Source organism: Arvicanthis niloticus, chromosome 5 (genome assembly GCF_011762505.2).
Source record: "Arvicanthis niloticus isolate mArvNil1 chromosome 5, mArvNil1.pat.X, whole genome shotgun sequence".
In the NCBI taxonomy this organism is placed as follows: domain Eukaryota; kingdom Metazoa; phylum Chordata; class Mammalia; order Rodentia; family Muridae; genus Arvicanthis; species Arvicanthis niloticus.
In genome coordinates this window covers 33,358,289-33,646,646 of record NC_047662.1, presented here as the reverse complement: position 1 = coordinate 33,646,646, position 288,358 = coordinate 33,358,289, and the positions used below count along the sequence as shown (strand labels likewise).

Sequence of the window (288,358 nt, the reverse complement as noted above, 5' to 3'; positions counted from 1 at the left end):
TTTCTCCAGTCACTGGGTATTCTAGCTAGGGCTATTGTTCCCAGAGAATGAATCATGACTTCCTCTTCTGTCTGTCAAGACTCAAAATTTCCAATCCCATCTCCTACTCTCTTCATGAATGACCAACCATTCATGAAGGCCAACCTGGCCACTGATGCAAGTCCTCACTGCCACCCTGACCAGCTGCTCATTTACGTCATCTGGAGTCATCGGGACACTTCCTACTTTATGGATATGGAAAGCCTTACCAGCCTGTGGAAGCTCACACAAATGAGGATGGGGAACATTGCGCCTCTTTAGGCTTAGCTGCCCCTCTTCCCACATTGGGTTCCTGCTTGGCATCCACCTTTCTGTCACCCCCATTTCCTAAGCAGCACCTATCAGAGTTTGTGTCCACTTGGCTCTGGGCATATGGGCTTTCCAGATTTCTGACATCACGCTGGCCCAATCTCTTCGTTTCCTTGGTTAGTCACCCTTTGTTTGCTTGTCCCTTAAAGTTAGAACTCACCGGGGCCACCAGGACTTGCCCTTGGGCCTCTGTCCTCTTCCTATGGTCACCTACGTTGGTAGTGTCATGCAGCTCTGAGGATTTTCATGCTCTCAGTCCCTGGGAATACCCACCCCCACACCCTTCCTCTCACAATTGATGACATTACCATGTGCCCAGGGACAGGTCAAAACTCAAGGGGTTTTTCTTGACACCTTTTTTTCATTTGCCAAATTCAATGCATTCAAAGATTCAGTTGTACTGACATTCAGAATATCCTTAGCTTCTAACCAACCAGGCTTCACCTCCTCCCTAAGACCCAAGCTATCATCCTTGGTTTCATGAATTATTGTAACAGCAGAGTTAGGCAAAGGTCTCCAGGGAGACAGTATCCACAGGATCCATTCATCTATCCAACTGTCAATCAACCATCAATCTATCTGTTATGTTTTCTACCTAGATTTACTTTGAAGGAACTGGATTGTGGGACTGTCAGGACAGACCGGTCTGAAATCTGTAAGGCAGGCTGACAGGTTGACAATTCAGCTAAGAGTTGTTGCAGGCTGTAGTGAATTCTTATCATTTTATGTTGCCTTTGTGTCTATTTTAAATCCAGGCTGGATGTTTTCACACAGAGGTGTCACAGTTTCTAATTTTACTCAGCTCTGCCCAGTTCCTCAGTGTGATCGATCCACATGCCTACCTTAGATAACTGTTCTCTGGTGACCCCTTCCCTACAGAGTAGTTAAATATAGCCTGGCTGTCTCTGTTGACCCTCACACCTTGTGTTGACAGAACAGATGTGGCTGTAACCATATCTCAGGCAATGTCACCTTCTGGGACTAGAGCCTGGGTCTGCTTTTGTGTTTTATGGTTTTTGTTTTACTTTGGAGTGAGTTTCACTGTGTAGATCAAGCTGGCCCGGAACTCACAAAGTCTCTCATGCCTCTGACTCCTGAGTGCTGGGACTACAGGTCTGCACTACTGTGCTGCATAATACCTGCCGGAAACACACCATTTAAAGAGAGACTCAGTTTTTGTCTGTCCATCCGTCTGTCCATCCATCCGTCGGTCTGTCTCTCCTAGCTCTTCTCTCCCACACCCCATATGTACGTGGGTTCTCTCTTAGCTCTTCTCTCCCACACCCCATGTGTATGTGGGTTCCGGGAGAAGACCCCAGACCTGTTTCCATCTTGCAGTTGTCTCTCTAGTGACTGACAGCAGTTCTCTGTGAAGCCTCTGCACAGGAGCAGTATGGATTTCGAGATCTCAGGGCGAGGAAGCATTCAGAAATGCAGGTGGAAGCCCTGGGTTCACTCTCCAGGCTTAACTTCTCCTCTGCATGCCTTGATCTTTGCTCTTAAGAATTTCAACTGACGGAGGCTCCCCCATTCCCCAGCCAGAATGGAGGGCAATCTGCTTTACTCGGGGCTTATTGAATATCAGTATTAACCACATCTAAATAAGGATGTTTTCAGAGCAGCATCTGGACTGGTGTTTGGCTGAACAACAGGACACTGTAGCCGAGCAATGCAGAAGCCTAACGCGAGCCGTCATGAGCACCCGAGCTGACTCAGTGAGCCCACACTTCCCCTCCGCTGGCCTTTCTCCACACATCAGTCAACATGACCCATGAGGATCTGAGTCAGAGCATGGCTGTCTCTGCTCCAACTGAACACAGCTTCCCACTTCCCACTCAGCAAACCCAAAGGCTTCCTTCCAGCAATGGCTTCCCTCGGGCACATCCGCTTCATCTTTGACTTCAGCTCCAAAAGTTGGATTTTACTCCCCGGGCTTCATCAACCCTCTAGCTTCCATGGCCCCTAAGCACAGCGAATTATGTTTTATTAACAGCGGGTTTCACCACGGCATCCTTATATACAAGTATCACTGTTCTGCATCCTCCTCGTGGCCTGCTTCCACTTCCTGGCTGCTGTCAACAGTGCAGCTACAACAGTGGACGTGTGTCTCTCTGCAGTGCGTTGACGAAGAGTCCTTCAGGTATATACTCAAGAGTGGCACAGCTGGGTCACATGGTGGATCAGTTTCTGTTCTTTGAAGAGCCTACACGCTGACTGCCATAGCGGCTGCACCAGTGCAAACACCCACGAGCAGTGAATGAGACTTCCTCTTTCCCCACACATAGCCATTGTGCCTAGAGTGAGAGAGACTCTCAAACAGTTCAGATTTGCATTTCCCTGATGGCTAGTGATACTGAACATTTTTTTCAAGTAGTTATTGGCCATTTGTATCTCTTTTTGAGAAATCTCTGTTCAACTCATTAGATTGTTTATTACTATGAGGATGCTTTATTTGGTGTGGCGGCGGTGGCGGTGTGTGTGTATGTGTGTGTGTGTGTGTGTGTGTGTGTGTGTGTGTGTGTGTGTGTGTGTTAAGACAGGGTTTCACTATGCAGTCCTGGCTAGCTTGTAGACCTGGCTGGTCTTAAACTCCTTAGAGATCCACCTCCCTTTCCTCCAGAGTTCACCTAGTTAGTGTTCAATTTTTTCAATTGTGTTTTATGCTGGACATTAATACCCTCTGTGATGAGCAGATAGCTTTTCTTCCCCTCTGTCTCTTTACTCAGGCTGTTGTCTGTGCAGAAGCATCTTGGTTTCGATGAATTAAGCCTTTGCCATCTTAACCCCATTGCAGGTTGTTAGGATTATTTGCTATGCTGGTGGAGTCCCGTTTGCTATCTTAAAACAGTCTACTCATCTCCCGTCCTCACAGTTTCAGAACTTGAGGACCACCATCAAGATCTCCTACCCACTTTTAGTTCATTTCTGTGCCGGGTGACAGAGATGGGTCTGGCTTCACTTTTCCCACCACTCAGTGCTAAGGAAGTTGAGTCTTCTCCAGTGTATGTTTTGACAACTTTGTCAAAAATCAGGCATCTGTCACTGTGTGAGTTTGGTGCTGGGCACTCCATGGGGCACGTTGGTCTGGATTGCTTTTTGTGCCAGTATTGCATTGCTCGTTACTATGGCTCTGTCGTATAATTTACGATCAGGCATTGTGGCCACTCCTGAGCTGGTGTCTGCTAAGGATCACATTGTACTTCCATAAGAATTTTAGGATTGTTTTTTAGTTCACTGTAGAATCCCACTGGGACTTTCATGGTCTTACATTGAGTCTGGATTGTGTTCAGTCATGCGAACACCTTCCTGACATTGACTCTGACAGCCCGAAGCTCAGAAGTTCTTAGCATTTTCTACTGTCTAATTTCTTTCTTCAGTAGCTTACGGTTTCCATCGTGGGAGTCTCTCACCTCCTTACGATTTTTTTTTGGGGGGGGGGGAATTTCTGATTTCTTTTCAGAGAATTCATTATTGGTCTATAGAAAAGCTACTGATTTTTGTACACTGATTTTGTGTCTAATTGTTTATTAGGTCTAAGAGTTTTCTGGCGAAGTCTTAGGGCTTTTTCAGTATAGGAGCATGTCATCTGCAAACAGGAGCACGTGACTCCCTTCTTTTCCTGCCTGTGTCCCTTTGGTTTCTATTTCTAACATTGTTGGTCTCCTCCTGACAGGTCAGGTGCTGCAGTGAATATGAGCAGAGAGACTGGGCACCATGGGAATCCCAGATCCTAAAGGAAATGCCCTCAGAGTCCCCATTTAGTATAGCGCAGGCTATTACATTTGCCTTGTAGCCTTTAGCATACGGAGAGCTGCTGCTCCTATCTTTGCTTCTCCAGGGCTTTTTTTTTTTTTTTTTTTTTTCTTACCATGTTGAATATTGTAAAAACTCATAAAAGCTTGCTTATATCAGGTCTTTGCTCTTCACCCAGATCTCTACTCAAATAATATTCACTCAAAGAGATCTTTCCTGATCCTATATTGAAAGCTTTCCCTGTTATTCTACATGTCCTGAATTTGCTTGTGGCATCTGTCTATCTGTCTATCTATCTATCTATCTATCTATCTATCTATCTATCTATCTATCTACCTATCTACCTATCCATCTATCCACCATCTGTCTATCTCTCTTAGTAGCATCCATCCACCCACCCATCCACCCATCCGTCTACCCACCCATCCACCCCACATTTTTCTGTTGTGACATAAGATGTTAGAATTAGTGATTTGACTGTCTTCTCCCAGAACAACACCTGGCACATGATCAGTGCTCAGCAAATACTTGAAGCACTGAGTGTACAAACACAATTCTGCCCACGAGCGTGTGCTTAGTCTTCGGAGTTCCCCGCTTCTCAGAAGCCACAGTCATCTGTGCAGCTTTTCCTGGCACATGGCAGCTGTTCAGAAAATGTTATTATTTTCATACTTGCAAAACAACTTTGCAAAACCGATCCTTTCTGTATGCCATGTGCATCGAAGACTTGGGTCTCTCAATAGTTTAATGACAAACATTTCCCAATGGCAGTTTGCTGTAAGAGGCATGACAAATACCTGTAATGAGAGCGGCGATGCAGAACCAGCGGCAGGAGAGGCAGACAACAGCGGTGATTGACTGGGTCCTAGAAGCCAGTCTTTGAAGTCAGAGTCTATGGGATTTTCTGTGTGCCTGTGGATAAAGACTGAAGGAAGAAAGGAGCCCACGACAAAGCTAAGGTCATCCCGAGTCAAATACCAAATGCTGCCCTTGACAGAGATGAGAAGCAGGAAAAACAGGAAAGACTGGGGAGTGAGTGTGGTCTTGACAGTGTTAACTCTGAGACACCTGCCAGACATGTGAGTGAAGATAGAAATGTCACCAGGGTGTATCTGCTGCTTGGAATCCTGTGTCCCTGGCATTGGAACTGAGTTCCCAGAGAAGGGCAAGTGGGGTGGTGGAGGAGTGGGTGGGGCTGAGCACAGAGAGCAGCACAATCCCTGAAGAAGAAAGGGGTTTAGGAAGGAGGATATACCAGCTGGGACAAAGGTTGTGGTTGACACTAGAAAAGTTATGACCGAGAAGTCCTGGGTTGAGAACATGAAGTCATTGGTGACCTTAGAAGATGGATTCTAAGGACAGCCAGCATGAACATCTGATTAGAATGTGCTTAGGAAAGAATCTGGCAGAAAAGGGAGTGTTTATTAGGCACTTTAAGCCAAAGGGTAAAGCAGGTGGGGTATGTGTGTGGGTGCAGCACTTGAACTGCGCTGTCCTGGAAGACCCTGTAGGGAGTTGTACAGACCACGGTGTGGCAGACCTTCCAGCAGCCCTTCAGAGAAGCCAGTGACCTAAAATATGGATTTATTTTTGTCATGGCTGCCAGGAAACCCAGAAGCAAACTGTGGCCCTGACATTAACAGTCTCTCTGACCCTCATTTAATCTGTGTCTTCTTCTTTGACTGAATCTCCTATCCCTAGGCTGTCTATACACACACCACACACACACACACACACCACACACACACACACACCACACACACACACCACACAAACACACACACACACACACACCACACACCACACAAACACACACACACCACACACACACACACACACACCACACACATACACACACCACACACACATACCACACAAACACACACATACACCACACACACACACCACAAATATATACCACACACTCACATACCACACACACATATACATCACACATCACGAACATAGACACACACACACACTCATATACACACAAACACCACAATATGTATACACCACACACACACACAAACACACACACCACATATACATACCACACGCACACCACACATACATATACACCACACACCATGCACACACACAAACACACACTCACATACACACAAACACCACAATATGTATATACCATACACACACACACACACACATATACATACCACACACATATATACCACATGCCACACACACATATATACCACACACCATGCACACACACAAACACACACTCACATACACACAAACACCACAATATGTATATACCATATACATACATACAAACACACACATCACATATACATACCACACACACATATACACCACACACCACACACACACACACATACACACAAACTACACACCACATATACATACTACACACACACACACACACACACCTACCTTTTCAGGTTTATTTATATTCTCCAGGTTCAAGGTCTTTGTCTTAGTTGGGGGAAGGGGGATGGGTTGGAGACTTGGCAACCATGGGAAGTGGGCCAAGGCTGCCCCCTTGTGATGAACATGGAACACTGCAGGAGAAGTACTGAGGTGGTGTCTTCTTCCTCAGGGAGGAAGGAGCTCTGAGGAAAGCCGCCTCTGTCTTGGCATCCTACCCCAAAACAGGGCAGCCTCATTAGTGATGCCCCTTTAAGGTGCTGTCAGAGGAAACGTGTGAGATCTTTCGGTGGAAGCCCCTGCTGGTGCGTTTAGGTGGTAGATGCTGAGGTCAGCAGGGCTGGGCCACAGAAAAGGCAGAGGCTACACTGGCCACCTGATGATGCTGAGTCTGGGGCAGCCAAGGGATGGCTTGCCTTCCATAGAGCCCAGATTTGCCTAATGAGAACTGCTGCGCTGGGGAGACGGTGAGGGCCTCTGACTCACCCACTCTCAGTGTTATTGGCTTCCACCACTGTGATAGGTGGCTGATGTGATATGGTGTGGTACGGTGCGTGTGTGAGGTTTATTTGTATGTAGTGTGTGTGTGTACGTGTGTGTGTGGTATGTGGAGTATGTGTGTGGTGTGTATGTGTGTGTGTGGCATGGTGGTGTGTGGTGAGTGTGTGTGTTATGTGAAGGTTTGCAGTTGTGTGTGAACATGCATGTACATTCCCAAACCCTTGTGGAAATGCGTCTGGGAACGTGCAAGCATGTCTGTATAGGAGAATATGTGTGTCCATGTTTGTGTAGGGATGATGTGTGTGTGTGTGTGCTACATGTGTGAGAGCGTGGACAAGTGTGAGCATGTGGGTAATATTGTGTGAGGAGTACATGGGAATGTGTGTTTTGGAGTCTTTGTGTACTAGTGTTTGTGAGTGTGTCTGAGTGTAGGGGGTGCTGGTGAAGCCACATGTGCTGAACTGACTGTAGAGGAAGGTAAGTGGGAGCAGGGGTCTCTTCCACAGGAAGCTCTGAGGGAAGACTGATCTGATGATGTGGCAGGGCACTGAAGTATGAAGCTGGAGCCTTACAGGCAGGCCTGGCACCACCGTTTGGGAGCTGGTTAGTTGGTAGAAGCCCGATAGGCCCCATGGTCCATGGGAACATCCTCTCCCCTCTTCTCCAACCACCCTGCCTGTGCCCAGCAGCTATCTGGAGGCAGTGACTGGCATCAGGCAGAGGTGAAGTCTCACTGCTGTGGGATTATGGATGAGCCATTCCTTCTTTGAGCATCAGCTCCCTCTGATGATAGACGAAAGCCCAGGACAGTGAGGGGATGGGCTGTGAGCACCTGCACCAAGGGCTCATGGGAAGTCCTCTTGTGGACACAGGTCCTTCACACGTCAGAGGTGGCACAGAACTGCTCCATATGTATGGAGAACATGGCCACAAAGGAGGTTAATGACTTGCCAGAGACCACACAGGCAGCTGTGGCAATGGCACTGGGCCCTGTTCTCCCTGCATCCTCTTACCTTCTAGGGACTCCCACAATGAGAAGGAGAGGATCCTTCTCATGTGTGAATATGCTCCACAAAAGGACCTGGATTCCTGGACCCTCCAAGAGGTGTGACACAGATGTTGGTTCATGTGATTCTCCTGCCACCAGCATATGACATGACCAGGTTCCATTTTTGCATTCAGCCAGCAAACATATATCAGGTTCTGAACTTACATTGGGCACCAGGGCTCAGATGTGGATAAGGCACTCCGTGCTTGCAGAAGGCATGTGGTTGAGGGGGTCAGATGAGGACAAGATGTGGCAGAGGCAGAGGCAGAGGCAGAGGTGACTTACACAGGTGCTAAGGCATGCTGAGTGGGGACGCTCAGGAAGTGGGGGGTGGTGGAGAACCCAATGGAGAGGAAAGAGGCTATTGGTTCCTCTCCAGCCACAGCTTATGTCTTCTCAGGCCTGAGGTTGTTCTGGGGTTTAGTCTTAAAGCCCACCCAGACTGTAGGCCCATTCCCAGGTGCCCCTTGGGAATTCTAGTGTTGGTCCCACCATGGAAGTGGAGGGTCACCCGCTGCGTTTATCATATCCATTGCTAGTGAGATACCCATCCACAGTGAGACTCCATTGTCTGTGGAATTCAGATTTACTTTCTCATTTCTCAGAGAGCCCAGTATCCAGGGGACCCTACCCATGCCCACAACCATAGCATCTTTGCTGACTCTGGAGTCTGGAGTTCTTTGTGCAACGGTACCCAGTCTGAATGGCTGAGGAAACCTACTAGCTGCTGAGTCAGGGGCCTGGGCTGCCAAGCAAGACCGAGCACAGTAGGAGGGGCTGTAACACAAATTCCCCTGCACTTACTGGGGGCAGAGCCAAGGCACAGCTGTCGTGCATGCTGTCAAATCTGCAGTTGTGACCATTGTGAGACTTGATTGCTCTGTCTTGGGGACTTCTTAGAGTCCAACTCCACAATAAAGCCAATCAGACTAAGCCGTCAATGTCAAGTGGCATCTAATGAAGCATTCATGGGCTTGGGAGAGAAATCAGGCAAGCTCTTATTTCAGGATTATCCCTCCCAAATATTGAATCTGAACTGTAAGCAGAATTCTCTGTAATTTCCACCCCTTCCCCTGGTGCGGACCATTGGCATTCACCTCACGTCCGCAGTGTTCAGGAGAGAGGCTTGACAGGCAGGCGAACTTGCTGCTTCCCAGAGGGGCAGGCTCCTGGGGCATCAGCAGAGAGGGAAGCAGGCAGAACCTGCTGGGAATCCCCCTCCCAGGCTCCGCCTAGGAGAATGGGATGGCTTGACTGCCAAGTCTGTCAGCATCAACACCCAGCTTGGAGGAGGGGAGTCTGCAGCAGGGAAGGAGAGAGACTTAGCTACTTTTTTCATCGCTGTGGCAATATACTGGACAGAAGCAACTTGAGGGAGGGAAGAAGGGGGTTATTATTTCTCTTTCAGTTTGAGGTTATGGTTCATCATGGCAGGAAGGCATGGCAGCCAGAGCGTAAGGCCACTGGTCATGACATCCACAGTCAGGAAGAGAGAGAGCGAGAGAGAGAGAGAGAGAGAGAGAGAGAGAGAGAGAGAGAGAGAGAGAGGCAGAGAGGCAGGCAGAGAGGCAGAGGCAGAGACAGAGAGACAGAGAAGGGGGGGAGAAGGCCAGGACTTGCTGCTGCTCATGTTTAAAGTAGGTCTTCCCTCCTCAATTAACCAAATCTAGAAAATTCCTCACAGATATGTTCCTGATGATTGAATCAAGCTGACAGTCAAGACTCCCCATCACATACTCCCAAGAATGGAGCTGACGCTATAAAGTAACCAGTCTCTCTGTCTTTCCATCTGGGGTCTGTAGACAAGGCTTGTGCCTCTTGGATATATTCAGCTGGGATTTGGATTGGGAGAAAGATCTTGCTGTCCCTTCTGTATCTGCTCTGCTGTGATGCACACACCTTTTATTCTGTCCCCTGTCCCTTCAGGAATTTAGATCAGCACAAATCACTCCTGTGGCAGAGGTGGCAGGTTGCCCATTGATCCCATGATCCCCTTTCATCCTGAAGGGTCTATCGCTGACTGTCAGTTGTCTGTCTTGGGGACTTGAAGCTGTCTTTGGTCTTGTGCCTGGGTTTCACTGGTAGAATGTGAGACAGGAGGTAGCCTGTGCCACATGGAGCTCTGTTCTTATGTCCCCTTTATTGATGGGTGTCAGGCTTTCTGAGGTGGCAGATTCACAACGTGGGAGAATCCAGGATTGCCAAATCAGCATATTTGGGTAATGCCAGTGCCAGCGGATGTGTTAGAGGATCCTCTTCTCTTTGTTTCCACAGCTGTGTCTACTGCATGAGATCTGGACGCTCCCCCTGTAAGGGTAGGTTAGTGGTGGTTAGGAGATGTGGCGGTGATCTTGCACTGCAGTAGCACAAGGCTCTTCCAAGCATCTCTCTAAAGATATCTTGCCATTTCTGCCACCTCTACACAGACATTCCTGACAGTTCTCCAGAGCAGAGAAGACACATGGATGCAGCCACAGGACCCAAGCTGTGCAGCCTTTGGGCCCAGAGTGTGCCAGCCCTGCAAGCTTGCCCCAGAGGCCTGAGCCCACTAAGATGCTTGTCGCTCCTGCCACTGGGGCTTGAGTTTGTGGGTTGTGTGCCTCAGGGCACCAGGTGACTGGTCTAGCCCTTTGCAAACTGGGAGTGAAGAGATGTTGCTGACTGGTTGACAGGTGAAGCACTTCTATGAAGTTTAAATGTTCTGTGTTCTGGGGTTGACTTGCCATAGAATTGTGTCATACTGCAGTTACAACCCGATGTCTCAATGGCACCCTTAGTTCGTTAGGGTGCCAGGAAAAGCTGGCCTGGGCACGCCATCCAGGTGCCCACCCCCCCCCTTTTTTTTTCTGCATGTGAGTGGCGCCAGGCCTCTCTTCTGTCTCCAGCTTCTCCAGAAAGCATATGACATCACTGCCTTATGCTCGCCCCTTATCTGAAGGCCTCCTCCCACACAGCACCGCTGGCTCCCTATTGGAATGTCCTTTCTCCCAGCAAGCATTGCTGCTCCAGTTCTCAGAGACCTCCAGATCTCCTCTTCCACGATGTCTCTGGCAGTTAGATGGTCACAGGCACAATGCAAATTCAAACAGTACAACTGGAAAGAGCTGTGTAGTGTTGACTCGACTCTGAGCAACCAGGACTCGCACATGCTTCTGGAAGGAACGTGAACAGCGCAGACGTTTGGGGGCACAGCTTAGCAATTCTTAGCTAGAATGTTAAATTTATACCTTCTTTTTTTTTTTTTTTTTTAAATTGATTTTATTTTATCAACAAAATATCGGTGTTTTGCCTGCATGTACGTCTGTGTGAGGGTGTCAGATCTTGGAGTTACAGTTGTGAGCTGTCATGTGGTTGCTGGGAAGTGAACCATGGTCCTCTGGAAGAGCAGCCAGTGCTCCAACCTGCTGAGCCATCTCTCCAGCCCTATGCTTACTTTTCCTGATTCAGCTATTTCCTGGGTACTCCTAGTATCTGTCCAAGAGGAAGGACTCACTGCAGGCTGATTTGTTTCTTTAAATGAATGGGTAAACACGTTTGTGTATGTTCACATGGTGGAATACTTCTAGACAGTGAAAAAGAACATAGTGCTTCATGGATGAAATCTCAAAATATTTATTCTGAATGTGAGAAGTGCAGATTTGTCTGGCTCCTTAATGGCCTATATGAAAAGCAAGCTAATCCACACTGACAGGAAGTAGATGGTGGTTGCCTGGGTGTGGGGAGAGAGGGAAGGACCCCATAGAGATTGAGGATGCGCGAGACAGATTGCTTTGTTCAGCATTAAGACTGTGGCAAAGTCTCACTATGGTCTATCTCTGGCTAACTTCGGGGCTTGTATAGAAATTATTTCCCAGAAAGCTGTGAAAACTGAAGGCCCCGTGACGAGTCTGAGGCTTGGATGTTGACAACCGGGGAGAGTCCAACTGCAGCTGCCTCTTAAACAACTGCTTTAGAAATGAAATGTACATAACTGGTATATCACAGGCTCAGCAGGGGTGGGTGCTTGCTGCCAAGCCTGATGACCTGAGTTTGATCCCAGAGATCCACATGGTGCAGGGAGAGAACTGACTCCTGCAAGTTGTCCTTTACATGGCCCGAGGTGTGCGGCATGTGCACACATGCACACAGAAACGCAAATAAGACAAAAATCAAGTGAAATGAAATCCCCAGTATGGGCCAGGCCCTGGACTAGGCTCTTCTGGTTTGTTTTTATAAAACAGGGGCAGAGCTTGTGTATCGCTATATCCCCTGAAGGGCTTGAATCAACAGCATCTCCTCAGTGGGCACGCGGGGAGAGTCTTTCTAATCTCAGTCCCGTTTTCCATTGCTCTGGCTTTTTAGACAGTGAGGAGAGTTCCTTAACTCCATTCTTGGCTGGATGGTGTTGAAAGACACACACAGCTCATAGATGCTCTCAGTTAGCTGTGCCATCTACTGGAAGAGCCGAGAGAGGCAGGTGTGTGGTGGTGGGGTAGAGCCTGAAGATTTTCTCTGCAGGAAGCTGAGCTGTCTTATGCATGATGCAGCAGCAACCAGTCGGTGCCAGCACGAGCAGATGGCACAGCAGTCAGCCTGTGTTTTGGTTCACACCTGTGAACTTGCACTCCTTGCATTAACTTGAGGGGAGAGTTTAAAATATGTAGTTTAAGTTCAATCATTCTATGTAGATGTGTGAGTGTGTGTATGTGTGTCTGTATGTGTTTGTATGTGTGTATGTGTGTTTATGGGTGTACATGTGTATGATGTATATGTGAGTGTGTGTGTATGTGTGTATATGGGTGTGTATGTGACTGTGTGAGTATGTGTATGAGTGGGTGAATATGTGTATGAGTGTGGATGAGTGTGGATATGTGTGTGAGTGGGTGTGTATGTGTATCTGTATTTGTTAGTAAGTATGTATGTATGTGTGTTTATGGGTGTGTATGGGTGTGATGTGTATGTGAGTGTGTGTATGTGTATGCATGTGTATGTATGTATTTGTATGTATGTGTGTGAATGGATATGTATATGTGTATATGAGTGTGTATGTGAGTGTGTGTGTGTGCATGTGTATGAGTGGGTGTGTATGTATGTCTGTATGTGTTTGTATGTGTGTATGTGTTTATGAATGTGTATGTGTTTATGAATGTGCATGTGTGTGAGTGCATGTTTGGTTATGCATATGCTCAGGTCTTCTGGAAGAGCAGTACTCTCTCATAACTATTGGAGCCATCACTCCAGCCCCATGAAAGATATTAAACAATGCTTAGAGATGCGTTGTGACCGAAAAAAACACTTGGGTCTTATCCTCCAGCCCTCCGGTCTATCAGTGACATACTACATTCGCACATTAGCACGTGTCACTTGGCTTCCTGGCTGCCTCCACGAAGCTGATGCCAGAGGCCTTTTCTCGTGGCCTGGTGGTCCATTGAGGGCTTCTGCTGGACTGATGGCTAAAGGCTGGCTCATCACTATGAGGATGTGGCAGAGTGGACAGTGGAGACCACAGAGGTGACAAGCCCAAGTACCATCTGGAACAGTCGAGAGCAGGGGGACAAAGTTGTACACTGAACATGGCCATATGATGGACTAGGCCATGAGAGGAGAGAGAAGGGGGTGGAGAGTGAGAAAGGAAGACATAGTGTGGGCAAAAGAGACCAAGAATGTGGGGTGGGGGGTGGCGAGAGAGGAAGACAGAGGAAAGAGTGCATAGCTGAAGTGTCAGGGTTATAGGGGAACGGGGATCTGGGGGAGGGAAGCCCATGAGCTGAAGAAGTTTAGGGCACGGGGTGGAGTGAAAGCTGAGAAGAGCCACCGATACTGAGGGGCCCTGGAGGTCAGCATGCGCTATGGTACACTAACAGGCACTACAGATGTTTCTTTGGACCTGACACTACCCAGCAGATGCCTCTAGTGTATTCCTCCATCCAGGACTGAAACTTCAGCTGTTCAGGTCTTCAGGTGCTGCTGGCTGCTCCTGCCAGAGGTGGCTTTCAATTTAGAGCTCCTAGACTGAGCAAAGGAGCTGGAGGACACGCACGGGAGGCTGGAGGGCACGGGAGGCTGGAGGGCATGGGAGGCTGGAGGGCACGGGAGGCTGGAGGGCACGGGAGGCCGGTGCTGGGAGTCCCTGCTGAAGTCACCGAGTTTTAGCTACACCAAGGTCCAGAGCTCCCTATCTTAGAGGTGCAATGGGGGCCCCTTGCATCCCAATGCTGTAAGATAGCCTTCCTCCCCAGGGCCTGGCACTGCACTTCAGACAGCCCGAAGAATGGACGAGCTCACCACTTCTCCCTGTTCCCACTTCATCTCTCAGCCACATCCCTAGAACTCGATGTCCTACTCCAGATTTTGTCCTGTCGTTCCTCTGCGGATCCATCATCCCAGTCTAAAGAGCATAAAAACATCCTTCTCTGCCCGTCTCTGTGAACATGGCTCTCTTGTGAAGAGCCGGTGTAGACTAAAATTCCTAAAACGTTTGTGTTTTTCACAAGTTGCTCTTGCGTTTGGCAGGTTCCTAGATCAACTAAAATGAGTAACAGGGATCCCTCAGTGGCATCTTTGAAATATGTGACCTCCCTTGGGACAAGAGTGTCCTGGTTAGTTTTATGTCAACTTGATACAAGCTAGAGTCACCAGAAGGAAGGGAGCCTCAATTGAGAAAATATCTTCATAAGATCAAGCTGTAGGTAACCTTGGGGCATTTGTTAAATTAGTCATTGATGGGGGGGCCCCAGAACACTGTAGCTGGTACCATCCCTGGGTTTTATAAGAAAGCGAGGGGAAGCAAGCCATGAGAAACAACCCCTTCATGCTCTCTGCATCAGCTCCTCCCTCCAGGTTCCAGCCCTACTTGAGTTCCTGTCCTGAATTTCTCCAAAGAAAGACTTTGCTCTGGAAGTGTAAGCCAAATAACCCCTCTCCTCCCCAACTTGCTTTCGGTCATGGTGTTTCATCACAGCAATGGTAACCCTGACTAGGACAATGAGATTGGACTAGCTCAGTGCTGTTCAGTCCATAAGGCACTGGCCCATCAAACTGTTGAGTCCTTGGGGTATGGCTGTATGAATGTCCACTGCACTTGGAGCGAGCTCATTAGTAGTTTTCTTATGGGTTACACAGCAACGCAGTAAGTCATTAAAATCAATGTTATTGTTCACTACCAATTTTAAAATATGGAAGTGTAGACTGGCCAGTATGTTGTGTTATTTCTGTTGTACAGCAGTTGCGTAGATAGGAATCCGAGTTAGTACAAAATCGCCAAATACAGGACACACTGACAAAGAGAAAAAGGTATGGCCCCAGCTTGATCTGGTCAGGGGGGCCCAACCAGCAAGTGACTTTAGAGTGTAGATCCCAAGGCAGATGAAGGGGACCGATTAGTTAGCTTTCTGTCACTGTAACAGAATGCCAGCGGTAATGATTAAGAAGGAACTCCACTCATCCTGGTGGAGGTTGCTGTAGATGGTAGTTTCAGGCCTGTGGTAGAGGAAGTTTCTTCATCTCACGGTCAGGAATGGAGAAGAGAGAGAAGAGAGTTTTTCCCATAACCCCCTTGCAAGGTATCACTCCCTTACCACATGAAAAACAAAATGAAAATGCAATCCAACACTTTACTAGATTAGGCCTCTTATACCACAAAGAAGGGGGGAAGGAGGGAGGAGGGAAGGCAGAGGAGGGAGGAGGTGGACATATAGTTTATAATGCTGAAACACTGGTAAGAAGGCTGTGGGTGGGGTGGGGAGGCTGGCAGGGCACAGTGCACCCTTTAAGTAGTGGGTGTCATGATCTGATTTCCCATAGTGTAATATGTGGCTGTTGTTGTTGTTGTTGTTGTTGGTGGTGGTGGTGGTTGAGATAATAGTGGTGTGTGTGTGTGCTGCATACATTTGGAGGCCAGAGACCTCAGGATGTCTCCCTTTATCACTTTCCACTATGTTGCCTTGAGTCTCTCACTGAACCCAAAGCTTGTCCTTCACCGTTTCAGGTAGATTACCTGGTGAGTGAGCTCTCGGGTTGTACTTGTCTTGGCTCCCCAGTGCTGGGGTTATAGGGATGAACAGCCGTGTCTGGAGTTTCATGGACTGGTACTGGAGGTTTGAAATTAGATCCTCATGTTTGCATAGTGCGGACTCTTACACCACCAGCCTTCTCTGCAGCCCTCCTGATTTGCATTTTAAAAAGCTTATATAGTTCTACAGAAGGCTCTGGGATCTGAGCTCTGCCACTTACTCTGTAACTTGGGTAAGGAACACAGGGCCCTCAGTGTCCACATCTGTGAAGTGGGTATGAAGTTAATTATATCAAGTACTCCATAGGCTTGTTTGACAATTTCCTGAGCCCCGTGTGAAAGCCAAATGCCCGGCTGGGATTCCGTTTTAGCAATCTGGATTTCTTTTTAAGGTGAGATGAGACGAAAAGAATTGTTTTTGGTGGGTTTTCCAGGAGGCAACGCCAGCCCAGACATCATTCTGGACTCCTGTACCATGGTGCCTATAGATGGTATAGAAGGAGCCTGAGATGTGTATGCTTGGGGCTACCACTTGGGAATCCCGCGAAGACCTGGATTCCAGCTTTTCTCCCACACTGGACCTATGCCCAGCAATATTTCCTTTTAAAGTCACGCATCACAGAGAGGCACCACACCAGCAAGGAGGCCAAGAAAACTGAGCCTCCTCCCTCTGCTCCAGCCCAGGAAGCACCCCATGTGGAGATGAGGCAGGAGGAGGCCCAGCATCCAGTGTTGCATGCACATATTTGGAGAAAGCCTTGATTAAGTTCTTTGAGCACATTCCAAACCTTGCTCCTTGGAGGGTGACCACTGAGCACAAGGCCCATTTAGGATATGTTGAGAATCGCCCAGGAGTTTACATGTATACACAAGAGCTTAGCCTCTTGAGAAGTCTTCTGGGGGCTGAGCAGAGTAAATAGAACCAGGGGTGTCTGGCTCTGCACGCTAACTTGACCAGAAGCCTCCAGGAGTGCTGCCTGTTGGTCTGACCCGCTGCTGGGGGCAGGTGTGGGGGACATCCACCGAGCTTGTTCCCTTCCTGAGTGAGGTTCATGCTTTGTGTACAGGATAGGAAAGGAGAGGCCCTAGTTAGCCACGAGCTGGGGAGACTTGGATTTGCCCATTGCTCTGCTCCCTGTACAATCAAGATAGGACTTGATATAATTAGTCACTGTGTTCACCCTGGGAGGAGTTGCAGGCTTCTGCTGGAGTCCCAGAGACTCAGGACCACTTTTTCCTCTGAGGTCAGTTTAGGAGTAGAATCATCCAGCTCCCAGTATCTTAGCCCTAGGCGCTGCTACTTCGTGTGGTGTGCATGTGCATGCATGTGCATGTGCATGCATGTGTGTGTGTGTGTGTGTGTGTGTGTGTGTATGCATTTCTGAGACAAGGTCTCTCACTGAACCTGGAGCTCACTGATTAGGCTAGACTCACTAGCCAATGAACTTCCGGCATCTTCCTGTCTCTCAAGTCGGGATCACAGATGAGAGCTGTCATGTCTGACTTTTACATGGGCTCTGGAGAACTTTTCACCAAGTCTCCAGCTGTCCTCTGCTTGAGTCATTGGCCACGACTGTGTCATGGCTCAGATGGGTCATAGGGTAGCTAGAATCAACTTAAGCCAGTTGTGACTTCCCTGGGGTTAGGCATACTGGGCATTTAGTGGCAATAAGTGGAGTCTGGTAGAGCAGCAGGGAGCAACGGCAGAGTTTGAGGAGGAGAGTGGCAGGTGAGATTTATGTTTTTAAAAGCCTGCCCTCGCGAAGACACAGCATCAGAGGATTGTCAATTTGCTCTCCCCCCAACTCCTCTTCTAATATCTCAACACCCATAATCAGCTTGAAGAAGCTAATGAAGAGTCAGCGCCCCTATTCCCTGGGCTAGAGGACTAAGGTGGTAAATGTTGGGCTGTCTCTCTAGGGAAAAGTAGTGGTTTTGTCAGAATAGAGAGAATTAGCTAGGGTTTATTGCATAGCCATAACCTATTAGTAGAAATCTGTATAATTAATATCAAGATGAAGATATAAATTCTTAAATGGCACCAATTTACTTTGTTTACAAATTTTAAGGTTTTCATTGGCATGAGCTTCTTAATGATATAAGAGTGAGATGAATATTGTTACTCTCATAGGCATTGTACCAGTATAACACATTTAGGAATACAAAGCTTAGACCCAGTCCTTCTTTAACTCTTTTTAACTGATTTGAAATGGTCAGCCTGTGAGTTAAGGGACTATAGCAAATTCATGACTTGGAGTTTATTATAAGGGTATTCTCTATGTTTTATGTAGAAATCGCTGAGTGGAGTTAACAGGCAACAGTCCAGATTACCTTACATGGATAGCTGGCTTTCAAAACATCAGAAATCCTTAGAATTGACATGACAAACATTTCAGTATTAATGTTCATTTTCATTAGAGACCTGTCTGCTCCAGACAGCTTCCTATGTTAAATTCTAAGAAGAAATTGAGCATCCTTGGAGTTACTCCAGTTGTGGTGAGACAGCCACTAGGCAAGAATTGCTACTTTCCTTCTACAGACAAATTACTGTCCAGAAAAGGACACACTTGCAGAATAGTCGACTGATTATATCTGCCTAGACAGAGTAATCAGCCCTTAATAATTCTGCAGCACTAAGGTCTGTCAGAAGATCCTGGACCAGAAGGCAGAAGAACAGATGCTCCAACGTTTTGAAGTAGAGCGAGTATCCAGGTGGTCAGAGGTCTCTATAAATTGGCTAAGTTTTAGAAACTACGATTTGTGCTTCCCACAATTATAGTTAACTCAGTCATTCTGGATTTCTGATGGGGTTGAAAACATATAGCTATTGACCTTAAGAGAAAAGATTTGAGTGGATGGTCGTCAGCTGACATTCATCCTAAAGCCAGGTTCAGAACTAAATGTTCTAGTTAGAATAGATGACAGAGGTTCTGGTTAGTCAACAAAAGGATGGACTGGGTATTAGGACTATCCTGTACCTCACTGGTACAAATTGGCATAATTATGCTCTAATTGTATTTTGAGAGAAAAGTTTCATTTTAACAGGAAGGGTGATGTGTAGGAGGAGATAAGGTAGGAGGAGTACTGAGAGGAAGAAAAGGAGTAAGAAGAGGAGAAGAAGAAGGAGAGGAGAAGCTAGGTGATGAAAGAGAGAAAGAGGGGGGAGACAAGGAGGCAGATATTCATGTATCTCCACCAGTCAAAGATAGTTGTTATATCTAAGTCGGTCAGTTGGTTACACCTCTGATTGAACAATTCCAAACTTATAAAGCCTATGATTAACATTCTTTTTTAAAAAAGTGTATACATGCAAAAAGGAAAAGGGGGCATGGGATATGGGTTTCCTAAGGGGGGTGGGGGGGAATGGGGATAGGGGATGCCATCTGAAGTGTAAATAAAATATCTAATAAAAAAAAATGAAAAAAAAAAAAGCCTGCCCTCCCCACCCCGGGGGGAGCCTGGGGAGGTAGCTCCATGAATCACTTTCTTCACAAGCCTGACAACTGGAGTTCAGTCCCCAGAATCCAGTTAAAAGCCATGGCAGTAGAGCAGGTGTCAGTAAGTACAGGGCATCTCTGCTTGGGGATGGGAGACAGAGAGGGGAAGCTAGAAGCTCATAGCCTACCTAACCTGGCGTATTATTCAATTTCCCTTCTTAGAAATTTGCCTCCATGCAGCTGTGAAGGCTGGACTGAGTTGTGCTTCAGGGAAGAGCAGCGAGAAGACCTCCTCCAACCGAACAGGCCTGATTCTTCAGTCTGCAGAAAGGCACTTGCACTGAGCACCGCCGATGGATGGCGGTGCCTTTGAGGCCTGCATAATCTCTTGATTATTTGGACTCTAACCGTTCACAGATAAAAGTGGATCCCAGGACTGCAGGCCCAGCTTTGGAGAGAGGAAGGGAAGCCATGTTTATATGTAACAGAACCCAAGCTTGAAGGATTCATGCTATAGTGAGGGACAAGGAGATATAAGAGGAAGACTTTACCATGGGATTGTGGGAGAACTGAGTGGGGATATCTTGACTTCCTCTTCACAGCCAATGCCACTTGCCTCCTGGGCTGGGTTTGAGGTTTCACTTGGATGGGCCCTGCCCTGGAATAGTCCAGTGATGCTGGCCTAGTTGTGGCTGTAGAGCCCCACCCACAGCTCTGCTCTAAGCATGCATGTAATCTTGTCACAGTACTGAGGAAGTGTAGTGAACCGGTAACTACTCCACAGGCACTCTGGGTAGGGAGATGGCTCAGTCTGCAAACGGATAGCTGAGTTTGGATCCCCAGTACCCTAAAAAAGCTGGGCACAGTATCATGTGTCGCAACCCCTTCGTGCTTGAGGGGCAGGGTAGGAGACGAGAAGATCCCAGGAGCTTGCTGGCCAGCCAGTCTAGCTGAATGGGTAGGCTTTGACTTCTGTGAGAGATCCTGTTTCAAAAATGTAAGGTGAAGGCTGATGAAGGAAGATAACCAATGTTGTCCTCTGTTCTCCACATGCCTGCTCACCTTCGTGCACACATGCCTACATGCACACACGAACCTGTACTCTCTCTCTCTCTCTCTCTCTCTCTCTCTCTCTCTCTCTCTCTCTTTCTCTGTTTCCCCAGTCTGCTTGTTGGAGTCCTTTATCATCTCAAGGCTCTTATACCACTTTTATAACAATTGATCCCTATTGTGGAGAGGACCAGAAAGCCATGAGCTGTGTGGCTGCGTGTGTGGGAGCCCTAGGACCTACTGGTAGAGATGAGCTCTTGACATGCACGTGCCCACATTGGCCTTCACACATCACCAGCTTCTCCGATAGATGGCCCTGGTATTTACAGGACTTTCTCACACAAGTTTCTGAGTTGGAGAAGTGATGCCACCCCGCCATTTATCTGGACCAGTGAGCAAGTGTGGGAAGGAGCCATGTGGCGCCTGGAGGGAGGATCTGGCTGAGGTGGCCTTGGGCATCGACGAGTAGGGTGGAGGTGGAGATGTTTTTATGATTCATGGATTAATAGTGTGCTTTAGCAACAAATTTCAAACAATTGGTGTCCCCCCAGGGATGCCAGCCCCTTGTTTCCAGACACAGTGGTACACACCTTCAATCCCACAATCCCAGCACTCAGAAGACAGAAGCAGGTGGATCTCTATGAGTTTAAGGCTACATAATGAATTCCACGCCAGCCAAGGCTACATAGTGAGACCCTGTCAATAAAAGGAGAATGGGGTCATCTTGGTGACAGTATTTATAGGCGCATGCAGCATGCACAGGCACTATCCCACAAAACTCCAGTCAGCAAGACTGTCTTAAGATTACATATAGTGTCTGCAGCAAACTAAAGGAGCTGGGCTTGGATACCAGGATGCTGGGGTGGGAGGCCTGTGAGTTTGCCACTACAAGAAGCCCTTGTATGAACAACCACCACCCACCACTACCACCACCACAACAAAAGGCTACAACTAAATAAAAAAGGTAAACAGAGTAACCTTGGCATTTTTACCATAATCAAGTGTCATCGCAGTAAACAGTGATGTCTGTTCCTTGTTCAGCAGTGGCCAGGTGTCTAAGAAGCAGCTGTCATGGCCTTTCTTCTTGGATTCTGATGGTATTGTGAGGTGTTCATTTGCTCAGGGTAGACCCACACCAGGCATCCTGCATGGGAGGACAAACACAAGAAACACTGAGTGCCTGGCTTCAGGGAGGTCATGGCTGGTGCAGAGAGACATCAGGAACCCCAGTTGAAATGGAAGTGGGGAGGAGAAATGTTTTGACAAGGTTCTCGGCATCAGCCGGACTTGGAGCAGCCTGGATTCAGTTCTGGACGCCTGTCCACCCCGCAGCCTTTGCAGAGGATCTTTCCGGAGGCTCTGGAGCAGTTCCAGCACTGTCAGCCACACCCCCTGGTTCTTTATATTAGAACAGGCAGTATTTGTGGATAGGAACTTAACAGGGTGAGACAGTGAACCAAGCTGCTTGAGCGTTGTCATGGGGACATCCCATGTGTTCTGCTTTCCGGGTGCTGGTGTGGAACTCAGCAAAGCTCTGGTCAGGCATGGCCCTGGCGGTTAGCTATCAGACGTCATCCCTTCTCCAGACTCTGCAAACACTGAAACAGCTTCCTGGGAGTGGAGGTGATGGTAGTGGTGGGGGTGGGGGTGCCAGTGAGCATTTCCCTGAGCTGTTAACAAAGGTAAAAGTGTTTGTGTGTTTATGGTTGTGTGTGTGTGTTATATGTGCTTGTGTATTTCAGAGAGAGAGAGAGAGAGAGAGAGAGAGAGAGAGAGAGAGAGAGAGAGACAGAGACAGAGAGAGAGAAAGAGACCACATATGTGCAGGCATCTTGAAGTCAGAAGACAATATCAGAGATCATCTACCATGTTTTTGAGACAGGGTCTAATCTCTCCTTGGCCTGGGACTTGTCAGCTTCTACTGGCTGGACAGAGAGACCCAGGGAGACCTGTCTACTGAATCCCTTCTTTTCTTTTCTTCCTCCTCCTCTTCCTCTTCCTCCTCCTCTTCCTCCTCCTCCTCCTCCTCTTCCTCTTCTTCTTCTTCTTGGTTTTGACTTTTGGGACAGGGTTTCTCTGTGCAAGTTTGGCTCTCCTGGAACTCACTCTGTAGATCAGGCTGGCCTTGAACTCACAAAGATCCATCCATCTGACTCTGCCTCTTGAGTGGTAGGATTAAAGACCTGCACCACCACTGCCCTGCTGATTTTCTTTACTCTTAACTGATATATATATATATATATATATATATATATATATATATATATATATATATATATATATATATATTTCACAGGGCACTTAGGATTCCCCTCTCATCTTGTTCCTGCTGAGGAAGAGCAAGCTGAGGTGGTAGCTGGGAGCCCTGCCCCCTCACTAGACAAACAGCTGAAGAGCTGACCCCTTAGGCCCAAGGCTCTGGGACCATACTGCTGAGGTGTGAGAGATCCCAACACAGCCCTCAGCTCCAGCTGAAGCATTGGTAACACCAGTTGTTCCATTAACCCGTCTCCTAGGACTGTTGAGGAGCCAGGCCAGCACCTGGAAAGGAGCACTCTGTGTCCCAGCGCACACTCTGGGGCTTGTTCACTATAATCTTGTTCACCTGAGAGACAGGGTGTTCATACCACATCCTACCCAGCAGACCTGAGAGACGGGGTGTTCATACCACATCATACCCAGCAGACCTGAGAGGCGGGGTGTTCATACCACATCATACCCAGCAGACCTTAGAGACGGGGTGTTCATACCACATCATACCCAGCAGACCTTAGAGATGGGGTGTTCATACCACATCATACCCAGCAGAGGGTGGAGCACTACTGTAAAGCTCAGTCTCCTCTGGGGTCTGCCTGCCTGGCTCTTCTCGCTCTTGCTCTTCCTTGGTGTCTGTGTCTCTCTGACAAATGATGCTTCTAGCTCGAGTTCTTCCTGCTCACTCTGTGCAGATAAGAGACACTAGAAATGTTGAGTTACTGATTTTTGTAAAAAGTCAGGATAATCAGACTCCAAACCTTGGGTGATGAAAACCCCTAGTGCAGCTGAGCACCTACCTCAGGGCAACTGAGAACTCTCTCAGTTCAAGGATGAAAAAGGCAACAAGGGGGACATTTTTCTTAGAAAATTAGAATCGATACCCTGAAGCAAGATGCTTATACAAGAGATAAAATAATGTAGTGCATTTTGTGAGCTTTAAAAAAAGTTTTTTTTTTTTTTTTTTGGTTTGAAAAATATTTCTCATACACTTCCAGTTCATATGATTTGTGACCCATGCAAAGGTGGCTGCTAAGATCAAGTTAATATTTTTACACAAAGATTTCCAAAAGTAAAATGTGTCACTTAACTCTCTACACCCTTTGTCCTTTATTTAGTGCAAACACTCTGTAACAGATGGTGCCTATATAAAGGTCTCAGGCTGGAGAGATAGCTCAGTGAGTTAAGGCACCTGATGCTAAGCTGGACAACCTGAATTCAATTCCTGGAACCCGCATGGTGGAGAGAAAAAAACCCTGGCTCCCCAAAGTTGTCTTCTGACCTCCATTGGTGTGCTGTGGCATGCACACACCCGTCTTCCTCACAATAAATAAAAATTTAAAGCATAAATAAATAACTTTCAAAAGGAGGGCACACTGCCACATTAGAACAGCTTACGGCAAGCATCCTAGGAATGCCACCTGAAAGGAATGAAGTATTTATGTTGTTGGCTCACAGGCTGAGGGTACAGACCATCATGGCTAAGAAAGAATGGTAGCCAGAGCTTAGGGCAACTGGTCATCTTGAATCCACAGGAAACAGGGTACGATGGGGAAGGGGGAGAAGAACATTATTGATCAGCCACTTTAGTCAGTGTTCTGGACCCTAGCCACAGAATAGTGCCACATACATTTAGGGTGGTCTTCCCACATCTGTAACCTAACATAAAAAAAAAAAAAAACCTTTCTCAAACTCTCCCATAGATGTGTTTCCATGGTAATTCTAAATCCTGTCAAAGTAACAATGGAGACTCACCATCATATACCACTTTCCTTGTTGAATTCCACGTTTTCCTTATCTTCTCACTCCACAGTTTGCTTTGAGTTCTCACAGGAAACTGGCTAAGAGCAGCTAGTAACAACCATGTCACAGGCTGAGTGTTCTGTGGTATTGAAACCTGCTCCATTAAACAAATGTTACTGTTGCTTTTGAATTTAGCCTCATTCAGGACACAGGCACAATGCAGCCAGATTCTTTGCTATAATGTAACACAATTGGACTCTAGTCCAAAGAAAAAAGTATTTCAAGAAAGGTTGGGAGGAAGGAAGGGAGGAAGAAAACAGGTCCACACTGGCTAGCACCAGTGAGTTCTCTTCAGGAGTGGGTGGGTTGTAGGAGTCGAGAGGCTCTCCATTGGGAGTCAATTTAGCATAACAACCAGGCCATTACTCAGGACAGAGCAGCCAATATTTTGCTGTCTTGTCTTTGCACTCATGTCTTTCCTCAGTTAGAAATTGGTATTCATGTTCTTTCTTTTGAGATCGAACATAAAACCTGAGCTCTAAGATGTATCGACATAAACATTCAGGGTCATAGGTTGGCATGCTGTCTTATCTTTTAAGAGTTTTTTCCTTTGCATTGAGGTGCTCTGGGCTGAAGATAATCTGTCTCTGTCCCCATCAAATTCTGTGGACACTGTTGGGATCCTGTGGGAATTGGATCAGAAGAAAAACCATTACCATCTTCTTGTATCCATCCTCCTGGTACTGACTGAGTTATCTGCCTATGGCTATGGGTTATTGATGAAGCAGTACCAGGGCTGTCACAGAGCAGGAGTAGGAGACTAGTCCTCTCTCTGGGTAGAAATCATGCATGTACACAGGAGAAGCTGTTTAGGCATCTTTGGTGTTTGACAGCATTGGGCCATGGCAGGTGATTGACAGAAGCAGCCAGAGGGGCACTCTCTAGTGTAAAAGCTCTTGAGCTGGTCTTGGGTAGTGGGACCCTAGCTCTGTCTATCTCTTATGCAGGCCTATCTCTAGGTGTCTGAGTTCCTCAGTCACAGGCAATAGCCAGTGTCATAGCTCCCAGGCCTGAGGGCTTGACAGGGCTCTGGAACCCTTCCTGTGACCCTGGCCTGGTGCTCTGTCCCACTAATCTCTAAGTGTTGCAGCTCTGAAGGGAAAGGCCACCCCTACAGAAGTTACAGCTCTGATTCAGCTGTAGCTGCAGGGAAGGTTTCCCTAAAGCAAGTGTAACAGCTCTGCTCAGGGTGGAGCATTCAGGGTTAGGATTGGTGGGATTTCAAGTCCTGAGCTTGGGATGAGCTCAGGGAATGGTGGTATTCAAGTCAGGGTCAGGGTGTTTTTTCCCTGGCCTTTCCCCACTACATCCACCCTGGTCTGTTTGGCTGCCTCTTGTGTCATTGCTATGGTGATGGCAGCAGTTGGAGTGTGGTGTTGACCTTCTTGTGACTTCATGGCTCCTTCAGCTACTGGGCAGCCGGCTGCCTTGATTTTGTGCCTTTGCCTGCTACCTGCTGGGTTCTGTACAGGCTGCAGCTGAAGAGCCACTGGCCGTTCTGCTGTAACTGCTTTTCCATTGCCGCCTCTGGGCTGGCAGTCCACTGTTGCTGCCCACTGTCTCTCCTGCTTCCTTCCTCTGGTAGCTTGTGTTACCTCTATGGGAAGGAGGCAAGAAAAGAGTGCTTGAGAGAAGCTTTTAATATGGTCTAATGTCACAACACTGGGAAAGGAAGATGGGGAAGCTACTTAGCTAGTTCATGTGAGCCTGGCTAGCCAGGCTATAAAGCCAGGGAAGGGGTGTTCGGGCCAATCACAGAAGGTTTATCTTTGCACCAATCTCTGCAATGCCCTGTTAAACTAGTCGCAGGGGTTCACCTGCTCAGTCATGGGAGGGGGAGGTACTCTCTCTCTCTCTCTCTCTCTCTCTCTCTCTCTCTCTCTCTCTCTCTCTCTCTCTTCTCTCGCTCTTGCTCTCTCAGGTCTAGATGGAAAGGGCAGCAAGTCAAGGAACTGAAGTAGTATGGCAGTGGTTGAACTTTCAGGAGCCAGAGCAAGCAGCTGCTTGTTGGGAAGTCTCTTCAAGATGCCCATAGATATTCAAACACTGTCATTGGCCTAAGGGTGTTCCTGTTGGATATTTGGCCAGCCCTCATCCCCTCTTTCCCTCAAGGCAGTTAGGGCAGCCAGGAATTGTCCAGAGGCTGCCAATTAGGGTTTCAGATCACCCATCCCCCATGGTCTCTGCTCACTCACAGGAGAATGAGCTTCAGGGGAATGCTCACAGCCTCTGAAACAGGAGTGTGAACCGGTGATTCCAAGTGAAGACTGAAGGCCAGGTATTCCTGGGAGAATGGAGTGGGTGTGAAGGCTCAGAGCCTTGTGGAGGTGGGGGGAAGAGGGTTGGCACAGACGGGAAGGGAAATGGGTGGGAGGAGGGGAGAGGAGAAAGACTAGATTGACAGTAGAGAGAAGATAAAGGCTGTACACACAAAGCAAGCACTTTACAGCCATCAGTCACTGCCCTTCAAATTTAGGTCTGCCGTCTCACCTTATACATATGACACGGGATCAGATGGAATTACTTGCCTATGGTCAGGACATTGATCAGTTAAGGCCAGGGCCGGACACTGACTCTGCCACCCTTGATCTGGGGCTTGAGTGTCACTGGCACACTGTCGCTGTGTAAGACACAGCATGTAAGAGTACATGCTATCTAAGAGGACGACGTGTGCTCGCTGAGATCTGACACGTGCATTGGGGTTGCATGGCAAAGAGCGTTGTCTGCCAAAGCTGAGACTTCACCCCATGAATGTAGAAGGAGCTTGTGCTGAAAAAAACCTGGAGTGGTTCTCAACCTTCCTAACACTCCGACCCTTTAATAAGTTCCTCATGTTGTGGTGACCCCAAAACATACAGTTATTTTATTGTTACTTCATAACTGTAATTTTGCTACTATTATGAATCATAATGTAAATATCTGATAGGTGACCCCCAAAGGGGTTGCAACCCACAGGTTGAGAACTGCAGTAAGCAGACCCAGCTTTTGGAATGAGAAAGGTTGACTCCATGACAGGCTTCAAATTGGCAGTTCAGGAGACTAGGTCTAAATCTCTATTTCCAAGAACTGGGCAAGTCCAGGGTAGTCCAGGCAAGTCCAGAAGCTGCCATGCCACAATGGGTAAGCAGCAGTTTCCAGACTTCCTCAGTAACATTTTCCAGCCTCCCCTCCCCTCCCCTCCCCTCCCCTCCCCTCCCCTCCCCTCCCCTCCCCTTCCCACCCCAACATTGGTTCTGGGATGTCCCTAGCGATAGAGCCAATGAAAGAGGTCATCTACCCCACCCTAGAATTCCCCTAATGTGCTTTCAATTGGGCCTGCAAGCTCACTTGGGTGCCTTCATCTTGGAAGATGATGACTGCCCTCCTCCACTGAGATGCTGTGAGGTTCCGCTAACCTAGGGTGGCATGAGGAAGGTTATGTTCCTCTAACTGGACTATTGCAGTATGGACACATGCCCATATCCTCATTCCCTTCAGTCTAGAAGATTCCAGACTGCCCCATGCAAACACAGGATCTGAACTGAGGACCAGTCATGCCTCCCACAGAGGGTCGAAGGCTCCTTCCAGATGTAGAGTTGCCAAACCCACATCTTTTCTCCACCTCTACTCCTGTCTCAAGGCCTGGGGTCCCAGCTCTCAGTTGCTCCTAGCCATGAAAGCAAGTTTGGTTTGCTTCATTGCAACCTCTGTATCCGGGACACCATCTAGAAAACAGCTCATTCTCCCTGCTTCTATCTCTCCCCACGGACTCATTTCTCAGTCTCACCTTTGCACACTCAGGATGCTCATTAAAGCATTTCCTAATAAAACACCACTCTCCACCCAAAGATGAATTCTGCTGCCAGGTGTGGAGTGTGAATACAGCTGCAGGCGCCTTTGAAAACCATGTTGTCATTCTCCCTTCATATTAAACTTTGCAAAGAGGCTAATGACAGAGATTGTTGCACATAGCTGGCACCTCCCTGAATAGGTATGCAGAGAGGAGAATAGCTATCTCTACCTTCAAGGCTGTCATCTATACTCCCCCCTCCTCCCCATCAGGGACAAGGAGAGCCGGGAATGTTAAGAAATAGTTTGTTGGCTCTGAGACTGAAATCTAGGTGAGGCAGAAATTCTCAACTCCTGCCAGTCGTGGGTCACTAATCCTCTTGTCTTAAAAACATCTGGTAAGAGCAGACAGAAGGCCCTTGTAGAAGACGCCATCCTCTGAGCCTCATGTTGTGCCTGCATGTGACACTTCTTACACAGCATCTGACATGAAACCAGAGACAGGTTTCTGAGGTGCTTCAGCTTAGTTTCTGAGTATCCCCCAAAGGCTCATGTGTTGAGAACTTGGTCCCCAGCATCTCAGGGACTGGTAGGGCATAATGGGGGAGGTTAGGTCATGGAGAGCACCCTCTTGAAGAAGATCCTGAGACTTGGTCCAGTGTTCTGCCTGGTCTCCATGAGGGAGGCACTTTGCAGTAGCATACACTCTCTGCCATGATAGTCTCTGCCTTGCGCCTGGCCCCAGAGTAATGAAGCTAACTGTGTGTGGATTGAAGCCTTTGAAATAAAAATCTAAAACAAACCTTTCTTCCTTATAATACCTTTGTCTCAGGCATTTTGTCATGGTACAGAAAGCTAGCACACCAGAGGAGGTAATATGATACCCTGGGTAGTATTCATGAGAAAAGGCAGGTGCTGGAAACAGGTGTTTAGATACTAGTTCAAGTACAGAAGATTCAAGTGCAGGTTTAAGGTAGCTACTGGGTAAATACTATGTCAGGCACATGGGCCAGGCATCCAGGATGAAGAGTCAGGAACCATATCATAATCCTGCCCTTACTGGGCCTTTGCAGTCTTCTTAGGGAGAAAGCAACCAAATAAACCAAATACAGGTTCATTGCACAAAGGGTCCAGGCTCTCCTTGCCTGCGTGCCTACTCTATCACACTTCGCAGCTCTCCCAAGAGCAAACAAAGCAGATTCCCACTCCTTGAATCTGGGCTGTCCTTGCCCTTGGCCAACAGAGCATGGTTAACACCAATGCTCCAGTTCTGAGCCCAGTCTCCAGAGGCCTTGTGCCTACCAGCTGCTTCTCATGGGGTGCATCTCTGAGAAAGCGTATGGGCTATCAGCCTAGAAACAGAGTGTCCTAGAAGAACTCAGACTTGAGATTCAAACCAAGATCAGTAAATCGGTCTTGCTGGCCCAGCAAGTCCCACTGCACTCACTGTAAGAGAATAGGATTATCCAACAGACACAGAGATGCCTGAGAATAAATCCCTCGTGCCAATAGGGGTTGGTTCTGTTTGTTTGTTAGTTAGCATAATTGTGTGCAGGTCACTGAGACACGTAGATGCATCACTCTGACTGGGTCAATGAAAACTAAGGTGCAGTACTGAGTGTTTATCAGAGAAAGCTGACCTGACAGAGTCTGTGGGTTAAGAAAAGGCTTCTCTGAAGAAGATATGCTTACATGGCGGGGGCGGGGGGGGTCAAAATGAAGATGGTTAAACAAGAAAAAGAAAAAGACGATAGAACAGTCTGTGATCTGAGCAGACTTTTCATGTGGAGGTGGTGTGCGTGGTTTGGGGCATGGAAGGAAGTCAGTGGGGCTTGGGAGGGACAGCACAAGGCTGAGAAGGGACAGAGGCACAGAGGCAGGCAGTGGAGGGACATGACTTTCACTCTTATCAAATATAAACAATGTCTTTAAACATTCTTTTAACAATTCATTTCATGTGTGTGGGAGCATGTGTGCTTTAGCACATGTGTAGAGGTCAGAGGACTACTCGTGGGAGTTATTTCTCTCTTTCCACCACCTGGGTTCTAGGAATTAAACTTGGTTTGTCAGGCTTGGCTGCAAGTGCCTTTATCCACCGAGTCATCTTGCTGGCCTTGATGTATCTTGAGTCTCTTATTTGTAAGATGAGTATGTTAGAATCTGTGTTCTTTAATCCCTCATTCTTCTATACTCCAAATTCTGTGCATACTTTAATTCCTACACTGTCAAGGTTAAGGAGCTTTCTGTGAAACTCTGTAGCAATCCACATGCTTTAGTCCTTGATTGGTGCTAATAATTAGGGATTGCCAGACAGTTCATATTGCTAATGCTGTTGTGGCAGAGACTTCCTGGGTTGCCTAGTCTCTAAACAACAAAACAAAACAAGAAACCAAGACAAGCCCCAATTTTCCTCCCCGTTGCCTCTTCTGTTTCCCCTCAGCTCTCAGCTTGACTCTTACAACAAAAACAGAAACTCTGTTTCTGTTTGTAACTTTTGCCACTCAACTTCACATTGCTAAATTCTATAGCATCAATTTTTTTTCCTACTTAAAAACCTCACACATTAGAAGCTGGGAAATGTCTTAGAGGTTAAAGCAAGAGGCTAGAGTTTGGACCCTCAGAACCCATGTAATTCCTCAGAAGGCAGATATGAGAGTTCCCGCAGAGCTGGCTGGTTAGACAAGCTGCATCAATTAGCTCTGGGTTTGATTAAGAAACCCTGTCCCAAAGAGTGAAGAGGGAGAATAATGGAGCAAGATCCCAACATCAACCTTGGGCTTCCACATGCATACTCCACCATGGCTGCCTATACACATGTGAACATACATACATACATATATCACACACTAGACATGAAGTGAAATATTGAAAACTTAAATATAAGATGGATGCATCCTTTGGTTACCACATCATTCATTCAGTATTATGAATCCTCTTGTTCATTTAGTCTTCATTGTTGTGCAACCAAGTGACTTTAGCCAACCAGTTACTGCTGACATTGGGGCTGTGACCAGTTCATGTTCTTATAAGTGAAACTGCTGGGAACACTGTGTATATGTTTTGTGTATGTCTAGGAGAGTAGACTTAGTGGCTCGTGGGGCCCTGTGGCGGCTCCTCCCTGTGTTTTGTGCCTCATGCTCTGAGCAGTGGTGGTGTTAGGCATCTTTCCTGTAAGCTCTCTGTCTTTGTATTCTTATCTCACCATTTCCATTTCTTGCTTTCCTGCTGCTTATGGATTTGTTGGTTTTTTTTCTTCTTCTCCATATCATGCTCTTTAAGAAATGTTTTGAGGAAGAAATTTTTCAACAGAATCTAGGTATAATTTTTTCTTTAGGTTTAATGTTTTTAAGGCTTGCCCCAATAAAATAACCCATTTGTATTATTTTCTAATTTTTATTGTTGTTCTGCCAGGGTCTTTTTTGTCTTTGTTTTGTGTGTGTGTGTGTGTCTATGTATGTAAGTATGTAAATATGTATGTATGTAAATATGTATATGAATACACTGTAGCTGTCTTCAGACACACCAGAAGAGGGCATCAGATCTCATTACAGATGGTTGTGAGCCACCATGTGATTGCTGGGATTTGAACTCATGACCTTCGGAAGAGCAGTCAGTGCTTTTAACCGATGAGCCATCTCACCAGCCCTTACAATTTTATTTTATTAGTTTTTTAAATCTAATTTTCCCCCTTCTTTATCCTGGGATAGGAGCACTGGCATGCACTGAGCTACCTTTCTCTACACGCCTCGTCTCCTTGTGTTGCCATCTTCCTCATGGAGTCACCATCTCTTTCATCAACTCTCTCTTCTTCGCCTCCCATCCTAATGCCTCAGCTCATTCACTGGGATGCAAACATCAGTTATATTAGCTCTCAAGAAGTCTGTTTGATTATTTCTTATATCTTCTAATCTACTCTACAGTCTCCTTCCATCATAGAGATTTCGCAAGCCTTGTCTTTTATTTAAGAACCATTAAGTGCAGACAGTTACTGTAGAGCTACTGACAACCCAACTATAACATCTCAGAGGTCTTGTTCTGTTATCTGTAGCATCTGCTATCTCAGTCCACCTGCTCTTTATACTTTGCCTGTTTGTGAGCATGTGCTGCTCAGTGTGCCAAGGCGTCTGTGTGGACAGAGGCTGGTGAGCTGTCTGAAAGAGCTGTAGAATCAATGTTCTGTGTTTTGCAGGCTGCTTGCCATCTCCACTGTTTCTTTTCTTGGTCCTCATCCTCTTTCTTCTAAAAGCCCTAAACATTTGACAAAAGCAAGCTGCAGCTCTCCAGCCTGCAGGCAGCACTCAGGATACCATTCTCTAAAGAGATTTGTGTGTTTCTCAGGGAGCTGGCGTGACTGGATTTGCTTCTATTGTCCATGGTGATGGAACCAGAATTCCCAGCAGGTAGCTCTGGCTCCCCTTTATCTGAAGCAGCTCCACAGCGCTTCCCCACCATCCCCAACACATGGGGATCGGGAAGGACCCTCAACCTTATGTCTGCTTTGGCTTCCAAAGCTCTGACTTACAGTTGCTGAACAACCCAGTTTGGTGCAGCTGGGGTTGCTTCTGCAGCAATGGATGCTATGCTTCCCTGGATCCACCATTACCGTCAGTTTGTCTTGATTGTTTTTCTTAGAGGTTGATCAATATTACCCTTTGAACCTTAATAAAAAGGCAGAGAGATTCATTCCATGTAGTCACATTAGCAGGAAAACCAGTGGCCCGAGTCTGTCTTTGTGGGGGCTACTGATGTACTGTAGGGTTAAATGGAGGAAGAGTTGGGGCAATGAGCAAGAGGGACACAGAATGAGAGGGTCAAGGTGTGGTCTGGATGACCATCCTCTGCCTCCATTCTGGGCTTACAAGGGTCTTTGGAGCCTTTATTGGGGTATTGCTTCAAGGGAGTACTCTGGTTTCTAGAAGATTGTCTATTTCTGCTACAGCCTTGCTGATGGCTAACCAGCCTTGGCTGAGGTGTCCTGCATCAGGGCTGACTGCAGATTTGGGGTCATGGCTTATCTCTGTGCCTTCAGCTAATGTAAAGAAGACACAGTGGAGGCAGCAATGTCTGCCTTTCTCCAGCTTTCAGAACCTTTAGGCCCAAGTGAGGAGTTAATGCTTTTCAACAAAAGTAGCCCCAGGTACCTGTTTCTATCCTACTTTGTGTCTGGACATTCTTCAGTCTAAGGGGAATTAGGTTGTCAGCCATCTGGCTTTGTAGGTTTCCTGGCCAGAGAGAATCTATTGCTCACACGCATGGGAAGGAGGCTGGCTGTAACAGCCGAAGCACGCAGGCAAAAGCAGCCAGGTGCTCAAGCCTGAAATAGCAAGAAACAACAGGGATCCACAGGGCCAGGGCTAAATTCCTGAGGGGTCATCTTCCCAGATGAATAGTACCAGGAGTCTGGACTGAATTCAAGTGGGAGGGATTTAGTGTTGGGCAATGCCTGGGAACCATTTCTCTGTAACCTCCTACCTTTAGTTAATTTTGGAAGGGCTGGCACAAGTGGCTTCATTTTGTTTTGAGATAGGTGCTTGCTATCTATGTAGCCCAGGCTGGCCTCAGACTCACCATCCTCCGGCTGTAGCCCCTCAAGTGCTCTCTATACAGGTCTCAACACACCCAGTATGACTTTATTTAAAATTTGGCAGTTACCCCTTGGTTCTGATCAATTTCTTCTGAAGGCATCCCTGAGTGACTATATGGTTGTTTGGTCTTCATTGCCCTTTGGTGCAGGGACAGCATCTGTCCTGGTTGAGTGGGTCTGATCCCTTGTTGGGAGGCAAAAAGTGATAGGTTGAAGAGTCAGTGTCACCTGTAGCCACCCTCTTTTTTTTGTGTGTGAAACTTAAGCAACTAAAAGGTCCAGAAGGAAGAATTTGTAGACTGGAGTCCATCCCCAAAGTTAATGCTATTTGTCCTGTGGTTGTTATCCCAGCATCTTAGAATACTGCATGGATCTATTTGTTAGAAGTCGTCCCTCTGCACAATGTTAACAGAACAGTCAGTCTGTGTTTCCTTGTAAAGCCTCTCTCTATCCTTTCTTTATCTGTCTCCTTCCTTTCTTTCTCTTGTGCTGGTTAGTCTTATGTCAGGTTGACATATAAGCTGGAGTTATCTGAAAGGAGGGAATCTTAATTGAGGAAATACTTTCATAAGATCCAACTGTAAGGCATTTTCTTAATTAGATATTGATGAAGGAGGGCCCAGCCTACTGTAGGTTGTTTCATCCCTGGTCCTGGCTTCTATAAGAAGGCAGGCTGAGCAAGCCATGGGGAGCAAGCCAGTAAGCAGCATCCCTCCATGGCCTCTGCATCAGCCTCCAGGATCCTGCCCTGTTTGACTTCCTGTCTTGACTTCCTTCAATAACAAACAAACCCTTTCCTCTCAAACTTATGTTTGATCATGGCATTTTATTAGAGCAATAGAAATCCCAACTAAAACAAATTGGTGCCAGGAGTGGGGTATTGCTATGGCAGACGTGACCATGTCTTTGGTAGGATTGTGGAAGGACTTTGGAACTTTGGGCTAGAAAAGCCATTGAATGTTTAGAGCTTGGTAGGATAGTCTATGGGCGCTTATAAAATAAGAATATTGAATAGTACAAAGGATGGAGACTTGGCTTGTGAAGCTTCAGAGGGAAATTGAAACACTCTATCAAGGCCACTTGCTATTTTGAGTTGAGATTCTGTCATTCTGACCATCTGGGGCTGAGGAGTCATCTGTAATTAACAAGAGACTGGCAACATTGACATGAAATCTTTGCATTACTGGGACAGTTGATGCTGGTTATCTGGAGCTAAGAAATTAGTGGTGATCGAGAAGAGAGCAGCATTCTTCTTGGAGGTATTTCTTTAGGGTCAGCATGCACAAGCTGTGTTCCAAAAGTGGATGAGATTTTACTGTGTTGGCAGCAGAACTCAGTAATATAGGAGTCATTCAGGTGGTGCTGGTCTTAAAAGCATGACGAGGTCGTGGAGAGCAGCTGCGGCTTGGCACTGTGAGAGGCCATTGGTGAAGGTGCAGTCTTATTGTCAGCTGGAGGCCCAGGACTTAAAGGATCATGCTAAGAAGTTGAATCTTGGCACCATGAAGAGTACCTATGAGAGGTTGTTGGTGAAAGTGCAGCCCAGTTGCAGCAGAAGACTCCAGCATTTTGGAGATGCCAGTACCATGGGATGACTACCAGGAACAGCAGCGATGGAGTGGAGTCAGGTGGAGCCTGAAGATACACTGTGTGTGTTGCGAAGGGTGGAGCTGGAGAAATGAACTAATCTCCTTGGAGGATGCAGAAGATCGTATGTGAGTGAATCCCAGATCATCTGACAGTGTGTCATTTATACAGTTGGAGTTTGGTTTTTACTTGTTTCCGATTCTGACTGTGCCCTGGTTCTTTCTTGAAGAAGATATTTAACTTAAAATTCATTTTTATAGGAGTCCGCAGCTGAAAGACTTTGAACTTTAAAAAGAGATTTTGGATTTTTGAAGATTGGCTACTTTAAAGAGACTGAAATTTTAATATGTTTGAATTTGTAAAGGTGGTGGAACTTTTAAAGTTATTTTATGTTTTTAATGTGAGACCTTGGGGATGAATGAATGAAAAAGGAAGGGTTGTGGCTTAATAGCGATGTGCTTGTGTGTCAAGTTGACAGGTGTCAGTTGTGCTGGCTAGTCTTATGTAAAGTAGACACACCAAATAGACTTTGTTTTGAAAGGAGAAAACCTTAATTGAGAAAATGTCTCTATAAGATCCAGCTATAAGGCATTTTTTCCATTAGCAGTCATTAGGGGAGGGCCCAGCCCACTGTGGGTGGGGCCATCCCTGGGTTGGTGGTCCTTGGTTCTATAAGAAAGCAGTCTGAGTAAGGCATGGGGAGCAAGCCAGTAAGCAGCATGATCCATGGCCTCTGCATCAGCTCCTGCCTTCAGGTTCCTGCCCTGTTTGAGTTCCTCTCCTGGCTTTGCTTGGTGATGAACAGCAATGTGGAAGTGTAAGCTGAATAAACCCTTTCCTCCCCAACTTGCTTTTGGTCATGGTGTTTCATCCCAGCATTGGAAACCCTAAGACACATGGGGATGCAGTCTGTGTCTCAAACTAACAAAAAAAAAGAGGATTTTGCATGCCCTCTAACAAAGAAATGATGTTTAGAATGATGGATATTCTAATTACCTAGATATAATCACCACACAAGGTGTGTCCATAACAGAACAACCCATTGTGCCCATAAATATGTACAATTATCATGTCAGTCAAAAAGCATATAGAACGAGAGGGGGAACAAAGACACATATGTGTGAATGAACCTAGAGTTCTAGAGAAACAGACTGGTGCCCAAAATGAGAAGGACCATGGGAAGCCATGTGCTCGTCAGAATAAAGTCAAGGTTCAACAATCTTTTCATCGCCGTGGACATTTACAATAGGACCGGGGTTTTAAGGTGGAAATTAGCAAAGTCTCCCAAAGAGGAGAAATGTTGGCTTCATCTTGTTCCCTCTTGTAGTTGCTTTTGCTAATTGTCAATGAGAGTCTGACAAGGCTCATCTCCAGTGTCAGCAGGCAGGTCAGTAGCTAGGGTGACTAATTTGTGAAATGTAAAGAATGGATTCTGTCAGGGAAAATAGTAAATGTCAAAGGTCAAGCATCCACACAAACTCAGTCTTGTGATGGAAGGAATAAGAAGTTACTTTTATTTTATTTTTAGACAGTATCTCATTTACCGTGTCTGCCTTGGCTGTCTTGAAACTCACTCTGTAGATCAGGCTGGCCTTGAACTCACAGAGATCCACCTGGCTCTGCCTTCTGAGTGCTGGGAATAAAGGCATGGGCCGTAGTGCTTGGCACGTTTTAGAGCAAGCACAGGCTAGTGAGGAGGCTGAGGTTTGAACAGCAGGAACTCAGTATACAAGGAAGAAAGAATTAACGATTAGACAGCACCAGTTTTGCCTAGTTTGCATCCAGTGTTGGGATGACAGATGACTCAGACTTGCTTCCAGTTTTACATTTGAGGATATCAGGAGAGTTCTAAAGCCAAGGTAGGAGCTGGGGAGATGGCTCAGCAGATAAGAACTTATACAGCTCTTCTAGAGGACCTGAGTACAGGTCCCAGTACCCACACTGGGCAGCTCACAGATACCTATAATTCTAACAGGTTTCAGGGGATCCAGCGCCCTCTGTAGGTCTCCATGGCACCTGCACTCATGTGTGCATGCATGCATACATACATACATACATACATACATGCATACATACATACATATGCATATTTACAAATTTTAAAATCTTTTTAAAAGCCTCTGTGGGGCAGGGGAGATGGCTCAGTGGCTAATGTATATTATTATTATTATTATTATTATTATTATTATTATTATTTACAGTGAAGCCAGGTTTGATACCTAGTACCTGTGCCAAATTAGTGTTTGTCATCTGTGAAGGCGTGGGATGTAAAATCAAGGGGAATAGGAGTGTGAGATCAAAGGACTGCCATGATGGACCAGGGACTCTGAAGACCTCTGCACATGGAGTGTGAGACTGTAGGAAGCACAGGAATGGTAGGCGATCTGTGCAGTGTGCTGTAAGCCTGTAGGCCCCAGCAGAGATGCATTCATTCACATGGTGCCATGGGATAGTCAATGCCCAAGGTGGTGGGGTTGGGGAGGCTCAGCTCACCCAACAGAACCGTGCAACTCCCAGGTCCTCTGTTCTCTTGTGAGCAAGAATCGAAAGGAGCTTGACAGCTCATTGAGGCTCTTCAGAGGGTGTGGGTGAGCTTGCAAGCAGGCAGAAGGCATCTAAAGCTTTGGACAATAGCACTGCACACTGGCGTTGTGTTTGGTTCTGTTTTTATGAACTCTCAGTTGTTGAGAACAAGTTTTGTCCCTTCAGAGGTGGGGGATAGGGGTCTGTTTCTAGTGTGTGTTTTCTTCTTATGACCTCCTTGTGCTCTATTGAGGGCATCTCATATGAAGTGAAAGTGCAGTTGCTATTAAGAAAGGGGCATTGAGGGCACAGAGGCAGGGTGGGGAGAGTGTGCTCCCCAAACACTTATCATGGTTGCTCCCATGAGGCGGTTGTTATAGCTTGTCTTTGGCTACTTTGTGGGTTCTTCTTTCTTCTACCCTTCTCTACCCCTTTTCTTCTAGCCTTTCAACCACCTAACACTAGATAAGAGAGAGAAAAAGATAGAGGAGAAAGGAAAGAGATCCCTGAATAAAGTCAGGGGTCAGAAAGGAGTGACATTATCATTAGACTATTTCCTGTTGATTAGGGCTGTCAAGTTCCCTGGGGGCAAGTTTGATCTTTGCTGTCAGGATGTCTAATTTCTTCCAATAATAACCACCAACCAACCACCAACCCACACCCTCTCTCTCAGGGCCCTAGCATTTATATACCCTCTGAAAAGTTCCCAGAATTCCAAATGTCACACAGACACAGAAACTCTCTGTAGCTGACAGAATCCCATCCCTGCTAGAGCACGAGGCAAATCACAGTCAGCTGCTGTGAAACAGCCCCATATCTCTACCCCTCAGGTTAAAATGAAAACATATTCTTTTAATATTTCTGTGTTTCTTTTTAAAGAAACCCAAACTCCAAAATTGTCACTACAGGTTGCTAGTGACATGTGCATCCTGCTGTAACAGTGGATTCTTACAGAACTGGCCTTTCCTTTTACACAGATGGGGAAGAAATGACTTGTCACAGGTAGGAGTGTTGGGGAACTCCTGAGAAAAGGCTAGGAAGACACTATTTTCCAACATCCTCACAGATCCCCAGGCATAGTCTTGTGGAAAAGGGATCAAGATTTGGCAGGTATTCACTGTGTGCCAGCTCCTTATCTCAGAATCCTCCCAGGACTCCTGCCCACAGATATCTTCTCTGGGGAGGAGACTGCGTGGGAAGGCAAGCCCTGCTTCATGTGAAGGTGCAATGAATGGACTGGAGTAAGGAGTGATGGACAAGAGAGGCCACAGACATCACAGGAGATACTGACAACCTGGCACTACAGCTCTTCACAGTCCCACCCCCTCCAAGGACGCCAGAAGGCCACGGTATGTGACCAGTGGTGGAGGACACGTTCAGAGCAGGCTGTAGGCTTGCTCTGAGGATCTCACCTTGCATGGGGAAAGAAGGACTTGAGGAACAGAATTTTATCAATGCAGACATTGCTGAGCATGGCCAAGGCACTAATAGGAGCTGGCTTTCAAATTCAACAACAGTGCAGCGCCTCACCACTTGCATGTCGGGCAGCGTGTACCCACTACTTCTCCACCTTAGGACTCTGCTGTGGGTATGGGCCATCATTTTCCTTAAGAATGAGACATTTGAGAAATATCAATGCCTTGAATTTAGGGGGAAGGGATAGCCGGTTCTAAAGGGATGGGGCAGGTGATTGCTGCCATTGGAGGTGGAGGTAATGGAGATGCATTGGGTACCTTGTGTCTCAGACAATCAGAGCGCAGGCTGTTGACATGCTCTCAGTGAACCAGCTTTGGTCACAAGCACAAGAAGCCTGGGCTAGGGTCACAATGGATCCTGTCTGAGCAGGTCACTGGAGGTTTGAGTGCATACTCAGGAACTTTGACTTAGAGTGTCATGCAGTGACAGGTGGGTGACCCTCCCCAAAGAAACTAGAAGTACAAAATGAAAGGTCAGACACGCCGGGCGGTGGTGGCGCATGACTTTAATCCCAGCACTTGGGAGACAGAGGCAGGTGGATTTCTGAGTTCAAGGCCAGCCTGGTCTACAGAGTGAGTTCCAGGACAGCCAGGACTACACAGAGAAACCCTGTCTCGAAAAACCAAATAAATAAATAAATAAATAAATAAATAAATAAATAAATAAAAAGAAAGGTCAGACACAAAGAGCTGGAAGCCACAGGTATAGCACCAATCAGTAAGAACTCCTATCTCTCCTGGCTTCTCTTCCCCTCCCACCCACTTCAGATCCAAGGGCACGGAAGTCAGTCCTAGGAGGAGTTAGACAGTGGGAGGAGTGGAAAGCAGATCAAACCTGTGTGGCTTTCTACCTGGGTTAGCAGCCAGCAAGAAGTGCATAGCTGTGGTATTCAGAGATCTTTAGGGTGTTGTTAACTCTGGACATCAGCATGTCCACACTGAGGGCGTGCGCTCAGCAACGCCCAGAAAAGTTGCTGTGGACAGGACCCCTGGAGGTCAGAACTCTGTCCCAGTAGGTTCTGAGTACAGGCTGGGTGGTCCTGGCTGGACAGGTGTGATTCCCACACTAGGAGGGATGAAAGCTGTCTGCTTCCTGGGTTGACATTCAGAGGGTCCAGAGGCAATTGGAAGGCTGAACACATGATGCTGCATCTCCTTTCTGCCCTCCAGCCCCCACGCTTCTGCCCTGGTATGGTTTAGCCACGTCGTGGTGCAGTTGCCACCAAACCATTCTTTTGGTTCCTGCTTTTGATTTTTTTTTTTTTTTTTTTTTTTGCTAAAAATGTAGTTATTAGGCAAAATGCAAATCTTAGTGCTTGGTGTTTAATATGTTACCACTGGTTCTTTAAAAAATGAGTCAATGGCAGGTCCTAATCTCAACTTTTAACCTCAAAGGGGTCAGGTGACCTACCTGAGGCCATTGATCATGCCAGGAAGCCAAGGGATGGAATCCAAGCAAGATGGGATTCAAGCGAGCATAGGGTACTTTTTATTTCCTCAGATGAGAAGTGGGTTACCTAATAATCCCTCCTAATTTGCAAGTGAAATTTTTTTTTCAGGATTGTGAACCATGCTGGCCTCATCATGTTACTGTACCTAGGACCTGGAATAATGAACTTATTAAGAGCCAAGACTCAGCTGGGTTCACAGTTCACAGTTGGGAAGACTTCAGACAGTGATTGGCTCTGTGGTTTGGGGCCTCTGGCAAGACAGCATTTCAATGTAGGAGCAGGAGGGAGAGCAAGAGGGATGGAGGGGACAGGAAGAGATCTGAGTCTAACACCTGCCTCAAAGAAGCACCCCAGACACCCAAAATTTCCAGCATGAGTCAGTGAATTCAGAAGGGTCATGGGGAATCAGGCCTTGTTTTAGGCTTGTGAAGTAAAATGGGAGAGACAGGAGACCACTCATTCAGAGTGCTTCTAGAGCAAGAGAGGGCAGGTTGATCTTGACTGTCAAGTTGACTGGATTAAGAAGTGCCCAGGATGTTGGCGTGCCATGGAGCATGTCTCTGAACTGTTCCCAAGGAGAGGGAATGGCATCTTGAAGAAGGTAGGGTCATTGTTCTTAGGGCTGGGGCCTGGGATTCTCTTTGCTCAGCACTGTGTTTACAAGCTCTATGTGTGCTGTTGTACATAGTTTGGTTACCTTCATTGTTGTATATTTTCCAAGTTTATCCATACTATTCTCAGTGGGCACTTGCTTTTGGCACAGTTGGAGGAAATGATAAGCAATTATTTTGAAGACTTAGTGTTTTCAGTTAAAAACCTTTTAAAGATTTATTTGGTTTATGTATGTGCTTATTTGCCTGTATGTGTGTGTGTGTTACCCTTAGAGGCAAGATGAGGGCATCAGATCCCTTGGAACTGGAGTTATAGATGGTTGTGAGCCAACATGTGGGTGCTGGGAACCAAACTGTGTCTTCTAGGAGAGCAGCCGTTGCTCTTAATTGCAGAGCCATCTCTCCAGCCCATATTCTATAGATTTCTTGGTTATGTCTCTTGGTGCATATACGTGCACATACCTGTTGGCTGCATACCTAAAATTGGGTGATTGGATCTGGCACATGCATGTGTTCAACTTTGCTGGATACTGTAAAAACCGCTTTCTAAAACAGAATTGATTTTCTGACCTTCCTTCCTCCCTTTCTTCCTCTCTCATTCCCTCCTCCCCTTCCTTCTCTTTTCCTTCCTCCTTTCTCATCTATGTTTTTTTGTTTGTTTATTTTTAGATGGAGTCCCATCATAGTCAAGGCTGATCTAGAACTTCTGATGACCCTTATCCTGCTGCATGCTGGGATCACAGGTGTTTGGCACCATGGAGCTGTGCCTCTCAGTCTGCCTTAGAGGATGTCTCTAGGTTCACAGGGTTGATTTTTGCTGTCCTTTGTGAAGTGCCCATTGTTCTGCAACATTGTCTGTCTTGTTGATTTACAGGAATCCTTGAGATGTTGTGTGTGTGTGTGTGTGTGCCCTTTGTAAGGTCTAGGCTTGTGGCTATTTTTATTGTTTATTGACTTTGTTGATAATTACTGTCTGTTAGTATGTCTATCAATTTTTAATTGAGTGCTTGACATCTTCTATGAAAACTGTAGGAGAATTAGAGGCCCTGGCTGCTGTTATTCCCATTCTTGGGCTAACCTTCACTCCAGTCAGTGGTCAGACTCAGGAAGATGGTCACTTAATTTATCAGGGAGCCCACTGATTAAAGCGTTAACATAAGGCATTAGGAAATGCCATTAATCACTAGTTAGCTTTACTCCCAGGGTAAAGCTGTACAGGGTTCTGACTTAAAAGCTGTGGTGTTCGTCAGCAGCCTGCTTAGCCCACTTGTCAAGCTTCCCTCTAGCTCAGAACAAGTTCAATCCACAGACTGGACAGACTTCCTTCTGCTTGGCTCTCCTGCCTCTCACTTGATGGTTTCCCCAAAGTGTTGTAACTTCTCAACTAGTTAAAAAATGTTAATAAGAAAAGAGGAGCCAGGTACTGGGCCCACCTCTATGCGTCTTTGTCTTTGACAGTTCATTGCTCCCAGGATGGGTCTCTTATTTTCACAATGTTTCTCTAGACTGTTGTAATGCACTGGTTCTCAATCTTCCCAATGCTGCAACCCTGTTATACAGCTCAGGTTGTGGTGACTCCCAACCATAAAATTATTTTCATTGTTACTTAATAACTATAATTTTGCTACTGTTATGAGTGTAAGGTAAGTATCTGTGTTTTTTGATGGTCTTAGGTGACCCCCATGAAAAGACAGTTCAAACTCTCAAAGGGTCGTGACCTACAGGTTGAGAACCACTGTTCTAATGGTCCTCGAACCAGAGGATTGCTGCAAACTTGCCCAGTTGCTCTGACTATAGCGTCGTGCTTTGAAGGCTTTCTCCACTTAGCTCATGAATTCTTTTGTAATATGGCACAAATATGTTCCAGCTGTTTCACACTGATAATCTGGAGTCCTTTAAAGGGGCCAGGAGGCTTCTAAGCTACACCAGGACAATTTCCTGAATTTCTCCCGTCCTTAGGCTTGAATGACTAGGAAATGCTAGATGCATGGATGTGCACGCTTCCTGTTGCTGTGAGGAAGAAAGGGTTTACTGGCTTACATGTCCTTCCATACTCAGTCACGGAGGGAAGCTAGGACAGGAGCCTGGAGGCATGGTCCTCTGTGGACCATGAAGGAATGCTGCTTCCTAGCTTGCTTCCCATGGCTTACTCAGCCTGTCTTATCCCATCCAGGGCCACCTCTCCAGGAGTGGCACCCCTCACAGTGGGCTGGGCCATATGCACACCTGATGCTGGTGGAGGCCAGGAGAAGTACTGGGGTTATAGATGGTTGGGAGCCCCTATAAGGTTGCTGGGAATCAAACTGGGGTCCAGTGCTCCTTACCATGAAGTCATCTCCAGCCCTCGTCTGCTTTCTTAAAGTGAAAGCTTTGGCCCCTCACCTGAATTCCTTGGAAGAAGGGAAATTGAGGCTAGCCTGGGCTAGAAAGATAACCCATTTTTTTCCTGAAACAAACTCTGGAAAACATGCAACTTTATTTATTTATTTAATTCATCTTCTCCTTTGGTGACTTAAAAAAAAACTCAGAATTTGTTACAAGTGTCAAACGTTAATTTTAAAAGTAGGGAAATTGCCAAATAATCGTGTGGATAGTCTCATATTTTACATTTATCTTTCAGTAGGATTCGAAGCTGAACACTCCAGTTCTCACGTGTGTGTATTGGGAAAATAGAGTCCCCTGTGTGAATTTTCACACCCCACAGAATACTATTTGCCATTCTTAAATCTGAAAAGTGAGACATGGCCAACTTCTTTTACTGGTTTCATGAAGAAGCTTGCTCGGTAAGCCATCTTCACTGAGAAGCTGGGAAGCCCAGTGGGCTCAGAGAACTGTGTAAATCTGCACTGTGAAGCTAAGACACCAGGGAGTTTCCTGCCACTTTTACTCTGCCCATCATGTCTTCTGATGGAGAGAGGGGCGTTTGAGGAGAGCTGTGCACACAGCTGCACACACCGTGAACACAGCTGTTGGTTCCGTTGGTTGAGTCAGGACCATCTGCTCTTTGCTTCAGGGGTTGAGAAGTGTGTAGGTCAGTTTTGGTTGTCAGTAATAGAGTCCAACTGAGGACTCCATAATCAGGAAAGGGGGATTTTATTGTTAAAAATATGGGTGTCTCCTGTGGTTCTCCTAGGGTGAGAATACAACCTCCTTAGTAAAAAAATAAATAAAAGCATTTTTTTTTTCAGAGTCTGGTCTCTTTCTCATCCCCTCTGTCTCAATCTTTGCACTGGATATGAACTTTTTTTTTGAGATGAATTTCTGAATCTCCTCCCTTCATGAGAGAAAGAACAGGATGCCGGGCTCAGGGCTGTGCAGCATCCCTCAGAGAGATTTCAGCTGTCACCAGGACAGGCAATCACCTTGGTCCAGTAAGAGTCACATGATCCAGTATGGCTCCCAGCAGCTGCCCTGGCTGGATAAAGGAAAGTTCCAAGAGGAAGGGAAGGAAAAGCCTTAGGAACTGGGCCAATCACTCCCAAAGGGTTTATTATATCTGAAACTGTTCAGAGAGTATTGAAGGCCCCATTAAGGGCTGCCTGATGCCTGCATGAGGACATCAGTCTTCCTTTTAATTAAAACAGCACAGCAGGGGATCTCTAGGTTTGGTCCAGTATGTAAGGAACATAAGAAGTTGCCATTCAGAACTTACAAAAAGCTGAACAAACAGAAAAAAGAAAAGAAAAGCAAAAAGAAGAAACCAACTCAAAACGTCTTACATCTAAGGCCACACTGCCCCAAGAGTGGAAAGTCATGATGCTGAGGTGCCGTGAGCACAAATCTGGTGGGTACAGACTTAAGGAGGTGCAGCCTCAGTGAGCCCTGTAACTTTTTTCTCCAGGTGCCACAGTGGGAGGGGATGGGAGGAAACGCTCCTGAGGGGAAAGTAATCATTCTGAAAAGGACCTGAGCATTTTGAGTTGGGACACCTGCCTTCAGGAGGAGGTTTTATCAGAAACCTGCTGTGGAGGGAGAGATTCCAAGCCCAGACCCCACCAGCTGTCTGCTCTCAAAACTCACAGCTCAGGTTCACCCAGAGACCACGCCCAGTCATGGGGCTGTACATACTTCTTCCTCTGCAGATTCACCACCCATTGCATCAAGCCCCCAATCCTGTCATGTTCACCGTGTTTGCCTTCTTTGAGTAATAGGACATGAGGCTGGGATGCAGCTTCCTAGTGAAGCACCTGACCTGCAGGAAAGTGGTTCAGGCTGTGTGATTATTGGTACCATGGTGGGAAGAAGAGGAAGAAGAGGAGAGGGAAGGGGAGGAAGGAAAGGAAGATGGTGGGAAGGAAAAAGAACAAAGGGATGATGATGATGATACTAATAATAATTTGTATTAAAACAGTCTGAAGGGATGGAGATATAAGAACCAGTGTTAGATGCAGAGTGAGCTTTAGAGCTCTCAGACCCAGAGTTGTCTTACCACTACAAGTAATACAAGATAGGGGTTTCCAGGGGAAAGCAGACAACATGGCAGAACATATGATGTAAGCAGCGGGACGTGTTCTAGGGCAGACATGGAGAGAAGGCTCCAGATGAAAACTCTGAAGTACAAGTGGAGCAGACGATGGGCTTATTAGGATTCTGGACATGGCAGACAAAAAATAATCTGTGACTTTGACGATATGACACTAGGAACTTCCAGATAGACTAGCCAGGAGAAAAGAATGGGAACCCATCCTGAAGTGAGAATACTCAAGAGCTGCTGGACAGCACAGAAATGGCATATAAGGGGGACAGCTGACAGAGGGGACAATGAGAAGGCAGCAGGGTGATATTGAGGCAAGAGGAGTAGACTTTCCCAAGTTAATACCAGCTGTCGAGCCACTGATGGGGAAGGCGCGGAGGACAACAGGAAACAAAGAAAAGGCAGGAGGAGAGATGCTAGCCCATGCAGAAATAAAGGCACAAGAATGCTCCCCCAAAGCACAAGGGATTTCATGTTGGGGAGGGGAGGGGGAGCCAGAACTCTAGACATTCTGCAATCCCACAAAATGCCTCAAAAGTAAAGGAGAGAGACTCTCTGATGAGCCAAACCCAAGGAATATGTGGCCAGGTGTGAAAGAGAGGGGGTATGTTAGGAAGCTGTAATGACCATGTCTGGAGAGGGAGGGAGAGAGAGAGAGAGAGAGAGAGAGAGAGAGAGAGAGAGAGAGAGAGAGAGAGAGAGAGAAGATATCTGGAGAGAGATCTGGAGAGAGAGAAATCTGGAGAGAGATCTGGAGAGAGAGAGAGAAAAAGAGAGGTGATATTTGGAGAGAGATATCTGGAGAGAGAGAAATCTGGAGATCTGGAGAGACATCTGGAGAGAGAGAGAGAGAGATCTGGAGAGAGAGAGAGAGAGATCTGGAGAGAGAGAATCAAGTTTAGAGAACTCACTTTTCTTAGTTTTAATTGATCTCACACACAACAGCATGGTCCAAACAGTGAGAGCAATAATGTGCATATATTGTGTATATGCTTTATAAATGCATGCTTTATGTGTGTACACACTTTCATGCTAAATGAAATCAGTGATGGGAATAATATGAGGGATGCACGAGAGGGAGGAATTGGGTCAGTTTGCTATGATAAACTGCTTACACTCCCTGTGAAGTGATAAAATGTTGTTTGAAGGTAGGGATCTGCACTCAGGTCTTTGTGCTTCTGGGCCAAGTGCTTACAAACTGGGCCATCTCCCCTAGCCCAGAACTGCTGGACTCTGACCTGGGCTCAGGTTTGCTGCCACCCACACACCATTGAGTATGTTTCATTATCACATTACTGGTGGCATTAACTCTGCCCTCTCCCTCTGTTTATTTGCATTTTCATCATGGTTTTGAATAAATAAATTCTGAATTTGCACTGTGAAAACTCTAAAAAAAAATAAGTATCTGTTGTTATCTGTTCTCACATACTCTCTGCCTTCAAAAGATGTCGTTACCATGGAAACTCATAGTGGCGCCTCATTCTTGTCACTGGGGCTCGGATAATCTCCACTGGTCCACAGGGGCAAACCTCTTTATAATTCTATCATCTCTTCTGAAATCTATTTTAACTGAGTCTTCATGTTTGAAAAAATATAAACATGGGGCTGGAGAGATGGCTCAGTGGGAAGAGCATCTGATATACAAGCAAGAGGAGCCGAGTTCCAGTTCCTAGCATCCACATAAAAGATGGACACTGCTTGTAACCCCGGCTCTGGTGTTGGTGGAAATAGATTACTCTATGGAGCTCAGTGGTTGTCCAGGCTACACAGACTGACGGAACCCAGGTTCAGTGAGAGACCCAATCTCTCATATAAGTATCATATAAGACACAGAGCAATCGAGGAAGGCAGTATACACATGTGACATGCACACACACAGTCACACTAACATGTACACACACACTAACATGTATACACACCCATAGAGTGTGTGTATACATGTTAGTGTGACTAACATGCTTATCATAAAATATTAAAAGTTGAATGAGAACCACTTCCTTGTCTCATTTTGTCCTCTATATAGGGATGACCAGCGTCTTATCCTGTGATTACCATGTGTTCGTACCCATGTACATACCCACGTGATTAGCATGCTCTACAGCTTTGCATATTTACTGCCAGAGACCTGTTTGAAGATTTACCCATGTGGAGAAGGCAGCTTCGTTCGGTTCCTCTGTCTGTTCTGTAGTACACATGTCGTTCACACACAACACACAAGCACACACCACTCGCACATGCATGCACATACGAGCATGCCTCCACCATGGAAAGTAGGGCCAAAACTTCTGGGTCGTGGAAGCTCATCTTTAGTTTGTTCTAGATCAGTGGTTCTCAACCTGTAGGTTGCAACCATCAAAAATCACATATTTCCAATGGTCTTAGAACTAAGACATTTCTCAGTATCAAAATTATGCTTATGAAGTATCAATAAAAATAAACTTATGGTCAGAGGTTCCTAAGACCATCAAAAATATGTGTTTTTCCATGATTGCAACCCACAGGTTGAGAACTGCTGTTCTAGATAAAGCCAAATTCCTCTCTTTAATCTTTGACCATTTTCTAAAACTATTATTGTTTTAGTCACACATATTTATGGAGCAGTGTGATGATGCATATAATATATCTAATGTAAAATATCCAACTAAGGGGACCCACATTCCCGTCTGACAACTTACTAGCAAGTATTTGTTTTCTTCTATATTTGATTTGATTTTTGGAGACAGGGTTTCTCTGTGTAGCCCTGGTGTTCTGAAACTCTTTGTAGACCAGGCTAGTCTCAGACTCACAGAGACCCACCACCTGTAGTCCTGGTGGGAACCACTGTTGCCTGGACGATTTTTGTTGTTTTTTTTTCACAGTTGTTTATTTGGTTGGTTGGTTAGTTTTTCCAGATAGGGATTCTCTGTGTAGCTCTTGCTGCTCTGGAATTCACTCAAACCCAGGGATCCTCTTGCCTCTGCCTCTTGAGTGCTGGGATTTAAGGTATACACTACCACTGCTTGGCATGAAGTTTTGACTTTACGTTAAGTCTTCATGTGAGGTTTATGTAGATGGCATGAGTGACAGATTGAACTGAGTTTGAATATGTCATGGTAGCTCTCCTCTTGGCATGATTCATATCAACATCTCCATAAGTCTACTCTGATAATGTACTTCCACATCTCTGACTGATTCCACTCTGCCTTAACTGATTAGTATGGGCAGCTTCCTGGTGAGCAAGTCCCTTGACTTGTTTCTTCAAAATAATCTTATTTGTCTACCTCCTTTTGCTTTTTTCAAACGAGTTTCAGGATTGGTTTTTCCCACTGGGATTTTGGGCTGTCTCCAAGATCATCTTGGAGAGGAGCCCTGGATCTAAGGAGTAAGTCTCCATCACTCCTGAGTGGGTCCCATCTCTCCATTTGCTCATCTTCCTTTCCTCCTCTCGTGGTTTCTGGTGATGGTCTCCATGGAGACATACATTCCCTTTACTTTGGGTTTTAGTTGCTGTAGCCAATGTTGTTTTCTGTTCCATGTCCTAATGACTGTGATCAGCATCGAGGAACACCAATGACACTTTGTGTCAGATCCTGGTCACCTCTCTTCTGACTGGTGCAAGTTTGTAAGTTGTTTGAAACTGGTTATAGAGAAAATCGATCACCTGACATTTGTTACCTTCAGTCACTGGCTGCAAGCACCTCACTTCACTTTACTGGGAAAGCTTCTGTAAATATCACTGTATATGATATTTACTTAAGACTGGAGAGAAGGCAAAACTTTTTATGAATTATCTTGCAACTTATTTTATTTATACGTATGTGTTTGTGTCTGTGCATGCACATATGGGTGCAGGTATCAGAAGGAACCAGGAAAAGATGATGTATCTTCCTAGAGATGGAGTTATGGCAATTGTGAAACGCCATGTGGATGCTGAAAATAGTCCACTGGATTATTCCAGTCCTCTGAAAGAACAGCAAGAAATGTTAATTCTGAGTTGTCTCTCCAGTCCTGGGAATGTATGACTTTTAACTGTTGGGTGGTACATTGGTATGTATTTACGAGATGTTTGGAAACCAGAGGTTGCAGTCTATCATTGTGCTGAGAAATCAATTTAGTTCAGAGTAACTCATGATTTTTAAAAACTGGAATAAAAGAAATAGTATCAGAATGCATTACTGATATTAAAGGTAGGTCTTGTTTATTAAATATTCTTATATCTTTCTGGCTACTAGCCAATCTACCTAAATGTGTGCTTGCACATGCATGTACAAATATTTATGTTGGAGTTTAATTTAGAATGTTTTCATATTAGATGTAAAATTTTATTTTATAAAGTGTCTGCGTTTAAAACTAAAAAAAAAATCTGTATTATATCCCGGTTTTAAATTTTGTTCTTTACTCTAACCACAATAATTTTTTAAACCTTCTTTACCTGTCAGTTTCTGATAGAAATGAAATCATTTGAACTTTTGCTTATAGACTTCCCAAGCTTTCTATATAATTTTGGGTTTTGCTTTGTAGATTTTTAAAGCCACATTTTAAAGGAGATATAAATTTGTGTTTTTATATCTTTCTGGTAGATTTTTTTCTGTCATTGTTATGTCCTGTCTCCTGATTCTTCTTAGCTTTTGTATGAAGTTAGGATTGCTTCACTAAATGTATTTATTTGTTTAGTATTTCATTCAGTTCACTGGTTCTTTGTTTTCTAAATACTATCTATCTATCTATCTATCATCTATCTATCTATCTATCTATGTACCCATCTGTTCATCTGAAATGGCCTGCTCTGTTCTGCAGGTCAGGGCCTAGCAAGAGAGAGGGGGCGGGGGGAAGAAGGGGGAGAGACTCGAAGAATGGAAACAAACCAGAGGATCTGTAGTCAAGTCTCCTTTACTGTCTCCACCACACACACCACTCCTCCTCCTCCTACACCACACTACTACACCACACACTTACAAGGAAACCCTGGGTATTTATAAGCACCAGCAGGGGAACACAGGTGAAAACATTTTACCACGTGCACCATGCAGCTGGGGTCACTAAACAGCAAAACAAGCTATGTGGGATAAACAATATATTTATCAGAGTGTGCTTCAGCTGTTGTAGGCTTTTGAAAAACAAGTCTCTCATCAGGGTATATGGTTCCAGATGGCTGCAAAGTTGATAGCTGCTTTCTAGCCGCTTTCTGCTTAAAGTCAGCTCCCAACATCCATCTATCCATCATCTGTCTATCTATCTATCTATCTATCTATCTATCTATCTATCTATCTATCTATCTATCTATCTATCTATGTGTATGTATGTGTTTGTGCACATGTCATAGCATGTATGTAGAAGTCAGCTCTTGCTGCCCACACTGCTGAGCTCTCTGGTTTCTGCAGCTGCCTGGTATGCTCCAGTCCAGCTGCACTGTGAGCTCCTGCTTTCTGCTGTTTCCCATCTTGCCATAAATGAGCTGAGACCACAGATATACACTGCCTTGTCTAGCTCTTTATGTGGGTTCTGGGGCTCACACTCAGGTTATGGGGCTGTGTGACAAACACCTTTACCTGCTTCACCATTTCCCAGGACTCTGATTAGAACTTTTCAATCTTTCTGTCTGGATTTGCTTTCAGTATATTATATATTTAGCAAGTAGATCAATTTTAAATTCAATTCAATATGCTAACACATCTTTTGCAATAGATGAATTTAGTCCAATTACAATTATTGTGATTACTGATAAACTTTTATTTCTCTTGTTCTCTTTCTTTCTTTCTTTCTTTCCTTTTTTTGGACATTTTCCTTGTTTTTCCTACCATGCCTTTTTGGTTGTTCATTGAATTAGTATATTGTTTTAAAAATTATTCTCTGTTAGTTGTTAATCTATCCTGTTAGTGCTTGTCTTACAGTTTTAACATGTCTAATTTGAATTAAATGTGTTTAAACGAATACATTGTTATTTAGCATTTTGGTCTGTCTAAGCATAGACTTTTGTCATGCATAGTCAGTGTTTAATTAAAGTCACAAACATACTTGATTAACTTTAACTGTTGTTTTGTTGTTTCCTCTGTTTTTGCCTTTGCTGTGGCTTTACTCTTTTTCTATCAAGCGAAGCCTTTTCTAATTGAGTCGCTGTGGATTCATCTGCAGGGGGATTCATTTCATCTTCATGCTTCTAAAAATAGAATGTGTATCCCTGTCTCTCTCTTTCTCCCTCTCTCTGTGTGATGTGTTCATGCGGAAGTCAGAGGACAACTTTGGGGAGTTTTTTTTCTCTTCTTCCATTTGTGTTTGGGTTCTGTGGATTGATGTCTCCAGGCTTGCACTGTGGGGCAGCAAGCCCCTTTGTCCCATGAGCCATCTTGGTGGCCTACCTTCAGAATTCTCATCCATCCAAGAGGACAATTCTTAGTCCTCTCCTGAAAATTTAAACATCACCACAGGCCAAGTCATCATAGAGAATCCAGTCTTGCCGGCCAGCCCAGTGATGACCTTGGCAGGCCCTTGACAGTCCTCACTCTATGTGTCCCTTGCTCTGTGTGTCCCTCATTCCATACGGCCCTCCTCTCACTGTTTTCCTGACTCTCTCTTCTCACATGGACATGTGAGTCTGAGCTCGGGCTCACTTTCCTTTGTGTACCCAAGGAATCCTGAATCATGCCAAAGCCCCGTTATCTTGCCACCGCCAAACATCTCTGAATCAAAACATAAGATGCTGTCTGGTGTATTCTGTGACAGCATATCTACTTCCTCCTGAATTTCTGTCTTAGGTAAGGTGAAGAGTAGGGATGGTCATTTGTTTCCTTGAAGGGTGGTTGTGAAATTCCTGGTGAGTGTCCTTTCTATGTCATTGTGATGGCAGTGAATCCTCAAATAGACAATGAGAGGACTCCTCCCCATCCTTAAACAACAACCAAACTAGATATAATTCATTCATTTCTTTGTTTCTTCCTTCCTTCTTTCCTTCCTTTCTTTCCTTCTTTTCTCTTCTTTTTCTTTTCTCTTCTCCCTCCTCCTCCTGCTTTTTCTTTTTGAGTTAGGGTCTCTCTATATACTACTTGGGCTAGAATGCAACATATACTTGAACATATACTGGTTGGCCTTGAACTCATAGCAATTCTCCTGTCTCAGCCTCTCAAGTTCTTGGATTATAGGTGAGCCATCTGACCTGGCTTGTCTTCTTGCCACAGTTGCTAGCAATAAGAAGCTCATGGTGAGCCTACTTTCTTCTTCTGTTTTTGTCTGTTTCCTGTGGTGGCTTTTCGGATTTTCTTCTTCCTACCAGTGACTGTACTGTGACTGTGATGTGTTGTGTCTATCCACAAAGTATTCCTCCCAGCAGAGGACATGTCTTCAGCATCTGTGAAAATTCTCAGCTCTGGGATGGCAAGATGACTCAGTGGGTAAAGGTGCGTATTTCCAAGCCTGAGTTCAATTCCTGGGTCCCACATGGTGGAAGGAGAGAATCAACTCCAACAGGTTGTCCTCTGCCCTCCATAAGCATGCTATGAGCACACAGACAGACACACATCATGTGTGTGCACAATCACCCACCCACCCACCCACATACATACACATGCACCTATATATACATACACATATACACATACATACATACACAATACACCCATATACATAACACACATACACATATATACCCATATATATATACACATATACATACACATGCACCTATATATACATACACATATACACATACATACATACACAATACACCCATATACATAACACACATACACATATATACCATATATATATACACATATACATACACATGCACCTATATATACATACACACATACACATCCATACATACACAATACACCCATATACATAACACATATACACACATATAACCATACACACACATACATACATAGACATACACATACACACATACACACACAGAGGTAGATATACAAACCAGGCACACTATCAGTAGCCCTAATACAAAAAATTCTTAGATATTAATGATATGCTACCTGAGAGACTTAAAATACTTATAACCTCACAGAGCTGGTAATCACATGCTGGAATGCCCAAATTCCCAGGCTGTCAGCATTGCAATTTAAGTAACAATGACAAAAAGAAAATTCTCAGCTCTAGTCTCTTCTCCATCATTCTCTACAGACTATTCCTTTGGAACATCAGCCAGATGTGTGTCAGAGTTCCTTACTAGATAGCTCCCACATGTGTCAGTGGCTCTCTTAAGACCCCTCCATCACCCAGTCCAGGCCCCTTCTCCCCCTGAAGCTCATCTGCTATCACTTCGCTTACACTTGCTTTGTGTTTTGTAATTCCTAGTCAAAAATCAATGGCTGCAATTCCTTAATGTATGCCTAAGAACATTTAGGATAAAGTCTCTGGAGAGTAATTTACAAATTGATTTTATCAATGGGTCTTTCATGTTTCAGTGAGTGACTTTGATGATTTCCTAGGGTGTGCTCTAATGGGAGGCTTCTCCATCTGTATGGTTATAGTTTAGAATATACGGTGTGAGCATATGGTGTGTGCTCAGGTATGTACATGTGTGCACTTGACATTCTGGTCTCACCCTGTTTGCTTAGCACTTTGGAGAATCTGCTATGATTTCTAGACTAGTATCAGGTAGGGGGTTGCTCCGTGGCAATTCTGGGGTTAGCATTAGTCTTGGAGCAGACAGCAGGAGGCTGCTCATTCTTGATCCCTGGCCAGGTATTTGTATTTTTTTTTTTTTTTTTTGCCCTCCTAGGGCAAAAGTTTCCAAGAAGTCTGGAATCTGAAGAAGTTACTTACTGCTATATTCTGGAAGAGGTCTATCTGTAGCAAGGGGAAACCCATCTCTGCCCCTGGCTTGGTACAGCAGGTCTGGCTCTGATCCACTATTGTATGCAACACACGCTATGTTCTTATTAAACAGTAGAAGCTGAGACTAAATCTGCCACTAGATGCTTACAACCTAGAACATGTCAGACTGGTGGCTTCAGACCTGCTCATTTCTAGTTCTTACCAGTGGAGACAACAACCCTTTGGTTTTCCTTCTTATATGTTATCAGTCGGCACCCTGTGTCTGGAGTGAAGAGCAGGTGAAGGTGTTTATGTCTGTGCCTCACTTGTACTGGACATCTGTAAAGTTTGCTTTTTGCATCGATAATTCATAATTTCAGCTCATACTAGCTATTCTTATTAAAATAATTCTGCCACCATTTATTACAGAAAGACAGCACAACATGTAAGCATCTGTATCATCTAGTTAGAAGCACATCTTAAGAGGTTCTTTCTGCTGAGGCCTTCTAGGCTCCTCAAAGAGCTTGGCGTCTCCCTCAGCCAAGCAACCTTAGGGACATCAGGATTCAAATGCTGAGCTGGGTTCAGCCAGAGCACAACCCTGATTTGCCACTGGAGGACAGCCAGCAGCTGGACACAGTGGCCAAGAAACTCGGGGATCCATGGGAACCACTCGGTCCTGGCCTGGAATCCAGGCTCTCTTTGATTACTACTCAGGACAAGTTACACAACCTTCCAAGGCCCCTTTTCATCTTTAACATGGTGGTAATGAAGGGAACCGGTAGGATGGCAGGAGGATTGATGATGCCGCATGTCTAAAGTGCCGACACACTGGGCCTGGCACATGGTAAGTGTCCAGTAAATGTTAGCCACAGTTATCATTATGGTTAAATTATGCTTTTATATGCCATTAGCTTTGGTAATTCAAACAGTCGAACCACGAAGTTCTGACACAGGAAGAAAGTTCATCTGAAAACAACCCAAACAGAACAACAAAATAGCCTTGTTCTTTCACAAGTGTCATGTGTGGTCCAAACAATGGAAGCCACATCACTCTCTACCATACAAACAGTTATATCAGACCACAGGAAGGAAATGGACTCACTTGAAGTCTTCCAGACCAATAACTTTAATCAAGTTTGCCCCAGCCTCTGGTGGCCAAAATAGCACCTTTAGATTTTCCATAGCTTTGAATCAAAAGTCTGGCTAAGAAAGAACATTAAATTCCCGCCTTTCCCGCCACGGCAGGATTCCCACAGTCATTTACTTTCCCATTTTCTGCCAGCACTTGCCACTAATGAAGAGACAGTTTCTTTTTCCACTCCAGAGTTTCAAAACTGTCCTGACAAACTGAGGAATGACATCAACCTGAGAACTCTGGAGTGACGCGATTCCTATAAATACCGTTCTGTTAGACTGGGGCTTGGTGACTCAGGTGGCCTACTTAAATGATTTAAGTTAACCTGTTTGTCCCCTCGGGTTCATAAAACCCAAAAAGCCTAGGGACTCAGTTTTTTAAAGGTGCCTTATTCAACTTGCTTTTAAAAATAGCACACACGAGTTTTGTGTATCTGCCTCTACAGAAACACACTGACTGGGGTGGGTCTGGTGTGTCTGCCTGGCTTAGCAAGTGTGGGGAGGAAACGTGCTGAGATGAAGCAAGGTTTGTCTCGTGTTCGTAAGAGAGACAGCCAGAAGGGGAGGACAGGCCTGGATGGGGTTCTACTGAAGGGAGAGAAAGGGTCATGTCACCTAGGACTCACACTCGGGATAAGGGTCAATGTCAGAATGCTGTGTGGGGCAGCAGTAGCCTAGATGTGCTGGGACTTTAGGGACCTAGCCACAGAGCCTAGCTCTTGCTGCCATGGTTAGTAGGTTGCTATTTCTAGGGCCTTCAAGGTGAACTCCACCAAAGAGATGATGAGTCCCTCTGGAGATTCTGGGAGGCTGACCAGCCCTCTCCTGTTAGCCCTGACAGTTTAGAAGGACTTTGCCAAGCTCTGTGGTTAAGTAGGAACCTGGGAGTTATCAGCTTTCTGGCCTTGTTAGTTGCCAAGGAAGAATGTCAAGAGAAAATCAAGAAGGGAGCCAAGGGCAGAGCCCTGGAAGGTCAGGGGAATGCTGTAAATGTGCAAACTGGAGTTTCACTGTTTCTTGCTGGCTTGTGTTCTTCCATGGATGCCTTTGCTCAGGCCTTGGATTCTGTTCTTCAGAGATGGAGGTCAGGATGGATGCACCCAGGACCTCCCAGGGGAGTGTGTGTTCTCTTGGCATACTCTCTGCGCCTATTTGATGGCATTCCCTACTTACATATGTGTTTTTCAGAAAACTCCTACTGCAAAGTTAAGGTTCGGTTCTTTCTCCCAGTCTCATGCTCCCAGAAATAAGACTCAGACTTATAATATACTTACAAATACCTTAGCCAGATAGCTAGGCTCTTCTCTGACTAGAATCATAATTTAAGATAACTGTCTTACTTAGGGTTTTACTGCTGTGAACAGACACCATGACCAAGGCAAGTCTTATAAAGGACAGCATTTAATTGGGCTGGCTTATAGGTTCAGAGGTTCAGTCAATTATTAACAAGGTGGGAACAGGGCATCATCTAGGTAGGCATGGAGCAAGCAGAGCTGAGAGTTCTACATCTTCATCTGAAGGCTGCTAGTGGAAGACTGACTTCCAGGCAGGTAGAGTAATGGTCTTAAAGCCCACACCCACAGTGACACACCTACTCCAACAAGGCCACATCTCCTAATAGTGCCGCTTCTTGGGCTAAACATATACAAACCATCACAATAACCCATTTATTTTAATCTACATTCTGCTTACATGGCTGGTTGCCTGTGCTCAGGTACCATGCGTCTGTCTCCTCACATCTTCCTGGGCAAATCTTCACCTGGCTCTGTCCCAGAATTCTGTCTGCCACCCAGATGTCCCATCTCCTATTTCCTGCCTAAGCCATGGGGCATAGGCTCTTTAATTGACAGGTGAGGCATCCATACAATACATAATATATTCTCTCTACATCCTACTGTTGTAGTCCAGGTCTATATTGAGTCTCCCAAAGATGCTTGTGTGGGTAACTGGGAAGGGGGGATGGCAATGTGCAGCTCACCAGAGTGGAGCAGCTGCACAGCATTGAAAGCCACTGTCCTTGATTTGACTGAACCCTGTCATTGGCTTATTCTGAAGTGCTTGGTGAATTCCTCAACATAAGCTGAGCAAAGTTATTTTGAGATTCAAATAACTTAACCTACATTTGCCTGTGTCCTGCTCCGGAGCACACAATAAATGCTCTGGTGATACTAAATCCTCTTTCTTGTCTGCTTCCCCTACCTGGTGTATGATAGTCCATTTTAGTATACTAGGTAGGGGTTCTTTGCCGATGGAACCTCAACTTAAGCAAAACAAACAGCAGCGGAAACCCTGGAGCTCCTTTTCTTGTGTGACTGCAGAAGCCATGCCCAGCTCCATCTAGGGCTCCTGCAGTTTGTGTACATCCTGGGTTTCCTCTTTCTTTTCTGGGCTCTGCTTCTTCAGTAATTATTTAGTTCCCAGGGTTCTCTAGCCAAGGTCCCAGAATTTTATCCAATTAATTTTCATCAGTCTGGCTTAAGTCCCATGCCATCTCTAAAGCCTGGGAAAAGTGGTGTTCTGAGTAGCATTCTCTCTACCTCTCTGTGTCTGTCTTCTCTGTCTCTCTGTCTCTGCCTCTCTCTGTCTCTCTCTGTCTCTCTGTTTCTGCCTCTCTCTGTCTCTCTGTCTCTGTCTCTCTCTCTCTCTGTGTGTGTGTGTGTGTGTGTGTGCATTTCCTCTGAGATGAGAGTAGGAACAGCCTTAGCAAGTCCATCTCTACCAAGAGAATTCAAGAGGTAGATTCTCAAGGGGAATCAGGACACCATGATCATGAAGCAGATGATCTGGTGACAGTCTGAGACAACCTCCAGGTATCTGGCAATGACTTGACTGTGTGGAGGAAGGCCAGGCATCTTCTGCCTAGTGGGCTTTCTAAGATCTCTGTGGGATGGGCAGGTGTCCCTTGGTTTGAGGTTTCCTTGTTATTTTATCAGTGCTATGGATTGGGGGCACAGTTGGAGGATGGGGAAACCTGGTGAGCTCTGTGAAGTGTTCTTCTCAGTGTCCTGGAAGGAAAGAGATAACAAGAGTGTTGGACACTGGGACTGTTGACACACTCTGTGGCTAGGCAAGGGCCAGTGATGCCCTCAGTGCCTGGCCTGAGCAACGAGAAGTCGCTGTAGGATCTGGAGTGCTAGAAGGGTCTAAGGGACTGAGCGTGACCAGGGAGAATTGCAGCTCCTGCATGCTGCAGGCAAGGCAGAGGGAAACCAGGAAGTGTGTATTTTAGCCCCTCTGTTTCCTCCCCCCATGCTCTCACCTGCTTCTCCCATTGGTCTTCCTGTGGTAGAGTGTGAGCCGAGCCAATGTGGTCTCAGAGCAAGGCCAAGGGCAGAGAGTGGAGAGGCACCAGTGGGGCCTCACTGTCCTGTGAGGTTTGCTGTCTTGGAAAAAAGATACTTGGCTTGTGATCAGTGTTTCTGGGAGTGGGAGTATCGTCAGCGTCTCTGGCTAAATTCTGATTTATTCTCTTGCTTTTGGAAATGTAATAATCTCTCCATCAAAGCTCTATCTAGCTGCCAAAATAATGCATGTTCTTTTGTACAAACGAAAGAATTACAGCTATTATGCAAACAGTGAAAGGGGACCACATTTGCATTCAGAAAGGAAAAAAAGAAAAATCCTATTTGCAATAAAATTAATGATAGCAACGTGGCAAAGAGACGTATGGGCGCCGATTAACACTTGGACAGGAACAGAACGAAGGTTCCTTGCCAACCATGATGAAGTAATGAGGCCAAAAAGAAAATACTCTGAAATAGAGGCCTGACTGGAATAAACCGGAATTGGGAATTTCTGGCCATTCGAAGACACCCTCCTCCCAACAAGAGATGGAAATAAAGGTTCTTATAAAAGAATATTAATGACTAAACATGAATATTAATGTTCTAGATCTGGTGCCTGAACCAAGTTCCTCATTAAGATGGGCTTCATCAAAGAGCAATGAGCGGACAGGATCTGGGCTGCTGGGTGTGAGCTGCTGGGTGGCCCGGAGGAGGACATGCTTTGCATACAGATGGAAAGGCAGGTAGATGGGAGGCGCTTAGACTGTGTTTGAGTTTTGTTATGTGTTGGTGCATGAGCATCAGGAAATAGGAGCCTGACAGAGAGGGGGAATGGATTGTTTATTCCAAGGAGGGAAAACTAAAGTGTTCCTGGAGGAATATTCCATTCCCAAGAGGCTCCTCAGCATTCCAATCCTCAAGTTATAGGAACACACCTGCCTGCCTCCATCACACTGAGTATCCGGGGTGAGGACTGTGTCCACCCACGTAGTCTCTTCTATCTCCAGTGCTTGGCATAAAGCAGACATGCTTAGGGCATGTTGGATTGAGGGCCTTGAGGGACTTCTTAGTGAAGAAAGCAATTGAAACACGAGGTCCCGCACATTGAGGTCATCCTACAGCAAGGCAAGAGTCTGAGAACATGGCTGCTCACAGACAGCCAGGGTCAACATGAACATCAGTGAGTGAACACCATAAGACCCTGTCTTCAAACATGATGAAAGGCAAGGATGGAAACTGGGATTGTCCTCGGACTTCCTCATGTATATCGAAGCATACTTGTGCCTGTAGATGGACACATTATAAACATTAAAAAAATGCTGAGGGGCTAAAGTGATAGCTCAGTGGTTAGAGCTTTGGCTGTTCTTCCGGAGGATCTGGGTTCCGTTCCCAGTACTTACACCAAAGCTCACGACTGTCAGTAGCTCCAGCCTCAGGCATGCACATGGTGCACAGACATACATGTAGGCAATACACCTATGCATAAGATATTTCTAAAATTAAAAAAAATGTTGAGCTGAGAGATACAATAATCAACAAATCAACAAGCATTCAAACATATGAGCCAATCGTATTCAAGCCATTACAAATCAACTGATTGCAGTGGTTATGAATGAGTACAGGTACCTGGGATGGGAGGTTGGGCAGGAGTGGCATGGGGAAGAATAAGGAAGGTGAGGTCTACTTGGAAACACACCATCAGGACATACTTCTCCCCTCTCACAACTTACATGGGTACCAACACCCAGTCAGAAGATTTTTTGTTGTTTTGAAATAGGGTCTTCCTATTTGGCCTAGGTTGGCCTCATGTTTACAATCTTCCTGCTTTAGCCTCCTCTGGAATTCTGGGATCACAGGTGTGCCCTACCATTTATCCTGGGAATTTTATATTTTTAAAAGTTCCTTAGATGATACCCTGCTTGTCATCTGGAAACTCCCTGCCCAATACCCACAGCCCATCTTCCCTCCAACCCTTCCTGCTTCCCAAGCTCAGCTGAAAACTGGCCTCCCTCCCAGGCCCCCACAGCCAAGCCATGCAGCATCATCCCAGAGGAAATGATGGCAGACTTTCTACAACTTCTGCTTCTCCAGCTCACAGTCAGCGTAAGGGCTGGATGGTGACCTAGGTCGGGACTTGCCTGAGGCAGGATGTCCTTAGATGGTAAGACCAACCCTTGGATTAAATGTTGGAATTCCCCAAACTTCACCCCCAACAAGTATGAATTACAAGGCGCGTTCACTGTGATCGTTGAATAAAATTGGCTCCTACAGGCTAATATATCTGAATGATTGTTCACCAGGGAGTGGCACTATTAGGGTGTGTGTCCTTGTTGGAGGAGGTGTGTGAGCTTTGGGGGTGAGCTTTGAAGTTTCAAATGCTCAAGCCAGGCCCAGTGTCTCTCTCTTTTCCTGCTGCCTTCAGATCCAGATCTAGAACTCTTAGCTACCTCTCCAGCACCATGTCTGCCTGTGAGCTGCCATGCTTCCCGCCATGATGACAATGGACTAAACCTCTGAATGCAAGCCAGCCCTAATTAAATGCTTTCTTTTATAAGAGTTGTCCTGGCCGTGGTGCCTCTTCATGGCAATAGAAACTCTAAACATTCACCTGCCCATGTTGAATCAGATTCCATGTGACCTCTGCAGAGGCAAAAAGTGGACTACCCCAGAAGCTCGCCCACCCCAGTGCTCACCAGGATTCCGGTGTCTACACAAGAATTACACTTCGATCACTGAATGTGTGGACTAAATGACTGCCTTTCATATGCTCCCCATCTATAAAGCCAGTAGTACACTGAGATTATAATTTTATGGCCTAAGTCATTTGGTTGGATAATGAATCATTAGATGCACAGATGCTGTGAGCTTACAAACATGAGGTATGTGTTAAAATGGCTACACACACACACACACACATACATACACACACATGCACACATACACACTCACCCACATACAAACACATATATACATGCTCACATGTACCTACATAAATATACACATACACACATACACCTATACAGCACACATACATCTATACAAACATACACATACACACATGTATACAGGCACCTACACAAACACATATATGCATATGAAATGGTTGGATTCTGGAGCCAAGGTAGTATGAGAGTTTGAATATATCCTTTCGCATACTAGCCATGTAACATTTGGGGAATCACTTAACTTTTCTTGGCCTTGGTTTCTTCATCTGAAAAATGGGATAACAGCACATGAGGCTGTTAGGGTAACAACCTTCATGCGGTTGGTGTAAGGATTAGTAAGGTGCTATAAGCAAATTCCTAGAACCCTTGCATACAGTAAGCACCAACTAATGTAGCATCTTATTAGCCCACCACAGATGACAGGCCCCAGGGAGAGGGGGCTGCTGCTAAATGTTGCTCCTTATTACATTGCATTGTTTAATTACTGAAGGTTGAAAGCTAAAGTTGTCTTAGTCGACGGACTCCAAGTCTGATGGAGTATCTCTGAGAAAGGATAGCCTGTTTCCCCAGGCATGTTGCTAATATGTATTAGTGTGAGTTCTCATTTCTGGAATCATGAATCTTAAGCACTGGGAAAGGGCTCACAATTCATCTTGGTCTGAATAGAGAAGGAACTGGCTTGCTCAAGGTTGCCCAGCTAGCCGTGGCCTGGCCTCTGATTGCTAGGGCAGCAGTCTGTCTGCTCATCACCATAGTTACTGTGACATATGCCTGGCAATACATTTCATATCCACTTCTGTCATGTTGAGAGTTATATCTGCATGTATGGGCACTGAGGTGTAGACAGCATGTCAGTTCTGCGAGGAGCCAGAGGCTATCCATATCCATCTTGTTTTAGCATGCAGGAGGCTGTGTCCAAGCGCCTACCTACAAGCAAAAAAAAAAAAAAAAAAAAAAAAAAAAAAAAAAAAAAAAAAAAAAAAAAAATTGAGTGGACGGACCTGAGCCATCAAGAATTCAGAAGAAGGTCACCAGGCAGCTGGAGGAGTCAGGAAAGAGAGAAGTGAGTGAATTAGGCTTGAAAAAAAAAAAAAAAAAAAAACCAACTCAGGCAAGGTCAGGCCATAGTGAGGACACTGCGGAGAAAGCTGTTCCCTAGATTTGCACAAAACTGCTGCCCCTGGGCTCTGGCCCTTGGTGGCTTGCCTGCTCTGAGTGCCCTCTCCTGTCTCCTCTGCATCTTTGCTTCGCTCTTCTTGGTCCAGAGCTTCAGCATAAGTATCCCAGGAGTTGAGCTGGGTCAGATATCTCAGAGCCAGGGCTATGGGCAAGAGAGATGTGTAGAGACAAGGTGCCCAAGCATAACCAAGAACTACGGAGGAGAATCTGTCCCTTCGTGTTCTCTCTAGATAGAATGGTATTTGGATGCTGTAGTTAAAAGTAAACGTGAGAAAGATCTGTAGCCGTCAGGAAGATTTTGAATTGGCCTATCACCAGCTGCCCAGCCTTTGTCTTTTCCTGGAGCAGCACCTGTACTCCGTCTGCCCACCGTCTTCATTCCCTCTGAGACAGAAGACAAGATGGACCAAGCAAGACCACAGGACTTCCCCTTCTATTTACCTCTGTTTCTGCAAGGATATCCCTAAAGACCCCCAGTGTCTTCTAAGTGCTTACTATTGCTTTAGTATGATAAAGGTCACATGACATAAAAGTCATCATTTTGACTTGTTTAGACTGTGTTATTCAGTTCTATTTAGTAGGCTTACAATGTCTTGTGACCATTTCAATTGTGTAGTTCCAGAATGCATCTATCACTCTAAAACAAAGCTATAACCAAAAGTACCCACTTGCCACAGGTGCCCCAGAAGCCAGTCTTCTGCATTTTGTCTCTACAGATTGGCCTATTCTGGAAATACCATGCAAATGCAACTGAACAACATGTAACTGCCTAATTGCTATGCCCCATCCCTTCCCCCACCTGCTGCGGGCACTCTGTGACCCAGCTCTTCCCCTTTTGGCACCACATACAGCATCTGTCAGGCCCTTCCCCGAGGCTCACAGATGGGAGGTGAAGTGGGGAAGCTATCAGGGGACTTAGGAAATCCCCCGACAGGGAGGGGAGATGGCTCGGTTGGTAAAGTGCTTGCCTTGCAAACATGAGGAACTGAGTTAGATCCCCAGAACTCAAGTTAAAAAAATTGTTGGGTACAGAGGTGTGCACTCCTAGTAATGAGGAGGTGCAGTCAAGCTGATCCCCCAGAGCTTGCCAGCCAGCCTATAATAGCCAGCGGTCAGTGAGAGAAAAGGCAGATGGCACCTTAGAAATGGCACCCAAGGTTATCCTCTGGCCTCCACCCCAACACACATGTGCAAACCCCATCCTCCCCAAAGAATCCCTGGATATACAAGAAACTTGGGTCATTGTGTGACTAACCACAGAGCAGGGGATAGCTTGTGGAAAATTTCAATCTAGTTTTACCAGAAGGGCAGTGGGTCAGGTGTAAGAACAGGTTTAGGCTGTATCACTGGCCTCTGTGTGTCCTGCCTTCTCTACCATACCCCCAGCATTGGAGAGAGGACACTGAGAAAGTACCTGGTCTAATGAGGTTCAGGCAGTGAGCAGGTGGATAAAGCCTTCCTTTCCCTCCGGCCTCCTAACAGCTTATCTAGAAAGAACGTGGTTTGGGGCTGTGCCAGGAGCCAAGACATTAATATTATGCAGGGAGACTGGACATTGCAGAAACCCTTGAGTACGACAGCTTAAAGAGTCTGTAGGTCATGGGCTGGAGGAGACTCATCAGTTAAAACCACTTGTCGCTCTTGCAGAGGACCCAGATTTGATTTCCAGCACTCACATGGTTGGTGGCTTCTGTTTTCCATACCACCAACTCCAGGGGATCTAATAACCTTCTGACCTCTGTGAATACCAAACATGCACGTGGTGAACATGTGTCTACACAGGCAAAGCATTCATACGCATAAAATCAATCAGGAAAGAATCTGCAGGTACTTGTTTCTCATTAGACAGTTCCCTGAAGAGCGACAGGCTGGTGGGTAGCTCTGTCCTCACTGGTACCCAGGCCTCAAAGCTGACAGAGTCAGTCTCTTTATCTTCAGCAGAAGGTTTCAGAGGGGTCATCAGGGAGGCTCAGCTGATGGGCTCTGAAGTGGCTCTGTGCCCGGCAGGGCTGAGTTCCCCAGTGTGTAAGCTCCACAGCTGTGGTCAGTCTTCTCCAGGACAGCTCTCCTCTGACATTCACTACTAGGAATGGGAGGTCTCAGGTGGGGCTTCAGGGACTCCTCGGGTTCTGATGTCACCTCCCTGGACCTACGTCAGCCTGGTGTACACCAGCAAGTCACTGTCTAGGGATAGCCTTCACAGGGACCCAGATATTTGGGGATGATGTTCTGGCTGTCTATCTGCAGAAGTGTTTGGTAGAGAATGGGGTGAGTTTAGGGAGGGTGGTGAAAGAGGAAAGCCATGGTTGTTGGCTCTGGCCTTGTGGCAGATGACTGGAGACCACTGTGACCACACTTCCCTTCTGCTAAGCTCTCCTTTATGCCTGCTTTCTAGGAAGAACACTGATGGTGGCCAAGCTTGAAATTTAGGTTCCAGCTCGGCAGTCTGAGCCGGTGCTGTGGCTGAGGAAGCTTGGCATGGGGTTAGGTTTTCTTTGAGCGTGGGCTAAGGTTTTTCACCATTTAAACAGAAACAAAGCTGGAAGCTGAAAGCATATAGAGTGGGCTAGACCAACCTTTGCAGGCTTGGCTCCTGTATTGATTTTCTCCCCTCTGCTCATGCTTTTTCTGGGCAGATGATCTTCATAGGCTCAGCTCTCTGGACCTCTGTGAGGGTGAGCTCGCCATTTGCACCAGCCAACTACAGGCGGCTGCTAGGAACTGGACAGTGGGAGCCAGGAGAGCCCTGGGTGCTTCCCCCAATGGCTCACACCTTAAGGTCACCTGCAAGCTGGGTCTTATTTATCTCTTCTTCTTGAGAGAGAATGGATTGGCACTGTTGCTGGTTACCTGAGGCCTTGTCGCCCCTGCTCAGACTTCTGTAAGTGGTCTGTTATTGAAGTTTCTTCATTTGGGTCATATGAAGCAAATTTTTCTCTGCGGGACCAGATTTCTCCTCCCCCCCCCAAACTCCTGAGCAACTCCAGCAAAGGGGTGCTTCTCAGAGTGCAAAGACTGTCTGGTCTTTGGCATCTAATGACTCAGAACCGGGCTGGGGACCTGCCTCTTTCACGAATCATTTAAGGTTAGAACAGAGGGCAGACTTAGCTAGCTCTGTGCTCCTGTTTCTTTATTTCCAGGAAAGCCACCAGGAGTTAGTCCATCTCATCTCTTCCTGAGGTTCCCTGTGACATTGAATATGATCCAGGTGTCACTGAACAGCACCTGCCTCTCCCTGCAGTGCTTCTTCAGGTCAGGGCACTGGTGATGACTTCATACCCACATGCATTATTTCACAAGGGCCAAGGGGGAAAGTGTGGGAAACGGTTCCCACAGAATTACTAGTGTGGTTTGTCAGACAATCTCCACCAACCCCCGGCTTCTGTGGAATGTAATTCCTTTCATTAAGTGATGGTTGGCCACTAAATAACCTTCCACAGTCTCTTCTCTGTGCCCTGTTGATATAGATAAACTAACCTGCGCTCTGGAGTCATTGGCTAATACATTACTTCTTCCACTCAGGGAAGATGGCCACTGCTGGGAGTGCAGTCTTGAGAGGATGCCGGTAAGGTGAAGTGCAGGGTTCGGAGGTCAGATCTTATGGGTTAGGTTAGGGAGAAGGCAAAAGGAGAGCTCAGGGAAGACTCAGGCCAAAAACTTTGAGGAGAGGGGTCAGAATCAAAACAAGACCTCCAAGGCCTTGGGGCACCAGTGACTATAGAAACCTTTGTTTCATCTCTAAAGCTGGGCCAACTCTGTGTCCTTCCCAGACCACTGCCCTTTATCCCCAGCAAGTCTCAGTGTTTAGAGGCAGGTGTCTGAAGTACAGGGATGGGGTGGGGATGGAGATTACAGTAATTCCTAGTGAAGATTAAGGATTGCTGCTTGTCTCTAGCCTCAACGATCTTTCCTTAAACTAGATAGTGTTGCTTTCCTTAATGGTTGCTGAAGAGACGCCGTTTTTAAATTCTTTTTTTTTTAAATTCGTTTTTAAATTCTTTTTTTATTGGGTATTATATTTACATTTCAGATTTTATTGCCTTACCCCACTTCCCCCCACCACCCAGAAACTTCCTATCCCATCCCCTTCCTCATGCTTCTATGAGGCTGTGCCCCCACCTACTGCCCCAACTCCCACCTCCCCACCCTCACGTTCCCCCCCACTTGGTGTTCGTCCTTCATGGGACCAAGAATCGTTTTTAAATTTTTATGAACATATTTATACTTCCAAAATGCTGTGAGTGCTGGAAGAATCTTTAAAACTATTCAAATGACCCAGATTTGATTAATATGGCAGTGGAATTCCAGAGTTTCACAACCAGAGCTGTCAATATCATAGACAGAAAATTAAACTCTAACAAAGAATGTATTGACTTGAATGGCTGAAGAGCACGGAGGCATCAGCTTCAGGTATGGCTTGACCCAGCTGCTCACTGTTCATCCCCATGACCGTTGGGTCTTTTTCATGTTCCAATTCTGTATTTCGCAGAAATCTTCTGGCCCTAGGAATCTAGACTTGTGAACTCTCTGCTTCCAGGTCTTACTTCACTGATAGGTATGATAACTGACAGAGGACTCATTTCTCTGTCAGCGTCTTTCAAATATCAATCCCATCTCATTGCCTTGACCTGGTTTCTTGATGGACATCCTATTAACTCACAGAGTAGGGGAAAGGAATAAAAATGGCTTTAATGAGATATGGAACCAGCCTAGATGCACAGCAGGGGTAAGGGTGGATAAAGGAAAACTCTCATGGAGTTTTATTCAGTGTAAAGAAAAGGGCAATTATGACAAGTACAGAACAAAATGAACGGACCTGGAGATCATCATGTTGGGTAAAGTCAGCCAGATGCAGAAAGCTAAATATCATATTTCTCTTCAGTATTTAATATATTTATATTTTCTGTCTGTGTAAACAACATGAAAGTAGAAGGGGAACTTTGCAGAGGGAAAAAAGTGTCTAGAAGGAGTGAGGGGGCAGCAAGAGAAGGCAATGGGAAGACAACCACTTGCAACATTGCATGGTGTCTCTGTGTAGAACCTAGATGCAAATCTATCTGTCTGTCTATCTATCTATCTATCTATCTATCTATCTATCTATCTATCTATCTATCATCTACTTACCATCTTCTAAATTAAGTCATTAGAGGGAACATTCAAAGGTAGAATGCAGAGTAAGAGAGAAGGGGGACAAGACAGGATAGAAGCAGATATGAGCAAAGTACAATGGCATTTAAATATGAAAGCCATAAAACTATAAAGTTAAAAACAATTAACTTTATCAATTACATTTTAAGATGGCTTCTGGAAAGAAGGCTCATGGATTAAGAGCACTTGATGCTTTTGCAGAGGGCCTACAAAGGCTTTCCACACCCATCTAGAGGTTCACAACCAACCATAATTCTAGTTCCAGGGAAACTGGTGCCCTCTTCTGATCTCTGCTGGCATACACATGGTACACATAAATACATACAGGCAAAAATACTCATACACATAAAATAAATCTTACATTTGAAAATTTATTTACTTATTTTTATTTATATGAGTACACTATAGTGGTCTTCAGACACACCAGAAGAGGGCATCAGATCCCATTACAGATGGTTGTGAGCCGCCATGTGGTTGCTGGGAATTGAACTTAGGACCTTTGGAAGAACAGTCAGTGCTCTTAATGGCTGAGCCATCTCTCCAGCCCAAAATCTTACATTTTTTAATGGCTTTAAGATAGCCAAACCCAATTCTTGCAATTTGAAGTGAGGTAAACAACAACAAAACCATGTGGGTAGTGGGTTCAGGTCCCAGCACCCACGCAACAGCTTGCAACTGTCTGCAATCTCAACAGCACCAGCCACAGACATGGCACGGATGTATGCATCCAGTTTTACATTCATACACATAAAAATAAAAAAATCTAAAAAATAAAAACTACATGGGGGAGACCTGAAGAGCTGACTCTGTATCTGAGAGAACTGGTTGCTTTTCAGTGCTCAATTCTCAGCACCCATAGGCAGTTCATAACTGCCTGAAACTCTAGTTCCAGAGGATCCAACATCATTTTCTGGCCTTTGAGGGCTGCTGCACACACATGATGCACACAAACACACACTCTTTCACACACACATTTTCTCTCTCTCTTTCTCTCTCACTCACGCACACACACACACACACACACACACACACACACGAAGATAAGTAATTAATAAATGATATGGAAATAAATAAATGAAAAATAAACTATATGAATTAGAATGAAGCTGAATTTTCAAATAAATTCTGCAGTTCTAGCAGAGGAAGAGTAGAACCATGGATATCAGGAAGACTAACAAGAGATGTTCAAGGGCACCAACTAACCCAGGTTAAGCATTTAGTGATGGAGGAGGGGAACCTAGAAGCCAAGTCTCTTTAGAGTTTGCAGTATGGACCACTTAAGGTTCCTGTTCACATAGACACCCAGCTGAAACTGTGGGCTTGCTCTGTTTGGCTTATTCTCCAGCTGGTATTAAGAAAGATGGACAAAGTGTACTTTACCACTTCTTCACAGTCATGAAAACCATTGTCGGGATTACTGACCTGTCTTTGATCTAATATCATATGGCAATAGGATATATACTAACAGAGTACTAGCTTCCACTAACCCAAAAGCTCTGAATGTTACCAGACAGCATCTGATGCTTCTAACAGAGATGACTCCACGTGGCTGTAATTGTCTACCTAGTGCACCTACTGACATATTCTAATTGCCTTGATTTATGATGTCCTTCTGTTCCTATCAAAACCTCATCAAACTCTTAGCACTCTGGGATACAGTAACTAGGGTGACCTGAATCTGTGCGCCTGGGCTGTGGTCACTAATATTTGACTCCATAATAAATTCTTCCTAGTTCCCTTTGAGGTCAGAGACCCACTTCTGAATTGACATTGTGCTCCCAGACATCTCTAAATTCTTGGAGTCTCCATGGTGGTTTTGGCCTCAGTTTTATGGCTCACACTTTGCCCTCTCAGGGACAGCTTGCAGGACTCTCACTTTGTCAATTGCTGTCTTAGCCTCTCAGGAGGCTTATCTCTTGGCAATGTCAGGAGAAGCTCCCATGATCTCTCAAACTCTTGTCCTCTGCCTGCCTGTAATGCCAACCTCACATAGAGGGCATAGGTTTCTGTCACTGCCTTGAGCAGTAGCCAGGCACTTTGGACTGTGCATTTAGCAGTCTGTAGGTGACCAGAAGGATGAACACAGGGTCATGACTTGCTGACCCTGTGAAGTAGTTCCTCAAGTGGTCTTGAATGGGCAAGGAACCTGGGGCTTTCTCCTCAAACAAAAGCCCTTGAATCTAAGATAGATGGCATCTGGCTGATTCCTGAGATGCCCTCAGAGAATATTTTCTATCTTCTCAGTGCAAAGTATTTGGCTGTGGGGTGTGTGTGTGTGTGTGTGTGTGTGTGTGTGTGTGTGTGTGTGTCTGGGGCTTGAACCCAGAGCTCCTTGAATGTTAAATGACACCTTGGCTTCTCTTTCCTTCCCTCATGTTATTTTTTTTTTTTTTGGCAGCATTTCTGTACGTAACCTGCTAGCCTAAGATTTGCTATGTAGACCAAGTTGGCCCCAAACTTGCAGCAATCCTCCTGTCTTTGCTTCTTGATTGCTGGAGTTACAGTACTACATCATCACACTGGCTCTTTGGCTTCTAGCACATGCACATATGTTGCGAACCGAGCTGCCCCATGTTGGGTGCCAAAAAATGTTGAGAACCGCACTACCCCATGTTTGGGGGCCAAAATGTCACAGACCGCTCTGTCAATGTTAGAACCTGCACTGCCCCAAGCTGCTCTGGTTTGTGGGTTGGGGTTCAGCAAGAGAGAGAGAGAGTGAGGACGGACCTGCAGAATGGAGACCAGACAGAGTGTGATTCAATCCCGTTTATTCTTCAGTCTCTCTTCTTCTCTCCAAGTCCCTAGTTTCAAGTACCAAGTCTCAGGTCCTAGTTCCTAGTTCTAAGTTGCTAGTCTCTTTCCCAGTTCCAAGCCTTTTTCCAAGTTCTTCCAAGTTACCTGCTCCAAGTCTCAAGTCTCAAGTACAAGTACTTCTGTTTGCCTCTTGCCTTTTATATGTCTCACTTCTAAGTCACGCCTTTAAGTCATGCCTCTAAGTCTTGTCTCTATTTTTTTTTTTTTTTTGGTTTTTCAAGACAGGGTTTCTCTGTGTAGCCCTGGCTGTCCTGGAGCTCACTCTATAGACCAGGCTGGCCTTGAACTCAGAGATCCGCCCACCTCTGCCTCCCAAAGGCTGGGATTAAAGGTGTGAGCCACCACTGCCCATCTAAGTCTTGTCTCTAAATCACACCTTTAAGTCACACCTTTAAGTCTTACACCTTTAAGTCTCACACACCCAAGGAAAGATCCTGGGTATCTAAAACAAGATGTTATCAGAGTGTGCTCAGCTGTTGTAGGCTATTGTAAACAAGTCTCTTGTCAGGATATATGGCTCAAGATGGCTGCAAGGATGATAGCCGCCTTCTGTTGGCTCCCCACACACATACATAAATATGTGTGTGCATGTTTTCACATAGGAACATGTGTGTATGGAGGCCAAAGGACAATCTCAAGTATTACTCTCCAGGCTCCATCCATGCCTGTTTTAGAGACAAGGCCTCCCACCAGCCTAGAGCTTGCCAAGTAGACGAAGCTTGTTGGTATGAGATCCACTTGTCTCTGCCTCCCCAGCACTGTGATTCCAAGTGTACACCATATGCCTAGCATTTTTCACATGGGTTCTGGGTATTGAATTTAGGTCCTTGTGTATGCGAGACACACACCTTACCAATTGGGGTACCTCTACAACCTCTTTCCCTCTTTTAAATGGCTTTCTCCAACAACAGTACCTGTTTTGCCTACACATGCTCTTTTTTTTCCTTTTTCTGGGAAAGATGTATGCTTTTCCACATCCTTCTGTTCTGCTGTCTAATTCCATTTTTCACTAGAAATTCTGGCTAGAACCAGCTAGAACCCATGTCACTTCCAAATGTTTGGCTGCCTTGAAGTATCTTCTACCAGATAAAGGAGTCTATCTCACAGCCATAGGGCAAAGACGAAATGTAGACAAGTTCCTTGACAGAGTGTAACATGAATGGCCTCTCATCTAGTTCCCAACAGAGTCCATCTGAACCTCATAAGCACAGCCTTTACTGGTTATATCCCTGTGAGTATGGTGGTTTCTTGAGTTCCCACCAGAATTTCCCATTAAGCTCCAGTTGTAACATTTTAGGTTTTCCCCATACCTGCTCCTTCAAACTTTTCCAAACCTTTTTCACAATAATTCTAGTATCTTCTGAGCCATATCATTAAGCCCCATTAAGTCTCACTTCCAATAGTCTGGGTTAGTCAGTGTGATGGTTTGAATGAGGCCCCCATAGACTCATATGTTTGAATACTTGGTCCCCAGTTGTTGGGACTGTTGGGAAGGATTAGGAGGCGTGGTCTTGTTGAAGGAAGTGTGTCATTGGGGGCGGGCTTTGAGGTTTCAAAAGCTCAGCCATTCCCAGTTAGTTCTCTCAGTCTGGTGCTTGTGGATCAAGATGTTTGCCTACCTGCTGTCACATTCCCAGTCCTGATGGTCATGAATTCACCCCCTGAAACTATAAGTATCTAATAAATTCTTTTTTCTCTAAGCTGCCTTGGTCATAGTGTCTTATCACAGCAATAAAAAAATAACCAAGACCTTTCTGCTGCTGATAAATACTTGAGATAAACAACTTAAAAGACAGAAGTTTTCGTTTGGCTAATGGTTTTCAGCCTGTTACGAGGTCAAATACTACTGAGAGTTCATGGGAAACACAGCTGTTCAGATCACGGCCACGGGACGGCCATGGGACGAGATAGAGAATGAGGTGTTCAGGTCCCCAGTATACACTTTAGAGACAGGTCCTCAGAGACACCCTTTCTTCTTACAAAGCCCACCTATGGAAGGTTGCATTTTTTCCCCAATAGAACAGTCAGCTGGGGACCGAGCCTTTGATACAGGGTATGTTTAAGATCCAAACCATAATAAGAAAAATTCTACTCACTTGTAGTCCCTTCTCAACCTTCCCTTCTCCGGAAACCTCTAGTCTGTCTCCTGTCTCTATACAGTTGCTGGACGTTCCACACAAATAGAACCATACCCAGTGGAATCTTTTGTGATTGGCACGAGTTTAAGGTTCAGCTATGTCGTTCCATGTATCAAAACGTTTTATTTCTAAACACTGGTCCATTGGCATGAACAAACCAAAATTTACTAATCGTTCACCCATCAAACCACAGTTCAGTCGTTTTCCCCTTCTCTTGTTAATGTGCTCCTGGGAACATCTGCGTCTAAGTATTTTGTATAGACATTCTTTTGAACATATATCTAGGAGAGAACTGCTGGGTATTTATTGATTTTGTAAGGAGTCACATGATCTTGTTTACACACTGAGCTAGGGAGCCTGGGGAGGTGCTGGGAGCTAGCAAGACAATTTCCTTTAGCGTCTCTCACTCTGGTTAGCAGGATCTTGTCACTCAAGCCAACCTTCACAAAGATACTTCCTGGATAGGGAGCAGATCTGAAGTGTGGAGCTGAGCTCCTTCGCTTGACTCGATTAGGGTCTCTTCTGGTCAGGGACTGTCTCTTCACAGACTCCTTCACTGCTCCTCTCGTAGTCCTGGGCTCGAAACCAGCCCGGCTGAGGAAGATGAGAAGCAACCTGCGCTCAGCGTCAGGACCGCTAGCACTGGTTTACGCTCTGTCCTCTGAGGATCCGCGCAAGCGCGGCTTCCCAACCCCCAGCGAGGAGGCGGGGAGTGGGCGGGGCCGACGTCCCCCAGACCAATCGAAAGCGAGCGCCCCCGCCCTCGGCGCTGTGGACTGAGCTTGACCCCGGTCGCGGACGGGGGCGTGGCCGTGGAGGGGGCGTGGTTGAGGGACGGAGGCGGATCCTGTGGCTGTCAGTCGGCGCTCGCCGCCGCGGCTGCTCGCACGCCGGGCCTCCGGAGCCACCTCAGCCTGGCGCGCAGGTAAGGCCGCCGCGCCGCAGCGCCATCGCGTCCCTGGGGACCAGTTGTCTGTATCCTAGGGCTGTGTCAGCGTCGCACCGCCCAGGGGGCGGGCCCACGGCCTACCCTCCCCCACGGCGCCCCGCCGACCCCGACTGTCCGCACATTCTCAGGGATGCGGAGTAGGGGGCTCGGGTCCCACACCAGTCCCCATGTTGCGCTCCCGGGCAGATATCGGAGACCCGGCGCAACCTGGAGCGGGGAAAGTTTGTTGACATCCGAGCGCCGCGGGGAGCGGGCGACTGAGCCCGCGGGGGATGCGCCTTGGGCAGCGCGGCCGTGGCCCGGGTGGCCCGCGTGGCTCGGGTCCAGACCGGCTGAGAGCCCCGCGGGGTCCGAGGCTGCTGCGCTGCGCCGGTCGCCTCGTAGCCTGGGTCTCAGAGCTCAGCCCCTTCCGCGTAATTTATCGTGGACATTTAGACGCGGTGGGCGAATTTTGTTAGCCTTTTCCTAACACCTCTTGTTTGGAAGGTGCCTTGCCAGGCCTGATTTAGTTAATTAACAAGGTGGGGAAAGCAAGAGAGATCCTGATGTGAAAGGTCAATGCCTTTAGCAACTCTGTAAAAGCCACTTAGAGCTATTGGCAGTGAGAGATGCTTTTGGCCAAGGACAGCCCTGGCGTCTTCTGGTTGTTCCAGAGGGACTCAGCGGAAGGCTTTCCTATGTATTTAGGCTCTAAGGTTCAAGGAAGGTTCTCTAGTTTTCTAAACATAAGCAGAGGAGGAAATGGACGCGTGCTGAGGAAGCACTTAAGGGAAAGACAGAGGCTCAAGTAAGTTTAGCTCCTTGTCTTCTACCAGGTTACCTCTCCTCAGCAGAAAACCTCAGCTCTTCCACCTCTCAGTCTTTCCAGGAGGGCTGTATCCAGATGGGTAGGCACAACTGGTTCCTCTTTTAGTCTGAAGACCTCTTGTTACCTGTAGTCTTACAGACCCGCCTAGGGATATCCTCTCAAAAAGGCTTAATTAGCACTTTCATCTGCCCATTAAGCAATGGACCTTGAAATCCTTTGTAATCAGGGGCTGTTGTAGTGCCGAATCTTTAATAATACCTAATTCATTTTAATAGTGTTTCTATAATAACCTTTCTATTAGTATGCCAGCCTTGCAACACCAGGACTTTGTGTTAGAAGTAGCAATTTACTAGAAATATTGTCATAGCAAAAAGTCTCTAACAGATTTGCAACCCACGTTACGTAGGTAATTACTGTTAGAGGGTATAAGTTATTTTTCTTGTTAATATTTGGTGTAGTAGGTTTTACAGTGGTTTTGCTCTCCGAGGTTGATTGTCCCAGTCAGTGGAAATGGTGTCAGCTACTATGTAAGTTTATTTTATTTTATTTATTTTTTTGACAAAAATCACACAAATCCACATTCCACACTGATATCGTTCTGGATAAAACTCTGAGCTAATAGCATTTGGCTTTGTTTTGCCAACCTATGACAAAATGAAGATTAAAACAATTATTTAGAGAGGTATATTAAAGCTGCAATGATGTTTATAGCATATTTTATTAGTGAAAAAGAGCCAGTGCTATTCTGAGTACTTTACAGGTATTTTATGTAATCCTCATGATTTCCCTACTGGGAAGGTTCGATCAGCACCCCACATTTCAGACAAGAAGCCTAAGGCCCAGTTGTTTAACTCAGATCAGACAGCCTGAGTCCAGAGTCCAAATCCTGAGCCAGTGTGTGGCCCTGCTTCTCTCGACTTCTCTTTCCACAGGTATTGATTCCTACATGCAGTCCACACAGTGTTACATTCTCCATCACAAAGAGAAGGGTGCTCCCCACTATCACAGGAGCACTGGGGTAGAGTTCTTATGCTGCCCTTTATTCTGCCACCAGAATTCTATGATTTTGATGACAAAACATCATCTTCTTCCCTTCCATCTCTTTATCAATGGGATAGCAGTCATGGAAGCAGATGAGCCAACTATCCTTGCCATACTGAGAGCTGGAGAGATGAGTCAGCGCACATAAGAATAGAATGTCCTCTTGCTTAGGGCATAGCATAAGATACAGTATGAATGGTGAATGTGTATGTGTGTGAGGGACAAGAACTGGAGGCTATACACTTAGCCGCTACCAGGCTCCCCGTGGGACTGCAGTGCATCAGAGGTGCCACCCTGTTCAAGCATTGTTAACTTTAAAAATTACATTTATTTATTTAGTGTGCATGTGCATGTGTGTGTCAGAGTGTGTCAGACAGAGTAAGGAAAGGAAGGAGGGGGGATAACTTAAAGAGTTGATTCTCTCCTTCCACCACACATGGGTCTACCACATTGAACTCAGGTTATCTGGCTCAGTGGCAACTGCCTTACAGCCATCTTACCAGCCCGCATCATTACTTTTGTGGTGGTGGTGGTGGTGATGATGATAAAAATAAATGATGTCAGAAGAATGGTAAAACCAGAAGAGAAGGAATTCTGTAAACTTGAGGTAGCATGTGTAGTACTGTGTAAGGGTATCTATGTGGAGCCCTTGGCATTGACATCATTCTGCAGGAGTCAGGTAAAGGCAGGACCTAACTTGCAGACCAATGGGACTCCCAAAATTATGGTAGCTAGGCTTGGAGTGATGTATGAGAAGTCATTTAGGGGACTGGGGAGATGGCTTAGTGGGTAAAGTGATTGCCGTGCAAGCACGAGTGCCCAAGTTCAGGTCTTCAGCACTCACATCAAAACAGGATATGTAGCATCAGTCTGTAATCAAAATACTGCTGGGATGCAGACAGGTGGATCTTGGGACTTCTTGGACAGCCTATCTAGCCAATATGGTGAGCTCCAGCTTTAGTGGGAACTGTATATCAAAAATAAGGTGGACAGTGATAAAGAAGACACTGGACATCAAACTCTGGTCTTCACACATGCATGCATGACCATACCCACACCCATACACATGCATATACAACCCCATTTCAACCATTGAGTTTAGCATTCTCAACCCAGCCTTTCCGTCTACCATATGTCCTGAGGATACGTGCGTGGGCCTGTGTGTTCATACTGCTCCTGCTTGGACACCTCCAGGGCAACAGGCTTTGTATGTAGATCTATATCAAAGGAAATAGGACTATAGGTTGGGAATAGAGCTTAGTGGTAGAATGATTTTCTGGCATTCATGAGGCACTAAGCTCTATTTCCAGTGCCACAAAAGAGTGATAGAGATATGTAGAGTGATCTATATCTTATCACCTGTGACATACATATATGACTACATCCAATGATAGGGAATGGGAGATTTTGGTTTGTTTTCTTGAAAGCTAACCCATCATTAGTTTAAAAGAAAGGGGGATTAAAGGGAGATGCTAAGCCAGGGAAACATTAGGAAGGCAAGGCTAGAATCCAGGATGAGGTGATCCAGGCTGAGACAGGTGATGGCATAGGATGGATCCCGGAAGAAATAGACCCTAGATGACAAGCCATACACACAACTGCCTTCCTATAACAGGAGGACAGAGGCTTGCCAGAGCCACTGATAACTTCAAGAAGCCATTTTGTATGTTTATCCCAAAGCTATGTGATGGAATGAGGGTAATGAAAGCCTCTACGGGAAATAGATCTTCCTTCTTTACAAGAAGGGAGGGTACCATTTAGCTCAAGTGGGAAACTCCTGTGCAGGCTGTTGTACTTCTTGGCTAAGTCAACACTTGTTATTCTGGCCATTCTAGCCTCTGAAGTATGGAGGTGGCAGAGGGTAGGCTGTGAACCAGAGCAGCAGCCTCACTCCCCCACTTAATGATGGAAGACGCAGGTTCTCCAGGGTGTAAAGGGCGATTGTTTTGATGTTATTGCCCAGAGAAGGGGTGCAGGTCTGACTGTTTTGAAGTGGAACTATTAGAACACATTGGTATTTTTTCTCTGATTTTGTTGGAGAATGTTCTTGTAGGGAACTCTGTTCTCCAGTGACCCTGTTAAACCAGTGCTGGAGAGCCTGTGTGCATCATGGGGTGCTGGGAAAGCCGCCCGGAAGCTTTTCTTTTCTGCTGAAACTCAGATTGTGTGCTGCTGTGAGAGGCTGGGTGAGATGTTTGTGTGACCACACTGACTGGAAAACAGGATAATGTGGGGGAAGCAAATGAGATTTGCACAGGAAACCACAAAGACAGAGCGGATACGGCTGGGAATGCTGAGTTCACTATTCTCTTGGTACTTTACATATTTCTGGCTTAGAATGCAACATTTCTTAAATATTCATATTTATAAATTCATAGATGGAAATATATTGTGTAATTGCATGGGAACAAACTGTATAAATCTCTTTTTTTCTCTCTCTGCCCTTCTCCTCTTTCTGTTTCTCCCCCTCCCTCCCTTCCCCTCTCTCTGCATAAAGACTTTGGTCTTGCTTTTTAAATATCTTTTAGACTGGTGTTTCTCAACAACTTCTGACTTTTTTCATCCCCCAACCCATTTGGCAATACCTGGAGACATGGCTGGTTGTTGCAGCTAGGGATGGCCTATGCGCTTCCTAGCAGTTAGTGGGTAGAGACCAGAGATGCTGCTGACCATTCTAGAATACACAGCATCATGTCTTTTCTGCCACAAGGAACTGTGCAGCCCAACAAATTGTCGTCTTCAAGGTGGGCAACGTCATGTTATGTGATTCTGCATATTCTTATCAAGAGCAAGTTGAGGATCAGGGAAGAGGAAGAAAACAAAGAAAACAAAGTTCTTTCTTTGAAGTATCATATCTGACATCCAGAGGGAGACCCAGCTAAGCTGAACTACTGTCTGTCACTGGGAACTCTCTCAAAAGCTTCATTGCTCAACTCAGGAGTTTGGAACAGGAAGTGGAGGCCCTTCTAGTGGCAAGAAGCCAGAGGGGAGATGATTTGTGGAGGCAGGAGGGTTTGTATGCTGAGAAGGGCAGCTGGCTCCTCCCAGAGCTTTTGTAAAGTTCTAGGGAGGTTTTCAAAGGCTGCCTTGTTGAGGACATTGAGTGTGGTGCTGAGAAGACAGTTTCTGCTCCAGCATTGAGTGATCTAGAAGGCCTGTGTACTTTCCACATTGTTCTAAGAAGACAGCTAACAGCATCATTTTCAGGTTGCATCCGTCCTCTCTCCACTTCTCTCTAACAATTTCTTTTAATTACAGGAAATTTTAAAAATAAATAAAAATAAATAAAAATTGAGAAATTAGTGAGAATCTTATCTATATATTGCCCATCTTCAGTGACTGTCACTCCCTGACTAATTGGGGTCTATATGCCATCACTGACTGTCCCCTCTTTTCCCAGTGTAGGAGACCAAACTAAGAGCCTTGCACATACTAGACAAGCTCTCCCATTGAGACTCTTCCTAAATTATCTAACCCTTCCTTTTCTTACATGTGGATGTAGAGTTAAAAGCTGCTGATTCCTGCTTGGGCAGTCAAGGAAGTACGTGGCTTTGGATGCTTCAGTCTCCCTAGAGGAAAACCAATGATGGACATGCCATAGTTAGAGGAGCCATGAGGGCTGCCTGTAATAGGAGTAGGCTAGGCATATCAGGCATGGAGTGAGGGGTGGAGCTTAGCTCTTCTAGGTGAGTGAGCACAAGCCATCAGAGATAGTTTGTTTCTTTTGAATCCCCTGGATGGAGAAGTGGACCTGGAATGCTCTCCTGGAAGAATCCCATGTAAGGGTCTAGGCACAGAGACTTGTGTCTCTGGAAACAGCATAGCTACTGTGTCTCCTTCCTGTTTCACCCTAGGTGTGCGGGAGTGGAGACTGCTGAGTGTTCAAGATAGCCTCTGGCTCTCATCTGACTGGCTTCTTGTGGAGTGGCTCCTCTCTAAAAGCATAAACTAGAGAGGCAGGTACTTGCTAGTCTGAGAGACCCTTTGTGGCAGTTGCTGTGTCCCTGCATCTGGTAGCAGAGGAAGGCTTCTTTTTGCAGCCGTAGTAGCCTGCCCCACACAGTGACAGCCAGCTCTGCACTTTACCTTCCATTTGAGCTTGCTTGCTTTACCCAGCAGATTCTCCCTAGCCTGAAGAGCCACAAGTTTAGGCCATTAGGGCCTTGGCATGCCTTTACTTGACCCAGGGTTATGTTGAAATCTACATATAAAAATGGCTTCAAGAGTTGAGAGAGTTCTTAAATAATCATTTAATTAACGTCTATGAATTTTAATTAGCATGGATTTCTACAGACCTTGACCTCCTAGACCAAGTTCATGAGCAGCTCTGTTCCTGTGGAAACCTGGGCCTCTGCAGAGCTGTGTTTCCTCATTCTTACTCTGTTTACCGAATGTATTTATCTTCCCTAGAGGCATTAGCTTGCTACGAACATTCTGTGCAGCATGGTTGTTAACTTTTCATGTCTTTCTTGGGGGAAGTGGCTCTTTGTCTGCTTATGGTTTTGAGTATAGTCTGTGCCAGGGTTACATGCCAGCCTCATTACTTATACTAACTGTATCTTTCAGATGTCTGCTAGGTGAGAATCAGTATTCCCATTTCACAGATGAACAAACCAAGGATCAGCAAGGTTTGAGAAGGCTCCTTTGGGAGTAGCACTGGACTTTAACAAAATGTTTTGACTAAAAATCCTAGGTGATTTCTACTTAGCTCATTTCTCCCTCACAGCTCAAGTTGGCAGGGTTGGTGAGGGAGGTGGAGGCGAGTGCTGAGAAGGGAGACTGAGAGTTATGGTTACTGCAGTGATGGTATCTTCATGCTGAGACCCCTGGGAAACATTGCTTTTGACTGTGGTAAATTACCTGTGTCCTATTTTAAAGCTGACTATGTAAAACAGAAGTTGCACAGGGGTAGTCTGGAGTTAGATTCGGTCAGCAGTTTATTTAGTTGATATAGTTTTTTTTTTTTTAAATTACAAAATTGGATTAGTTGTCATCATATAAAATGTAGTGCAATTTCACGTGCCAGTGGGAGTCTTGGCCTTTCCCAAAGCACCAGGTCCACATTCCTTGACAGCAGAACTTAGTGGCTTTGGATGTAGTGAGGTCTCCCCAATGGCTGGATTTTCTACCTTTCCCTCTTCACCTGTTTATGCTGCCTGCCAGGACTCCCGAGGTATCTGAGTGGGGCCTGAGAACTTATGCACTCCATCATCCAGGGATGTTAGAGGCTTGTTTTATATTTGAGTTTGAGTGTAAAGACTTTGCAAAGATCAGTAGTACTTGATCTTAGAAAGTACCAGCAAAGTTGTATTTGCTGAGGTAGAGAGAACACCCTGACATGAAAAGCTTTATCCCGTTGCTTGTAACAGTGAGAACTGAAGACACAGATAGTCTGAGAAGAAACCTTGGGTGTAGTTCGGTTCAGAGAACAAAAGAGAGGCTGTATAAAGAGTCACAGAGACAAGCTGCCATGTTTACAGGAAGTACTGTGTGGCCAAGGGGAAGAGGAAAGCCTTTGGACTCTGAAGCGGCTCATAGGGAAGCATCCTGGGCATTCAGGTGCCAGGAGGAGCTTTATGCTAATGCTGTGGCTGGGTAGGAGAACAGTTTGTTCAGTGACTATGAAGCAAACAAGCAGAAGACTTGTGTTTCTGATGAGGTAGGCCAGGCTATTTGAATCAAAGCTCCACTGAAAACATCAAAATGCTTCATAGAGTATTAACATTGGTGGTGGTGGTGGGAGGTTTCTATGAACGCACCAACAAGAGTAAAAGGTAAAAGGGAACAACCAGGTAGAAGCCTATGGTAGAGTGGGAAACCTCAGCAGCAGGAAGGGTGTGAGCATACTAGAGTTAGTTTCTCCTGAGAACCATTGTAGATCTGCATGAAGACTTTTGTTTTACCAGCCTTGAAGGACAAAGAACTCAGGAGTCAAAGGACATGGCTTGCCCAATGTAGAGAGACTCACTAGGAGACCAGCTGCCTTTGAGTAGAACTCCTGAGGACAAAGGTGAGCCTGAAGCTGAAACCAAGTTGCCCCATCCCTGTGGGACTGATTGCCTTGGTAATGAGCAGATCAACTGAGAGAAGAAAGGAGGGTGCCCTGGTCACTGGGCAGCTTTTTTTTACAGGCTTCAAGGTGGGCTTAACTCCTTCAACTGGATAGAAGACTAGAGACCTGCAAGAATAAATGGTGGATGTGGAATGAAAAGTGGCTTAAAAAAAACTTTCCAGGGTTACTGAGCTATATAATCAGAAATAATATGGCATATAAAAATCCCACATACAATGAGAGGATAACGAAACCAAGCAGACCCACAGTTTTTTTTTTTATATCATAAATATATAGAGAAAGAAAAACTTGGGCATATGTTTTGAGCAGCTTATTAATGCCTTCAGCAAATGGGGAGCAGTTGAATGTGGCTTAAAATCAATAAATGGGAAATTCATTGAAAAGACATTTCTCTGAAGAAGAAATATACAAATGGCTAAGAAATAAACATTTAAAAATTTTCTAACATCCTTAGGCATCAGGCAAATGTAAATTACTACTACTTTGAGATTTTTCTCACCTCAGTTAGAATGGTTGTTATTGAACAAATGTGACGGCCACTGTTGGTGAGGGTGTGTGGAGAATGGAACCCTTCTTCATTGTCCATGAGCCTGGAAACTTGTATGGGGGCTCTTTAAAAAGAAGCTGAAAATAGAACCACCATATTAGCAGTGTACACCATTCTTGGGATATACCCAAAGGACTGCCTCACCATAGAGATGCCTGCTCATCCATGTTTATTGCTGTTCTATTGACAATAAGGAAAGAGAACCCGCATTTTACATACACGGAGCCTAGATGACACTGGAACAGTGTCTGCAATTGAAATAGTCAACAGTGTAGAAGTTAAAGACTGCAGAGAAAAATTGTTACGTTTTCCACCACCTTCCTGAGAGATTCCAGACAGGGAAGCTAAGGAGTTTTTACTTTATTTTATTTATTTTTTTTAAAGATTTATTTTATTTATACATGTACACTGTAGCTGTCTTCAGACACACCAGAAGAGGGCATCAGACCCCATTGCAGATGGTTGTGAGCCACCATGTAGTTGCTGGGAATTAAACTCAGGACGTTTAGAAGAGCAGTCAGTGCTCTTAACCACTGAGCTATCTCTCCAGCCCAAAGCTAAGGATTTTTAAAGGTGCTAAGTAAAGGCTTAATGTTGATAAAGATAAACAATGAAGTAGAAAAAAGAAATTTTATACTTTACAGCCTAAACTCTATATTCTTGCAAGTCAGTAAAAGTCAGCAGGTAAGGAGCCCAGGATCCAGCAGGTTCTGAGAGGACTATATATAAATAGGAGACCTGGATGTTGTTATAGAGGGCTTTCTGGTTTACCCAGGAGAGCGTGACAAACAGGAAACTGTTCTAGACTGCCTGAAAATACTTTCCGTGTAGCACACACACGCGCACAATGTCACACTTCCAAATATGTCATTGGGAAACTGCAGGGGGTGGGGAGGATGTGGATGTTGAGGATAACTCCATGGTTTGGAGGAGAAAGAGAGCATTCCAGATGAGGCACGAGGAGTAAGCATGGTTTGTAGGAAAGCAAGGTGTTAGGGATTTAGGCAGTAACACTAGATGATAGGAGACAGATTAGTAGAGTCTTTAAGGATAGATATGAGGGTCTGGAGAGATGGCTTAGTGGCTAAGAGTCCGTATTGTCCTTATAGAGGACCCAAGTTTGGCTCCCAGTACCCATATTGGGTGTGGGACTTACACAGGTACCCACAACTCCAGCTCCAGGAGATCTGACACTCTCATTTGGTCTCTACAGGCACTGCACTCATGTGCATAATACCTCCACACAGTCATATACATATAATTAAAAATAAAAATCTTTTTATAAAGTATGAATATGAACAAATATCTGGGAAAGGACAGTAGTGGTGTGAACTGAAAAGCCTTTCTAGTTTTGAACACTGTACCCTTAGGGAAGGTGACTATACCCAGGTGCTATTGTCTCAGGGTTGTGTTGGGTACCTGTGGGTTTTACTACCCAGCAGCAACCACTGGTCTCCTGGCTGAGTGACCCAACATTGTCATCATTATCTAGACCAAGTGTGAAGTGCACACGTGGTACAGAAGAAACTGTGTCCAGATGACATCATTTAGGTCACACCTGGTTTTTCTTTCATTTCGCTTAGAAATAATCAAAAGTGATTCAAAAATAGACAGAAAAGATTGGGGAAGCTGAGAAGCCAAAGACTGATATAGGCATTGGTGTTCTGTGTTTTTAGATGCTCCCCCAGGCTTTGCTCTGGATTTCTAACCAGCTTTTAAAATTGGACCATCCTAAGACTCGGGCCTTGAATATTTTATTCATCCTAAGTAGATGTACCCACTCTTGTGCTGTGGACGCTATCCTTGGACATGACTCTTAAGTTTGCATCTCTAATGTTCATTATTCTTCTGATATTCAGGCACATTAATCAGCTGCCCAGTAAGATTCCCACTGGAGTATCTAGGGGGATCTGAAATGTAGCATGCTGTCTACCAAATCCTCAACTCCAAACCTGCACTAAGACCTGCTTCTTTCTGTTTCGGGACCTCAGGCTCATAAACACCACCATAGTCATCTACCCAGTTGTTCAGACCCCAACTGGAGTCAGCCTGAGTCTTCACTTTCTTGTAACCCCACATTTAGACAATAGGCAGTCCTGCATCTGACAACTGCTCTTCACCCTTCTCAGCACAGCCCAAGCACTGTCTCCTGCCTGGACTAATGCCATCGTGCCCTAACTGACCTCTACATGTCCTTACACAGTTTATTCTACACATATGTTAGAGTAGTATTTAAAAACATGTGTCAGATCATGTTATGTTCCTGCTCAAAATGAATGTGCTTGTTTTCTAAAAACAAACAACAAACAAACAACAGTCAGTGTTCTCCTAACATGCTTGGATAATCCTTAACATGGCTACAATAACCCATCTAATCCAATCCTGCTTTAATTCTCGAATCATCTTCTGTTTCTCTTCTTTGCTTTGTTGCTACAGTGACACCACACTACCTTTTCTCTTCCTAGAATGTGAGCCTGTCTCTGCCTGGGGATTGTGTGCTTCCTTCTTCTGTCTTTTAGTGATTTATGTCATTGAAGACTCTGGTCAGATTAAACTTTCTCAAAGTGGCCTTCTCTAATTATTCTATCTCCAACAGTCCTTTTCTTCTTCCACACTCTCTAGGCCCTTACCCTGCTGTATCGTTCAGAGCATTTATTACTACTTTGTTGGTTCTCCTTACTAATGAAAGCTTCAGGAAGCAAGAATGTTGTCTTACTTAACACTGTACCACTGGGCTATTGCTTAGATCATAGTTTGAGCCTATGCATTTTTTTGAATGACTGAGAGGATTATATCATTTTATAAGAGGTGTATTATCTGATGAATAGTTCTGAGGAAACTGGTTGGACTTTAAGAAGATGTACCCTTAATTACGAGATGAGTTTGGGGCTGGCACATTTTAAAAGACTATTTAGATAGAGTAATTTTTTGGAAAACCCATTATGTCAAAACTAACACATGAAGAAGTAGAAAGAAGCAATAGTAATATTAAAGAATTGACTTCATTGTTAAAGGTGAAGTCTTCTCAGTAAACATTAGATAGACACATGCAGGCAGACTGCTGGTGACCACCCCGTGAAGTCATCTAGACATTGGAAAGAAAGAATAGCATCAGCCTTATGTATTCTTCCAGAAAGTAAACTGATAGGGAACATTTTACTGCCCATTCTCTCAGACAAACAGACAGACAAACAAACAAACCCCCACTCCAAAATCTGGCAAGAACATTACAGTAAGAGGAAATTGAAGGGGTCGGTAAGATGGCTCAGTGGTCAACAGTACTTGTTGCTCTACAGAGGAGTTCAGTTCTACATCAGATATCTCGTAAGTGTCTGCCATCCAGCTCCAGGGGGTCTCTCTCTTGTGCTCTCTGAGCAATTCAGGTTCCCTCACACACACAACATACACACATACACACACCCTCTGTGTGTCTGATGTAGAACTTATAGACACACACAAACCCTCTGTGTGTCTGATGTAGAACTTACACACACACAAACCCTCTGTGTGTCTGATGTAGAACTTACAGACACACACACAAATACTTCTCTCTCTCATACACAAACACACACACACACACAAACTCTCTGTGTGTCTGATGTAGAACTTACATACACACACACAGCCTCTGTGTCTGATGTAGAACTTATACACACACACACACACACACACACACATACAGACTCTGTGTGTCTGATGTAGAACTTACACACACACACACACACAAACAAACACTCTGTGTCTGATGTAGAACTTACACACACACACAAATACTCTGTGTGTCTGATGTAGAACTTACACACACACACACACACACACACACACAGACTCTGTGTGTCTGATGTAGAACTTACACACACACAAACCCTCTGTGTGTCTGATGTAGAACTTACACACACACACACACACACACACACACACACACAAAGCCTCTATGTGTCTAATGTACAACATACACACACACACTCACTTGGATTTTTTTTCTTTTTTAAGAAAAGAAGAAAATCAAAGATCAAACTTTCATGGGCCTATATATACAAATCTTAAAATGTAATCAAATGAATTCATGTATATAAATGGCTAGTAGATCATCGCTAAGGGGGTAAGTTTCAGGATCAGATTTAGTTTAACACTTGAAAACAAGTCAAGGTAATTTCCTCTATAGAATACAGTAGAAGAATACAATCATCTCAGTAGATGTAAAGAGATTTGATGAAATTCAATATTATTCATGATTTCTTCTGAACCAAGGAAGTTGCTTAATCTGATAATAGGTGCCTAAAAATAAGCATCCTGTCAATGGTGATAATCTAAAATATTGAAAATTCTTCACCCTGAGATGTCTGATAGCCCCATTTCTACTGAACAATGCATTTGAAATCATAGCACCATCCCAAGACCAGACAAAAAATAAAGGCCCAGGGTTTGGAAAATTATTAAAGAGAGACAACATGATTGTATACATAGAAGAAGCTGTAGATAAATGATTGAAATTAAGTTTAGGAAGGTTGCTGGGTACAGGTCAATATGTAACAATCAATTGTACTGTGCCAAACTTACTGCCAGTTGTAGAAGTAGCTGCTCAAGAGGCTGGAGCAGGAGAGCCACTTGACCTTGAGGTTTCAAGGTCAGTCTGGGCAGCATAGTGAGACCCTTTCTCAAAACAAAGTAAAATAGTAATAACAAGAAACCAACTGTACAAGGCTGGAGAGATGCCTCAGAAGCACTGACCGCTCTTCTAGAAGATCCAGGTTTATTTCTCAACATCTGCATGGTGGCTCAGCTCTCCATACCTCCAGTTACAGGGGACCCAGCACTCTTTTCTGGCCTGCCTGTGCAGGCATTGCATGCATGTGGTATATAGACTTATATGTAGGCAAAACACCTGGACATATAAAATAAAAATAAACATTTAAAAGAAACAACGATACACTCACACATAATAATGACAAAAATAAAATGAAATTTGAAATATACCATTTACAAGAGCCTAAGAACCCATCAAATTCATGGGAATAGATGCAGTAAAGATGGACAAGATCTCTCTGCTGGAATCTCTATTACTCTATAATGAGAGTAATATAAGAAATTTTAAGCAGACACATATACAATGTTCACAGATTGAGTGGGTGATTGTAAAATCTGTGGGGCAAGAGAAAGGACTGAGATAAAGATAATCATGAAGGGTAAGAAGAAGGCCAGGAAAGTGCTACGCTCAGATGCTTGAGTTGATTATAAAGCTAATCTAATGTGGTCGGTGCAGTGCTCATGATTAAATGGCCCTACTGAGGAGGTGTTGTGGCCCGAGCTGCCCCACGTTGGAAGCCAAAAATATTGAGAACTGCTCTACCCCACGCTTGGGGGCCAAAATGTCACAGACTGCTCTATCAATATTGGAACCTGAACTGCCAAAAGCCTTGGGAGCTAAATTGTTAGAGCCCGCACTTCCCAAGCTGCTCCAGTCTGCGGATCGGGGTTCAGCAAGAGAGAGAGAGTTAGGACGGACTCGAGGAATGGAGACCAGACAGAGTGTGATTCAATCCCATTTATTCTTCAGTCTCTCTTCCTAGTCCAAGTCCCAAGTCTTGAGTTCCTAGTCCCTAGTTCCTAGTCCCTAGTGACTCCAAGTTCCAAGTTCCAGTCTCCAGTCTCATCCCAATACAAGTGTCTAATCCTAGTTGCTTGTTTCGAGTCTCAAGTGTCTACTCCAAGTGCCTAATACTTAATAATAATTTCTGATTCTCGCCTTTTACATGTCTCACTTCTAAGCCACGTCTCTAAGTCACACCCTTAAGTCACACCCTTAGGTCTTATCTCTAAAATCACACCTTTAAGTCTCACAAACCCAAGGGAAGATCCTAGGTCTCTAAAACAAGATGTTATCAGAGTGTGCTCAGCTGTTGTAGGCTGTTGTAATCAAGTCTCTTGTCAGGGTATATGGCTCAAGATTGCTGCACGGATTATAGCCGCCTTCTGTCGGCTCCCCACAACAAGGGAGTACAGTGTTCCTTGCCTCCCTATTGGGATGGTTCTCTCTAGCAAAAACCAGATTAACGAGCAAAAGAAGCACGTTTCTTAGTGTCTGTTAACATATCTCACAGAGGAGAACCTCAATGAAGAGGACTTTGAGCAGTGGCTTACAGTGCTGGTTTATACAGATGGCTTCATCAAGGAGAAAAATACTTTTGTAGAGAAACAAAGGACAGGGACCAGCGTTTTAGGCTTCTGAGGGGAAGTGGGGAAAATGATGGAATGGTCTCTATTTATTGCTTCTTTGTTTCCTTTTGTTTTGATTTTTCAAAACACTTTATCAATATTTGTATAAACATATACTTATACACATATACATATATAAACAATAATTAAATAATAAGATGTATTTTAAAAGTATGGGCGGTTGGAAAAAGTGGGAGGAATGAGAGAAAGGGGAAAATTATGCAAATACAGTGTTCATATATTAAATTCTCAAAAAGGAATCCAGTTTTTTAAAATGTTCAACAGATCAACTAGCATTCTACAATACGAAAATAAATATGACCTATAATTATGTTAAAGGACATTTTAACTTACTACAAACTTTGAAGTTTAAAATGAGATCAATAAAAATCATTTTACCCAGCATACTAACAAAAACCACAATAATGTTTTATAATTCAAAGTATTTCTAAGAACAAGAAAATAGATTGTCAGGAGCGGGGAAGGGGATGGCACAGGAGCATAGGTGTTCAGGGGGAGTACAGATATCTTTCAGAACAGTGTATCAGCTGGGTGAAGGTTCAGGGGTCAGGTCACTATGACTCTGCCTATGACTCACTTGTCCTTATCTAATTTGGTACTATCTGCCAAAGGCTGCCTATTTACAAAGTCTATGACTACTCAGGCTGGTAGATTTCCACAAAAGCTGCCTGTTTACAATAGTTTATAGCCCTCTGTTAAAGTGTTTTTTCCATGGAGACCCAAGACTTTGTGTTAGCAGCCATGTAAGTCAGGCCTATTGCTGATTTTAGGCTTATGGCTGATTTTAGGCCTTCAATGTATAAGCAGGGCTGCCCCTGACATCTCCTCCCTTCTCCAAGTATAGAAGGGCTGTGGCGATTCTAATCTTGCTAAGGCAGGGATAGAGGCCTGACCTCCAGTAATTAAAGGGGACCTTGTAATGGCTCCAGTCCTCCTGTCGTTGTTCAGTGAGGCATGAGGGCCATACCCATCCTGATGTCTTTTTCCTGGAGAGGGGATACTTTTGACATCAACCCCTATGCAGTCAGGCTTGTCCCTCAGGGAACCCAGAAACATATTTTTAACTTTTATTTATATTCCCTTGCAGTGCTTAGCCTTGAAGCCTACGCAAGAATTCAGATCGCCAGACAGAGGGGGTTCTGGGTGGCCCCTCTCTGATTGGTCTAGGGACAGAAGTCCCCTTTTAGGTTGGGTGGAAATGGGACTTGGGAACACCCTGGATAGAGTAACATCTTCATCTAGAGTCTCGTGGTCCTCCATGTTAACATACGATAATGTATCTGAATAGATTTTGCTATCAGATTATCTATCTGTTGTTTCACAAAGTTAGCCTATTTAAGGCCCAGGGACCAAAGGAAATAGCTTCTTTGTTTCCTTAAGTGAAAAAAAATTTTTTTTGAGTTGAATAGGTACATTTTGTGTCATGGTTCTCATTTCATTTACACAAATGAAACAGAATTGACTGAGATCTTTATACAATCACCTAGTTTACAATAACTGTAACACTGAGATGTGCTGGAAAAGGACATGTTTAAAATAAATAATGCTGGTATAATGTAATACTTATAAGGCATTTTCCCTCGAACTATTCACAAAAACATTTGTAGTTGTATTGTAGACCTAAAAACAATGGCAAAAATAAGTCTTTTGGAAGAAAGCATAAGAACTTCTGTATAATTTTAGGCAAACATTTCTTAAACAGAACATACCCATCACACACACACACACACACACACACACAAACACACACACACCACATATACACCTCTTACACACAAACCACACATATACTGCACACACACAAACCACACATAAACAACAAAGCACACACACTACACACACAAACCACACACACCACACATTACACACATACCACACTCACACACACATACACCACACACACAAACCACACATATACTGCACACACACAAACCACACATAAACAACAAAGCACACACACTATACACACAAACCACACACACACCACACATCACACACATACCACATTCACACACACACATACACCACACACAAACCACACATATACCCCTACCACACACACAAAGTACACATACTATACACACCAACCACACATGCACCACATACACACACACTCATATACCACACACATATACCTCACACATGCACATACATTACACACACTACACTCATATTACATATACACCACATACACAAACCACACTCACATACACACACACAGACAAACATACACACGAACCATACACATACACCACATACAACACACATACATACACAACTTGTAAAGGAAAACATTGATAAGCTAAAATCTCTGATTAACAAAATACACTATTAAAAGAATGAAAAGCAAGATGTACAGAGTAGGAGAAGATACAAAGAAGTTCCAAGGATCAACAAAAATTAAGTAACTCAAAGGAGCACCGACAAACATCTTGAACAAATTTTTATAAGGGGGGGTTCAAATGGCCAATAAATTCACTAAAAATAAATTTTATTTTATTGCACCAGCTTTCAGACAAATGTAAATTAAACCTACAATAAAATCTCTCTGTCTACATGCCCACCAGATGGCTAAAATCAAAAAGTCAGACAACACCAAGTGTTGCTAAGAACATTTGGGGCAGTTGGGCTGTCATACTTTGTTGGTCTGATACATTTCATTTCCTGCCAGTCTTTCAAAGAAGCACCACTGAGCTGTGCTGGTGTAGACTATGGTCAGCTGGGGAGGTAATGATGGTGAAGAGAAATTAGTGGAACTTGTAGGGCATGGGTCATGCTTGGTTCCTTGGTTTCACCATGGTTTCTTGCTTGATCTGGATAGTGTGGGGAAGTTTATTGTGTGAAAGTTCATCTGCTATATGTGTATGTTTTGTGCCCTTTCTATAAGTGCCTTTTACTATTTTATAATTTTATTTTAAAAAGCACAGGTCCTCCAGTTCTAGTAAGTTACAGGAAGGTTTCATATTTAAACATAAAATTAAAAGTTCTTAATTAAATAGGTGGATTTTAAAAATAATATTGTAACTATGAATCAGGCTGTATACAATTGTTTTCTTTGAAAACAAAAACTAAACTAGTGATAAAACCAACAAATGTTAGTCTAAGAAAAATATCAGTAAAGTACTAATATGTTATACACTGCCAGTTGGTTCATCATGCATTAGAAGGTTGATAATGCCCAGTGTTGCGGTTTCTATGTGAGTTGTCCATCATAGGCTCACATGTTTGAACACTTGGTCCATGGCTGGTGGTGCTACACATGAGAGTTTTAGAAATTTTAGAATGTGGAGTCTTGAAGAAGTAGATTACCTCTAGAGGGGCCTTGAGTCTTTGTGGCCTAAACTCATTTCCTGTCCACCCTCTGCTTCCTGACTATGACTGTCATGTGATCAGCTGTTTCATCTCCCTGTTATGCCTTCCTCTCCATAATAGACTGTATCCCTTCAGACTGTAAGCCAAAATAAATCCTTCTGACCATAACTTGCTTCTTGTTAAATATTTTGTCACAGCAACAAGAAGCATGTTCAATACAGGCACCAAGGAATAGGGCTGATGCCATGATCAATCAATTTGAACTTTTGAATAGTATTAGAATTATTAAATACAATGGGGATGTATAAATTTGGATTAGACGCATGTCATTATGAGATGGCTTTGCTGTGTCGTGGTTAGGGCTAGAATGTCCTGTTTTAAATGTGGAACGTGCTGCATATGTTTGTCTGTCTGCACACTGGTCCCCAGCTGGTGGCAATGTTTTGGAAGGCTTGTTTCTCTTTGTGACATGGGATCTTGCTGGAGGAAGTGCTTCACTGGAGGTGGACCTTGAGGCTATATATCCTGGCCTTACTTCCTGCCCACTGTCTGCTTCTTGACTACAGAGATAATGTGATCAGCTGCCTCATGCACCTGTATCAGTGCCTTCCCCACCATGACACATCACATCCTCTGAAAGTGTGAAGTTTTTCTCTTGTTTTGTTTGGATAAAAGGGTTTTCTCATGCCCCGTTTATACCACTTAACTTCCTGTTACTGTGTTAAATATCTGAGCATATCAGCCTGTGAGGAGGAAAATCTTATCTTGGCTCACAGTTTTGAAGGTTCTGGTCCATGATTATTTGGCTTTGTTGCGTTGGGCCTCTGCTGAGGCAGCTTATTATGATGGGAGTATATGACAGAACAAACTGCTCACTTCATGGTTAGGAAGGAGGGCGGTCTCATGCTCAGTTACTCCTAGGGCCTTGCACTAGATGCCACTTCTAATGGTTTCACTGTCGTTCATTAGGGCTACCCTAGGATTTCAACTATGAAGGCATGCATCTTTGGAAGATATTCAAGATCTAAGCGAAATTTCTATTTTTACAGCATATGCCAGAACTTGGCAACACACTTTAGGAATTTAAATATACATTCTGTATGACCTAACAATCCATTTATTCTAATTTTATGTCAGGAACTATTTGCACATATATGTATACATTCACACACAAACACATGTGTGCATATATATATGCACTTATGTATATCAAGATAGCCATTAAAACATTTTTATAGAATCAGCATTGGTGATATTGTATAAGATTGGATGGATTAGGTTCAGTCTAAATTGTCTCTTGTTGAAAGTTGACAGTTGATCTGTCTCAACTGATAAAATCAGAGCCGAAGAGATATTGATGAACCTCTATATAGTGTGATATCAATTTAAGAATTATGTATTTTATTAGGAAATTTTGGAACACTACATACCTGTCAATGATGGTGAGAATATGAAAAATTCTACTTTCTAAGTTACATGTTTGATCCTTTTACAGTGTTAAATGCATTTTATAACCAGAAAAGCTATGGAAATTAAATAAAAACAAAATATAATTATTTTCACAAAAATCATCTTACAGAATTAGAAATGTTCATATTATCTGCATTAAGATCAATAGAAACTATACCAAAATGTCAAGATGTCTGTGGTGATTTGATGAGAAGTGTCCCCTATGCATAGACTCAGGTGTTTGGTCATTTGGTCTCTGGCTGGTGGAGCTGTTTGTGGTGGGCAGCCTTTAGGGGTTGCATCCTTGCTGGAGGAAGTATGTCACTAAGGGCCAATGTTGGAGTTCATTACTTCGCCTTACTTCTACAACACTCTCTTTATGTTTCTGGTTGGAAATGTGCCCTCTCAGCTTCCTGCTCTGGATACCAGCTGCAAGGGCTCCCATGCTATCATGGACTCTCTCCCTGGAACCATTAAGGAAAGATAAACTTCCATAGGTTGCTTTTAGTCATAATGTTTTATTCCCACAAGTCAGTAACACACTGCCTACCTCTTGGGTTGTTGTTGGTGAATTCACTTATTTAACATGGTCCTTGTAGTTTCTAAGTAACTTACAATAAATACACATTGATTTCATCATCAGATGATGTTAACCAGGACTCTTAAATTTTGTCCGTGTTTTACCAACTCCATGATAAGTAATGAATCCCTAATTCAGGTGTGCCTTTCTTTTGCTCCTTTTCTCAGAAATATTCTCTCTCTCTCTCTCTCTCTCTCTCTCTCTCTCTCTCTCTCTCTCTCTCTCTCATACAAGCACACACACACATTTAACAACACAAATGGGAGGCTAACCCCTCTAACCCTCTGTGGCTTGTCTTTTGAGCACCTATCTCACCCTAAATCCCCTTTGCCCTTTTTTTTCAGTCTCCATGCAACAAGCAATTACAGCATCTCATTATTGTATGTTTTCCCTAAGGGCTTTAGATGGGAATGGTTCAAAAGGGACAAAACATAGAAGAAAAGCACAGGCATCCACAGCCAGGCTGAGGGAAGATAGAGAACATGCAGCAGCTCTGTTCTTAGTTGCTCTCTGGCACTTTCACTCCTGTTTCTTTTCATCGTGCCTTTTCACCTCCAGAAGGTGAGGGCATCTTGTGTCCATCATCTCCTTGTCTCAGGGACAAGTGACATAGCAGAGTTCAGAAATCAATGTTTGGCATTGTATTGCTATGGCTTGGTCCTATGGGGAGATCTAAGGAATCAGTGCAGACACAACAGGATGCTGCTGAGTAAGAGAGCCTGCCTCCCCTGTGCCTCTTAGGCCCCTCCCAATGGGATGGCAAGGTCCTTGATGTGAAGAGAAGCCCATTGGAGGGAAGATGACACACTGCTCTTGCGACCTCTGAGGAGGCAGGCTATGCCTTGTGTCTAGATTGCTTCAAGGATTGTGACTGTGCAAACGCCTGACCGTCTGGGAAGCCAGAGAGCAGAACCATCAGGGCATCTGTGCTTAGGCAAAGGCCAGAGCCATGGCATTCATTACCAAGGAATGACCTGGATTTAGACTTCCCTCTGGGTTGATGATCCTGGAGGAGAGGTTCAGTATTCATCTCTGTCAGGAGAGACTGAATGATGACTGAGGTGGCTATGCATCTGTGAGGCTGTGTGCTGTGCATACCTGAGTTCCAGCTCTGAGCAGTGCTCTGCTGCAGGGAAAATCCAGGTTTGGCTTCCCCCTTTGCTTTGGTGTTGGTACTGGCTTGACTCTCCTGATTGGCCATGAGCTCTGGGGATTTCCACCAGAGGTACCCAAAGCACAGATCCACAGAGGCAGGCTTACTTTCTCTCAGGCTTGCCACTTTGTGGGGTCCCCAGAAGCAGTAGCCGTGTGAGCCTTTGTGGGGACACACAGGCCTGGTGGTCACAGATATGTAACTTCTTTCCACTTCTTGGCCATACTTGTGCACACAGGGTAAGGGAAAATGAGGGCTTTCTGGACAGTGCTGAATGAGAATTCAGCCAGGGATGTTGCCAGTGTATGCCGAATAACTAAGAAACAAAATTAAGAACAACATAAAACACTTTTCTAATGTGTATTGAACTTGAGACAAACTGTTTCAATTTGAGGGTTGGTTAGGTAGTTTCCAAACTTAAACTATGAATTCTCATGATTTTGAGTGGGTTTTGGAAATCACCTGGAAACAGCCGCTTCATCAGTGCCTAGGGATGTCATTGAAGTTGGTGTCACACTAACACAAGCTGAAGGAAATGTAAGGATAGAATAGCATCACTGGACCTTGAATGGAGGAAACACTTTCTGCATGGCTGTCCTGGAGCTTTGGAAAACTGAGGATGGGGAGGTTTTGAGCTTACCCTGCTCAGTTGGTGCTTGACTTAACATCCCTTTAGACTGTGGTGATCTTGGAGCAGTTCCTAGTTCTTACAACCCCTTCCCTCGTCTTTCTTTTGTCTTCCTGTAGGAGCCATTACATGCAGCCACTCCCTTGCTCTGTTCCCATCCCTGGACTCTCCCCTCCTTTGCTCTTGGTCCCTGCCTGGAATGTGCACGTTCTCATCCAGACAGCCTCATTGTTAACTTTGTAGAGTGTCTTTTTCTTTCTAGCTCACAGACTGTCTCCTAGCTGAGGAAGAGAAGGTATCTACTCTTCAGGAAATGTTCTTTGGGTGGGAGAGGACTGGCTTCCCAGAAGTGCCAAAATGAAGATCCTTCTCCATTGAAAATAAACAAAGCCCTTTTATCTACTGGCTTCCTGCTTCCTCTCCTGAAAGCCACCCTTCTCAGACACGTGGCATGAGCTGAGCTTGTCGTCCTGTATGGTGCTGGAAGCTAGGGGAAAGCTGTTTAGTATACACGTCTCATCAAAGCATGTCTTTCTCGTGTAGTGTGTGTTTCTTATCAGACCTATTGCTACATGTGGCTTGAGGAGTGTGGTGGCTGTCCATGTAAAATTCATGTGACATTTAAAGATTAGTCAACCATGTATTCATGGCTTGTTTCTGGCAATCCTATTTTGGTCATTGCTTCAAAATTCACCATGCATTGTCCTCCCTCTGCTGTTTCGATGCCTTTCAGGCATCCCTGTAAGTGGAAGGCTGCTACTAGGATAGTTGACTTAATGAAGTTGGATATAGTTTTGAGTTATTCTTTTTTGGGTACAGAGGACTGAGTCTAGGGTCTTGATATACTAGCTGAGCTCTCGGCCACTGTGCTAGAGCTCCATCTCTTTTGAGATGTTTCACTTTGTAGCTTAGGCTGCCTTGATTTCCCCAATCTCTTTCCTTTGTCTCCCAAGAGCTGGCATTAAAAGTGTGGGACACCACATTCTAGCAGAAAACACTGCAGCTTTAATTTGTTTTATTTTTGAGAACAGGGTCTCCTGTAGCTTAGGCTGGCTTCAAGTTCATTGTGTAGCTAAAGATGATCGTGAACTTCCAATCCTCCTGCTTCTGCCTCCCAAGTTCTGGTATTATAGGCATGTAACACTGTACCCAGAAAAATTCTGAGGTATTAATAGTATTTTCTTTCATCTTTAACCCTTAAAACTTCCCTCTGGACCTTCCCTTACCCTGTTATTAATTTATTGCTAGGCTTGTTGTAACAGGGATAATAAGGAACACTCAGGGCTCCTCCCAAGATTTTTTTTATTTTACTTCATAGCAAAATTAGCAAGATTTCATTTGTAAGAGTTTGAGTTTTAGGTCTTCTGTAAAGCTCAGGATATGGAAATCAAATCTATGAAGCCATCAAGGTAAATAGATTAAATTACATCCACTAAATGTTGAAGTCTTAATCCCCAGGACCTCAGAATATGATCTCATTGGGAGATGAGGGGATTTGCATGGTAATCATGTTAAGTAAAGTTCATCAGGATGAGCCTCAGTCAAGTAGAACTGGTCTAAAAAAAAGAATTTGGCCATAGCCCTCCACAGAGGGAAATGGTCTATAGGATCAAAGGGAGACAAAGTTGATTTGTGTTAACAGAAATGTAATAAACATTCTAGTTCAAAATGGTAGAGTGAGTCCATTCATTTGCTTTCGTAGAACTCACTGAACTAAGAGAGACAATGTAGAAATAATGGCTCCACAGCAGCTCTGAAAGCAGGAGGTGGTGCTATGTGGAGAATCAGTTTATCCCACAAGCTGGAAACTAGATGGGCAAGCAGGTTGTTTCCAGAGTGTAATATACAACAGAGAGTCCACTGGAACTCAATAGAGATTTGTGTCTGAGGTGGAGAACCCCAGAGAGGCTTGGAGCAGACACTTCAGGAGGGTGAAAAGTCAGTTTGGAGGCAGTGTGTGTGGGCAGTGTGGTAGAAAGGTGCCCTTGGAACATTTTGGCTATGAAGCTCTTTCCTTTCTAAGAAATGTGTAAAGCAATTTGAGTTCTAAGAAATGTTCTCTGAACATGTGAAAAACTTGCTAAGGGACAGCCCAAGGAATGAAGTTGAGGCCAGGGAGCAATGCAATATCTGAAGACTCAGCAGATAAAAAGAATGCCTTGGGGAGATCCAGAGGGTAAAGAGGAAAGCCATCTAAGTTGGCTCAGAATCGAAGGGAAGTACACTGAAGTGCTTTTTTCTTTGATGCTTCTGGGAACTCCAAATCTACCTTCCCTCCCACTGGTATATACTTTATATATATAAAAAAAAGACTGTCATGGAGAGAGTGCTTTTTCCTTTGATGCTTCTGGGAACTCCAAATCTACCTCCCTCTCCCACTGGTATATACTTTAAAAAAAACTGTCATGGGGAGAGTAAATAGATCTTCCCAGCAACCAAGGAACACACATGGATCCTTTGTTGCAGCCTAGGAGCCCTTCACCAATAAATATAAATAATCAACCAAGACTGCCAGATATCGGAGGGAAATTGGTATCAGGAAATGCAAAGACATATAAATGGGAAGTCACTTGAGGGGGTGTGGAGCTGTCAAAAACAATTCTGCAATTTGAACACAGATCAAAAGAAAAAAAACCAAATAGCCACTGGAATAAAACATGAAACAAGGAATGGGAAGCATATGGGGAGCAAGGTAGAAACCTAATGTAATGGAAACTCTATGGAATCTATAAAGGTGACACTAGTGAAGACTCCTCCTGGTAGTGTGTACATAGATCCTGAACCAGCCATCCTCTATAATTAGACAAGGCTTCAAGTGGAGGGATTGGGACACCAACCCAGTCACAAAACCTTAGACCTACAGTTTGTCATTCCTGCAGGATGTGCTGGTACCAAGAGCCTAGAAGAATCATCATCAGAGAGACTTCATCCAGTAACTAATGGGAACAGATGAAAAGTCCCACAGCCAAACATTAGGCAGAGCTCAGGGAGTTCTACAGAGGGGAGAAAGAATTGAAGGAATCAGAGGGATTAAGGACACCACAAGAACATGGCCCACAGAATCAACTGACTGGGATTCAAGTGGGCTCATAGAGATCAGAGTACATATATGGGTCTGAGCTAGGTCCTCTGTATATATGTTATGGTTGTATAGCTCAGTGTTCCTGTGGGATTCCTAACAGTGGGTATAGGGGCTGTCTCTGACTCTTTTGACTGATCTTAGGACCCTTTTCCTCCTACTAGATTGCCTTGTTCAGCCTCGATAAGAATATGTTCCTGGTCTTATGTAGCTTGTTATACTGTATTTGGCTGATGTCCCTAGAAAGTCTGCTTTTTTCTGAAGGGAGGGAAAGTGGCATGAATTCAGGGGAAAGAGGAAGTAGAGGAAGAGACTAGGGGAAGGGAGGGAGAGGAAATTGCAGTTTGGATATAATATATAAGAGAAGAGTAAATAAAAAGAAAAAAATATGAAACAAGAATTCTTGAAAATTACCATGTGGCGGTAGCACATGCCTTTAATCCCAGCACTCAGGAGGTAGAGACAGGCAGATTTCTGAGTTAGAGGCCAGCCTGGTCTACAGAGTGAATACAGGATAGTTAGGACTACATAGAGAAACTTGTCTCAGCCACTCCCTACCCTCCAAAAGAAAAATGATTGTTAGAATTTTTAAAATGCGGTAAAATGTTAGAGTAACAGGAATGCCACTACTAAATTTCCAATGTGTGAATAAGAAGATAAAATTTAGTCTTTCAGAACCTAGCACAACAATGCACTAAGTGCAGGGCTAGAGGGATGACTCAGCACTTAAGAGCACTAGCTGCTTTTTCATCTGACCTGGTTCAGTTCCAAGCACCCACATGATAACTCACAACTGATGATGTCCTTTCTGGCCTCAGCCAGCACTGCACACATGTGTTACCCAGATATTCACACAGGCAAATTAATACACATTAGATATAATGAGAAAATAGATTAAAATTATCCTAAGTATAAGAGATATATAAAAGGACTATATAGTTTGACAGCTCTATTGTCTGTATAATAAATAGGTATAAAGAAAGCAAAAAAAAATGCAATAAGCTTGTTGAGCTAAAGAAAGATTATAACTGAAAAGCAGAAAAATGAAATCCAAGTCAAACATATTCTCATGAATTTCAGTATTTTTGAAAATAAAGCTAAACATAAAATCTGTCAGCAAAAGAATTTATTCTTTATTAAAAATAGGGAATAGAATATGATGAATGCAGTTATCAACTGCAATATATAATTGTAACAGTGAAATAATGCTTTCAAAGATTTAAAGGAAAGGATATGAACAGTTTTATACCCAGCTGTATTAGCTAGGATTCTTTTAGCTATGAAGTCTTGAAGTGGCTCAAGGAAGAAGGAACTAGCTGTATTATATCACATCATGTGACATTCAGTTTGAAAATCATCAGTATTGGTAAATTCACTATTTTAATACTGATAAGTAATCATCAAGATTCATGATTCTTGCATTGTTCTGTGGTGTCATCTTCAAATTGCTGGCTTTGCACATAAAGTAGCTCCCTCTGGTAGCAATATGCTCACAGTAGTTCCAGGCAGTCCATCTAGAAACACAGTCTTATGAGGATGGAAAATCTTGCTATTCAGAAGTCTTATGAAGAGTTTTTTTTAATGTGTTTTCTTAACCAAATTTTTGACACATGTTTATTCTTAAACAAATATGGGATAATAGTTATAGATCAACCATCAAAAACCCATCCTCTTGTGGACATACAGAATGAGGGAGACTTGCCCAAAAACCATCCTTTTGTGAGAAGAATGGGGTGAGAATAGATGAGTATACTGGCATTCAGTAGCGTCTGTTGCACAAACAGTTAACAAATAAATAAGAGACTAAAGCATTTTAAACATTCAGGGATGTGGTACATTTATTTACATGTAGCCTTTCCAGAAAAGAACAGTTACTGAATGATATTCTTCAGTCAGAAATTACCCAGTAGAACAATGAAAAGAAATCCCAAATAGCTACTCAGGAGCAGATTTGGAAAGCAATTAGTAACAATCAAAAGTCTCTCTGCCTCTCTCCCTCTTTTGCCCAACCCCCACTTTCTCCCTGACCCTGCTTCCTAAGTGCTGGGATTGTGGGCTAGGATTACTACACCCAGCTTTGAGAATGTTTTCAAGGAGAACAGATTTCTTTATAGGAACTGTATAACCAGAAACTCCTGGCATTATGGCATGACACTTGTAGATGCCATCTCTATATTCATCCCTTACTTCCCTGGAGTTCTGAGAAAAGTGCATAGTCATACTCTAAATATGAAGGAAGCAGAAATATGCTATGGCGTTCATAGTTCATGGAGGGAGGAGTAAGAGTTCTCTCACTCTAGATGCTTTCTGTTTGTTTGCCTTTTGAAAGGTGTGCGTGAATGTATTATAAGTACTGGTAGATTGGGGACACCCCAGTGGAAGTGTTATTTGAGTGGGTGCCGTGTTGCTCATTTCCACTGTATTCACAGCTTACTGTATGGTTGCCTCCTTCCTTTGCCCTTGACCCTGGCCTCTTATTACAAGAGTCCCCAACAGAAAGGAAGATGGTGCCTTTTAGATAGAACTTTCCTCCACAGGGAGATTTGTCTGAAACTAGGGTGAAGTTCCAGAGTTAACAAATGTCAGTATTATCCTTGAATGTCCACAAATGGCTTTAACAGATTTTCAGTGCTAGAGTCACTTCCTCTCAGCTCACTGAAGCTGCCCGTTTCCCCATTCAGCTTATCAGATGACCCTGGGTGAAATTTCCCAGACCAACTAAGCACAGCACAGCACAGCACAGCACAGCACAGCACAGCACAGCACAGCACAGCACAGCACAGCACAGCACAGCACAGCACAGCACAAACACAGCACAGCACAGCACAGCACAAAGCACAGCACAGCACAGCACAGCACAGTGCAGCACATGACAGTACATGGCAGCACAACACAGCACAATGCAGCACACCTAACACATACCTCTCATCCCCTGAACTGCATCCAACAAAGGGGCTGAAGAGATGGCTCAAAAGGTTTAGAGCCCGTGCTTCTCTTCCAGACTATCCCGGTTTGATTCCCAGCACTCACATGACAGCTCACAACTGTCTATAGCACCACTTTCAGGTGATCTGACCCCCTGTTTTTTGGCATTTGCAGACATCAGGCATATACACAGTGCATGGACATACATGCCCCCCAAACACCCAAACACGTATTATAACATAATAAAATAAAAAAGAATTCCTCCAAATATGTGGTTGAAAGGAGCCGTGGTGTCTGAGCCTGGTGAAGGGATAGCACACTCCTTTGCCTCCTGGTCAAAAGCATGGGCTTTTGGAGGAAACTGGCACAAGTAATCATTCAGGCTTTAGAAGACCTCTCCCTTTCTCTCCTCCTCTTTTTTCACTGTGTTTACTACTCAATAACAACCCCACCCACCCAGTCCTCTACCAATGACCAGATAGAGGCCAGTTCAATGCTTTGAGGACCCAGAATGGATGACATGGCTCCGCTGATTTTGAACTGGAGTGTTCCTGATTCCTTCTTTGTCTCTCTGGTTTGCTTCCTTGCTTTGTTTTCCTCCTGAGCCACACAGAGAGTCCACTCTTGGACTTGCTTGCAGTCTACTCTGTAGCTGGGGAAGGTGCTGGTGAGGCTGCCCTTCCTTGCCTAACCTGGCAGTGTGGAGAATAACTGGCCTGTCTTCTCACCTCATGTACACTTCATACTGAAGCTGAGACTAACATTGATTTGTTCCTTTATTAGTAGCAAGATATTTGAGACAAAAAAAATCTTACTCATGTAACAGCTGCTTTATTTAACTAAACCCCTGGAGCGTCTATCTCCCTGAGGCATGTATGAGCTTCCCCTTACTGCACTCATGACCTTTTTCTTCCTCTTCAAGACATGTGGACATTGAATTGGACACTTTACCTGCCTGCACCTTGATTTCATGTCAGCCAAATCAAAGATGTGATTCTTCTCTGCAAGGAGTCCTTTGGAGACTTTTCTCTCTCTGGCCCGATTCCTTGCCAATCTGACAGAATCATGGGAGGAGCAGGACTTTGAAATCTATACCAGGATGGTGTGCTAGAAGGCCTTTCCTCCCAAGGATTTTTATCATCTCACTAATGTTACTTCTGCTGGCTTGACTGGCTAAGAATTCATGTGGATGAAGAGCCCCTTTGCTGAATTAAGGATTGGAGTACTCAGGAAAGTTCAATTGTATTATGGGGTTTTCCTCTTGTATGATATTCTTTTTGAAGTCATCCATCTTATTTGATTTGAGACAGAATCTTGATATATACATAGCTTGATATATACATGCTGATTTCAAATTCGGATAGCCTAGGCTCTATCGCCCAACTCACTGTTCTCCTAGCCTAGCCCCCTAAATGCAAGAATCATCTTACTCAACAGAAATCATCTTTGAAGTCTTTATTTCCACTTCACTGACTGATATGTAAAAATACTACCAGACTCCTTCCAGAAATATTTTGAAGGAAATGGCAAATGATATCATTAAAAACTGAGACCTCAGGTTGGGAGCCAAATGAGTGTCTTTAGTGCACATGTGGAGAATCAGAGCCCTCCATGTCCCAGTGGCACCTCTCACTGAGCAGTCTGCTGTGTGAGCACGTAAGTACTGTGAGTCGAGGAATCTGTGCCATCCCCTTCTGGGTTTCAGACTTGAGAGGTTCTAGAGTGGAACTCCAGGGGTTCCTCTGAGTGTTCCACAGTGATGGTTTGTGGATCCGGAGTCCCTAAGACTCATGGAGTCCACTAGATCAGCTAAAGATGTAGGCAGAGCTGGCATTTGTCTTTTATTTGCATATGCATGTGTAGCAACACCAGGAGACCTGTAGGTACGTATGTGTACATGCATATGAGGCTGGAGGCCAATGTTGGGTGTCTTCTTCAATTGCTTTCAACTTTAGTTTTAGAGATTAGACCTCTTACTGTCTAGAGCTTTCCAGTTCTTTGGCCAAATCAGTGAGCCCCAGGGATTTTCTTATCTCTCCTCCCTAGTGCTGAGATTACAAGGCACCTAGAGCTGTGCCTAGCTTTAAAACCTTAAAAATAATGGGGGTTAGAGATCTGAACTCAGTTCCTTATATCTGCATGGAAAACTGCTTTCTAACTGAGCCATTTCTCCAGCCAGTTATCTGTGGTTTTAAAAGCACCTTGAGTGGTATAGAGTTTTAGTTGGGGTCAGGGACAGTGTGAAGACAGGGGCTTCACTGAGGCTGCCACTGAGGCTGCTTTCATAAATGTCTTTCAGGGCCAGTCTGTTGTTCCCATCACCTGGCCAGGCACAGGGATCTCCTATGGGTGAGACGTGATGCCTTTGGTTACTCCCCACTGCTATGGGCCTCTGTGAGGCCTAGGGAACTTCTTCTAGTCTCCTTAGCTCATGGATCACTTGAAGGTACCTTTTGAGAACTGAAGTGGGTGGCAGATGGAGTGGGGAGGCATCTGGTCCTGTCTTGGTATGATGTCTTCTATGTTATTGAGCTGGGTTCAGACGGTTGCTGACTGTCACATTGTGTGATGCTTTTCTTTTTTTTTAAATTAAAATAAAGACCTACTGTTTTTTAAAGAGAATTGGCAGTAGACCAGAGAAAATATGAGTTTAAACTTGTTTAAAGAGAACAGATACTTTTTGCCTTTTGGCTACTTTAAGTACTTAGGAACAGGGAGTTAGTTGGTATTCACCAGGCATAGCTGAAGAAGACCATAGGCTCCTGCTGGGCCTGGGTTACCTCTCTAGTTGATGGACAGATCATAGGGTATTTGAGGGAATCTTGGGTTAGGCCCAGGGCTGGGTGGGATACCTGAGGGATTTAGGTAGGCATTGGTTATTTACCAAATGGTCAAAAATTATTTTAGTATTTTGCCAAATAAGTACATCTGTTTGTGTATGTATGTTTGTCATCAGCTGTGATAGTAAAAGATGGTAAATACATTACTCAACTTCAGCTCCAGTGTGAAGTCAGTCGAGGCTAGGTGAAAAATGTTGTGGAGACATGGTCATATCTTTCTTGTCAGTGCTATGTCCTCAAGGCCAGACACATGGTAGGTGCTCAATAACTACTTGTGAACTTGTCACAAACAGGATTTATCTGTTCTTCAACTGAGAAAATGCCTCCATAAGATTGGCTTGTGGGCAAGGTTGAGGTCCATTATAAAAATTAGTGATTGATGTGTGATAGCACATTGTGGGTGGTGCCATCCCTTGGCCGGTGGTCCTGAGGTGTATAAGAATGCAGGCTGAGCAAGTCATGAGGAGCAGGCCAGTAAACAGCAGTCCTCTGTGGCTGCTGCTTCAGTGTCTGCATTAAGCTTCGGGCTCAACTTCCCTCAGTGGCCTGAGTGTGACCTGGGAGTTGTAAGATGCAACAAACCTTTTCCTCCCTGAGTTGCTTTTTGGTCATGATGTTTATTATAGCAGTAGAAACCTTAATGAAGACACTTGACTATCAATCTAGCCTTTTAGCTGTTATGACTCTCTGAAGAGCCAGTGGCCATGAAGCCTCAGTGCCAATGAAGCACGTGGGTAGGGCTAAGGAGGACTCAGTACTGTCAGAGTGCGGAAGGTAAGGGAGTGCTGAGTGCTCACCTCTATCATCCTATGTCACCTTACCATCTCCCTTCACCCCAAAGCTCATAGAACATCCAGAAGAGGGAGCAGAAGGCATTTCAGAGCTGGAGGATGGGACAAGTGCTCTGAGAGCTGTCTTCTAGCTCTGACACAGCCACTGCACTGGTGAACTCATAGAGCCTGTGGTTACCTGTGCCAGAGCTAGTCAGTCAGTATTCCAGCATGGGCTGGGAGGGACCAATGAGGTCCTGCCCCTAGCTGAGGAACTATTGGAAGTGAGTGGTGGTTGGGAGAGAAGGAATTATTTTTCTTCAATGATGTAGTCATGTCAGTTGTCCATGACCTGGTGAATAACCCTATACTCACCCATGTACTCACAAACAACCCTAATTAAACAGAAAAAATACATGAAGGTAGGAGAGGGATGTGTTGGGAAGAGGAAAGTTTCCAGAGGAAGTGGGAAGTGAGAGAGCAGAATGGGAGGTGGATATGATTAACACATTTTATATATGTATATGGGATTGTCAAACTATAAATAAAGGTTATACTAAGAAAAGTGCAGACACAACAGTGATACCTTGCAGAGAGATGCTCTCTAGGCTGTCCTCTGTTTGCATGGCAGCTGCAGGAGAAAAGACATTTTCATACTGGTAGAGTGTGGTGTGTCTTTAACCTGGCTTTGTGGAACCAGACTGCTCACACCCTCCCTAGACAGTGTTGGGGCTACGCTGACAAGCGTGTGCGGCTGAGCTGACAGCTCAGCGTCTTGATTATATTCTTGCATCTGTTTGCTTATTCTGCTGCATATCACTCTGGTCCAGAGTGTCACTTGTTTTCAGTTCCCTGGCTCGCCATTTTTATGATCCATCCTGAGCCAAGACACTGAGTCTAGCCTCGGGGTTAGCCATGCAGGCTCTAGAGGTCAAGTCTTGCTCAGTGTGGGTGTGGTTTCTCTGTGCTCTGGCTTTCTTGCCACAAATGGAAACAGTAATAGGTCCTGTGAGTGTTACTATAGGGAACACACTTAGGGACAAGGCCTGGCACATCTTTGGTGCCATATGGATGCTCGTTCTACTTAGGATCTAATTTTAAATGACCAGATTTCAAATATGCTAATGTAAGACACGGCTCAACCAGGTGACTTTCATTCTTGGGGCTGAGGCTTGGCAGCAGTTGGCACCTCTGCTCCATTTTAGAATATTTCAGTAGAGTTTGTCTTAGAAATGTGTGTGGGACATCCTTGACTGTTAGGTGGTCTTTAAAGCTGGCTTGATCATATTTTTGTGTATTTCTCAACATTGTGAATCATAGGAGAACTGCTATCTACCTATATAGTCCCGCCTGGAGATTGGCTGGAGACTTCATGATGCATCCCCATTGATGAGATGGAAGGAGTTATCTGAGAGAAACTAGGTATTTACAGATGGTGTGGGTCAAAGTCACTCTCCAATCCTCCTCTTCTTTTGGGAGGGTGCCCCTCTATTTCATGCTATCCTGGTGGGGTGGTCATTAAGGTGGTTTCTACTCCATTCTGCCCTCATAAGGGCACATGTGATCTAATGTGAGCTACCCAGTATCACATCCTCCTTGTCACCTAAACTAGTGTGAGGATGCGGTGTTTTCCCAAACTGAGGTTTAAAGAGACATCTGTGGTTCTTCTACTAGACACATATTAGTAAGCTATGAGAGTGTTGATCTGTAAAAGCCTTCCCTGTACACTATCTATAGCTAAAGAATGAAGTTAGTGTGCAAAGAGAGGTAGAGATAAGCAGGGAGAACAAAAAAAAAAAGAGAGATAGAATATAAACATATAATTTGAGTACCAAGACCAACTATGGCTAACTGTCTTGAGAGGTGGAGTCTAAAAATGTTTTATACATTTGACTTTCTAGAATTCTTTGATATGGCCTTATATAAAAAGGTTGAGAAAATTCTATTTGGTATTCTCATTCTCTCTCTCTCTCTCTCTCTCTCTCTCTCTCTCTCTCTCTTTCTGTGTGTGTGTGTGTGTGTGTGTGTGTGTGTGTACGCGCAGGTGCAGGTGCAGGTGCAGGTGCAAATGGAGACCAGAGGTCAAGCTCAGATGTCATTCCTCAGGAGCACCAACAGTCACCTTGCTTTTTGAGACAGGGTCTCTTATTGCCCTGACTTGCTGAGTAGGGTAAGATGGCTGGCCATTGAGATTCATGGTTCTACCTGTCTCCACCTCCCCAGATTTGAAATTAGAATAAGTGCATGCCGCCATATGCTGCTCTTTTCCTTCTTAAAACAAGCAAGCAAGCAAGCAAGCAAGCAAGCAAGCAAGCAAACAAACAAACAAACAAAGAAAAAACCCAAAAAACAAAACCGAAGACCATGGGCTGTGGAAATTGAACTCAAGTCCTTTAATGACAGCTGTCGTTCAGCCATAGTTAGACTTTCTTGCTGACTTAAGGATGGGCTGCTGAGACTTTTCTGAAGCTGGTCTGTGCCTTCCCTCTTCATTTCCTGTCTTTGAGATGCTGCCGCCATTGGTGTCCTCATCCACTCAGATGCATTCATGGTACCTCTGATCAGGTAGAGATGCCTTCTCTTCCTTCAATGGGCTCAGATATCATTTTATTTTCTACTCATTTGGCTTTTCACTGTCATCATCAGTCATTTCTGAGGCCCACTTGTCACCCAGAGTTATCCTGGCTTTGAGGTCCTTATGTCAGTGGCTTGAGTGAATGCTGGTTGACGTGCAGGCATTGTTGGGATCCTAGGGGTGGGGCTGTCGAGAAGATGTTTCTCAGAGAAACCACTGAGATGTCACTCCAGCAACTTATGGCTTTATTTTTATTGTTGCTCCAATTCTAATGTCTTTTGGCTTAAGAAATAAGAATGAGAGTTTACTCAGGAAGAGGATTTAAATGAATTCTTCTGGAGGATTTTTATCCTTTTATTTAATTGCTTTATATTTTATAATATTCTCATAATGAGCACATATTGCTCTTACCATTAGAAAAAATATTTAGAGAGGGAAAATGATTACCTGTTATTCAGCAGGTCTTGGAGTAAGAGTGGAACATAGCATGAAGGAGGTAGCAATGACAGCTGGCTTCACCTCCAGTAATCTTGTCACAAGGAGGAAACTGCTTGGTGATGAATGCTTCATTAGTTCTAATTATTTCAAGTAGCCAGAACTCAAACAGGAATTTGTAATCTGATTTTTATCAGTTAGTAATAACAGCCAATGCTATTCAAGCAATGTCCTCTCAGGGTGTTAAGCGGTGTCTGTGTGGAACATTACAGATATGCCATATAAGATACCACCAGGGGTGAAGAGATGGCTCTGTGGGCAAAGCACTTGCCACACAAACATGAGGACCTAAATTCAGATTCTTAGCACCACCAGAAAAGGATGGACACCACAGTGTGTGTAATCCCAGTACTGAAAAGCTGAGCATGGCAGCATGTATGTAATTCTAGTACTGAAAGATCAAATGTGACTTTGTGTGTAATCCCAGTACTACAAAGCTGGGCACTGTGTGTGTGTGTGTGTGTGTGTCTATGTCTATGTCTGTGTGCGCGCACGTGCACGTAGTTATAGTACTCAAAGGCCAGACATGGTCATGTGTGTAATCTCAGTACTGAGGAAACAGAGACAAAGATTCTACAACTTACTGGCCACCAGTTTAATCAAATGGGCAAGCTCTAGGTTCAATGAGACCCTGTCTCAAAGGACAGGTTAGAGAGAGATTGACAAAGACATTCAACATTAACCTCTGTCCTCTACATACACACCCACATGTGTACATGCACATCCAAACACACAGAGGTTTTGTATGTAGAAAACCTTATTTTCACATGCATGTACACATGTAACCCCCAAACACATAGACATGTGTACGTACTGACATTTGCACAATACAGCCTCACACATGAAGATAGATATGAGTCCCATCCTGAAGTTCTCAGTACAGATTCTATAAAATTTAGCAAAAATTATGACAGTTTTGCTTACTTTTTTTGTTTGTTTTTTGGGTTTTTTTGTTTTGTTTTTTGAGACAGGGTTTCTCTGTGTAGCCCTGGCTGTCCTGGAACTCACTTTGTAGACCAGGCTGGCCTCGAACTCAGAAATCTGCCTGCCTCTGCCTCCCAAGTGCTGGGACTTACTTTCTTTAATTTAACAAGACTTTCCACATACTCAAAGAAGAAAGAGAACAAAAGTCGACTGTCAGTTAAATTGGGCTTAAACTTAGTGTCCAGTCCTCTAAATAATGGTTCAATGATAAGGTAGAAATGATTGATAAACAATTGAGAAGACAGAATATGACTACTCACTTGAAACCTGCACTGTGTTATGTTCTTTTCCACAGTATTTTGGCTTTCCTTTTAAAAATTAATCTAATTTTCACCCCTCTGTCAATCCTTCTTTTTAATAGAAGCCTTTTAACACTCTAAGGGGTGTTTTGCTTCTTGATGCAAAGCCAGGATACCTCAGGATATTTTATAAACACATCCATTACACTGCTGACTCCCCCAAGTCTGATGATATACTCAACTGATATAACAGGTAGTTGGATTTAGCCACTGTGTAGAGAGCTAGCATTTAACACAGTTTGATATTTAACAGCTTAACCATGAAAAATACAATTGATGTTAATACGTTTCATTCAGGCCTGTTTCCAAAGAAGCCTGCAATTTAGCCATGTCGGGCTCCCTCCATTGGTGTTTACTAATAATGCCTGGTTTCAACAGAAGAAATGTTCCTCCAACTTAAACACACAGGGAACATGCGTGGTATTAGGGATAGAGGGTGGGGGTGGGGAAAGATACTCATTCAGTGATTCTTTCATCCGTGTGCTAACAGCTGAATGAATTTGTGTGTGTGTGTGTTCTTCCTTTTCCTTTCCTGCGCTGTACTGATTTGAGCCTTATAGACTTGAAGCATGCATGGGATGTTTATATGCTATGGCAAGGGGTGCCCCTGAAGAACTCACTAAATGAGAAACTTGTCACCAGACTGTCTGCTTCTCTGCCTCCATGCTCCTAAGTCAGAGATAGTAGTGTAGCTTCCAGCCACAGGAGGAAGGGCAGTTTGACAGATGCAAACTGTGCACAAATTGAACACTTCCATTGAGCCCCACAGTCTGCGCCCCTCCTCTCAGGTCAGTTCTGGCTGTGATAGCTTAGACTTGTTATGGGGGGGCAGAAGTGATAACTTGTGGCTTCCAAGGCGTGCTATGTAGCATATGGTTCTCTCCCTCTGCCCCAGATATTTGACTTGTAACTTATGACTACCTTGAGTTACATAGCAAAGGGTTTTAGCAGTTGTGAAGACGTTAAGATGGGGGCTTGAGAGATGGCTCAGCCATTAAAGGTTAGGTTCAAAATGAAAAAAGATAAATTAAGATGGGAAAATAATAAATTCATTTTTCAAGTGAATCCAATATAATTTCTTTTAAGAGGAGGCTAAGAAGTGAGCTGTGAAGACACTGCTGCTGGTTTGACGGGGGTAGAAGGGGCCATGGGGTCAAGAAAGGAAGGCAGCCCCTCGAGCTCTAAGAGACAAGGGTCAAGTTCTCCTTCAGTCCCCTGAAGCAAGGCAGATTGGCTAATTTGATTTTAGCACAGTGAAACCCACCTGAGACTCTGACCTGAGATACTATAAGATAATAGGTTTGTATTGTCCTGAAGTTGGGTTCAAGGAAGCTTGCTATTGCAGCAGCAGGAGTCTAATACACAAGCCTAGGTGAGTAGGCTTCCTGGCTTTCTATTATATACCATACATGTGTATGTGGAAGCCAGAGTTTTGTATCAGGTATCTTCCTTGGTTGATTTCTACTTTTTGTTTTTTAAAGGCAAGAGTCTTTCACTCAACTTGGAGATATCTTCCTTAGCTAATTAGTCTGGCCAGCAGGCCACAGGAATGCTCCTGTTACCATCTCTTCAGTATTGGGATCATAGGGTAATCTGTAGTACTTGACTCCTTAAATGGCTGGCCAGGGTTCCGAACTCAGGTCCTCATGTTTGTATGACAAACACTTTCTCACCCTGAGCCATCTTCCCAACCCAAGGCCTGTTTCTTTTGGAATATTAACTCCTCCAGGCCTCTTCCCAGGACACAACGTCTTGGAAACCAGGCTCCAGGAGATGAGAATCCCAGGTTACATATTCCCTTAGCTGCTGTATGAGAACATAGGCTTTGGGCCAGGCCAGCCCCAGCATATTTTGTGAGTTGGGAAATCTCTGTAGACACCAGCCAGTTGCCAGCCACTACAGTTATCCCCAACTTTCTGTCATCCAGTTTGAGGCCTCAGGTATAGTAGGACAGAGACAAGTGCTCTCTGCCTCAATTCCTGACTCACAAAACCCACAAGCTTAGTAAAATGGCCCATTTCATACCAGGACGTTCCGAGTTATTTGCTGTGTCACCTCTCACTCACTACCCAGAAGCCACTGTTGTTTGGCTTGTGTAGATGGGCTCATGTCACAAGCTAATTTGGGCTGAGGGTATGATGAGGCTGAAGGACACAGATATGTCCTTAGGAGCTCAGTGTGGACTTTGTGTCCAGGGGCAGATGATAGAAGATGCTTTGTTGAAACCCATGGGTGTGGGCTATGTAATACCAGCTGCATCAGTTAGGATGAGCCTACAGGAAGCCACAGGACCCTGGAGAGCAGCAACAGAAAACAAGATGGTTACTGTGTCTGTGAAGACAAAAGAAGGTGAGTTTAGTCATTTAGCGAGACCCTTCAACTCCTCCATCCTTAGAGTGCTCATTAGTGTCACAGATGGTCCCCTCATGCTAGTAAACATAAAAGAGGTACCTGGAGGTGTTAGGAGCCATGCTGCGTTTGCTGAAGTAGCTATACGCTTGCCATTATAAGATGGCGCTGGCTTCCTGTTCCTGGTTCTTCTTGGCCTTGGTGTCTGCAGCTGTGCGCACGCATAGGCTCGAATTCTCCCGCTGATAGTACTATCAGTGGATATGTAAATGAGACCCCAGTCTGTAAGCCAATGAGGACAGATCATGTCTCTTTGATAGTATATAAGTCAGTACATTCTGGGGCTTGGGGTCCTTCCTTTGTTCTCCATCTTGCATCCTTCTAACTAAAAGAGCTGTAACAATAAAAGACGCTGTCAGAAGAATCTTGAGTGTGACGTGCTCCTTATCGGCGAGGTAGCGTGTCGCATGGAGGAAAGTAAGCAGTCTCTCTAACCTTATGACTACTCACTGCATGTGGTTCCTTGTTCATGAATTCATTCCCTCCCAAGCATGAACTAATATGTTAGAGGATGCCAGAGGGTCTATCTCCCATCCCTTCTCTACACACATGCCCAGCATGTTCTTCCTTCCCTTGCTTTCAAAAATAACTGTGATTCTATTTTCTGAGAATACAGAAACTACCAGAAGGTAGTTTTCTCAGACCTCAATATCAGATCTAGGAGGTATCTACAGCCATATGCTTGCCTTCTTGCCAGTGGACATATCGCAGTGTTTCCACTGAGGCCAGGCTCTCCATTTGGACACGACATCCCATGCCTCTGGCCTGCCTGAGAGCTGTGTTTCACCTGCTGCTTGCTTATTTTCTTCTTTCTTTCCTTGCTTCTTTCCTTCCTACCCATTTTTCCTTTTGTACCGACTTTTCAACACTCTATCATTTCTCTCATCTCCCCAATTCCTTCTTCATTTGTTCACCTCTATCCTTCCTTTTGCTTAGGATACAGTTGTCAGTGTCTTAATGAAAATATTCTGTATGAAATAGGTATGTTGTATGTGTATATTGTCCACATATCTTTGTAGATGTATGTATGCATATTCATTAATAATCTGCATCAACTTTGCAGGTACCTATGTTATATTCCACTTCCTGTCTTAAAAGTTTAGCTCCCTGTATTATATTTTATATGTATCTTCTGAAAATGGCATAAATTCTGTGTTATACTTATTTTGACACGATGACCTTTAGCTGGGATATTTAGTTCATTTATAATTAATGTTATCTGTGATAGATTTGGGTTGGGAAACTATTTTCTCTGTTCATCCTGTTTCTTTTTTTCCTACTTCTTGTCTTTTTGTTATTCCATATAATTTTTTTCTTCAACTGACTTATGTTCTAATGTGTCCCTGGAAGTTACTGTGCAAATATCTCACTCACTAAAGTCTAAATTTGCTTAACAAACACCCATGTACCCTTTCAGGATGATGCAAAGACCTCAACTGTCACCCATTTTTCTCTTGCCTTTTAAACCTCCAGGCTCATGGGTGAGTGTTCGAGCATTATGTCATATAGATCAATTGTCCACTCTGTCACTTCCTCTATTCTTTCTTGTAGCTCATCATTCATCGGGGCTCTCCATTCTTTTTCCCAAGGATCATTCTTTAGAATTTTCTTTAGCAAGTACTTTACTTTAGCAAGTGACTTTGCTGCTGGTAGTAAGATCAGTTTCTCTTGAAAAACACCATTATTTTGCTTCCATTTTTTTAAAAAAAATATTTTCATTGAGAATTTAATCCTAGATGGGGAATGGTTTTCTTTGGATATGTTGAAGATGGGGCTGAAGAGATGGTTCATTGAATAAGAGCATGTGTTGTTCTTGTAGAGGGCCCAGGTTCAATTCCTAGCACCCACGTAATGGCTCACAACTATTTGTAACCCTAATACCAGAGGACCTGATGTCCTCTTCTCACATCTGCAGGTACCAAGCACACACGCTGTGCACAGACACACATGCAGCCAAAACACACATGCACATACAAAACACACATGCACATACAAAACGAATACATCGAAGGTGACATCCCATTGTCTTTGGCCTCCTCTATGACTGTCAGGAAGCCAAATTCTGGTCTCTGAAGGTAATGTCCTCTCCTTGGCTACTTTTAAGATATTTTAATTGTTGTTATTTTGTGAAGTTCCATTGTGATGTGCCTAGGAGTGATGTGTTCTCTAAGGTGCTTGGATATTTTTTTCTGTAAGTATATCACTGTTAAAAAGATATGTGATTGGAATGCACTGACCATTTCCACAAACATAGATTTTCACTGGGCCTTTGGGTGTCTGTGATCAGCTCTGTTGATTCTGGAAAACTTTCTCTGAGGATTACTTGCTTCTATCTATTCTTTTGCTCTATCCTTTCTGGGACTTTGAACAAATGCCCTCGGACCTCATCCTCCCTATTACATAGTATCTTTCATATCCCTCTCTTGTTTCTCTTTGCTATATTTTGGGTCATTTTTGGTTCTTTCTATTAACCATTTCTTCAACATGATCTAAGCTGTTCTAAAAGCTGTCAATCTTTTGTGTTTTTTCAAACAATTGTTTCTGGAGCTGCTTCTTTGCTACTTTTCAAATCATTAGTGTTTGTCTCCAGATTCTGGTTGCCTGTAGGTATTGTCAGACTGTAACTTTGTTTCTTTAAACACAGTAAGTGCAGTTCTTTTGTAATTTATACTCGATAGTTGCAACATCCCTAGCCTTGGCTTATCTGCTTCTCACAGGGCTGTTCTGCTTGTGAACTGCTTGTTTCCTAGGGTACAGGGATATTTTTCCTCTGCGAGTTTATCATCATTATTAAAAGATGTCCTGGGAATATATTGACCACTAAGAACAAGGAGCCTTCTCTAGAGAGGACTGGCTTCAAAAAGCTCTGCCAAGTGTTTAGGGCTATTTCTTGTCTAGTGTAGTTGTTCAGTAAATAATGGGCTGCTTCTTTTCCCCCATGCACATGAAATGCATTTGGATAGCAAATTTTTGCTGGGTATTTCTTTCCTTCTTCTAGCCATCACTCTGTCTCTCTAACTCTCTGCTCTTCCTTGTCATTGCCTTGCCTAGCTACTGTGTCTAAGCAGACTGTTTTGTTCATGGCACCTCTGTCATTGTAGCATGCTCTGTTGTTACTATATCATCTGTCAACAGCTTTTTTAATTGACAAAAAATAAACAATATGTGTCTATGGCATAAAATATAGTTTGGTATATATGTATCATGTATATGACAATATATATGACAATATATATATGACAATGTATATGATATATAACAACAATATATGATATACACATATACACATATACATAATATATCCTCTGAAGGGGTTTGCTGAATTATATAGTGATTCTACTTTTGACACTTTGAGAAAACTCCATATTGATTTTATAACAAGTGTACTAATTTACAACAATATATAAGGATATCACTCCTGCTATGTGCTCACCAAAACTTGTTTTTTGTTGTCTTGTTGATAGCAGAATTACCCCAACTAATATCTCATTGTGGCTGTTATATTTTTTGATTTATTTATTTTTATTTTATGTGTATGAATGTTAATGTATATGCACTGTGTGCATGCCTGGTGCCTGTGGCAGCTAGAGAGGGTGTTGGATTTCCTGGAGTTGGAAGTATGGAAGATATATGCCACCATGTGTGTACTGGAAATCAAATCTGGTCCTATGTAAGAGCAACAAATGCTCGTAATCATTGAGCTATCTCTCTAGCAAGTTCCTTCATGATCTTAATTTGGATTTCTGCAATGATTGGTGGTATAGAACATTTTTTAGTTTACCCGTTGGCCATTTTTGTCTGCTTTTGAGAAATGTCTTTTCAGGGTCTTTGTCCAATTACAAAAATCAAGCCATTTCATCAGAATTAAATTTTAATGACTTAATATGGCACACAGATAGATTTCAGTTAGGCAGGAAGTCAGGTTCAAGGTTCTATTGTATTGCAGGATGGATATGGTTAATACTGACATATTATGTATGAGAACACTGGTAAGATAGTAAAGTTTAAATGTTTTCACTAAAATTAAGTGCTAAAGGTATTGAATATATTAGTTAGTTTAATTATTCCACAGTGTAGAGATATATCCACATATCCCACAGGTACATGGAAGTTTCACATGCAGCTTGTTCTCTGTGTTTAGGATGTTCCCTATTTTCAGGTATATTGCTTATGAATATTTCTCCCATCCCAAACTTTGTATCTTAACTCTGTTTACTGTTTTCTTGCCTGTACAGGATCTTTTTAGTTGGAGGTAGCCCCATTCATCTGTTTGTTGTTGTTGGTTTCCTGTACTTTGGAGGTCTGTATCCAAATGATTGATATCAAGAAACTTGACCCTGTGTATTTTCATATTATCTCTATAGTCTTGGGGGCTAGGTTTATATCTTTAGTCTACTTCAAGTTGGTTTTTGGATATGGAGTCAGATGAGCATCTAATTTCATAACTAGTTTCATCAATACCATTTACTGATAAGATAGCGCTTTTTCTGTTGTGTGCTTTTGGTACCTTCATCAAAGATCAGTTGGTCATAAGTGCTGGATTTAGTCCTGGGTTCCTGTTCTGTTCTGTTTGTCTTTGCATTAGTTACTTTTCTATTGCTGTAATAAAACACCATGACCAAGGCAACTTATAGAAGGAGAGTTTATTTGGGACTTAAAATTCCAAGAGTCTATCATTATCACTGTGGGAAACATGGCAGCAGGCAGGCAGTCAGGCGTGGCACTGAAGAAACAGCTAAGAACTTACATCTCAAACTGCAGTCAGGAAGCAGGGAGAGCACACTTGAAATTCATGAGACTTCTGAAACCTCAAAGCCCAGCCCTAGTGACATGCCTCTTTCTCCAAGGCCACACCTCCTAAACCTTCTCAAACAATTCCACTAACTGGGATCAAGCATATTTGAATCAAACATATGAGCCTCATTCAAATCACCACCATCTATATTTCTGTTTTTATACAATGCCATGGAGCTTTGATTACCAGAGGTTTGTGTGGTAGATAGATATTGTGGTACCCAGCACTGTGCTCCTGTACAATATTATATTGGCTTCCTGAGGTCTTTTGTGGTACCACATTAATTTTGGGATTATCTTTCTATTTCTGTGAAATACATTACAGAAAATTTTATAGAAATTGCATTAAGTTGTATCTCTCTTTGGACAATGTTTTAGAAGTATTATTCCTCTATGTGCACTATTTCCTATGACAGGATTAGTGGGTAATTTGCAGAAATATGAATGAATGAATGAATGAACATTATCTCTTACTCAGAATCCTTTAGACACAATTCTGTAAAGTAGAGAAGATCAGGGTTTTCTTTTTCTTTGTGTGTGTGTGTGTATGTGTGTGTGTGTTTGTGTATGTGTGTATAGGTGTGTGTGTATGTGTATGTACGTATGTGTGCATGTATGCTTGAGTACATATGCATGAAAACTAGAGGGGTGTGGGGAGCTGACAGAAGGCGGCTATCAGGCTATCATCCTTGCAGCCATCTTGAGTCATATACCCTGATAAGAGACTTGATTACATTAGCCTACAACAGCTGAGCACACTCTGATAACATCTTGCTTTAGATACCCAGGATTTTCCCTTGGGTGTGTGAGACTTAAAGGTGTGTGACTTAAGGGTGTGACTTAGAGATCAGATTTAGAGACAAGACCTAAGGTCATGATTAAAGGTGTAACTTAGAGGTGTGGCTTAGAAGTGAGATATATAAAAGGTGAGAGGCAGACAGGAGAGTTCAGAACAATTTGGAGTAGACATTAGACACTCGGAAGAGTACAACTTAGAGTACAACTTGGAGTACAACTTGGAGTACAACTTGGAGTTAGGCACTTGGCACTTGGAGGAAGAACTTGGAATTAGACATTAGGCACTTAGTACTTGGAAGAAGAAACTTGGAACTTGGAGGCACTAGGGACTAGGAACTAGAGCTGGTAACTCAAGACTTGGGACATGGAGAAAAGAAGAGAGACTGAAGAATAAACGGGATTGAATCACACTCTGTCTGGTCTCCATTCCTTGAGTCCGTCCTCACTCTCTCTCTCTCTTGCTGAACCCTGACCTGAGGAGTGGAGCAGCTTGGGGCAGTGCAGGCTAACAAGTTAGTCCCCAAGGCTTTTGGCAGTGCGGGTTCGAACATTGACAGAATGGTCTGCAACATTTTTTGGCTTGACTTCCCTACGATAATGGACTGTAAGTTACAATCATGAGCTAATCATGCTTTTGCCCTAAGTTGCTTTTTGTTGAAATGTTTTACCACAGCAACAGAAATAAAACAAGGACAGTAGACTTCTCATCAGCTCTGGCTGCCTCTTATCCTACAACAATGCCCCTTCCTAAGAAGAGACAGGAGAACACTTGTTTCTCTTTCTTTCTGACATGTTAGGATACAGCAAGAAGACAGTCTTCTTGTCTGGCCCTACCAGATGAAGATACATCATGGTCTTCCTTTATTTTAGACTTCCCAACCTTCAAAGCTGTGAGAGACATTTTGTATGTTTAAGCTGTGGAGTGCATGCTACTTTTGTTTCAGCAGCCTGAATTGAGATGGCCCAAAGTTCAAGTTCTTCACTGTGCCTTAAGATTATGTGGATCTGAACCCTGACAACTTCTTAGGTTCATTCTGTGCTCCTGTAAACCACACCATTCTCAACCATCCTATGCTGTTCATAGTCTGTGTCTGCCTGTCTAGGACCAATCCTCCAGCATTCCCATGGCTGGTTCCTTTTTGCCCTTTACTTCTCAACTTGAAATGTATCCTAAGGCCTTCCTTGATACTCTGGAAGCAGGTCCTCTCTGGGCTTTCGTTCTGAGAACTCTGTGTGATCACTGCATTTGCTGGTTTGTTCTTTGTTCCATTGTAGATTGTATACCCCAGCAGGGAAATGTGCCAGGTGATTCAGAAACACCTGCTAAATGAGTTGTATCCTGAAATGACCTTTCATTGGGAGTTACTGTATTCTCTCCTGGCCTGGTGGACTTTCCCTTATTATTCATGCATGAACAATGTGTTAGTTTTCCACCATGAAAACAAGGCGCCACAAACAATAAACTTCTAAAGAGAAAGGGCTCACAGTTTTGGAGGGTCCACTTCATGTAACACTGGTATATGCAGCAGAGCAAGTGCAGTTGGCTCATGATCAGGGAATGAAAGACAGCAAGGGGTGGGGTCCTAAACTCCACTTCAGCTCCACCTTCCTAAAGACATCCCACCAGTCTCCTGCCCTAACCTTTAACATGTAGGCTTTGGAGAGCCAGCCAAGACCTGGACTACAGCAGCATTGCTGGCAGAGGGCTTCTGTAAAAACCAAAGACATGAAGATTCACTGTCTTTTTCCATGTGTTGTTTTGAGTTCTTTATCCCTTTAATCCATTTTCTCACTTACTTCTCCATTCTTCTTACATGAATGTTTCTTTTCTTTTTTTTTCTTTTCTTTCTTTCTTTCTTTTTTTTTTTTTTCAAGACAGTTTCTCTGTGTAGCCCTGGCTGTCCTGGAACTCACTCTGTAGACCAGGCTGGCCTCGAACTCAGAAATCCACCTGCCTCTGCCTCCCAAGTGCTGGGATTAAAGGCGTGCGTCACCACCGCCCGGCTTCCATGAATGTTTCTTATTGTAGCTTTAGTGTTCTGAAATGTTAGTCCTACTTCTAGAACTTTCTCATGTGTCCTACAGTTCCTAATTGTCTCTCCCCTCATTATTCCTTTAGCTCATTCATGCTGTCTGTGATATGACAGCTTTGATCTCTCTCTCTCTCTCTCTCTCTCTCTCTCTCTCTCTCTCTCTCTCCTTGCCCCTCCCCCACATATATGTTACATTTCTTGTGAGTTTCCTTAGGAGAAAAGAGCCTGACTTAAATTCTCTCCAGGATTTTTGCTATTCTTGAGCACTTGTGTAATTTCCACTTGCCCATTTACCCCCCTAAGGAAAATTGTCAAGATCTATTACTTGGTTTAAAAATGCTCTGAAAAATTAATTCTTTCTTCTACTTTTGATTCAAGTGCTGCATGCACTTCCCTTCATACATGGGACTGTATTTAATTACATCCCATAACCACATTGGATGGTGTGAAGTGGACTGAATCTCATAAGGATGTGTTCTTTTCTGTAGTTTGAGTCTAATTCAGTGGTCTCAACCTGTGGGTTGTGACACTTTTGGGGTTGAATGACCATGGGGGTTGCATATCAGATATCCTGCATATCAGATATTTACATTATGATTCATAAAAGTAGCAAAACTACAGTTATGAAGTAGCAACAAAAATAATTTTATGGCTGGAGGTCACCACAAACTGAGGAATTGTATTAAAAGGTTGCAGCATTAGCAAGGCTGAGAACCACCCAAATGAACCTCCCAGGAGTCCTTCAGCCAAGGGAGGTGGATCTGGTACCCTAGTGGTTTGTCATTTTGGCATGTGTTCTGCCCTGCCTGGGGCCAGCCACTGAGAAGGCACAGCTTGGGCTTTAGGGATGTAGCCGAACATAGCTATTTCTCATTTTTTCCTACCCATCTGTACCTGGTCCCCTGTCCCCTGTCCCCTTCATTCCAGGAAAAAAAGTGTGTGTGTGTGTGTGTGTGTGTGTGTGTGTGTGTGTGTGTGTGTGTCTTTGCTTCAGAAAAAAGACAGCTAATGTATGGACCATGCTTGAAACTGAGTATGATCCTGGCAATGCTTTCACATGCATTAATTTGCTTTGTGAGCATTGTGAGTGTCTCCCTGTTGTTTGTCGGTCATGGCAGCACAGCTGTCATCTGAGGCTTTAAGCTCATCATAGGCACCAATTAACACTGTTGTAAAGGGTTTTCCTTTCCCTCCATTGGGAAACCACACTGAGCTTTTGTTTTCTTGGCATTTATACCATTCTACCAACATTTATGGAGTGCCAGCTCCATACCAGACAGAGCTCTGAGAATAGCAAGTAATGCCTTCCCATCTTTCAACTAATTAAGACCTATTTGTGTTTTCACTGGGTTTTAATTGGCAAGTTTAATGATATACCTCTAATTCTATTACCTATTGTATCAGCAAGTAATTAATGAGAATGTTAAGTAGCATGGATAGGAACTGACCCAATGGAACTACATTTATCATTTCCTTCCGAGCTGACATTTATTCTGACCTGCTAATCAATTTTCTATTCACTGGATACATAAATTACAGGTTCCCAGCTTCATGATTGGTTGGTCATGTAAGATAAAACCTAAAGTGTTATATAAATTTCTCTCCTTTGTGGCCAAGAGTCACCAGAATTTTCTTGTTGACTTTACCCTTGTAGCTGTCCATTAAAAAGAGCAAGGACTGGCTTTCATGTTTTTCAGTCATCAGGGGCTTCAAGTAAGGAGAAGATGAATGAAGGACTTAGGTCTATCAGTGTCCTGAAACTGCTTTTATTTAAGGGAAAAAAGCAGCAAGAAGGATGCTTTTACTTCTGTTTCCTTTGGTATTTTCATTCCTTAAATTTTCATGGCAGTTGTTTCATAGGTTGACCTGTACCTTCCTAGTCCCCTTTCACATGAGTGACCAATAAGGCCTCACTTACAGAGCTGGGCATTTGCCATTAATTCAAACAAGCAGGGAAGGAAATCTTATAATACTGGGAGAGAGAAATTGATTTTTGTAGGATAAACATGTCCTCCAGTGTGCATTATCTGATCACCTACCACTTCCTCATTGCAAGAAGAAAACATTTGTTACCTTTCTATTTTTTCTTTTTTATTGGATATTTTATTTATTTACATTTCAGATGCCATCCCCTTTACCCATTTCCCCTCCCTAGAAACTCCCTATTTCATCTCCCTCCTCCTTTTTGCTTTTATACCATTTTAATTACATGCATGTATTAAGGTCAGTTCTAGGTTGAGGAACTAGCAATACAATAGATGCAAATAGTCAAGGAACAAGCAAGACAATAAATACAATTCTGTGAACACTCCCATGACCACTGTTTCTAAGGGCTTATCAGGATGACCAAAATATCTGAGCCTAATTCCCTGTCCTAGCCCAAAGTCATTTTCATGTATGAAGCCTACTTCCTTGTCCTAGCCTAAAATTTAGATTACTGCCTGAAATTACTTCTTTGTTCTTGCCTAAGATTTAGATTCCTGTCTAAAATTACTTCTTTGTTTTAGCCCAATGTCAGAATCCTGCCTGAAGCCCATTTCCTTGTCCTTGGCCCATGTCAGATTCTTGCCAAGTAGGCCCAAAAGCTCTCCACCTCTCCCTCTTTTTTATTTCATAAACAAGACTGAGCCTGTCTTAGGTTGTTCTGCCAAGAATGTCTTCCTTACCCATTGTGGAATATGTATTATCAAAAGCAATGCACTTCTCTCTCAGGTTGGTAAGGGTCTGTGCAGAATCTTACCCGTCCTTGACTTGCCAGTCTGTTAATTTAATAACTCTGTCTGGGGGTTCATTTTCAGGTTCAAGCCATGTAGTTTGGCTGCCAACATGTTGATGTTGTTAAAGACAAGCTTTAACATGATGGGCAGTAATAAAAGCATTCCCAGGACAAAAAGGGCTAATATGATCAAGCTATATATGCCATTCTTGAAGCTTGAACAAAATAGAAATATTGACCTCAGGCCATGGGTTATTTTATCAGCAGTATCTGCCACATCAACACTCAGCAGAGCAGCATTCTTTAAATTCATAAGCTCACTATGCAAAGTTAAAATGTCCAGAGAGGTGTTAGAATTATGCCAAATACACTGCAAGTGTCTTTAAACTTTTTCCTAATTATAATGATTATCATTGTAAATTTTAGAACTAACATGAATCCAATGGTATTTGGCATGACACTCAAGATGGCTCCTTACTCTTTTTTTTTTTTGTTTGTTTTTTCAAGACAGTTTCTCTGTGTAGCCCTGGCTGTCCTGGAACTCACTCTCAAGACCAGGCTGGCCTTGAACTCAGAAATCCGCCTGCCTCTACCTCCCAAGTGCTGGCATTAAAGGCGTGCACCACCACTGTCCGGTGGTTCCTTACTCTTAAACTCTGAACCTCCTTCCAATAATTTGAATAAGATAAGGAACATCAATCTGTTGTTCCAAATGCCTATCTAAATCTTCTTGTACATTCAACACATTAGTAACTTTTTTTTTTTTTTTTTTTTTGGTAAATGATTAACAAAAGTAGCTGTCTTAACTTCTTGTGTCAGAGTAATTGCAGAAGCATTGATGCTAGCAGTTAATGTAATTAAAGTTGTTATGCCAGCAATAATCAAGCCCACTACCCTCTTGCTTCTGCTTAAAGCCTGACTCACTTCTTTCAATACTTGCAACCTTTTTTCAGAAGACCAAGGTTCTGAGATACTCATGGCAATAAAACAAAAGCTGGTTGATAGACCTTTGTAACTGACATGCCAGATTTCAACACACTAACAAAATTAGAAAGTGTATAATCAATGCAACTTACATTAAATACTGTAGATGAAACAAAAGTAATCTTAACTTGACAAATAAAAGAGCCTTAACATATGTACTAACACTTGTTTGAAATCCAGATCCTGCCCCAACTTTATCTCTTGCTAACATAACATCATAGAGAACTGCAGCTAACTTGCAAATATGTCTCTGAAAATGTCCAGAACCAGACTTCCAAATGAAGACTGTTATTTCCAGTATTGGATTGATTTCTAGACCAGTCCATGATTGAGTCCAAATAACTGGTCACATTTAAGAAAAACACAAGAGTCATTATAACTTCTCTTTTTGATTTTCTGTTCCACAAGGTCTAAAAACGTGAGGCAAGGCAGCTTGTCCCATCAGGGGTATAGGTAAGCAAAGGTTGGTTGGTAACATATGTCCAGTACAGCTTCCCAGTCACCATTTTCAGGACACTCAGCTTACAGGTCAGCATCATTCTTTGTCCGGGTATCAGCATGTCTCACCATGCTCCTACAGCATCCTGCAGAAAAACATAAACATGCCCTCTACAATGTGCCCACCAGCCCTCATTACAGTTTTAGGGAGCAGAATACTTCTGTAGCAGTGTTTTTACAGCAGCACTCCCTTCACGGTTTGTTTTTGTTTTAAATTTTAAACACACACACACACACACATGCACGCACAAATATGAATGCAGATGTCTGCAGAGATCAAAAGAGGACATCAGATTCCCTGCAGCTGGAGTTACAAGGGGTTGTGAGATACTAGGAAGCAAACTTGGGTCCTCTGGAAGAGCACCAAATTCTCTTAACCATTGAGACATGTCCCAGTTCTACCCCATGCTTTTAGAAAGGGTCACCTTTACATACTTTCAGGGTCTTGTCATGCAAATATCCAATGGAAGCAGGAAGACACTTTTCAGCTTCAGAAGCATCCCAGGGGACTTCAAGGCCCTGGAGGAGAAGCACTTGATGTGATCCCTTGGGGCATTTCCGGGAGGCGTTAGACAGTGCTGAATCAAAGCCAAGCCTTACAAGAAGCCTTACATATTTTGGGAACCTTCCAAGAAGATGGTGATTACGTTTTAAAAATATATTACAACAGGATATGGGTTATATAGCTAGGGGCTGTGCAAGGACATGGAGCTTGGCCCTCCTGGTAGGATGGGTCATAGTTCACAACATGACATCTACAAGGCTTGGGAACCACAATTTTCTCAGTAAGGGAAGTACTAGCTTGGTTGTAAGCCTGGAATCTTGTAATTCAGACCCAGACAGGAGATTAAATTTACAGACTTGGGTCTCAGTAGGGGAGATCCAGGAATAAAAAGTGCTAAAAGATTGGATTCTAAGAGGTATGTTTCATTCTTTGATTTGGTAGCTGTTGTCTATTGATGGTATGGTGTGAAGTCACCTTTGCTCTGTGTTTCTAGTGACCCTACAGCCCTCCCAGACTGTCAGAGTCTGGCTCTAGGCTAGACATGTCCACTGAGGCAGGCTGGGGAAATGAGACAGATAGAGGAATAAGATAGGACCTGCAGAGCCAGAGTCTTTTGCCTTTGAGTAGGTAGTGGCAGGAAATGTGGAATGTGACACTTGTACTTTGAGATAACAACAGCATCCAGTCCTCTTTTCAGAGTCCCAGACTTAGCAGGTTTTGAGTGATTGTCATACACCAGGAACCTCCATTTTATTTGCAAATGTTTAGATGGATGAGTTTGTTATCTCTGGTGGGATACAGCCATCATTTCCTGAATGCCTCATCCCCACCCTCATGTCACTCAAAGCTCTGCAGGAAATGCCACTGAGGCTGGATGCTTACCTCCTAGCCTACATCTGCTTTTTCATCTGACCTTAGAGAAGCAGGAAGACTGGAAGGTAGAGAATTGGCAGCCACATCCCTCTTCCACATGGCTTAGTCCTTCATCTGGAGGTGACAGCAACCCAGGGGCTCACATGGAAAGACAAATGGGGGCCTCTGCATCAAGGAGCTGGAGAGACTACAGAAGGCTGCGAATCTCATCTTGTCTCTTCCTATACTGTTCTGCTAAGGCCTGACCTGAGCTTCCTACCAAACTAGTTATCCTGCCCCTTCTTCCCTCTCTCCCCTCCCTCCTCCACTATAGAACAATATGCCAGATGCCCAACTTCTTATTCAGCTCACTTTCTGCTTTCTTAGGTTCTAAGCAGTCAGGCTGGTGGAATGGTGATGGCTTGAAAGTTGGGAACCTTGCAGACAGGCTGACTTTTTGTTTCCCAGGGCTTCCAAAGTACCATATAGTAGGTGGTTTAGGATGACAGAAACATATTGTTTTACAGTTGTAAGGCCAGAAACCCAAAATCAAGGTCTCAGCAGAGCCTTGTTTTCTTGGCAGGCATTAAGTCTCCTGGCTTCTGGTAACTCCTTGGCTTGCAGCAGCTTGATTCCTCTCTTCCTTTTGGTAGTCTCACTGTGTTCATGTCTGTGTTCCAGTTTCCAGTTTGTTAAGGCACCAGTCATATTGGATGAGCAGCCCCTATGACCATAATCTCCTTTAGATAATCACATCTGCAATGATTCTATTTCTATAATAGTCGCTTCGAATTACCATGAGAAAATGCTTTAGTTATGATCTGACTTGTTATTTCAAAGGATATACTTGCCAATAAATACTGTACTATACTTTTAAAAATAACATACTTTGCGGATAGCAAAGGATAAAAATGACATAATAGCTTAGCAAAAATAAAAAAAGAAGAAAAGGAAGAAAGAGAAAAGAAGTGTGAGGTAGTAATACATCAGGTGTGGTTAGCTCTAGGCAAACTCAGAAAGGGTTGGAGTTCAGTGAGCTGGGCCATGGCTCCTGGGAAACAGTCTGTAGTAAGGTAGCTTTAGACCTCATCTCAGGAGCATTGGGGATCCAAGTTGGGCTCCTGGCCTCTTACTTATCCTTTCTAAGCCCTAGTTGACTTTGTCTAGGGAGGATAGTAATGTGTCTTGAGGAGGAGGCAGTTAATGTCCAGGAGATCTCTAGATAAAAGGGCTACAGGAGGAAAGGCCAACTCACAATTACACTTTACTCCTGTCCATCTGTCTTAGTGGGTCCTAGCTGTAATCACAGATGTAAAGTGAGCCCGGCGGATCTAGAGGCAGATCAAAGGGAAAATCAATCAAGTGGCTGAATTCACTGGCCTTGAAATAACTTTCTGAGTTTAGTACGAGTTGTTCCTACTCTGGCCTAAGAATGGCCTGCCCTTGGATGAGTGCTGACTGGGTGTGCTTCCACACAAAGCCCACAATAAGGGTCCTTGATCTCCAAGCATGGCCTTGCTAGTTCACCAGCTAACAGATGGATCTGATTTCACTCAGCAACATATTTCTTTATGGCCATTGACCATCACAGATCTTACATGTGCCCTCACAAGTACTATGGTGATTTGAATGAAAATGTCCCCCATAGGCTCATGTATTTGAACACTTGGTGCCCAATTGGGGGCACTGTTTTGGGGAGTAGCACAGCCTTGCTGAAGAAGTATGTAACCGGGAGTGGGATTTGGGATCCCACAGCCTTGCCCATGTCTAATCGACTCTTGCTGCTTTGTGTTTATGGGGTAAGATGACCTCGCACGTTCCTGCCTCCATGCTCTGCTGGATGTTGCCATCCCTCCTTACCATAACAGACTGTTATCCCTGGAACCATGAGCCACAAATAGACTCTCCCATACACTGTTTTGGTCATGGCATTTTATCATATCAATAATAAACTAGCAAACAGACCCAAGATGAAGGTTTGCAGGCAGGAGGGGCACTGAGGAGTGGTCCCTGCTTGGTGTCTATAGAGGAATAAAGGAAGTAGCATTGGAATAGAGGAATAGCATACTGGGATGTAGTCATAATGAAGGACTCAGAGGACCCCACAAGAAGCCCAGGATCTGGGAAGGCATCTCAGAATTGTCTCAAATGGAGGCAAGCAGACTAGGCCTTTATAGTGAAGATCCCTGCACCAAAAGGCACCAGTCATGAGGGTTGTCCTCAGGAGGTAGGTATGGCCCCATAAGTGCCAACTCTTTTTGGTTCCTAGCTAGAAGGGTATGTCCTTCAGTGCTGAAAGTGGCTGTGTGGAGATAGGGCAAGATTTCAGAGCATTCCTATATCTCTCCATGACTCTGCTCAGCAATGGGAGGCTATCGGTCACACACAGAGGCCTGTTCTCCACTCATGCTTAGTTGAGCCTTAGTTGACTCTGTCTAGGGAGGAGAATAATGGTGCATTGGATAGAAGTGATGGGGGATAATGGATTACAGTAAGTGTGTCCAGGACACCCTTAGGTGAAAGGGCTGCAGCAGGAGGGCTAATTCTAAGCCACCTCTGCTTTCAACTGCTATCTCAGTGTGTCCCAGCTGGGCTTGTTACCTAGTAGGAGGCCAGAAAGAAAATAGACTACAGTGTGAGACTTGAGGTGGAGAGTCAGGATGTGGTGTGCAAGAAGTTCCATTTAAGCTGAGAGCTGAAGAATCAGAGTGGGTCATTTAAAAGGGGTGTGTGCTTGGTGTAAGGGGTAGGTTACAATGCGAATGAGGCTGGGGATGGTCAGTGAGCTTGAGAGAAGGCATAATAATAGCAAGATCCAAAGGAATGGGCAACTGTTGTGAGAAGAGGAGAAGGGAGGGAGATGGAAGGGACAAGGAACCAGTGCTCTTCAGATGAACACAGAAGAGCTGGTGGCAGTACCAGCAAAGTCTGGGAATGGGAGAGACACCAATGACTTCTCCATTTCTCCCAGATCCAAATTCCTGTCATACATCTACCTGAGCCTTTGAAACTTTCACAAAACTCACAACTATTACCTTCATTGGGCAGCATGCTACACCCTTGGCTATTTCTGGTCTTCACTCCAGGTCCTGCCTGCCATGCTAGGAACCTGTTCTGTGTGCTCTTGGACTAAATGATCTTCTGTCCCTCATTAGCTTGTATGTCCCCTTCTTGGAAGACTCCAGTTTTCCCTCTGGCTCACATCTTGTACTGCCCACTTTCGCACACTCATTTTCTAGTTTTCACAGAGATCCCTGCAGCTGTCCTGGTGACCTTCCCAGTGACCTTATGCATGGGTGCTGGTAAACACTTTCTCTTTTGAAATGACTTTTCTAGAGTTCTCTTCCTGATTTTCTTGATTTTGATTTCTCTTCTCGATTTTTCTACCTTTGCCTCCAGCTTGGAATCTGTGCTGTCTTTTTTCTTCCTGTTCTCTCCCTCTGAGGCCCTCTGGCACCCCACAGCCCTGGACAAAGTGATATGCTCTCAATGAGTACAATGGGGAAAGAGTTATGGGTTGTTCTGTCTGTGGTAGGCTATAAATGTCTAATATCGGCCTTGACATGCTTCTCTCTCTTTTTCTCTATCTTGCCTTCTCCTCCCCATCCTTCTCCCTTTAGTTCATCCTTCCTTACCCTCCTATGCCTCCTCTTTTCCCCTTCTCATGGTTTGTTGAAACCAGCTATATGATAAGTGGGGCACAGCAAGGTGACCTCCTGCCAATAGCCCATAAAAACTTGGACCTTGCCAAAAATTGCCCATGTATGCCAACACCCACTGAGTGAGGCTAGGAGCATGCTCCCATGCAAGTTTGAAATGGTGTATCCCCAGAAGACATCTTACTTAGGGCCTTCTGAGAGGCCTAGGTCTTAGTATTCTGTCTAAACTCCACCTCCACAGTTACCTGGCAACCGCCAGATAGGCCTGGTCCACTATAAAAGGGGCTGCTTGCCCCCTCCTCACTCTCTTAATCTCTTACTCTTACCCTCTTGCCTCTCTGTTCCCTCCCCCCTCTTCCTCTCTCTCCATGTGGTCATGGCCGGCCTCTACTTCTCTACTCCTCTGCTTCTCTGATTCTCTCTCTCTCTCTCTCTCTCTCTCTCTCTCTCTCTCTCTCTCTCTCTCTCTCTGCCACTACTACCCTCCTGGCTCTCCTCCCCATGCCTTCAATAAACTCTATTCTATACTATACCGGTGTGTGGCTGGTCCCTCATGGGAAGAGATGCCTCTTCATGGGCCTGCTGAGACAACCCCTTCCCCATACCTCTCCACACACCCACAGAACATACTCTCTTTATCTCTTTATCTTTTTATAAACACTTCACTAGGGACAAGATCTTGTGAGAGACATTGAAGCTGGCATTGATGACACAATTGAGTTCTGCCTCAGTTTTCAACCCATGAGGACTTGAAACAAAAAATGCACGTGGCTGCAAACCTCTGGGTTATACATAACCCAACCGCCTTGGCCCTTGTCAAGTCCCCCCTCCTCCAGAACCAAATTTTGTCCGTCTTCAGAGTACATCATGCAATGTGCAGCTCCCATGAATTTTCTCTAAAAGGTGATTTCTGCTCTGCTGGGAACATGTTCTTTACCTGGAAAAAATCTTGCTTGTCTTTGTTGCCTTGAGCACTTGGAGGCTTGGATTATATAATCATATTTCAATGTTTATTTGCATGCTTATAATAAAAAAATAACTTCTAAAATCATAGCAATGATTTAGGAAGAGCCTTCTTAGTGACCCAGTGCTTAAACATACTCAACATATTTTCGAAAATAAAATTTAGTAACTATTTACTTAGGACTTGTCTGGGACAAGTCTTGTGAAGATGTCACTAACCAAAATGCCTGATTTGGTACATGGGATGTCCCAGTCACACACATATTTGCCTCTTTGCCTAATTAATTCCTGTTTATCTTTTGATGTTCATCCATTATGCACTACCCCTTCAATGAACCTTTCCTAGACTTTCAGAATAGGCCAGGTCCAGTTTCAAGTATCCATAAATGCCTGCCAATCAAGGGCACATTCTGAAGCTCTTTGTAGTGGGGGGGGGGCGGCTAGGATTTCAACATATTTTAGTATTCATTTTGCTTTGGTATTGAGACAGGGTCTCACTATGTTGCCATGTAGCACTGGCTGGTCAGAATGCACAATCCTCCTGCCTCAGTCTCCTAAGTGTTAACATTACAGACATGCAATACCACACCCCATTCTCAATATAACTTTACTAGTGGACACAACTCAATCCACAGAACAGTGTTTTTGTTCATCTGCATTTTAATGTTCTTTTAAGGGTCAGTGGTAGACTTTTCAGAGGCACCGGAGAGACATTATATTTGAATCTCAGTGTGTCTGAGCATTGTCTTATGAACACCAATCTGTAAGGCAGAGGAAACAGAGTGAGGCCATGCTGAGTAGAAGCATGTTCTGTTCATTATCCCCTCAAGCCCCAGAGGTTCTTCCTTCCCTTCCATCCTTAGGAAGATAATTCTACAACAATTCCATGGCTGCTAACTGGGGGTGGCTGTGATCTTTTCCCTTAGGGGAATTTGTAGCTGAGGTAATTATGGATGAAGGAAGGGTATCACTAGCATCTGTTTAGTGGACACCAGGGATACTGCTAAGCAAAGACCCAATAATGCATAGGGCTGGCTCCCCATACATTTCTATTGTTAATGTTGCTGCCATTCAGAAGCCCTATGGCAGTGCAGGTGTGTGCCTCTGCATTTTAGGGTAGTGACAATAAAATACTTGGATTGAGTTTGGAAATTTTTTCTCAGTGTGTGTGTGTGTGTGTGTGTACTTGGGCATCATGCATTCTAGGCAAGTGATCTGCCTCTGAGCTATGTCTTTAGTCTTTTTTTTCTAATCAACTTATATTCAACTTTAAAAAGTCAGTGAGTAATGAGTGTGTGTGGGTGTGTGGGTGTGTGTTTCTAAGAAACTCTGATGTTCTCCTCCTTTGCTGCTCTGCTTAGTCTGGTGAGTTGAGTTTGAACATAGAAATCAAGTCAGTCAAGTCAGTATTACCAAAGCCACACAGAGAAGAATAAGAGTTCCTATATCCCAACGGGCTGGCTGGCTTTTTTTCCTTCCTTCCTTCCTTCCTTCCTTCCTTCCTTCCTTCCTTCCTTCCTTCCTTCCTTCCTTCCTTCCCTCCTTCCTTCCTTATTTCCATTCTTCCTTTCTTCAGTTTTTAATTGTCAAAGGTTGCAAACTAAAGTTCATGTTCTCAGAGTCTAGTGGAGCCCAGGGAAGGTGACTGAGGTCACAAATGAGTGTGGGGGGAGGTAATATCAAAAATAAAGATAAGAATTGTGGAACAGTGCCATGAAAATTTCCCTTTCCCTTTTCTTTATGTGTATGTATACATATGTGTGTGTGCACAGGCTTAGGCGTGTGCATGTCTCTGTATGTACACAGGCACATGTGCCTGTATGTCTATGTGTGTATATCTTTGTGTATGTGCATGCACACTTGCATGCATGCACGTGTGTGCATGTGTATCTGACTGTATGTGCATATGCATGCATGTGTGTATATGTGTGTATTGCTGGAATTGTACTTGGGCATCATGCATCTTAGGCAAATGATCTGCCACTGAGCTATCTCTCCAGTACTTTTTTTTCTAATCAACATATTCAGTTTTAAAAAGTCAGCAAGTAGTTATTATTTTATAGATGCTATGAATGTTTTTTAACCCCCCAGCCCAGGAAAGCTAAGCCTTTTAAGCCAAGACTGGCCCTGGATATGCCACAGTTTGAGATTTTGAGATTGGGTTTGATTGAGGAAACTGGGCTCTGTCTCTGCTCTTTATGGCATTTCACTTTGTCCTGAGTGTCCATGTTTATGGGTAGTTGTTTATTGTCCTTTCCTCTTGGACTGAGGTGTAGATTCCTGTAATACTTGTTTAAATGAATCTCTTGACACTTTTTAAAAAACTTCTAACCTGAACCTCCTGCTTGGCTGCGTCAATAAACACTTTATTAGTGAAAGTCCCTGACCTCTTATAAAGTTAATTTTATATTTATAGAGCTGCCAATTCTAGCTTATGCTTTCTGGTATTTTCTGTCTGTGCATTGTTTCCTTTTTGAGGTGGTCAGGAACCTGGCAACATTTTGTTCTAGGTGATAGGTAAGGAAACCTATAGCATCATTTGTTATATACTCTCTCAGGGACTCAAAAAGGGGGGCAATATTTTAATTTCCTTTCTTTCCTTCTTTTCTCTTTCTTTCTTTCTTTCTTTCTTTCTTTCTTTCTTTCTTTCTTTCTTTCTCTCTCTCTCTCCTTCCTTCCTTCCTTCCTTCCTTCCTTCCTTCCTTCCTTCCTTCCTTCTCTCTTTCTTTCTTTCCTTTGAAACAAGGTCTCACTATGTAGTTCTAGCTGTCCTGGAACTCACTGTGTAGACTAGGCTGGCCCTGAACTCACAGAAATTGATCTCCCTCTGCCTCCCAAGAGCTGGGATTAAAGGCGTGCACCAGGATGCCCAGCACTATTTTTCTTGATAATTGTTATAGAGCCACCTGGATAAAAATAATGAATTATCTCATCATTGGGAACAGCAGTACCTTCTCTTATTACCCTATTTCCCCTGTGTTGGTCATTGTCAGATACTGTATAACAACAACCTCACACAGTTAAGTCCTCCATAGTCTGGCAACCGCTGTCTATTTTTTCCTCTAACCCCTTCTCTCCTGCATCTTGCAAGCAGGTTATCCAAGATGTAGCTGCTCTGGGCTGGGCTGGACCCAGATTGCAGGTTTTGTACAGATCTGCTACAACAGCCCCAGTTTTCCTGTGCTTGTGGCATGGTTGTACCTAGGGCATACTTTCTGCATGGTGATTATCTGCCATAGTGTCTGATGGTTAAAAATTCAGGAAGGGACCCAATGAAGTGGTTCCAACTCAGGATCTCTCCTGAAGCCACAGTCCAATGGTGGTTACAACTGGCATAGTCGGGGATGGGCCAGATTTTTCTGTCTTCATGTTGTTTCAGGCTGTTTACATGTGGGCCAGTTGGAGTTTCCAAACAGGTTGGTGAATTAAGAATTGCCACATTGTGCACAAGGCAGGTTAGAACTCCTGCATAGTTGTTGCCAGAGAGCTAAATGGAAGGTACCCATCTTTTGCCATGAGATTTGGGAATCACACAGCAACACTTCATCCATGTATGCTGGAACTGTCATAAACCTGTCCAATTTCTATGGGAAGGAGCATGGATCCCAAATTTCAAATGTCATGTTATAAAAATAACATGAGGGGTGAGAGAGATAGTATTATAGCCTGTCACTGTGGGGCAGAGATGTATCTTGTGACCACAGTTTGGGGAGGAGAGTGCATATAGGCTAAACATGCTCTCAAAGGCAAGAGCCTTTATACTTTGTACGGGGCTATAAATAATGAAGCACAAAAGTATATGCTGGGGAACTGCTATTAAGCTGGCTGCTCAGATGTGGAGCCTGGGAAAGACTTTTTTTTTTTAAACTGGAGAATTGCTATAATGAAAACTTTATGGCAATGTGGAAGATGTAGCTGAGGGTAGGGCAGAAACTGGATAATACTGGAGGTTTAGTTGTATGAGGAGTCACAGGTGTCACTTGGGGGAACACCTGAGAACTTTCTCAGGCATCTCTAGGTAAGGTGGCTCCTGTCAGATAAGGAGACTTCCCAGGCAGGGTGCAGGTGTGAGGCATAAGTAGCCAAGACCGCCTGCAGCCAAAGGAAGAGTAAATGCTATGGCTTCAATGTGACTCATAGGTGCCCCCAAAAGTCTATATGCAGAGAATTGGTACCCACAGTGGCAGTATTTGTCCCACTTTAAAAGGTAGTGTCTTAGTTACTTTTCTCTTGCTGTGAAGAGACACCATAACCAAGGCAACTTATAAAAGAAAACATTTAATTGGGAACTTGTGTAGTTTTAGAGGGTGAGTCCCTGAGCATCCATGGTAGGAAGTATAGCAGCAGGCAGGCAAGAATGTCACTGGAGTAGTAGCTGAGAGCTTACATGTTGACACACCAACTGTAAGAAAGGAGAGAGAGAGAGAGAGAGAGAGAGAGAGAGAGAGAGAGAGAGACAGAGAGAGACAGAGAGAGAGAGAGAGACAGAGAGAGAGAGAGAGAGAGACAGAGAGAGAGAGAGAGACTGACAGAGACAGAGACTGAGGGACAGGGAGATGGAGAGACAGAGATAGAGACAGAGGGTGGGGGAGGACCTCGTTGGACTTTTGAAACCTCAAAGCCCACCCCCAGTGACTCACCTCCTCCAACAAGGCCACATGTCCTAATCCTTCCCCAAACAGTTCTACTAGTTGGGGACCAATAATTTAAATATATGAGTCTATTGGGGCCATTCAAGCCACCGTGGTTGGGACTAATGGAAGGACCTTAGGTCATTACTGGTATGCACTAGCTGAGGGTTCCTGAATTCTGGCCCCTCTCTGTTTCCTGACTTAAGATGTAGCCTGACCTTGAATTTCTAGAACCATGGGCCAAAATAAACTTCACTTTACCTCATCAGTATCCGATGTCAGGTATTTTGTTATAGTGATGGGAGGCTGGCTAACGTAACCCAGCAGCCTGGCACGTGGTGCAGGAACATGAGTTGTGTTTGCTCCTATCTGCCCCTCTGTTACCCAGAACCACTTGCTTCTCACTCTAAAGTAGTCAGTCTTCTCAGAAAGTCCTCAGGATTCTTCTTGGTAGAATTTGTCTAGTTATAAGAACAAACCACAGTCCCCATGGCTATCATTAATCCTAAGGTCATGCAGACACTCATCATCTTTCATGTCTACTATCTTCTTGAGACTCTCTCTTCTGGTACTCAACCAGTTTTTGTATAGTGTAGGAACCTAGATTTTCATCCCCAAACTCTGAGTTCCTGGGGGCAATATTTTGGTTAGGCCGTGGCTCTTGTACTTGTTTTACAGTTAAAACTTGGTGCTAAAGTAATGTAATGCAAGACAGCCGAGTGGGCTATCTGTTATGCATTTCACATGTCATGTGCCTTTCTCCCTGCCTTCATATGTAGCAGCATCCTTTCCTTCTCATGACATAGCATAATTCCAACCCCCATGATGTAGCAACATCCCTTCCTCCTCACAGGGTAGCAGCACCCTTGCCCCCTTTTTATGTAGCATATTCCTTCCTCCTCATGGTGTGGCAGTATCCCTCTGTCCCCATGGTGCAGCAGCATTCCCATCTCCATCACAAGTAAGTAACAACATCCCTACTTCCTTGTGATGTAGCAGCACTCCTACCCTCTATGGTGATCATTGTCAGTTGTTAAAGATAATTCAGTTTCTTTGCCCATTTTTAAAATGAGAAGCTTAACATACATGTCTCTGTTACTTTTCTCATTCTTAAGGCAGAACACCTGAAGGAAATGGCTTAAGGGAGGGAGGTTTCCTTCTGGCTCGTGATCCAAGAGATGCAGTGTGTCATGACAGGGAAGGCATGATGGTGGGAATGGCTTGTGGCATGTCACTGGGAGTGTCAAGTGGCTGCTTATATCACATTAGTTGTCAGACAGCAGAGGGTTCATGCCAAATGAGAGGGCCTGGATGTAACCCTCAATGTTTGTTCTCTAGCAGACCAGTTCTTCTAGGCTTCCCAAAGGTTCTCCAGTCTCACAAAAGAGTGCCACTACCTGGGATCCAAATGACTAAACCTGAGTCTATGGAGGACATTTGACACTTGAGCCACAACAGAAACCAGACAAGCAGCTTTAAGTCTCATTTCAACTTGAGAAAGCCACTGTGATCCACAGCAGTAGCCTCTTTAAACCTTCTTTAAGGCTAAAGTATTATGTTTGGGAAGCACGTGTATCTTGTAGGACACCAGGGACGATTGTAAGTGAAGTCCTATTTCTTAGCCTCTCAACTTCGGTTCTCAAGCCAGTGCATTCTCTTAGAGAACCAATGCTCTTAAATGGATTTTAATTTAAAGTCTATATTGCCTCCCAAAGGATGTGCCTTTATGTCCAAACTTGTACTTAAGCCATGATTTTAAGAGACTGTTTCCATGCCTTGCCAAGCCATCTGCTGCTGCTGCCACCCCAGAGTGGTATAGTAAATACCAGGACTGTTGTTCACTGGACAAGGGCTGCCTACAGTTACATTTTTTTCGCTGTAATATGGATTTCTCTGTCTGAAGTGAATTTGATGTGTGTGTGTGGGCGTGGTCATATTGTCATCAAAGTGGTTGGTCTCACCTAAGGCTGATGCCAGACCAAAGATTTGGTAGTGGCCTTTGTTGCTGGCAGGTCAAACTTGCACCAGCAGCAGCTGCAGGAGCTGAGTTACCTAAGAAGGTAGAAACCTGCTATGGTCTCTCCTGTAACCCTGACTGCTCCATCTATGAGCCTGTTGCATTAGCACTAGATGCCCAATGACAGAGCTGATGGACAGCTGTCTAGTTTTCATGTGGTTTTTCATACTTCATACTCCTCAGTCAGAATCCACTAGTGGGGACATTTGCACAGTATAGAGGCCCTCAGACTTTGTGCCCAAAGGCTTGTCCACACAACTCTTTACAGACTTGCTTGTGCCAAAGCCACCAGACAAGCCTTTTCCCACTGCCCATGAGTCTGCAGCATTGCTGTGGGCCACTTTCCACATACAGTGAGGATCAGGCATGGCACTGGCTCTCTATTTTCAGTTCATATCAGCCCAGCCAGATGACATATCTGCAAACCTATTCTGAGGCATTTCTCTCCTTTATCAGTTGAGCATGGGAAATTCTCCAGTGAGGTCACAGTTGTGATCTGAGTAGGAAGGGTTGCTATAACAACAGGGAGTGGCATGGTAGAGGTAGACTTTGACTGCCTTCTCTTTCCAGTCATGTGCCCTCAGCCTTGCTTGTGGGAAGCCCAGAATGTACAGCTTTTGCTTTATAATGGATTGTTGTGGACCCTCCCAGCATTATGACTTTGTGGGTATATGGTACTTAGCTCAACATTTGCAGGTCTACTTTAAGTGTGTGGCCCCTAGTAGGTCAACCATACTCAAGTGTAGTTGTTAAGTTCTCAACCTGTGCATCATGATCCCTTTGTAGGGGTGTCAAACAACCCTTTTGTAGGGGTTGACTTAGACCATTAGAAAGCACAGACATTTATATTGTAATTCATAACAGTGGCAACATTATAATTATGAAGTAACAACAAAAATAAATTTATGGTTGGGGGTCACCACTACATGAGGAACTGTATTAAAGGGTCACAGCATCAGGAAGGTTGAGAACCTGCTCTAGTGGTTGGTACCTATATCCATGAATATATGGGCAATGCAAACTGGCCTTGGTGGGTTATAAAGAGAGGATATGCCATAGGAAGGAGGTAGGGAAGTAGAACTGGAAGGAGTTAGGGGGAGGGTAGGTATGATCAAAGTACATTGGATGCATGTATAAAATACTCCAAGAATTAACAAAAATATTACATTAAAATCTTTGTAGCTCTGTCCATTTAGTCACGTGTTGTTTCATGGTCCGAGTCCACACGGTGGCCCAGATGCCACCAGAAGCTCTTTTAGTGGTTTATTATTCTGTGCTGAAGACCTTATGGACCTTGCTCTAGAGCCCTAGGGGCATGCCTTAAAATTCTCCATGTGGATGTCTTCAGCCACCCTCAGCCCCCAACACCTTTAGCACAGCCTCTGCCCCTGCCCCTGCCCCTGCCCCTGCCCCTGCCCCTGCCCCTGCCCCTGCCCCTGCCCCTGCCCCTGCCCCTGCCCCTGCCCCTGCCCCTGCCCCTGCCCCTGCCCCTGCCCCTGCCCCTGCCCCTGCCCCTGCCCCTGCCCCTGCCCCTGCTTCAGGATCAGCATGCTGAGTCCCACTCAAAGCAGGAGTCATTTATGCTGCCCTTTCTAAATTAACAAATGCTATGTTCAGAAAGTTTAAGTCATTTTCAAGGTCTCAGGGCAGGTAAATGGGGGCTGGAAGTCTCTCAGTGTCACTTCTGCTGCTCTGTGCTGCCCCCTCCCCCAGCCAGCCAAATCCAGTTCTACAATCTCGATGACTAGAGAAGAGTCACCTGTAGTAGATTGCATGGGGGGGGGGGGAATTAGCTTGCCCTGGTGATGCCAGATGTAGATCAGTTTTGTCTTTTTAAAATAGGCTGTGACTCAGGTACCTGAATTGCTCAAGGACAGGCACTGGCACCATGTTCTGCCCTGACTCAGTGAGTGATTCAGACTGAGAACTGGCTAAATTGGGGAGGATTGTCTGGATGGTAAATAACCTTTTAGGTATTCATCCTATCCCTTGGCTAAGAATAGACTTGGACCACAAGCAAAACCTCCTGGACCCTGCTGCCACCACCACCACCTTCTCCTCCTCCTCCTCTTCCTCATCTTCCTCTTTTTCTTTCTCCTCCTCCTGTTCCTTCTCTTCCTCCTCCTCCTCTTCCTCCTCTTCTTTTTCCTCCTCCCCCTCCTATATCTCCTCCTCCTCTAGTACTTGAAATCTTTGTTCTATGTCCAGTCTAGACAATGGGCGTGATTGCAGCCTGAACTTTTCTTCCTCCTGTCCAGTTTGTCCTTGGTGCATAGAGCTCTTCCAGATGCCTCCGGATTAACTGGAACGCTGAGGAGGAGGTTGGCTCATAGAGGTCTATTCACATGCCTAAGCTATTTATGTGGGAACCAAGATCTGACCCTAAGTAGTTTGGCTCTGCTGCATCAGACTGGACCATGTTAAATATGTTTTATGTTTATTGACAATGATTGATGAGAAACTTATACCTCCTTGTTTAGCAGTGTCTTAGGGAATTAAAAACTGCCTGGAGATTGGATAAGTATTAATATTGTAATAATTGTGCTTTTTAGTCTACTTTATTTGATAAAATGAACACCTAATTGTTGATATAAAGATTATTCTGGCCAAGCTTTGTTTTCATGGGCTTTAGGGTTCTTCTTTTAGCCTTTGTTTATGGGCTTACAGACTGGTGGGAGGTAGGTTTTAGGAAGTATGGTAAAATATAACATTACTGAGTCAAGGATAGGGGAAAATCGGTTGTCTATGGTAAAATAATCTATTTCATATATTTGTTTTACTTCCAAATGTGTATTTATGGATACTTCATTTACAAAACAGGCATATACTTTGATTAAAAAAATAGATTTATTCTCCCAAAGATCTTTTAGACACAAGCAACTCCCTCCCCATCTGCTCTGAGCATAGAGGAATGAGGAGGAAGAATTTATGTAGACCCACAAGAAACCAAAGTAGGAGCACCTTTCAGTTGCCTCTCCTTTATGGATCATATTGTAGCTTCCGTAATTTGATAGCAATGCTGGTCCAAACCCATACATACTTGTCTCAGTTACTTTTCTATTTCTGTGATCAGACACCATGACCAAGGCAACTAAGAAAAGGACTTGCTTACAATTTCAGAGGATAAGTCCATGACCATCATGGTGGGGAGCACAGCAGCAGGCAGGCAGGCATGGTGTTGGAGCCATAGCTGAAAGCTTACGTCTGATTCATAAGCAGGAGGCAGGGTGGGGAAAGGAGGGAGGGATAGACAGAGATAAAGAGAGACAGAGACAGACAGACAGAAAGACTTGGGCTTCAAGGCTTACCTTCAGTGACACACCTCCCCAATAAGACTGTTGGAGGATCCTTCCTAAATAGTTCACCAACTGGGAAACCAAACATTGAAATGTATGAGGCTCTGGGATGGGGCATTCTCTTTCAAACCACCAAAATACTTAAACAAAATTTAAAAGTGATTTTCAAATTCCATGCGTAAATTAAAGGTCCATGGGCTCATATCTCCTTTCTAATTTAAAAACATTTAATTTGTATGTATATCCATCTATCTATGTATGTATCCATCTATGTATGTATCTATCTATGTATGTATCTATGTATGTATGTATGTATGTATGTATGTATCTATCTATCTATCTATCTATCTATCTATCTATCTATGGGTTTGTGCACATGTGCGAAGGTACCATCAGAGGTCAGAAGGTAGCATCAGATCCCCTGGAGCTGGAGTAGCAGGTGGTTGTGATCCTCCCAATGCTGGTGCTAGCAACTGAACTCCACTGAACTGAAATGAACTTGTGTAAGAGCAGCAAGCATTTTGGACCACAGAGCCATCCCCAACTCCTCAGACTTCCTTTATTTTCATTAGTAGAAATAGTTTGGGGTCATTTCTTTTTCTCTCCGTTGCCAAAATGGTTGCTTTTGCATTCTTATGGGAGGGCAGGGAGGCTTTAGCCCCCTGCAGGCATCATACCTCTTTGGTATATTAGTCAGGCTTCTGCATCACTGTCACCAAATTACCTAAAAGAACAATTTAAAGGAAAAAAAAAGGTTGACTTACAGCCACAGTTTCTGGAGGCTTGGCACATGGGTGTTTGACTCCATGCACTTTCACAGAACATCACGGCATTGGGAGCATGTGGTGGAGGGGCTTCTTCTCATTACAACAGGACACGGAGAAGGTGGGGAGAGGGAGAGTGACAGAAAGGGACACAGGGATGTTACTCCTAAGTACTCCCTCCCAGTGACATAGTTCCTCAGCCAAGTTCTGCCTTCTAGCATTTCTAGACCCTCCCCAGATAATACTACCATCTAGGGGCCGAAGCTCCAGCACATGAGCCATGAGGGACATTCCATATCCACACCACACCATATGGGGACAAGACAGTGAGTCATGCTGTTTGGATCATCTGGTATTTGGGATTAATTTGTAGGGCTGTTCTATTGGCATGCTTAATCAGGGCAAAAATCCTGGGATAGATTCATAGGCAGAATGCACTTTCTGTGGTTGCTGTTTCTGAAAACAGTGTTAGATTAGCCTGAGTTTCTTCTAAGAATTTACAGTTTCCTGGACCGTTGCATTACTGATCCCGAGGATACACAAAATAGACAGTAGGTCTCTGGTGGGCATGGGGACCATCTCATCTACCACAGCCCTGTCTCCTTTTACTAAAGGTAGTACACCAGGCTTCTGTAGTCTTTTCTAGCTAGGTTTCAGCAGGTACAAAATATTCTTGTTTTGGGATAAAGAGCAGATACCAAGCGGGTGCTTCTGCTGTTCACCTTCTCCTGTCTGTGACCATTTCCCACAGGACCCATGAGTAAACCAGGAAGTAATTGTCAGTAGAGCCTGGTGGTGCTAGCAGCTGAGTGGTAATGAGTCCCCTGGTGAAATCTGCCTTTACTGTTGCTCAGCTTCTGTGGGAAGGGACTCCTGGCTACCACTCTGTCTCATTTTAGAGGGAAAAAAGGCCCAGAAGACCTATCTCTTTTGACTATAGAAGGCTTCCAGAATTGTTTTCAGTTTCTATATCTTAATCCACAATATATGAAGTCTCAGAGGCCCTCCTTTAACCAGACTAACTCTTGAGTCATCCCTGAGTCCTCTAGCTCACACAATGATTGTATTCCTCTGTCCATTTGCAACTTTAATTATGAGTTTCCTTGATGGGCTTCCCTCCTGGTTAACTTCTCCTGGTAACTCATTAAACCTCTGAGTCACATATTCATTATTATAGTGAGGACAAAAATGAAAAAATACAAAGGAGCTGAGCCCTGGGAGAAACTTGGGGGCAGACTACTGTGGTTAAGCATAGCTGAGCATCTGGAGGCTTTAGTTGCCTCTTGTCCCCTTTGAGGATGTTGGACCTACAGGGTACTGTACTTAATGTGCTGAGGTCATGGATTGTGGTTGAGTCTAATGGAAGTCTTTGCTGTTGTAGAATACCAGCTTACAGTTCTGGTGAAAGTGCATTCCTCCTGCCTAAGAGTGCCCTCTGAGCCTACGTGGTCTTCAAACAAGCATGAGGCGTCTCATTAAAGAGGATTCCCAATCTTAATTTTGTCCCCTAAAGAACATGAAAGGAACCAGTGCATAACCCACAGAGGCTCGAAGTACTTCCATTCTTCCCACTGTGGAGAACACCCCACCTCTCCCACCTTCATTTCCCCCCAGTTCACCAAGCATTCTTTCTTTCCTCAATCCACACCCAAGGTTAGTTGTTTTACTTTTATTGGCATCAGATACCCCTTTGAAAAGTAGGGTTCATAGTACCACTTGGCTGATTGTTGTTGTGAAGATTAATTGAGCTAAAACATGTCAATACCACCCACCTGGTGCCTGGAACATTTGAAATCTCTCAAAGGTTAGCTATTACAATGTTCAATTCAGTCTCCCTGGCTTCTGTTTTTTATTTTCTCTCTCAGTGGAAACACTAGAGGATAAAAAAAACAATCTGAAAGCTGAGAAATTAGATCCTAAATAATAGTAACAATAGGTATCATTTACTGAGTGTGACTTATGTCCTGAGCCTGGCACACATTAGCTTTTTCCTTCCTGCCACAGCCCTGAGGGATAGATACTGTTATCATCCACTTTCAAACATGGAAACTTAGACTTAAGAGAGATGAAGCAAGATGCTGGAGGCCACAGAGCTGGCAAATAATGGAGCTGAGCTTGCCTGCCTCCCAAGACCCTGGTCTAATAGCCTTGCAAACAGCTGAAACTAAGTGTTCTTGGTGTGCATTCACCACTCCTATAAGCCATCATCCCCTGACTCCCCCAGCACTCAGAGACTTTGGGCCCCTAGTGACAAGTGCTCTGTTAGAAGCAGCTGCCCTGGTAGAGAGAAGCCACCTGACCTACATGCGTGGCAAACCACCTGAAGGCTTCTTGGTTTTTAGTTAGAGACAGAAAGAAATGGATTCTTCTGCAAAAGTTGGCATTTATTTCTTAATAATCAAGTTAAAAATGTATATTGCCTCCTGACTTAGCAAAATAAAGGTTTTCTGCACCTTAATATGTGCTCAGAAATACTAATGAGCTCTTAGGGACTCATCACTGACTCGAGAAGTGGAAGGCCAGGATAAAGTCAGCAAAAATAAGTTTGTCAGGATCCACACCCTGCAAGGAAACCTACACGTGGCCCACACCCCAGGTGCCTCACTAGTTCTGGGGAAGTTGAAGATGAGCTGATGGCCAGCATGGAATACCTGCCCCACAGCTTTGTCCTCCAGATATCCTGGGACCATGTGTGGTCCTTTTACACATGTCCTTTGGGACACTGCATTGGAAAGTCCCATCTCTGGGCAGAGTCACAGATTGTTCCTTGAACCACGAGTCAGACCAACATAACTGTAGCTTTCCAAGGAGGAGAGGAAGAGGGGCTGTGAGCCTGGGCTGCTGTGATGGTGCCTCTGTTCTATGCACCCAAGAGTTCAATCCCATTGTCAGTAGTGATAATACATTCATTGGTGCTTCTCCTTCTCCTTCTTCTGGCCCCTCCTCCTTCCCCTTGGCATTTTTTTCTTTCTATGCTTTTCTTCATCTTCATCCTCTTTGTTCTTAAACTGAAAATAGGAACAATGAGAAAATATGTTAACATTTGGCAAGCCCTTCACTCGAAATTTCTCAAACATTTATGAAGCGTGCAGTTAAAACTGAGCCTGAAGTGGAGGTTATCAAAGTCAATAGAAAACCCTTCCTATGCGATGTGTACTTGCAGGCGTGGGTATGGTTTTAGCTGTCCCACACAGGGTATGTTGGGACCTTGATCTGCAGTATAGCAATGCTGAAGTGATGGGGCCTTTGAGAGGAGGTGAGACCTCAGTTATGTCAGTGCAGGCCTGTATCTCAGCACTCAGAAGGTAGAGGCTGAAATATGAGGAATTCAAGGCTAGCCTTGGTTGGATAGTGAGTTTAAGGCTATTTTGAACTACAGTAGGACCTTGTCTCAAAAACTAAAGAGAGAAAAAAGAGGTGGGGCCTAATGAGAAGCTATTTCGTCTCTGGAGACATGCCTCAGATGAGATTTCTATATTTTTCTTTGGGACCCAGCCTTGCTTTCCAGTATCCTGTCTTGTAATCCTTTCCTCTTGACAATAATGTCATCCACCATGACATTGATGTCTTCACCAGAGTCAAGGAGAAGCTGACACTGTGTCCTTGAACCTCTAGACTATGAGCTAAATAGACCATGTTTTATTTATAAATTATCTGGCATTAAGTAATTTGTTATGGAAGCACAAGATGACTAACACAAAGAGAAAAGCAAACACTGGGCACATATGATGAGCAGCACCTTCCTAGCACTTGCCGTGCATCTGGCACTGTGTGAGTTACCCTTGAACTGGAGCAGCATTCTTCTGGAACCCTGACACTTTATCATCTTACACACGTGGTCAATGCCAAGGGAGATTATATTGTGAGCATGCTGCTGTTAAGTGTATTCTGTGACAGGTGTCACCATGGGAGGGCCCAGAAGATGTGACAGATTTGGATTTGGTCTGCAGAGTTTTAAGCTGGAGCAGTGAGGGAAGTGGTTGTAAGTGCTGGAGTAGTGTGAGCAGAACCAGAGGTGGAGGTCCCGGGTGTTCTCAGCTTATCATACTGGATGTGACAATGACAAGAGAAGAATCCAGAAAGATATCCAGTTATTCCCCACTGCACAAATCTTTGAATGCTGGCGATACATATGATAGGCTATTTTTTTCTTCTCCCTCTCTTAAAAATTTTCCACATTGTTTTCAATGAATTTATATATGTGCATGCTTTACACATGTGTATACATGTACATATGAAAGGTTGTGTGTTTGGAGAAGTGTAAGTTAGTTTTAGTGCACATGGAGGAGTCCAGGGGGAGGGTAATTCATCATAGAAACAGAGAAGAGACTAAGACATCCTACTTTCAGAGATCCCTGAATGCCAAAGTTTTTCTCTCTAGCCCATGAAGACTATCAGTCTCTGGGCTACTTATATCTACTTGGTTTTAATGTTTGCAGTGTCTGACATCAAATACATTAAGGGAAATACATGGCTCTGACCAGAAGTCTCCATTCAGTGAATATTTTTATGAGCCCAGACTCTCGTGTTCTGGCTGTTGCAGCTGTTCTCCAGGGTCTTCACACTTCTGGCTTGTGTGAATGTGTACAGGTGGTTGCATGCAGGATTTATTCTACATCTAAAGATACTTTTTTTTTTTTTTTTTAGGAGGGCTAATCTGATACCAGCTATTCCATTGTAGGTGGGATTGTGAGCTTCTGTCTACCTTCTAAAATCATTCTTTAATTCCCTCATTCTTTCAGCATCTATTTGCTTACCTTTGGGACTTCAATATGTCTACCTATATCCTCTAAGTAAGTGACAAGAGGAAAAGGAAAGGTTTCCAATGTAATCAGTAGCAGAATCCAGGGACTGGACTCTAATAGCTGCCCTCTTTTCTCCATGTCCTATGAGTCAAGTATATAATGTGTTCAGCAACAGGGTCTTACTGTCAGGTTCTGGGGCAAACAAGAGCAATAGCCTATTATTTTTGGGAGGGTGCTGTATGAGACCCTACTGACCAATGGCTTGAAAAGCGGTATCCCATACCTGGCACTGAGATTTTTATTTGATATCTTATCTTAGTAAAGGTCTCTATTGCTGTGAAGAGACACCATGAACACGGCAACTCTTAAAAAGGAAAACATTTAATTGTGGTTCAGAGGTTTAGTTCATTATCATCACGGCAGGAAACATGGCAGCATGCAGGCAGACATGGTGCTGGAGAGAGGCTGAGAGTTCTACATCTGTTTCAGAAGGTAGCAGGAAAAGAGAGTGACACTGGACTTGGCTTGAGTATCTGAAACCTCAAAGCCCACCCCCACTGACAGATTTCATCCAGCAAGACCACACCTACTCCAACAAGTGCCACTCCTATGGGCCTATGGGGGGCATTTTAATTCAAACCACCACAAAGTCTATGTTGTCTAGTAGTGGCATTGTCCCTCTGCATTATAGGGTAACTTGATTTAAACTCCTTTAGTATATGCACATAGTTTAGGAATCTTCTAGAGTAGTAGGTTTCCTTATGGCTTTTTCAAAGGTCTTTAACATTAGTTACCTCTCTCCATACACCCTTCTCTACTCTGTCCTCCCACCCCCATCCAACCTAACCCTTTTTGTTCCATTATTCTCTTTTCGCCTTTTATACCACCTGCATTCCTTTCCCTATACGCTGAACTTTCCAACCCCACCACAGATCCTCACTAGCTTCCTGCCTTTTATGGTTACTCAAATGCAGAGAAAAGGGGCTTATTTAACCTCAGTTTCAGGCAGAGAAGTCACAGCAGGAGCTTGAGAAATCTGGTCTCATCACATCTACAATCAAGAGTAGAGAGAAAGAATACATACTTGCCTACTTGCTTGTTTGCTTGTGCTCACTCCACTCTTATATAATCCACAACACCCTGCCTAGAGAATGGTGCCACCCAGAGTGGGCTGGGTCTTCCCACAACAATTAGCTTAATTAAGACAATCCCTTATAGATATGTCTGCAGGCCAACCCAATGTAGATAATCCCTCATTGAGCCTCTTTCCCCTGGAGAATCTAGGTTGTGTCATTAACACTTTAAGCTTATTGTTATAAGCAGTCTGCCAGTATCCACCTCCAGAACCATTTTTATTTTGCAAATTTAAAACTTGGTGAATGAAATCCATCTACTGATAACTTTTCATGCTTTTCTCTCTCTCAACCACATTCTACTCTGTTTCTCTCTGATTTAACTACTCTTTAAGTACCACATGAAGATGGAATAGTTTGGTATTTGTTCTGTTAGAACTGACTTATTTCACTTAACAGAATGCTTTCCATGTTTTATCCAAGCCATGGTGTGTGTCAGAATGTCATTCCTCTGTCAATAGGAATTGACAAAACAATATAGCCTATTGTATTTAGAGGTCATATTTTTTCATTCATTCATTTTCTATTTGTGAGCATTAGATTGCTTTGTTTTGTCTTTTTTTTTAAATAACCAGAAAGTTGCACTTTTAAGTCTTGGATCTAAATCAGTGTGTTCACTTAGCATGCCAAAAACCTTGGGTTCAATCCCCAGCATTATGCAAGAGCATTTTAGTTATATACTTTATATATTAGCCAAGAACATTAGCTTCCCTAAGTTTTTCAGAATAAATATAAAACTTTTATCTCATAACTTCTAATTCAGAAGTATCACCTGATATTGTTCTGGTCACCTTAGGAATTGAGTGGCGTAGGTTTCCAAAACACGTCAGAGGTATAGTCCATCTTCAACGAGTCATGTCCTAGCTGAGAAACAAATTGGATCCAGATGCTGTTAATAGCTCACATGTGAGTGGAAGTAAGGTTGCATGTCTGTCTGGGGCAGGTTGGACAGCCTTGAATACAGACTAGGGAGGACCCAGTAGGTAGGTGGTGGGAAGAACTTCAAGATTTCACATTGTTTTGGTATGGATAGATTACTTTCTTTACTATTAAATTTCATTTTTAGTTTTATAGTGCATTTACATGTTTTTAATAATAAAACAATTGGTGTATCTGGACAGATCTGGTTCCCATGCTCTAAGCCTCTCTCTATAATTTTTTTCTTCTACATGTAGCTCCTTTTGTTGGATTTTGTCTCATTTCTTTTTGAAAATATAAGTGTGTGTATGTGTTCATCTTCCTTCTTAGGATTAAAGATAGTACAAGGCTCACATTCTGCCTCCTACCCCTTTTGCTCATCCCTCCATGTCAGACACACAGGATCTTCTCCACTATTTCTGTGTCTGTGTGAGTACTGGACTCTGCACGTGTCAGTATTCATTCAATCTGTCCATATCAATGGGCATTTGGGGCTGTTGTCATTCATTTGATTCCTTCATTGCATCGTCAGCTGTGCAGCCTCATGCACATACAGTTTTACCCATCACAGTGTGTCTCTTGGGGTAGATTTCTAGGTCATAGGGTGAAGGCAGAGTTCATTCATATATATATATATATATATATATATATATATATATATATATATACCACTCCACATGGGTGAGGCATTTTACATTCTTGTTAGCAAGGTGTTTGGACCTGTCATAGGTAAAATGTATTTTTTTAAAAAATCTTATCTATCTATCTATCTATCTATCTATCTATCTATCTATCTGTCTAATGTATAAGCACTCAGTGTCATGTACACCTGCATGCCAGAAGAGGACATCAGACCCCTTTTTAGATGGTCATGAGCCACCATATGCTGGGAATTGAACTTAGGACCTCTGGTAGAGCAGCTAATGCTCCTAACCCCTGAGCCATCTCTCCAGCCCAGTAAAATATATTTCAAAAAAGAAGTAAGAAAACATACAAGTGCATGTATATATACAAAGATCCCTGAAAGTGTGTCAGTACCAATACATGAATAATGGGGCAGAATAATGTTTTGGAGACCAGAGACATGTATTTAGCTGAATGACTTCGGACAAGTCCTGCTCCTTTCTCAGCTCTAAAACAAGGCTAGCCTTCATTTTACCACTAAAGTCTTTTCAACTCTAAATGAGGTTTTCTACAATGCTCAAAGGCTTCCATGTCTGTGATCTTGTGTTTGCCTTTCCAGTCTGTCTTTGCCCGGTTTTCCTGGGTTTGTGAGGAACTGCCTTCTCACAGCTTTATGTGAAAATTATCTGCTGGAAAATGGAGGTGACTGGAGGCAAGGCTCTGTACCAGATTCCCTCTAGAGGAGGCTTCCTGTCCTCTCAGACAGAAGAGCAAAGAGATGGAGGAGGAAAGAGGTAACTCTGTTACTTCTCAGAGAGATGGTGACTTTCTCTTCTCCCAGACTCCTCAGTTCCTTCACCGTGGACAGCTTCCATCATCCTTAGGCTCTAAACTTCTCTGAGCTTGGTTTCCTGTAGAGCGTGACTGCAGTAGCTTTCATTCTATAAAAACGAAATGAAACAAGGGAGAGCCCCCACAGGGCTTCAAGGACAATGTTCTAGCTCATGAATTGAGCACATAGTTCATTTTAGCATGTGCTTTCCTGTGAAACACACCAATGGTGGTAGGATCTAATACCAGGGTAACAGACACCTTAGCCTGCCTAGGACAGCCTGCCTGATATCTCTTGTTATTATATATTAGCAGAACTTCTCTCCTCCAAATTGTCCCAGCATCCTGGAACATACTGTAGGTCCATAGTGAGTACTTGTACTAAGGCACTGGCACCAGTGACCTTGCCCTTGGGCAGAGTGAGACGAGCACTCTAGAGTAAACCTCAGCCTCCCTCCTCTTTACTCAGGCTGTAAAAATAAGCCAAGAACCAGGCTGACACTAACAGCACACAAAGCGTTCAATAATTTTTTTTACTGTGCAGAGTTCAGGGATGCTTTTGAGTGGCAGCTTTTACTGTTTGCATCTCTGACCACTTTCATTTATATCTAGGGAGGTATGAGGAGCCACTGGGGATCAGACCTACTCTCATCCTTACTTCCTTTCTTGCTTTGCCATAAAGGGTCCACCAGGGGCTTGTTTACACCAAATTATCTAAATCCTTCACCACATCACTTCACTTTCTCTTCACTCTCCTCCTCCTTTTGTATTCTGCATTCACTGATGGCAAATAAAACACCTATTATGTGTTCATCCCTGTACCAGAAACTCATATTCATGACTCCTGCATGAAGGTGATGTATAGTGTGGTGGAGGAGGGGTATTAAACAGTCTTCTGAGGAAATGAACACATAGTTAGCTACATGCCACATTGAAAAGGCAAAGTGTGATGAAAGACAGACAAAAATAAAAACAAAACCCTCAAATCAACCAAAATCTGGGTCAGGGAATTCATCTCTGAAGGAGGAACGGTTAACTTGTGACCTGAGTAATGAGAGGGAGTCAGGCAAGTGAGAGAAAGGACGGAATGTACCAGACAGAAGGTGAGGAACATGCAGAGGCTGAGGTAAGAGTGTTGGCAGGGAAGCCTGGAAGAAGGAGCATATGCCACACCCTGGACATATTCAGTGGCATTTACAGGAAAACAATGGTTGATTTGCTCATGTGTAGATCACTTTGTACAGATCTGAGCATATTACTATTAAAGTATTGGCATGAATAAAGGCCCTGGGCCAGCTGGTCGATAATAAAAAGAAGTATCTTGGAAGGACAGGATGATTGTATGTTTGTACTGTATCTGTTAGGATGCAGCTAAGCCTGTTAGAATGCCAAGGAGAATTTAATTAAGCAAAGAAAGTGTTTGATAATGCTCATACCACAGGGGCCCCTGGGAAGGATTCCACCAGGCCTGCAACCATCAAAGTTCAAAGGTCTTGGACCAGTACTATTCAATAGAGATTCCATATAAGCCCCTTGCATCTTAACCTCAACATGTGGTCAATATGAAATTATTAGGGAAATATTTATATTCCTTTTCTCACAGTGTGTGTTTGAAATCCAGCATGTCTTTGAGTATCATTTCAACTGCTGAATGGCTTCATGACACTGTTAGTTCCTGTTTTGAACAAATCAAAATCTTGGTCCTATAATTTTTATTTATTTAAAATATATTTGTATCAATTCCATGATAACATCATGTATACATACAATGTAATTTGATATTTATTTCCAATCTTCCTAACTCCTTCCAGATCTTCTCCTACTCTACCATCCCTCATCCCAGCTTAATATCTCTTCTTTTTTTATATAGCCCCTGAGTTCAGTTTGTGCTGCCCATATACACATGGGTGTGGTGCCGCCCACTGGAGCATAGTTTATATACAAGGGGCCACAACCATTAAAGAAAACTGACTCTTCATCCTCCAGCAGCCATCACCTGCCAATAGCTCCTCTGCTGGGAATGGGTGCTCATGAACCCCTTCCAGTCTGTACTGGATGCTGACTGGCTCGATACTCTGCAAGTCTTGTTCAGACAAGCACAGCTGCTGTGAGTTCACACATGCAGCACTCCTGTCTTGTCCAGGAGATAGCTTCACTCCATCCTCCCTGGCCTCGAGCTCTGCAGTCCTCCTTCCCAGACACATGTTCCCTGAGCTTTGCTGGGAGGATGATATAGATGTTCCATTTTTGGTGGAACAGACACTTAATCTCTATGCTTTGACTAGTTATTTATAATACAAGTTATTGCAGATCTCTCCCTGTGGTGACAGAACTCCATTGTATATTGAGTCAGTTGCAAGTGTATGGGAATGGATTTACTCTGTCTCTAACTCTCAGGGAGGATAGGTTATGGTATACAGGGGTGACAGGAACTCCTGGATCACATGCCTCTACTTTCCCCCATTATCACCTAAGTAGATTCCTTTTCTATGTGTGTCTTGGCCTGCAGAGGACTAAGAAGCACTAATTATTGTTTTGTGTTATAATTCAGAAGAACACTGAAATTATTTCCTTCCCTTATTCCAAAAGGATAGTGGCAAAAGAACTTGGAAAAAGAAGGAAGGTGGGAGGGGTAAGGGAAAGAACAAAGAGAAAAAAAGGACAGCTAACAAGATAATGTACTTTAATTCAATCTTGCCATAATCACATTAAATGTGAATGGCATAAATACTTCAGTTGAAATATTGAGATTGTTAGATTGGATTTTAAAAAGGAAGATTCAAAAGTACACTGTCTTTATAAACCCACTTTAAATATAGAAATGAGTAGATTAAAAGCTGTTGGGTATAAAAGTGATTTGGTATGCAAAGTTGAATTATTTATATTAAAACCAGACAAAACAAACCTTTAAAACAGGAATTATTATAAGGATAAAGATATACATTAAATTATAAATGATCCAATTCTCCAAAGATACAAAACACCAAAGTTTCAAAATACATGATGTAAAAGCTGGTAGAATACAAAATGAAATATATTATTTTATAATCATAATTTTAAAAGTTAATGCTCTTTTCTTAAATTAAGAAATAATAATAAGTAAATTACTGAGTAAATTTACTAAGGAGTAAAATCACTAAAATTATAAATTGCCTGAGTGATATTGCCAGTCAACTTGATCTAGTTGATTATAGAACATTTTATCCAACAGCATGCCCTTCTGAAGCACACATGCATCATGCACCAACAAATGTTGTATTCTGAGCCATGAGACAAACCTTAACTTCAGAAGAATAGACATCATGAACAACATGTTCATAACCCATCATTAAAGTTACTTAGAAATCCTCACATATATGAAAACTACACAGCACATATCTAAAACAACAACAGCAACAACAACTGGCATCAGATGAAATTTGAAAATATCCTTGTTGACTGAAAAGGAGAGACAACACGTCATATGAAATGAAGTAAGAATGGGGCACAGATGAACATTTATAATATTAGATGTTTATATTATAAGAAGAAAAGTGTTTATACTTAAAAGTAATCAGATAGAGTAGAACAGATTAAAACTAAAGGAAGTGAAAGAAAAGAAATAAAGACAGAAGCAAAAAACAAAAATCAATGGATTAGGAACAGAAAAGCAATTTGGAAATATCAACCAAACAAACTGGTATTTGAAAAGGTCAAGGAAATTGATGAACTTCTAAAGAAACCGACCAAAGAAAGGAGAAGTCATAAATGACCAAGATCAGGAATGAAAGAAAGGTCATCATTACAGAACCCATGGACAGTAAAGAAATAAAAAGTAATACTATGTACAACTTGCTGCTGGCTGTGATGATATGGTCAAATTCCATGAAAAGCACGAGTATGAAAATTTGTTCACAAAGAAAAAGATGCCTTGAATAATCCTATGTGTCCTGGAGCTGAAATTCTACCAAATATTTAATGAATCTTAGTTGTGTATAATCTTTTCAAAAAAGAGAGAGAAGAGTATTTCTCATTTTATTTTATGAGACCAAAATTACTCTAATATACAAGTCTGTCAAAGTGAATATAAATGAAGAAAATTATAGTTCAGTATCACTCATGGTGATACTTAGAAAAATCCCCAAGAGAATGTTTGTAAGTAAAGCTTTGGGCCATTGAAATGCTCAGTTGGGAAAGAGGCATGCTCCTCTGCCAGGATGACTTAAATTCAATCCCTAGGACCTACATGGTGGAAGAAGATAACTGATTTTCAGAAGTTGTTTCCTGACTTCTACATGCATTCTGTCAAACCTAATAGTAGTGTATCTATATATATATTTAATATACATAAATACTAAATGGGGTTTATCCTTGGGATGCAAAGATAGTTCAGTGCTGGGAAATCTAAGTAATTTTATATATGTACAGAACCAAGGAAGAAAAATCATATGATTATTTCCATGTACCTAGAAAAAGACTTGGAATTGTCAATGTTAATTTGTGGATAGAATTCACAGCAGAGGAGGAATAAGAAGGGGACTCTCTTGGTGTTATAAAACGAATTTACAAAGAATGGCAGGCAGGCAAACAAGCAAGGAAAAAGCTCACTCCTAACAATATACCTAATAGTCAAAGACTAAAGACTGTTTTCTCCTATACTTCCTATCCAAAATCAATATAATATGACAGGAAAGGGGATTAAATGTATAAAGATTAGAAAAGTATAAATAAAACCACACCTACCAACAGGTAGTTTGACAAAGAACTTATATTTAAAAGTCCTAGGATTAATTAATTAATTAATTAGTGAGTTTAATAGGTGATAGATTATAAAGTCAGTCATATTTTTAAAAATTATTTTTCATTTTATGTGTATGTCTGCTTGTGTGTATATCTATGCACCATTTGTGTGCAGTGTTCTTGGAGGCCAAAAAAGGGCGTTGGATCCCCTGGGACTGGAATTATCGATGGGTGTGAGCTGCCATGTGGGTGTTGGGAACCAAACCTGGATCCTCTGGAAGAGCAGCCAGTGCTTTACTCACTGAGCCATCTCTCCAATCCCTGTCATGTTTCTATATATTAACAATAAACATTTATTTTTGAAACTTAGATGCCTTTATAATAACATCTCAAAATCAAATTAAGTATTTGATTTCATAATTATAACTATAACATTCAAGATATGTCTATTAAAAAAACTAGAAAATCACTGTAGAATTGGATGCAGAAGACACAGGAAGGCCCCAACTATCTCATTGTACCAGAAAGGCAGTACTAACTGCCACCAACAGGAACATGTTGAGTATAGGAGCCAGTTTGAAAGAGCTGCCCATGGCCCAGATGGGAACAATTTGAATCAAAATTAAATAAGGATGTGTTAGGTCATAACTCAAAGAACAAGATAAGTATTCGTGAATCTGTCATGATTAAAAAAGTATTGACCAGACTTGCTATTTCATGAGAGGAAAATATGGCTTCTCCTTGATGAAGAATCCCACTGGCTAGTACAAAGGAAGAGAGAGGGAGAGGAACAGGGAGAGGGAGGGAGAGGGGAAATCATCTTCAGGTTGCTGTGGCCATATTTACTGCAGACAGCTTACAACACAAATGGCAAAATTACTGGGTGAGCAATCTCCAGACATTTGAGATCCCCTGATAATACTCAATGACAGAGAGAAAATGAGTCACTTCTCAGTGGAGAAACCTAGCAGATACCACCAAGGTTGGTGTGGCCAGTGATAAGATGAACTGACAAGGTGACGGCATTGACACGGAGTGGGAAAATATGGGTCACTGTTTCATACTAAGAGCACTAGCAGCTCAGGGGAGGGGAAAGTGGGGACGTTTCTCCACCACCCTCTGAAGCTGGAGATTGGTCTAGAATGTCAGATGTACTGACTAAGCTCTGAGAACTGTTTTTTATAGCTTCAATATGAGTCCCTTCTTCCTTTTGCCCTCCAGCTGAGGAATCAGTGGAGTATAATCTTACATGGCATCCCTCAACTCTAAAAGACTTTGTCTTTTAGCAAAACTGTATCTGGGCCCATCTATTTGCTTTATAGTTCATCAAGTGCATGCTCTTGTCATGTCTGTGGGTCAGAGGGCAAGCACGGCTGTCAGGAATCTACTCTACACTTGTATTTTGGGTAGGACAGTTTGGAGAGTGTTATGGCATGTGTCCACTGTTTCTGTTATCAGTAATTTGACCTAAGCTGACTCAAGACACTTTTATTTTAAAAACAGCCGTATCATCCTATTTTATTTCTTTCAGGACACAGCACTTTTATATCAATCCTGCCCCAGACTCCTGAGCACAATTGAATCATAAGTAAGTGCCAGAAAAATCCAAACAAGGGACAGTCCACAAAGCCCAAACAAGACTGTTCAAAAGGGTGAGAGGCTTGAGAGCCAAGGCTGAGTGGTAATAAAGATCCGAGGAGGCAGGAGGAACAGCAGCCCAGAGCGGCATCACATCCCCCACTGACACCTGGATGATAGTTGTAATGTAGTTTTGTTTTGTATACATGTTTGTCAGACATCTTCTCATCTGTAAACATAAGAGGAACACTGGCCATTCAGTTAGAGGTGTTGTGCCAGCATCTCTTTCTTGATTTTGATTGTTACTGTGGTTACAGAGGATGCTAACAATAAGGAGCTCTAGGGGAAGGGTATATAAGATTCTTTGTATAAATCTTGTATGAGTTTAAAATGATGAAAGAGCGGGGTGAACTTTAGATGAAATAGGCCCCAATGAAAGAGGCAAAGGCCACCTTGTCTCCTGGGAGACTGTGGAGAGCCTCAAACTGTCAGTGATCTACTGAGGAGCATCTTGCAGTCCCTGGTGTTCCTGTGACTCTGCTCCTAGGACTGAAGTTTGAGAATTACTGTGATTAAGTCATCTGCCCCATTCATTTGGAGACATCCTGACTTCTGCAAACTCTCTTTCTTCAAAATTGTTTTAAAAATCTATATATATTTATATAAGCATTTTTTAAAAAGTGTACTTTCTTTGTCTTCCCAATTGAAAGATGACCCCCCTTCTTTTATTGACTGATTATTGGAGTTAGCTATGCAGACCCACATTCCACCATCTGACTCTACTACTCTTAACTAACAGAACTTTCTGCCTCTTTTAAATTCAGTATACACAAGCCTTGCTTATTCCTGTTATGTGCTTGGTCCTTAAAGGCATGCTACGTTTTGATCCCCCATAATAAGTCACATGAGATTTGCAGTGTTTATTCATGACCTTTTCTTGTTACGGCATTGTTGATGTTATTTCAGTAGGACTAAAATTTCACACTCTGCTCCTGTGGTACTGTAGAGTCCTCTGTAGCTATGGCTGAGCATCTGTCTGTAGAATTTTGGGATGGACAATGGTCATCACAAAAGAACCTCACCCACCCCAACACACACACACACACACACACACACACACACACACACACACACCATCCTGGCTTAGCCAGGGACCACAAACTTACCAGAAGCCAGGTTGCCTGTCTCAGTGCAGCAGAGGGGTCCGGAACGTGACTGCTGTGTGTGAGATACCCAAAGTGGGGTCTCACTAGATGGGTGAAAGTTCCTCATATTGAACTCAAGCTTAGCAGGGCAAGTGATAGCCTTATCTGAGAAAAAAAAGCAAAGTTAGACCCTATGAATCTCTTGCTGAGCAAAATGTCTGAGTTGGTACTCTAGAAACACCCAGGCTTTGGGCTCCTTTTCTTGTTCTGTGTCCTTCTGAGTGCATTCAGGCTATGTTTTTGGTATACTGAATCCATGGTGTGAGAACTTGGTATCATTATCTGTCTGGTTGATATTGGACCTAGTGACATTGTATAAGGGGCTGTGGCTTTCTAAAGCTGAGACCTGCACTAGTTCTTTATTGGGATTGTCAGAATTGTTCATGGAACTTGAATGAGGTACTAGGCTCCCCCTGTAGAAACTTGAAAGTGTCTGTCTCCCCCTAATGCTCCACAGGGTTTTCAGTCTGTGTTGAATTAAGACTGTATGCCGTCTATACTAGTCAGGGTTCTCTAGTGCAGTGGTTCTCAACCTTCCTAACACTGCAACCCTTTAATATAGTTCCTCAGGTTATGGTGACCCCAACCATAAATTTATTTTCATTGTTATTTCATAACTGAAATTTTACTACTGTTATGAATAATAATGTAAATATTTTCAGAGATATAGGTTTGCTTAAGGGGTCATGAACCACATGTTGAGAATCACTGCTCTAGACAAACAGAACTGGTGGTTTAATATATATTATAAAAGAAAACTCCATAGGCTGGTACATGATATGAACTGGAGAAACCAGTAATGTCTGCCTTTCTCCTAGGAGATGAGAACTGGGGGAGGTTTGGCTGTAAGCCTAGATACCTCTGCAGTCCTATTGGCACTGAAGGCCTGAATGGTTCCTGGAGAGCTGCTGGTTTTCAGACCACATAGGAAGGCCAACAAAGTTGGGTCCTTGTGGTGGTTTGAATATGCTTTGCCCATGGGAAGTGGTACTATTAGGAGGTGTGGCCTTATCAGAGGACGTATAGCCTTGTTGGAGGAAGTGTTTCACTGTGGGGTTAGGCTTTGAGGTCTCATATATGTGCTCAAGTCAGGCCAGAGACAGTCTGGCTGCAGTATGACCAAGATGCAGAACTCTCAGCTCCTGCAACACCGTGTCTGCTGGCACACTGCCATTCTTCATGATGTTAATGGGCTGAACCTCTGAAACTGTAAGCTAGCTTCAATTAAATGTTGTCCCTTACAAGAGTTGCCTTGGTCATGGTTTCTCTTTACAGCAGTGAAACCCTAACTAAGACAGTCCTGATGATGCTTTTAATTGCAGCAAGCTGGGGAAAAGGAGACTGGGGGATCCCTAGGGCTTGCTGGCCAGCAGGCTTAGCCTATTCAGTAAGTTCCATAAAATAGGTAGACAGCATCTGATGAATGTCACCCAAGGTTGTTCTTTGGCTTCCATACACATGTGCACACACACTTGTACAAATGCTTATTTGTATGTACATATAGACATGCCTCCCCCCAAACCTAAACATACTCAACTTAAAGCAATTGAATGATCAAAATATTTAATAAATAAGCTAGCAATGAGGAGGCTCCCAGCATGGAGACTGTATCATAGCAAGTTCACTCTTCCTCCTCCTCCTCCTCCTCCTCCTCCTCCTCCTCCTCCTCCTCCTCCTCCTCCTCCTCCTCCTCCTCCTCCTCCTCCTCCTCTTCCTCCTCCTCTTCCTCCTCCTCCTCTTCTTCTCCTTCCTCCTCCTCTTTCTCTCCCTCCTCGGCTCTTGGTTTTGACTTGTCACTTCCTTCCTGCACACACTGACACAGCAGTCCTCCTCACTGCATTGTACTTAGTCTTAATCAGCTGTTCTGCTGAGTGTGGTGGTAGTGAGCTTGGCAACTGAACTGCCCTTTGAAGAATGTCATGAAACTAGAAAGGATAGTAGACACTTAGAGCAACAGAATTAGGTCCCAGATGTCGGGGCAGAATGTGGGTTTATTCTTACATTGTAATGTATAAGTGAGACAAATAAATGTAAGGTTATGGTGTGAATGTAGGCCAGGAAGGTGTGTGGCTCAGTAGCAGTAATTACAGATAAATAAATAAACAGATCAATAGATAGATAGATAGATAGATAGATAGCTATAAAGAGTGATATAATTGTATTGCTTGCACCCCCAGATTCAGTTGTTGTCACAAGGACCTGAAAGAACTTTATAAACTAAAAATTACTTTCCTTCTTGGAAACCAGGAGTAACCAGGACTGGATAAAACGTTAGCACCACAGACCCAGGTCCTTTGTCTTCCTGCTCAGGCAGCCTCTTCCACATGATGTCCAAGCCCACATTCTAGCAAATAGGAAAGAAAGTTGGAGGGAGAGTGTGATCTTTCCCTTCAAGGGGAGATCAGAAAACCACTCAGTTTATCTGAGCTTGCAACTCAGAACTAAAGCCTGTCCTCTGGCCACACCTACAAGGGATGCTGGGAAATGTAGTCTTAGTTAAATAGCTGAGTTACTACTAAGATGGGAGGGGAAGAATGGATACCAACAGAACTTTGGCAGGCTTGAAATAAAGCCAGCATGTACATCAGTGTAGTCTTACTTCAAGAAAAACCTGGGCAACCATATATTGTACTGAGAGAAATATAGAATTCTCTAGAATGAGATAGAAAACTTTTCCAGAACAAAGGACAAAACAGCAGACATTTTAGTTTTGACCAATCACATAGGGTATTTGTCACAATTCCCACTTCACCCCTGTGTTTATGTTTTTAAAATCCTTCCATAATGTCAAGTCTACTCTTATAATGTGAGTTGTACAGATCAGGCTGCTTCAAGGGCTGTAGTTTGTGTATATCTGCTTAGTAGAAGTATGCTGGTTATCTGGTCACATCTAAAATGTAGGAGACTGTGTTCACCAGGGAACTGGTGAGTGTAGGTAGAAATTCAGATAATCCGAAGAGCAATGACCAGAAGTGTCTTAACCTGGACCAGCTCAGATTCCTGAGGACTTACTTGGTCAACATTCTCAAATAGTTGATGAATATTTTGGTGATTAGGAGTGAATCACATCTTGTTCATATCAAGAGAGAAGAAGGATTGGTAAGAAATTTCTAGAAGGCATACCAGAGTGCTGAATATTCAAGGACTTTCTAGTTTTTGCTTATTACCTGTGCACCTATAATCAGGCATGTTATATAGTAAGCCTAATTTATCCTCTGCAGCCCCAGGAGGTAGGTGTCACCATTATGTCTCATAATTTTATTTACTTATATTTATGACCAAACTTCCTGATAGAAACAACTTAATAGATGATATTTTGTTTTGTTTTTTGCTTATGGTTTGGGAGGGTACAGGTCTTCACAGCAGAGAAGGCATGGTGGGATTCATGGTAGCAGGGGTGTGTGGCACATCATGCAAACAAGGAAGCAGAGGAGCCAGAACTAGGGATCACATCCTCAAAGTCCCCTCTCTAGAGACCTACCTCAGCCAGCTAGGCCTTACCTCCTAAACTTTAGGACCTAAGGCTCTCAAGCACCTCAGTAGCACCACAAACTGGGGTGCGTGTTCAAAGCATGAATCTGGAGGGCATATTTCCCTGTTCAAACCACAACATCTCTGCTTGACAAATGAGAAAGCAATATAACCCAGGTCACAGTAGCCTTAGCCACAGCTACTCCCTACTGCCCCCTTGTGTACAAATTAAATGGCTAGGATGTGTAAATCCTAGAGTGGTGCCTGGCACACAATAAGAGGGAACACTTACTAGAAGCCCTGCAGTTCTCACTGCGGTGGGTTTTCATAGTCTGTGACTGAGTAAGAAGTACCATGAACTTGATGCTGTTGGATGACATATTCATCTGTTTGTACTTTGGAGGTCTGAAGTCTTCAGTTCGTTTTTTCACTGGGTGGTAATCAAGTGTTGACAGGGACAATGCTAAACTCCCTCCAGAGGCTCTGAGGAAAATCTGTTTCTTGCTTCTTCTACATTTGATGGCTTCTGACTTGTCCTGGCTTCTGGCTGCAGCCCTCTGATCCTGACCTCAGTAATCCCATGACTTCTCCTCTGCCTGCTTCCTGTCTCTTACAAAATATCCTTGTGATTCCATGCAGAGCTCTCCTAGTTTGTTTAGAATAACCTCCCCATATCCAGAGCACTAATTTATTCATCATTTGCATATAAGATAATGCTCATTTTGCAGGCATTAGGTAGTACATATCTGTGGGGGGCATTGTTTAGCCTCCTCCAATGGTATTTTGCATAGGCTGGATGACTGCAGTTTTTCTTTATACTATTAGAAAATAACTTTATGGCATTGAATAGCTTAATAATAAACTATAATTTCTATCTCTCTGTTGAGATCTCTTTTTCTGAAAACAGAACAGATTTTAAATAAGGCATGGGTTAAGGGAAATAATTCTTTTCAACTAGCCGCAGAAAAGTACTATTATTATGTTACTGGATAATGATTTCTTTGTTCCATAGATTTAAAATTCTGCCTTCATTTCTTACCTTCACATGACAAACTATAGTCAAATTGTTTCTTGACTATGTTCAGTCTCAGCAGCCTGTTTTGCAGGTTCTACAGTTTGAGGCTCTCTTGCTTACTGTAACACTGAAGTGTTATGTATTTCTAACTGGCAAATGAGCCTCTTATTCCTTCTCTGTTTTCCTGGCCAATGGCCTTTCTACTGTTTTCTTTCTCATTGAATATTCCAGCTGTACTGGGTGCTGTTATGTACACTGTAATTAATCTCAGTACTCAGGATCCCAAGGAGACAGAAACTGAAGCTTAAGGCTAGCCTGAGCTACATAGCAAGATACCATCTCTAAACAACATCCATCCACCAACAACTTCAGCTCTTACTATTACTTTAAGATGGTATTTAGAAAAAGAGGCATTTTGAAATTTTCTACCTGACAAAATGGTCCTTTTAGTCTTGTTTATTATTATCAATTATTATTATCATCATCATTATTGTGATTCTGCTTCTGTATCTCCATTGAACATTTCTCAATTTTATTAATATATAAATTTCATTCTGGAACCTTTATTTTAAAAACAAATAGATGGTAGATAGGAAGGTAGACTAGACACTGTAGAATGTTAGTCATAATAACCAATAAGAAAACAGAACAACTTATAGCCAAATACTCTATCAAAAACTTTCTAAACTGGAAATTCTGTCTGTCTGTCTGTCTCTCCTTCTCTATGTCTCTGTTCTTTTATAGGTAAATGAAATCAGTAGCAGGTGATATTACAGAATAGAGAGAATACTGCATATTTAATCATTTGACTCTCATCTTTCAAAATGTTTAATAATTAAATTTTATAACCATGCTATTAATTCTGTACTCAACTTTACATTTTACCTGGTTCCATTCCACATTACACTTCTTATATAATAACTTCTCCTCGTGCGAGTTCATTTTCCTGGCCTATTTTCCCCCTTGCTTAGCAGAGATCCTCAAGTCATCTCCAGAAACTTTTCTTAATAAAAGGGTATGCTAGTGATGTCATGTCTCTATTTTATTGTCACATAGAGGGCAGTGCTAGTGTGACAGCTAATGAGGTTTCAGTACATTTCCTTGGAGTCCCCTGTAAGCATCGTGCAGGTGTGTCTCTGGGCCACATTTTGGAAGGGAACTATGAAGTCATTCTGAGTTTATTTCTTTTAAGCAGTCAGGTCTACCTCCCCATGAGTACATTTGTGGTTGTGTCTCTTTGTTTTTGGGGTCCTGCATCTATGAATGTGTGTGCTTGCTCAACAATGCTGCTGCCAGCACACTATGACCTGCAACCCACTGTTCAGCTGAAGGGGACAGCCCTTTGCTTCTGTGTTTCTGCTTCTGTGTTTCTTTTGTGTTGGTGCTACTGTTTCTTCAGAGCACCTGCTGAGTAATCCCAACCCTTTCCCACGCACATGCTCTATGCCTTATCTGGTTACTGAAGTCTCCTTTCCTTCCTCTGTTAGTGTGTGTGTGTGTGTGTGTATGTGTGTGTGTGTGTGTGTGTGTGTGTGTGTAGTATTTTTAGTGGTCCCCAAGGGAGCTGCTACCCTGCCTGCTCCTCCTCATTTTTTTATTGGATATTTTATTTACATTTCAGATGCCATCCCCTTTTGCCATCCCCCCCCCAGAAAACCCCTATCCCATGCCCCCTGTTCCCTTTTGCATTTATACACTTTTAAAAAATGTTAATCAAAGGCTTTATACGTTTGGTAATGCTCAATCAGAAGTGTAACCCAATACCCAACCTAGATATATCAACTATCTTTGACTGGTGGAGACATGTGAACATCTGCCTCCATGCCCCCCCCCTTTTCTCTCTCTCTCTTTCTCTCATCATCTAGATTCTCTTCTTCTTCTCCTCCTCTCCTTACTCCTTCTCTTCCTCTCAGTACTCCTCCCACCTTAGCTCCTCCTACATATCACCCTTCCTGTTAAAATAAAACTTTTCTCTCAAAATACAATTAAAGCATAATTATGCCAATTTGTACCAGTGAGGTACAAGATAGTCCTAATACCCAGTCCGTCATTTTGTTGACTAACCAGAACCTCTGTCATCTCTCCTAACTAAAACATTTAGTTCTGAACCTGGCTTTTTCCTTGGCTTTAGAATGAATGTCAGCTGAAAACCATCCACTCAAATCTGTTCTCTCAAGGTAAATGGCCAGGATTGGCTATGAGACTATAAGTTTTCAACCCCGTTAGAAATCCAGAATGACTGAGTTAACTAAAATTGTGGGAAGCACAAAGCATAGCTTCTAAAACTTAGCCAATTTATAAAGACCTCTGAACACCTAGACAGTCCCTATACTACAAAACGTTGGAGCATCTGTTCTTCCGCCTTCTGGCCCAGGATCATCTGACAGACCTTGGTGCTACAGAATTATTAAGGGCTGATTACTCTGTCTAGGCAGATATAATCAGTCGACTATTCTGCAAGTGTGTCCTTTTCTGGACAGTAATTTGTCTGTAGATGGAAAGAGGCACTTCTTGTCTAGTGGCTGTCTCACCACAACTGGAGTAACTCCAAAGATGCTCAATTTCTTCTTAGAATTCAATACAGGAAGCTGTCAGGAGTAGACAGGTCTCTAATCAAAATGAACATTACTACAGAAATGTTTGTAATGTCAATTCTGTGGACTTGTGACGTTTTGAAAACCAACTATCCATGTAAGGCAATCTGGACTGTTGTCTGTTAACTCCACTGAGCTATTTCTAAATAAAACAGAAAACACCCTAACAATAAACTCCAAGCCATGAATTTGCTATAGGCCCTTAACTTACAGGCTAACCATCTCAAATCTGTTAAAAAAGTTAAAGAAGGACTGGGTCTAAGCCTTGTATTCCTAAATATGTTATAGGTACAATGCCTATGAGAGTATCAATATTCATCTCACTTTTATATCAATAATAAGCTCGTACCAATGAAAACCTTAAATTTGTAATCAAAGTAAATATGTGCTATTTAAGAAGTTATAACTTCATCTTGATAATAATTGTACAGATTTCTACCAATAGGTTATGGCTATGCAATAAATCCTAGCTAATCCTCCCTATTCCCACAAAACCACTACTTTTCCCTAGAAAGACAGCCCAATATTTACCACCTTAGTCCCCAAGCCCAGGGAATAGGGGCGCTGACTCTCCATTAACTTCTTCAAGCTGATTATGGGCATTGAGATATTAGAAGAGGGGTGAGGGGAAGAGTAAATTGATAAGCCTCTGACGCTGTGTCTTCACTGCATCCAGATGGAATTCCAGGACCTCAGAGGTTTGAGCAGGTCTGCTCAGCTTGCTTGATGAGTAGATACACCAAGGCTGTGTATTCTGCAATATATAATTCTCAAAACAAATTTTAGTATCAAGATAATTTTTTTAAAGAGGGCTGACATTTTATTAAAGATGTTGGTTCTAACAGCTTTTCTTTTTTCCCCCCTCTTTTATTGGATATAATATTTACATTTAGAATTTTATCCCTTTGCCCCATTCCCCCCACTACCCAGGAACCCCTTATCCCATCCCCCCTCCTTCTGCTTCTATAAGGGTGTGCAGCCTCCTACCCCCCACTCCCACCTCTCTACCCTCAGATTCTCCTCCTCCCCCACTCAGTGTTCAGCCTTCATGGGACCAAAGATCTCCTCTCCCACCTATGCCCAACAAGGCCATCCTCCCCTACAAATGGAGTCATGTGTCCTTCCATATGTGCTCCTAGGCTGGTGGTTTAGACCCTGGGGAGCTCTGGCTGGTTGATATTGTTGCTCCCCTCATGGGGCCACCAACCTTTTCAGCTCCTTCAGTCTTCTCTCTAACTCCTCCATTGGGCACCCTTGATCAGATTAATGGTTAGCTGTGAGTATCTGCCTCTGGGTATGTCAGACTCTGGGGGACCTCTAAGGAGACAGCCTTATCAGGCTGCTGTCAGCATTCACTTACTGTCATCCATATCAGTGTCTATTTTTGGTGACTGCACATGGGATGAATACCCAGGTGGAATGATCTCCATACAACCTCTCCTTCAGTTTCTGTCCCACACTTTGTTTCCATATTTGCTCCCTTGGGTATTTTGATGCTCCTAAGAAAGACCTAGGCATCCACACTTGTTCTTCCTTCTTTATGAGCTTCATGTGGTCTGTTAGTTGAATCTTTGTTGTTTCAAACTTTTGGGCTAATCTCCGCTTAACAGTGAGTAAATACCATGTGTGTTTTTTTGTGATTGGGTTACCTTACTCAGGATATTTTCTAGTTCCATCCATTTACCTAAGAATTTCTCGAATTCGTTATTTTTAATAATAGCTGAGTAATATTCCATTGTATAAATGTACCACATTTTCTGTATCCATTCCTCTGTTGAAGGGCATCTGGGTTCTTTCCAGCTTCTGGCTATTATAAATAAGGCTGCTATGAACATAGTGGAGCATATGTCTTTGTTATATGTTGGAGCATTTTCTGGGTATATGCCCAGGAGTGGTATAGCTGGGTCCTCAGGTAGTGCTATGTCCAATTTTCTGAGGAACTGCCAGACTGACTTCCAGAGTGGTTGTACCAGCTTGCAACCCCGCCAACAATGGAGGAGTGTTCCTCTTTCTCCACATCCTCGCCAGCATCTACTATCACCTGAATTTTTTATCTTAGCCATTCTGACTGGTGTGAGGTGGTATCTCAGTGTTGTTTTGATTTGCATTTCCCTGATGACTAAGGATGTTGAGCATTTCTTAAGGTGCTTCTCGGCCATTCGTGTTTCCTCAGTTGAGAATTCTTTGTTTAGCTCTGTACCCCATTTTTAATGGGGTTATTTTGTTGTCTGGCGTCTAATTTATTGAGTTCTTTGTATATATTCGATATTAACCCTCTATCAGATGTAGGATTGGTAATGATCTTTTCCCAATCTGTTGGTTGCTGTTTTGTCTTATTGACAGTGTCCTTTGCCTTGCAGAAGCTTTGCAATTTGATGAGGTCCCATTTGTCGATTCTTGATCTTAGAGCATAAGCCATTGGTGCTCTGTTCAGGAACTTTTCCCCTGTGCCTAGGTATTCGAGGGTCTTCCCCAACTTCTCTTCTATTAGTTTCAGTGTATCTGGCTTTATGTGAAGGTCCTTTATTCACTTGGAGTTGAGCTTTGTACAAGGGGATAAGAATGGATTAATTTGCATTTTTCTACATGTTGACCTCCAGTTGAGCCAGCACCACTTGTTGAAAATACTGACCTTTTTCCACTGGATGGTTTTAGTTCCCTTGTCAAAGATCAAGTGACCATAGGTGTGCGGGTTCATTTCTGGGTCTTCAATTCTATTCCATTGATCTTCCTGCCTGTCTCTGTACCAATACCATGCAGTTTTTATCACTACTGCTCTGTAGTACAGTTTGAGGTCAGGGATGGTGATTCCCCCAGAAGTTCTTTTATTGTTGAGAATGGTTCTCGCTATCCTAGGTTTTTTTGTTATTCCAAATGAATTTGTAAATTGCTCTTTCTATCTCTATGAAGAATTGATTTGGAATTTTGATGGGGATTGAATCTGTAGATTGAATCTGAATTGATGATGAATCTGTAGATTGCTTTTGGCAAGATAGCCATTTTTACTAAGTTAATCCTGCCAATCCAGGAGCATGGGAGATCTTTCCATCTTCTGAGATCTTCTTCGATTTCTTTCTTCAGAGACTTGAAGTTCTTGTCATACAGATCTTTTACTTGCTTGGTTAGATTCACTCCAAGATATTTTATTTTATTTGTGGCTATTGTGAAGTGTGTCATTTCCCTAATTTCTTTCTCAGCCTGTTTATCCTTTGAGTAGAGGAAGGCTACTGATTTGTTTGAGTTGATTTTCTATCCAGCCACTTTGCTAAAGTTGTGTATCAGGTTTAGGAGTTCTCTGGTGGAAATTCTAAGGTCCCTTAGGTATACTATCATATCATCTGCAAATAGTGAAATTTTGACTTCTTCCTTTCCTATTTGTATCCCTTTGACTTCCTTTTGTTGTCTAATTGCTCTAGCTAGGACTTCCAGTACTATATTAAATAGGTAAGGTGAGAGTGGGCAGCCTTGTCCAGTCCCTGTTCTTAGTGGGATTGCTTCAAGTTTCTCTCCATTTAGTTTGATGTTGGCTACTGGCTTGCTGTATATTGCTTTTACTATGTTTAGGTATGGGCCTTGAATTCCTGATCTTTTCAAGACTTTTACCATGAAGTGATGTTGAATTTTGTCAAATGCTTTCTCAGCGTCTAGTGAGATGATCATGTGGTTTATTTCTTTGAGTTTATTTATGTAGTGGATTACATTAATGAATTTCCGAATATTGAACCATCCCTGCATTCCTGGGATAAAGCCTACTTGATCATGATGGATAATTATTTTGATGTGTTGTTGGATTCGGTTTGTGAGAATTTTATTGAGTATTTTTGCATCAATATTAATAAGAGAAATTGGTCTGTAGTTCTCTTTCTTTGTTGGATCTTTCTGTGGTTTAGGTATGAGTGTAATGGTAGCTTCATAGAACGAATTGGGTACTGTTCCTTCTGTTTCTATTCGATGGAATAGCTTGAAGAGAATTGGTATTAGGTCTTTCTTGAAGGTCTAATAGAATTCTGCACTAAAACCATCTGGCCCCGGACTTTTTTTGGTGGGGAGACTTTTAATGACTTCTATTTCTTTAGGGTTTATAGGACTGTTTAGATGGTTTATCTGCTCCTGATTTAATTTTGGTATCTGATACCTGTCTAGAAAATTGTCCATTTCATCCAGATTTTCCAATTTTGTTGAGTATAAGCCTTTGTAGTAGGATCTGATGATTCTTTTAAATTTCCTCAATTTCTGGAGTTATGTCTCCCTTTTCAGTTCTTATTTTATTAATTTGGATACTGTCTCTGTGCCCTTTGTTTAGTCTGGCTAAGGGTTTATCTATCTTGTTGATTTTCTTAAAGAACCAGCTCCTGGTTTTGTTGATATTTTGTATAGTTCTTTTTGTTTCTACTTGGTTGATTTCAGCACTGAGTTTGATTATTTCCTGCTGTCTACTCCTCTTGGGTATATTTGCTTCTTTTTGTTCTAACGCTTTCAGGTGTTCTGTCAAGTTGTTAGTGTATGCTCTTTCCAGTTTCTTTTTGTGGGCACTTAGAGCTATGAGTTTTCCTCTTAGTACTGCTTTTATGGAGTCCCACAAGTTTTGGTATGATGTGTCCCCATTTTCATTAAATTCTAAAAAGTCTTTAATTTCTTTCTTTATTTCTTCCTTGACCAAGTCATCATTGAGTAGAGCATTGTTCAGTTTCCACATGTATGTGGGCTTTCCATTGTTTTTGTCATTATTAAAGACCAGCCTTAGTCCATGGTGGTCTGATAGGGTACAAGGAATTATTTCAATCTTTTTGTATCTGTTGAGGCCTGTTTTGTGACCAATTATATGGTCTATTTTGGAGAAGGTACCATGAGATGCTGAGAAAAAGGTATATTCTTTTGTTTTAGGATGAAATATTCTTATAGATATCAGTTAAGTCCAATTGGTTCATAACTTCTATTAGTTTCATTGTATCTCGGTTTAGTTTCTGTTTCCATGATCTGTCCATTGCTGAGAGTGGGGTGTTGAAATCTCCCACTATTATTGTGTGAGGTGCAATGTGTGCTTTAAGCTTTAGTAAAGTTTCTTTTATGTATGTGGGTGCCCTTGCATTTGGGGCATAGATGTTCAGAATTGGGAGTTCCTCTTGGTACATTTTCCTTTGATGAATATGAAGTGTCCTTCCTTATCTTTTTTTATTACTTTTGGTTAAAAATCTATTTTATTTGATATTAGAATCATCGCTACTCCTTGTAGCTTGTAGCTTGTTTCTTGGGACCATTTGCCTGGAAGATTGTTTTCCATCCTTTTACTCTGAGGTAGTGTCTGTCTTTTTCACAGAGGTGTGTTTCCTGTATGCAGTAAAATGCTGGGTCGTGTTTATCTATCCAGTCTGATAGTCTGTGTCTTTTTATTGGAGAGTTGAGTCCATTGATATTAAGAGATATTAAGGAAAAATGAATGTTGCTTCCTGTTATTTTTGTTATTGGAGGTGGAATTATGTTTGTATAGTTATCTTCTTTGGGGGTTGTTAGAAGATTCCTTTCTTGCTTTTTCTAGGTTGTAGTTTTCCTCCTTGTGTTGAAGTTTTCCACCAATTATCCTTTGAAGTGCTGGATTTGTGGTAAGATATTGTGTAAATTTGGTTCTGTCATGGAATATCTTGGTTTCTCCATCAATATTGATTGAGAGTTTTGCTGGGTATAGTAGTCTGGGCTGACATTTATGTTCTCTTAGGGTCTGTATGATATCAGTCCAGGATCTTCTGGCTTTTATAGTCTCTGGTGAGAAGTCTGGTGTAATTCTTGTAGGTCAGCCTTTGTATGTTACTTTACCTTTTTCCCTTACTGCTTTTAGTATTTTTTCTTTGTTTTGTACATTTGATGTTTTCATTATTATATGGTGGGAAGTATTTCTTTTCTGGTCTAGGCTATTTGGAGTTCTTTAGGCTTCTTGGATATTTATGAACATCTCTTTCTGTAGGTTAGGAAAGTTTTCCTCCATAATATAATTTTGTTGAAGATATTTCTGGTCCTTTAAGTTGGGAGTCTTCACCCTCATCTATACCTATTATCCTTAGGTTTGGCCTTCTCATTGTGTCCTGGATTTCCTGGATGTTTTGGGTTATTAGCTTATTGTATTTTGCATTTTCTTTGACAGTTGTGTCAATTTGTGTCAATGTTTTCCATGGTATCTTCTGCACATGAGATTCTCTCTTCTATCTCTTGTATTCTGTTGGTGACACTTGTGTCTATGACTCCTGATCTTTTTTCTTATTTTCTATCTCCAGGGTAGTCTCCCTTTGTGATTTCTTTATTGTTTCTACTTCCATTTTTAGATCCTGGATGGTTTTGTTTAATTTCTTCACCTGTTTGGTTGTGTTTTCTTGCAATTCTTTAAGGAATTTTTGTGTTTCCTCTTTAAGGGCTACTACCTGTCTACCTGTGTTCTCCTCAAATTCTTTGAGAGTGTTATTTATGTCCTTCTTAAAGTTCTCTATTATCGTCATGAGAAGTGATTTTAATTCTGAATCCTGCTTTTCCGGTGTGATGGGGTGTTCAGGGATTGCTATGATGGGAGAACTGTGTTCTGATGATGCCATGTAACTTTGGATTCTGTTGCTTACATTCTTCTGCTTGCCTTTCGCCATCTGGTTAACTCTAGTGTTACCTGTACTAGCTGTCTCTAACTGAAGCTTGCCTTTCCAGTTATCTTGCTTGTGTCTGATCTCCTTGGGGTTCAGATGTCTCTGTGATCTTCTCCAGCTGCTCTGAGTACAGTGGTACCTCTAGGATGCCTCAGGATAAGGTGTCTCTAAGGTAGCAGACCAGCTAGGTGTCTGCTCTTCTGGGTGCAGTGTCTCCTCTAGGATGTCTCAGGATAAGGTGCCCACTGTTCTAAGTGCAGTGGCTCCTCTAGGATATCTCAGGATATGTTGCCTGTCGCTCTGGGTTCAGTGGTACCTCTGCCGATCTGGGTTGAGTGGACCTTCCAGAATGTCTCGGGTGGAACCCAGTGTCCACACAAGAGCAGACAGGACAGAGGTCTGATCCAGGCCTCAGATCCGGGAGAGAGGTGGAAGAGGAGTGCCTCCTCCTCATTTTTAGTTCCTACACATCAGGAACAAACTTTCCACTTTGCAAAGAAGCTGTGAAAATCCTTCTGTGTCTAGCCATTCTGTCTTTAGTGAACTGTTCTTGCTCCCCAAGACCTGGATCTGTCTCTGCATTTCTTCATACCCATAATAGTCTTCCAGTCTCCATCTTCTGAGTCTGAACTTTCTCAGACCCTTTCCTGAGAACCTGTGCAATGACTTCTTCAAGGTCTATGCAGAATCGTCACAGACCTTCCTGCCCCAGGCCTCATGACTCTGAATCTTTTACACTTTAAAATACCTACATCCTGATGGCACAATCTTTGGTTTCCAGTGGGACCACTGACATTTTGGTCATGTAGGTGGCTCTTTAGGGGAAGAATGAACAAGAGAACATTTAGGAGTCCCTTTTATTATTCACCAAACCAATGGCCTCTGTGTGGAGTTAGGGGAGGAGTCTAGAGCTTCTGCCTTGTGCGTGGCTAGATCACATGATCTGTCTGCTTGCAAGGGTCCTTCTTTGAGCCTAAATACAACAAGTTTGAGAAACAACTTCCACACAAAAAGTTAGAGGGATGGAGCTTGACGTTGGCAGAAATGATGTATGAATGAAGTGCCCACTTGCCTTAAATCTGCTAGAGACAAGGCTCCTGTGGGTTACTACAAAGACGATTGAGTCTTTAAAAGTTGCTTAAAAGAGTCTTAAAAAGAGGCTTCAGAGTGCATTGAGGCTAAGCAGGGGCAGCTCAGAGCCAGTCCCTTAAAAGAGAGAGGGAGTGGGTCCAAATCTCCTGGATTCCTGACAGCTTGACCATATCATGATTCTTCCTTGGTGCTGTACTATTAGAGGGAGATGAGCAACAAAAAATAAAAATTGTTTTCTCTATCCTTCCTGATTTTTTAATGTGAAAAAAGAATGCTTTTGTTGGGAACACTTACTAGATTTTTCAACAGGGATAGAGACATCTTTCATTTCTTCACAACATGCATCTCCTCTTCCTTTAACACCACAGTGGCAGACACTCCTGCCTCGCCTGCCCCCCTCCCCCAGGCCTGGGTAGAAGAAAGGCTTTGAGAAGAGTGACAGGCTCCCTGTGGTAAGTCTGTGCCTTGTCACCAAGCCTCCTAAGCTCAGGTCGTAGTAGCCACAGGAGAGCCAGCCCCATGCTGTGTGGCTGGTGACATTTCCGGCTGCCAGTGGCCAACCAATCAGTGACAGACTCAGCTAGCCAGGATGGTGACACATGAAATATGATAATTTTCTCTAAAGAGTCTGGGAGGGGAGGGGGGTTGGCTTTGGCTGGGAGGGTGAGGCAGACAGGGCTAGGTAAGAGAGAGCCAGGCATGGGTTTCAGTGGTCTGCCTGGCAGGACCAGGAGAGGGAATGAGAGTTGGGGCTAGAGCTGGAGGTACCTGACCTAGAGTGGCCCTAGGAACACAGTGATGGAGGGGCTTGCTTGAGGGCCAGGAACAAGGGGGCCGGTAGCAGGGTTGGGATGAAGTTCTGGGGCTCTTGGGTGGAAGACACTGGTCTTTCTTTCAAATAGAAGTAAAGTTACTTTTTATTTTTTCTTAGTGGTACCTCTTTAAAAGCTAAAACAAAACTGGAATAGATGCCATCTGGATAGCTGAAGTAGTTGGCATGCGCGTTTTAAGGCTGGGGGTGGTTTATCTCTCTCTACCCTGTTGTTCAACCTTTATGCACAACTTTGTTCCAACCCCCATCCCAAAAGTTAAAAACAGATTAGCAGTGAAACCTTGCTAACAAAAATTTGAAGAGGAGCCAAATCAGAATCGTCAAACCCAAAGGCCAGGTGGCAGTTTCAGTTTCTGATGCAAGTAGAAGAAAACCTGTCTTCAAGAACAAGATCTGGGATTGAATCTCAAGGTGGATCAGAAATGGTGCCAGAACCATCCTTTGGGCTGGGAACACCTTTTAGTTCCCTGAGACTTCAGGGCAGGGCAGGGCAGGGCAGGGCAGCATGCCCTGGGATTAAGCTGGGTGTGGAGGGTGGGGTTCAGGAGAGACTCCATTGCCTTCAGCTACCTGGCCCTTCTGGCCCTCCAGGAGCAATAAAAGGACCCCAGAGGGGTGAACTCTGTTTTGAGAAGACTGCTGAGGGTCTAACCCATTGAACATGAGTGTTTAGAAGTGTTTACATGCAGTGCTATAAAACATGTGCACTTCGATTATATCCTGTATTTGCATGTTTCTCCCACCATGTAATGTATTATCCACGTGTGCAGATATATAAAAGTCAATGAACATTATCATTGCCTGAAGTTTTGTCCTGTGTGGCAATAGGCCTAGTGTTGCCTTCTTCTAGTATTCCCATCCATGCTATTCAAGTGATAATTGGTGTACTGTATCTTTAAAAGGTTAAAACCCCTTTAAAAAAAAAAAAAAAAAAAAAGAAGGTCTGGACTCCTAGTGGAAAAGACAAGCCGGGCATGGGTTGGCTCTGGATTCGGAAAGCAGCTGCTGATTAGATTCTGTGTCTGCGGGCTGAATTTATTCCGTGTTTCCAGCAGGAATTCAAGAGGGATGCTTCTGTTTGGGTTTCTGATCGTGATTTATATTTATTCAGAGGAATAACAGAGGGTGGATCTGTTCCTGGTGCGAGCATGCTCACCACCAGCCGACTCTCCCATTATCCCCCTGCCTAGTTTGGTGCTCCAGTGTACATGAGTATTCCGTGTGCATATGTGTGTATACAAACACACATGCACGCCTGGATGGACAGACATATGCACAGGTTATTTCTTAAGAACAATTCCTTCAATAAGGTCTTTACCCCTTACTTGAAACAGGTGTTTATGAAAAAAATGCACAATATCCCGACTGACCGGAATAATTGAAGAAAGGTGCTGGATCCGTGAGTCAGAGAACACACAGGACCAGCTTGCTACCCCAAGACTGAAGGTAGGGGACTCTGGGTTTTTATTCCGCGGATGGATTCCTTGCGCTTTATTTTTTCCTGATTGTGTTTTCTCCTGCGGCCGCCACCGGGAAGTGCCACAGTGCTGGGATTCCATTTTGTCGCTGCCTTTCTCACGCCAGGTGTCTGGGTGGCGGTGGCGGGGCTGGCAGGGTGGCCGCGGTGTGCTCGGTGGGCTGCGCGCTCGGCCTGGCTTGGGGAGCGCGAACCTCAAGTGACCCCCGCGCGTCAATCACTAGCAGCCGCGGCTGGGCTGTAACCCTGTGCGCGCCGCGCGCCCCCGCGATCGCTCGGCTGCGTTGCGCTGCAGACCTGGCTCCTGGGCTCCTGGCTGCTGTTTTAGGAAGGGTCAGGCCCCAGAGATATTTGTTGGTGCTTGGTAGAAGGATCATATTGTTCTGATGCTGGGTGCCAGGACCTAAGGGAGAGATTTTTCTCCCTGTTCGCAATCCTGCCACCCCCTGAAAACGATTCCACCGGGGGTGGGGTTGGGGGGCGGATATCACACTTTGTTAGTCCTTTTCCCAAAGCACACTACACCATACCAAACCCAAATGCCTACTGATATGGGAGTGTGGGTTGGGGGAATGTGTTGCCCTGTCACTAATAAAGCAGGTGCCCCTTCTTAGATGTCCCACATTTCACCATATTTTAAAATGGGAACACTGCTGGTGACGAATGGCCCCTGGGGAGGAGATGGACAACCAGACTGGTTGGTGGCTGGGACAGAAGGGGTGGAGTAGAGGAACTTGGGGACCTGTATGGACTTCCTTGAAGCTGGCTGGTTTGGTTTATACTGCTCGTCAGGGTCAGGACCCTTTCTGTGGCTTGGCCTGTCCTTGAACTTTGGAGACAATGTTTACACAAGAGCCTGCTGGCCTGGTGGAGTGGTATTGTGGTCCTCTTTTTGCTTTGCTTCTTGAAAGTTCTGGCAGCCTTTGGTTTTGCAAGGCAGTGGCCAGGTGCCGTGGAAATATCAGGCATGCTTTGATTTTTTAACCCAGGCTTGCCTTCTGTTGTTGGGGTAGGGGTGGAGAGTGGAGGGTTGGGGAAAGAGAACAAGGCATTTGTTGAACTAACCTCTACAGAAGTGTTCTCCAACCCATGTTTATGTAGTTATGTAATCCCAACTAATGATCAGACCCTGTGCCCAAATACTACTAGCATCAGCCCTCCTGCACTCAAGTTGGGTGCTTCTGTTGTTTATAATGTCTTTATGTAATTATGTGTGGGATGACGACAAGGAAGCATGTGGGGACCAGGAAGAATCATTTGAACAATTAGAGGGTCAAGAACACAGGCAAAGAGCAGGACTCAGGTCTCAGAATTGGGTTGGTGTTGATCTGAAACTTTCCCACCGATTTCTGCCCAGGTGATACTTGTCCGGACTTTCTGTTGTAATCTCACCCCTTTCTGTTCGTGGAGAAGGATATAGCCACTGTTGCAGGGCCTCAGATTCCTAACTCAAAAGGATAAAAGGACACTGGGTCTAGGCTGGTCACTTAGGTGCCTCCAGAGGAAGAACCAGAGAGAAGTCTGTCCTGCCACCTGTGCCAGTTTTACTCTGGGCCGGGATGTCCTGTGGGGTAGAAAGAGACCCATGTTGGTGGATCTTTTTGGCATCCACTTCTTGAAGCAGACACTTGCAAGAGCTGCATGCCCTTTCCATTCTTGCACTGTAATGATGAGGGTTTTGCAAGATAGGAGGATAGCTGTCCTTCGAGGAGCTCTGCAGTCAGGAGAGCTTATGCTCTCCCTTCCACCCAGCTCTGTAAAGTACCCACAGTCCACAGAGCTCTCTCTTAACATAGAGAGAGACTCTGATCATGTTCTTATCTACTCCTCCTGGGCTGGTGGGCAGGTTTGATAAATTGGTGACTAAATCTGGCCTTCTAAGGCTACAATTATTTTTTGGTCCTCAATACCCTGGTACAGCAGTTGGCTGGTGGGGGTGGAGGTGAAGGGAGCATTGTTGCTTTAAGGGCTAACTATTACTGTGTGCTCTGTAAATCAAGATGTGCTCAATTGGCACTATTGTCAAGATGTCTCCGCCCATTGTATTACAGCAGTGGCCACCCTCCTCAGAGTGCAGAAGTATAAGCTGCTCTTGGACCCCTGCCAAATGAGCCAAGGAGGCATTTAGTGTGTGAAGGTTCAGGCAAGAGGAGATACATTTAATCTGAAGTCCTGGCAGATTCCAAGATACAACTTGATGGAAGATAATGTTAAGACAACTGTGTGACAACTAGATAGCTTTCAACTTGTCTTTCTTCCAGCTCAGCAAGATTTTTGATGTCTTTTAGGGTTTGTTTATTTATTTATTTATTTATTTATTTCCTTAGGCCCTGACAGGCTGGTTTTCAGTCTCTTACCACAGGAGGAGACAGGGCACATTTTGCTGCTTCCTAACTGTACCAGGACTGGCAGGGCAGGAAACCAGACTGCCTGAGCAAGCAGTTCTGCTCTTCATCTGTAAAGCTGGTGGAAGGATCCGAACCTTGAGAAAGAACCGAGATAGAGCAGAAAGTACCATGTGCTCTGCAGCTGGAGGGCTTTATAGGTGTCACACAATCTGGACTGCACAGACATGAAGAGTAAAGCAGAGAGACATCCATCACAAGTCTGTGGGTGTGAACTTCATCCTGCTTCTATTGTTGGTGGGAATTTCAGACCCTCTTTTAGGACTTAGCATTTAATTTAAAATTCTAAGAGCCCTGCTAAATGCACTTAGAAAATCTGGAGAAATCATTAAAGCTTTGTGAAAGGGTTAAGGAGGTTGTTTTTAATCAAACATCAGTAAAACTAATAATAATAATGCTAGAAACAGGAGCAAGTGAAAAATTATGTTTAAAGGCTATAAGAATTTAAAATGTAAACTTTTAAGATTAGGAAAAGCATATAAGCAAATTAATAAACTGTTATATATTTTGTTGCATCTTTTGATCTGTGTATACCAAGAACAAGTTTAATGGATGTTTTTGTGCCCTGTTTAAGAAGGCACGTGGATCAGCAGCACAAACCAAGTAAGTTATGATTGGTTTCTGTTTACCATGGTATTTAGAGAAAAGATGCAGCTATTTAAGAAAATAGCCTGCCCCCCAGTACTCCCTAAAGTTTCTGGATAGCCAGAGGCTTGCCAATCAAATCATAGTACAACTATAAAGTCCTGCTGGGAACTTGGTGATCTTTGGTTGACCTTTAATAGGGCTGCACTATACATAATATTAGTGAAGTTTTCTTTTTTTTAACATTTGAAAATCCTGAGAAGATGATATTGGAACTTCCATGTGTCTTCTTGTGATGAGACACACTCCAGCCTTCTGGGCCAGTGACACGCTACAGTTGAAGGAGGGCTGATGATGGACCTGGGTGGAAGAGGTGGGCCCTAGTGGCAGAGCTCCTTATGCCTTTTTAGGGAAGGAGGGTTGACCACTGCCAGTGCACTGCTCCACTGGATAAATGACTTCAAGATGTTATGACCACACCCAAGGGATAGTAGTGGGGATTATTTAATTCAGATATTGTGCTCAGAACTGGAAGGATGTCTGACTTACGTGAGCTCACAGAGTGTGTCCCAACTCTCTGCCCATGTGCTCAGCTGCAATTCTTCTCTAACACAAAGGCAATAGGAAGAGGACAAGTAGAAGGAAAGGAAGACCTGGGCTTTTTGAAAGAGTACTTTTTACAGTTTGGTCCATCTGTGGAAAATGTGAGGACCTAACTAAAAGCAGGCGAACAGCAATGCTTAAGGTCTGAATGCATAAATTTATTGTCAGATCACTTCTCTGAAAGAAAATGTCCATTTCAGGTCATTAAATATAAATAGAAATGTTCAGAATTATTTAAAGGCTCCATGTCTTCAAGGGAAGGGGCATCATAGTAATGAGTGGAAGAGAAGCGATTCCATGAAATCCCAAGGGAGTAGGGAGGCAGAGTGGAGCTGGGGATGTGAAGTGACTGAAGGCCTCTCTGGCTGTCTTGCTGAGTCACTGTTGAGAATGCTTGCTTGGGAAGTGGAATGGCAAATGTGGGCTTTGAAAAAGATAGATGAACTTATGTATGAGTGAGGGCTCCTCCCCTTGTCACCAAGTGCTCCTGAATGCCAAGTGTAGCTTACGTTCTTGTGGACAGAGAAGTATGGTGGATCTTTACTCTTAGATATTTGAGGCATGAACCAAGACTGGCTCTCAACTTTAAGGAGTGAAGCAGAGAGAAGCACAGGGACCTTGGGAGCTCTCTGAGCATCTATGGCCCTTGTAATGGAAGTTCGAGGTTAACCTTAAAACAAAACAAAACAAAACAAAACAAAACAAAACGCAGTCATGGTTGTATAACTGCATCCAAAGAAAAGCCAGTGAAGAATAATGGAAACAACAAATGAAAGCAGCATTATAAATGATGTGTGAATGGTTCTTTGGTAAAGTGTTTGCCTTGCAAGCATGAGGATCTGAGTTCAATCCCTAGATGTGGTTAAAAAACAGTCAGGCATAGTGGTGAGGGACGTAAAAATCTCATTGCTGGGGAGGCAGAGACAGAAGTATCCCTCGTGCTCACTGGCCAGCCAGCCTAGGCTACTTGGTGAGTTCCAGGCCAGGTACCTGAGAAATGACATCTGAGATTGTCTTCGAGCCTCCATATGCATTCTGCATACATACACATGCACACACACATGAACAGGCACACACACATGTGCACACTAATACACATACATATGAACATGAACACACACATATTAAAAATAGCATGATATATTCAGTTGAGTCTATGGATAATTTTAGTCTCTTCAGTTTTTGGCTGCATTTCTAGGCTCAACATGAGGTGGTGAATCTAATGAGTCCTGAAAGAAATGAATGCCTTTGACAGAAAGGGGGAAGGACTTTGAAAATCTTCTTAAGATCTTATGTGGTAGATCCTTGATCATTACATCTCAGACTCCTGGACAAGGCCCACATTTGGAAATGCAGAAAAAAAAATAGCATAGTCTTTTCCCTTCCTCTGGCTGTGGCTTCAGCCAGAGGCCATGTAGAAACCACCAGCACTTTGCCTTTGCAGTGTGCAGTTCCCATGTCAGGATCTCTGTGTGTCTTTTGGCATCTTAGGATGAGTATATTGCACCTTGGAGAAGGCCCAGATCATTGATCCCTCTTATCTGTGACTTTGTTACACAAAGGTCACATTTGGTTTCAGATAAAAAGACAAATTGCCGTGGGCATGGCTCTTAGGAGTCGATCACAAAGAACTCAAAGAGTGAATGTTAACTACAAATGCCCACCTGCTGGGGTGGCCAAAAAGAGTGAGCATGTATACATTGCCCAAAACATCCCAACTCCCTGGCCCTCAGAATAGACTTAATGCAGTATTCGAAACTCTCCGACTTATCAAATCTTGGTGAGGGTGCTGGATCATTCACAGGTGAAGCATGTGCTCATGAACCCAACTGAAGCATTGCTATGCAAAGCCAGGCAAGAGAAATGGCAGTCACTTGCTCCCTGCCCTTGTTTTGAAGACTTCTAAAGTTGAAATTATTTCAAGGGATTTCTTAAAGCATAATTATGATCACGGCAAATGGGGGAGCTGGAGCCTAATATGTTCTGGATTCCGATTTCTGCTCTGTGGGCATCCTTGCAAGGGTCTCCTGAAATGATAGGGAAGAGCCAGAAACCAACCAGTCACCATGTGGGGAATCTTTCCCAGCAGCTGAGATGACAATCTCATATTCTTTCAGATTAATTGTAATGAAAAAAAACAATAGAGAAAACATATGGTGAAGTATTTAAATCATACATTTATAAATTGTATCTAAGGAAAAACAGTACTGCCAACACTCAGTACTCCTTTGTCCACTTGAGAGAAAGAGAGGTAGATGCCTCCTCCTCCATGCATCCTATTTCATCTGCACTTCTCACTGGTACCATTTCTCAGACATCTCCATGTCTTTCCCCTTATTTTTCTTTATTCTTCTTATATTTGTGCTCATAAACAATATCTTAATTAGTTTGTGGTGCCACATAAGAAATGGCATCATAGTGGTATTTTGTTGTTCTGATGTTTAATAAATGTGGACCAGGAGCACCAGTAAAACCACACTGGTTAACAAACAGCGGGGCTATCTCCGTATCATCAGTAAATTGCTCCTTACCTGATCAATCCTGAGTGCTCCTCTGATACTTCTCTGAGTCCTCCCCTCCTCTCTAAGGTCCAAAGCAGGATTGTAATACTGTGGGTACCAACCAGTGGCTGGATGCTTTACTCCTTGGTCCATTCACACTGTTGACTGTTGCTAGAATGTCTTCATTTTGCTGAACTGCTGTATGGGATAAGATGGGCACATCATGGTTTATAACTATCTTATTATGAATAAACAGATTCCCAGAATTTTTTACTGTTGCAAACAGTACAGCTGTAAGCATTTTTGTTCAACCCCCCTGCTGAGCATGTACATTTGTTGAGGGAATAAACACAATAGTAGAATCTCTGGTCACAGACTGTGAATGTTTTCAATGCTACACGGTAGTTTCAAATTAATTTCCACTAGCTTATGTGAATTCACCTCAATAAAAAATTAATTTCCATTGTGCCATATATATATATATCTCCTGCTGCAGTGTAGAATTGTCTCTGTTGCTTTGTACTGTTGCCAATGCTTTATATTTTGTAGGATATTGCCAGATGTTTTTGTCAGTCTTATGGGAGTGTAACAATAGCTTATTTGGTTGTGTATATTTTATTGCTTCAGAACTTTGTATGAGTTGCTAGTCTTTCAGATTGTGTGTGTGTGTGTGTGTGTGTGAAGAACCTTCCACATCTGTAGACTGTTTATTTTAGCTCAATGTTCTATACATATTTCTATTTATGTTGGAGTTCTTTCTATTCTCAAAGCTGTTACTCTTCTGTATACAAGTATCTTCTCATTCATGGCTCTTTCAGTCACTTTTTAAAGTGTCTTTAAAGAAATGGAAGGTCTTGATTTAAAGTACTAAAGATGTATCTATCTTTTCTTTGTCATTAAGCATTTCATATTTTAAGGACATCCCGAAGAGAAACATTATCTTCTAGAAGTTTTAGGTTTTTTCTTTCATGTTCCCCAAACATAACATTTTCTATGGATTTGACATTTATCATCAAAGGAGGATATGCCATTTTTCTGTAATCTGTGAAGGCTTTAAAATTATTTTATTTATACTTAATGTGTGCATTCATCCATGTATGCCATGAGACAGCTTGCAGGAGTTGGTTCTCTTCATGCACCATGGGGTCTAGGGATTGACTCAGATCATGAGGTTTGGCTGCAAGTGCCTTTTCTTCCTTAGTTGTCTTGCCTGGCCTCTTAAAGCTTAACAACAAAAAAAAAATAATGAAATTTTGAAAATTGCTTTTTCTATATTTATTGAGATTTGTGTATTTTTTTTCTTCCTTAAATTTGTTAATGTATGGTTAACTGATTTTCTAATATTAAATTAATCTTGCTTGCCTAGAATAAACTTTATTTATCATAACAGGTTCACATTTGTATACGTCTAGATTCATTTTGGTTATATGTTGCTTAGAAGTTTTGTATCTATGCTATGATTTCTATTCATTATACTCTCCTTGTTAGGTGTTATATTGAGTTTGAGCTAGGCCTAGACAGTGGGTTTTAGAACAGTCTCTCTTTTCCTGTTCCCAAGAAGGGTTTTTGTATGGCCAGTTATTATTTTTTCCCTGAAAATTTAGAATTTTTTTTTACTCAATTTCTTCAGTAATTAGTGGATAATCAGGTTTTAATTGTTTTTCTTGACTCAATTTTGGTAAACCCTTCTTTTCTATTTTGTTTGACTTTTAGACATTTGCTATCAACTTGTTTGTAATAGGCATGTATCTTTTAAGTTCTGTTGTGTCTGTAGTTGTGTCCCCTTCTCATTTCCACTACCAATGTAGCTGGTTCTGTAGTCTTCTCAGAATTTGTCACAGCTTTAAAGAACCAGTTGTTCATGATCTTATCATTTATTTTCCAGCATATGCATTTTTATATTGATTTTTAAATTTTCTTGTGTTAGCTTTGAGATATTGTTATCTCTTCTTTTAAATGTTTGTTTTTTAATTTTCAAGGTTTTCTACTTTAATTTGTTACACATCTCTGACATGTCTTAGCTTCATATCATTTGATTTTAAGTATAATTTTCACTATGGTTATCCCTTAATTTGTAGCTACTTATAGCTATAGTTTTTTTATTTTAAAAATCTAGGTACTTGTTTTGCTTGTTACCTTCCTGCTATTAACTTCTAACCTAATTTTATGTTAAATCACAAATGTATGCATAAAAATTGACTTTTAATTTTGATTAATTTTTTGAGATAAGGTTTCACTATATAGCACAGGCTGACTTAGAACTTACTATGTAACTTACTATGTAGAACAGGCCAGTCTTGAACTCAAAGAGATCTGCTTGCCACTGTTTCTGGATGCTGGTATTAAAGGTATGAAGTACTATGCTTGGGCTAAAGCCCAACTTTAAAACACATTAGTGATAAAGTTGAATGTGTGGTCAATTTTTATCATGTTATATGAGTCTATTATGCAAGTTCTATATGCATAATAATATGTGTAAGAACTATATACAAGTTCTACATCAAGCTTCCTGATTATGTTGGTCACATCCTTTCTATCTTCACTGTTTCTCTTTTGTTTGACTAATTATTGAGAGAAATACATTAAAGTCTCCTACATGATTATAGACTTGATTTTCCTTTTGTAGTCTTTCCATTTTTGTTTTTATGTATTTTGAGCCCTTGTTACTAAAAGCCTGCATGAGTTTAGAATAATTTTGTATTTCATGTTTACTGAATTTTGTATTAAAAAACTAGATCATTTTCTTTTGTGATTCTTTTAGTCTTGAATCTTATATGGACTAATACTCACATAATTCTACCCACTTTGTTTTGTTTAATATTTTCTGTTAGAGTTTAAAATATTATTATAATTTTCTTAATGAGAAGTTAAAAACAACCCTTAGGTTTTTGTTTGCTTGTTTTTGAGAAAGACTTTTATTTGTTGTTAGATAAGGGTCTAAGTTGACTTTTTCTCCTCGAAGGTTATTCTGCTTGTCACCATGTTACCTTGTCTCATTGTCACCTTTTTATATCTGGCTTTCCTTTGAGAACAATTAATATTTTTTTTTTCATTTTGAGCTACATTTAAATGTTTGATGTTTGTCTCCAGTATCCCATGGTTTTACAAGGTGTTCAGTACTTGCTACTATCTCATACTTAATCTTCACAGTCAGGGGAAATTCTCCTCTTGTCCCCTATTCCCACGAGGCCACAAAAATGAAGCTCAAGGTCACTATAATCTGCAAATGTCCTCAAGCTGGCATGCAGCATTTGGCTGCCTTTCTAGACTGCAGTTTTTACTTTGTTTTATTTGTTCACATTTCTCACAAAAAATTCCAGCTCATTAGTCATTTAGAAAGGTGTTTTCCCTATTATACCCATTTGTATTACTCATTCCCAGTAAGTTGGTACTGTTTACCAGGAAATTTCTACTAGAAAATTCTAGTTCTTAGCATTAACTTTAATACCACAATGGATCTTAATACTTACCAACCATGGAAGAGTCTGCTGAGCCTGTTAAGGGATGTATATATACCCTCACAGTTTTGTAGTGGTGAGTCTGTCTCATGATCTAGTCAGCAGATAGGATGGTGTGTTCTTCCTAAGGCAACATTACAGGCTCCTCCAAGGTTGATGAATGTGTTGGTTGTCAGTTTGTTTTAACCTGGCAGTTAAAGTCTTATGAGGACAGCAGTAAGTGATTCTGAGTTGTAACCAACAGTTTTACCCTTACATGCAAACTTACAGCTACTAGGAACTCAATTCTTTCTCCATGGTAAATTGAAAGAGCTGGTGGATTTGGGCTAGTTTTCAGTTTCAGGCAGTGACTATTCTGCTTTGGTATGATGCAGCGTCCTGCCTTACCACCCAAGACCTGAAGAAGAGTAAATCAGGCTAAGAGGTAGACTCAAGGAAGACCCAGGATAATTTAGTTTCTCTGTTATAGATGCCTCTTTTCTTCCTGATTGTAGCATAGCAAGGTGTCTGCCTGCACACTACCCTCATGTATTCAGTTTCAGTATGCTAGGGATCTTAGGGTCCCACTCTCCTATGTGTTGCGGTATATTGAAGGCACCCTGTAGTTCTCTAGGACTGATCCTCTCGCCTTCTAGCAAACAGGAAGATGGGGGTCAGCTGGCATCCTCAGCCCTGTTTCCTTGCCCATGTGTCTGTGCTGCTGCACATGGCTGAACTCAACTCCCAGGGCTCTTGGCTGAAGGACCTCATAACACTCTACCAAGAGACCTTGACTGGTGAGTGACTCTGCTGTGGCCTGCTCTCAGGCAGGTGGGCCCTGCTGCTTACTTCCTGAAACATTTTGGAGCAAGGGCAGTTGGTTCATTATTGTCCCCTTCCCTTCCTGTGAACCTACTGTTGGGGAGGGAGGGTACAGCAGATGGGCTTCCTGGTTGCCAGGGACCTCCTGTAGCCCTGGGGAGCTAACAATGCCAATCTCACTTCTGTTCCTATCCCTGGGTCCTTGAACATCTTTATCCATTCTCACCAAGCAAGATTGATATGTGCCGGGAGGAGACTGTCTTAGATGGTCATATAGGCACTAGGTGGATCAGGGGCTCCTCTTTCCATCTGTGCTTCCTAAAGAACTCACCTAGTTGAGTCTGGGGCTGCCACCCCACGCTCTACTTCTATTCCCAAATAGACAAGACAATAATTCAGGGTCCAAGAAAGGAATAATGTCTTATTTTCTTGATCAGAGGCAAACTCTCTTCCTCCCTTTTCATACTTAGGGATCCTTAGAAAGGTGATCTATTTTGAATGCACAAGATTGTGCCTGGGAGGCAGAAGAAGCTACACAGGGGCCAGCAAAAGCCTTGTAGGCTTGCCAGCCTTCTCTGTGGGTCACTGGCCAGTTCAGTAGAGCATCTGTCCTTTGAAATAGGCTGAGAAGCAGGAAGCCTGGGTTTCTGATTAGCTCACTAATTTGTAATGGCAGTCCTGGAAGTACCTGGGATCCTGGGGCTTGGGAAGAGAGGTAGTAAGCTTTGGAAGGAGAGAACAAGATGAGAGTGGAGAGTGGAAGATGAGATGGGAGAAGAGGAAAGAGGGGAATGAGCAAGGGAAAGAGAAAGAAAGAAGGGAAGGATGATGCAGAATGAAAGAGGGAAGGAAGAAAAGGAGGGAGAAGGGGACAGAGGGAGAGAGATAAGGGAGGAGCAAAAGGGTGGAACATACATACAGTCCTCACTCTGGCTTCAGAACCCAGCACATGTCAGTTGGTTGACCTCTGACTCATGTAGCCAAGGATGTCTTTGAGCATCTTACCCTCTGTCTCTAACTCCCAAGTGCTGGGATTACAGGTGTGCGCTTCCGTGCTCAGTGTTTTGCAGTAGTGGAGATTAAACCCAGGGCTTTGTGCAAGCTAGGCAAGCACTCTACCAACTACACTATACCCCTGCCCCCACTGCTTTTATACCCATATACCTGTGGATAGAAATTTGGGTTCTTACTACATTTGAACTGTCGTGAACAAAACTGCCATGAACATTTGCGTACAGGTCCTTGTGTGTCTGGAAGGTTTCATTTCTTTTGGGTAAATTCCTGATCAGGTCTGTGCTGATTTTCTGTTTCTACACCAATCTGCCGGTCATTGGGTTCTGTTCCACTTCTATTAAGGAACATCAAATTATTGATTCCTTTTTTGTTGTTGTTGTTGTTGTTGTGACAAAATACCATAACAAATGTAGCTTAAGGAAGGATGTGTTTATTTTGGCTTACATTTTGAGGATACAGTCCATAATGTTAGGAAGGCATGGAGGTAGGAGTGTGAGGCAGTTGGTCAAACTGCACCCTAAGTCAGGAAGTGGGAAGTGATGGATGATGGTACTCAGCTAACTTTCCCCTTTCCATTAATTCTGGGATCCCACCTATGGAATGGCGGTTTAGAGTGGGTTTTCCCATTTCGATTAACCCAATCCAGAACCTCCTCAGGCATATCCAGAGATTTGTCACCTGAGTGACCTTAGATCTTATTGATAATCAATATTAACCATATCAGATAGTAACAGATGCTGGACTCTGAGCTAGAGTCACTTATTCTAATTGTCCACTGACCTGTTTGACACCCTCTATAGGACATTTGGTGTGAGAAGGAAGAACACAGGCACTGGAGCCAGACTTCCACCCTGACTTTGTCATATACCATGTGACCCTGCATACTTGATTTCTTTGTGCCTCAGTTTCCTCACCTGTCAAATGTGGAAAACTCTCTTGTGCGATGGGTAGATAGAAATAGATATACTTGGCCTGTCTTGAATACTCCGCTATTGAAGGACTTGACAAGGAATAACAGGGTCTGAAATGTTCATGCCAGATTTCGTGGCTGCTCACAATGGGACTGCCAGCCTTTTTTCTTCCTGGCATCATGCCCTTGCCCTCTGATTGAGCAGCTTCTGTAATGAGTGGACAGTGCTTTTCCATCGCCACTTTTCTTCCAGCCTGGAAACGAGCTGCTGCCTTGGTTGCTTAAGCTGAAGTTTTGTTCCTAATTAAGCACCTGTGATCTTCCTGCCTTAGCCTCCCAGGGATTACAGGAGCCTTAGCTTTTAGTGTGGTCCAGTTCCATATCTCAGATACACCAACCAAACAGCAAGCCCTGGAAATATCCCATTGTGATCTGAGATACTTACCCCCTGGTTCTCTTCAGAGTCAGCTTCCATGGGGCTTGAAGCCCTGTGCTGACTAGAGACCTAGCAAAGGGACCTCGGGCTCAGGAATACCTGTCCTATAACTCTGCACAAGACATGACTGTCAGGGCAGTATCCACTGTCAGCACAGTTGAGGAATCTCATCTTCAGCTTCCCATTTCTGTAAGCTAAACTCCCTGGGAGGGCAGTGCTGTTATTAAGGTGGAGATTGAAGCTCATTGAGTGGATGTTGGAGAAAAAGATGTGGCCCTTCATTTCTTAATGCAGAGATAGAAACCCTTTCTGGACTGGACCTTTTTCTTTCTCCAAAAGGAAGAACAGGAGAAATCAGACAGTAGGACTGACCTTTGAGAGTCTAAGGGAGGCACCTGTATAGACACTGATCATGCAATCAGGTGGTGGCAAGAGATTGGCTTTGTTGTGTTTTGGTTTGATCTGTTTGTTTGAGACATGGTTTCTCTGTCACAGTCTGGAATTCACTGTGTAGCTCAGGCTGACCTTAAAACCACAATTCTGCATTACCCTGCTGAGAACTGAAACTATAAACATGCAACACTATGTTTGCTTTATAATCAGCTTCTTTTAATTTAATTCTTGATAATTTCATATATGAGTACTTCATGTATATCATTTCATCCTTCCCCTTCTAACCCTTCACTACCTCTTAAATCCATGAGTGAGTGTGTGTGTGTGTGTGTGTGTGCACGCCTATAGTTCTGTGTTGCCTATAGTTCTTCATCTAGGCATGGGCGGGGCCTTGTGGGCTTTCCTCCTTTTATATTGGGTTATTAGCTAGTGCTGTCTTTGCACAGGTCTTGGTTATGAGATCATATTGTTGAGATTTCATGAGTTCAGCTTCCCTGCCATGTCTAACAGCAAGTGAGAGGACAACTTTGGAGACTTGGTTCTCTCCTTCCACCATGGGTTCTGGCCATTGAATTCGATTTGTCAGACTTTTGCAGAGAGTTCTTTTATCCTTTAAATATCCCTGAGGGTTTTTTGAAGCTTTTAAAAATTAAAATATAATTATATCATCTTTACTTTTCTTTTTCCTAGAATCAACTTCTTTTAAAAATATTTATTTTTATTCTGTATAAATAAATAAATAAAGCATTATGTATAAATGCTTTGCCTGTATATATGTCTGTATAACACATGTGTACCTGTTGCCCATGGAGGCTAGAAGAGGGTGTTAGATCCTCTGGAACTGGAGTTACAGACTCTTGTGAGCCACCATGTGAGTAATGGTAACCAAACCCCAGTCCTATGTAAAAGGACTTATCAATGCCATTAACTGCTGAACCATCTATCTAGAATTAGCAAACTATCTACACTGGCTCCTGGGGGCTGGGAAGGACAGGGACCAAAGGAACACAGAAAGGCTGATGGCTTCTCATTGTCTGTCTCCTGATTCAACCCTAGCTCTGGTGGTGAGGGCGTGGGTGAGCTGGCCTCAAGGGAATAAGAGTAGGAGATCTGGTCCTATTCCTTGCCAGCGATGGCACTTGGGTGAGCTAACCAGGGTAGTGCTGGAGAGAGGGCCCAGGTACTGTGGTTGTGGGAGAAGCTGATGGGCTGACCAACTCAGCTACCATTCAGGCCCAGATCCAAGGCTTTGAATTGGCCCACCCTAACATCTACCCTGTCTATGAACTTCTAGAGCATGAAAAGGGGCTGGTCCTGCAGATCCAAAGCTACAGGATCTCTGTGACACAGGGCAACAGTAGAGTATCAGAGAAGAGTCCCTGTAAAGATCTATAATTGATAGTGTAGCAGAAGCCAGCGGCCTTGAACCAGACTAAAGATTCATTGCAATGAACATTTACAAGTAAAGATGCTTGGACAAAAGTGTATATATACTGTGTGATACTGTGCAGCTTCCATGGTGAGATGCTTGTTTGTTTTTACTTTTTGTTTTCTTTTTTGAAGGTGGAAGAATGCAAGGCTGGAGGGTGGATATGAAGGGACAGGGAGATGAGTGGGACTGGGTGTATGATGTGAAATTGACAAAGTATCAAAAAAAGTTTTAAAAAGAGTGTGAACTTTGGGTTGTTCAGTAGCTCTGTGGTAGAGTGCTAGTCTACATTTGTAAGGTTCTGGGTTCAGACCCCAGCATCACTACCACAACAATGTTAGAGAAAAGTAAGACCTTTATTGGGGCATGGTGGTACACGCCAGTTACTCTCACCCTCAGGAGAGACAAGATGAATACCATAGGTTGGAGCCAGCCTGAAGTATAGAGAAAGTTCTGGGCCAGCAGGGGCTATCTTAAAGCCTTGTATACCTTAAGTTTTCCTCTGGAAGAATCCACAGGTGGAACACTCTAGCTAAAGAGTAGAAGAAGTTCTGTTAGAAACCAAGCAGAGAAAGCAAGAGGAGTCATGATACTGGAGCTGAAGAGGTGATGTCACCCTTGTCACGGGATTGGCAGACTGAGGACCTGTGCATACATGCTGAGTGTCTAGAGACTGCCTTAGACTTCAGTGGCTGCACTGTGTCAGGACTGGCCTTTCTGTACGAGTCAATTGAGACTGCTCGTCCTTTCATGAAGGGATCAAGTTCCCTGGTGTTTGCCTGGCTAATTACTTCCTTGCTTGTGCTCATAGACCCAACCATACTGAAACCTATGGGTTTTCCTGATGCCTCTGCTTTCCCTTACAAGGTTAGCTTCTGTTCTGCAAAGTGGCTCACCAGTGTATTTTTCAGACTGCTTGATGAGTCCAGGCTATCTGCTACAGATATAACACTTCATGATTTATTTCCAAGTAGATGTTCTTGGGAACGTCAAGAACCATGCTGTGGGAGCCAGGTGAGCCTTTGCTGTTGCTTTGGAGCAGAGGATAATTCCAGCCTCAGAAACCCTGGCTGTGGTCACTGGCTTCGGGCTACAATATTTGTAAATGTAGTGTTGGAATGTGTGGATTGCAGCCATACTGGAACTCATGTCAAGGCTCCAAATCAACATTTGGGAGTTGCTACATGTTGTAGGGGAAGTATTTGAATGATTGTCCATCTGTGGGAGGTAGCAAGGAAGCAGGGAATGCATGGGGTGTGGTCTTCAGTCTCTGTGATCAGGGATAATGCAAACAACATGAAATAATGCAGGCCTGGGGAGGAGGTGCTAACACTTGGTGAACACCATCTAAGGGAACAAAATGGAAAATAACATGCCCTGATGTGCTTCACCTGGCGTGCAGTCCTAGAAGCAAGGTGTCATGAGAATGTGAGCCATGACTGTGCTGCTCTGTGGGGTCCTGGTTTCTCCCCCCTGTGCCTCTGTTCCCTCAATAAACCAGAAGGGGAGAGAATACTATGGCATAGAGTAGTTAAGAAGGTTAAATGGCTTCATGTCTACATATTGCTTTGGGTAGTGCCTGGCACTTCAAGACACATATACATTGTTTGTTAAAGACATAAAGGAACCTGGAGCCCTTGGAAGATAAGTAAATGGTGCAGAGGCTGCTGACTAGGAAGCTCTCAGGTAGGATCTGAACCTAGCCTCCTGCTGACTTGTAGCCAGCTTTCCCAAACTTGGCACTCACCTATTCTGAGCCAGACAATGCCTTCACACAGACTGCTATCCCAGGCATTGGGACAGAACACAGAGCAGTGAGGCTGGCTTCTGATTACTGGAAGTCCATGTCCAGTAGTGACAATCACAGATGTTTCTCTACACATTGCCAAATGTCTTTGGGGTAGAGAAGTTGCCCCTATTTGAATGCCACTGTGTAGGGGGCACAGTGCTGCCGAGGACTTGCCAACAATTTCTGTGTGAGTTTAAGAGCCAGAGGATGAGGATGTCTACGGTGAGATAGAGTCTATTAAACATGATAGAAAAGCTGCACTCAATACCTGAACAATGACAACATCAGTTGACATGCCAAGCTGGAAACCTTACAGTGCTCCACCACTAGATGAAGAGCTATGGGCAATTAGTGGCTGCTGAGACAGAAAGAATGGGTCTTCTCCAGGGACGAGCCCCTGATAGGTGTCCCAATCTAAAGTGGTCAGCCCTAAGCAGGTGCACATATGAGCTACACCAAATGGAATCAGCAGGCTGTATTTTTATAAATATATCCAGACATATGTAATGATAGTCAATGAAGAGATGATGAATTTGGGAGGGAGTGGGGAGCACACGGAAGAAGTTGGATGGTGAGAGCTGGTGAAAGAAATGTGCATACAGTGCTCATGTATGAAAATCTCTAAAACAAAATTAAAACAAAAACCCCAGTAAGTGCAGTTCCTAGTCATTGCCTTCACCCGTATGGATGAGCTTAGGGCACGGCATATCTGCTGAGCACTTGGACTACTCTTCCCTTCTCTTTCTCTTGGCTGGGAAGACATCTGGGTGAGTTGTTATCTATATCTGCACCAGATCATGAGGTGGGGCAGGGAGGTGTAGTTAGTTTGTGGTTCTCTACACCGTGGAGAGCTTGCCCTTGCAAGTACAGCTGATTGGCTTAACTAGATTTAGACTAGGTAGGGCCCCAGAGCAGAGGAGCCAGCAAACATTTGTCAGTGCCTCGTTGGTGAGGATGCCTTCTTTGCTGATTCACATTTTATACACCCAGGTCTTTCTCTCCACTTCCTTTGCTTTTTTTCCCCCAGCCTTTGAGCTTCAACATGAAACAGAGATCAAACTGTGGTTCAGTGCATCAAGGCAAGTATAGGATGGGGGACAGAGCTGCTGTGTCCTTGGTACCCACTTGCTGGTTCTGTGTCAACCCTGTTTATAAGGAATTTATTGGCTAGCTATTTGGTGTCCCTGATGAGATCTTAGAAAAGTCACAGCCAGAGCTGTGAATGAGTTACCCTCAGCAGGTGGATGTGCAGTGTGCATTTTTTTTTATTTTAAAAACAAAGCTCTTGTGGTTGCACCTATTATAAAAGTGGTAAATGGAATTCTATTTCAAATCTTGCTTTCTGTGCCTCAGTAATTGGTTTTATGTCAGTAGCTCTGCTGAGGAGCTTGGGTTTCCCTTATTTTCCTAATAAACTCCATTCCTTTCACCTGAGATATATCTGCTCCCCCATTGAACCGTTGATATGTTCTCAGGAGTCAGGTAGCTCTCCAGTGTTGAGGGGACCAGTTATGCCTGCTATTTCCCTTCAGACCTCTCACAGACACATCCTTCTGTGAGCTTGACACATTCCATTATACACTGAAATCTGTATCTTCTCATGAGCAGTGAAATCAAAGCAGGAAGATGTGACTTCCGTGTGTGTGATGCAAGGGAGCTGGCTCATCAGCTGAAGCAACTAACCCCTGCTTTTCATGGAATGTTGCCTCCTGCCATCCAGACAGTGGACAGTGAGCAGCCCAGTATCTTCTGGGACAGAGGGAAAGCTGAGGACCATCAACCTCCACAGAATGCTATGAATAAAAATTTACTTCTCTAGCTAAAGGAAACCCCACTGTTCAACTGTTGTTTGCTGAATGCCTGCTAGGTACTGTGTTGGGGACACACAGAAGTTCTTAGTCAGTGGAAGTTCTTGGCTCTGTGGCCTTGAGGAGACTTGACTTTTATAGCTTATCTCTTGGCATGGTTACGTATGCTCTAATTCTTCTGGTCCACACCACCACCATTCTAAAGTACATATAAATGGAAATGGTTTTGTGTGTTGACAAGATTTAATTAAAACTCTACATCCTCCCCACATAGATGCCAACTGTCTTCTGTCCATAGAAAAACTAAGATCTAGTGTTGGGAGATCTGATTGGGGCTTTCAGCCTGAGGTCAGCCTGCTGCTACTTCCTGTGCTCCCACTGTGCTCCTTGCTAGGAGTGAAGTGTTCATCTGGGTATGGAGCTAAAGAGGAAAAGTGGATTGTTTGGGAACATGAATCAGACACCAGTCAAGCTTCCTAAGAAAGGACCAGGAGGGTTGGAAGAAGGGCAGTCCTTCCCAGGGAGTGCTTTTGTTGCAGGTAGGTGGGAACCTTTGGGGTTCTAGGGCCTTTGAAGAAAAACATGGGTATGTCAGCCCACCACATCAACTGCCCTTCTCCTCTCAGGGCCCTGTGTGGATTAGCCTCCCAGGCAGGCTAATCGTTTAGATTCACGCTTTCTCAGCATTAAGTGACTGTGAGCTGAGGCCAGGGATGAAAACTCGAGTGGGCATTGAAAAATTACAAGTATTTAAGAAACTTTGCCCAGAGACCTGGGTTAGCTGACTCCCTGTTTCTCAGCCTCCCAGGCAGCCTGTAGACAATTGTCCCATCATTATCTGGTCAGCCTGTGTGCTACCTGAACTTGGACTGAGGACTCTGCAAACAAAGGAATGTGGGCTTGAGGCCCCCAGCATTAACCAGTGGGAAAGCAGATAAACTTCTTTGAACCTTGGGTTTCCCATTTCTAAGATGGACTGAGGACTAAATGAGAAACTGTATTAAAAGACCATATAACTCTTCAAAACCCAACCGGGTTGTCATTTGGTCTTAGGAATTGAGTCCTCCTTTCCTGGTTGTCCCTCATTTTAGGCCCAAGCACCTTCTCTACTTTAGCTCATCTTCACTTTTCTGGAAGCTTCATGGGGATGCAGGCTATGTTTGGATGCAGTACTAGACCATGGCTGCTAATATATGCAACTGCCCAGCTGTCTGCCCCCTTTCTGTTATCACAGCTGCTTTTCCTGTCAGCTCAGTCAGAAGCACTCACTGTAGATGACTTAAAATGACACAGCAACCCAAAGGTGGGTGCTACTGTCACTATCCCTGTCACCATCCCTACATACAATGAGGAGACTATGGATGGCACAGAGCTATGGACTCACAAGCCCAAGGGCATACTGCTAGCATCAGACAGAAGCAGGATTTGAACCTGCTCACTGCAGAATTTGACTGTTTCCCACTAAGTAAGCCATCTCTTAATAGGTGTTCACTGGTTGGTGAGTGGGTGAGGCAATGTTACTATGGTAGAACTGTTGCCAACAACTAACTCTGGGCAAGCCTCTTACAGCTTCTAGGCCTGTTTCTTTGTTAGAGGATCTGGGGTAGAACTCTTGTTTTTGTTGCTGTTTGTTTTCAAGTCACTTTTTTGTAATGAACTCACAAAAATATAACACAGCTAGATTATAATAGCCACCTAAACACTCACTTGCCTAGCCCCTAACTATGGTTCTCTATGAATTTCTGTACAGTTAGAAAGGCCATCCTAAACCCAGGGAGATGCATCTAAGGTTTTATACATTCATTGTCAATTATTTTATATGGACTTATCTACCACAAAAAAAAAAAAGAAAGAAAAAAAAAAGAAAAAAAAAGAAAAAGAAAAGAAAAGAAAGCAACAACAGAGTTGAAACTAGAAAACAATTAGATTTATCTTCTCTTTTGTGATACCTGTTTGCCTGCATTGGATCCCAGTGGAGCTCCCGTTAGGATTAGATGCAGTGATGAGGGAGGGTAGGTGTGTCCCAAGGTCACATCTAAAGTTTGGAGAACCTCTGTGATCAGTGTCACCTCCAGAGTCTGTTAGTCCTGTTGGGAGCTTCCTTCCTTCCATAGCTGCTCTCAGGGCCAGTCAGTGTCCTTCTTCCTAGGGTCTCCCAACCTCTTTGTCTTCACACACTACCATGTAGGGAAAGTATGGGTCCTTCACTCTACAGGTGAGCTTACTCAAGAATACACTGACCTTTTGGTCTTTGCAGCCCAAGAAAAGGGTAGAGGCTCTCAAGTTGTCCTTTGCTTTTGGAATACAGGGGTTCAGGTGCAGACTGTACATTTTAGAGCCAGGCCTATAGGAGAGTTGAAGCAAGGCATCCTTTTAGCTCTAGCAGTGATGGTATTACCTTCCTGACTTCATACAGGTCTGGATGGCAGGACCTGACCAGGGAGTGGCCCGAGGCCCAGTATATGGCTGGCATTGTTGCTGGCACCTCTTTGTTTGATAGTCTAAGCATGCAAATATATAACAGCAAGGATTTGTGATACAGTGTGTACTTTATAGCAAGTGTGTGTGTATGTGTGTGTGTTTGTGTGTGTGTCCATGAATGTATGCCTAAGAGAGAGCCAGCCTGGATCCTGGAGCTAAAATCTTCCATTCCTTCCTTTCTGACTCTCTAGATTGTGATGGAGCCATCTCCTTGGCTCATGTGTCTGATAGCACTCCTGTTCACTGCAGGAGCTCCCCCAGCCCACTGGGATTTATTCCCTGCCTCACCCCCTTCACTCTGTACACTCTGCTCTCTGTAGGCTTCCTTCCTCCTCCCCTTACATCATGTGCTGGCCTGAAAACACACCCTGCTGGAGAAGAAGGGCTTCTGCATATTTCAGGAATGAATATTGATCCCAGCTAAACTGAACAGCAGAGCTGGGGGCAGGGAAGCATTTATAGCTATCTTCCTCACTTCAGAAATTATTAGCCTTGTGTGACCATAGAACATTTGAAATGTGGCTAGGGCAACAAAGGGACTGGGCTTTCATTTTATGGCATTTTAATGTAAAGTGAAATGGCCAAATGTGGCTAAAATGATGGCTACATTTTATGCAGTGTGACCCTTGGGAGAGTCAAGTTGCATGGTGATATATGTGGGCTTATGATTCTTTATCCTGGATCAGTTTGGGTGCTTGCCTCTAATAGTCATGTCAGGATGCACACCTTCAGAAAGCCTCTTTCCTGGTTGCCTAGGTGAGGTAGAAGCCCAGTGTGTTAGTCGTAGTGTCACAAACTCCATCCTTCTCCTGTAACCCATTGTGCTATAGACCAGGATGCTCAGCAGGTGCCATGATCCCGATAGGTGATGCGCAGGGTCCTCAGGTCAGGTGAGTACCCCATCACCAGTTCTTGATTGCCTCTTCGCAGCTGGAGAAGTCGTTTCTGTAGGGATGGACTGATATTTTTAAGCATATATGGACTCATATTTTTAAGTATATGCATCTTGACAGACTTCTTGAAGAAAAGGAATATAAAATTCCAAATACAAAATTAGGTACCCTGGCAAACATTTATATAAGATGTTCCTATATAGATTGTAGGAACAATTACATCTTCTGTGCATTTTAAAAACTGATATGTATCAAACTGCAAAATCCAGAAAATAATCAGATATTATTATTATCACTACCATCATCATTATTAATATTACTAATTGCTTTCTGTTCTAACCTCTGTAATATTTTCCCCCTTACATCTTTTGGCTGATGCTCTTTGATCACCCCTTCATATGATAATGATTTTGTGATATTTTTTCTAAAAGGAGACTGAGAAGATAATATAGTTTTTCTCCTAGCACAGTTCACAAGATTTGTGCTTTATGATTGATAGCTACTGTGCATACAGGATGACTCCAGGCAACAGACACCCACTTTTTTATTTTACTGCTGTAGGTTAGAGTCCTACAATATAGGGATTTTGATAAAAATCTATTCTGTATAATTCCCACCAAAAAAAGGGAACTGCCTGGTGGATTGAAAATTATCTATGTTATTTTGTCAAATATATTCTAGGCAGGAATAGGCATCAGTGTGAACCACCTTCTCCTCCTGCGCTCCCACCTGCCTTCCTTCTGCCCTCTTTCTGGCAGAAGCTTCCACAGACTAGCTTCCACTCACCTTCTCCACTGCTCTTCCCCTCTGCTCTCATGCTCCAGGCCAAGTGCTGTGCAGTGGTGCTTGCAGACCACAGAGCTGGTAGAAGCCATAAGGACACTTGTGAGGACAGCCGACAATAACCTAACATTTCATTCAAAGAACTGTGGCTGGGCCTGGTGGTGCGAGTCTATAATTCCAGCTACTCAGGGTCAGGGGTGTTGCGACAGGATCATAGTTCAAAGCCAGCCTGGGTATTACAGGGTAAAGTCAAAGTCAACCTGAGCAATTTAGTAAGACCTTGTCTCAACAAACAAAAAGAGGACTATAGACAGAGAACTTTCCTAGCATGTGTGAGACTCTAGATTTAATCTCTAAAACTATAAAAAACAATTAAAATAGAGTCAAATGAAATAAAATAATAACTGCGAATCATGCATATAAACCCCACTACATACTGTAAGCTCCAACATGAACTTGGGGAACTTGGAGGAAGAGGTGGTGACAGGGTAGAAGCAGGTAGACTTACCCAGTTAAAATATTTCACCATTGAGAATGCAAAAGACTGCACGGTTCTGGTAATACATGTGTGGGGCCTGGACAGGGGCCCAGGCAAGCAGACTAGCTTGGGTTGTCTAGGCCAGAGAGGATCCTTAAGCACATGTTACTGTGTGTGTACAAAGAGAGTACAGCTCTCTGCTGGTTCCAAGCCTGTTAGAAGGTGAGTTTCTGATGCCCTTGGAATTACTGTCATAGCTGTGTCTGGGTCCCTCCATATAAAACACTACAACCAGATTTCAGTGTCCCTGGGCCTGATAATTAAAGTGTTAGGGACAGCAGAAACACAGGTCTTTAGTTCCCTGACATCCCTAGTTTCCCCAGCATCAGCCACCCTTGCCTATCAGTCCATGCTGGTTAACAGTGACCTCTTGCAAGGATGCCCTGAGGTGAAACTGCATGGCCTCCCAGGTTGCCAAGGGTACAAAGGTCTCTAGTGCCAGGCAGGTGCAATGCCCGTTTCAAAACCAGACAAAGAAGAAAAAATCCTGGGAGGAATCTTCAAAATGATGGCATCACTGCTCTGTTCGTGGCAAGACAATCCCCCACTTGTTTTTGCTTTTTAATTATTTTCATTTTCCCTCCATAACATTTCTTTCTTTTTTTAAGGTTGGTATTTTATTAAGAAAAAAATTGTAATTAGTACAGGACTCATGGGTTTCACATATACTTTTTGTTGATCTCCTGCCCACTGTGGGTTCCCTTTCTTCTCCCAGGCTCCTCTCCCACTTTTATGTCTCATGTGCTCTATTGCCTTCTTTTTTTTCTTCTCTCCTTTCCCTTAAGATCACTTTTCCTCCTCTCTTGGTCCCTGTCTAGTTTTGTGACCCTACAGATATGTGCATATGCAAAGTTAAAATCCAGGACCCACATATGAGAGAAAATATGGTATTTTTTTTCTGAGTCTGGTTAATTCATTTAATATACAACTTTCTAGTTCTATCAATTTTCCTGTAAGTGTAGTAATCTTATTTTATTTTTATGGCCGAATAAAACTCTATTATATTTATACACTACATTTTGGTTTATCCAGACTTTCTTGCTTAAGTAATTTGGAGTTATGGATGGATAGGAAATGTTCATAAGGATTTGGAAGACAACAGAGAAATTGTATGTTAGCTAATCCAAAAGTCACACAGGGTCTTTATAGCCTAACAGATTCCCAGGCCTTAGCATCTTCTTTAGATTCATGGGGCTGTGGCCTGGAATCCTGTGTCTGCAGCCATCCCAGGAATTACCCTCAGGGACTCTGGCCTGGGAACTTCATCATTGCTTAGAGCTGCTTTAACAGATGTTAAAGTTCAGAGCTAGGCAGAGCTGAGCATCCAGAGGTCCAGATGAGGGGACTGGGATTAGGACAAGTAACAAGAGAGTAATGGGAAAGGCTCCTAGGGCTCTCAGCACAGTTGAGACAGTGAGTGTTCCAGGCATGTGCTTGCTCTTCGGACTGCCTCTGACAGCTGCAGGCTCAGGTCTGAGATACCTCAGAGTCTCTTCTGGCCCTGAGATTGGCTCAGACTAGGTGAGTTCCAATTCTCAGCTTCTGCTTTGTCATTGTGTGATGTTCATAATGCCACCATGTTACTCAGCTTTCAAGAGGAGCTGTCTCTGTTGTCAGGAGCAGGTCAGAGGCCATGTTTCTTGCTCTTCTGCTGAGGGGAGGGCAGCATGGGAGACTGCAGGTCTCAACCAGCAGGAAGAACCCGCATGGCTCATCATGCTGGCTGCTGGATGACAGCTCCTTCACTTCAAGACCCTCCCCAGAGGAGGATACAGACCCACTGGCAGCCTGCTTCAGCTCACCAAGCCCATCTTAGGCCGTCAGTCTCCATGAGTGTTCAGAGCTCCGTGTCTGAACACCACCCTTGTTTCTTTTGTTTTTTTTTTTTTTGTTTGTTTTTTTGGTTTTTTGTTTTTTTTTTTTTTTTTGGCATGGAGGTCCCACCCCACCCCCCACCACCCCAAGACTGACTCTCCTGGTGCTTTGGTGTCATTTGAACAGCCAGTTGGCTTCCTTCTTCTAGCTAGTCCCCTATTTGCATCTGGAATTTCCAGCCAGCCAGTTCAGCCTTGCTTTGGTATTTCTACAGATTCACAACACAACAGACTGGATCTGCAGCACGGCAAATACTGTCTCAACTACTGAACTCCAAAGTCAGGTTTTTAGCAAGAGACTTGCCTGGTGGAAGACCATGTATTTTTCTTTCCTTCTTCTAGTCTATTCATTCATCAGATGCTTTCTGTATGAGAACAGGGGTCTTATTGTGTAGCCCATGCTTATCTAGAACCTTCCATCTTCGTGCTGTAGCCTTCCAAGTGCTGGGATCAGAGACACGCTCACACTGCAGGAACCTGTCTTCCCTGGGTGTTTATTAGGCAGCCATGGGAGACTCCAAGGAACTCTGTATCCAGTCTGCTGTGGGACAGGTGGTATAAGAGGAAGCAGTCCTCACCTCTGCCTTTCCCAGTCTCACTAGGAATTGTACAACAATGGCTTTTTCTTGCCCTACATGGTCTTTCTGTGTCTCCTCACTTAGCAGTGCTTCTTCATGCATAGCTTGTGGTGAGTGGTCGGAGGCTCTTACACAGATGGGATTCTGAAACCCCATCCCATGCAGGCTGGGCTGTAGGCTGCCCTTAAGGAAGTGCCCTGCCATACAGGAGTGGTCTCTGGCTCCTTTCTCTCTATACAGGGCGCAGGTGTTTATCAGGGAGAACAGGTTTACCCAGTGGAGCATTTATTTGGTTTCTTTGGCTGGTCCTGGGTACACACCTGCCACTTTGCCACTTCCTGAAAATCAAGCAGTTTTCTTCTAAAAGGGACACTTCCCTTAAAATACATCATGTGGTTTGAGAGTGAAGTAGGGTTTCTTGGATTTTTGTGATTTTATGTGCCTGCAGAAACCTTAAGCCACAAAATAAAAATACACCGACTGTCCTTTGCTTGGGATTTGGATTCCTGGTCATTTTAGTTTTTCTGTTGGGTTTTGTTATATTTTCAGTTTTTAATTTATTCTTTGAAAATTCCATACATGTATACTTTCTCAGGTTTTCTCATTTGCTCCTTGTCTTATTTCTTATCGACCCTCTTTGTGTTTGGCACATACCACAGGCATCCATTGGTGCTAGCTGAAGTTTTACATACACACACACAAAAGACAAATGGTGAAATTAATTTTCTTAGGTACTTTTATTTACTTATTTATTTCTAGTAGTTCTTGCATATATATTTATGTATATATATGTATATGTGTGTATACATATTTGTGAGCTCATGAATATGTGTGTACATGTGCTGTGTGTGTATACAAAGGCCATAGTGATGTTGGGTGTCTTCCTCCATTACCCCACATATTATCTATTGAGGTAAGATCTCTCACTTGAACCCAGAATTCACTAATTTAGTTAGTTTAGCTTGCCAATTTGCTATGGTACATCTATTTCTCCAGGGCCAAGACCTGGGCTTTATATGGGTCTTGTTCAAGCCATGTGCCAACATTTGAATATTCTACAGTAAAAAGTAGTCTTTATGGAGTAGCTGGGAGATGACTGCAAATATATTGGTTCATAGAGCAGAGTAGATTTATATTTAGTGTACAGTATCTACTGAGGCAGCAAAGAGACCATAAACATTTTGGAAAGCTCTTCCAGTGAGCATTTGGAATTGATTGCACATCTCTTTACCAGAAAATTTGAGTAATCAGTATGCCCTATTTCCAGAACTTCCTATAATAAGGTTTTCTTGTACGAACACACAGTTGTACATTAGCTAGGAATTGAAACTGTGGAGTCAGGTAGAACCCGAATCATTGGTGACTTTATCCATGGCATTGTACCCTAGAAACATGGCCTTTGTATTAGTTACTTTCTGTTGCTTATATAGAGCTCTGATGAAATCAGCTTAAGAAAGAAAGGATTTATTTTGGCTGATAGTTCCAGAGTGATAGAGTCTATCAGACATGGCAGGAGGAGCTGGAAGCTTGCTAGCTTGCCTGTCCCATTTTAATCCACATGCTGGAGGCAGTTGGGCATGGGGAAAGGAGGAAACTATGATAACAGGAAGTAGGGCAAAGCTGCAGAACCTCAAAGCCCAACCCCAGGGACATATTCCTTCCAGTAAGCCATGACTTCCCTAAACAGCACCACCCAGTGGGGGCTGGGTATTTAAATGTAGGTGCCTGTAGGGGACATTTCTAAGACCACAGGCTCTGACCTCTGTTTATTCATCTGTAAAACATAGGCTGGGATAACACTCCCTTTTACAGTTGCTGGGATGATTTAGTGTAGTCATGTTTGCAAAGGACCCAGCACAAAAAAGTCTTCATCCCTGAGTGACTGACACTGGATGTTGCATGGTGTTTGCTCTCAGAGTCATGCTGCTCACGTCTCCTCCACCAGAGTCTTCATCATATTATCACAACTGTTCTGGGGGCTAAAGATGTAGCTCAAACTAGCCCATCTTTCTAAATAGCCCTGAAGCTTAGGGACAATTGAGGAACTTATATTGTAAAATTCAGTGTTTTTAGGAAGCCCCTGAGTTTATTGATATCAAAATTAAATAGTTATTTGGGCTTTTAAATCATTTATTTGCTATTTATTTATAATGTGTGTATATATGTATGTGTGTGTGTGTGTATGCGTGTGTGAGTGTATGTGTGTAAGTACGTATATGTGTGCATGTGCGTGTACATGTGCATGTGTGTGTGTTCAGAAGATAACTTTTCAAGAGCCATTTCTCTCACTTCATCTTATTTTTTGAGGCAGGGTCTCTCTTATTTTTGTTCTTGCTAATGGTACTCCAGCATAGCTAGCCTGTGAGTTTTCAACAGACTCCTGAAGGAATACTGGGATGACATATATACACCCTCATACATGGCATTAAGTGACCTTTATGTATTCGCTTAATCATCACGCCAGAGGCATGGTCATGTCACTAGAGTCTGGTTCCTGACTCCCATACTTGTGGGCACTGACTCCAGCTCTGAGTGTCAGAAGCTGCCAGCTCCTCAGCTGACTCTGTCTCCTCTGCCTCCTCTCTGCATTTAGAGTTGAAAGTGGCCCTAGGGAAGCCTGGAGGTTGCACACTCTCTTTATCTGCAGACCTTGGAGACCAATTTGATCTTGAGATCTAATGTTGTCTAGTGGTTTTGAAAAATTAAAACAATCTCCCTCAGATATGGGTATCTTCCTCTCCACTTTAGCCTGCTCCTCACAGCCCCTGTTCTTCCTGAAGTGGGCACATGAGCCCTCAGGAAATTGATGCCAGTGCAGTGGTTTATCTCCAGTGCTCACTTTGTGCTTTGAGTTAGCGCTGCATGTGAGTGCCTTGCCATCCTGCTGACAGCATAATTCCCATTCAGCATCACTCTGGAGCTAGACTGCCTAGGTTCAATTCTCAGCGCTTCCACTAGTGACTGTATAACTATAGATGGTTAGGATAATTCACTCCATTGGACCTCATTTGTATGACCTGTAGTCTGGGCTCAGAACACCCCACACGGCTGGGCTGTGGTGAGGCTAGTGCTCAGCAGAGATGTAAATCGTGTGGAACCACACAGGTACTATCATGGCTGCCTGTGGGCTTGCTGCCAGAGTAGCATTGCTTTTTTCTTCTAGAAACTAGCTGAGTCTTAAACTTCTTTACTTTTTCTAAGAATGAACAGAAAGCCAGAATGTTCGTCAGATACAAGATGCAGAAGAGGAAACATGATAAGTTTCAGTGAGATGCCTTGATGAAATAAGCCAATTGGGCTTTTTTTCAGGCTGGAAAAGCTCAGTTGCAAAAGGCAGGGTTGGTGGGGAGATAGAGAAGGGGCTGTTTGCCAGAGGCCAGAATATGAGAGCAGTTCTGTTTAAGAGGCCTTGTTACTAAGCCAAGGACTTCCTGTTCTGATGTGGCCTGCTCTGAAGTGCTCGCAGTGGAGAGGCGAAGCTGGTGCTGATTCACTTTCACAAAAGAGCTCCCTGGTATTTTCACAGAAAGACAGTGTGCAGTCAAGTGGCCCAGCATCCCACATGGTAGAAGGCTGAGGCCAATGATTTATGATTCTCCTAAGGACTCAGCATCTAAGTGAAGAGGGGGGAGGAGATCTTCTGGATTCCCTTGGTAAAGGAACATGAAGGTGGTGGGTCCTAACCAGGCTGTAGGGGATGGACTTCCTCTAGGGAACTTTCGAGGCATGGAATGGGTCCTGCAGTCTTCTGTGATTTCCTTAATCTCTGAGTGCCTGTATTCAGGGTAGGCCAGTTCAATGCTCACCTTGCTTATCCATCCTGTGATGTGTGCTCATGTGTGCATGTTTGTGTGCTTTCTTCTCCTACCCTCTCGCCATCTGCAATCTAGGTTTTGTCACCTGTAGTGGTGGTGGTAAACTAACTAACCAGCTACCACGTATTAAGATTTATGCTAATAAAATGATTGCTCAGAGATAATCTTATTTTTCTTATGAAATTACTTTTTTCTAAGCCTTGGGGATATGTTAACTGGAATGTAGCAAGACCCCGCTATACTTTTAGAGAGAATAAAGATGAAGCCTACAGTATAGAATTATCCTTAAAACTGGTAGCTTTGGCCAAGGTGCTTTTTATGTGTCTATGAGGAAAGTTTTGCAAATTGCTTGTTATGTGGGGGCAGAGACCTGAAGTCTCCACAGTACAAACTCCTAGTGCTTAATTCATATTTGTAGATTGCTAGATGTGCAATTAATTAAAAACTGCTATTAGTTGCATGTTTCCATGGAAACTTGCTGGGGTACCCTGGAGTACCCCACAAATGAAGCTAGGTCTTGTATGAGTTATACAATTGTATATGTGTATATTTCTTTAAATCTCAAATACAGGACTAATAATTCCAAATCCATTTTTCTGACTTTAAGCTACACTTTCATGCTTTTTCTATAGCAGTGCTATTTATATGTAAAATAGTCCAAGACTAGTTTAGAAGTCAGTAATTTTGTTGACTTTATCATTAGAACATGTACTGCTATGGAGTCAGATTCTAAATAATGAACAACATTAGAAAGATACACGGAATTCCATTCATTTTTTTGCCCTTTTCTTTAACTTTATTAGTAGCTACTTGCTTTAATTTAATGTGAATCAGTGACTCTGTGTACAGTCCATGTGATATTCACAGCTTACCCAGGATCTGAGTGGCAGGAAAGGGACCCTGGCACACTGCTGGTGGGAATGTAAATTAGCATGGCCACTGTAGAAAGCACCATGGAGCTTCCTTAAAAATTAGAAGTAGAGCTGGGCAGTGGTGGCGCACTCCTTTAATCCTAGCACTTGGGAGGCAGAGGCAGGCGGGTTTCTGAGTTCGAGGTCAGCCTGGTCTACAGAGTGAGTTCCAGGACAGCCAGGGCTACACAGAGAAATCCTGTCTTGAAAAACCAAAAAAAAAAAAACAAAAACAAAAACAAAACAAAACAAAACAAAACAAAAAAAATAGAAGTAGGACTACTACCTGAGCCAACAAGTTCCCTTTGGGGGGTATTTTTGAGAAATCAGTATGAAAGAGAGATGAGAAACGCCATGCTCACTGTAGTGCTAATCACAGTAGCCAGGAGACTGAGACAACCTAAGTGTCCATCACTGATTATTGCATAAAAAAGTCTCATATACTCACACACAATGGAGTGCTTTTTATCCATTAAAAATTAAATTCTCTCATCTCCAAGAACAAGGATAGCCTGGCAATCACTATGTTCAGCAAAGTAAGATGGGAGCAGAGAAACATGTGCTATGTGGCCTTGCTCATATGTGAAATACATATTATTATATATTTGTGTGTGAGTTAAACATGAAACATGCCCGCATTGGCTCATGTGATTAGACACTTGGTTCCCAGCTTGTAACACTGCTTGAGAACCCTGTGGAGTAGATGGATCCTTGCTGAGGAGGAAGTGTGTCACTGGGGGTGGGCTTTGGGATTGTATGGCCTGGCCCCACTTCCTGTTCACTCTCTGCTTCTCCCTCACTGCTGATACAGTGTGATGGCTTGGCCACATATTTCTGCTATTTCTCACCATAATGGATGGTGTCCCCTCTGGAACTGTAAGCCATATACCCTCTTTTAAAGTTGATTGGGTCAGATTTATTGTAATAATAAAAATGAAATCACACACACACACACACACACACTCACACACATACACTCACACACATTTGCTCACATAAACTCACACATACATTCACACTCACACAGTCATACATACAATCACACACACTCAAAACACCCCATAACACCCCCTTACACACACACTCACATACACAAACACTCATACACACTCAGTTACACATATATTCACACACACTCTCTCATAGACACACTTTCATACACATACACTCTAACACACGCATACCACACATACAATATCTCTCTCACACAGATACACACTGTCTCTCTTTCACACGTGCACACACACACACACACACACACACACATACACTCTCACACACACACTCATAGGAACTGTGATGGGGAACACTAGGTACTAAGTCACAGTTAGGTGAGATAAGAAGTTCTGAGATACTATGTGCATAGTAGGGTGACTATAGATTGGGATTCTGACCTCTACTTTAGAAAGCCAGAAGAATTTGGAGTGTTTTCATTATGAAGAATTTGGAGTGTGTTCATCTTTTGGAGCATGGACGTGTTTAGCCTGATTATAAAGTGTAAACATGTATCCAAATAGCACTTGATAGCCCACAGACACAGGCAATCTCCTATTTTTATGTATCAAATTAAAACTTTAAGTTTTAAAAAGAATGTTTATGATATCATTGAGGGTAAAATGATTCTGGGCCTTGGGGTGAAACCTACCTGGAACAGGGCATGAGACTAGATGGAGTGGACTCTGCAAATAGAATACTAGAATTCATTCACAAACATAGCTTTGTGTCTTCAAATAGCCTTCTATTAAAGAAAATTGAGTTCCCTTGAAATGGTTTGGACCAGGGTGTGAATAGCTGTGAGGAAGAATGGTGTCTTTGTAAACCCAAACTTAGAAATGTCACAGCTTCAAAGGCTCTTCTGCCTTCTGGCTGCACTGATGCCAGGCAGAGCAGCCCTCAGCCCTTGGTGACCTGCCCATCAGCCCAACAAGTCCTCTCAGGGAAGAGTGCCCTCTGTACAAAGTGAAGAGTTTTTTCCTCATGTGTTGACCTGATTGTCTTTGGAGAGGAGCTTGGCAGAGCTTGGGGAAGGCAGAACCCTGCCCATAGACACAGGTTAAACCCTTCCTTCTTCTGGGTCAATGGTGATGTTACTAACCCCCACTACTTCCCCAAAGTAAAGAATTTTAGGAGCGGGCAGTACGCATTCATTTGGCTCATTAGAATTATGGTAACCTCTCGGTGTACAAGACCTTCACACCTGGAAGAGAAAGACAGCAAAGCTCATGGACTTTCATGCCTTGTGGAGAGATTGAGTGCAAGAACAAAGACCTTGATTCAGATCCCTCATAGCCTAGAGACAGCTGAACACCAAAGCCTGCATCTGTAATTCCAGTACTGGAGAGGTGGAGACAGGCCAGTCAACATAACCAAATGATGAGCTTTGGGTTCACTGAGAGACACCACCACATCAATAAGATGGAGAGCAATTGCTGGAGACTCCTGCTCTTGACCTCAGGCCTCTACATTTACACATGGTGTATACACATGTACCTGCACCTGCACGCACATATGTACACACAAAGCAGGGAGACCATAACTTCCTATACAAAGTGGTTTCATCTTATGAAGGCTGATGCTTAATTAGATTTGGTTGGCTAGAGTACACCATTTTAGTCTGAGTTGGGAATACTAGGTGGCATTTAACACTAGGTAGCATATGTTTTATTTTCAAGAGGAAAGACTCCTGCTTGAGGTTATAGGAGACCTGGGGTAATAGCAACGGTGACAATCAAAGATGGCCATATGAGTGCCTGTCAGATACTCTGTTCTCCACATGGATCTAAGGATCTTGCAAATATGAATGCGTCTCATTCTTAAGAAAGCTCTGGGAAACTCTCAGTCTCATTTCACAGGTGAAGAAGCCAAGGAACAGAGCACAGGTGGCCTGCTGAGTTTGACCACTACCAAGCAGCACTGCTGGGACCTGAGTCTAGGAGCTGGAATTTGACTAGGAACTCACCTCTCTTCCATCAATTGCTCTGGGGCCTGCCACTGGGACTCTTGAAACCTTCATACCCACCATTGGGACTCTTGAAACCTTCATAATGGAGGATACTGTAGAGTCATAAAATCCCAATAGTAGTTTGGAAAATGACATAAGGCTATCATTAAAGTTTTTGACAGTGGCCATTAGCTTTTCTAATTTCATAAAAAAGACCACTATACACCCCTTTCCTGTAGAGTAGGAGGAGATGGGGGAGAGTCTCAGGTTGAAGAATGAACCTTTCCATAAAGAAGAGTCACATCCACTTTTGGGGAGCATAGTCCCCAGCTATTCATTTTGCAAATATGCCTTGACTGCCCGGCGAGTGTCCAGTGGAGAAGACAGACCTAGTCCCTACCATGGGGAATTTGCATTCCAGTGGGCCAGACAGTCATTTACAAAGTAAACCTAAAAAATATATAATTGCACACTTGCTGAGTACTTGGAAGGAAATGAGCAGAGCCTGAGGACAGAGAAGGAAAGTTGTGGGGTGGGCATCCTGCCAGGAAGGCTTTCCCAGGAGGTGAAGACACAGGCATGGGGGTGGGGCAAGGCGGCTATGACTGTGGGAACAGGGAGGAGTCTGAGGAGGGAGGTACTGCTGCTGGGGAGTCCTGAAGCTCCAGGTGAAAGGAGGTTTCAAAGGGCAGTCCTGGTGCTCAGCAGCCTGAGTCCACTACAAGCTTTGCTTTTGCTTGGTGCAAGGGGAAGCCATGTAGACATTTGAAGCTAGAGTGTGAACTGATTGTATTATTTGGGATAACTGTGTATTGGGGTTAGGTGGCTGGAAGTCTATTGTAGAAGAGGCCAAGGACTGCACTGTCTCTGACAGTGGGAGACCCCAGAGAGCTGAGGACCTCTAGAAGACAGGGAGGCCTTGCACACAACAACTCAAGGAGACAGTGAACAGACAGCAAGCTGATACTCCCTCCCTGAAAGGAAAGGATGGGTTTTCCCATCTCTTCCCCCATCTCTGATACATTGCCCGCCCCCCCACACACACCGGCGGACCAAGGTTGTCTTCTATCATAGTCCTTCTAGGTTAGCCGGGCAGTATGTAGGTGGAGAGGGAAGGAAGCCCATCTAGTGGAACCAGGTTGTTTCTTAACTCTGAGTTCAGGCAGTAAGGTGGGCGCAGGAGGTGAGCTTCCTGAGAGAGAAGTCTCAGGAGAAGGCAAAGCGCTTGAGAGAAAGCTGAGGATCTGCTCTTCTCAGGACCGGCATTCCAGGATCTTGTAACCTCTGAGTTCTGTCTCTCTCTCTCTCTCTCTCTCTCTCTCTCTCTCTCTCTCTCTCTCTCTCTCTCTCTCTCTTCTTTCTCTCCTCCCTCTCTTCTTCCCTTCTTCCCTCTCTCTGTCCTTCGATCTTCTTCTTCCTTTTCCTCCTCCTCTTCCTCTTCTCCTCTCCTTGTTTTGTTTTATTGAGACAGGGTGTCTCTCCATAACCCCGACTGTCCTGGAACTAACTTAGTAGACCAGGCTGGACTCAGACTCAGAGCTCTACCTGCCTTTGTCCTCCCATCCCCAACCTCCATCCCCACTTCAGTGTTGACATTAAAGGCCTGCACACTGCCACCCAGGTGCTCTGTATTTTCATCTGTAAAACCAGGCACAATCCTTCCAGGTGTTTCTGCTATGATCCTATCACAGTGTTTTGTTGAATCTAACATAGCTTGCAATCCCCATGTTTTTATGCTGCTTTCAGGCAGTGGGTCTACTGTCCCTCTCAAATCATCCCCGACCAGCAGTTTCTAAGGTGGATAAGGGCAACAGTAGAAGGCAAGGAGTCCCATAATGGACATCTTACCCCAGACATGGAGTGTCTTTCGTGAACCTGAGGTTTCATCTTTTTGGTCTTAGCTTCCAAACTCCTGGGTTCCTTTAAATTCTCTTCCCTTTTGAGACCTTATAAGCTTCCCATCAACTGCATATTTTATTTCTCTTCTCTTCTCCCTATCTGAAAGTGGAGAGCATTCTGGGAGGGTATTAAAGAGGATGGATTATCTCTCAGTAACCAAGATAAAGGCTGGGTGAGAAAGGTAAAGCAGAAAGAATATATAAAATCCAAATGAATCTAATTACAAGTGAGTGGCTTCAGAAATTACCTTACATATTGTAACTGGACACCTCTGAAATAAGGCAGGAGGACACTCGTCCTGTAAACACATAGTCTTATGGTCTTGTCATGATGTGATTAATAATAAAGACTTCTGGCCTTCACCATGGACAGAGAGGTTCCAGGATCCTAGCTGTTCTAAATGCTGGGCTCCAGAGTGGGCCTTCCAAGTCCTGACTTTTCTAGAAAAATCTGTGAGTGACAAATTTATCAGGACTGCCTCTGCAGGCAGACTGAGGGAGGATGCCCAAATGCAGCCATTTTTTAATGAAGTGTTCGAGGTGAGGGCTGTCCTGAGAGGACCCTGCATGGGAGAGCCTGCCAACACTCAACAAGGCAGCTCCACTGTGCTTACCTGTGCAGTTCAGTGTCTCCCTACTCAGCTCTCCTCTTGTTTTTAAAATCTTGTAAGTGCTTTCAGTGAATCAATTGATGCTTTCAATTACCCAGGACACATCTGGCATTTTCTTACACATGGCTCAGCATTTTTCCAAGAGACATGAACATGTACATTGGCACAAGGTTTGCAGATAGATGTCCACGAGAGTTTTATTCATGATGGTTCAAACATGGCAATGTCTAGCTCCAAACCCACAAGGGAAAAACCAAGCAACTCTCAGGGCATACAAATGAAGAGGAGAAAACTCAAGGTCATATACAGAGACTTGTCTGGGCTGCCAGAGAGTCATGCTGAAAGCTGCCCCTAGGAGAACACATACTCTGTGTTCTCATTTAAGGGCAAAACTAACCTATCTCAGCAGGGAACCAGATTGGGTGGTTGCCTTAGCGTGACCTAAGGGGAGTTAAAAGCAGGGAGCAACCAAGGGGGAGGTAGCAAATTTTCTGGGGTTATGGAAATAGTCATATCCATATGGAATTGATATTTATATTTCTTAATTAGGGTAATGGATGAATGACTATAGACATTTATCAAAAAAAAACCCAGCTGTTTGTCTGATGTATTTTTACTATGTGTATGAATATATTATACCTGCATAGAGTTGGTTCTCATGTGAACTCTACAGTTTTTACTTTAAAGACTATTCTCAGTGCAGAGGGAATGTTTGTCGGCATTCTCAGGTCTAACATCCATTTCGTGAAATTGAGGCTTTTGTGCTTTTCCAAGTTGTATCCTCTTGCAATTTCCCATTAACCCTTTAGTAACTCACTGAACTATTCCACGATTGACAATTGTCAAATAATGAAAAAGTTCCAGTACATCAATTTGTGTTAAAGGTGATATTGTCTTGAACTCCAGTTGTTTTCACAAGCTGGCTGATGCTAGCCCCTGAGGAGGCCTGTTCACTAGCTGATCCATAGCAGGGGAGCACAGCAGCTTCCTTTCCATGGTTCACTCGATGTATAAAGAACTCAGAGATAACTGTGAGATAGTGTGATTTCCTTATGAAGCTTCTCACTGCTTTCTGTTCTCCTAGGCATTATATGCACATAAATGAAAACCACATATATGGCACAGCAAGGTTAAGATTAGAGGTGAGGCTTTTGTCCATCTTAAGTAGTAGTCTTTATATACTACCACGGGCATCCCCCTCACCTTGAATTTATGCATGGCATTCTGTTGCTGGGCATTAATGGTGCTGCATACAATCAGACCCACACTGGAAAAATCAGTGAGACCTTTTAGTTTAGCTTTTCATTTCAGATGTGTAAAACTTAAATGGAATTACCCACAGCTAGACAAACCTATATGCATCTAGGAAAGTGAAGCAAAGAACTCACCTATCTGCCTGCCTTGAATTGCTTTTGTGCTCAGTGGTGAAGCAGATCAAATCCTTGTTTTATGTTAATCCTGATTTACTTATTCCAGAAAATAAAACAATATGTAGTGTTTCATATATGTCTGGTGTGTCTGAGTTTATGTAGATTTGGGTATCAGCAAACAAAGAGATTAAATAGCTTGTCCATAGTAACATGTGAAATCATACAGCTGATATGCATGTATGTGTGCACTTGTGTGTTCATGTGTGAGCACATGTGTATGTGTGCATGTGCACTTGTGTATGTGTGTATCTGTATGTGTGTATCTTGTGTAAGTGTACACGTGTGTGTAGACTCTAACTCAGACAGTCTGGCTTTATCCATCTTCCCCTTGACCATGCTCTACATCATCTTTGTCAATCATCTGTTTATACCCATAGCTCTATTTTCTAGTCTAGTCTGTACTGAGGCTGTCTCCCCAAGGAGAATAACTTTCTGCCTATTACCTTACATCTCATTACTTTCCTTTATTAATAAATAAGTAACTTTCCTTTATTAAATTCAAAAGTCCTATTGATTTTGACATCAGTTACAGCTGTGTGAGGTAGATAGTGGGGTGGGTTGGGATTTTAGAATCTAAAGAGATTTTTTTGAATGCTTTGAGTCATCCATTTATACATTTATTTAATAAATATTTAAGGACTGGTTGCTCTGTTAGAAGGAATAAGATGAGTGATGAATCAGGTCCGATGTCTGTCCTTGTCAGCATGCCAGGACCTTGCTGGGTGGAGGCATCACAGTGTTGACCAATACAAGGTGCTCCTTCTCCCTGTAGGCCAGGGTCTATGAAATGGAGCTGCCAGAGTGACAAAGAAACCTGCTATCTGTTTATATATAACCCCTCAAGCTAAGAATGTGGCTTACAATTTCAAAAGGCTGAAAAGAAAGAAAGAAATAAAAAAGAAGAACATACAGTAAAGACCTCATACAACCTTGCTAGGCTGACGTCTTTGCCTTTCTGTCCCTTACAGGAAGAGCTTGCTTACCTCTGGGGTAGGTAGGGCACATGAAGTCTTGGGAGAAAGAATCTGGTTAGGACAAGATTATCTCTTATGTCAGTCCTGGAGGGCAGTGTTCGAACACCAGCCACAGAAGCTGGCCCTGGTGCAGGAGGCTCTCTCCCTGGAATCCCTGCAATATCTTCTCTGTGAGAGGGAAGGTGCTTAGTAGTCATGTGAAGACTGATTGGCAAGAAGGGCGATGACATCATAACCATGGCAGGAAGATGCCGGAGGATTGATAGAGCAATATGGTTTGTAAGCTCTAAGGAAGTTGGCTTTGCCTGTTGTTCCTGCAGCACTTAGCAGCTGTTCTTCCTGCCACGGTATCCTGACAATTAGTGCCTTTGAGAGGCAGCCAAAGTCTAGGGTGGGATGTGTATGGCCAGCTGGGATACTGGCTCTTGTTCCAGCTTTCTCAGTGATGTGCAGATGACCTTGAGTGTGCCAGGTGCTCCCCATGCTCTGATGCTGCTGGCTTTGCCAGAGTGACCCACTTCTGCTGATGACCAGCTCCTACCACTTAGCAGTGCCTGGTGAGCATAAGGTATTCCTTGGAGAGGTTGTCCAGCACACTGGGGGTTGGCTAAGGTCAAAAAGAAACTGCCAAGAGCAGGTTGACAGAGAAGGAAGCAGAGGGGGATAAGAGAAAGGAAATGGGCTGGAGGAGTTAAGAGCCAGTACTGCTCTTGCTAAGGGCCTTGGGTTCAGTTCCCAGAACTCATGTTGGTGGCTCACAACCTGTAACTCCAGCTCCAGGGAGATCTTATGCCTCTGGCCTCCAAGGGTACCTGCACGCATGTACAGATACCCACACACAGACACTGACACATACATAATTAAAACTAATAGTGTGTGGGGGAGGGAAGTGGTGAGGAAGCTCTCTTTCTGTATCTACTTGACATTTGAACCCAGATAAGCTTACCATTTCTGGGTCTTACCACTGTAATTCCTGCTAAGATCAGCCATATCCATGGTGAAGCTTTAGCAAGCAGCCTGCTTAGAGACCAATTGGCTTTCTTCTCTGACTCAAGATAAACTCTAGCTCCTATAGTCAGTGGTTTTTACGATGGAACCCCATTTTGGGCTGTCTCTGACAGGCAGTGGCTGGGCAGAGGGCCTGAAACCTGGACCCACCTTGAAGGCAGGGGCATTCCCACTCAGTCCATGACATACTTTGAGACTGGCTGGTGTAAATGGTATTCAAGGTTTCTGGAGAATCTGCCTGGGGTCTGCCTGGGTGGGAAGGTGAGCTGCATAATTCTGTATCTTTCTGTTTTGGCCATGGACTATGGGAACCATTTGCTAGCCATGGTCCAAGGATCGGGGTAGAAAGTGTAGAGAACCAGAGCTGGGTTCCCTGGCACCTGTGTTCAGAGGACCAGACCTAGGTGCCCTGGTGCCCTTACACCCTCAAAGCCTTGTTAGTTTACTTATCAACTCTCATTCATTCATTCATTCATTCATTCACCTTGTAGCTCTAGGGACTAGACCCAGGATCTTGAATATGTTAGGCACATGCTTTACCTATGAGTTACACTGTGTCCTACTTGTCAACTCTTTCAGGTCTGTCTATGAGCATAAAAGTCTGCATTATTTTATTTATAAACTGACTGACTTTGTCAAATCCTGAGTCACATATAATGAACAAGTGACAATTACTTGGTGGTAGTCCAGTCCAGTCTGTTGCTCTCTGTCCTCCTTGGCATGGTTGGCACTTTCCATTTCACTCCTGTGAAACCACCGAAGCATGCCGTCATTCCCACCCAGTCACAAACGAGATTCATCAGGACTTCCTGCTCAGTTCTTACTTTGCCTTCAGATGATTCTCACCTCTGTAGCACATGTTCTCCACAAGCCACATCTGGGAGGACCCAGCTCTGAGCCACCCATCCTTAGAGGTAACTAGAGGCAATGAGAACATCACAGCCAGAGTTCTCTGCATCTCTCACCTCTCCTCTCATCTGGCAGCTCTTCAGAGCATCTTGAGAGAAGACTGGATGAGGGGATGGGTGCACTTCTGTAAGATGCAGGGTTTAGAGGTCCACCCTAAGCTACCCCTACAAGAGTGCTAAAGATGCTAAATGCATCTTAGGGAGGCCTGGCAGGTGACTCTAGCTCATTCGAGGTATCCATTGGTAGTTTACATCTCTCTGGCCCCGCAGTTATAATCCACTGGTGCCCCAGTCTTTGTTCAGTCCAGATGCTATTAGGATTCTGAGTAGAAGACAGCACCATGTAGGTGAGTGACTACAGAAGAGCTACAGAAAGTGGACTGAAAAATATTTTATCCAAATATCTACACTGAAAAGGTGTTCATTGACTCTTAAGGAGCCATGTCTAGCAATTGAATAATTTGTGCATTTTGTGATGTCTCTTTTTCGTTGGTCACTCAAGCCTCAAATTCTGGCAAGAAGGACAAAGTCAAATTAATCTCTGCTAAACTTCTCTGGGGTCTTGGTGTTAGTAGCTCTGTGCAGGCAAGAGGCATCTTACAACATGGCTGCATGGACCAGCGCAAAGGAGTGTCAGAGGCAGCTGTTGCTAAAGCATGAACTCTTGGACTAGGATCATTGTTCAATCTTAGCTGCTACAGCAGTTTGCAGTCTGGGCCACACACTCCTTAAATAGTCTTTCCTATCCAGAGTCTGTTCAAGGGCCCATTCTTTGTGTCTGCCTACAGGTAACTGCAGCTGATGCACAGTGAGTTTCTCTCTGCTGTCGACATCCAGAGTCCTCCTCACACCTCAAGCCCAAGAAGACAAGGGGGCTGAGTGGGTTGTCTACCTGTATATGGTGGTGCTGGCCCCTGTGTAAGAGGTCATTCTGAGAGACATATTTATGGAATAATTAGAGCACCTCTCCAAAGTTACAGGCAGCTCCATGCTCACTTTCAGGGTATGGTGCAAAGTCTTTGGATCTTTGTTTTCTTCTTTTTCTAAATTTTATTGTTTATTTTTATGTATATAAGTGTTTTACCTGCATGTATATCTATATAACTCATGCCCACAGAGACATAAAAGGGTGTCAGATTCCTTGAGACTGGAATTACAGGTGGCTTGAGTCACCATGTGGGCACTGGGAACCCAAGTCCTTTGGAAGAATAGCCAGTGTACTTAACTGCTGAGCCATCTTTGCAGCCCATTTGTTTTCTTCTTGTAAGAAGTGGGATAGTTGAGTATCTGAGTCTTTGCAACCCTCCAGCTGCCCCAGCTCACATACTGTGTACCTAAGTGTAAACTCCCCTCTGAAGAACCTGCTATTGAGCCACAGAGAAGGAAGCCAATTGGAAGAAAGGGTAGAGAACTTTTTTCTGCAATTCTCATGCTAAGAGTTAGGATTCTCAAGGGAAGGGCTTGGGGAGCCTGAGAGGAAGACAGGTCTCAGAGCATGGGAAAATGTAAAGCCAGAGATGCAGAAGACATCTAATGGCGTCTTGTCCTTCCCCCAGTGTGGTTTTGGGATGGATGTTTTGGGGTAGTTTTCAGAAATTCATAACTCAGAAGTTCATCTTAGATTTTATCAAAGATCATGGCATATAACTGTATCTGTCCATTTCCTCATGAAATCAGATCTTAGGATTATAAGTTTAAAGGCCACTGGATTGAACTAAGAAGCCAATTTCTTCATCTCCATTTGATATATAAGGGACCACAGTCTACAAAAAATTATATGCCATGTTCATGATCACACATCCAAATTAATTGGAAAGGCCAGAAATATTGGGTGAATTTATATACCATGAAATGAAGAGAACTTAAATTACACTTTTAGGTAAATTCTGACAAACTCATACTGCTGTTGTGAACAAGAAATAAGATCATTCCCTTGGGTACATGTGCAAAGTCATGGGAGGGCACAGATCTCAGTGAGAGTGCAGCTTCCATCAGAGAAGAACTTCATCCCCCAGCATGTCTCCAGTCTTGAAGCAGGAAATCAATACCTCTACTCTCCCCCTTGCCTTTCCTTTTATGTCCCATTCCCAACACCTGAATTATTCTTTCAAATGGGTTTTGATTTCTGTCTGGTTCAGGCAGAGTTGTCTAGGAAACCAGAAATATCTGCAGACTGCAAGCTGCACAGATTGAGTGATGCTTGGCTCCTTTCTTCAGAGCCACAGTGACTCCTGCCATGGTTTTACTGCTCTCCTTTGCTGCTGCTGCTTCATGCCCTGGGCCTTGTGCCACCATGGCCACCCTTCTACCTTGCCCAGCTTCCTTTCTGACCCTCCAGCTCCCTTGCCATGGGGCGATGTCTAAGGGCAGCTGAGGCTAAGTGACAGGTGCACCACTGGTTCTGTGTCTGGGAATGCCTGTGGCAGGCCGAGGAGGGGCGCCTGGGAGTTGTTCAGCTGGACTCATCTTGTTTTCCAGGAACTGGAGGGGGTTGCCTTTTCCATTGCTCAGATCCATTCCACCGTAGGTACTGCCTTTCTCTCTCCTCCCCCTTCCTCTTTCTCCTCCTGTTCTTCCTCCTCCTCCTCATTTCCACTCATTGTTTTCTTCCCTCCCATCTTGTAGTTGCAGCTGTAAACACTGTTCTCAAGGGAACCTGCTTATCTTCCCTGAACAGGGAAAAATCAGATCTCTATGGGGCAGTGAAATGAAGGGCTCCTTGTCACAGAGGATCTTTGTCTGATTCCCTGGGCTAGCTGCTAAAACTCAAGCCCTCTTGGCTTGCCCTTTAGGGCCATTTTCACAGTAATCAACCAGTCTTCTTAGGAACCTGTGATTCCCCTGACTCATTTATTCTGTGGTCCTCTCTGGGACTCTCCAGAATTCCTAAAGAAACCAGGGGTGGGGGGGGGTGCTGATAGTCAGGAAGAGATGGGAGGAGAAGGATGCATGCAGGGAAGTTAGCAGTGGCTCTGGGAGCTGGAGGAGGACCTAGCAAAGGGCAGAGGGAAAGGGAAGTGCAATCCCTTGAACATACACATGGAAGTGCATGTTTGTGAGTGAAAATGAGGAACTTTTATGTATGGCACTTCAGTAGAAGAAAGTAGCAGAATTTCAAATTCTGAGTATTCCTCTCCTGGTCTCTGAACCTAGACTGATAGGCTCTTGGGGAGAAGGGAGAGCGATGGAGGGAGGAGGGAGATTAATTGGTTGTGTAGACAGACAGCTGTTCACTGATGTTGGCTAAAACACTGCTGGAGTGAATTCTCCTTTGAACAGTTTGGAAGCACCATTCATTTCCTTCCCCTTCCAGTACATGCCTACTTTTTGATTGCTCTTGTCTTTTTTTTTTTTTAAAAAGATTTATTTGTTTTTATTTTATGTGTACACGTGTTTTGCCTACATGCATGTCTGTGCACCATGTGAGTGCTTACTTCTTATGGGGATCAGGAGGCAGCTGGGCCTCTGAAGTGGTGTTACAGACAGTTGTGAGCCTCCATGTGGGGCAGCACATGGTCTTAACTGCTAAGTCATCTCTCCAGCCCCACACTACTCTAACTGCCCTGCTCTGAACTCATCACTTCTTCCTCCCAGGGCACTAACCTGTATCTTTATGTTTCCCATGGCTACGTTTCAAAATGTATTCTTAATCCCCGTATAGAATTTATCTCCAAGTACAATGGATACTGTTTTTTTGGTTTTTTGGTTTTTTTGGTGACTTTCAGATCTAGTTCTCAGGAGCAGGTCTGATGTCTTTGGCTAACCTTGTGGCTGCTAACCTGGGCTTTCTACTAGACCCTACTGTTCTTACCTAGGTCTCATAGGCATCTCTACTGAAAACTGAAGTCTTTAGAAGCTCCAGGTTAATTATGTTAATCTGCTGTTCACAAATCTCCAAATTGTTCCCTCCTGTTTATTGGATGGACCTCAAAGTCTCTGTGTGGGATTCAAACCTCTCTGAAATCTGGCCTCCTTCCTCCTCAGCCAGTGCTCTGGGCTTCTACCTGCCTTGCAAGCCCTCTTCCCTAGCCAACAATGTAGAAGTCTGTGAGAGACCCTGAGCTCTCCTCCTGTTTCTCTCAGGGCTCCCCAGGTGGTAGCTCCATTTCCAGCCACCTGCATACATTTCCTCACCATTTGAGGTTAAACTTAATACATTTAGGTTACCATCTCCTGAGCAGACCAGCTGCCCTTCCCAGCCTCTGGCAGCACTCACAGATGGGATCTCTGATTTGTTGTATTGCCAGCCTTTAGTGTTAACTCCTTGGTTACATCATATACCCTTGGAGTAGGGCAACCAGGCCTTGTCATGCTCAACCCTGTGTAGTATGCATGGGATTCCACAGGCCCTTTGGAGAGATCTGAAGTGGACTGCTCAGGCAAGTAGCAAAGTGATGATGTAGGTCCTCTGACTGATTTCTTTGATGTCACTAGTGTGCCTGTAGCTGAAGGTCCCATGCAGAACAGCAGGATATGCATGGCATGTGTCTCCTCACCCCGTGCATGAAGCCTGTCCTCTGGGACTGTTAGGAAGGCCAAACTGGTAGGAAAGCCTCTGTCTCCCTCTTCATTCCTGGTTTTAGTCATGCTGCCATGCATCCATCTCTGCCTCCATTTGACCCCACCTCCTGCTGAAGATGTTCCTCGTGCTTTATTTTGGTTGCCATTTTCCCTGTCTGTCAGTTCAGGTTTGTGGGTGTGCCACTGGAGAGGTAGCCAGGTTGGTTGCAAGTGACTTCTTCCTATGAAGGGTAATTTGAGAGATGTGAATATTCTGTTTCCAACAGCTCTTACTCCTCTGACAGCCTAGCCCAGTGAGAAATTCCAAGGGAACAGCCAAAATGTGGGGAATGTTAGGGGAAAGATCCTATGTGTGAAAATCTGGAAGGCTGCCTGCCTGCACATACTACTCATGGAGGGAGTTCCACACACTCTAATAATGTTTCTATCTAAAGATGAGTGTTCCTACTCACAAGCTGAAGGTGAGCAGGCCTGGGTTGGGGGTAGTATTACTGCAAACATTGAGCATTCATTCTCCAGGTTCTAGAAGGGCTCAGGAGAAAAGCTCTGTGTACACAGAGTAGGTGAGGCTACATGGCTGGGGTGGGTGCTAAATCATGTACTAAGGCCAGGAGAAAGTAGGGAAGAAAGCAAGACAAATACCCACAGAAGAGCAGTCACTGACCACAGCAGTTTTCTTGTTGCATTGACTTGGAAACAGGATTTGATGTGTTGTCCTTTAAGGTCTTCCAAGTTAGCAATCAAGAGATGAAAAGAATTTTCCTTATCATATGCCATGTTATGGCTTCTGGAGGGATGTCAAGACAGCTTCATTTTCTTTCCTCCCTTTGCATGTGTGTATGTGTGCAGGGGCAAATGTGCGCACAGATGTGCAGAGGCTAGAAGACAACCTCGGATGTGACTCCTTAGGTGCTATCTTCCCCAGCTGACCCCAGCCAGCTCTTTGAGACTCTCACTGGCTTAGAACTCAACAAGTAGGCTGGGCTGACTGGCCAGTGAGTTCCAGGAGTCTGGCTGTGTCTGCCTTCCCACTGCTGACAAGTGAGTAGCTCTTTTATACACCGGCTCTGAAGAACAAACTCGGGTCCTCCTGATTACAAGGCCAGTGCTTTTAGTGATTAAGTTATCTCTCCAGCCTCAACTTTTCCTTCTGATTTATCACAGGCATCTGTTTGTAGATGCTGTAAGAGGTTGAAAGTCAAATTCATTTTGGGAAAACATGGGGCTGCTGGGGTGGGAAGGTCACCTCATTAGCTGTCAATCTACTCATGGCCTCCTTTCATACGAACTTGGCATGCTCTGGTCTGAGACAGAGTTCTGTAGTCTCAAGGTAAGAAAGGACCCCAGGGCCTCTCAAGCTCAACTTTCCACAAGGTAAAGGAATGGCAGCTCCTTGGTACATGAGTATATAGCAGGGCTTCTCAACCTTTGTAATGCTGTGACCCTTTAACATAGTTCCTCATGTTGTGGTAAATGACAACCATAAAATTGTCTTCATTGCTACTTGATAATTGTAATTTTGCTACTGTTAGAGCATCTATGTTTTCAGATGGTCTTAGGTGACCCCTGTGAAAGAGTCGTTCAACCCTCAAAGTGGTCATAGCCACAGGTACATAGAGAACCACAGGTACATAGAGAACCATAGAGAACCACAGGTACATAGAGAACCACAGGTACATAGAGAACCACTGGTATATAGAGAACCACAGGTACATAGAGAACCACAGGTACACAGAGAACCACAGGTACATAGAGAACCACAGGTACATAGAGAACCACAGGTACACAGAGAACTACAGGTACATAGAGAACCACTGGTACATAGAGAACCACAGGTACATAGAGAACCACAGGTACATAGAGAACCACAGGTACATAGAGAACCACAGGTACACAGAGAACCACTAGTATACAGAGAACCACAGGTACACAGAGAACCACAGGTACACAGAGAACTACAGGTACATAGAGAACCACAGGTACATAGAGAACCACTGGTATATAGAGAACCACAGGTACATAAAGAACCACAGGTACATAGAGAACCACAGGTACATAGAGAACCACAGGTACATAGAGAACCACTGGTATATAGAGAACCACAGGTACATAGAGAACCACAGGTACATAGAGAACTACAGGTACACAGAGAACCACAGGTACATAGAGAACCACTGGTACATAGAGAACCACAGGTACACAGAGAACTACAGGTACATAGAGAACCACAGGTACATAGAGAACCACAGGTACATAGAGAACCACTGGTATATAGAGAACCACAGGTACATAGAGAACCACAGGTACACAGAGAACCACAGGTACATAGAGAACCACAGGTACATAGAGAACCACAGGTACACAGAGAACTACAGGTACATAGAGAACCACAGGTACATAGAGAACCACAGGTACATAGAGAACCACAGGTACATAGAGAACCACAGGTACACAGAGAACCACTAGTATACAGAGAACCACAGGTACACAGAGAACCACAGGTACACAGAGAACTACAGGTACATAGAGAACCACAGGTACATAGAGAACCACTGGTATATAGAGAACCACAGGTACATAAAGAACCACAGGTACATAGAGAACCACAGGTACATAGAGAACCACAGGTACATAGAGAACCACTGGTATATAGAGAACCACAGGTACATAGAGAACCACAGGTACACAGAGAACCACAGGTACACAGAGAACCACAGGTACATAGAGAACCACTGGTACATAGAGAACCACAGGTACACAGAGAACTACAGGTACATAGAGAACCACAGGTACATAGAGAACCACAGGTACATAGAGAACCACTGGTATATAGAGAACCACAGGTACATAGAGAACCACAGGTACACAGAGAACCACAGGTACATAGAGAACCACAGGTACATAGAGAACCACAGGTACATAGAGAACCACTGGTATATAGAGAACCACAGGTACATAGAGAACCACAGGTACATAGAGAACCACTGGTATATAGAGAACCACAGGTACATAGAGAACCACAGGTACATAGAGAACCACAGGTACATAGAGAACCACAGGTACATAGAGAACCACTGGTATATAGTCTTGTTGACTGAGTCTAAAGGTGGGGATTTCATTTGAATGCTGTGTGCCTAAAGTGTGCCATGAAGTAGGTAGCCAGGTAACCTGCAAGTGACTTTTACCTATGAAGCATAACTTGAGAGATTCCTTTTGAGACACAAGTTCTTAAGAGAAGTAAGACAGGTGAAAAACTTTTTTAAAGTCCCTGGTAATTAAATACAAATAAAATCAAAGTGAAGAGATGTACTTTCCCTAACAAATGGGCAAAGACCCTTAAGAGGTTAGAACTGAGCTGTAGCAGAGACTGGCAAAGTGGGCTTATATCCATTTGCAGATGGATATTTGGCTATGTGTGTTAAGAGCCTTAAAAAACAAAAACAAAACAAAACAAAAAAAAAGATCTTGTCCCTTTGGGGTTGGCAATGTCAGATCTAGTATTTTGTTTTAAGAAAATAATTGTATTTCAAAGGTCTGGGCTCAGTGAGAGAATGCTTGCATAACATGTCCCAAGCCTAGGTTCAATCTTCAGTACCAGTGGGGAGAATATCAAAGAAATAATGGTGTTTGTGTGGAAAGGATTTGGGTAGTGGAGCTTTTCCTAGTGCAGATGTTTATGTAAATAGAGCACAGGAGCAGCTGAGTCCCTAACAGTAGGGCTGGTTAAGGCAGTGGCACTGGACAGAAACTTTTCTTGGGCTTTTTACATCCGTTTATATCAGTCTTATCTCTGCTATAGGGTAGGCCTGTCAGCTTGACAGTTTTATGGGGGAAATGATGGGACTCTTCCCTAGGCTAGCACTCAAGCTGATGGTACAGGGGACTTAACCTAGGCAGTGTCTCTCCCAGGCTGAAGCCTGTGTTTCACAGCCTCCCATGACAGACACGGGAAGTGGAAACTATGCTCTATGAAGCAGGATCCCATGTTGGTGCAAAGTGTTGAAGACTTGCAGATTACGTACAATACTGTTTTTACAGTTTGGAAAAATTAGTTTAAAAGCTCATAATTAAACAAAATTACATCTATTTATTGTGTGTGTGTGTTTGCATGTGCATGCATATGCCTGTGTGTGTTTGTATGTATTCATGTGCATATGCATGAACCACAGCAAATGTAGAAGTCAGAGGACAACTTTCAGGGGTGGTTTCTCCTTTTCTATCTTTCATATAGGTTCTGTGATTGAATTCTAGTCATCAGGCTTGGTCTGAAGTCTTATTCACTGAGCTAACTTAATGGACTCCATGTTTAATATTTACTCAGAGTCTCAGTTTTGGTAGTCATTATTCATTTTTAATCCACCAGTTCTAGATTTTCCTTGCACTCTTTCTATCAGTCAGCAAAGCAATAGCTATTCTGAGGCAGCATCATGGAGATCTGGCTGATCCTGGCTTACGTGAGCTTTCACGTGCTGGGGAAGGCCAATGTCAGGGACCCATTTGTGGGTATTGACTATAGGCTGGCTATTTTTTGAGCTCATGTTGATATTTCATATGATATTCATGTTACTATTTCATATTTTCTCTTTATAGTTTTTAATAACATTGGGCAAAAGGTGGCCTGAATCCCCAAAGTCACCCAGCCAGTAGCAGCAAACCTAAGACTTAACTGGGATAGGGACCTCAGAAGCAGATTCCAATATAGCCACATAGGTGGTATTCTCAGGTGGGCAGTGTGTGAAGGAAGCGCATAGAAGGTTCCCTTACTGCCTCAGGGAGTTGAAAGTTTGCTACAACACAGAAAACTAAACTCATCCTTAAGCTCTGGCCTTCCAGGTAGAGGGGCAGGTGGGAGGAGTAGCAGGAAGACTTGGTTTTGAACCCCATTTTCTGTCTTCTTTACACATGATTTTGAGCAAATCACTTTTCTCAGGCCCTTGGCTGGCAGAGCAGGCATAAGGACACCCACACTGGCATCCTGATGTCAAAGTGCAATAATATATATAATGCTTGAAACTCAGTTAGCCTTTCTGAGTATCCTTCCCAGGTCCCCTGAGTGAGAAACTCCAAGCTAGTTAGAACACAGTCAGAAATGGGCTTTGCATGTACTTAATTAAGCTGAGTCACACTTACATGCCTTTGTTAAGGCATTATATTTTTTACATGTGTATGTGCCTGCTTGTCTGCGTGTATGTGTGTGTGTGTGTGTGTGTGTGTTGTCCATGGAGGCCAGAATAGAGCATTGGATCCCCTGTAACGAGTTGTAGGCAGGTGTGAGCTATCCAGTGTGGGTTATGGGAATTGGACTTGGGCCCTCAGCAAGAGCAGCAAGTGCTCTTAACAGCTGAGCCATCTCTCCAGCCCTTCTTTAAATCACTTAGATTTATTTCATGTAAACCATAGCTCCCCTTCCTGAAGCTGTGTAGGCTTTTCACAGCACACCACCCACACCATCAGACCAACTCTCTTCTCTCTGTAGGCCTGACCTTAAGTGCTGCTGCAGCTGGACTGCTTCAGGAGAAGTAGCTCTCCTCCTCTGAGCGTGGAGGGTTGCACTGGATTGAAGCAGAGTATGCAGAGAGCTAAGACTTTGATTCAGGAACCACCTGTGACCAGGGAGTGAGGCTTCCTGTGGTGGAGGAGGAAGACTGGGTGGCTGGTTTGGAGGCTAACATCTGGGTCAGGGGGGAGGACTGAGCTGGGTAGAATTCAGCAGATTCCTTGGCATGCACTGCAGGAGGATTCCCTGAAGGGCTGCACAGAAAAATGTGCTGTGTGCTTGGCAGGCCAGAAACCACAGAGACCCCAGCCATGCTCTTGGAGGACTTGGGAGCAGAAAAGCAGACTCCTCAGGTGGTTATTTATAGAGCCGGCAGCAGTAATGATCAGTTAGAAAAATAAATTATAACTCAGTTGAACCTGAAATAGCTTTGCTTTTGCAACCTTAGGCTTTCCGAATGGGTCGCTCAGATGTCACCCCACCCCAAGGAGTGTTCCTGCAGGCTGAGGAGCAGTCTCATACTAGGCTCACACATGCCCACCCAGAGCTTCAGAGGCAACTGAGAGGGAGGTTTTGATAAGATCCAGGGAGCATCCTGTCCAGATGATTCCTTTCTTTCTCCCATGGAATCCACAAAATGGTGCTGGGTTCCCTCCTTCCAATCAGTATGTAGAGACTGGGAGGCATGTATTAGTCCATTTTCTATTATTGTAGTAAAACACAAAAGCAACATAGAGAAGGGAAAGTTTATTTGGGCTCACCGGTTCAGAAGGGTGTGTCTATCAAGGTTGGGAGGCATGGTGGCAAGCAGGCACGGAAGCTGAGAGATTACATCTTTAACTGCAAGCAAGAAGCAAAGGGAACAAGCTGGATGTATGATGAAGCCTACTCCCCATGACATACTTCTTGCAGAAAGACCACACCTTTCAAACATCTCTAAATAGCATACTGCCTAGGGATCAAGTGTTTAGACATATGAACCTCTGGGGTATGTTTCTCATTCAAGTCACCATGAGACACAGGTAGACCTTGAAGGGATGGAGACCCATGGCATGCCAAGCACCAGCTTGTGGTCAGTACTGTCTTGGCTGCAGGCAGAGATTCTGGTGGAGATAGCCTCAGACAAGCTGGTGGCTGACTCCTTTACAGATCTCGTCTTTCATCCTTCCCTCTGCCAACAAGCATTGACAGCTTGGCAGAAGGGTCACCTTGAGCTTGCCCAGCCCACTGTTTGGGGTCTTGACACTTGGGCATCCATCTGGCTTCCCCTCTCCTACCCATCTGTTCTTTTTTCTCATTCATTCATTCATTCATTCATCTATTCATTGACTTCCAATCAGTAAGCATTTATTTATTCAGTGTCTATGATGCACCAGACAACTGATGATATAAGAATCAAAGTTGCTATCTAGATATTATAAAGGATTAGCCTGTAAGCCCATTGTGGCTATAGCTACACTGTATTTGACTCTCTAACAGTGTCTTAAATCTGTGTGCTCTACTGATACATAAAGCCCAGCTGATTTCTTATGAGAAAGCAGACACCCAACTTCTGCATGAATGACTGAAGTTCTGGCCCTGTAAGCCATGTCCTACATGGGAACATTCTCTAGACAGGCTACTATCCCATTAGATCAGCCCAGCTCCTCTGATTCATTTCAGTGCCCATACTTGGGTGTCTTGGGTCAACAGCAGGACAGTCATTACTCCTGTCTTACAAATGCACTGATTCCCCCCTGCACATCACTCTCCTGGCCATGTGATAACTTGATGTTGAATCCAGATGTGGTTCCTAAGCTAAGTCTCATGGTCTGGGGGGAGGAGGCGGGACCAGCAATCAGCCACTGTTTGAAAGGTGCTACAAGAGGTGCCATCCATTGGGAATACTTGCTGGCTCTGATATAAGAGTCCGGTTTGACAGTTGTGTGAGCATATGGTAAGAAGTTGCTGAGAGGGCCTCTCTGGACCAAGCAGTAGACATGCTCAGGAGCTCTGATGAGTCCTAGAGACCGAGTCAGGCAAACATTAGCAAAGATCAAGGTGAAATAGTCTCACTGATGGGATTTCAGACCAACTCTGCCCAACTTCAAACCTGTAGACAGGCTCTAGCAATATCTGCCAATAGCTGCCTAAAGTAGCAGCATCCAGTGGTTTTTCCTTGCTCTTCTCAGAGTGTGGTATGTGTGCTTTCCAGGTCCTTCATCTTACCTTCTAGCCCCTTTCTGGTTTCATCTCTGAGGTCACTGGTCCCCAGAGTGTGTGAGATGCTTTGGTCTTCTACCTTGGTGTGCACATGTTCATTATCATCTACAGGCAGAGGTTAAGTGTCTCTTCAGCTGACATCATCAGCCAAGAACCAGCTGAGATCCAGTTGGAGGCTCTAGGCAACTTGTGAGGATTTGCCTTAGAGAGCTCACAGGTGCCTTGGACTCCAGCTAACACCTCAGCCAGCTCCTTATATACTCTGTCAACTCACACTCCTCCCTTCTTCTTTGTCATTCACTCCCCCTCTCCTGACTGTTGAAATCCTTCCATTCTTTAGCTCTTGGTGGTAGTTCCCTGAAGCCTTCCTGACTCAGGAGGCCACCAACACCCATTACATTGAGCAACATTTCCAGAAAACTTGGAGCTCACCCATGCTCCTGATGCCCTGTGAACATAGCAGGGCACAGCCTCATGGAGAAGGTGGCCTTGCCCAGTCCCTTACTCTGCTCCTCATATGGTCCATCATGGATGCTTTTAAAAAAATTATTGTCAGAGTTCAATTAACGTTGACACCCCATTCATGATGGTAGTATGAGATTACCTGTCCCCAGCCTGACTGTAGGTTGGTTAAAGATAGGGACTGGCTACGGCATAGTGTCTTCCTGAGAATGTAGCATAGTTCCACATGTGCTCTCAGCTGTCTGTGACTAACAGCCAGTGGCTATACTGAATGATACCCTAATAGAGAGGATATCGTTACTCTTTGCATGAGACTTGTCATTAAAGTTACCACCCAGGAAAAGTGACAGTGGTTTGGGAGTGATTGAGTCAGAGTAAGGGATGTCATCTATAACATGAAATTGTCTTTTAGCCACTGCAGTTGGTAAGGGATAGCTGAGGATAAGGAAATAGCACAGACCATGTCTTAAAGCAGTATAGCTGTCACTCAAGGACCCTAAAAGTGTACCTGGCTCCTCTAAAGTTTTCTGTCTGTAGGACTTGGAGATCTAGAAACTTTGGGTAGGAAGTAGAGGGCTCCTGGCCTGTTTCCACAGCTCACCATTCAGGTTCTACTGGCTGTGCCTGGCCTTTCTCTGTGGCCCCCACAGTGGCCTTCTCCTGGGAGTTCAGGTGTGGTTCTTCTTGTGAGCTCCGCATGTCCAATGTTCCACCCCAGGCTGCTGCTTCTGGGCTGCAGCGTCTCCAGAGCTGGTGCTGAGGGCTCAGCAAGACCAAGAGAGTCATTTGCAGAACAGGACTGATGGAGATGTACACCTGAGACATATCACCTGTCCAGATCCTGAGAGACTTCAGGGTTTTATTGTTAGTAACTCCAGTGGCAGGCTCTACACTTGCAGTCTTCAGAGCACTTGTGCCCGTGTTAACTCCTCTCTTCCTCACAGATACAATCCATCAGCCTTGGATAGTCTCAGCCATTCCCATTAAGGATGAAGAAACAACGTCAGAGAGATAAGTTTCTCTGATTAACATTGGGTTTGAAGCCAATTCTTTTGCCCCTAAAGCACTTCATGATTCTCTATAATACCAGGTTGCTTTCTGGGCTCTCTGTCTAGGTAAACCTGCCTCACCAGCATCTTTCTTTCCAAAGGGATTGATCTAGGAGGGGATTTGGCACAACTTCAGTCCCAGGACGGGCTTTGCCTTCTATCTCCTGTCACTGAGCACACTAACCTGAGGCCGGAGCTCCCACTACCAGAAGAGAGAGAAAAGGAGGGAAGGTCTCAGGTTCTGACTTTGCGAACTGTGTTGCTCCCGGTGCCTAGGCCTCTTGCACTCTGTACATTCATTTGTTCACTCAGTGGACTTGGTAGAGAACCTGCCATGGACCAGACACTGTTGGAGTACTGGGTGACAGTGAAGTTCTTGTGCCTTTGAACTCACTGGTGAGCACTGGGTGGAGAGAAGTGAGTGAGTGATAAAAATGCTTCAGTCATGCTTAGGAGATGAGGAAAACACAGAAGACAGGGCAGGCATGCGGCTACACAGGGCAAGCAGGGAGCTGGTGGGGAGATGGTTAGGAGAGACTTGAAGGGGAAGCTCCTGCTTGTGAGTCACAGGGAACCTGGCGTGAGAAAGCTAGGAGCAGCAGTTTTCCAGGAAGAGGGGCTAGCCAGGGCAAAGGGCCAAGTGGAACTGCAGAACACAGTGCTGGGAAATGATATTTGTCATGGTGGTTAGGCTGTGCTGTCATCACCATGGTTCAGCGATTCTGTGCTTCCTGAGAGGAGTTATCCGAGGTCTCTCCTCTGCCTTCCCCAAGTTGTGGGATTTCTGAGAAGACCATGTCTGAGGTCTGGACCCACAGTTGAACAACTCGAAGTTGATCTTGGAGCAACCAGGCAGCGCCTCAGTCATGGCCTTGCTCAGCAGTGGCTGTGGTATGCAGTGAGTGCTTTGGGAGATCATAGGGAGGGAAAGCCCAGATGCACCCATCTCAGACATTCTTGACTCCATTGACTCCAGCAATGGCACTCAACAGGGGTCTCTCTAGAACTCTGTGGTTTTGAGAATAGCTCTGGGGCTTCTAGCTTGGAATCTGTTCTTGGCTTGTTATTTAATTGTTTCTTTGAGCAAACACCTGCCCTGGATTTTGTTTAATGAATGAATGAATGAATGAATATATAAAGTAGGCAGATTCAAAGAACATTGTCTTTCCTTGTTCTTTGTCTTATAATGAATGTGTTACATTGGTCAAAAGTTTTCTTTGTGTTGTAATTTTTCCTGCCTCTCTTTTGGGTGAATTTTAAGTCCTGGTTGATAGATCAATCAATAGATAGATAGATAGATAGATAGATAGATAGATAGATAGATAGATATTAGTGGTAATGTTAAATAGATGCTACCACTGAATTCTCTTGGTATGGATCTGAGGTTCTCAAAGCATAGCATCTGGACCACAGCCACAGTACCTGGGAACTTGTTAGAAATGTAGATGTGCAGACCCACCAAGCCAGGGTACTGGGACTATAGTCAAAGACTTTTGTTTTAATAAGGCTTCTTAGTGGGTCTGATGCATGCTAATGTCCAAGTGTACTTATACAGAGTGTGTTCTTTAAGCTGTGTTCTCTAGGAATGGATTCTTGCACTGCAGTTACTGTCATAGTTGTGGTTCGTGATTATGCTTGTAATATGATTATCCAGCCTGGCTTGGCACAGTCCTTGGCTATGCAGAAGGAAAGTGCCTGACCCATCTGGGGTTGATCCAGGTAGTTCTGTTTAATGCCATGTCCAACCTGCTGGGCTACATATCTCTGGTAGAATGGGCATTCCAAGTGGGCATCTGTTGGAGGGAAGCCTTAGCAAGAGGGTGGCCCATTCCAGGAGCTTTGTAGAAGTGCGACTGGATTTGTTTCCGTGGGGACTGACAAAGCAGATCAGCTCTGTGACTCTGGCTAGTTTTGATGTGTTTTAAACCATGAGCCTGTCCCAGGAAGTGGATCTGCTAGCACCTATATTAATGAAGATCAATGTGCTGAAAGGGCTCAGCCTTCCATGAAAGTTAACCTGTCTGTACACTGGATTTGCAGTTCTGGTCCATCTGGTGTCCCTCGTCTAGCTGTCCACCCATGAACTAGAATGAGGTGACCAGTGGTCCAGATCACCCAGCACTGCCCGTGTTTCCCCTTCCTGTCCCTCTCAGTCTGGTGTCTCGGATTTGGTCCTGCGTTGTCCACTCCTGCTGCATCTTGTCCAGCGAGGGACAAAACACCCTGTCACCTGCCTGAAGAACAGGAAGAAAAGAAGTTACAGAGGCAGATTCCAGTGAATCCAGAGACCGAGATGTTAATGCTCAGAGAGAACCGGGATCACCAAGACGTGGACTTCCAGAAGCCCCAGGAGAACTGGACAAGAGGCACACTGACCCAAGTGGTAGAAGTAAGTTCATTTCTCTGATATGCTTAGGAGAGGGCCATTAGGAGGAGGGGAAGGGGAAACAGGGCTGGGAAGGTCCCCTCTGGACCAGGAGGCAGATGGGCAAAGCAGAAGGTGACACGTCCATGGCTAGGAATCTGTGTGAACCAGCCCAGGCTGGCCTTCCTATGTGTGCATGACTTCTGCCCCTTTCTGTATGCTGTCTCTGATGTTGTGAGTCCTTCCTCCCGCCACTCTGTTAACCCTTCTGGCCTTGTTTACCTTGTATATGCCTTCCTCCTATGGCATCCTGCCTACCTCCCACTCATTCTCCTTCTCTGTTCTATACATCATGACAGAATGGAAACAAGACAGTAAAGTTCCATTCTGATAAATGTTCTCCCTGTTTGCAGGTACTGACAGTGACCCCATGACATGGACATCAGCACCTGGGCTGCCCATTCAAGATCCACCAAATGGAGGATAGCACAGCAGAATCTCACTTTGCAAACACCCTGGCACAAGAACCAGAGAAGTTGGAGCAGCAGCATGTATCACAAAACTACCAGATAAAGCCAGAGAAGATGGCAGGTTGACTTGTGATTGGCTGTACCAATAGTTACTGTGAGAAGAGACCTCCTCCCCATCAGATCCCATTACATCTGGACGCCACTCTCCACCATAAGCCTGAAGTTCTGATTCAGCTGGCAGCCTTCCACTCAACCTTCCTTGTGAGGAAATTCCCCCTTTCTCCTCCATATTCTGGTATTCTGGATTCACTTGTTATGCCCAATTCCAGGTCACCTTAAATAGAAGCACCCTGAGACATTCGTACTTTTCAGAAGCTGCCAAATGAGTGTCATGTCTATGTTACCCTGGGTCACATATAACCTGGGTCCACTTCTGATAGATGCTGCCTGGCATGGTCAGTGAGTTGCTCCTTCAGCAGTTTTGGTACCCTTCTCCCTGCCTCACTCATCCCAGTTCTGACTTAATCAGCGCCTGGTGTCCGGATTGCATGAAGAGGGAGAAGGTGTGGTTGGAGGAAGCAATACCTTGGTCTGCTGGGACTCTGGAACCTGCTCCAACTTAGGCAGAAGGTCACCAACCCTCAGCTCATGTCCTGCCTTGTCCCCTACCCATGACTCAGTCCTACCTCTTGTGTCTGTCCTAGCCTGGACGGTTGTACTTTATTTTTTTTTTCAATTAAACAGAATTTGGCTACTTTTTTATTATTGCAAAGCAATGCATTATTATTACCAAGACACCAGGAATATAGAGAAAAGAAAGTAGCCCCCCCCCCCATGGTACTGAATTGAATGATAAACCAGCCACTGTCTCATAAGTTCTTACAGCATCCTGTAGTGTCATATAAACTATGTAAATTCATATATTTAAATGTAATGGTAACATAGGTTCCTGGGAAGACTGCTCATGCCTTCCTCAGAGGCCTCCATCAATCTTCACATGGTGACTCTGGCTTTCCTTGCCTTACCCACAGCAGAGATGACCCATGAGTAAAGGGAAGGAGAATGGGGGACACTGTCTTTGGAGTGGTATCTGGGGATACCACACATCTCTTTACAAGCTCCTGAGAAGGTCATTAATCACTCCTCACTTAAGGAGCAGCCATGGTCCCAGGGTGACAGGCTACAGTCCAAGAAGATAAAATAAATAGGCATTCTACCTTCAGGAAGACCCAGAGAAGCAACAGCCTTATTTTAGAATATTTGTGGCCCTGAGAAAAGGTTCACTTCACCAAACTGGTAGCATTTACCTGATAGAAGAAATAGAGGGGAAAAAAGTACCATCACAATAAGGCTCTGGGTAGGAAACCTGGAACAGTTTAAAGTCTCAGAAGAAAACTATGAAAATCATGTAGTGCACTGGCCACATGTCCTTCAGATTGTGGTCATTTCTGGCTCCCACCTTCTGGAAGGCATTGCCTACGTCTCCTTGTTTCACACAGCCAGCAAGCCACATGGTCTTCTAGGACTTCTGAAATCTGTTCCATACAACCCCCACGTGGGAGTGAGCATGATAAAAGGTAAAGGCATTGATGAGCCGAGATGAAAGCCCATGTTTTATGTATGTGAGAAATTTGCATTAATTCATATCCTTCTGCCCGATGGGAGGTTTCTCAGATGCCTCATTATAAAAGTAACAGTCACATTTCAGGCAATTTCAGAACTAGAAAAGAATTGTTACCCCATTCCACCAGCCTACCTACATCCTAGGGACTGTCACCCTGAAAGACATTTGTAGTAGGATGGTGTTGGGGATGAGGGTCAAGGCTTATGCCAGCTTAATCCTCTTCCCTCTAAGTTTACTTTTAACTTAACACACCAAATAATTAATTACAGTCACATAAGTCAAAACTTAGTTCACATGTAGCTTAAAGACTGAAGTGTCTGTTCATCATTCCCTGCAGATATTCAGTGGCGTCAACGTCTTGTGTATGGTGCTAACTTTAGCCTAATATATACTTGTTAACAGGAATGGATGACTGGGTACAGATGGAAAAGAAGAGAAAGAAAGAAAGAAAGAAAGAAAGAAAAGAAAGAAAGAAAGAAGAGAGGAAGAGAGAATGTGTGCAAGCATGTGTATATGTGTGTGCATGTAAATGTGTATAAATGTGTGCATGTGTGTGTGTATACATGTGAGTATATTTGCATATGTAACTGTGTGTGTGCCTGTGTGTGTGCATGTATGTGTGTGTGCATGGATATGTGTTAGTGCATGCATGTGTGTGCATATGTGAGAGTGTGTGTGACTATACATGTCCATGTTTATGTCCTTGTATATGTGTGTGTGTGTAGATGAATGGGTAGGTATTACTAAAAGACTGAAGAGAAGACCTATCTTTCATTCATGTATCCAACTGGTATTCATTGAGCACTTGTGTATCAGATACTAGCCAACACACCTGGGGCACATAGGAGTGAACCGACACTCCATGTCTGCGTGAGGTGACTGGAAAATGGAGAGTGATAGATGATAAAGTAAACAGTGAGTAAATGATAAAAAGTCTAAGCAGTGAGTGCTGCGGGGGAAAGCCAAACATGGTATAGGAGGCAGACGAATTGAGGCAGTTTCCCACTGTGTGGTAGGGAAACCATCTCATTGAGGGGGCACAGGGGCATAGACTTGAAGGAGACAAGAGTGTGACCTGTGTTACCACAGGAAGGAGCAAGGCCTTGTTTTTTGAGACCTTGAGGTTCCAGTATTCCTCTGTCTAAACTGTTCCTGGTGACTCCCATCCTATGACTGGTTCTCCCAGGAGCCAAGCTCCTATGGTAGGTCCCCCTACGGTACTAGGATGACCCATGCTGGGTGTTAGGTTTTCCTCTCTCTAAATTTGATCCTGTTGCTGAATCTTAGCCTCTCTAAGATGATTCTGCACTTTGGGTGGTAGTTAAGTACAAACAAGCAAAGAATGAGGACCCTCTTTTCTAGGAGGCAGGCAAGCTGGAGACTTGTGAGTCCTGATGAGAAAGCCACCCTGTCACCTGTTTCCAAGTCTTATATAAAGGATGCAGCAGTCTCTCTGGTTCTCAGCTTCTCCATTTGAAGATGGGAATTGCATATTGAGTTGGCATTAGGGCTGTATCCAGCACTGTGGCCTTCAAGCCCTGTGAGCAGGAACAGTTTGTGCAGGAAGTGGTACCAGCTCTATGTGATAGCACCGGGAGGGGTGCAGAGGACAGAGCTTTGCCTGCAGAGGACTGTGTGTGAGGCATGCCCTTCTGTATCTGTCATGTTCCCTCCCATCAGGAAGGACTCAGCAGTACCCTTAAAGCAGAAGATTCCACCTCAGCCAGGTCCGGACACTGGTGCAAACAGGCGGGACATAGAGACATAGCTCATGGTTTTCCTCTTCTTGATGTCCTTGGGTGCTCACCTGCTCTGTGTTCTTGGGCCTGTAGCTCACTCTTCATCTGTGGATGAAGTGGCTATGATGGCTTTTCTCTCCTTTCTAGCTTTTTAAAATTTCTATTCATCTTTTTCTACTTCCTGTTTGGATGCTGGGGTCTTCGGCTCCTGCTACTGATCTCTGGGAGTGTGGAAGGGGTTGAGAGCAACCTTTGCAAACATTTTTGCTGGAAGAAATGCGGGCCCCATACAAAAGCCTTTTCTCATTTTCTCTCGGGGAGTGAGGGAGCTTGCTTGATGCTCCTCTGGCTCTCTGTGGCTCTGTTCTCTTGACCTTCCATCTACAAGCCTCCTTAAATGCTAATCACAGAGCAGCAGAAGTGTGACTTCCAGAATTGGGCCTGTCTGTTATCACTGGGGTTTATGGGAACAGGATTGGGCTCTCTGAGGTTTAAGGAGGAAATGTGTGCACCCTGCACCTGCCACACACATTCTGGATGCTTCATTTATTGAAATCCATGTCTGTTGTATGCTTTTTTCCTACACACACACACACACACACACACACACACACACACACACACGCTCTTTCATTCCCTCTCCCATTTCCTGTGATACCCTTTGTCTCCATCAACTCTTGTGGAGAGAGATTTTATCTAGAATATTCATGGCAAGTCTATCACTACTTATCACTTTAACAATGTGCTATGGAGTGGATCCATGCTGGAGAGGCACATATGCTGTCAAGTTTGGGGACTTGCTGTGGCTGCGCTACCCCTCTTAGTGCTTTACATGGAGGATGTTGACATGTTCAGGAGGGATGTGGAGACTCGCTCCAGCCTTCCGTCCCTACAGCAACACTTTCCAAGGTGAATACTTTTGTACACTCAAGAAAACATCTTTTATTTGAAACAAAAGCACAGCCTTCCACTGAAGCCCCATTCTGGAAAGCTACGGAGACTGAGTCTGATCTCACTACAGTTCTGTGCCAGGCACTTGGGTGTAGTGGCAGATGATGAGTCAGCTGGTCTTAGGGCCGTCCTGAAACTCTACCAAGGAAGGCAGGGCTGACATTGCCACCCGATCAGAAAGCCTCAAAAGCAAATGGAAGGGCATCTGAGTATGCCAGGATGGGATCAGGGATCTTTTCTTCTCCTCTGTCTTCTCGTCTTTGTCTTAGGTTGGGCTCCTTCCACATTCTCAGGGAATCTGAGGTTTGGGAGACAGCTGGGGCCCTTGGAGCTTCCCCACCATGACTCTCTGAAGGGGGAGGGGGAGGAAGCATGACAATGTACTGGAGAGGTCAACCCTCCCATAGTAATGAAGCCAGGGGCCTTTAGGGGGCTGTAACTGCACTGCAGGGAATGGGTGAGCCAACCTGCACTGTGGATACCTTATGGGAATACAGATAGTTTGCCTGGCTCCCCTTACCTGGGAGGGTGGTTACAAGGTTGCCTCCACTATAATACATTTTGGTGATAGTGTTTTGTGATACCAGGGATTGAAACCTGGGCTTCACATGGGCCACACATGTGTTTTACCACTGGCCTCCGCCCCAAGTCTTCTCTTTATTTTCTTGATCTTGAAGTAAGTTCTCCCTAAAATTTCTCAGATTGGCTTTGAATTCAGTTTGTGGCTCAGGCTGGCCCCAAAATTACGACCCCCACGCCCCATGTTAACTTCTAGCATGGCTAGGATTACAGGCCTGTACCACAAGGATCCTGACTTTTATGACACTAGGAGTCTGGCTTTGATTGGTATTACTTTAGAAATGACAACACAATATCTTGTTAACTGAGTGCTAACTGTGTACAAGGTACATGGTTCAGTGTCCTTAGCAGCTAACATAAGGACGATAGTATGTATCAACTTCTCAACCACGTTATACTGACCTCACTAGATGAAAGTTCCCACCAGGCCCTTCATTTTTGTGTGAGGGAATCAAGGCTCAGAATGTTGGGTAACTTGTTCATCATGTAGCTAGTAAGGGATGTGAGGAAAGGCAGCTCCTGTTAGCCTGTTCTCTCCTGGCTTCAGGAAGAGCAGCCCCTGCCTACTTTCCCATTTTAAAATGACAAGAGCCCCCAGGTATTGTGGCTCACAATCTATAACCTAGCACTTGGGCAACTAAGGAAAGAGGATGGCACGTTTAAGGCAAGCTTGGGCAACACAGAGAAACCCTGTCTCAAAGCCATCAAAATAAAGGGGGTGGTAGGAAATTTTGATAAACTTTGTGGGATATAAGCTCTGGCAGAGGTGAGGCAGAGACAGGGGCAGGACGTGTACATTATCATTGCTGTGGCCAAGTATCTGACAAACAACTTAAGGGAGAAAGGATTTATTTTGACTCCCAGTCAGAGAGGCAGGGAAGGCTTGGCATTGGAAGGGTAAGGCAACTGGTTACATTGTGTCTGCAGGAAGGAAGCAGAGGACAGACGGCAAGTGGAGCCTGACTAGCAAACCCCAAGGCCCAACCCTAATGGCTCACAACCATCTGTCGGTACCACCAGCTGGTGACCAGGTATTCAAACACACAAATATATGGGAGACATTTCATATTCAGGCAGCAGCACAGGATGGCTCAGTTCTGTGTGAAGAGAGCTGGGGAAGGCCAGGGTCAGTGTTCAGTCTTTGGGGCTTTGCTTTGTTTAGGACATGTGAAAACTCTGATCGCTGCTTCCTTAAAGAATCCATTCAATAAAACTTAAATTCCCAGATGTTTGTTCTCTATTATGGAGTTGTGGTGGGATCCTGAAGGAGTTGTGTAGGAAGGCATTTGAGAGGGAAAATGCTGGGGGTGTTTTATGACTAAGGCACCTCAAGGAGATTGTGATACAGCCTTCATCCAAGGCCGCTGTGCACAGGTACACTGTGTGGGCACTGGAAGTAGTGGTTTGTAGGTGGCAACAAGGGCTGGCTCCACTGTCCAGCCTAGATCCGGTCATATCCATGAACTGTGCCAACACCGCCACTAGTAAGTAGGTGGGTGTTCCTTCAGCTTCCTGAGAGTCCTTGATTTAGCAACCTAATAAACCCAGCTCCTAGCCTTTACTGTGTCATGCTGCCTGGTAAGCTTGGAGCATGCCTTATTGGGAACCTTTGATTCCATCTCAGCAGGGAAAGTGGGAGGCTTTGCAGGCTTTTGGGGCTCTTCTGGCTCCTTCTTGGGCAGCACTGCCAGCTCAGCCTGCTTCCCTCCACCTGGTCACTGGGCAGTGCAGCCAGAGATCCATTGGCCTCTGTGGATTTCCCTGCCCAGAAGCTAGTATCTGGAACATATTAATATCTCAGGACTAAGATGGCTTCAAGGGAAAGAAAGTTGGAGGAAAATGTCGGGATCCTAGGGCACAGCCCTACGTTATACCCTGAAACTATGCAACAAATTGTTAGGAGAGGTCACTTAAAAGAACAGTTTATTTTATCACATCATCAGAAGCTAGGGGTCTGAAATCAGGGCATTGGTGGGGCCATGCTCCTTCCAAAGGCTCCTGAGAAGGGTCTTCACCGGCTTCTTGGTAGCTTCTGGTGGCTGCTGTCTGTCCTTTCTGGTCCTTAGCTTATGGACATATCACTGTCTCTGGTCACAGGCTTTCTTTGTATATGTATCTGTAGGTGTGACTTCTCCTTAATTACAAGGCTCAGTCATATTGGACTTGGGCTAACCCCTCTCCAGGGTCACTTTAACTTAATCAATTATATTTGTAAAGCCCCTGCTTTCAAATAAGGTCACAGTCTGAGGTTCTGGGTGGATGTGGTATTAAAGCACCTTCTAAGCTGGTCCAGGCTCTTTGGGACCAAGTGTAAAGGCCTGGGAACTGTGGCAGCTGATGCAGAGATGAGAACAGAGGCTCCAGGCAGTTTGCCAAGGACTGCACTCTGGACCTTCTGTGGTGACAGAAGCCTCCTGTACTGGCACTTCTGGGGATGAGGCCACTGTGACTGAAACACTGGAGTTTAAATTGAATTTAGATTAAGTTGATTTACAATCATTCTACCCCCTTTTCCTGTAATGGTCCCTAAGCCTGAGCGGGGAGGGATATGATACAGATTTCCCACTGAGGGCTGAACGGTCCACAGCCTCATACTCTCTGCATCTTGAGTGGTTGTGAGTCTCTGTAAGGCCACCTACTACAAAGAGGCCTCTCTGATGAGGGTTCAGAGCTGCACTAAGTTATGGGTATAAAGATAAGTATTTAGAGTGCAGCTTAATAGTGTGTCCATCTAGCTGAATGAAGGTAGTAAGTTGTCCACAGGGCCCTAATGACTTCCCAGCATGGGTTCTCAGCCCCATTAACAGCACCACACATGAATTCTGTCCTATGGAACAAATCTTAAATCCAATCTGCAAGCAGTGGTTGCTCCCAAAACACTCATGTCATCATTTCACCAACGAGCTGTTTGTTATTGTAGCTCACAGGGTTAACAGCTGAAGATTGTTGATTATCCCTCACCACCACCACCACAGCACCTTCTAGCATGATCTAGTGTCTAGTGGGGTAGAAGCATCCAAGACAGTAGCAGCCTGATATAACTCAAGTATATAGTGCACTAAATGGGCTCTGAGAGGAGTTGGAGGGGGAGTAGAAGGTGGATTTGATCAATATATATTCATATATAAAATTCTGAGAGAGAGAGAGAGAGAGAGAGAGAGATTATATTGACTTAAATGACCTCATAACTGGAACAAAGTGGGGGTACATGTACTTTAAAAATCTGGCAAAGCCATTTGCACCTAGGCTAGGCACTGGGTATTTATGAAGCTGAGCAAGGTAGATGCAAGCCTTCTTGGGACCTGGGAAACAGCCATGTATTCACCCGGGTTCTACCTCAGGTGGTACCCATTAAGTCAGGACTGTGGATAGGTTGCACCCATTCTGAGTGCTCATATGGCCAGCATGCTCACACTCAGGCACTTGACTCCTTAGTGCCAGCCTCTGGGATTTTCCTATGGGAAACTCACGCTGGAGTTACCATGGGAACACACAAGTGGCCCATTGCTGCCTCCTGGGACAGAGGCTTCTCAAAGGACATGGTGCTTAAACTGAAAGCAATTCATGCTGCAGAGTCCTGTGCACGCTTAGCACAGGTATGTGTGGTGAGCGTCTTGTAATTCATGTGCGCTTTGGTGCACAAAGCCAGTAATGAGAGGAAACTGCTTTGGACTGGGACCTTGAGCATAGGAGGTCAAAGGCTTCGTAATGGGCTCCACTTTACCCTCTGTGGACCCTGAATCTCATGGTGAGAAAACCACAGGCTAAGTGTGGCACCCCTGTGGGCACCAAGAAAGGGAGATTCAGAGAGGTAGAGAAACTTGGCGATGTCATACACAGGTGATTAGATGGATGTAGTTATAAGCACATTGCTCAGGATCCATCCCTGGGTTCCCAAAATCTTTGACACTCTTTTTAAGAAAAGGCAGTTTCAAAATTTTTTTAGCTGTAAGTTGCTGTGAGCAGACGTTGGGCTTTTCTCCCCTCTGGGATTAGATGCTGCTCCTGTTTCCAATTCCATCTGGGATGGTGTTTTGTTGGGTTGGCGTTTTTGTTTTATGGACTGGCTGAGACTTGTAGGTGGATCCTCAAAAGGCAACAGCCATTTATGTTACATTTACATCACTTTAGCCAAATGTTCCACAGAAACAAATTAAAGGGAACAAAGATTTCTTTTGATTGTCTTTCGGTCCATCATGGAGGAGGCGGGTGGAATGGCTCCTTCTGTAAGTGATCACCATCACTTAGCTGTAGTGGAAGCCCAGAGAATGGGGAGGGGGAGGGCCAATATAAGGGGTGGGCCTGTAGCCTTCAAAGATGCACCCCTAGTGACCTGCTTCCACTAACCAGGCCCCATCTCCTACAGTAGCCCTCACCCTTTAAGTGAGCACTAGAATCTCACTGGATGGCACAGTGCATCCAGTCTACTGCCTGAGAGAGACTGTCCTTTTCCTGCCCTTACCAGGATGTAAACCCCTAAGCTGTGCTACATATCAGTGTATCCCAGCCTGTAAGTACCCCACAGTGCAATCTCTTCAATATTTTGGAATGACTAAATGGAAATCTGCACACACATCCACAGCGGGGAGCTCAGAGCTGAGAGCAAACCTGTGCTGGATAGGTTTTTGTCAAATTGACACAAACTAGAGGCTCATGGGGAGAGGAAACCTTTACTGTGGAATTAGACTGGCCTGCGAGCATGTCTGTGGGGACACTTTCTTGATTAATGACTGCTGAGGGAGGACCCAGCCCACTGTCAGTTGTGCCATCCCTGGGCATGTAGTCTGGGTTTTATAAAAATCATATAGAGAAGGCAGACAGAGCTAGCCATGGAGAGCAGGCCAGTAAGCAGCACGCCCTCACTTCTGCTTGTGCTCTTGCCCTGACACTCCATCCCTAACCCCTGGTGATGGACTGTGAGTAAGTGCATAAGCTAAATAACCCTTCCCTCTCCAAGTCATGGTGCTTACCACCGGAACAGAAAGCAAACCAATACAGGCATTCTCCCACCCAGCTGTTTCTACTGTTAGCCAGCTAGGTGACCCCTCTGAGCTCCTGTTTCCTCATCTGCAGAATGAGGTGACTGAGTATAACAACCATTAGGAACTTGGAAAGCTCCAGCATTCTGTAATTTCTCAGGTTACTCTATCTTGGCTTTCCAGAATATTTCACAATGGCTGACAGCGTGGGCTCACAGATGACATTTCATAGTTCAGTCGGAGTTTGAGAAACTTCTATGGAAAACCATGCACTCTAGGGTCAACGGGGCACCATAAAAGCTGTCAGGCCTCCTTCACGCATCCTGTCCTGTAAAGAGAGAAAGCATGTATGCTGGTAAAAGTCATCCGAGGCAAAGGGGCCAGATCTTTGTCCTCATCCAGTGATCCATTGCTGTGTCTTCTGCTCTTAGAAAGGCATGTGGTCTCCATGCTAATGCAGTTCTGCATGGCACAGGCAGTTCCTGGGGAGGGCCTGAAGCTGACCTGCAGCTGGCCTCACTCCCACACTGGGTGCTGGGAGAAAAGGGGGGTCTCGTGAATATACATGCCTCTCCCACAGCCCTCACCAGGGCCCCAAGACAGTGCTGTCAGGATTCTCTTCCTGAAGAAGTTAAGGGCGTCTTTATCTTAATTTTGCTTGCCTCATCTGAAATTCTATTGGTCACAAAACTGTAGACATTTGTTGATTTCCAAAACAGGGGCAGAAATGAATTAGGCAAATTTCACATGTTGGTGGTTGCAGGCCTTTTGATGGGGGTCATGGAGAGGCACAGTATATAGAGACAATCAAGCATCTCCATGTAGAAATTCCAGTCAGTAAACTGCACCAAACCACTTCTGTGGTTGGCACTCTTCAGCTTTCAAATCCAGGAGGTCAGTGGAAGCTTTGTACCTGAATGCATCCACCCTTACCTGACGGGCAGAGGCCATGGAGTTCACTATGCCCATTTGCCTAGCGTGTGGGAGGAGGAAGAAGAAAGGGAGGAGAGAAATTGTCTCCGATTCTTCAGTAATGACCGCGACGGCAACAGCAATAATGTTATAATAATAGCTAATATTTATTGAGTCACATTCTGTGCTATGCACTGTTCTAAAAACCATATGTGAATTAATTTACCCAGGCTTCTTTGTTTCTCTACAATTCGGTACTATTATTCACTGTTCTACTTTGTAAATGGAAAACTATGAGTTTTAATTACATTTTTGTCTATAATTCCATACTTGAGTACTGTATTTATATCATTTTCAGTCTCCCTCCCCATCCAACTCCTCCTGTGCCTTCCTGCTCCCTCTCAAATTCATACTTCTTCTTCAATTATTACTGTTATATAAATATGTTGCTGGAAGGTGGTGGTGCACACCTTTCATCCTAGTACTCAGAAGGCAGAGAGGCAGAGAGGCAGAGAGGCAGAGAGGCAGAGAGGCAGAGAGGCAGAGAGGCAGAGAGGCAGAGAGGCAGAGAGGCAGAGAGGCAGAGAGGCAGAGAGGCAGAGAGGCAGAGAGGCAGAGAGGCAGAGAGGCAGAGAGAGGCAGAGAGAGGCAGAGAGGCAGAGAGGCAGAGAGGCAGAGAGGCAGAGAGGCAGAGAGGCAGAGAGGCAGAGAGGCAGAGAGGCAGAGAGAGAGGCAAAGGCAGGTGGATATCTGTGAGTTTGAGGCCAGCCTGGTCTACAGAGTGAGTTTTAGGACAGACAAGGCTATACAGAGAAACCCTGCCTTAAAAAACCAAAAGATAAGAAAATAAATAAATAAATAAATAAATACCAAAAATATGTATGTACACATGTATATATAAATACAGTCTCCTGACTCTATTGAGTGATGTTCACATGTATATATGTTTATGGCTGACTAACTGGAATTGAACAATTTATTAGGGGCTCTTCTCTGGGGAAGACTGAATTTCCCTTTCTCTTCAGCTGCTAATTGCATATTGCTCTTCATGTAGAGGTCAGCCTTTGCAAGATTCCATCCATCCATGTTGACATGTCATCTGGTACTGTCACTGTGCAGGTTTAAGTAACCATAGTTACTTAAGTTGAGATAGTGATAGTACGTCTCCCTGTCTTATATAGAAGGTACTATTTCACTATCTCACAGCAGACATCAGTCCTCTGGCTCTTATGATCCCCGGCACTATCCTCTTCTACGATTGTCTTAGCTAGGGTTTTACTGCTAAGAACAGAGACCATGACAACATTTAATTTGGGTTGGCTTACAGGTTCAGATATTCAGTCCATTATCATCAAGGCAGGAGCATAGCAGCATCCAAGCAGGCATGGCGCAGGAGGAGCTGAGAGTTCTACATCTTCATCTGAAGGCTGCTAGGAGAAGACTGGCCTCCTGGCAGCTAGGATGAGGGTCTTAAAGCCCATATCCACAGTAACACACTTCCTCCAACAAGGCCACACTTCCAAATAGTGCCACACACTAGGCCAAGCATATTTAAACTACCATAATGATATTCCTTGAGCTTTTCATGTAAGGGTTTGTAAATTATCAGTAAATGGCCAGTTGTTCTGCACATTGACCAACTGTGGATTTCTGTGATGGCCTCTGTCTGCTACAAATGAAGCTCTTTGATGAGGGATGAGGGATGAGGGATGAGGGATGAGGGATGAGGGATGAGGGATGAGGGATGAGGGATGAGGACTATGGGTACAAACATATGAGCAGTCTTGTGAGTGTTTAGTGTGCAGTCAACAGTTATAGCAGTTTGGGAAACTAGCAGTAGTCAGGTTCTCTTCTAGGGTTTATGACTTCACCAGCCACAGGATAGTTGGCTGGGTTTACAACACTAGGCAGAGATTCCTTCATATTTGGTAGGGTTTAAGTCCAATTAGATGGGTGTTGGTTACCCTAATATTTAAATGCCACTATTGAATCCTGAGTGACATCTTTGTGTCTTTTTTTAATAGTAAGGCATATTCTGTGCCATGAATTGTTTCAATAAAAATTTAATTTCTTAGGTGTTATACACATTATTCATTATCTAGATCTGGAACTAGAGGTTGGTCCCTTCTCCAGACCAACCCAGTATTCAGCCCAAGATGGAAACAGTTGCTCTGTGGGATGGAGGCAAAGAACGTGGTCTGATCCATACCACCCTTCACTACCGCCCAGTCCATGCGCTTCTGCCAGCAGCACCTTGGCAGATTTCTTGAGACCTCAGTTGTACTTTGAAACAGTGAGAATGCCAACTAATCTAGAATCAGGCATTCAGTTGCTGAAACTGACAGATTGGTCACCCTAGGATGATGGGTCACACTGACAGTGGGGAAGAAGTGTCAGCAGGCTGACCAAGAGGGTGAGAGGTGAAACAAAGACTAAATAAAGGTAAAGTTTGTTTAAATGAGGAGAAGAAGGAGGAAGAGGAAAGGAGGTGAGGAAAGGAAAAAGGAAAAAATCCCATTGGGCCATTTTTAAGTTTTAGCTGCTCTCAATGAGTTTGTTCATTAAAATGTTCTTGGCGACTACTGGAAAAGGGTGGCTTATATATAGGAAGGCACCTCACACATTTGAAGGCTTGTCTCATGTACCTTATTTCTGGCAGAATTTTCTTATCTTTATTGCCATTGGCCCCTTGAGCCTCAGGCAAGCCTGGCTACCACCTTCACTAAGGTTTTTTTTTTTTTTTTTTTCTACTGTGATGCAGTAGAGGCAGGAGAGAGCTTTAGAGCAGAGAAGCTCAGGCTCATACATGTGGAGTTCATGAGACCTGGAGAAGAGGTCACTCCCCTTTGAGCTTTACGTTCTTCATCCGTGACCCAGACATAATAAGTTCTCTGTTGAAGAGTGAATGAGTTAACATGGTCACTTGATGCTTAGAACATGGAGGAACTTAATCCCCTTGTTTTTATTAAAGTAACAAAACTGTGAATATACAGAAGGAAAGGTTACTTACTATGCTCCCATGTAGCCGTAGCTATTGTTAAAGCTGGCATCCTTTCCTCTGTTTATATACACACTGATAAGTGACTCTCTTATTTCTCTTTTGATGAATTTTAAGCATTTTTCCCGTGTAGTTACAACTTTTCTGAAAACACAGTTATTGGGAGCCATTACAATTGTCTGGTATTTAAATCTACCATAATTTAGTTAATCATTCTCCCAACTAGTCATTTAAGATATTTTTTTTTTGCTATCTTTAATGATCGTTATAAGAAAAACAGTGACCAGTGTTGCAATAAACATCATATTCTTGAAGCTTATTTCTGTATATTTCATTGCAAAGATGCCAAGGAGCACATTACTGGGTCCGAGGCAGTATTAGGCTCCTGACATATATTGCCAAATAAAAAAAGGTTGTATCAGTTTTCATCCCTGAACGGTGTTTTGAAAGATGAGTAACTTCCAGGGCTCCATTTCCTCTGTGAAATGCAGTGACCTTGACACCTTGGCACTGTTCCTCTAGTACTGAGTGGGCTGTGTTCATGTGCGTGTCTGGTGCCTTTCTCCTTGTCTCCACTAACGCCCAGCCCAAGTGTCTCAGGAGATGAACCACACTGCAATTGTGCATTTCTTAAAGGCCCAGAGTGCTCAGAGCTCTGCTAGGGTGAATAGACTTAAACACCTGAGCCATGCAGCTGTCAACCCAAGACCAATCAGGCTATAGAATCTTAAAGCAAGAGAATGCTCAGTGAAAACTAGCAACTCGGGGAAACTCAAGAAGCAGTTAGGAAAAGACCCCACCCTCAGTATTGGGGATTCGTGAAGAAGGCTAGAATGACCATAAAGCTAAGAGACTTGGGGATAGATTCTGGGTGGCAAATTTCTTAGATTCCCTTCATCTTTATCTCCTTACTCATAGGACCTGGCACTGCCTGGCAATGTCTAAGTTAGGAAACTGGGCTGGTAGAAATGTATCAAGGGATGCCCCTTGAGGCAGTGCTCCTGCCTCAACTTTAGTCCCTAGCTCTTACTTCAGCTGTGACTTGGAGACAGAAGGTACCAGACGCTGTGCCAAGACACAAATGCATGGATTTTTAAAATAATTTGATTTCAGTGCTTTTTTTGTTACTACATGACCTGGAGAGTGTCCCAGTGCCCCCCCTAGAATGACCCAGGCTGTATACTCCCAGTACACCCAAGGAGGACAAAAGTGGCTGTCTCCCCTCCTGCCTACACACTCTGTGCTCATTGGGCTTCTCAGAAAGGAATGTGCATGCCCTGCAGAACTCCTGCTCTGTATGTTCCTGCTGTGGATGGGCCTTGCCTAAGGAGAGGACGGCCAGAGGCAGGGGGCAGACCAGGACCAGCCAGCTGCCCGGGAAGATGCTGGGGACTGCGCTTGCTTACCCAGACTGCACACTGTGAAATGTGCAGGAGACCTGGAGCATGCAGGACAAGATGTGAGTTTTAGAGCCAGGAGAGCTTGTTCCAGCTGCCATTCCCTGTATGATGGTGGTCACTTTCCTCTCACTGCAACTCTTGTTTCCTTCATCTGTGAAACAACGTTGCCACCCGCATCTTAAAGTTCTAAAGACATTGGAACAGATGTTTCCACAGATGTGTGAGTCTGCTCATGCAGCCATAAGGAAACAGGCAGGCTGGGCTGTTCACAGCCAAGCCTTGCTCCCCCACAGTTTTAGAGGCTGTAAGTCCTAGTTCCTTCTGCTACAGTTTAACTATGGGATGTCCCCCGTAGGCTCATACGTTTGAATACTTGCTTCCCAGCTGGTGATACTGCTTGGGGAAGCTGTGGAATCTTTAAGAGGCCTCCCTGGAGAAAGTGGGTCACTGGGTGCAGCTTTGAAGTTTTATAGCCTGGAGTGATTCCTGTTCACTCTCTGCTTCCTGAACACAGGTTCAGTGTGACCATGCAACCCACTGCTCCTGCCACCCAGCCTGTTTCTCCTGCTGCCACTTCTTTCCCACCATGATAGAGTGTAGCCCTGTAGCATCATAAGCCAAAACCAAAACAAAAACATTTTCTCTCTTCATTTGCTTTTTTTTTTTTTTTTTAAATCAAGGTATTTTATCATAGCAATGGAGAAAAATAAGCGATAAAAACACCATCTGAAATCCAGGTGCCTGAGTGGCTGAGTTCTGGGAAGGATTCTTCTTGACTTGTGAATGACTGTGTTCTTGCTGGATCCTCACATGGCCAGAAATGAGTGAGATAATCCTTCCTCCTCCCCTTTAAGGCTAAAATCCAATCAGATAGTGCTCCACCCTTCGGCTGTCAGTTACCTCCTAGAGACTTTCAATGCAGTCCACCGTGGGAGGAGGGGATGGAGTCAGCATACACATTTCAGGGGAGACATAGTTCAGACTGTTCATCAAGGAACATGGGATTGGTAGAACATTCTAAAGGAAATAAGGACAACAAAGGACAGGTGTGGATGCTAACTGGGGAAGGGTCCTGGATACTCTTTAAACATTAGCCATAGGCTTGCAGGTCCAAAGCAATGTAGAGCTATGACAGGCTGGTACTGTGACTGGAAGTACTCATTCCTAGGAAGAGCAGTTTGTGTGATGCCCAGTAGTTTGAGAGACTTAAAACCCTACACTAATGTCAAATTGGAGACTGTAAATATACAGGTAATAGAGAAAGTACAAAAGAATCCCCTGGAACTTTCCCTAGGGTTAATACATTCTTTCTTTGTTCCATTACACAATGGGAAATAATCTCCAAGGCCCAAGAGTGGGCCAATGATCAGGAGACAAAAGATAGCAAGCGACCCTTCAGCATGGCTGTTTGTGATCCCTCTCTTCCTTCTCTGGATACGAGGCCTTTCAGTCCAGTGCCCTTGAACCATCGATCCATTGTGATTCATTCTGTCCATAGGATGTGGGGGAAGTGCCAGCTCTGAGACCCTTTGAGACCTTACAGCTCCCACTTTTGTTTGCCCAGAACCCAACTGCACTGTAAATTCTCACAGAAGGGACTCCGGGGAATCAGTCTTTTGTTGAGAACATCTGGGTCCTCCAACCTAAGCTATGCTGCCCCTGCTATGCTACACAAGACAGAGACTGGCTGTCCTGGGCCCTACATTTTACTAATACACAGAATTGGGATGGATAGGGTGGTAGTCATTTTAAGGTATCCCATGTTAGAGAGGTGATGGACAATGACATACAAATGAAGGTGACCAACCTAACATCAGAGTAGCTGAGCATCCTTAAGCCAGTACTTCACACATGCCCAGAGAAATTGTCTAGAGTAGGTGGCTAAACAAAGTTAGGGCATGGTGCTTAGCAAGTAGGTGTGTATGGAGGTTTCCCACAGCCTGGAAACAGGCAAAAAATCTGTAAGAATTGCAGAACCCATCTCCCACTTCCTGTTCTACAGAAATAATGAGGAAACACCTAAGGAGAAGACATCATAGTATATGAGGCATAAGAAGCTCAGTTAGGAGTCAAAGATGAAGCAGTGGGTGGGTAGGGGGAGAGAAATGAGGAGAAAATGAGTGTACACATGCCACAGTCTGATTGAATGAATGTCCCATCTCCAACTTTGCACAGAAGGTACATTTATGAGAAACAAGTCCTGACTAGATGTTGAATAATCTGGAACCCTAATATTGGGCTTCCTGGGATCCAAAACTGTAAGGAATGTATTTCTGTTGTTTATAAAATATCCAGTCTAGAGTATTTTGTTATAGAAGCACAAATACACCAAGACAAAAATCTTGACAAAAAAAAATCTGATACACTTTTCCTGCTTCCATGCCAAAAAGTGAAACAAACATACAAATATTAATAATAAAAAGAAACACAGAATATTTGGGGAAAACACTTACTCCAGTCTACAGAGAACAGTCTTTTTAGCCAGCTTCGTGGGAAGCATTAAAGAAGCCACAAAAACATGGACTTCAGAAAACCAGAGCAGGTGAACAGGGAGTGGATCCAAGGCAAAAGATGGAAGTGGCTGGTATCACTGCAGAACCTGGAGACCCTAGAGACAGCAAGGCAGACTGAGGAGATAAAAATGGGTGACCTGATGGGAAGGCTTAGAGGAAATCACTGACCACAGAAGCACAAAGGGCAGAACAACATGCAAGAGTCGCACCTACAGTGGAGAGAGTGTGGCACTGTGCTGTGTGCTGAAGTTGTTCATTCAGACAGGAAGTAGAAGGAGCAGAAGAGAACAGAAATGGAATCATCACTTCCCTGAAAAGGCTCACCAGCAAGAAAGAGAACCTCAATTCCAAAATTAATAAATATTTGTGAAGAAAAGATCTGGTATTCAGGTACCATGCTGGGACTTGGGATTCCACCAAACACAATTTGAAAATATGTCTGTCCTCAATAAAGTATTAATTACTATGGAAAGGCTGATGTTGACCAGATAATTACAGTAACTACTGAGAGCTGTTGGGATGGACAGTGTGTTCCGGGGCCATGGTGCAGAGGGTCAGCGGTGAGCTAGTCAGGCCTCTGCACCTCCAGCCACATTGTCTTTGATCTCTAGTCCTATTCCTAGCCCTAGTTAATCTCTGATATTCTTTCTGCCTCTATAAACCCACCATTTGAGGATATTTCACCTGAATGAGCCTGTATAATATGTGATTTAGGTTTGGTTTCTTTTACTTAGTGTGCTTCAGGGTTGCTGTTATTCATTCTCTCTCTCTCTCTCTCTCTCTCTCTCTCTCTCTCTCTCTCTCTCTCCTCTCTCTTCTCTCTCTCTCTCAAAAAAGCTTTATTTATTTTTGTTTATGTATATGGGTGAGAACCTTGAGACTCACACCATCAACCACATTTTCTGTGTCAGCTCTCCACAGAGTCCACCTTCTTGCCTCTACTGTCTCTGGGCTCTTCTTTGTTATATTTTGTCTCATAGATACTAAAAGAAGGTCAACCCAATAGAGACTTACTGATCTTGGGGGCAGTGAGAGGGTTCAGTGTGTAAAAGCACTTGCCTTACAAGCCTGATGACCTGAGTTTGATCCCTGAAGCCCGCAATGGAAAGATAGAACTGACTCCCAAAGGTTGTCCCTGACACTCACACATACACACACACACACATGTACACACACACATACACACACAGAGACACACACACATACACACACAAACACACAGACATACACACAGAGACACACACATATGCACACATACACACACATACACACACTCACACACTCTCACACACACATTATTTTTAAAATCAGCTTTACTAGAAGTGAAGTCAGTGCTTTTATATCCGGGTGTAATTAATAATGTTAAAAATCAGCAGCCAAATCAATTATCTGACAAGACACAGAAAAAAGTTCCAGAAAGTGGAACTGAAGAAATTATCAAGTCCATAAAAGTGTAACCCTGGGAGAGAAAGGTACCATATATGGGAAGAAGCACTTGTAGAATATGCCTGTACTGATAGTTCTCAACGGAAAGATTTGAGGAAATAGAAGAGGAATAATATACAAATAAATAATGGCCAATACATTTTAGCTATTGAAGATATCTATAAAAGAATTACAATGACCTCAAGCAAGATAAATGAAACAGTTTATACTGAGCATATTGTAGTGATGTTGTAGGATATTGGAAAAAAACTCAAAATAACAGACGAGAAACAGGTTGTTTATAAAGGAAAATGAATAGATGGACAGGAATACCCATATTCATATAAAATAGTAAATATCATTCCTATGGAATTTTATCTGAGTTCCTGAGAAAAAGTCCCTGTCAATGTAGAATATTATACCCAGCTAACCTACCATAGAAATAAAAGGGTGAAATTAGACATATTTCAGAATAAACTTTAGGAAGAAGGAAGCTAAAATCATAGAGGAAAAAGAAAATAACACCAGGAAAGGTGTTGACAAGCACATGAACACATAAATACATACTCACTTTTTAAAGCAATAAGAACCACAAAGTTGGGGGCACAAAAGTCAGGTAGCACTAAAATATTGAGCCATACTAATCTTATATTAAAAATAGCTTGGGGGCATTTAAACAGTTTAAGCTTTGCTGACACTCATCAGAGTTCATCTAAATTACACTTTGGGCATATTTTAAGACACAACTCCCCACATAGGATGCTGGATTGAAAGGTTCAATTTAAAAAGAGGATATCTGATACCAAGTTGTATAACTGTAAGGACCATGGACCAGATCGAGATTTTCAAGGGGATCTGGTTATTTTGAAGAGAGGCTATGGTGGGCAGGAGATTTGAAGTCACTGAATCCAGCCCTCTAAATAGAAGAATAAAAGGGTAGTCATGGTTTATTTCAGCTGTCAACTTGATAGGATCCAGAACCATAGGGCCTTCTGGACATGTCTGTACAGTTATCTAGATCATGTCAAGTGATGTGAAAAGACCCATCCCAAATATGGACAGGACCGTTCCATGGGCCTGGGTCCCAGACTACATGATAGGGAATAACAGAGTTGAGCACCAGCATCCATCACTCCGAGCTGCTCCTGGCTCCTGCCACCCCGATGCCCCTGCTCTTGTGGACTGCAGCTTCAAACCATGAGGAAGATAAACCTTCCTTCCTTTACTTGCTCTTTCAAGTATGTTGCCACAGTAGCAAGACAGTAATTAACCCATGGCTAATTTCTCACTCACACTACAGTGTGCACAGAGTGAGTACAAGCAGGAAGACTCCAACTGGCTCTCATGTTCTGGAGACAGCTGCTGTGATGTTTGTCATAGCCCCCAAGAAGCTAGTCTTGTCAAGGAAGGCAAAGTAGAAGATCGCATTTGGGAAATACCTACATTCCAGCCACAGCAGGGCAAAGGATACATGACAGCTTCCATGAGCAAGACAGTGGTGATGGAAAGAGAGTCGGATGGAACCTAAGACATCCTAAGGCTTACAGCAGGGCCCACACAGCAGAGGTGGCCCCTGGGGACTCTAGTGAAATAGGGACACTCCTCTCATGTAGCAAGTTTACTGTATCTCTTCTATATATTGATATGTCCAGATATGGAGATACCTACCTATGCAAGGTTAGATAGTAAATGCTTCTCACAGGCTCCTGGGTTGGATGCTTGGTCCCCAGCTAGTGTCTCTATTTGGGGAAGCTCCTAGGAACTTTACAAGGAAAGGAGTTGAGCAGAAGGAAATAGGTCACTGAGAGTCTGTCCTTGGGGACTGTCCTAGTTAGGGGTTCTGTTGCTGTGATGAACACCATGACTGTAAGCAACTTGAGGAGGAAAGGGTTTATTTGGCTTGTGCTTTCATTAAAACAGCATAGAAACTTTAAGGGGCAAATCAGTATAAAATAGTTACTTAAAACATTTGAATTTGAACACATAGGTCAAATCAGAAACCACCAAAAATATCACTGGTCTCAATAATGACATTATCATCAGTAACGTGGAAAACTGTTTTTTATGTGTATGAGTGTTTGTCACCGTGTGAGTATGTGTATCACATGTGTGCCTGGTACCTGTAGAGGCCAGAATCGGGTATTGGATCCCTTGGAACTGGAGTGATGGGTGATTGTGAGCCACCATGTAGGACCAAACCTAGGTCCTCTGCAAGAGCAACGAATGTTCTTAGCTGCTGAGCCATCTCACCAGCTCCTAAGTTAGAAAAAATTTTTTTAATCTCATAAATAATTAATGAACCAAACAAGAAAATTTAAAATTATACATATGAATTGAATGGTAATGAAAATGGAGCGTTTTGAAACTAGCTAAAAATGGCCCCAACAGTTCTGAGAGGGAAATTCAGAGCTATAAATGTTTGTGTGTGAAAAGAGGAGCGAGCTAGGAGAGAACAGAGAACCAAAAGGGTGAACGCAAGGAGGTCAGAGGGAGCTGCTTAGGGCCAAACCACAAAATGGAGAATACAGCAGAGAAAGAAGCAACTGAGTCAGAGATAGAGTCTGTTAGGGGGACCGATCAAGTTTGGAGTGGGCACAGAAAACACATCTGTGCTACTGAGGATGAAGCTGCTTTGTGGTTAAATAGCAAAGACCGGCTGGAACTGGGGGTAGGCATGATCTATTCTGATTAGACTCTGAGCATTTCTGTTTGTAAGAAAGAGTTCAGCACATACATGTGTGCACGCTCATGCACACAGGAAAATCCACAAACATGCAAAGAATATGAGCCCTAATTCCAGTTGCCTCAAATTTTATGTCAGATATGAAACAAATTGCTTGCTGAGTGCCTACAGGCAGATTTCCAACCGGCTCTTCCAGCTCAGCTCCTGCCTCTGCGAAATAGAGAGAAGAAGCTCTGGCCCCTCAACCCAAGCTGCTGCCTTTGTCAAGCAATTTTGAGACAAGGTTTTGCTGACTAACTTGTTTCATTTTGGATTGTTTTATTCAAGGCGGGGATGGACTGTGTGAACCAGGCTGGCCTTTTTACTCTCTAGAGTTAAGCTTGTCCCAGGACCTGTCTCCCTCCCTTTTCTGTGTGGGTTACCTTGGGCGGGGGGGGGGGTCCCCAGTGAGTATGAAGAGGATTGTCAGGAAGTTGTGGTCAGAGCTGTGATGTACAAGGGTGGGTTTGGGGCAGTGATATGTACAAGCTTCTGGGTTTAGCTTGTGTGCTGGACATGTCCCTGCCCTTGCAGTGAAACACTGTCATATGCCACCAGCTGTGTTTCTCTCCATTGGTGTCATGTGTGAACCTTCTCCAGGCAATAGCAGATGTTCAGTAGGATAGCTAGCATATGGCTTCTGGTGACAGCCTGGTCTTCATAACTGCACAGTAACCTCAGCTTCCCCACCTCCAGCAGATAGGTTGCCTTTAATTCCGTGTTTTGTGGAACAGTGTGAATTTCTTCATCGATGGCCTCCAAGAGAGCCCTGTCAATATTTCTGTGGGATTTTCATCCAGCAGTGAACTTTCTGGGTCACGGGAAAGGTCACTTGTTTCAATGCCTTGCCACGATACTTTCCCCTACCATTAGGGGACCGAGATTTCTGTTCACTAATTAACCCACCCAACCCCCATTTACCACAGAAATTTAGTAGCATCTCATTGAGGCTATTTTGGTACTTTCCTAATTCCTAGTACATCTGGGTTCTCTTCAGTTCACAACATAGCTGTGTCCTTTGGATTTTCCCTCTGCACATGGTCCATTCTCACAGGTTACAGCTTTTCTGTCGAATATATTGTTGCTTTCTAATGACTTATCAGAACTTCTGTAGTCCAGGATTTGGCCTCGGGTGGTGCTCAGACATCTCGGGCAGTCTCCTGGGCTTTGTTGCTCTCTAGAATTTCTGTGTTGCCCTTCTTCAGACAGTAATGCTGATCTAACGTTACTAAACTCAGAAGGGGCAGAATCAGGCCAGGTCCCCATCCTCAGCTAAGGCCACATTTGGATACTTTGAAAGGAAGATGTGTCCCAGAAAATGCTTCATTTGACATCCCACTGGCACTGTAGAAGACATGTTGGTGCTTAAAGGGTGGGGTCCATGTTATTTCAAAGGGCTTTTCTAGAACTCATTTCATTCCAACTACTTTAGTGTGGGGTCACCATTGCCATCCTGGCTGCAATTACCAGTTACTGAGCAAATGTCTAAGTGGAGCATGGAGCCACAGGTCCTCTCAGTGACCTGGGATCCCACTGACAACTCTAGCTGAATATGCAAAACTTCTCTGGTCTTCCCACCTCCCCTGCTTAGCCTTGACCCCCCCAGCAGGCAGTGTCCTCATTTCTGTAGCATGCACTTCTGTGCAGCCTCCCCTCGCAGCTTGACTTTCTCTAACCCACCCCCTTTCCCTAACCTAGCTGTATTATATGGCCATTCCTCATGGCTGAAGCTGTGTGCTGAGGCTTGTGCAGTCTCAGCTTTGCCATCGTCAGCAGTCTGAGAAACCTTTTCTCGATGGCAGTGGGTTTAACAGCAAGTTTGCCAGTAACACGACCCTGCGCTAAGGGTTGTGATGGCTCCAGCCAGCCATGGTGGATGATCATCTCTTTGCTCACAGGTTTGGAGGGGTAGACACAGTGCAGTAAATGCTTCAAAGAAGGGTGTTTCAGAGTAACTGGTGCAGCCTGAAAGGATGGTGTATCCACAAGGCTCCTTGCAGGAGATAGTGTATGAGCTGGAGAGGCAGAGGGAGATCTCTCAGGGGACAGTGCTGGTGGAAACAAAACCTGGCAAGATGAGTCCAGCGAGGAATGCACACGCCTGCCCATCTGTCTTTCTCCCTGGCCTCCCACATGTGAAAGGGCCTAGTTTAAATTGAAGAAGGAGTGCCGTGGCGAGGGATGGTGCTTGCGGTTACCTCATGAAGCCTTGCCTTCTGGATTTGGTATGAAGTAGACAAAACTCTGAGCTGCTTGCCTTGCCAATTGGGAAGCCGTGTCTGCAGCCACTGCACAGATGCCATCTCAGACTCTGGCCAGTGCTGGCACCAACTGTTCTCCTCGCCTGCGTGTGTTCATACAGCTGAGCCCCCATGGGAGCTTTGAGAGTCTCAGCAGCAGAAGGACTGACTCTGCCTGACCTGAGATCAGTGGTGGCTCTGAAGCTTTCCTCTTGCTGATCCCAGCCGTGCCTCTAGTGCCACCTTGACTCATTCTCCAGTTCTTAGGGAACTTACTCTAGAAACCCACAGGCTGACCACATCCTTGGTGTGGGGGTTTCAGTGGCTAACACTAAAAGTCATTTTTGCCTTTTAGGGCTGGCACACATTCTGCCATCTAACTTCCTGTGCTCACCTTAGAAAACTCTTGAGTTCTCACAGTGCTGGCCATGCCCATGCCTTACCCATGCTTCTTCTTCTTACCCCTTGCTTCTTCTGCCTGGGACTTACTTTCACATGCAGCTGGCAGGCACCAGGTATCAGCTTGGTTATCACTCTCTGTCCCCGCCCCCAGATCCCCCCTTATGTTTCCATGTCATTTCTTCCCTAGAACCGTCTTACTCATTTCTCTCCTGTATTTATTGTCCACATCCTCTGCTACAGCTAAGTTCTGTCCTACCAAGGAACTTTTCTGTCCTAGTCACCACCACGTCCCCAAACCCCATATGCAGTAGGCAATAAATGTTTTTGAAAAAAAAAAAAAAAGCAAGAATGGATTTATGGGGGAAAATGCCTTTAAAAAGAAGTAGCTTTCCATTTGAGAGTGAGAACTAACGTCTTTGCTTCCACGAATGTCCATGGGATGGAAATATTAATGCATAATAAAATTTTCCTATGAGCCTGCAGTACAAATAGTGATACATGAGTAATAATTATGAGATTAACATGTTGTGAGAGGCACGAGAAATGGAAACTAACACAGTGCAGGACAAGATTTTACTAGAAGCAGAGTCTGGAAAACCAATTCACCCAGGTCCTGGAAGCTTCCCAGATGAACTCTGGTGGGAGGAGCTGATCTTGGGGAAGTGAGAGCTGCCACTAAGTTCTAGTTGTGTGTAGCTCAGCTCAGCTGTGTGACTCCAAGTCATTCCCCTCAACATTCTTGGGTTCGCCTCTCCTCATCTATGAAATGGGAACACACTAACTACTACAGTGGTTAGTGAATGTCCCTTGAGATGTTAGGTGTGATCCATGAGTCGAAGGTGGGGCAGAGGCAGGAATTATCCTCACATAACTGGGTTCTCTTGAAGTTCTGCACATGAGCTTGATGGTTTAAGTTCATGTTGGCCTAGTACATGCTGAGTGCTGGCTAAGGGGTGCTCTCCCTTTTTGGCCTCTGTAGTTGGCTTTCCAAAGCCTCACAGGCATGACATATTGAGGCTTGAATTTCATCCATGACCAGAAAAAAGGAGCCAGTCTCCCTGGCTCTCACTATTCATTATCTTCTGAGGATTTCCCCCAGGCAGCAGAATTAGAGTGCAAGGTCAAGAACTCCAAAATGTTAAGAAATAAAATATTTTCCACTGGGGAACAGACTGGGTGTGGCACTGAGGGACAGACATTTTAGAGAACTCCAGGCTTGGATAGCTGTGGATAGCTGCAGGAGGGCACTGGAGCCCTAGGTGAGAAAATTCAGGCCACCAAGGCAGGAGGAAACTATTGCCTCTACTGCATGACCCCACACTGGGCCTGCAGGTAGCACTGTCACTCACTCAGGGGTCCTTGCTGCTGGACCTCCAAGCTGTCCATGCAGATCTGGTGCTCAGACCTGGGGCTGTGCCCTGGAGTCCACAAGGAAATGCTTCATGTTGTGGAATAGAGGGTGTGTATGGGGTTCTCCACTTGATGCTGTTTTAATGGTCTCTCATGTTTATCAGAGACCACTGGCCCTGTGAGATAAAGTCTCCTGCTTTGGTTTTTAAAAATATATGTTTTGCTGCCTACACCTTCAGGTTCTGTATTGTTTCAACTATCTGCAAATCTAAAATATTTTAAAAACTATTGTGAGGTATCTGGATTGAATATGCTCTGCCTTTTCTCTAATCATTACTCCTTAGCCAGACCATATAGATATATATCATATGTATATATACATACTTACATATATACACATATACATGCACACAATAGACACACATGTGCACACATATACATATAGGTGCACACACATACATATATATGCACGCACACACACACACACACACACACACACACATATATATATATATACATAGTGGGTGATTGCATAACATTTAAATTGTGTTATATACTAATCTAGAGATGATTTAGAGTATATTGTGGGGGAGATACATAGGTTATATGCAATAACCTATGTTACTGTACAATTTTATATATGGGACATGAGGCTTCTCCTATGGTGGTATAGGAACCCTGGAACAAATCCCCTATGGCTACTGAAGGATGGTTGTACAGACAGCAGGCAAGGGGAGCTTTCCGCAGCCTCTGTTCACCAGAGTCCTGGGAGGGAAGTAATACCTCATTCCCTGTTAGTGATTGGGAGAGTTCGTGGGCTCATGGGCCTCTGGCCTCCTCTGTGCCTCTGCATCTTGTTCAGTGTGTTTGAGAAGAGGACCTGTGGAGATTACCTGGAAGGTATATGGGTCACTGTTTTCCAGCTGCCTTGCCAGAAATGCTTCTGTGGCACCAGGAAGACAAGCCATGTTTGATGAAGAGTGGTCCCCCATACTGGCCAGGCAGAGAGAGTTCTGTATTAAGATTTGGATTACTGGATCGAAAGCTTCTTATACCAGGCATAAAAACTAAAGACTCAATGCCTGTCCTCATCTCTAAAGTGAGAGGTTTGGCTCAGAGCCTGGAGACAGCTGCTCTGAGACTCTCAGCGGCCTCAGCATATTTGTGGCCATGATTAAGTTCATCCAGGGCCAGGAAACTGCTCCACTCTGAGAGGCTTTAGGGCCACTGGGCCCCTACATTCTCCCATAGGCTGTACCTGGGGAGCAGAGACCCGCCACAGCCTTGCTCATCTGTCTTCAGATGGTGTCTCCAAGGGAAATGTGTTCTTATTCTGCGAGTGGGGAGCTATTAGGCTGCTGGATTCTCTAACAAATGGCCGATCTGAGGTCCCCTCCCCACAGCCTGCTGATTAGTCCTGTCTTGATACTTGCCAGTTTTCTTCCCTGGACAAACTTGTCACCACTACTCTGAAAATAAGGTGTCCAGATGGGAACACAATGCAGATTTGATCCACTTGTTACAGTGGAGCATAAGAAGGCTGCTGGCTAGTCAGAATTCAGATGTCTCCTCAGACAGCCTCATGCTGGGTTGATTTCCAGTCTGTGACTTTCTGTGGAACACCTGCCCATTTTCAGTCTTTGCAGAATTTGACCTTTGTGCTCCTTTGTGGGTGAAGGGCTGGTACAAACGGAATGAGTGCTTCTGGCTCCCCCTATAGGAGGGACTGGGCAGTCCCATGGACTTGTGAACTGCTTATTCTAAGCAATAAACAGAATGACTGAGCTTGTTTTGTTCAGTGAAATATGACCTTGGGGTTCTTCATGGTAACATAAAAATAGCTTTTTAGAATGGCTGATGGCCATGGTCACCCTTCTTTTTAATGTATGCTCTTAGGGGTTTCTCTAGGCCTCAGCATGCTTGTCTTTAAAATGAGCAGCAGGTCTAGCTTTATCCTTGTCAGGTGTCTGACAAGGAGCCATCTCTGTGGGTACAGTGGCTTCTACTGCATGAATTTGACCTTCTTTTAGGAATCTATTTTAGCTCCCCCTGCAAAAGACTCACCTATTGATTTTTACCTCTCAACTTTTATTTCTTATCTTCCCCTGGCATCTTGCCATTCCCCAACTGCCGCAGCATATCACGAGGGCGGGGGCATCTTTGGAGGGGCCTGAACTGTGTGTGTACTATAGGTTTGCCATGTTGGACTGGATGCCGGATGAGTCATAGACCTGTTTGTGTGCATGCTTCTCTACTCCCCTTAGTCTAGCTTCTCCTTTGTTATCCATGAGAGTGGGATAATGGCAGCACAGCCTTATAGAGAGATAATCTGTAATGAGACAGATGCATCCAAGGTCCTTAAAATAGAGCAAAGTCAGTTTTTAAAAACATTATTACATTATATTATGGAGTGAGGTAGAGAGGATAACCCAGTCACTTCTCAATTCTTTTCCTAAACAAAGTAAACAAACAAACAAACAAACACACAGAAAAAAAGAAAGAAAGAAAGAAAGAAAGAAAGAAAGAAAGAAAGAAAGAAAGAACAGATCCTGGAGTTTATAATGACATGTGTTCTTCAGAGGAGACCAGCAGGGGCCACTGTCCCCACCATGAGAAAGACAGTCCAGATGATTGGCTGGCAGTGCTCCAGTTGGCCAGACCCTGCAGCAGCTCAGGACTCAGGCAAGTGGGGGAGAGATAAACAAATCAATAATCAGCTTCAGAGCCCTCTAAGGGCTGAAAAAGGTCATTCAGGACATCTGGAGTTGACAGGCAGGGACTGGGAAGGGGACATGGACAAGGTGTAGGGCAGGCAGAATCTAAGATGAAGATCCGGTAACTTCAAAAGCTACAGGGCTGTTGTTAAGACAATCCATGACACATATGCCACAGAGGCTAGCTGGCCTCTCAGAAAGACCTGTGAGAGTGAAAAGTGACAACAGAATCTTTTTCAATGACAAAAATGGCTTAATGGTGAGCCGTTTTTAAAGAATACAACCATATATGTGGACTCTGAATAATCTCTGTTCTTGTCACAGACAAGAATGAGGGTCAGTACCTTGGAGAGCTCCACAGAGTTACAAAAAAGCTGAGGCAAACAACTTGTTCGGCATGAGGCTAAGCCTCTTGCTGGGGGCTGGCAGGCTGGCATAGTACCAGTCCCCATCTAAGTGGCCATTGATTGCAAAGGATAGTGTTCTTCTCTTAGATGGAGACTCCAGGCAAGAGTGGTGGTGGACTGGGAGCAAGGATTCCAGAATAGACATTTGGTATCTGTCTTCCCTCTAGTTGGAGTTCCTGGAATCAGCTGTAGGGCCTGACACTTAAGTGCTGTGAATATTTGCTCTCTTATACAGAATGGGTAGCACACTGTTTACATTCTGTGTGATTTGGTTGTTGGGACGAGCAATCAAAAGGGCTAGTTTTGGACCCTGATCAGGAGCCAAAGAACCACTCCTGCTGTTTCAGACCCAAGTATACGTGGATTTCTCCAGTTACTCAATCCACCAAGTTCTTGTGGGTGTCTGGGAGACTGTCTGTGAAGCGTAGAGTGAGACCTGGCTGTGAGATGCTTGTGGCTGGCTTTTGGTCCTGAACACTGGAGCCTGACTAAGTTAGCCTGGCTGTGGTGTGGGGAGATGCACCCACATGCATCTGGTGTGCACATTGTAGTCCCTCCTCACCAGATGTGCATCTGGTGTGCACATTGCAGTCCTCCTCACCTGATGAGCATATTGTTTGGACAATTCTCTGGAACAAGGCACTTGAAAACTAATTCATAGGCTTGGGACAGTCTCCAGGCCGGTGTGAATACTGGTGGGCTGGTGATGTTGGTGGTTTGTCCTCAGAGCCCCTCCTCTCCCTTAGTCTCTTGCATCCCCCCAACCCCGCCAAGCTCATCTCCTATAAGCTTGTTGAGGATCTACTGTACAAGCCCTGGAGGATGCACTCACAATTAACCCTATACTCTAGATTTCCATGGATATTTCTGACTATATGGGCATTTAGTCTGTTTGTAAGAGTGGGTTAGATATACTTTTAAATTCTGTTTGACTTGATGTTTTTATAAAACATAAATTCATAAACTAGGGAATAATTGTAAGTCAAACCACACAGCAGACATTTGCATGTAGGAATTATAGTTTCCATACACCAGTGAGAAGAATGGGGGAGGAGTAATTGCATCTCCTGGTCTATTTCAGTCCATGAGAAGAAGCACCTGCATTGAGAAAGGACCTGGTCCATTACTATTGATTTGTAATATCTGCCAGGAGCATTGTAGGGTAGGTAGGAATGTAAGGATTGTATCTTTGGTACCTGCCATTTCTCTTCCCAGGCCTTATAGTTTTTAATCTGTCCCAAGTCTCTCTTGTTAATATAAAAGTCTATCTCAGCAATCAAAGGAGAAGGCTCATTACCCTAACATAGTGATCATTACAGAAGCTGGACAAGACCCTCACATCAATCAAGCCTTCAAGGATAGGCCAGAAACAAAGAATGTTGAGACTTCTCAGTAGCTCTTGAATAGGATAGAATCATTCTTATTCTGAACTTCAGAGTAGATATCTTAGCTTTAATTCATGCTAATAGAAGAACCTATTGTTCAGAGGTAAATGAGTCCAAATTCCAAATCCTCTAAGCATAGCTATGTGACCATGCTTATTCCTTTATAAACAGTAACACCTAGTTCTCCAGTTTCATAAAAATTGAGTGGTATCCCACAAAAGCACCTGACATAGTACCATACCGTGATACCACAAACAGGAGTACTTGTAGCAGCCACCACGGAAGCCTGTGGGCTGTAGTGCCAGCTCCAGTTTGCTATGGGAAGAAACCTGTTTTAAATAATAGATGTCACTTGTAATCTGGGCAACAATCCCATCCAACTTCTACCCCCAAATCTGAAAAAAAAATAAAATAAAAGGAGTGACCTTTACTAAGTGGTTTGGAATTTTGGTGGAAGGTTCTGTAATTGCTAGTTAACTGGCCGGGAAACCAGCTCTTGTGCAGTAATTGCAGGTGTGCAGGTCAGGACATTTAATTATGGCCTGGCCGCCTGGAATAGAAACTCTGCCACCATGACAACACCTTTTCCACATCTGCCTGATTAAGTCAACAAATTGTTGGGTTCTAGCCCAGACTGGACTGTGGTCTTTCTCCCCATCCAGAGCCTGCCAGTTTGATGGGATCATCAAGTGCTTTTACCAAGGACAGTTTGGGGGATATACCCAGAAAAGACATAGACCGCTGCTTGTGGGTTGCAGCTGGAAGTAAAGACTAAGGGGCTGTACCATTAGGTAACCAGAAAGAACAGTGGTCAGGTAAAACAGTCTTTGGTCTGCAGAGAGACACACAGAGAGATAGTGGAACAGAGAAATAGAGACGCAGAGACAGAGAGATGACACAGACAGACAGACAGACAGACAGACACAGAGAAATCAGGAAAATGCTTAGGGGCTCCTGTCTTGCAGCCTGGTTGCCAAGTTCAAGTCCAGTTCTACCTGTACTATGGTTTGGATCATGAGTAGATCGTTTGCTCTCCCTGGGCCTCGTTCTTTGATATATACAGCAAAGATACCAAGCTGGTCCTCTCCATCCAAAAATTCTGTATCTAGAGTTAACCAACCACAGGTTGAAAATAGTCAGGGGGGGAAACCCGAGGAAGATAACTGAAGCCTAGCTTCTACTGCACTTGCAGTGCTGTCTACCTTAGAGCTACTTAATTATCAACGCATACATTTTTGTGGGGAAGCCTCGTGTGTGCTTTCCACCGTGGCACAGCTCCAGGCACGTTTCTACACCAAGGACAAGAAAATGGAAGAACTCCACAAACATATCAAGTTTGATTCCCATCTCAAGGGCCAGTTTCTTCAAATGCCCTTGGTCAAACTCTTGGAACTGGAGAACATTTCATCAGAAGAGGTTGTGGAACTGGAATATGTGGGAAAATACACCACACCCCAGCCAGAGCAGTGCATGTTGACTGGATCAGCTCAATTAAAGGGGCAGAAGAATGGATCCTGTCTGGTTCTTAGGATAAGACTTCTCGGATCTGGTCCTTGGAAGGAAAGTCAATAATGATAATTATGGGACATACAGATGTTGTGAAAGATGACAGTTGGCTTGGGTGAAAGAAGACAGTTTGTCCTGCTTACTATTGACAGCCTCGATGGACCAGACCATTCTCTTGTGGGAGTGGAGTGTAGAGAGGAACAAAGTGAAAGCTCTGCACTGCTGCTGAGGGCATGCTGGGAGTTTGGACACTATAGCAGTCGATAGCTTGGGAACTAAGTTTTGCAGTGGCTCCTGGGATAAGATGCTAAAGATCTGGTCTACAGTCCCTACAGATGAAGAAGATGAAATGGAAGAACCCACAAATCGACCAAAAAAGAAGCAAAAAGAACAATTGGGACTAAAAAGAACACCCCTGGGACTAACAAGAACACCCCTGGGACTAACAAGAACACCCCTGGGACTAACAAGAACACCCCTGGTGACCCTCTCTGCCTACACAGAAGCAACATCCTCAGTCCTTTGGTCAGATGCCGAAGAAATCTGCAGTGTATCTTGGGATCACACAATTAGAGTGTGGGATGTTGAGTCTGGCGGTCTTAAGTCAACTGTGACAGGAAATAAAGTGTTTAATTGTATTTCCTAGTCTCCTCTTTGTAAACATTTGGCATCTGGAAGCACAGACAGGCATATTAGACTGTGGGATCCCCGAACTAAAGATGGCTCTTTGGTGTCGCTGTCCCTCACCGCACATACAGGCTGGGTAACGTCAGTGAAGTGGTCTCCTACCCATGAACAGCAGCTGCTCTCAGGCTCCTTAGATAACATTGTGAAGCTATGGGACCCAAGAAGTTGTAAGGCTCCTCTCTACGATCTAGCTGCTCATGAAGATAAAGTTCGAAGTGTGGACTGGACAGACACAGGGCTACTTCTGAGTGGAGGAGCAGACAATAAATTGTATTCCTACAGATATTCCCCTACCACTTCCCATATGGGGGCTTGAAAATGAATGGCTGATAAGAGACTTTCTTGTTGGGTTTTGTTTTAATTCTTAGTGTCTCACTGTTGTCATAAACTGTGAATGAAATTGGAAAGAGGGTTTGGAATACAGCTCAGCTGGTAGAGTGCTTCCCTAAAATGGCAGAGCCCTGCATACTATCTCCAGCACTGTCCCCCCAAAAGTGGGCATGGTAGTACAATCCTGTAATCCCAGGTCCTGAAAGGGGTCAGAGGCAAAAACCATCAAAAGTTCAAGGTCACCCTCAGCTGTATAGTGAGCTTAAAGACAGCCAGCCATGGTTACTCGTGGCTGTATCTCAGTAAGAAAGAAATCAATCCTCTGATACCATTGTCAATGTAGAGACCAGAAGCAGCCTTTTACAAATTTGGATAACAGTTCATCTTTCATAATGGCTACATTTTATTGTCTTTTTCTTTCATGTTTCTAAAACACAATAAATATGTGGCAAGAAAAGAAAAGAAAATAGTCAGGAGTGGAGTGGAGTTATCACACTGATATTGAACAGGCACAGACTTACTTTTATTCCCCTTCATCCATAAAAGAGACAGTCCAACAGCCATTTACATAGCATGCACTCATTTGAAAGAAGTCATCCAGAGATGATTTCATAGACCAGAGAGGCTTGTGTAGGACACATTTAAATGTTATACCATTATGAAAGGGATTAAAAATACCTGTGGGTTGTGTCTCTCGGAGTCCTGGAGGCAATCTCCAGTATATACCAAAGGACAGGTAGTCTCACTTCATACTTATCATGAGGACTCAAAGTAGTAATGTCAATCAAATGTTTCAAACAATGGCCAGTATGCAGCAGATGCCCTATGAATGTGTGATGCTGGGATGAGGACTGTGACCTTCATGATCTCAGAGCTGCTGCCATTTCTGACTAGAGTTGTGAAGACACCTGAGGCCTTGGGAGTAACCTCCTCCTCAGCTTTGCTCACCTGGAGCCTCGCTATTCCACCCAAGCACCTTTGCACCTGCAGTCTGTCCCCATCACCACTTGACTAGTCCCCACATACACCCTGTTCAGACCTAGGTCACAGACATCATGAACTCCTTCCAGATAACTCTTCCAGATAGGATTCATTGCCCTCCTTTGGTTTTCCTATGTATTTTTCAACTAAAAAATATCATCAGCTCTTCTCACACTTGATCATAGAGGCTCACATGTTGCCCCAGGTGAGATACCAGACTCTTGCCATCTCTGCCCCTTGCTGCTTGCTGCTGTGCCTAACACCAGGGTCTCAGTGGTGTTCTATAGGGATGGTGTCTTAATGAAAGAACCTTCATTCTCCTCCCTTCATTGTCCCCTCCTCTGTCCCCATATCTGCGGATGCAACCATGCTGTCCCTTTCTCTTACCTGTCATTTAGGATGAGTCAACACTGTGGCAGCCCAATAGAGGGAAGCTGGAAGCTGTTTTTTTTGATAAATGTGTCCCACTTTTAACTGGGAAACATGTCAAAGGGCAATGTCATATCCTCTCCACCCCCACCACACTCAGTTTTAGTTTCAGTTACCCCTGGTTCAACTATAATCTGAAGTTTTAGGTGAAAAATTCTAGAAGTAAACAACTCATTCATTTTATTTTTTTAACCCATTCATTTTAAATACCATGCTGTTCTGAGAAGCCTGATGAATCTCTTGCCATCCCATTCTTTCCTGCCTGGGTCATGAATCATTGCCACATCCAGTGTATCCATGAAGGGTATGGTCCCTACTTTCTTGTTAGTTACCCAGTGGATGAGTGCCCTAACAGACCAACAACTGGGTCATTGCAGGGCTGGGTTAAGGTCACTCTGATTTTACTTTTAAACAGACCCAGGTTACAAGAGTAGTGATGGAGAAGAGGCAGCAAGGCATAAACACAGTAGGGCCGACTGTTTTAGTACTGTGGTGATACTGCCATGTCTAGAGGAAAGTCAGACATCCGTGGGTCTCGTGGAACACATCTGTCCACCATGGGTAAGAGTCTACTGTGCCTATTCCACAGATGAACACAGAAGAGCAGTATGAATAGAAAGTGGGAGGAGAGCCGGTTGTTGGTGAGTCAGCAGAAGAGAAGAAATGAAGTCCTAGTAGTCCTAGGATTGCCCCAGTGACCCTGAGATGATGCACTCTGCAATTATAAGAAACATAATGTGGGAGTGGAGATGAAGGTGATATAGAGACGACATTTGTCAGTCAGACTCCTCTTAGTTGTCCTTAGAGAAAACAGATGTTGAATCTCAGGCCCCTGTGGCTAGCCAATGGTCTTGCAGGCTTCTCTCCCACTGATGCACCATAGAAGGAAAGCACAGCTGTCCCACTCAGTCCTGCGGAGGCAAGTATCCCATCTCTGGCCCCAGCCCCAGGCCAGGTAAAATACATGCCTTCCATCTTCCTTACCGCCTCTGGAGTAAGGTGATGTAATCCAGTGCCACCCTTCCCCATGTAGCACAAAGGAAAATTGAGATTTTCCCATTACGTGCCTAAGATCCCCAAAAGTGTGTGTGGCATTGTAGGGATTCATTCTCAGGTCTGTGAACCCTAAAGGGATCCACCTCTGGGATTCTCTCTCAGAGAGGAGGTGGAGAGTGTTGGGTTGGAAACCAGAGCCTGGAGGCTTTTGGCTGGTCTGTCTCATGGTAAAGTCAGGTGAGCAACCCTAGCTGGGTTCTCTGAGGTTTGAGCTATCCACAATAAGAGAGACAGGTGGGAAAGCCCTGCAGACAGCATCTGAGCCAGGCTAGGGAGTGTAGGGAAATGAGGTGTTGGGGAAACAGAGGAACAGCTTTTGGAAAGGGGATAGAGGTGAGCTTCAGCAGAGATGTGGGGTCTCTGCCCCTCACTTCGTGCTCTTCCTACTCACATGACTGGCAGGCACCCTTTGCTCATGGATCTCACAATGCAGTAGAATCTGGGAACCAGTAGATGTCCTTCCACACATGCACCTGAAAGCCCAAAGCAAGACAGCCTAGAAAGAGATGTGTTTCCCACAGTATTGTGGCTGCTCCTTGAGGGGGCCCCTCCTCTCTCAACCCTTCTGTGGCTGACTCGGCCTCTGGCCTGGGACAAGATGACTTATCCAAACATTCATCTTGAGCTAACTCTCCTCATTGTAATCCTGGCAAGGGGCAGAAGAGGGAGGAACTGTTGTTCATTTCTAGGTTGTACAGGTGGAAATGGGCTCAGATGAAGAGTCCCAAACTTGTCTAAGGTTACCTGGACCCAAACCCAGACAGCCCACTGTCTCTTTCCTTTGCATCCCTGGCATCAGACTAGGGAGTGTTTAAAAGTATCGGGCCAATCTGATCCCAAATGGGCTTATTACATATTTTAGATCCCATGCACTCCAATGCTATGAGCACTAGAGGGCTGGGAGAGACTGGCTTCATGGTTGACGTGTACCCTTGCTTGACAGGATAGTAGGCCTCCTTTTCTTATGGAAGCTTCTTGCAAAATTAGTTCTTCCAGTTGCATTTTATGCTGTCACCACTTTCTAGATATTAACAATTATGTGAGGTGGGTGTGGGTGTGGTGTGTATGTGCATGTGTGTTTGGGGTTATATGTGGTGTGTGTTTTTGTGTGGTGTGTACACGTGTATTTGGGGTTATGTGTATGGTGTGGGGTATGTGTATGTGTCTGTGTGTGCACATGTGTACGTATGTGTATGTAGTATGTGTGTGGTATGTATGTGTGGTGGGGCGTGTGCATGTGTCTGTGTGTGTGCATGCATGTGCATGTAGGGGGTTGTATGTGTACTTGTATGTATGGTATGTGGTGTGTGTATGTGTGTAAGGAAGTGTGTTAGGACTAAGGCATACAGTTCAGTGGAAGAGAACTTGCCTAGCATGATCAAGGCTCTGAGTTCTATCTCTAGCACTGGAAGAAAAAAAAGAACACAAGAGTTTGATTGGCTGTATTCTGAAAAGCATTTGCTCTAACTGACCTATCAGACGGTGCCACAGTTGAATGTATCTGCATTTTTTTTAAAAAACTGAATTTTATAAATCGAGCCATTTAAAATGCCATAAATAGCATAGAAGAAGCTGCCTTCCACAGTGAATTATTTGATGATCTAAAGGAATCAATTTATTTCTCTCTCCCTTTCCCTTTTTCACATGGGAGCTGTGTTTTAGACTGAGAGATCATAACATGAGCCCAGGATGAGGTTTGGACACTGGGGTTCAGGGTCCATTCTGCCTCCATCCTACATGCCACTGTGTTCTGGGCTCTGCTCCATCATGTCTTCCTTGTCCTGAAGACCATCTTGATGGTTATCCAGGCAGATGGGGATGAAGTGAAGTGGTCAGTATGGAGGCTGGCAGAGATGAGCAGTTAGTCTTCACCTAGAGACTTCTCCACGACAGAGGAGATGGAAAAAAGACAGATAAGGTTCAGAACTGTGTACTTCCTCAGGAAGGTGCAGACAGAGCCTGGAGAACTGCCCAAGGGAAGCTTTCCCAGGCTGAGTGGCTGGGGAGAAGTCAGGTGTGTACAATCTAAGTGGGAGTGGCTTGCTTGCTTATTGATGCTTTTCTTACCTTATTCCAGATAGAGATGTGACAAGGTGCATTCTATATGAAAGGAAAAGGAAGTTAACAAAGAAGTTGACATGGAAGTCAAGGAAACACAATAAAGTCATGGGGCAGGGCAGGGCAGGGCAGGGTAGGACATAAGTCTGCTAGTGATGATAAGTCAATTTGGGTTAAGCTTCTCAGCAATGCCAGCAAAAAGGGGAGGCTGGTCACTTAGCAGTCATCTCGTCCATGGGGTCTAAGTGCATTAGGTGCAGAGGCTAAGGAGCTGAGAGCAGACATACATCAGGGAGTGCTGTGGCACGGTGCTTAAGGGCATCACTGAGATAATCATGGCCTTCCTGTAAGAATGCTTCTAAGGGGACTCTGCCAAAGAATAGTGTTCCTGGCCAAGGAAACAGCATGCGCCCAGCTCTATGTCTTTGTCAAGGTCCAGTGGAGGGCATGGCTGCTGCCTCTTGTCAGCGTGGCCCTCAGATGGCATGATCCAGTGGGTCTTTGGGGACTTGTGGAAGCAGTTTAAGGGTAGATGACTTTGCACAGGTAAGGGGCCACAAGGAAACATAATGGTGGATATGAGAGACTTACTTTGCTTACATGCCAGGGACAAGACAGGGGTCAGGGCTTCTGTGGCCCTTGTGGTTAGAACTGTCAGTAGCTGGACTAGTGCCTGAGGAGGTGGAACCCGGGCAGGTTAGAAGCCTGATTGGGCAGGCTGCCTCCTAGTCTCAGCCCACATACTCAGCAATGTCACCTCTATAAGGGCACTCCCAGGCATTTTCTCATGAAATTGAAAACAACAACACATGCTCTGTGACCCATCAGGAAGCACGCGGAGAAACCTGAGCTGCCCCACACTCACAGCCTCCTATTTTGGGGGTTTTGTCTGTTCTATTTTTGAGGTTGGTGAACTGGTTTCCTGTTTGTTATAAAACGGGTGTTGTCACTGTCTGGCTCTGCCCTGGCTCGGGCCTGGCCCAAAAGGAGGTGGACTCACATCTCTGCCTGGGGTCAGTTCTGTTCTGCACTAAGACCAGAGGGGAGCCAGGATCCATACAGTCTAAGCACCTGCTGACTGGCATTCGGGGTGGGCAGCAAGCACGGTGCGGGCTGTCATGCTCCTTCTCATAGTGCCCCTGGCCCCTTGCCACTCTCAGGAGACTAGCTGCATGTCATAAAGAGGGATATTTCATAATGGAGGGCCAGGTAAAGCACAAGGCTGGGCCTTGGAGGAGAGCCATCAGTTTCTGGAAGGATGTAAGGAAGAAAAGTAGGAAACCTCCTGCTAATTGGCAGTTTCTACATGACTGTCAATTTTGACAATCTTACAAGCTACTTTTTCTTAAATTATCATTTATTGTTCTCACTGATAAGGAGCCTGAGGCTCAAAGATCTTGGGTTCAATGTAGACTCCTGGACCATAGCATTCTGCTCCCTCCCTGCTCCCCACCTCCTTTTGAGGGAAGTTGCAGTAGACAGAAGAGCTTGGAAGGTAGATAGTCGGCAGCAGGGGTAGAAAGGGAATGAACTTGGGGTCTCTAGCTACTGCTTTTCCAAGCTGCTTGGATACTTCCTAAACAGCCAGGGAAATGGTGGCCCTATGTCAGAGGACAGGGTGATTCACAGGGAGGTGGCACAGCCCTCCAACCACAAGCAGGGAGTGCTTAAACTCATAGACACTTCCTCCCAGAGCAACTGGAGGGTGAGTTCCCAGAGGGATCTCTAGGTCATGATGTCTCTTCTTCATTTCCCAACTCCTTACTTCTGCCTGTAGCCTCTCACCCCTGCGATACTCTCTGACACGCTCATGCCAGAGCCTGTAAACCCTCTTCTCTGTCTTGAAATTAAAGTAATAAGAAACCTAGAAGTATAGGTGTCCTTGTGGGCTGGCTCTCCCATGTCCTTGGTAGCTTAGGGTGGTCCTAGCCTGCATCTGGGCTCCAAGCACATCACGGTATAAATAGCTGAGATCTTTTTCATTGCACATTCCTCAATGACTGATGCTCACACTATACCAGAGTCTCTGCAGTCCTACGGCCAGAGCCACTCTCTAGAGCAGTGGTTCTCAACCTTCCTAATGCGGGGAACTTTTCATACGTTCCTCTTGTCCTGATGACCAGCAGCCATAAAATTATTCTGTTGCTACTTCATGACTATGATTTTGCTACTCTTATGAACCAGAATGTAAATATAGATATGTGGGATAGCTGATATGTGACCGAAAGGGTCATGACCCACGGGTTGAGATACACTGCTCTAGTGGCATTCTTAAGACTCAGTAGCTCTTCTGAAATTGTCAGTTCTCTACATAGTGCCATCATGGGACTGGGCAGGACAGAGCAGGAAGAAAACCTAATCAACATCATTCTGGAAACTGTGGAAGAGGGAGAGAGGAAATCTCAGAGAGGAGGATGGTTCCCAAGGAATTACCTGTGGTAGGGGAGGGGGCTGTTGCTCCTTGCTATTGTGCCTTTGTATGGGGTGTGTGCATGTGCGTGCATGTGTGTGTGGGGGTGTGGGTGTGTATGTGTGTGATGTGTGTGTGGTATGTGGTGTAGTGTGTGTGTAGTGTGTGTGTATATGTGTGTGTAGTGTATATATGTATAATGTGTGTGTGTGATGGGTGGTATGTGTATGTATGTATATATATGATGGTGTGTATGTGTGTGTATGTGCGTGTATGGTGTGTGTGTTCACAAACATTTGGGCTCACATGTGTTCAGATGTCTGTGCACATGTGTGCAGGCCTGAGTATAGAAGCTAGAGGTTTTGTTGATTGAGAGTGTAGTGCCTTCTTCAATCACTTCTCACCTTATTTACTGAGGCTCATCTGGGACTCACTGATTGGACAAGTCCAGCTAAGCCCCCTTGCCCCAACGATCATCTCTCTTCACCTCCTGAACTCTGGGATTACAGATGGCTTCCCCGCCTGCCTAGCTTTTTACGTTGGCATCAGGGATTTGAACTCTGGCCTCCACACTTGGACAGTAAGCCCTCTGTCCATGCAGCTATCTTCCCAGCCCACACTGTGCCTTCTTCATTCTCCTACCCTGCATGAAGTCCTCTCTTCACCTCTCCCTCCTGAGGTCCCTGCCTCCTTAGAGGCTCAGAATAGGCAACCTGCGCCTTCAGACTTTAGTCTCCCCTAAAAAAATCTAAGAAAACCCAAGAAAATCTAAATGGCACTGCATCTTTCCCAACCGTCCTTCGTTGTACACTAAGTTCTTTGGGGCCATCATTTAACTCCACTTGGTAATTATGAGTGTGCAGATTGCATTAATCATAGTCTCTTTTGCCCAGTCATGGTTCAGGGCTGGATAATGTAAGAGAAAGGGAGGGGAGAAGGTCAGAAGCAAGGGAGCTAATCTCTTCCTTGTTTCAGGGAAGGGACTGCCCGGGATTTCATGGAGGAGGCAGAAAGGGCCCAGTCTAACCAGCCTCTCCTCTCGCCTCCAGCAACCAGTGCCAACTCTGTTCTGCTAACAGCTGCTGGCGAGCTCAGTGGCAGGCAGGGGCTGCACACAGCTTCTGCTCAGTGGCAGGAAGCGGGCAAGGCTTCTGTGTTTTAGCTTCTGACTCACCATGTTCAGAATGGGCCCTTAGCTTTTCTGTCATGCTTGTCATCTCTGAGTGGTAGCCTTCTCAGTCTTTGCATCCACAACACCCAGGGAGCTCTGCAGACTTAGTGAAGGGGGTACTGGCTTGATTCAGTACCTAACCCTACATCCAGAGAGGAATGGCTTCCTTCTGGGCTCTGCACCTTATTTCTCTTCATTTCTTTGTGCCACATGAAGATGGCCTCAAACTCAGTAGGCTGTAGCTGTGACATTTATGGCTCTCAGATTTGGCTGCTGGCTTTGCTGGTCCAGGCTAGACTTACCCCACAGCTGTATTCAGCTGGACTGGACAGGGAAGAAAGTCCCACCCACATGCCTCTGGTCTGAGTGCTGGCTCTGAGCTGAAGCACCTGGTGACCCCCACATGGATTCTTACTCACCAGTCATCCATGCCAGATTTCCCCATAGTGTGCTGGGCCCAGGAATCCCAGAACAGTGAAGCTGAAGGCCCTCACAGCATGGCCAGACCTGCTTCCAGCATGGCTTCCACCATGGTCTGTGAGCTAAAACAAAACTCAAGACCAGTCAGGTTCCAGGAAAGAGAAACAGACCCATGTGTGGATAAAAGGAGTCCTGAGTCCTGTTGACAAGCACCTGGGACTATTTAGTTCTTCACCCAACCTTTCTTTGCTTGGAGAGAACAAATGAACCTCCTGAAAACCTCTGCACATGGCTGCTGAGGACACATTTTGAATGCAGTGAATCAGGAGACACAGAGGTCACAGTGGATCAGGAGGCACAGAGGTCACAGTGGATCAGGAGTGTGGACACAGAGGTCACAGTGGATCAGGAGGCACATAAGTCACAGTGGATCAGGAGTATGGACACATAGGTCACAGTGGATCAGGAGTATGGACACAGAGGTCACAGTGGGTCAGGAGTATGGACACAGAGGTCACAGTGGGTCAGGAGTGTGGACACAGAGGTCACAATGGGTCAGGAGTATGGACACAGAGGTCACAGTGGACCAGGAGTGTGGACACAGAGGTCACAGTGGATCAGGAGACAGAGAAGATCAGGAGTACAGGCATCAAAGCCCAGCCCCTGTCTGTCCCTGAGCTAGGGAGAGGCTGTTTGCAGAGCATGGCTGCCACCAGCTGCCAGAAGGAATGAGGATGCATGCCTTCTGGGTTTATGCAGGCAGCCCTGGGACAGGATTGTGTGGCCCTCCTCAGGTACCACTTTATTCAAGCTGGAGCAGAAGATCTGTTGAGATCTTCTGAGCATGAATACCGTGAGAACTAGCCCACAGGACCTTGCCGTTTTCAACAACATCTCTTAGACTAATTCTTTTTTTTTTTTTTTTTTTTTTTTTTTTTTTAGCCTGGATCTTTTATTGGATATTTTATTTATTTACAGTACAGATGTTATCCCCTTTCCCCATTTCCCCTCCCTAGAACCCCCTATCCTATACCTCATCTTCCTTTATGCTTTTATACCATTTTGATTACATGCATGTAATAAGGTCAGTTCTAGGTTGAGGGCCTAGCAATACAATAGATGCAAATAGTCGAGGAACAAGCAAGACAATAAACACAAATAGTCAAAGAACAAGCAAGGCATTAAACCTAGTTACGTGAACACTCCCTTGACCACTGTTTCTAAAGGCTTATCAGGATGGCCAAAGTATCTGAGCCTACTTCCCTGTCCTAGCCCAAGGTTATTTTCATGTCTGAACCCTACTTCTTTGTTCTAGTCTAAAATTTAGATTCCTGTCTGAGATTACTTCTTTGTTCTGGCCTAATATTTAGATTTCTACCTGAGATTACTTCTTTGTTGTATCCTATGATTTAGACTCCTACCTGAAATTACTTCTTTGTTCTAGTCTAATGTCAGATTCCTGCTTGAAGCCTACTTCCTTGTCCTTGGCCAATGTCATATTCCTGTCAAGCAGCCCCTTTCCTTGTCCTTGGCCTATGTTAGCTTCTTGGCAAGCAGCTCCAAAGGCTCTCCACCTCTCCCCCTTTTTTATTTTGTTAACAAGACTGAGCCTGTCTTAGGTCGTTCTGACAAGAATGCCTTCCTTACCCATCATAGAATATGCATTATCAAGGACAATGCACTTCTGTCTTAGGTTGGTAAGGCTCTGTGCAGAATCTTATCCGTCCTTGGCTTGCCAACCTGTTAATTTAATAACTTTGTCTGGGGGTCCAACTTAGACTAATTCTTAAATTGTTTTTTTTTTCCAGAGTGATGAAGTTGGTGGGGATGTTTGTTTGTTTGTTAGGTAACAGGTAACAAAAACTAACTTTTACAAATTTGAAAAATAGAAGAAATATATGGAAGGAAAATGAGAGTCTGTCGTGGAATTGGTGAGAGGCTGAAGAGTTAAGCTAGGAGAGAGTACAAGCAAGAAACATACATTTATAATCCAGAAAAATGCTAGCAAGGCATGGGCTACATGGACACAGAGACTGGTGTGCCCTAGTCATCCTAAGGCAGCCAACCTCAGAGGAGAGCAGGGACAAACACTAGAGAAGAGGGAGCATCATAGGCAAATCCACTGAGGTTCACAACCAGATATCTTGTTAAGGAACCTGACAATAGCTGGAGAGCGTCAGGAGAAAGTAAGGAGAGAGACAATGTCATCATCATCTGATCACCACCACCACCACCACCACCATCACCACCACCATCCAGAAAATGGAGGTGGACTGCAGACAGAGGATGGCTTTAGCAGATTTTTGGAGAGTTCAGTCTATCCTGAGGCTAGAGTTTCCTGGGTTTGGTAATTCAGAAGACAGGTATGCTAGATGTCTCCTGACTCAAAGAACCTATGGCCAAGTAAGCATGGGAAATGCACATGTCATTAGGAAGATGGGCAGAATGTGTCTTGGAAGATGAGCAGGATTTGAGAGGGTCTGACACGTTCTGCGAAAACAAGGGCAAAGAGCATCTTGGTCCTGGACAGAGACTCTTAGTGTAGCCTGTGTCTGGTGACAGACAGGGAAGAATTTCTCCATGAAAACATCAGAGTGGATGCCCACAGGTCACCAGAATGAAGCACATGTGCAAAGGGCTTGTCTAGAAACAAATGAGAAAGCTTATATGGAAAGTGAGGTCCTTGACCTCAGTGCTGTCTCTATGAACTAACTTAATCTTGATGTTTAATCTTAGTTGTCAACTTATGGGATCTACAGTCAACTAAGAGATACACCTTATGAGGACATTTCCAGTAAAGATTAATTGAGAAACAAAACCCTCCCTAGAGTGGGTAGCACCTTCCAGCAGTAGCTTAGATAGGAGGATGTCTGGGGACAAAGTTACTATTTTTCCTGCCTACTTCCTCTCCATGTTGATGAGTGCATCTACTCTGCTGCTGCTTCTGGCATCCTTTGCTGACACTGGAACCCTGATTCTTGAGCTTTCTTGTGTGTGCTGAACATCATTGGTTTTCTGTGAATGCTCACCATGTGAGCATTCAGCCCGAGACTGGGAAAGCTAAGTCTCCCTGTCTCATGGACTGAGCAGCTTCTGTGTTCTCAATATCTCCAGGGTACAGAAGGCCACTGTTGGACTACCCAGGCTGTGTTGTGTAAGCCAATCTAATAAATTCTCTTTTAAAGACAGATTCACTCTATGGATCCTGTAACAGAACTCTGACTAATACACAACTCACATATTTCTAAATTTGTTTTGATTACAACCCCTTTGTTCTACTAGGCTTTTGCAAAAATGCCAGATTTTCCAAGAGGAATGCCTTTGGCTTCTATGACTGGATATCTCTCCACTCTGGGTTCTAAAGCTGCAAATATTTCCCTACATGAAGTTCTCTTTCATTTAAAAAGTTAATTTATTAATTAAACTTTCTGAGGCAGAGTTTTATGGAGCCCAAGCTGATCTGGGAACTACCACTTTGTGGCTGAGAATGACCTTGAACTTCTGATCCTCCTGCCTCCACCCTCCAGTTGCAGTGTTTATAGATGTTCCTTACCTGCCTGTTTGTTTGTTTTGTTTCTGTTATTTTGAAGATGTATTTTATGTGTTTGCCTTCACGTGTCTGTATGCTATGTGCATGTAGTACCTGCAGAGGCCAGAAGAGGGAGTCACAGCCCCTGGAACAGGATATAAATGGTTGTGAACTACCATGTAGATGTTGGGAACTACCTATGCAAAAGCAGCAAGTGCTATTCACAGCTGAGCCACCTCTCCAGCTGCCTGATAATGTGATGGAAAAAGAGAGGCCACTCCACGCTCGGATGATTTGAGCACAAGATAAATCGTAAGATTTGTTATTTACAAGGCAGTATTTTGTATCTTGTTTTGAGTAACTGAATAAATAAATATATAAGGGAGGCAGCACAGATCTATACAGAATCTAGAATCTAGTCCCCTTCCAGCAGGTGGAGCCCAAAGCTCCTCCTCTTAAAAGCTGGCTGATGATCCTGATAATAGCTGATAATCCTGGCAGATATCACTTCAGCCATGATCAAGGTTAGCATCACCAGTTCTAGGCCTGTGTCTCTGGGAATGACTGGAAGAGAAAGGGTCTTCACTTCTCAAGCATTCTTTCTCCAAAACTGTTGCCTTTATCAATCTTGAGGAAACACTAGATAAGCCCAGACTGGGAGACATCCTGCAGAACACCACACAAGGACACTTCAGATGCACCAAGGTTTCCATGACCAGCCAGAGGAGAGCAAAGAGACCATTCGATGTAGTGTGAGACACTGGCTTGGATTGAAGGATAGAGGGAAGATTTCTGTGGGAAAGGTGTCAAAATCCAAATCAAATCTGGAATTGCATTAGAAAAAGGTGGGTAGGGGAACTATGGTACCTCTCGGTGTTTTTCCTACATTCTAAAATTGTTTCAAAAGTTATAAAATGTCTAAACAGCCTTCCCCAGCAACGCTCAAAAGAAATAAAAAGTAAGTAAATATAAAAGCTTGGTAATAATTTTCTTAAATGACAAACTAACCTGGGAGTAGTGGTTCATGCTTGTATTCCCAGTGATCTGGGGGCTGAGGAAGGAGGGTCTTTGAAGTAGGCTATCTAAATGGCCAGCCTGAGCTACATAGTGAGATTTTTTTAAATGAAGAAACAGAAAGGCAAATTAAAATGATGAGATACATATTCACCTGCCAAGTGTGCAAGCTTTTTTTGTTGCTATTCTTGTTAAATCTGAATGTATGGGGGAGGGTATAGGCATCTGGACACATGGACACATGGACATCCAGACACAGTCTGGGTCTAGAGTGTGCTTTGTCAAGATGCATTCAGTAGTTGTACATTTCCACTCCTAAGTTCCTCTTTCAGGAAGTCATGCAAGTAAAATAACCATGGATGCTGGTAAAGATTGCCTAGGAGGACCCTACTTTTTGCTCTGCTTTTTCTAAAAGTTTGAGTCCTTTGCTTTAGTCATTTACTTTACTTAGAGGTGTGTGTGTGTGTGTGTGTGTGTGTGTGTGTGTGTGTGTGTGTGTGTGGTGTTATATGTATAGTGTGAGTACATGGTGTGTGGGTTCATGTACCCATGTGCAACCATGCAGAGGTGACTTTTTCCTATGGCTTGTTGACATATTCTTTTAGAGCAGAGTCTCTCACTAAGTCAGAAGCTCACCAGTTCAGCTAGACTGGCCGGCCAGCACACTCCTGCTATCTGCCTTGTCTCTGCCCCAACACTGGGGTTACAGGCACATACAGCTGTGCCTGACATTTTATGTGAGTTCTGGAGATTTTAACTCAGGACCTCGTGACCCACTGAACCATCTTCAAGTTCCTTATAATTTGACTTTCTTTAGCTGTAGTGTATGACCTGGTCCCAGTCCACAGGAGGAGGCATTTGTGGGTGATATCTTTCGGTTCTTGCACTCTCTTGGCTCTGTATGATCAGTGGGATGGAAATGTTTTCTAGCCTCTGAAACTTTTTTTTAAAGATTTATTTGTTTTTGTTTGTTTATTTATTATGTATACAGTGTTCTGCTTGCATGTGTACATGCCAGCAGGTCAGATAAGGGCACCAGATCTCATTATAGGTGGTCATGTGGTTGCTGGGAAATGAACTCAGGACCTCTGGAAGAGCAGCCAGCGCGTTTAACCTCTGAGACATCTCTCCAGCTCCAGCACCTGAAACTTTATATTGTCAAAAATCATGTAGGGTCCCAGACCTCTGACACTTTTGATGTTCAGGTGTTCCTGACTGGCCTCCCTTTCAGGATAGGCAACCTGCACTTGTGGTTTCCATGAGGCTAGAGATTATCTTTTAGCCTCCAAATATGAGAGTTAAGACCCTCAGGCACGTGGCCAACTGCCCCATGCTTTTCTAGTCTAACCAATCCTTCTCCACTCTGTTACTAAGCCTTGGTTAACTGATGAAAATCTCTAACCATCTATCAACTCAGGGAAACTCTGGAACAAAATGGTTGAGGCAGCTGCAAAGTCCACATAGAAACAAAGGTGGGCAGGATGTCAAGGCCCCAAGAAGACCATCCTATTAGCAGCCCAGGACCTTCAGCAGCAGGGAAATGGGTTGTCCCCAGACCTTTCCTCGTGGCCTCTCTTTTTAGAAATAAAGTTGCAAAAGCCTTCAAGGTGAATACCCCCGACCAGGTCACCAATTTGTTGCCAAATGTTTCACATTTCATAAGTGCAAAGCCAAAACAGCTCAACCAAGAAATAAACGAGTAGAGAAAGATTTATTGTGTATGGCAGGTAAGGTAAGGAGATCACAGGCATTGTTTCCAATGTCTCTCTGTCTCTCTGTCTCTCTCTCTGTCTCTCTCTGTCTCTCTCTCTGTCTCTCTCTCTGTCTCTCTCTCTCTCTCTCTCTCTCTCTCTCTCTCTCTCTCTCTCTCTCTCTCTTTCCTCTCTCTCCTCTATCACCTCTCTTTCATTGCTCTGTTCCCATAATTTTTTCTAGAATATAACAGATATTCAATATATATGTGTGGCAGGAAGGGTAGCTGGATATGAATGGGTGGATGGATGGATGGATGGATGGATGGATGGATGAATGGATGAGTGGGTGGGTGGGTAGGTGAGTAGATGGGTGGGTGGGTGGATGGATGAGTGGGTGGGTGAGTAGATGGGTGGGTGGGTGGATGGATGAGTGGGTGGGTGGGTGAATAGATGGGTGGGTGGGTGGATGGATGGGTGGATGGATGGGTGGATGGATGGAGACATCTGACATGGTGGGAAATGCATGGCCTGTGGTGGTGCGGTGTCCTTCCTGCTCTAACAGCCTTTCCTGCAGTTCACCTTCTCTCTCTCTCTCTCTCTCTCTCTCTCTCTCTCTCTCTCTCTCTCTCTCTCTCTATCTCTCTCTCTCTCTGTGTGTGTGTGTGTAAAAAGGAGGCTCACAGGAACTTTTATAGCACATCCTTGAGACACTGAGACTCCAGAAATGGAGAGAGAAAAGAATGATGTAAGCCATGTCTTTATTCTACTCTCTATAGACAGGGAGCCAGAAAATAAAACCCCAAACAAACAAACAAACAAACAGAGCCCAGACAGGAGACTAGGGTATCAGAGGCAATTGGGTTGATTTTTCCAGAACTACATGGCAAGAACAACCCAGGAAGCCCCACTAGGTAGCAGGCTTCACACTCTCACAACCTGAGGTCTCTGTGGAGGCATGCGGTTCTGTGGCACCTGTGGCTTCGTGGTACATGGGGTGGGAGCCACTCAGGGTGGCCATTTCCCGAATGGGCAGCTATGTTACAAGGGAAGCTTTTCCTTAGATTACACTGGGGTCCTGTATTGTGGCCTGAATCTAAAATGTTCCCCACAGGCTCCTATTTTGAGCACTGAGTCCCCAGGAGGTGGCAGTGTTTGGAAGGTTGTAGAACCTTTGAGATATGTTGCCCAACTAGCCAAACAGACTGGGGAATATGCTTCTGGGGGTTGTGCCTGTCTCTGGTTCTGGTCTAGTTTTCTGCTTCATGAGCAACCAAAGAGTGAACAACATTTCCTCCTCGAGATCTTGCCACCACAGATGGAGCCACCTGAGGCACTTCTGTGACATACTGAAGTCATCTGAAGCCAAAACCCAAACCTCTCATCTCCTAAATCGCTTTTATAAAGTGTTTTGTCACAATGCCAAGGAAAGTAGCAGACACACTGTCCTCTATAATTCTGTGAGTCATTGCACCCTAGAGTGATGATCCACACTGGAAGAAGCTGAATCCAAATGACACCTAAACCTTCCACTCTCCCTGTTATCCACATTCCTCCTTCCCCAGGGGCTCTGCAGAGTGAGTGACACATTCAGAGGCAGCTATCTGACTGCTGTTGCTTTGTGTTCCTGGGATTTCCTCCACATTGATATTCTGCCTGCATATCTTTGGTGTCCATCATTAAGCCTGAGCTGTCATGAGTAGGTTTGAATCTCATTGGAAAGGGTCCATTCTCTGGGTCAAGGTTATTCCTAAAGAGGTCTCCCTACCAGGATACCAGCACAGCCACTGCATCTTCCCCACTTGTGGGTCCTCTCATGGCAGCTGCCTTCATTTTCTTGGCAGCCTGTGGCTGTTGGGAGAACAGGTGTCAGGAGTGTGGCAGCTGGGAGTTTATCCCTGCACATTGGGAGCCTCTTACCTCTGGCTGTAAGTGTCAGCTAAGTGTGGTGAGGGAAGGAGACCTGAGAAGCATGGATAGTGACAGGCAGGCCTCAGCTGGCAGAGCTTAGAGTCCTAGAGAGAAGAGCTGGAAGGAAGTGGATTCACACATTCACACACGGAGACCTGTCCTGCATCTCCACGATGCTGCACTCTTGAGACAGGCCACTTTGACGAGCAGGGAACACGACCTTGTCCCTGGGCTAGACTCCCAAGAAGATGCAGCCCTGTGTCCTAGAATGTTTCTTGAGCAGAATCAGTTATGTGTGTGTTGTCTGGTGCAGGGCTAGAGAGAAGAATGATAAACCCCTGCCTCAAGCAGCCGGGGACTAGGGAGGCTGAGCAAGTCTCCCTGGTAAAGGACTGGGGACTGAGAAGAGTGGCAGGAGAATTCTGTTTAGTGGAAGCTGGGGATTATGTCTGCAAAAGTTTCATAGAGGGGTTCCTCAGGTTGGGGCTCAAAAGCTAAGAGGGTATATGCCTATGGTCTAAAGAGTTTCAAAAAAACTAACTAAAATAATGTCACTTTAGGCAAATAATGTTGTTTGTTTGCTTCTCAAGTAAGAGCCAAAGGGAGCTGTTCTGGACATGGCCTATGGCAGCTCCACAGTGGCAGAAATATCGAAGACCCCTTCTCTCTTTTGGCCCTTCCTGCCATAGAACATGGTTTTTAACCTGGAATTTTCCTCACATTCTCAGGTGACTAGAAGATGACTGGCTGTCACATCCATCTTCCATGAAGGAAGCAGGAAAGGGTGGAAGTGGCTTGCTGCCAGCTGTGTTCTTGCTTGGTAGTTTCAGCCAATGCTTTGCCATTACATCTCATGGCCCAGACTGAGTAATGGAAGAAAATGGGCTTAGTAAAGGAATGAGGGGAGGGATGAGTTTGTAAAGTAAAATGCTCTGTCTCAAGCGGGTGCTAATGAGCCAGAGGCGTTTCCCAAGAGACAGTAGAGCATTCTGGTAGATCAGCAGGTATACAGGTGTGCTGCTGTAAGGATCATGGGAGTAGACCATGTATGTGAGAACATACTGTGTGGGTGGGGGTGTAAAACCATGTGTCTGTGAGAGAGGGAGAATTAAGCCAGATTTCAAAGGATTGTGGCCAGTGGTTGGAGTCTGGCTTTGTTCTGTAGGGAAGAGTGAGTCATGGGGACACCATCAGGGGAACATCCATCAGATCTGAGGTTTCAGCTCATTGCAACAGTGATGTTTCAGCCACAGGTGGTAAGGAGTGAGAGTGAAGACATTGTGTTACTGGGAACAAGGGGATCATGAGGTGAATGGGGATCAGGCAGAGAATAAAGCTTCACATTCAACCTGCAGACTTGTAGGAATGAGAAATGGGGCCACTGAGGGCTTGGGAGCGAGGATGTGACCCACAAACTCCGTGATGAAAGGCTTCTGTGTAGGTTTTCCTGAGTGCAGATTGGGGGACACTTTGCTCTTGCTGTTAGGTGAGGGAAAAGAGGGACCTCATTTCTCCTACTCACGTCTATGCACCTGATACACTACCCACCTTTAAAAGATTCATTTTTTATGTATATAGGTGTTATGCCTGTGGAGGCCAGAAGAGGGCATCAGATCTCATTATAGATGGTTGTGAGCCACAGTGTGGATGCTATGAATTGAACCCAGGTCCTCTGGAGGAGCAGCCAGTGTTCTTTATCACTGAGCCATCTCACCAACTCTCTTAGTTAAGGTTTTATTGCTTTCAAGAGACACCATGACCATGGCAACTCTTTAAAAAGAAAACATTTACTTGGGGCTGGTTTATAGTTTCAGAGGTTTAGTCCATTATTGTCATGGTGGGAAACATGTAGGCAGATGTGGTCCTCAAAAAGAGTTGAAAGTTCTACATCTTGATCCTCAGGCTGCAGAAGGAGACTGTGCACATTGGCCAGACTTGACCTTCTTACACCTCAAAGCTTGATCCTACAGTAACAGACTTCTTCCAATAAAGCCACATCTACTCCGACAAGGCTACACCTCCTAACAATGCCGCTCTCTATGGGCCACACATTCAAACACTTGAGTCTATGGGAACCATTTCTATTCAAACCACCACACCAGCCCAGATCTTTTACCTATTGTCTCCATTTGTGGCTTTGAGAGCAGAAGCTCAGAGAGGTTACACAGTGTGTCCAAGGCCACACAGCTAGGATGTGCAGAAGAGGAGTAAGATGATGAGGACATCTGCTGATGCTGAGTAGAGGCCTTTTCTCCTCCGGGTGATTGGGATGTTGTATGTAGTCCTGTCTGCTGACAAGCCACGTGCTGGCAAGCTGCTTTTCCTGTACTTGCAAAGGTGCTACAGTAGGGCTCTGAGCATGTTACAATTTGCAATGCTTGGGAGGACATGTTGACATGGGCCCTATCCAGTCCCGGGTGAGCTGCTGACTACATTGTGGCACTAGAAACTCTGAGTTTCCTCTCTCCAGAGGTTCTCCTCCAGGCATCTCAGGCTCCAGTCTAAATCAACCTTCCCCTAAAAGCTCATGCTTTCTACCTTCCCAGCCATGACCCGCTGCCTATACCAGTATTTACACAAATCCTTCTTTAAATTTGTTTGTTTGTTTGTTTATATGTGTATGGGTACTTTACTTGCATGCATGTATGTGCACCACCTGCTTGACTGGTATCTGCAGAAGCCAGCAGAGGGCACCAGGTCCCCTAGAACTGGAATTCCAGATGATTGTGAAGAAACTGAACCCAAGTCCTCTGTAAGAACAGCAAATGCTCATAACTGCTAAGCCATCTCTTTAGCCCCTGTATGTTGACTTTTAAAAGCTTAGCCTTAGCCTAAAATGTGAGGTTTATAATGGCATAGGTTTTCCTTTATGTGGCATTAAAACGAATTCAGTTGATTAATAAGAAGCTGAATTTTTCTTCCCAACAGTATAGGCAACAATGCTGGGCTCAGGGTTTGTGCACCACAAAATCATTTCATGATCCTAGTATTTTAAGGGGGCTGGTACTTTATTTTTCCCATTTTATTAGAGGTAGAAACTAAGGCACAGGGAACGTAAGCAATATGTCCCGAGACCACACAGCTAGATTCACCTAAAATAATCGAGCTCTGCCTGAGGGACCAGGATTCTCTGACTAATTCAGCCAGTGAAGGCATGGCTCCTTATGACTACAAGAGGAACCAAGTAGGAATGTTGTGGTGCCCACAAGGCAATGGTCTCTAGGAGTAGGAGAGGGGGTGTAAGGGTTATACTGATTCATAGGGTGTCTTGAAGGACAGCCATCTGGGAAGTAGGGCGATCCAAGGTTTTTCTCAGTGTTTCCAGAACTGAGAAGTGCCAGAAAGGGATGCAGGCTTATTCAGGCTGTGTGTCTGCTAAGCTGGAGCTTGGTTGGGCATCCCTATAGACTGAGAAGTGGAAGAAAGAAGTGAAATGCCTTTGCTGTCCTGGCTACAGGCAAGGATTCACAGACAGTGCATCACCATGCCCAGGTAGTCAGAGGGCCAGCAAGATGGTTCAGTGAGTAAAGTCACTTGCCACCAAACCTGAGTTCAAGTCCCCAGGACCCACATAGTAGAAGAAAAGAACCTGCCCCCGAAAAGTGTCCTCTGACCTCCACATGTGGACTGTGGTACACATGCTCATACATGCACACATGCAACATAAGTAAATGAATGAAGAAAAACCCATTAGTGTAATAGAGTTGCCAGAATTCATTCCATTCACACCACTTGTTGGATGTTGTTTCTAGTGTCTTGCTGTTACAGAAAATGTTATGAAGAACACTTGAGTGTATGTGGTGGATCCAGGGGGCTATTAAGTTATGCCAACCCATAGGCTTTCTTGCTCAAATCATGTGAGATTCACAGATGATGGCTGCTCCTGTCCTCACCACCTCAGTGGGCTCAGGGGCTTCTGGGAATGATCAGATGATGGGCAGAGATAACTGGTTCTGTATCTGCACAACTTCGGGGACTTGACCTGCCTGAGGCAGCAAGATAATGAGGAAAAGACACATGCAGACACATGGATCGTATGGACTAAGCTCTCAGAGGCAAAGGCTCAGCACACCTGAAGCACAGTACAGTTGAACAGGAAACCAGAGTTATTACATACAATGAAACTGAGAGGTAGGTTAGCTAATTCCAGCAGAAACCATCTTTCTAGGGAGCAGCCTTTAGGTAGTAAACATCCAGGGGAGAAAGCATGGTAGGCATTTTTTTGCACACCATGCACGCTATCAACATTCACACTTGGACCAGGAGGGAAAGCTCTGCCATTCCCATGGGGCTGAGGCACTGTGGTCCTTGATGTGACCGTGCTCATATCAAACAATCCACATTCAGTCAGGACTTTGCTCTCTACAAACCAGAAGGAGTGCAGAAGGAGTGTAGAAGAAGGGCTGCTCTAAGTACCAAGGGTAGGATGTGCAGGAAGGAACAAGCAGGTCTGAGAAGGAGCAGAGACTGTAAGAATCTGGCCAGGGATGTGAATATTATCTATGGAGCTTTTGTGGCCTTCTTGGAAAATCTCTGTCAATAAATCACAGTGTTGTTCAAATCTTTGGGGAACTTGATTTGTGTTTCTTTCATGTGTCTCTGCCAAGACAGGTGTTTAGTGTGGTTTTATTTAGGCTGTAGAGTTTTGATGGAGTTTATTCAATTACCTTCAAAGAGTATCAGCATGTGCCCTCTCAGGGGCTGGGGAGATGGTTCAGTGGCTAAAGACTTGCTATTTGGATTTCCAGTGCCCAAGTAAATGCCAGGCATGGTAGTCCTTTCTGTATCTGAGGACAGGCAGATCAAGGACTTACTGGTCAGCCAGCCTGTCTAGTCAAAATGACAGATCCTAGATTCAGTGAGAGACATAAACAAACAAGGCAGAGAGTAATTGAGGAAAACATCTGTCATTGACCTCTGGCCTCTGCACTTGGATTCACAGGTTTAGGTACTTGTGCACACACACACACAGACACACACACACTGATACACAGAAACATAATACACACAAACACACCCAGAAACACACACACACACATACCCAGAAACACACACACACAGACATGTATGTATGTGTGTATACATATATATGTATATATATATGTATATATATGTATATATATGTATATATATGTATGCATATGTATACGTATATGTATATATATGTATATACATATATGTATATATATACATATATGTGTGTGTATATACATATATATACATATATATACAGAGACAGACACATACAGATACACAGATACACACACAGAGACATACATACACATACAGAAACACACAATGTCACAAATACACAGATACATACATACTCACACAGAGAGACACACATAGAGGCATATATACATACAGAAACACACACAGACACACACACACACCAAATACACTTGTCCCTCTATTTATGACCCTGTCTGTGTTGTAGCGATGAATACTAAAGGGCATTTTCTGCATACACAGTGGTGCGTTTCCTGCATACACAGTGGTGCGTTTTCTGCATACACAGTGGTGCGTTTTCTGCATACACAGTGGTGCGTTTTCTGCATACACAGTGGTGCGTTTTCTGCATACACAGTGGTGCATTTTCTGCATACACAGTGGTGCGGAGGAGACAGGGAAATGTAAGAGGCCTGACTCCAGGCCACACACGTGTCAGTCAAGTGCCCCAGCCAGCGGTGGGATTATACCAGTCCATACTGTTGTATTCTTTCTTTGACCTTTACAGTTTAGAAAGTTTCCATTGAACCTGGGCATATGCCCAGAGTATGTGTATGAGCTTCTCACCAGCCTGGATGTCAGAACTGTGGTCAGGAGTGGTTGCCTTCTGTGTATGATGCCAGCTCCCACACATGGATTGCCCAGTGGAAATATAACATGACCCACAGATGCAAACCTTTGGTAGTCGTATTAAAAGGAGTAGAAGGAACCACTCAAACCTAATTTTAATGCTACATTTTCTCTAATGGAATATACCTAAAGTGTGTATCACTTCTCTATGTGGTCAGTATGAAAACTCACCCAGGCTTACATTCTTCATTCCCTACTAAATACTTGAGAGCCACTGTGTACTTTACTTCAGAAGGACACGTGGCCAGCTACATTTTCATAGCCACAGGTGCTTAGTGGCTCTCTCAGAGGGCATCACTAGCAGGAGAAGCTGGTCTTTGGCTTCCCCCAAGACACTGTTCTGGCAGCAGAGCTGCCTCCCAAGGTTCCAGTTGCCCAGAGCAACAAGGCCTGAGTGGGTCACGTGCTGTGTGCCCCTGCCTGACCCTTCTTTCTCTGCCTGTTCCCAGCAATGCAAGGCAGCTTTTTACTTTCAAGTCCTAGAAACCCCAAGGAATCTGATTCTAAATCCAAGAATAGACCATGGCCTTAGCCCCTCCCCTCACCCCCCAACACACATCATTTAGAAGGCCTTATTTCTGTTACCCTGGGCATATAGCCACTTGCCCTGGTAGACCACAGGTAAGACAAGAACTTACACCAATTTTGGATTCACCTTTCTTCCCAAGAGAGAACTTTGCCCTCTATGGGCTTTGGGTGAGCCCCTTTCATTCTAAAGAAAAAACTCCCCATTTATGATGTTGCCAGCAAGAGAATACTGTGCTGATAAAACAGGAGTCACCTAGTGACTAGTCCTGGATGGCTCTGGCATTTTATTACAGCCCAAGGCTCTGGATGTTTGGAAGAAAAAAAATGATGTGTGTGTGTGTGTGTGTGTGTGTGTGTGGTAACTAGAGTGTCCTGAAAAAGCCCGAGGCTGCCCCTGCCTTCATAACTCCACAGCCCTCCCACTAGCATGGCCTGCCTTTCTCTCTCCCACTCTCTTTTGTTAAGTGGCACAAGGAGATGTTATTTATTGTACCTTTCTGACAAATAAAAGCCATTGCTCTGATTTACAACCCCGCCACCCCCTCTCTTGAGTCAGCGTGTGATTCATCTCCTTAACGTGATACTTCCGAAGCGTGTGGCTCACTCTCGGGATGAGTGGAACAGCCTTTTCTGCCAGACTTCTCCTCAGGCCTCTCTGCTGCTCTTCCTGACGCATACCCACACCCAGCCAAGATCCAGCCATGGCAACTTCTGCCGCAGAACTTGATGTTTTTCGTCCAGCAGTGGCTCTGTCCCATCTTGGCCTCCCAAGAAAATTAGTCAGGGCTTTGGGGAGCTCCTGATTCAGAGTCAGCTGTAACCCCCCCCCCCAGATGCAGTTTGTCTGGGGGGCAGGGTCAGGCTTGGAAACCATCTCTGGATCACACTGCAGACCTGCCAGAATGAGCAAAGGAGCAGAAGCCTAGAGCCACACAGCCTCCAGGCTGTGGCTTGTGACCTGGCTTGGTAATCCCTAAATCTCCCAGCGGGCTCCAAGCTCTACAGTTAACCTACTTAACTCTTCACTCCTTTCTTGCTCACCTACTCACTCACTCACTCACTCACTCGCTCGCTCGCTCATTCAACAGCATTCAACTCCCCTCTGAGCGTGTGCGGCTTACATATGACAAAACATAAGTAGAAATGATCACATAAACCATTTTAAGCTAACTCAGTGACATTAAAAAACATCCACATGGGTAAGAGTGCTTGGTCTGCCAAGTGCGAGGCTCTGAGTTCAGTTCCCCAGCGTTCCAAAAGCCGACATAGCTGTGCATGCTGTGGTAACCCACCATTTGGAGGCTGAGACATGCAGATCCTGAAAGCTTGCTAGCCTGCGGGCATAATTGAAAGCAAGCTTCCAATTCAGAGAGAGACCCTGTCTCAAAGCAGAAAGGCAGAGGCTGATAGAGGTGCCTGACATCCTGCTGCAGCTTCTGTGTGCACAGTCATACCCATCCATACACTCACATGCATGTACCACATACAAATATACCACAGACACTCAATTCACACTTACACACATGCATTCACATACTCACATGTACACTAACACACATACTTACACATAGATTCACACACAATCACATATACATGTACTCACATAGACATGTGATCTACACACATTTACACACACGCACATACACATGCACACTCACATGCACACTTACACATATACATTCACACATACAGGCATTCACACTCACACATATGCATTCAGTCACACACTCATGTACACACATTCACATTGACACACACACAGACACATACTCTCATGGTCACGCAGCCATCACCACCATCTTCAGAACGTTTTATCTTTCCAGACTGAAACTCTAACCCAATCCCTCCTGCCCTCAACCCCTTGCAACTGCTGTTCTGTGTGCTCATGTCTGTGAACTTGACTTCACAGGTGCCTTACATAGGTGGAATCATCTGCCAGCATTTTCCTGCCCGATGTCTAGCAGAGCACAGTCCAATCCAAGCTCTGATTTGACATGAAATGACTGGAAAGAGACCCTCAACGAAGAGCCTGATAAACCCAATGCACAGGTCACTCCCTCTTTCTCCCTGGGTCTCTATGTATGGAATGAAATGCCCCACCTAATTCATAGCCTTT

At 44.1% G+C, this 288,358-nt stretch overlaps 2 long non-coding RNA genes and 1 pseudogene across 5 annotated transcripts; 2 read left to right on the top strand and 1 right to left on the bottom strand.

Annotated features, from left to right (window-relative positions):
• The first annotated feature begins 74,268 nt into the window (after positions 1-74,268).
• On the top strand, positions 74,269-231,094 carry LOC117709471 (uncharacterized). 4 transcript variants are annotated; one of them, XR_013110481.1, is made up of 4 exons: positions 74,269-74,386; positions 173,839-173,950; positions 229,641-229,876; positions 230,266-231,094. It is a non-coding gene; the product is annotated as an uncharacterized LOC117709471 (long non-coding RNA). The 4 variants fall into 4 exon arrangements; XR_013110480.1 differs by lacking the exon at positions 74,269-74,386 and having other exon boundaries at positions 173,454-173,950; XR_013110479.1 differs by lacking the exons at positions 74,269-74,386; positions 173,839-173,950 and adding an exon at positions 225,706-228,378.
• Positions 231,095-262,281: 31,187 nt separating this feature from the next.
• Positions 262,282-263,203, top strand: LOC117709470 (ribosome biogenesis protein WDR12 pseudogene; annotated as a pseudogene).
• A 4,177-nt stretch (positions 263,204-267,380) lies between these two features.
• Positions 267,381-268,874, bottom strand: LOC143442208 (uncharacterized). Its single transcript, XR_013110220.1, has 3 exons — positions 268,710-268,874; positions 267,719-267,751; positions 267,381-267,530 (listed from the first exon to the last, which is right to left on the bottom strand). It is a non-coding gene; the product is annotated as an uncharacterized LOC143442208 (long non-coding RNA).
• Between the last annotated feature and the right edge of the window lie 19,484 nt (positions 268,875-288,358).